We start from the raw sequence: 264,040 nt of genomic DNA on the forward strand, positions 1-264,040 counted from the left end.
ACCGTCGTTAATGGTAGACTTAAACTAGTGTTGAACAAGGGTAGTGGACTTTTGTGAAATTCCAAATAGGTTGGTAATGCTGGTGGGGCTCGTGAAAAATAATTGATCATCCGTTTGTAGCGGTCCGGGTTATTCGGGGACCACTATTGAACAACAGGAAATTGCATACAGTAATTATCCAACATAAATATGTTTACAGAAGTCATCAAGCAAATGGCGGGTTTGTCCACGATTACGAGACCGGATCTGAATACGTCAAATTTAATGCTAGCTTTACAGTTGGACGGTAAATCCCCGCCAGGTTTCCACAGCTCTCGTGATATTTCGAATATCCTCCTTATGGCGACCTTAATTTTCATATTTTCCAACGGCGAGTTCTGTTTGCGCTAAAATGCATTAACGCAAATAGTCGAAATTCCGTATTTCCCTTGTTGTTTTATTCGCCAAAATTATCCATCGCACTGCAACTTTCCTCTTTGTTTTGGATTAACCGGTTTGTTTTAATCCGCAGTTTGTTATTGTTTTTTTTTATTTTCTAGGAAAGTTATCGAATACAATAAGAGATTATTTTGAAATTACCTTTATGGTGTATATTCGGAGCTTTATGGCTCTTGTTAGATCCTGCGGTTATGGTGGGTCAGGAGATTGCTATGTAAACATGGGGAATAGCCACAAGACAACATCTCCAAAGTTTTCCGAGCCCTCGGCACTCGCTCTCAGTCTCTCGACAGACGTCCTGGGAGTACCGTGGGCTTACTCTTACCCGACATTACAGTCCGTAGCTGCTTGCAATAATGTACAGCTTTCGGAAGTAAGCTCGCATTGCTCTATCGAAACCGGATGAGTTAACCTAACCTTATTAAAAATTAACCCGTGCAGGATAATCCATGTGAATGTCCACGTGACATTAATGAGGTAATTATTTCGATGTAAAATTTCTGATTACATAGCTATATATAGCTTACTCGTTCCAAATGTGCGTCGTTTAATCGAAAATAGTTAAATTGTTTCGTTTTCAATACATGTTTGGAGTCGTGACGACTGTTCACAACGCACGATTTATTTTTGCGTCTATAACCGTCACGCGCAGTGAAACTGCATACAGCGAGCCTCGCAAAATACAATAATTTACATTAAAAAGTTAAAACTCTGACTTTTTTACAGCTACGTGTCAGAATGGTGAATGCGACGTGGTAGAAAAAGAAATCCTGCGGATTTATTTAAAATGGTTCTTAGTGCGGGCAAAAAGGACGAATGAGGAAGAAAGTGGCGGGAGTGGGCTGGATGAAAAGAAGTAAAACGGAATAAAGGATAAAGAGAGCCAGGGCGGAAGGACGGAATGCAAAACTTTCGTCACTGGACGAATCTCTTAGAAAAATGGAGCGAGAAGCTTTCGTCATGCCTGAATGTGGTTGAGAAGAAACGGAACTCGTGATGGACGTATTTCATTGTAACAGCGGGGATGTACCATATATATATATATATATATATATGTATATTCAAAATAGGGAAAATTCAGCCGCTGAGAGAATGAGTAAGAGGTTTTACGGAGCTTGCCAAAGATATCTCTTGCCACACCTATTATAACGAGCAAAAAAAATGTTAAACATCTAATGCCACTCGAGGCAATTTTTAGAATTTTATAGCCAACAATTTCAACGACTATACCGCTTTATGAAACAATTGTGTGAAACAAAAAATACGAGTATGAGAGGAATATGATAAATAGAGGAACATAAGATTACATTGTTTCCCATAATATATATATATATATATATGTATATTGAAGACCGTGTAATGTCAAATAGTTAATTTTTAATCAATCCATGAAGTGGATTTGGAGACTTGTATAATAATTTAAAATAAATTATTTGTATATTGGAATTTATAAAATTATTGTCGAGATTGCTAAATTAGAGATTCAAGAGAAATGGGACATACAGAGAGTAAAGGGAAGAGTGATTTCTATGGGGCTGAAACTGATCGGTGGAAATAAATTCCTTAAAATCGTGGGCGGAGCTTTAATAAGTCGAGTTGGTGAAATCGAAACGACCGAATATAAATGCACTCGGGTAGGGCTTGGCTTTGCAAGCGAATGCTTGAAATTTCGCGGGAATGCGGCCACAACGGTGATAGAGATTTATCGAGTCTTCAGCGACAAGGATGCAAAATGGGATTCCGCACCGGCTTTTCCATCCCGGCTGTGTCCTCTCGCCATTTCCTCCGAGAAGCTTTTACTTCTCGTGCTTCCTCCACCAAGGACCCGCACCATCCCTCCAGCATCGACGATTAAATAGCGATTTCTGCTAGGAATCCCAATCTCGTCCAAAAGGAAAAACAAGTGGCAAGTCTTCCAACAACCAAACAATTATTTACATTGAAATTTCCCCAAAAATCACCGAGTCCCACCAAAGAAATTCCAACAAAACTCTCCAACTTGAGAATTCTATTTTTCAGATGAGAAGAATCCAGGTGAAGACCATGTATATGAATAAATTTAATAAGATGAAATGGAAAAGAAGAGATTAACCTGAAAAAAGTGGAAAGGGGCGGAGGGGGGAGGTTTCAGGAAGGTAGTAATTCTTGATTAAAGCGAGAATAAAAGCAGATGCAAAGACAGAGGGCTGAAGAAGGGGATAGGGAAATAGAAATGTGGCGGAGAGAAAATGCTCGGCAAGGTGCAGAGTCTTTCCTGAGAGGGATGAATCGCGATACTAAAATTCCATTAGTGCTGCTGACAGTATCCTACGCACGGAATAATATATTTCTTTCCGAGGTTTGCATTTCTCGCGTGTTTTCAGGCTAAAATACAGTGTGTATAGCTTCAACCCTTCGAGGTGAACCCTTTGGTTATGGTATCGACACTTCCCCTGCCTCGCCAGGAAGCCGGTCCTTTGTTTCCAGTCCTGCTCCTCCTCCCCAGTACACTTTGTACTCGCGATTTGCACATGTAAATTCAGTCGCATCGACTTTTTCCCCACTTGGTCCCGCAGCATCGCGCGATTATTCTCCTCCTTTGCGAGAAACACGAAAACGTGCGAGGTGAGATATCGTCATACACGAATCGAATCTCGCATTGGTGGCTATTGTTTAAACTGTGGAAAGGGACCGAGCGAAAGAGAAATATGGGTGGGAGAGGGGGGGGGGGGGGACAGTGAGAGATTTAGCTGAAAATTTGCATAGCTAGGTTTTTCACTTCTTTCCTGTTCTGGTAACAGCATATATGTAAATGCATTTGCTTCTGGGTAACAACTATATACCAACCAGCAGGTAAGTTTTCACTCGGGCAACAGTCTCGGTTGTATTTTCACTCGCTGCTCATTTTATACCCCCTGCGGTCTATCATTGCAGCAGTCCTATTTTCTTTTAAAGCGAACACTTTGTATATAGTGTACGGACTGCTGATGATGACTCCATTTGCAGGTCCACCCACGTTCACTCTGCAGGAACGAGTGCTTTTATTTATCCGTATACTTTCTTCGCAAAGACCAACTATATTTCTCACGTATCTTCGCTATAGTGGACTCTTTGCCGTGCGTCCGGAAACCGAAGAACGTGAGACTCTTCACAAACGTTTGTGCAGAGATTATATATATATATATATATATATATATACTGAAACTACACGTTTTTTGACAAACGCGTGTCGTTAGGGTGATGGCGTACAAATCGACGTAGTGGACGTAAACTTGATTCGAGACACGTGGAAGCTTAACCGGGGTGAAATCAATACATTTATACTGCACCCTTTGCGTTATCACCTGTACTTCGAGTCATGTTTACATCTACGTTCACTCGATCGCTTTGTCCTCATCTGCGCACGTGTCTTCGTACCCTATATACGAAACAACTTCCTCGGGGATTCGATTTGATTTTGCAAATTTTTTGCTCGTTTAGACGAGAGGCGAAGAAGGAAAGGATTGAAAAGGGCGAGGTCAAAAGTCATCGTTTATGTGGAGGGACATGCGAATGATCGGGGAAGCAGGGAAATTGGTTTATCCCCAGGTTGGCCGTATAAAAAAGATCTGAAGTGGCCTAATTAAAGCTATACGCTCGCACATTTGAGTTGGCCGATACCAATCCTGGAGAAAATTAGTGGAGAGTTAGTAGTTCCGGTGCTGCGTAATTAAAAAGTTTGTTACGCCGAATAGAGGACGAGGAGTGGGGGTTGAAGGGAGGAAAAGAGGAGTGATGGAGAAGGAGCGTGCGCTTGTATATAGTATATATACATACACTGTATATGTACGTATACGGGGGTCTCATAGTGTTACGTAATTGCTCGATCGTCATCATTAACTTTTCTCGAAATTCTATTGCGCGATAATTACCCTCTCCAGTAATAATAAATCTTTCGCTTCTTGAGAGAGTAAGTGCTCGTGAGAAACATTTTACGGAACACATCTAGAATATAAGCGCGTAAAGCTGCTGTCGGCTCGTAAACAACTCACTAATTACAGACGAGGTACCTTGGAACGGCGTAATTAATCGAGGGCGCTTAATCGACTCGCACAATTCCAACGGTTGCTTCAGAGAAATTACTTAGCGCGACTAAAACTTAAAAATATCGCAGAAACGTTGCTCCTCAGAGACGTAACTCTTAAACTCCACCCACCTACGGTCCACGGCCAATTTGCCCCACCTAAATCACCTCCTAATTAGACATTTGTCGGGAGGAACATAAGCTATATGCGCTTTCCAAATTAAATATCTGCGGAAGAGACGACAAAGAAAAACAGATTATTTTAGTTAGCTGAGAGCAAGAATCGAAGAATGCTTATATACCTTTGATGAGAAAAAATCATTAATTAGTGTCAAAAGAACTTTCCAGCGTGTTATTTTTACAAGGGTAGCTTCGTGCTAACAGAGGTGAAGAATAAAAGGGGAGTTTTTGTGCCTTGCTTCTACGTCGATGTTATCTGGTCTTTTGGCGGTGGCACTTGAACCTTCAAACACGTAGTGAGCACTCACTACCAGAGGGTCACCCAGTGTATTGACAACACCGGATCGCATCAACAGGAAGTCACGTACACGCCTGTAAATCACGTCAGTCCTCTCCCGTTCGTCGACCAGGAATTACACACAATACACGGATTCTGCATATTTATGCTAGCCGTGAAAATCCACACAGCCGGCCAATTTCGGAAAATAGTCGAGAAGAATTGCGAATGACCGAGCATACTGATTTATACGCAATTGGAATACTGTTTTTCTGAGCTTTACGAAGATCTAGTGCGCCGGATGATTTGATTTAGGATTTTCTGGTAATACGGGTACGTAGAGGGCGCCACTGACCTATACCGATGCGTTTCCCGCCATCTTTCTCTTTCCGGATAACCAGTGCAATTACAGCGTGAGATATTAAATTTTAATCGCGTTCCACTTATTTTTTGCGTTCTCGTCTCACCAATCTTTATTTCTCATTGATTCGCGAGTAAAGATAACACTACAGGGACTCCCCACGGTGGGTTATACGACTGGGCTCGGTCCTTGTAACTTACCGATAGTAATTCTATCCATAAATTTCCTCGTAGACACACGGGCAGAAATATTAATTTGAACATAACATGTACACACGTGTTATTTACACGTGAAATGAACGAGATTTTATAGAAAAAGCGATGTGTTTAAATTTTATTAGGTCTTAATTCGTCGTATCTTTGTAGAGAGTGCTCTGTACTTGCATTAAAACGGTGTTGGCACGTTCCGGGCGACGAGATCGCATACCTCGGTGTACGTACTCACGTTACGGGGCCATAAATTTGTTACGTCGCCCGTTAACGGAGATCCGTGAATCACACAGCCTCGACATGATGGCAGGATGCATCCGCGAATTTCCATCGGCCTCTGACACGCTGACGAAAAAAACTAACGTTCAGAAAAACTATCCCCACCTCGTCGAACATTCGCGAATACATTTGTAGTCGCGTATATACAAACGACACTTTTCTGTAGTCATTAATCCACGCGCTATCAAAATTCAACGTAATGCAAAATCGATGAGACATTCGTGGTTCAACGGCGTTTATCGGATTATGTTCTTTAACCATTGATAACGCAAAATTTCGAAGGGACGTACAGAGTGTATCTACAAAATTTATATAGATATCTTTAAAGAGAGAAAGAAAGAGCGTTTCTCAGGACTTTTCGAATATTCCAGAATGTTTAGATTAACCAAAGAATTATTGCACCAGAGTTTTAAAGCTTTATCGCATAATTGATAACCATAAAAAAATATATTTTTTGTTTTTATCCCAAAAATACTTCATAGAACTTTGAATATTATACTTTACGCAAGGACAAAGAATCTTCACAGAGGTGGGAGGCTGTTCCTATTGTTGTTGTTCGTCGGTTCAAGTTTTTGATTCGGCCGGTGTCGAGTTTCACGTGGCTCCCTCTACGCCATTAATCGACACGCTCCATTAGAGGTATTCCCAAATTGAATTCCAGTCGCATTATCGTGTACGAGCGAAACGCTGTACTCGGATTTTCAAGTCTGAGGAAAATTCATGGCTATTTCCGAGATGCCTTTGGTCGAGAGCAGCTAACCTCAAATGAACTGTGTTCTTATTAAGTCCCGGGTAGTTTCGATGCAAAGTAACATCGTCGCGCTGTGCGGTTGATAAATTGCTTTCCCGGAATACGCAATAATACTCAAGTTCTCTTTCAGGCAAATGTAATCCACTCTGGAGTATCTGTTCCCTGAGCATCGCTACGTCGCTACTTTCCAGAACGCGATCTTGTTTTCGCAAGAATGTAATATAACCTTAAGAAGCTGAATAGCGAGTTTCATTTAGCAACGCTACTCATTAAAGCTTCTTTCTTAAATTTTAAAGTGAATATCAATGCACTTTATTGCAGAATTGCAACTGTTGGATAATGAAAGTCACCGTCCAGCGTGATTTTTCAGCATGAGAACGAAAATTAGTGTAGATGACGCGTCGGAAACTTCGGGATGGTGAGGACTTTCGGTCCTAACCTATGAAATTGCGTTATGGAAAGGTATAAAACAACATTGGAGGGACAGAGAAGTTCGGTCGGTCGTAGGATGAAGCAGAAATCTGACTTTGAGTGGAGAGGGAGGGGGAGGGGGTAGGGGGTTTAATTTACATGTTATTAGATGGAGTAATTATCAAGAGAGGGTTCCGGGAATATTGATCCCGTAACCCGAGCATCATGGAGTTAATCTGATATCCGACATCCTCAAGCTTGAATACAGCTGCAAAACAATACTGATTTACAGAGCTCTGGAAATGAACCGCTTAAGGATCGACGGTGAAGGAAAGTACCATAACTTTGTTGACAAGTCTAGATTGTTCTTCTTGAATGACCTTTCTCGTCAAAATACTTGCTATACTAACATCACAAATTTTAAAAAATATTTTTATCCTCAAAGTTACAGCAGTTTGTAAACTTTCAATTGTTTTTCTCGATTAGTATATATATTATGTTTTAATAAATATAGAAAATACGTTGAAGATACGAATGATACTGTACCTATATATATATATATATATATAATCTCGATATTGGATAGATAGAAAAATCTTCGATATGGGTTGTTGCAGAATTTAACAAGCTGATAACAATTAAGTAAATTAAACGAAATGCAATGATTCTATATTGGTAGTCGTGCTTTGTATCCTACGGGACTTGAGCCGTGATAAAGAGAACGATCGAAGAGTAAGTCATAGCGGCGGCTCCTGGGAATTCATCTCCTACTCTTATTGCAGTTTCAGCTCCCGAAGGAGCTGACGTAACTTGATTAGGGAATGCGTGTTCATGTCATATCACTAAATTTTATGACACTTGCCACTCTGTGAGGAATGTACTTCTCCATATTAAACTGATATGTATTACCATAACACTCTATAAATATAAAATTTCTGCCTGAAATATTTTTCATACATCCGAAACAACCAATCCATTTCTGTTTTATCACATTTAAAATATAACCGACATTTTACCTCTGTATTTCTAATATTTGAATCCATTTAGCGGGAGGATGAAATAAACCTTTGGGTAGTATTGAAAGCCACTTGGAAAAACTTCAGATTTAATGGAGTCATCGCAAGCGGATGTTTTGAGCTAATGTAGAATAAGAACGATGTTGACTGGGAAACTTCGTTGAAATTCCACGTCGTGCTCTTCGCAAGATGCGGAATAAGCGGCAATGATTTATGCAAATCCGGAAGTCACTCTTGTTATATCTAGAAGTAGTGCAATCAAGCTGAGCGAACCTGCAAAAAACGCATGTTAATATATTAGTCTCAAAAATCAAATTTCTCATCTGCAGATTTAAAATTGGAAAAATAAGGGAAAAGCTTAATTAATTCACGATCATTGGAGCATCAAAAAAAAGTTCAATAATTGCGTATTTTCAGAGGTGAGAGAAAGATGAATGAAAAAAGCGGAAGAATCGCGGTAAATTAGTTGAATGGAGGCAGACTGGCGCGGAAGATTAACGATGCTGACGCCAATGACGCGAGATATCAGACTTTTTTCCGACGGGTATCCCAACCGCAAGCAGAAAGCGCGGGAAATCAATTGCAACGGCAATCGCGCCCTTTTTCACTCATCTTTTTATCTCCCCCTGCAAACCCATCCGAGAAAGAAGCTTTCCCTTCTTACTGTAAAGTAATATGGAGGGAATCCCCCGGCTAACCTCACTTTTTAGCGAGTAAAGGAGAATTTATCGTTCTCTCGGAGGAACAAGATATTTAGCCTGGGTTAGAATGTTATTCAACTGGCGGTGACTAGCGGATAACGACTCAATCAGGTAAGATTTAGTTTATGTCTGTAATATGAGTGGAATCTTACCTAACCTCACTTTTTGCCGGGCAGAAACGAATTCCGCATTCCTAAAGGAGCGGGTTATGCGGCCAATGTTGGAATGCCATTCGGCCAGCGATGATTAGCTGGGTAACGAGTCAATATATGGAATCACGCTTGAATATATGTTGGTGTGGATTGGACTCTTGAGGTGTGGTAGTGTTCGTGGTACTGGTGGCTACGGTGGCGAGAACACGTGTACCGAATGCACCGTTTGGCTCGGATAATCGTTCGATCGGGAAACAAACGTGTTCCGATTATCGTCGGACGCTCCAGTTTCGTACTGCCAACGTATTTTCTCCCCACCACACCAACACATACTTATACGCAGCGTCATCCGTTTTAAGCCAATACAAATTCAAGCGGAAATAGTTATGCGATCCCGCAGAAGCAGTAAAGACGCGTATGGATAGAGTGTACGAAACAAATTTCTGAGAAATTCGGCGAAAATTTTCTCTTTTTTTCAAATATTGTCCTCCAGTTTTATTGTCAGCATTTCCGTTTCAATGGAATAATAACAATATCAACCGACGCGGTAATACTTTCCATAAGTTCCGTCAGGGATCGCTAGTCTCCTGAATTCTCCTATATCATCTCGTGCCTGTCCAAGAATGGCTGTTGGATCTTTTAAGCTGGTGATAAAATCTGATTGAATTTCAAGGCATGTAATTTAATATCAGTCACGTACACGGGTAACGCTGAGAGAGAGAGAGAGAGAGAGAGAACATACCAAGAGAAAAACCTATACATTTGCCAGAGTTACTTCATAAATTTTAGATGTAAACACATTAGCATTCTTCAGCGATATTCCTCGAATTGATACTTATTGGAAAATTTAGTAACCATCTGCGTCAATTCCGAGAACGTTTCAAGTATTCGCTATTGTCACTACTGTCAACTAGTGGGGATAAACAGCTCGAGGCTCGTATGGTAGTATTGCTACGGACGCTACATGGGATGGTTGACCAGTGAAATAATTTACCAGATGCATAATTTTGTTGATAAACATGCTATATTGTTGTATGGTGAATAACGAGGTTTGGCTACCAGAATCGATCGTTCTGTGGAGTTATTATGCCATATTAATTTTTTTTCAAGTTCTCGGAATACATGAGTTATAATACAGTATTTGTGTGTGGTTTCAATTGAAAGTGGAAAGAAATTCAATGTGAAAAAGTGTAATTAGGTGAATACTATATTCGAGAGACACGAAGAGAGTAAACAAGGAAAGAGGCATCAGTCTTGTGATAAACGAAGGCGACATGGAGGCAGCTGCAGAGAACAACGTCGAAATGTTGTCGTGTCAACCGATTTACTACTGGGCAAACGCGTCTCTGAATTTCCAGCACCACGAGAGACCAGAAAGGATTCAATTAACCGGCTCCGGAGGTCCCTTTTAGCTGGAGCTTTCATCGCGAGCCGGAAATCTTCCTGCAGATTTTATTTTCATCGGAGTCCTACGGAGAGTGTGCGATTTTACTGAGAGAGCCTAGCTAACTTTATTAAACGCGTCTGATTGATCCCTCCCCCCTCGCATTGCCTCTCTTTCCTTCTTTCTCTTTTCTGCTTAACCTCTGCAGGAATTACACGGATTTAGCAAGAGAAAAAGGAGAAAAAGAGAAGGGAGAGAGAGAGAGGTCAATCTTATGAATGTAGATTGGAAAAAATGAAGAAAAACTCGACACACGCGTGATCTATATGTGAAGTGATAACCGTCAAACGAAGGTGATAAAAAAATAGTATCGAAGCTGAAAAGCTCATTTTCATTTTGGAAATGTGGATTTAAGTTCCGAATGAATGCTGAGCTGCGCCATGTCGGTGCTGGTTTATGCGAAGATTTCGTTTCGTTTCCGACTGCTGGCAGATCAGAGAAGCGATCAGAGGCCGACGGATTACGTGGTATTCATCTCAGTCCTCAAAGCCGATCCTGCTGCTAAAAAAGAAAGTTTTCGGAAAGGGATCGAATAAAAAAGTGCGTTTGGAATTCTAGCCTTTTTTGTGCAGACAACACGCTTCGCCAAGTTAAAGCATACAAGCGTAAATCAATTAATGAACAATTAATCCAATTAATCGTTCCATTCTACAACAGAAAGGATTTACTTTTTTTTTACAAAAGACAATCCTTTCATCGATTTATGAACGACTCCATTCAATACAGGATTCGCTTCTATCGCATTGGAGCATTGCCGTGTTTTCAGGAAAATAGACGAATCACCATTGAAAAGCTCCATGATTTTTATTCCCAGTGTGGAATACTGGCAAGAATGCGTGCGCGAGACAAAGTTTGCATGCAGCAATCCCACCCCAAACCAAGCTGCTCTCCAAGTTTGATCATAAACTTCGACAGTGAATTTCCAAAGTGCATTTCCCCAATGCCTTAATCCCATATATTTTTATTCTACTCGTCTGAAAGCTCTGCTCAGCTTTTGATAAGCAGCTTTACAAGCCCGGACAGACGAGTTTTAGCGGTGATGCTGCTCGTTATTCATAATAGCGAAGCTTGGAAAGTACAAAAATCAAAGCTAAGTGACGACCAGCCGAAGGAGGAAGGCTCGCGCTACTGTTTAAAAGAAAATGAAAATCTCAAGGACTCGGGACGAAAAGTCCGAGTCTTGAAGAAGTACCCGAGTTACAGCAATGGGACTGAAGGTAGCAAGAGAGATAATTATTGGTGGATACAAAAATAATGGAGAATTTTGATGCTTCGTTTATTGCTGGTGGAGTTCTAACGTAACACTGTGGACGATTTGCGTTGAAATAGGACGTGTATAACCAGGGCTCGATTCCTGCAGCTGAATACACAAGCTAACGTGTTTTTTCGCAAACCCATAGTCGGTTGAACGTTGTTCCACGAGCCGCAACTAGAAGCAGACGTGCACAAACTATGATGGAGTGCTTGTCGCTGAAGCTGCTGGCCTCTGCCTGTGCGTTGCAAACTTTAAAGCTCGTCCCATTCTCACCCTCCACAACATCCTAGTTACTCTCCAGCGTAAACTTGTTTCCACGAACTTGCCACGCTCTGGCAACATTTCGCACGCGCCCATCGTGAGCTTTCTATCTTTCATGATGAGAAATAATGGATGTAAAAATGTTCTAGAGACAAAATGTCTTTATAACGTTGTCCTTTATTGAAAAATACTTGGGATATTGAGTGCCGAAAACACTTTAATTATCCTAATGTACAATGAAGGAAAATATTTTCCATAGATTATAGCTGCGAGCCTTAGCTCCACCCAAATTGCCGCAAGCAGGAAAAGTTCATTTATCCTCCAGGCTTGGCTAAGATTTTGCGGATATCTGCAGTAAACAGGGGCCATATGTCTCCAAGATTAAATCTGGGAGCACCTGGTGCTGCTTTCAAAAATAATAACGTGATTTCAGCATCGAAAATTTACCAGGGCTACTCTCTCCCTTTGCCTCTCTTTCTCTGTAAACGTGACGAGCTTTTGCTTCCAGATTTATCCATGTCTGCACTTCACCCCGCGTGCCGGATCTCTCTCGTCAGTTAATTTCGTTTGATTTCCCGTGCTTCCCTCTCTCGAATTTTTTATTGAACGGACCATCGTGCATTCAAACCTCGGCCAAAAAAGTTTAAATCCAGCAGGAAAACAGCAATGCAAATGGGTCGAGCTCGTATGATGAATCGCATGTCATAATTTGTGGCTCAAAAAGAGTGAAAACGGCTATAGTGGTAGGGACGGTCGTGGATCTAGTTAGAGAAAGAGGGAGAGAGAGAGAGAGAGGGATGCAACGGTAGATGTGGGTGACGGGGTGAGTGGGTGAACGTACGAGTGGGAAAAGGGGTGTGAGTACCAAAGCGGGATCAACAAACAGATTAATCTGCGTTACGTTCTGCTCCGGGCGTGGACTGTGCACGTCCTGGTTGTGCGGGTCGGGGAAACGGACGGCATGCGCGATATGGGAGAAGGTAACTAACTACGGAACGAAAGGGAACCAAAGAGGAAAGATAAAAAGATCGCCAGCTGAAAAAAGCCGAGTGGGAGGAGTCCACATAGTGCTTGCGAAGAACTGGAGGGAGATGAGTAAATTTAATTCTCCCAAGGTCATTTATCAAAACGCAAAACGTGGAATATTCTCATCCCACGATCGTGTCACACCGTTACGTGCACCAACCTGTCCGCGCGATACATATATAAATATATATATATATATATATGTAAGCTTCTAGTGACAGTGTGTCGAATTTTAAAGTGTGTGTAGCAGGTCTCCGTTGTGTATTAAATATGTTGGAGTGCGCGCGTGTGTGCGTATAAAGTTTACAATACGTGTAAATGCGTACTGTGAATGTGAAATGAATTTTATGCGAGTGAATTTGTCGAATCGTCGTATTCGTCAATAACCATCATTAAAAACGTATAGGCAGGAATATAAAGCTATTTATAGTTGGTGAACGACCGTTGAATGGGTTGTTTTCGCTCTAACCTAATTAAGCACTCCTCAGGGGGATGGAAAACTGGTTAAGCCGGCTCTTCCGGCAGGGACACGCTCCATTTTCCAGAATCCCCGAGTGAATTATCGCTCGTCCCAGCGTTCTCCTTAGCTGTAAAGAAGCTCTCCGCCATTTTTATTTACAACTGCAGCGCTATCCCGATACACTCGTATACTTCTTACCTGGGAACAGCTGGGGGCGTTTACCACTCTACGTTTTTCCCGCTGAAAATCCATGAGCAGTTCCGAGACAGAAGTTCAATCTCTTATGGGAAACTTCCCCCTTACTGTCGTTTCTTTTCATTGCGGAAGAAACAGAAACGTTCGGTAAAGCGAATTATTTGAATGATGGTGGTACATACAAAAGATTTTCATAGGCTGATGACAAAAACTGATGGACATTGGGAAACAATAAAATATAAATCGAATATTATCATAACCATCATTCCGGTTCAGCTGTATCACAATATTTCCCCTATTCGAGGTATCGTCAGTTTTCACTGCATTCAAAATTGGTCAATTATTAATCTCCGATTTGAATTATCGGGGCAAATAAATCTGCTCTGCAGCGGTCTTGCAACGTAACTTGATTTTGGCAATGAACCGTGCGAGCGTTATTCAAGCCTCCTATTCGTACCAATTAAGTTTGATCAGCTGCAACTAAATATTTCGTTAGCTTTCAAAAATCAATCCAACTGCCGACTAGAGGTATAATAAAACACAGGCAAAGTCCTGAAGTCGTTGGGCCGTTGATTAAGGACCGTATCTGAGTCCATTATTTAATAATAAAAGCTTGGGAGACCGGCAAAGGAAGCGTTTTTACGATTTCCAGTCAGGCCGATAAAAGCTTCTGAATATTTCGAGAAACTTCGCTCCAATTACACGGTGCTAGGAGCCGGAGAGATTTTAACTCCTGGAATTGACGATCCGAGAGCAAATACAGCTTGTGTACCTAAGGAGAAATTATAATGGGCCTTTCTGCATCAATTTTAACCCGAAAGTTTCAGCGAAAATTCTTGGAGATGTGTCGAGGAATATTGGTGGAAGAATATTTTTCAGTGGAGTATCTTAAGTTACGGTTGAAAAGAGTCTTTTTCCAGAGAAGGAAGGAAAGGTTAGTCGGGGCTCTTCCAGCGTTGAATGACACTTGCTGGAGACTGAAAGCTCTTCGAGACGCAGAAAGATTAACGACCTGTTGTGTAACAGCGGTTTACACATGTTCCTCCAGCCTGGCTTAATGCATTACTGCCATCCTCCAAAACAAAGAGAAGCGCTTTAAATGCAAATCTAGTACATCATCAAAGTTAAATAATCTTTTCCAAGTTAATCTCGTTAAACAAACACTCCGTCTTCTTTCATTATTTTCCACTTTTCACGGCTCCCTTGCGTCACACTCATTCGTCTCGCCGACGTTTCATAATTTATTTAAATTATATCCCGTATATATATATATATATAATACATTCACATTCATCTCGTTTTGAATGATAATTCTTCTTCGTTTATCTGCATCACTTTCCCGAAGATAAAAACGGATAATGGAATTTGATTTTGTATTTTCGGAATATTCCAAGTTACGTTAAAATCACTTTCTCTCGAGGAAATGGCCGAGCTAGGGATTTTGCATTTAAATTCTGAGCTACCAGCCCCGAAAATGAACTGGGATTTCCCTTTACAGTTTCAGCCTGATGAAATGTAAACACGGTCGATGCGGACACTCCGCGTTATCTCGAAATTTTTTCAATTAGAAACCCACCGCGCGTATGAACGTCTTTGAAAAGTCAATAAAGACCTGGTGAATTAGAGTCGGTGTGGATTGTTTCAGTTATTGCAGCCGAATGAATCCGCTGCACAACTTAATTAACCACTCACCGTCTTTCCAGTCGTCATTAAACCTTATGAATTCTCTTTTAGACGCTCCCTCATTAACCATTTAATCAATAAAACTTTGCTACTTATTGCGATACACTCGTCTGGAGCAAGAAGTTCTCAGGCTATAAATTATAGCGACATTAAAAGACAAATATATTCTGATTTAAAACTTTGACGCACATTTGTATGAATCTAACGAATAAATAAAAGCAAACAACATATATGTAGTACTTTTATTTTCTCAAGTAATTGTATACATGCAAAAACAGAGTTATCAGATATGTATATTCCAGACGTAAATTTGGACGATTCGGCTGACCCTTGACCTGATTCTGCTATCTACCTGTTGCCACTCTTTCAAATTGGAGGGTTCTTAAAATTATAGCAATCCAAAACAGCAGTCCGGATATGATAAATCCCTTTTGGCCCACCGAGTTTGTCAGGTTCAGTCTCCTGCAGATAGAAAATAGAATTTTGCAAATATAATCAGGAAATGAAAGGTAAAGGTAGATGCTAACCTCTTCCGGAATAAATTAAAACGTAATAAAAGAAATTAGAGCGACTTTGATGTTTTAATAACATGCCCGTTAGTTTCCTAGAGGAGGTTAGAATGTTAAGCGAACCTCTTGCCTACCTGGGAATATAAAGTAAAGATTAAAGTGGAATGTAGATGGTCTTGTTCACGCATATTATTGCGATAGTCTCTGCGGGAGGACGACCTGCTCGTTACCTTGCGCTTTGTTAATTTTGCAAAGTTATTCTCTTGCTTGTCCGATGCACCGTGCGTTCAGAGAAAAACGAGCTTTATTAATCATTCACTCCAGCTAGGTGAAAAATTGAATTTTTAACTGCGCAATCCAGCGGAAAGCAACTCGGTTGAGGCTGGCTTGGCCAGTTTCGATGTTGCTCACAGATACACGAAATGGAACATACGCATACGTATAAATACAACCTGTCGAAACAGGAACACACGCGTATATATATGTAGATAAAACTGACCTCGCCTGCCATTGATAGAAAAATATCGGGTTTCCCTCGACGTTGGTGGTGAAGAAAACCAAAACCCCCTGGTAGTTATCGATTCACACTTTTCTCAAATTTCCTGCAAGAATAGCAAGGGGATTGTTATTTTTAGTTCTTAAACGTAAAGAAATATTGAGTTATTATTAAAAGGAATAATTTTCTTAATACTTACGATATATAGAATTTATTCTTTATTTTTCTAAAATAATTATTAGATTCTTCGTTTCATCTTAGATGTAGGTGAATTATGATTCATAGGTAAAAAATATTTCCACGCGCTACCAGAATTTTATTAATTCATATGCTTTGCCTATCAACATTAGCTATGATTTTTCTCTTCCAGTATATGTTTCAGTTAACCCACTTTTTCCAACAAAAGTCTATCCGTTCGTTAACGTTACATTTAATACACTCATGTGACGAGCTCTCTGATTAAATGAGAGGTCGCATTTCCTCTTCTTTTTTTTCGTTATCCGTTTAGGGACTAATACAATTGATGAATTTAACTGGGGAATGCTAAAGATCGTCGTTTAGATCCGACAAGTTAAACGAGTTTACAAAGTTTGGAATTAAATAACAACTTTAATGAGAGGCAGCCCGGTTAAATGTTCCGTGCCAAGCAGGAATTCACACTATTTCGTTAAGTTACCTCTTTTTCTCCCAATTATTTCAATTCCATTAACTCTATCCGTGTTTATTTATAGAGAGTCAGCACGGCATAATCTATAAATTTGTTTCCAGCTTGCCAGGGGATACAGCAGTTTGAGGAGACCCCGCAGTACACGGAGGTTAATCCTGGGCAGGACGCGAAGCTCACGTGTCGAGTCCTGGGGAAAAGAGGTCAATGCATTTGGCAGAAGGATCAAAAAGTGAGTAAACGCGACTTACTCGATCTTATTAATATTCCAAGTGATATCTCCTTTGCGCTTAATTTATGAGCGAGGGACGAAGCATGGCAGATTCCATTGAAATATTTCTGCAACGTAACTGATGCATTTTACATTCTGCGGCTTTTCTTATTTTCTATTTCGTCGGAGAGCCAATAAACTCCGGCCGAATAAGTTTGTCTCAGAGCGGCGGAGGGGGGAAGCGGACGTTACGTGCCGGTCGACAATAAACATTCATTTCGCTCGGATTCCCAGCAGCGACTCTCTCCTAGCACGGTCAAACTTACACGGAACTCCACTGAAGTATAACAAAGATTCATCGGCCACGATAAATATCTCATTGATAATATCGCAATTGTTGTAACGCGCTTCCTTTGCCCAAAGGTGTTTTTCACTGTCTTCACCAACCAGCATTCCTCCTGCACCGCCATTTTGATTTATCAATGCCCGAGCAGCAGCCACCCAGGATCACCTTCAATCTTTGTTTCATGCTCTTTTTGCAACTCGCCTCTTGCTTTATACCCCCCTAACACGCGCCAATTTATTCCATACTCTTTACCGAGCATTTCGCAGCGACACAGCAAACGGATTTTGCATGGATTTTGCACGCTAAACACAAGTAGGCTTGGAGACGTAAGAGAAGCTCGGAAGACTACAATTTCGCTAATCCCAGCAACCAAGACAAGTTGCAAACTATCTCGAATTTAATCCCTCCGCGCACGAGGGCAAAAGCAATTATTCAAATCCAATGAAATACGGTATATGTATATATGCTTTGGGATAAACGAGAGTTACGTCAGATTTAACGCCGCTTTGTTTCTTTTTTCCTCTCTCCCTCTCTCGTTCTTTTTCTATTTATTTGTGCGAGCGACAATGTTATATAGGCATCTTGGAAATATTTTTTCCCGCGTGAGGTAATATTTTTGCAGGTAGCACGTAATTCGCACGTAGCACGAACGTGTTTGTGTGTCTACCGAGGAGTGCAACTTTTCTCAGCAGCGATGCATTCCACGTACGTCGAAGCACGCGAGTATATATTTGTCTGGCAGGCGCTTGCTTGATTGGAGATGAGACGTGGAAGTCGATAGAGAGGAGAGTGGAGTGGAGAGAGGGAAACGAAGAGAGAGCTCGACGGAATTGGCGAGAAAGCAACGAAAGACGTTAAGGACGATGTCGTTGATTGCTCCACTGTCCTTTTTTCGCCTTCCTAGCTTTCACCCTCTCTGTTTCACGTCCTTTTTTTTCTCGCCGAGCCCACCTGTTTTAGTTTCCTTTTCTCCCCCGCCCACCCCCCCCCCCTCCCCCAAACCCCCTCCTTAAGCTCAATGCAACTTGCGTAGAATAGGGAAATCACCAGTCGACCCTTTGCCACCAAATGAAACCTTGAAGCTTAGTCCAGACGCTTTTGTAATCCACGCGCATCAAATGACCAAATTCTATTCCTCGTTTCACACTGCATCGCCGTATATAATTAAACCTTAAGCTTTTCTCAATTTTACACCTTATCTTTTTTGTAATTCATCATTATGATTCTTTAATTTGATCGCACTTAATTGTTTTACTCGAGGAGATGAAATTTTTTGCCGGCAATAAAATTATTCGTTCTTGGTTTTTATCTGGGATATCCTTTTCCACTTCGTTTGACTGTTCTTTCTTAGAAAATCGTCATTTCCTTTAATTAAGCTCTCTAAGGGTGGCCGTGAACGTCGCGTAAAGCAGCCGCGTATAACAATCGGCCCTCGCCAAAAGGAGAAAGCCCCGCACTCGCAAAGGTTCTTGCAATTTTTGCAGTAGGTACTCCTTTGCTACTTTTCGCTTTGCGAGAGAATTTCTTTGAAAACTCCTTTATTGCATAAAGTTTGTTGCATAAAAATCCGTATCTTTTAAAAAAATTATCTTCCATGCTAGAGAGAAGCCGAAGAGTCAATGGGTTAATATGAATATTAAATTTAATAGATGGTAGACGATCGTCCGCAGAAAGTATTGCTGGATAAATTAAAGGAAGTAGAAGGGAGAAAAAATGCAGCGCTGCGGAATTTTCCAGGCTTACATAGTCACAGCCCCTAATTTACCCGCCGGGTTGTGGTGTTGGACCACGCGGTTCTCGTTAATGTGCAAATTCATCCTTCAGAATAATGCGGAAAATTTTCGTTGCGTCAGAAAAACCTGCTGCGTGGACAAGAATAATAAATACCTATTATTTTTCGCAACAGTTCTTGCTCTGTATACGATTTGGTTCTCCTGTGTAATTACGACAAAAACTTGTACGCATCTGCGTAGTATTCTTCCCATGCTCAATAAGCTCGGCTTAACCTCAAAAAACCTTAAGAAAAAAATAAGTCGATTAACTACCAAGCAGCCGTACTGAATTCTCGCATAAATTTCAATCAACTGCGCTATAAAAGAGCCGGGATAAAGATGGTGGCTTATAAGAAAGAAACTGAGGTATACACTGTATAGTCGATATTAAAAATTTACCTACAGCCACACTGAATCTTATAAGAATTTTCATCAATAAACTCAAAACACAAACAATATTTTAACATTAGCACTAAAGCTACCATTTCGTGGTCAAATAACTCTTTTTAAGTGTAAACGCTGGATAAAAGAACACGTTGGTACATTTAGTGTTAAGCAAATATTTTTTCAAGAGCACTATTTTTTTCTTTTTTTAAGAAGAAGAAGAAGACATCAGATTATCTTTAGCAAACACAGTGTACAATTGGAAATATCCGAGCGAATGTTTTATCCAGGCCTTAGATCGGATTATCCTGATGAAAGTAATATGGAAATTAATGCGCGCCAAGGTACCGTGTATATTTAAGCGTAAATAAAAGTAGTTTGTCGGTGTTTAGGGGTAGATTGCACGCAGCACTCGCGAGGTCGTCATACTTAGAGGACGGTAAATATTGGACTATATTATGCGAGTACACACTATACACTGGCTAAGGGACAACAGGTACTTGAAATATATTTAATAGTGCCTGCGGTCCGTGAAGCTTACAACGCTTCGTCCTCCGAATGGAACTGAAAGAACAAACTATAAACTTATGGGAAGCCACCTCTACTCGAAAACCACTTATCCTTTACTCACAGGGCGCGCGTATATTATATGGTCTTCCAGTATACAAAACTTCCCCCTCTATACTGACCCTCTTCAATCCCTACTCTTGCACTGCTTCACCGGACTCCCTCTCTACTATACGATGATTCCCCGAATTCTATACGCTCGATCAAAACAATGGCGTTCCATGAATCCCTCCACTATAATCTCTTCTGAAAACTTTCGAAACAAATAGTAAACAAAAGAATCCAGATTTTTCAATCCTCGCGCGTTTATATTATGTTATATCCTCATAATAAAATCCGTCGAGAATATAATTTTAGGTTAGAGAATTTTATTTATTGTTGGATGACAGTCTTGATAAGCCGAGTATAAAGAGGAATTAAAATGGCTGAGTTTAAAGAAAGAAGGATTCCCGGTGTCTGAAAAGTCAGCTTTTCAGCAATGGCCTTTTCGACGCCGACTCTTCCTGGCCCGTTAAGCCTTCTTTATCCATACCAGGAGACTCTGTTTCTTCCCGCTGCTTCAGCCGAAAGATCGTCGCCTTTCGCTTCTCTCTCTCTCTCTCTTTCTCTTTCTCTTTCTTTTTTTCCAAGGCGTTGTAACGACTTGAAATTTAACGACTTCAATTTATGGCGTCGTTTGACGCTCACTTCACCAGCACCAGCGGGCCTCCACCGTCCAACGTTATTCACCTTTGCCCTCGCGAGAAACTTTGCGACGTTGTCGCGCAAAAGCGCAAAAGGAGGCGAGAAGCTGCACCGCTATAAGCTCGCACTCAAAGTCTTTTCTCTCATTTGGACAACGTCGAGATCTCTCGCTCGCGCGCGGAACGTATTTATACGGCTTCTTGCCAGCACGCTGAATATCGCATCCAGCCGGAAATACGTTATTCCACGCGAATACAGGATATTATGCAAATTTCATCCGCTAGCCAGCCTGACAAATACCCGGATTTTTTGACTCTGCCTCGGAGGCACCTAACCTAACTGACGTATCCCGTCTGGGGAAAAACTCGAGCTCGAGCTTTTTCTCAACCGAAGCCCGATGTACAGATACGTTTCCATTATATCGAGACGCGCGTTCCTCTGACGCGCGACTCTACCGGAAACGCCGCCATTTCTGTCGCAGCTGGGATTTTTCATTAGGATTTATGCTCCGCGGAGACCCCACCAGACGGTCCCGCTCGTTTTTCAATCTCTTTGGAAAAATTGCGTCGGATTAAATTATGCCGCGAATTAATTCGCGAAATTACGCGTTCCGCGAGTGAAATATCAAAATCGGGATAACCTTGTTTCCGGCTAAAAATTAACCCAAACAGATTCAGCCCGGCAACGTATATATAGTCACGAGAATCCGTTGTTTCGAAAGATTAATTGCATTTTCCGTGGGATCTAGCGAATTAAACTTGGTTGCACCTCTGATTCAAGATGGCCGCCGTACGAGCGAACCTAACCTCTGCGTTGGCACGTATTTCGGTAAATATCCTAGGATTCTGGCAAAAACTCGGAAGGAATGTTTCGAACAAAGTTCGATAAAAGTTGATGAAGGTTTTAAGGGGAAGCCTAACTAGTTTAGCTGATACTATTTACTCCGCACGCTCAGTGATTTACCGTAACATCACACATTAGGAGTTTCACGGCATTCCGGGCTGTAAGTTGGGAACTATCTGGGAGGGAAGTTGGGAAATTCCAGGAGGCCTTATCCCGGGGATTATTGTGAACTATCGATTCCGGGACGATTTGCCTATATTTCGTAACTAGCGAAGAGATTGGGCTTGCTCGACTCCATGTTATCGAGTGCCTTTGGCCGAGGGCTGCGTACCCGTTTAGCCTCAGCGCCACAAGAGGAAAGTGTGCGCCCGTGTACAAGCGCGCCGCAGAGCTTGTACTTCCATCTGCAACGACTGCAACAGATCTGCCAAATGCGCCTGTGTGCGAGTGGTAGTAGTGTCTGCGGGTGCATTACGCTGATTGCTGGTCGTGGCCTCTCCGGAGAACACAGAGCTGGGAAGAGGCATGGTCGAAGAGAGTGGGGGTGGTGGTGGTGGTAGCTGGAACTGGAAGGCCGGATGGAAAAAGAGAAACGGCAGTAAACCGGCGGCTATACGAGAGGGGAGAGAAAGGATGGATAAGGACCCTTCTCGTTAAGTAAGCGAACGCTCGCCTACGTACTTGCTACAGCCAGCTTGGATTTTAATCCTTTAAATGAATGCCGTCACTCTCATCGCTTCGGCTCCCTGCAAGAATCGCCCTTTTGCGAAACGACAAACTCCTATTCCATCCAACCTCGACCTCCCCCCCCCCTCCACCTCCTTTCCAACCCCTCACTCCATTACCCTTTCCCCTTCCCCCACCCCAGTAGCGCGCATCGATACTCTTTTCTATCCTCGAAAGCACCTAACCTAACTTTCCTCTCCAGTCACCCAATTATCCACCGTATCGTCGCTTTATATGGTTTCTCGCCGATTAATTCGCCTTGTTCACCATTGCAGTTGAACGTGAAACAGGAAGCACCGCTATAATTTTCAGCCATCACCGTTTTTACGCCGTGTTTTTCCTCAAGGTGGATGAAGATGGCGTGAGTAATGGCGCCATTACGCGTGGTTGGAGTACATTTGGTAATATCTTCCAGCGGGGCTTCAGTTTCTGGTCCATGGGAGGGGAAGACTCCTCTGGTTTAGCATCGGCTCATTAGTCTTGTCCAAAGCCGGTGTCTCGCGCTGGTAGACACAATATTAACTCCGTGCAGGAATAACCATCTCAGTCATTTCCGCTTTTCCCGCGCGCAGCTAGCGCCATTGTCTTCTCGCTCCCGAGTGATAAACCATGGGCGGACCTTTGGGATCTCGAAGCCTCTTCATTACTAATAGCGTAGTCACACACTGGAATCCAACCATAACTAACGTAGACCAACCATCCTCTTCCCCTCCTCCTTCCCCCTCCCCTCTTTCTCCTTCCAATACCAAGGACCCATGAGAAATGTCGAAGAAACGTCCGAAAAATCTCGCGGGAATCGAATAATTCAACCAATCTCCACTCGACTTTTACGAGACATTACTGGTGGCTCTCTTGAAAAAATCATGAGAGACTCTTCAAACACTCCCCTTTGCTTTCTGGTGGTTTGCACGGGATAGCCAAGGGTCTGCTTCCTCGCGTGATTGACGGTTTGCGGGCATCCAAGTGATAAACCGGGTTCGGGATGATCGTACAAAAGATCAGGGATTACAGGGGTGAAAGCATGATCGTCTCTGAAAGCATCTCTGCTGGGATAAGCGGACCGAGCGAGATTACGAAGGTAGGAATATAATCGCCAGATCGATCCTTGAATTATGGCCTTATTATGACTGCGAAACTGCCAAAGCCGCACTTTCCAACAGCCTGAATTAGTCCCGGATGAAAGAGCCCTCCACTCCCCTTTCTTCAAAGCTGTCGATAATTCATTTTCGATCCCTGAAGAACCCCTCCTCCATGGTCCGTTCCCCTATCCGGTTATTAGGTCCACTTGAAATATTTCCATGACCATCGCATAATCAAGCTCCATTCTTTTCGACAATATCCTTTATGGTGTCATTTCGAAATTTTAGCCTATCGGAATGCACCTGAAAAAGTACGAATGGGTAGGATCCCCGGATATGGGCGACTGCTCGGTTTGGATCAGATCGGCCACTTTGGAATTCGACGATGGTCTATGGCAGTGCCAAGTGACCGCTAGTGACTTCACCACTCAGGATGCCTTGGCTTCGGAACCCGCGAGACTCGTCGTTAGGGGTAAGATTACTCTCTTGTCTCTTTGCGCGAATATACACGAGTTAAGACTCACGTCTGACCAATGATCGACCACTTCCACTCGATAACCACATTTTGGAATAACAGAGTGGTCTTCGCGAATTAAAACGATCCTCAAGTGATTTCATTTTTTTATATTATTCAGTATGATTTTCTGATTTCAGTGAGTCCGCAGCGACCACAAATAGAGTACGCTGACCGTTTGATCCTGCCTGGCAGCAATGTGACCGCACGAGCGGGCGAGATCGCGATACTCACTTGCAGAGCTCGTTATGGGAATCCCTCGCCATTAATTAAATGGTTCGTAATTATTATTATACTTATATAAATATAGCTAGTCTTTTCCTTTTTCAACATCGTGGACCACCCAATCCCGCTGCTCTAGTCAAAAGAGACCACGTTTTTTAAGGACTCCGAGTCTGTAAGTGGTCTAATGGGACAGGAAAGGTGTTTTCTTTGAAATAATTCGATGGCATTCAAAATTAACGAATCGTTGTGAATTAAATGGTTCGTAGTGCTCCTAATGGTCCATATGAAATTCGTGGACCCTTCGAGCTTCTAGTCTGGCTAATCTTGAAAGGGAATACCTGAAGAGGCGCATGAGAGTGGGAATGGGTGTTCGTGTCCGAGTGTCAGGCTAAAATGGCGTCCTTGGAAATGGAAATGTGGGTGCACAGGTATCTCGGCGAGACCGAATTGAGAACTCAGAGGCCTCAGATGAACTCGACGGAGAAAGATAATCCACGAACTTGGGCGACGTACAGCGTTTGCGAGATTTTGGCCGAGAGGTCACGATACGGTCAGCCCATAAGGTGCGTCGCTATTCATCCGGCATACTCCAATCCTACCATGTCATCCAGTACGGAAGTGAGGTTCGACGTGAGATGTGAGTACTTAAATTATATTCACACTTTATCACCTGCATTACTATCTTCATTGATAACTTTGGTTCCATCCCCCTCATATATAATGTAGTATTGTAATAATAATAGTGTTCTTTAAAAATTAATCAAAATACATTGGCTTATAAAATTTCCATGTGGTTCTTAGAACAAAATGAGAAAAATGAATTACTTGTTCGACTTTTTAAAAAGACGTAAACAAAACTTCGCAGTTGCTTTCGCTACTTACAGAGGATAACATCATTGTAGAAATTATGCGAAAAATGGTCTTCGAGGAAGCTGAGATCAATCAGGAGACTAGAAGTTTGTTAACAAAACTTTATAGCGATGTCCCGATGCACCTTTAAATTTTGGCCTCATATCACTGTTACATCCATTATTCCTCAATCCGCTGATAAAAGAGTTTTCAAGATTTTCTTCGCAAACGTGTACAGATGATCAATACAAATCTTCTCAACTGATCTTCAAAAGATTCGATTAAATCAAGTTTGACTGTAAAATTCTAAACAAAAAGTTGACATCAGTTTTGGTTATCCAATGAGAATTCTTGGAACTGGAAGTTATTATCAATGTAAGACAATTGGAAAGTTACGAGTGACCGGATAATGTGATGAATTTGATTGGGTACGGTAGGAGTTTGTTGTTGAAGGGTGGTGATAGAAGGGGAGTAAGGAGGAAAGTGCGAGTATAACAGGTAGTGCTTGCACCTGTGCTTGCATACAGAGGGTCTGTATTGATTACGAGTATTATCCGTTAGAGACCGTTTCAGGGCAAATTGAAAAGTTCACCTCAAAGCCCGCTGCTACAACAGGATTGGAGAAAGGCACTGGTGTAGGATGAAAGGGGAGGGGGTTGATCCGGAGTAGAGGGGTGGTAAACGCGACGGCGGAACAGGGGAGGAATTACTGCGATCCAAACAAGAAGGGGTTGGGGTGGAGGGTCCACACTGTGAATTCCCTTGCACGTTTCCAACCCTCTGCCTGCGAAAGCGAACACAGAAGCCTGAACACCGAATGGACATGGATCCAGCGCTCTTTGCACACCGCGAATCTTGTTATGGTGAGTGCAGCCGATGCGAATGGGTCAGCAGGTGCCTGCTGGAGCGTGCATTTCCGATACCCCGTGCTTCTTCGACAAACTTCAAACGGACAGCAGTGAAAACCATAAAGGAAACCCCGAACAGCCTCAAAATCCCAAATAACCCCCTAACCTTTAAAACTGCAAAACCAGAATGAATTATTCACTCCTGCGACTTCCACAATTTCAGCTTTATCAAAGGTTCTCAGTAAGGGGATGGAAGTACTATTAAGGTTAAAGTCTTCGTGTGATTTTTCAAGCAAGATGTCAATTATCTCGGTAGAGTATTGAGGGGTGGAAGTCTTTTCGTGTTCTCATTTAACCTCTGATGAAAGAGGTGGATTATTTTGTTTGGGATATTGATGATCAATTTGAAAGGACTAAATTTCTTTGAAAGTCAACTGAAATTAAAAAGAAGAATGTTTCAATGATCCTGAAGAGTCGGATGATGCACGGTTTACTTTTCATAAACCTTCGATGGATCGGTGCAAAAATAATGCAGTAATTGATAGAAGGCTCAGTGTGATGGAAAATTAATGCAAGCTCGAAAGCTCGTGCTAACATTGCATCGAGGAACAAATAAATAAATACACATTCGTAAACAAAGAAACCACTGGAACAACCCAATAAATTTACAGCGGAAGATCTCATGATGGGTTTTCTAACTAATTTTCAGCTTTTGGATAAAACTAGTGGGAAGGATATACTGGAGTGAATTTTTTCGAGCTTTTTTTCATTCGGTTAAACCGGTTTTCTATGAATTATAGTTAATTGGACCGGCAGAGCTGACTGGACCTGCTGTGGAGATTACGATAAGTGATAAATAGAGCAAAAAATTAATTCGTTGGTCGAAAGGTCACGAGGGCGGATTCTTTCTCTCTGGCTGTTTTAAAATTTATTGAATTCGATTTAGTATCGGATGAATTATATCGAATTGAACTAGTTGAGCCGACGGGACCTACCGTAGGTCTCCAGTTATGTGCGATAGAAATAATGCAGGGGACAGTATAGCGATGGAATTTTGGAATGGGAAATGTGAATAGTGAGAGAGAGAGAGAGAGAGAGAAGGGGTGGGGGTGTAGGAGTGAAGAAGAGAGTGAGAGAATACGAGCGGAATTGTGAATGGGTCAGCGGGTGTTCGTTCGCGCGTATTTCGAAATCATTGTTACGTGAAATGAACAGCTGCGCAGGCTATCCGCGCCTGACCCGGAAATGGTGATTCGATTCGGACCTTCCATCGACTTTTTCATCTTCCACCTCTGCTCCCATCACCAGCTTAAAATCTCCGTGTATTTCAACGTGAGTTTGAGGCCATGAACAATACGGACCGCGATACGTCATCCGCCATTTTACTCAATTCCCTAACCTATAAAGATATGGAACTTTCCTCTCAGAAAAGTATTAATCAAAATGGCGGACGTCCGCCATTTCGTGTACAATGCGTGATGGGGAACCGGTAATCTTTTAGTGGAATATTTTTGTGCGTGATAATTAATGCCCGTTGACGACAGATCCCATGTTTTCAAGTGCGTATGCAGCACTATATATATATATATGTTTCATGAACACTTAACGGAGATGTACGGGATGTTAATTAGCCAAAGGCCCGAGGCACTTTTTGCTAAAAACATCCCGCGGCAATAAATGTGATAAATAAAAGCCATTGCATAAATGAACCATGAGTTGCAGCTCTGAAGGACCAGCTTTCCTACTAACCCCCTCCCCCGCCAACTTTTGCACTCTCACCCCACTATTCCCTTGTCGTCCGTACCAATTCCGTCTAAAAACCAGTTTCCACTTTTCGCTTACAATTTTTTTCAAGCAAATCACGCTTTCCCTCTATTTTTACGTTACAGTAATACGCGAAAACTCTGCTATTCGAGGAATCGGTATAAAAGTTTCGTTGAAGAATTAAAAAAATGTTTCTTCGTGCTTAAAATTGCTCTAAACATCTGGGAAACGCAATATGGATATAAAAGGAGAATTATTATTTGGGTGAAAAAGAATATGAATATTTTGTAATAAAATGTTAATTAGCATGTATAACGTGTATTTATAGTAAAAGAATAACGTTATATCGTGAACAGATGCACCAGAGACGAGATTGATAGGTGCACCAACGGGGCAGTTGGAGGAAGGTCGAGACCAGTTGGAGGTGAGATGTTTGGCGGAAGCCAATCCACCAGCTTCCATCTTGTGGAGGAGAACGAAAGCTGGAGGAGCAACCGAAGTAGCTAGCATCGGTGAAACTCTTCTGTTCTCGCCTATATACAGGAAACACGCGGCTATGTATATTTGCGAAGCCTCCAATATCGAAGGAGAAAGTAGTCCCGTCTCCGTCCAAGTATCTGTTAACTGTAAGCTAAACTATATTTTAACATTTTTATATCAATAATAATTAATTAAATTAACGATATTATTAAACGAACTAATCAATAGCTTATTCTTGGTTTTAATAAATACTAAGTTAACGATTGATATTAAAATAATTATCATGTTTAAACATTACCTTCCAAGAAAATTCTTTTTTATAAAAAAATAATAAGGCGAGTAATTTCATTGGTTCCAATAAAACCAAAAGTGCCAATAAAAAGGATTGTTACAGAAAAAACTCCCGCAAAAACAAAATATCGTTGAAAACTAAAAAAGTTGAAATGATGATTTAATTTTGCTCCGGACAAGCTTTGACTTCTGACCAGTTACGGATATTTTCACTTAACCGAGTTACATATTTCATTTCAGATCCACCAACTATTAGCTCCGTGGGCCCAGACAGACTGACGACGGCTCTTTTATATTCAGGAGCTTCTTTCGAGTGTCATGCGGACGCAATGCCACCTGCTGAATACAGGTCTGTTTAAAAATAAATTCATAAAATTACAAGAAATAAAGCGTTTGGTCTCGAGACGACAAGTAGGAAGAAACGGGGTCGTTATATTAATTTACCTTTGATGGTTCCCAGATGGGCGCAGATCTTCACCGATGGTCGATTACCTGCAGAATGTGGATCCGGACAGAGGTTGACCTTGACCAATGTCACGTATGACCAACAGGGACAATATATATGCCTGGCGTCCAATAAAATTAATGGAAACATCAGAGAAGCCAAGAGCAATCCCGTATCCCTCCAAGTAGTCGGTGCTCCTAGAGTAAGAAACTCTCATTTCTCTCGTTATTTATCTACTTAAAGAAATCTCTGAAAATAGTAAATAAAAGAAATAATAATCATAGTGTATTTCCGTTAAGTAATACCATAGCTCAGAAACATTGGAATTCTATATAAATTTATTACAGTTGTATTTCTTGCAATTTTGGCAAAAAATGTTAAAATAATCGTTGAGTTATATAGTAAATTGGAGTTTATTTCGAGGTAAAAAGCAATTAGTTTAAGAGAGGAGAAATGTAAAGTTTCATAAGGCAGCCGTTGCCGCTCATCACAGTCGAGCATCCGAACAGTTTATATAAAGATACCGACTGGCGAATAGTTTGAAAACAAGAAGTTGGCGGTCTTGCGGTTGTTTTATGAAGATCAAAGCCCGTGATAGAAATGTAGGATGAGCGTTATGTAAATGCAGGTAGTGAAGCCGGCGATCACTGAGAAGTTTGTCGTCGCCACTACCGAGGGAAGTCCAGCGAGATTAGAGATTAGACTCTGTTCAGATCCGAAGCCACGACTAGTCGCCTGGGAATGGGGAAGCACAAGACTCCACGCTGGTTAGACTTTTATCTTTCGTCAAATTAAATCCCCACTTCTTAAAAAAAAATATATAATTCTTGCACTGTTTGCAAATATTACCTTTTTTATTCTTTACCCCTACTACTTGATAAATCAGGCAATTCCCTCTTCCAACCGCAGTAAATTGATCCCTCCCCACATATGTATGTATCCACCCATCTATGCGTCAGTAATTAGTTATCGTGAAACATCCAATTTCATCCGTTCCACAGTGTTCACTCAATTAGTTATGACAGAAACAATTGTCGAAAATTAAAAATGTTCTCTCTCTTGCTCCGTCTCTCTATTGATTTTCAACCAATCCCAGCAACTATTGTTTTTCGTTTATTATCTTCATTTTCGCTTTATAGCCTTTTAATTCCTGCACGAGATGAAATCGATTTACCCTCTTATTATTAGATTACGTTTTGCTTTGATAATTGGATCACTTTGTAACATGCATAGTATCTATATGTATACACAGAGACGACATATTCTTCACAGGTGAGGTTTTGGAATCGCGATATCGTGCATTGGATTTAGAGCCGCTATCGAGTGAGGATTGTTACGCCGCAATTCTGGAACTGACCAGCACAGTGAAAGAAGACCAAAGATTGTACCACGTAATCGTTGAGAACGATCGTGGAAGCGATCGACGAGCCCTCATGCTGAGAGTCGACGAACCTGGTCGAGTATGTGTCAGAAACCAGATTTAAATTAAACAAAATTTCAATTCTGAAATTTCATACGTTTAATATAAGCTTGTATTTAAAAACGGATATCGCTACATTTACTCTGAATAAATTGAAGATAAAAATTGCATCTACATAGTGAGATTGAAATCAAAGTTAATACATACTAGCAACTGAAGCTTTTTGTAAATTACAGATTCCATTGGTGATCGGTGCAGTTGCTGGATTCACAGTGTTATCCGTGTTGATAATGGGATTTGTTTGCTTCGTTCGATCAGATAGGTGTTGCGTCGCCAGAAATACAGTTCCTGTCTTGCAGCAAGTACATTGGTAAGTGTTGAGCGAGGAATTACGTACAGGATTGATTAGGAATGTCGAGGAATAACGATAATGAACAAATAAAAGTGAGACAATTCGTTTGACTAGGTTAAGTTCGGATCACGTGATCAGTAACAGTCTAGATTACTCGAAGATAGGTTATGTCGAGTTTCCTAGAAAATTTAATGTTGACTTTGCTCAAGACTCGAGATAAAGTCGTTCTAAATCAGACGTTTTTCAGCACGAAAGCGTCAAATACAATGATAGAAGATCCACGATTAACAGTAGACACGATGGAAAGAGGTGGTCAGCCATTTGTGGGAGAAAAAAGACCAACGCACATACTTAAACCGGTACCGTCCCAACAATACCAAACGAGAGACTGTTACCAGCACGAACCTCCGCATCAAGAATCGCATACGCAGCCACATTACCAAAGGCATCACCATCATAGTCAACATCACGGGCCACAATATACATTACAGGTTAGATTGTTGAAACGAAAAACTGAAATCTATGACATATCTCACGCATACGACAGATTGTTAAATTCCGTTTTTGCGTTGATGAATCTTGCACGTAGAGCGTCGTTTATACTTGCAGCATTCGCTTCTGGAAAACATTCGTGCGTAAAAGTGGATCCACACATGCATCTGCATGTAACCTAACCTCATTGAGTTTAGTCATGTATCAAGCTTTTCTATTCTATTGCACGTCTGGATCAAGCTTTACGATGCTCGTGAAAAAGTTACTCGCCTGTATTCTGTAGGGGTGAACGTTGCAAGTGTAAATGGACCTTTAAATCATTCACATAATTCTCAATTAGGAATCGACATCTTCCTTAATCCGTATCTTGAGAGAGCATGAAAATTACATCCTTCATTTATTAAATCTAGGACTAATTGCGAATGGTTTGGATTGCTTTTAATGCTTAAGCTAGCACGCTTTCGAACAGTTCAGTTTACCGAATCGACCTCTGAATTAATTTTGAGTTACGCGGATATTATTACGGCGTTCCTATAGCTGCACCAAGTTTACTTTGCCTATAAGTTTGCCATCCGCGTAGAGTAGCTATCCGGATAGAGAAACGCGAACACGGATTTGTGCTTTGCAAATGTGCGGAAGCGAATGCATGCTCTCGACCCAAAAGCTGAAAATCGAAGATCTCTCTACTCCTTACGTAAACACATGGAATAGAATTCGTTCTCTGTGGTCGGGAGGAACGATCTTGAGCATTTATCGCCATTTTTAAATGTTTTAGCACCTCGGTGACATTTGGCACTAACACATTTACCCCAGTGTGATCCCTCACACCGGTAAACCTTAATGCATCATTCTTTCTTAAGATTATGGATAATATAAAATGCATGCTTTTCTTTTCACTCGCCAACCAAAAGCCTTTTCAAAATCTTGCAATTTTACATAGCCAACATAAGACATGCTCCTTTTACCAAGAAAATCCCAGTTGAGCGACTCGGTTAAATACAGTTTATGTGACTTCGACTGTACATAACCAAATCGCTCCGGCTCAAGTCAAGTGTAAAAGGAAAGCACCTATAGTTTGAGAAATGTTCCTAAAACGTTCTTGGGCTCAATTTGACACGCTGGAACGTTTCCGGAAGGTCTCTGATACTATGTGCACAGTGCAAGTACTATGTAGGATTATGCTTCGTAACTACGGTTCTCTTAACCTTAAATCTATTTCTTTAGCTTTTATATTGCATGTATATGTTTCATCGACTCATTGTACTGTGTGATACTTCCCTTAGTGAGTCTGATATTTCTTTTCCCCTTGCTCACATCCAGAAAGGATATCCATTACAACCACGCATCTTGCGGGATTCAAGAACGAAAGACTGACTCTATTAATCGATTAGGATCACTCAAAATGTTTACTCTGCGATCTAAGATTTAAGACTTTTCTCATCCATTCTGAGGTTATGTTAAAATGGAGAGAGACTGAGTTATACGTTCCATTATAGTCTACTTGCATTATCGTACGATGATTTCTAATTTTCCATATTCGGAGCCGTTCCTAACCTCAATCGTTATGCAAAATACTTGTATACAAGTTTTATGAATAGATCGACTATATACGTGTTGAACGAATGATTTATACTTGTTATCCTGTAATCTTACGGCCATTGCCGGGTTGAGTAATTCTGTACAAAGATAATTTAAACGATTTTGAAAGATAGTACGTTCTTAATGTCGCTTTAAAACCTAGTTCTAACCTCCTCCTACATTGTACAAAATATTCAACCATTATGAACAGTATGATGGATATATAATCGATGACCGAAAATTATGTATAATTAGCGTAATTGCTAGAAATATTGTGCATCACTGTAATTAGAGGAGCACCTGCGTGTAATATAATTGAAGAATCACCAAATTCTCCAAATTCTGCCATGTACAGTCAAAATCATTAATTATTTCAAGATAGAAGGGATCTTATAAAGTATACTCCGACTGATCATGGATCACGGCCCTACTGGCTGGTCACGTGGTACTCGATAGCAGCCAGTAAGCTTCTCGGTTAAGAAAAAAATAAATTTCGCTTGGATAGAAATAAGACGAATGATTCTAACTGTACATATAGTGTAAGTTATGGTCATATAATGCGTCCAGCCTGCTTTGCCCGTTTGCATATGACATTTTTCTTCCTCCCAACCCCTGAATTACATGCACAATTACGCATCTGTCATAATGCCTCCTATACATATTTCAAGATGCACCAAAAACTTTTCATAGTTGCGTTCCGACTGCTCAGGTTTGAACAAAAAGTAACCCTCTGTAGAGTTCTGTATATTGAGTGAACGAACGAATGAATGAAAAGGAAAATGAATAAGTTAGAAACAAAATATAAAATTATCGCCTAGTCGCCATTTTGGTTGATCCAAGATGGCAACTTTGGGCCTTCTCTTTCTAAGATCTTAGGGTGACCTTGTGCAGGGGGAGCAGCTGTTTCTCAAACCAGAACGTTTAGCGACGTTGAAGCCACATTGCAAGATCGAGAAGCCACCGCAATATACGACCTTCAAGCCGAATTCGGCGAATTGAGGATTGACTTTATTTTTTATTAGTTCGAAAGGAGAGAGTGATTGTGAAAGAAAGATAGTAAGAAAGAAGTAGAGAGCGACAAAAAGAGTGCGAGAGAGATACAGAAGGCTGCAAATTTCAAAATGGAAGTTACGCGCCACAGATCTTCCAATTCCCAAAATGGCGAAAGTCTGTTCACTACTGTACTGCCATACGATTTTTCATCGAGTTCTGTACTCGATACAAATTAGCGATAATCATTAAAATATGCCGATGTTGTAGCATAATATTCCCAGGTATGAATTAAGATCAATCAAAACTCATGTAATTCTAAAGCTGTCTTCTGTTAAATTACGACTGTTTGCAACTGAGAAACCAATCAAATATCTAACTTAAATATTTGCCATATTTATATTTGCTCAGTAAGATAACTTGTTAATAAAAGAATGTTTTTTGCATCATTTTGTTTTGTTACTACACAATGTGGACCAGATTTACCACCTAACGCATTGAACCAACCAAAGCTTTGTGTAAATACAGAAATTCAATAAATTAAATAAAATCCAATAGTTACTAAATTACCCTCTTTTATGATAATATGGTGTATTGAAATTTTTTAAAATATTGATTCGGTAAGTATAGTGTTTGATGTTACCAACGTATATGGAATATTCTGCTCTGTAATATCGGCATTATGGATTCCTGTTCAGCCGATCTTAAATAAAAGTAGCTTGACAAATTATTTGTGCCAGGTATTTAATTTTTCACCGCCAGTGGGAGGAAGGAGCTGCGAACCAAGGTCCAAAATACTTTTGCCCTCGAAACGAAAAAACCATTGTCGATAAAGGTGTTTATCAGTGTTTATTATGCCGCTTCAGCGCTTTGTAGTTCGTCGCATGATACGGTGTGCGAAATTGAATTATTATATTAATGCATAATTTGGCATAAGGAAATTGGAATTCTTTTAAATAAGAATAACAACTATCTGTAAAAAGAACCTACTAAAATGTCACGAAATTGTTGCACTTGTGAGAAGGAATCGTTTTACAAATGCCCTTTATGCAGGCAGCCTTAGTAAGTAGTTTTTGAGAGGTTAAGGATAATGTATATTTAGTGTTTGAATGTTTAGTTTGCAAAAAATTGTTTACTGTTATTAATTAATCTAATTTTAATCATGACTAACAAAATATTTCTGCTTTAGCTGTTCTATCGCCTGCTATAAAATACATAAGAACTCAAACTGTACATTATCAAATAATCTTCAAGATGAAAAAATTTCTGAGAAAAACAAATCTAAAGTTTATAAGTTCCCAACTGAAGATACAGTGCCAGTTGAAAAATTAGAAAGCTTAAAACATGACGAAGAATTAAGGAGTTACATTAAAGATCCATATGTCAGAGACATAATAAATGCAGTAATAAATGATTCAAATCCTACTGACTCCATAGCTAAAGCTATGTCGAACCATGAATTTATAAAAGTTGCTGATGCTTGTTTAAAAGTTGTTGAGCCACTTGATTAGAAACTATTTTTAAAGTGTAAGTAAATTAGATTAGTTATTGAAATAAAGCTAATTTCATATCATATATTTTAATTCCATCTATTAGAATTTATAAATTACTTGCTTTTATACAATTTAATTATAGTAATAATGTTTTCAGGTACTGTAGTCAGATCTGTGTCACATCTTTATCACACACTTTTTTCATCATTAGTATTTACTTACAACATACTGACTGATGTTTTCATTTCTGTATATTACTAGCAAATGTAAATACATCTTAAAACATTATTAAAATATATTATGCACAAGTCCACAAAAACTGCTAGAAATAAGAGAACAAATTTTTAAATAAAATTACCAAAAATTTGGTGGAAGCTGTCCTTTAGGTGATGGTATACACTTTTTGTTTAAAAATTGAGTTAAAAATTCTTTTAACCTTACTAATGGTCCACTGCCAATAGCACTATTATTTAACATTAATGAGTAGTACTGGTTAATAAGTAATGTTAAAAGTTTTGGGAATTGTTTTGGATATGCATTCCACAAAGCATTTCCAGTAACTTCTAACATATCAAATATCAATGTTGCACAAAGATCTGCATTATTGCTTGTAGGCTCTAAAAGTTTAGACCATAATTATTTTGATTACAATAGGAAAAGTCACATATTTTTTATAAGACTTACTGCAATTTAGTGTAGCTGCAAACCATCTCCAAGCATTTTGTAAACCAAAAGGATGAGGCTTTGTTTCATTTGCTCTTTGTTTGGTAACAGTAAGAGATCCATATAACCTCATCACTCCTGACATTCTTCTTAAGTACTTATCTTGATTTTCAATTGTCCCATCTTCAGCATATTTATAACCCAGTGCTTTGTAAAAATCTTCAGTGGATTGGTTACTTAATTGTGAAATGAAAACAGGTACTGTAAATGGGCAAGTTTTATGAAAATATGATAACAATAACTTTCCAAAATCTTCATGATCATTCCAAAGTGCTATGCTCACAGCAGCTATAGGAAACGCCATATCTGGTTTACTGGAAATTAGTGTTTCTCCTTGACTCTACAACACAGAAAAATTTTATCAAAATGCTTGTTTTAAAAATCTAATATTAACAATACTAACCACTAATTTTTTTGCCACCTCAGCTTTGCAAAACATAACTGCCTCTGGATAATGTTGAATACTTTTTGCTTTTTGATTAAGTAAATAATTTAATCTGTTATATTTGTCTTTCAAATGCAATGCATTAATTCCTGATATGGCATTTACTGGAATATTAATTAATTTCTGAAATTCAAATCTAATTTTTTTTGTTTCGGGAGATGTAGAAAAAGTCATATAGCTGGAGGTATAACTATCAAGAAATTGTAAACTATTGGCATAGAGCTGCAATGACTCCTTGTCTCCCCAGTCAGAAATATAGTCTGAAAGTATTTAAAATTATTGTCATAATACTACCTGCTTTCACAGCAAACAAAGAATTAGCTTTACCTTCTTCATCATTTGTAGGTAGTTCATTATTCTCTACAGGAACTTGCAAAGCAGAATTTTCTGTGTACTTAGCAGAGTCAACTTCAGTTTTTTCAGTTATTTCCAAAGGTTCTTCATTTTTTTCATCTTCTACTACACTCTCAGTATTTACTAGCTCTTCGTGAACTACATGAGGATATACTTGATTATCTTCACTAATATGAAAATTACTGACTTCTGTTTGTGGTGAGTTCCCAAATTCATTTTTTGCCTCTAAACTTTCTATATGCGATGCATTTTGCCAGTCTGTAATTCCCATTGCTTAATATTTTGATTTACAATAATATAATAATACAGTTTTGTGTAACTAATTAAAATTAGAGGCTAGAAACATTCAACTCTATACAAACCTAATTCTGACTTCAGTAAATTTAATATTTCATCACATTCCTGTACAATAGACATTGCAGTATGAAAATCTAAAAGCTCAATGTTTTCTATCTGCAAATGGAAAGTAACATTAAAATCAAATATCTTTTGTTTTACTTTAAAAATTAATATTTTATTATCACCTCTTTTTCAATAATTCTTTCCATCTGTGAGCATAATTCTTGATAAGCTAAATTTAAGACAGCAGAGCTTGCTGGGTTGCAGCTTTTTATAAGCAAATCAAATTCTGCACACTGCTCTTTGAATTTTCGGTCTAAGATTACAAGTTGACCTATCCATTTATTTTTTTCTACAATACTTTTCTTAAGTTCTTCTTCTTGTAATAATTTCATCTCTTGTTCTTTGGCTTCTTGAGCCTTTAGTTTTTGTTCATGCTGCTCACGAATCTCTTCTTGCTCTGCAATTTGTAGAAGTTTCTGTATTTTTTCTAGCTGTTCTGCGGTCTTTTTTTCTCTTTCATGGGCCATATTTAACTGACGGACTACCATATTTTCTCTAATTTCTTGATCCTTTTTTTCCATTTCTAATTTTCGTTTTTCTATAATTCTCTATTATATTAAAAATGAATACATATCAATCATAAGATCTTCTAATTCTAAAACATTAAATTAATAAGTCAAAAATAGTGTACATACCCTAACATTTTCTTCTCTTTGTATCTTGGCTTCCAAAATAATTTTTGGTAAAGAGAATGTAATACTACTATCCGGAGAAGCTCCTACTTTCAATGATACAAATGTATCTTTTGACTTATTAGAATTACAAGAGTTTTTCTCATTTTCGACATTTTCCGAACTTTTATTCTTAGCAAAAGAGTCAGAATTATTGACGTGTTTTGTAAATTCGGCCGATATCCGTGATGCCTTTCGCATAGCGGAAATTTTGACACTCGTAAAATCAGAGGTGACATCATTTACATCCACAATCTAGAAATGCAATATTGGCAGTTCTTTAATTCTAGCCTCAAACGAAATATTGAAGAAATACTCACAGGATATTGTTTTTCGTCGATAGAAAAGTGCGGCATTTTGAGAAATTATTACAACTGATGAAAACAATTAGAACTGAGGCCGTGTTCCGTTGTTAACTGCCAATACTGGCAGCAGAATCTCAGCGTTCCGATATAGGCTGCAGTTAACTATATATGGCAGTTAACTTAATGACATGACCTTAAAAATTAGAGTATCTATGTAGTTTTTTTTTTTAATTATTATGGGATTTCAACAAATTTCATGAAAATGCGTATAAATAATTTAAATATATAATACTTAAAGAAAAGAAAACTTGTAAAGTTTGCATAGCAAAACTTTGTCGTTCCTTCAGTCCAATCCTTTATTCTATATTTAATAAATCAACGTGTAAAGTATACAGTTTTACGAAAATAAAGGTAATAATCGTTACCGAATGCCGATATATTCGTCACTGGTTACACTTTGTCTGCGGTCTTTGGTTGTTATGAATATCCGAGGAGCCCGGTGATCATTAGAAGCGTCATTAGCAGTCTTTAGTTTGGATGCAGGTCACGCATATGGTCACAATGCAGTTTGGTCAATAGTAAGCTAATTATGCTGCTGCAAGAAATTCTTTTTTAAAACCAACAAGCCGCAGAGAAATGCAATTATTATAACCCATTCGTCACAATAATAACGATATACCTTTTCTTTAATTTTTGTCGCATTACATGATAACACGTACTATATACATGTAGACGATGTATACTGATGTATACGCAACTGATTGGTTGCTCCAAGTCACACATCACACACAGTCCAGGATCCAGGCCCCAGGCCCAGGCTTGGCATCTGTTCTTTTCGAAATTGAACTGTAATAATGAAAAATATTGTTCTTTTACTCTGAGTTACATCAACGCTGAACGCAGCATTGTAGTTAAAAAAATAACTCCGTAATTAGGCATCATTAATCTGTAGTTGTGTGCAGTATGTCAATTTAATGCTAATTCATAATATTCATTTATCCGTTTTAATAACATAGCATTACGTATATACATATTGAGTATACATATGTAATACAAAATGACCTAGACTTTCGTAGACTATGATATAATCTTTTTTATATTTCTTACTATTTAATTTGTGTTATACATATATAGGTGCCTTTTGTGAATTAAAAATACTTCTCCAACAGGTCTTATAAAGAAAATTAATATTTCTTACAGTTATGAATTATTATAAATTAAATAAAAGTATCTTATGTTCATATTTAAGTGATACACCTTGTATAATTTTCAATTACCTTAATATTTTACTCCATCGCATTTCTGAACATAACTTATTCTTAGCGACCGGCAACATGGCGATATAACCGCGATGACGCTGTGATTGGAAATAATTGGAAATATTCTGCATCTATTAGGTAAGTTAAATGTCAACTTGTTATTCAAATTTGGTATAATTGGAGATAACCATAAATTAATGTCCGATGTGTTTGTTAATAAGAAATTAGTGACTAATTTTAAAGTTGTATTGGCAGATATTCCAATGAATAATGTTTCCCTTTATTAGTACACAATGCTAACTGTATTTCAAATTTTACAACTTTAAGAGGATTTAAGGTTTATTAAGTTAATTGCTAATTACTAAGATAGGTGTATTCAAGTCAAAGGTTATCCTTGATTATGATAAATTATGTAGAGGTTATCTTTTTTAATTATTTAGGTTAGCTAAATCTGTATTTATGTACATTGATGCTTAATCAAACTGGAAGGATTAGTTATTGTATTAGTTAAGAATTGAAATAATTCTAAAATTATACATTTTTTTAGAAGAATCAAGTTAAAAATGGCGCAAAGATTTCCTGTGCCCAATGCTGGAAGCAATGGCCCACCACCTCAACGTTATCCTCCACCATCAGTGCCTCCAAATTTACGCCAATATTCTGGTCCAAATTTTCCAGTATGAACATCTTTAAATTTTAATTCTTTATAAAACAAAATAAATATATGTACAAGAATATTTTTATAGATGCAACAAAGATCTAGCTTTACCCCTCCACCACAAATGGGTAATGCAGGTCCAGGTGGTGGTGGAATAATGAGGCCAAATCAACCATACTCCAATTTGCGTCAAGGTCCTATGCCAACTCCTCCTGGAGGAAAAAGAAATACTGATCAACGTATACCAGTCTCTCAGCAAAAACCGTAAGGGATTTATTATGTGATACTTCTCCTTTTCTTTTTTTTAATCATTAATTTTTTTTATTTAAGTTAAAAAATTATTGTTTTATAAGTTTGTTATTTTTTTTTATACATTTTTTCCTTATCTAAATAAAAAAAATAATTTAGAGTACAAGTTGAGTAGTTGAAACTCTAACAAAAATTTGTAATTTACTTTAAAGACTATGTGTTCATCACTACTAATATATTTGTCAGGTACACTTCATTACAATCAGATCGTTTGGAAATTAATTTTGATTTTTACATCTGTGGTTTTCACAAAAACTTATTTAGGTATTTTTGGAACAGTGATTTTTCACATTCCACCTCTAAGAAGAAGAAGAAACTGGCAGACAAAATATTACCGCAAAAAGTGCGAGATTTAGTACCAGAATCTCAAGCTTATATGGATTTATTAGCTTTTGAAAGGAAGCTCGACGCGACGATTATGCGCAAACGTCTTGACATTCAAGAGGCTTTGAAACGTCCAATGAAGCAAAAGAGAAAGCTTCGTATCTTTATCTCCAATACATTTTATCCTACAAAGGAGGCAGGTGAAGGAGAAGAGGGTTCTGTGGCATCTTGGGAGTTAAGAGTAGAAGGAAGACTTTTGGATGAGTCCAAAATTGATCCTAATAAGGTACTTTTGTTTTGTTTGTAAGTCTTAAAACAATTTGTGCAATGTAATTCAGTTATATGCTTTTCAGGTTAAACGAAAGTTTTCTTCATTTTTCAAAAGTTTAATCATAGAGCTGGATAAAGGTTTATATGGGCCAGATAATCATTTGGTTGAATGGCATCGTACGCTAACAACGCAAGAAACTGATGGTTTCCAAGTTAAACGGCCAGGTGATAGAAACGTGCGTTGTACGATCCTTTTACTTTTGGACTATCAACCTTTACAGGTAATAATTTTTTAATTTTAATTAACTTTGACCTACACCAAACATATAATAATTATAGCTTAAACTATTAAAATTTTAGTTTAAATTAGATGCAAGATTAGCACGACTACTAGGAGTACACACACAAACACGTCCTGTTATTATATCTGCTCTATGGCAATATATTAAGACACACAAACTGCAAGATAGCCACGAAAGAGAATTTATAAATTGTGATAAATATTTAGAACAAATATTTGCTTGTCCGCGAATGAAATTTGCAGAAATACCGCAGCGTTTAAATCCACTGCTTCATGCGCCAGACCCTATTGTAATAAATCACGTTATAAGCGTGGAAGGTAAGTGAACAGAAATTAATAATTTCATTACCAATTTTCCCATAGGTGATTGCTTCAACATATTGTTTATTTTTTGAATATTTTTGTTTTTACATTTTTTATTACGTTGGTTTCTTTTACACTTTGCAATAGGTACAGAGACTAAGCAAACGGCGTGTTATGATATTGAAGTAGAAGTTGATGATACGCTAAAAACACAAATGAATAATTTCTTGTTATCGACTGCAAGCCAACAAGAGATTCAGAGTAATGATAATAAGATTCATGAAACAGTAGAAACGATTAACCAGCTTAAGACTAACCGAGAATTCTTCTTAAGTTTTGCAAAAGACCCACAGCAGTTTATTAACAAATGGATCATATCACAAACTAGAGACTTAAAAACTATGACGGACGTCGTTGGAAATCCCGAAGAAGAGCGCAGAGCTGAATTTTATTATCAGCCCTGGGCGCAAGAAGCGGTTTGTCGTTACTTTTATACAAAGGTACAGCAGAAACGTGCTGAATTGGAGCAAGCGCTCGGAATCCGGAATTCTTAAATCATTCGATCGGTCAATAGATCGATTAATGGATAGAATAATTAATCGGTTTATTTAAGAAATCGTATAACCTTATTACTGCAGTACGAATGACATTTGCGGTTCTACTGGATAATTCATATATTGACTGTACGCTTCACAGCGCTTTTCTAATTCATAAACGTGTAAAAAATTTATACCAATATTTACTCAGTGCTCAACAAAGCGCTTTTAGAATGTATTTTAAGAATGAAGTTGAATGCAGCATTATAATAGTAATCTATCAACTATATATTTAATATTTCCAACCAAGTTTACGTTCGATGCATACTTCCTCGAAGATGAATTTTTGTGGCAACTATTGTGCGATTTTTTTGTATATTGTAAAAAGTAAAAGGAAATACTGCTAATGGATAGTCAGTTTTTTTTTAATGTTTCTCTCCTAATCGTTAATATATTCACATTTAAATTAAACTTCTATAAAGAGAGTACGCTATATATATATATATATATATATATATGCAGCTGATATGTTCTGTAAGAAATCTTTCACCCGTTGTATCCAGTTGTTTTACATTTATACTTTGACAACTATCTTCATTTAAAAAAAAAATAAATATTGAAAGGATATTGAAAAAGCTCACTTTCCTTTGATTCCAAGTAAACTGCATACCATTGGCTGAGTAATTTTCTTCACCTACCTCTACTTCAATCGATGTTGGTATCATTTATCACAAACGAATTTTATGTATAGTAATGATACTAATATTAATATAAAAATAAAACATTCACGACATCAACTATTTGCATATATCAGCGTATACTAACCATCATCAAATGTCTTACCCTTCATCCTTTCAAAAGACTTTTAGTTAGTTACTTGTACAATTGCTAAATCTGTGAAATAAGTTCATTTAGAGAATCAAATTTTTCGTTGATTCTCCATAAACAAAAATATATGCAGCGTGTACTCATAAAAACAGTTTGCGTTGTTGATTAAAAATTTAATACGTTGTATCTAACTGTTAAGCTTATCTCTTGCTCAGTCTCAAGTGATTATTAATTTTTTAGGAACTTGTAAGTTTTTTACCAAAGAGAGGAGGAACGGGGGCGAGTGCGCGTGCACTTGCACGTACCGTTCGCGCCCGATCTGCCATTGGGTACGGCTGCACTTCGGGAGCACATGTCCAGGCAAGTGCGCGTGCACTAGGGTCAGACAGCGTGAGATTTCGGTGCAAGCGTCACCTCTTCACCACCCATAGGTATATGCCGAGTACACCTGCACTCGGCTAATGCGTCCCTTCTCCCTTTTCTTTCGTTCCCTCGTTTCACTTCACTATGCTTTGCACCAGCCCAACCACCGGGACTGCATCAAATCGCCACTGCAACTATCAATGTCAAGCTCTTCATTGTTTTTGTCATTGTTAAACATTTCTCGAGCTGTATTACTTTTCGTATAATCCTTTTGTCTTTTACCATTTAACCGCCAGGCCAACGATCATCATTTATTAGATATTTTCTGTTCTTCGGTATCGCTTATACGAGATTCCTAATTAATCTGGGACCTCTCACCTATTTGATTAATTTAATTATAGAAAGTGCATATAAAAGCATGTGTATAACTCTGAGGTGCTATAATGCTTTTGAAAATTATATGTGTATTGATTTTAGCTCTATCTTTAGTCAAGCAAAATGTAATAGAATGTTTGTAAAATTTGTCGATTAAAAGTTTAGCTTTGGTGTCGCGTGTACGAGGAAAAGATCGATTCATACAAATTCATATAGATTGGAAGAAGTCAATTTAACAATTCTAAATAACCGAATAATTGGAATAACGCTTATCGTGGTGTTTTAATGATTTAAAAAATTAATTTCCCTTCAAATTTTTTATTCAATGATTTACAAGTATAAGATATTGATAATTTGTTGAAGAATACATTTCATAGACAATCGACGAGCATGTTCCTTGGGTGGGGAATGTAAATGGCAGGAAAATCGAAGGTACGAGTGCACGTGCACCTAACTGAAATCATTCAAACTCAGTGGACTAGACAGTTTTCAATAAAGATCTATCGATTCCTCGTTACACTTTCCTACAATATTAATACATATCCAGCGTAATGTTTTTTATTGTAAAATTACACCAAATTATTATCAATTCTATTATAAAAATTCTATACAAGAACTTTTGGACTTTCCCATTCAACTCTTACACGACTAATCGATTAATTAGTTAATAATGACACTGTTGATTGCTTTCCTACCTAGTTTATCAATTTTGCGATGATTAGGATTCGCCAAGTACACGTGCACTCGGATAGCTCGAGAGCACCTCGATCAAAGATCTCATTTTGCAGATAATTTCCTAAATGTCCTCCTTGTTGATCAATAACACGCGAAAACTATAAGCAATACACCAGTATATCAAACTTTCTTAGAAAGCGAAGCTTATTATTTTTACTCGAGATTAAATAAACGAAAAGGAAACGAGGCCCAGCGAAGGCGCTGAACACAGAATATAATACTGAATGGAATATGACACGAGTGGCATTTACAAAAGCTAGTCGATTAAACTTTAAGCTCGATTAATTAGACGTAAATGCGAAGCTCTCGTTTATCTTTTCAAGCACGTTTAATGGAATCGCGATAATCGAGATAAGGATCAGAGCATGGGTGTTGGAGAGAGAGAGAGAGAGAGAGAGAGGGACTGTTTGAAAGTTTGGCAAAATGAATAATTTCTGGTATATCGAACGAAAGTGGGGGGTGGCATGGAGGGATGAAGTAGGAAAGGAAAGTGGAATAAAAATCGCATGTAAAGAACGAAAAGGAGAGAGTAAAGAGGATAGGGTAGAATAAAGAGAGCGAAGTAGAATCAGTAGAGCAGATTGAAGTGGAGTAGATCCTGAGGGTTTGGCAGTGCCCCCTGCGTATAAAAGCTGCAAGTAGAGACCCGATCGTTTCAGTCTTTCGAAAACTGTACTGTAGGCGAGGACTCCGCTAGTTCCTGTTTAACGCGTCCATTCCTCATTCCGTTTCCTCCCTTTCTCTCAATGCCACCCACTAAAATCCATATAGAATAATGCTAACTATCAACACCGTTCCATTTGTTCGCCATTATATGCCTCATTTTTTTATTTTCCTCCATGAAGTTTCATTCATCGCCTAATACGAATCTTGTCATTTTCACCATCCTGCGCGATATTTTCCAAATCACGGCCGATTTTTCCTTTTCATCTATTCCATCAATTATCAAACTTCCCTTCCTCCTTCGTTGTTCGTCAGCTTGGATACCTGCAGCGCTCATCGCAGTGAACTGCCAATTCGTCAAGTTCCGTGAAAATCATTCGCAAATAAAATGTTTGAGTACGTTTTATGTTGGTGGAGTTTGGTGTCTACCATAATTTTCACCTTTATTATATACATGGCATATTTCTACAAGATTAATTGGATCAAAGTAAGTTAGTCGCGATAGAACGAGAGATTTCGAATCTCCCACCATTTCTCTGCTCTGCTCTGTCAATGAAACCGATCACTCTCCATTTTTCTTTCAAAGAATCTCTCTTTAATTGTCTTAATCTGCACAATTTGAGCCTGGAAGAATATTTCCGAGTAATTGCCTTATCGTGATGTTATACAAAGTAAACTTTGACGGTAAAACGATATAGTTTTTTGTGTTACGGAGAACTAACGATGATTCATAATTTCCCAGAAAAATGATAAGAGGTAACGAACATTAGGTTATTCTATCGAATGGAAATTTTCGTTTAGAATCGATATATGCACAATACAGGGTGGGGCGTAAGTCTGGAAACAAGTAAATTTCTCAAAAACTGTATTGCGGAATAAAATGTTGTGTACGTCATATTATGGCTTTTAAAGATGCATTTCTAGGTTAAATATTTTTGACCTTCAGTGGCTTCGTAAAGGTTGAATGAAGGTTATCTTACATTTTTGAAATGGAATGGTGTATATTTTGTTAGAGACGCTAATTCTTATAGTTAATCTCAAGACTTTTCCAAAGCACTATTTCATTGCCAAATTCCTTCACAATTATCGAAGTTATGTGCTTGTGAAGTTACACCTGCCTGCATTGGCGTAAACCAGGATGCACCACGTGGAGGTTGCAGGGACAAACTCTGCAATCCTATCTTTGTACGTGTGTATGTACGCGCGCGCGCGCGCGCATGTATTTGTTTAAAGAAACAAATTTTGAAGTTATTTTTCATTCATAATTTGACACTGACTTAAACATTCGTAAAAATTGTTTATTTCATTATTTAACCTAGTTTTTAGTTTTCATATTTCTTCCATTTATTCATTGACACGAGGCTTATCTGATTATTCTAATCTGCAAAGTGGTACCAGCCCTGAAGTTTAAAGTTATTAATATGTTCAATTACTATGTTCATAGAGCATTTGTAAAAATATCATTCAACTACCACTACTAGTGCATGTTAAATTATTCAAGCACGCAGTATACACACGTCTATTCATATAAACGCACTGCAATACAAAGTTCATCCGTGCAACCTCTACGTGGTGCATCCTCGTAGGGTTTACGCATAATGCAATCGCGATTATAATGTTTTAGGTACATGACTTAAACAATTGCTAGCGAAAATTTATACTCTAGTAGTGTTTTGAAAAGGTTGTAAAATCATCTGTAAAAATATATACTAAAAGACATCTATTTTTTTTTCAAACATTTGAGATGGCCATCACCTACAGTCTTCATGGATCTATATATATATATATTACATTTTGTTGCAATGCACAGTTTTACAGATATTTTCCTGTATCCAGTCCTATCCTCTCACCCTGCATGTACAATACATACATGACGATATGGACAATCAACTCAAGTACAATGGTAATAATAATAAAGATGATCGTGCATTTGTTACTTTCCTCAGGATCTGAGTGATTTCAAGAAAATAAAGAAGGGATCTATATTGGCACATAGAAAATGCAGAAAATTAGGAAATTTTCCCCCGGTTTATCCGAACGGTTGGTTCGGATTGATCGAGAGCGACCAAGTGAAGAAGGGAGAGGTGAAGCACGTGACAGCTTTAGGAGAGAATTTTGCAGTTTTCAGGTACATGTTTGCAACCAACAAAAGAGATATTCGAAAAATAAGTAGAAAATTAGGAAAAATAACAAAACAAAAAATGTTAAATTTGTCATAGAACCGAGGAAGGAGTCGTTCATATTCTGGACGCGTACTGTCCACATTTGGGTGCCAATATGGCAGAAGGTGGAAGGGTCGTAGGAAATTGTTTGGAGTGTCCATTCCATAGCTGGAGGTTTCGGGGAGAGGATGGCCAATGCGACAGTATTATTTATTCAGAGAAAGGTAACATGAAGAGGCTGGAAATTTCCCCGGCCCTCCGGACACAAAGCTTTCGTACAAAATCGACAACTAGTGAAAATCTAAATTAACGTCCATTTGACCCTTAGACTTATCTTCGCCTCTTTACTCATCAAGATATACATACACGTGTAACAATTATAAAATTGTTTTCAGTTCCTTCGATCGCCAAAACAAAGAAATGGCAGAGCTGCGAGGTGAACGGTTTCGTGTTTGTTTGGTACCATATCGAAAACGAGGAAGCAGATTGGCAACCAAAACAAAACTCGAAAATATCAAGCGGCATCTGGCGTTATCACGGTCGTAACGAATTTTTTATTCAGTGTCATATACAGGTAAACGAATATTTCATTTAACAAGAGAAATAACGAATTAATTCTAATCGATCTCAATGAATTTCTAGGAAATACCGGAAAACGGAGCTGACGTGGCTCACCTGAACGTGGTGCACGGCCCCTCCATGTTCTTGCACGAGAAGCTCCCTTGGCTGGCTCGGCATTATTGGACGAACGCTTGCTGGTCCAACACGCAATCTTTCTCGAATAATGCGACGAAGGAGATGAATGGTACCAGTGAGCCTGCGAGTAATCGTGATGAGAGCGATGATCAGGAATGCAAAACTGAAAAGCACAAAGCTTTCATCAGGATACGTCACAGCATGGTGTTTTTTCGATACTTCACGATGCTCAGTATGGATGTGGCCGTTGAACAAATTGGGCCCGGCTACGTGGAGCTATATCTGGACACTGCTTTTGGTCCCATGCTAATTTTACAAACGGTCACCCCTGTGAAACCACTGCTGCAGCGCGTCATTCACAAAATATACGCTCCACCACTCATAGCTCCTTACGCTAGCATAGTTTTCCTAGCCGAATGTATAATGTTCGAGAGGGACGTTGCCATCTGGAATCAAAAGAGATTCGAGAAGAAACCAATTCTGGTTAGCGAGGATCGTAATATTGCTGCTTATCGCAGATGGTACTCGCAATTTTATTCCACCAACAGCCTCGATTACAATATGGCCATGCAAACGCTCCAGTGGTAGAAATTCAAATTCAGGATCGGTCCCAGTCGATCCGATTCAACTTTCAGCTCACTTAGCGTAGCGTAACTTGTTTACACGTAAATCTAAGCATTATTGTAGTCTAAATCAAAGCTGATAATAGTTATTGGCTCTGACAAATGGAACCAAGCACAGCTGTGATGTAAAAGGACTTTCTTGCACTTGGTTCGATCTAGCTTTATCTTCCCTATTCAAGCGTAACACATTTGTTATTTGCATCGTTTAATTGTATACGATTCTACGTACCTGCTCCTGATGTATAACATTAGATATGGATTTTTACTTTTATCTTAGCACATATAAGAGCACCATGAACATCGTTGTTTTTCTATTGACATTATACAAACGTCATTTATTTGCTTTCTTATTTTTTTACTTTATATATAAAAGCATTGAAATAATAATATTAGGAAAAAAAGTTTCTGGTAACGAAATCGTACTTTGCATATCCGTATTTAAGACCGTTTCGTAGGTTTGTAGAATAAGGTTAATGTCGCAGCATTAAGCTACCAAGGTGATTCTAAACCTATGTTTCCTCACTGAGTCGATATTTTCAGTCAACTTTGTCAATCAACTTTTTACATACAATCATCACCATTTCTAAAGTAGCAATCGACCTAGTCAATCGAAAATGTTAACTCAGCGAGGAATCAGTTTTAATGAAAAAGACTCTTCAATCACGTTTAATCATTCTTTGCTTGAACAATCAAGGAATGTTTTAAAGGATCGTGCCATGTTTTGGAAAATTTCGCAGCGAGTCCTTTCAGAAATAACTAGCCTCGCAAATAATAGAAAAACAAATCCTTTCACAGGGTGCGTTGCGTTTTTTATACACTGATCATGAGCATCGACCAAATTTATAAGTATCATTAGCAGCGTTACTTACTTCTCACCAGTGTAAATATTTTTAATAGAATGTGCATTATCGATTCTCTCTATGATAAAATAAAATGATTAACAGGGGTACTGTTCTTAAACTGGGATTTTTTTAGACATACAAATAGCATCGACTACGTTGACTTATTTTATTTCAATTTGAAAAATGTATAACAAATGATATCTAAGAAGAAGGAAGGACTAATAACACGACTACTTTGCAGCTATAACATTTTCTAGCATGATTTGAATATTTGCCGTTCACCTCATTGATAGGAAAACCGTAAAATACGATATAGAGGTTTGAAGAACCTAAAAACAGCGTTGATTATGCGATATTGAATTTCAAATAGGAGTTTCGAAAGATCTAGATAGGCCTTTACCGTGGAGAAGCTAGACAAAGTCAGAATAACCATTTTACCAGCCGATACGCAACTTGGCTCGGAGCCTCTTCGTATTATCATTAAAAACAATCTCTGAAATTTCGTAGGCATTTCGTACCAAATGGCATTGTAGCTGAAACGATAAAAATCGCACATTTCTTTTTAACAATAATCAATTCTTTTACAATTAATAATCGATGATCGATACATTATGTTTAAAATGATTTACGCTTTATTAGATATATCAAGGCTGTGATCCATTAGCATCTGTCCAGGATAACTGTTGAATAATAAATTAAGTAACACGCCGCTTGTCATAAGAGTATATTCTATCGTTTCGTCAATATTGCCTACCGCGGTCACCATCTGAATTATGAAAAATGAGAGAGAGAGAGAAAGAGAAAAAAAGAGAGGAACAAAAATAAATTATAATAAAATTCAACAGAATTAAAATAAACATCAAGAATATTTATAACAACTTGAGCAATACTCACGCGTACGAGTATAAAACTCATGCATATCAAGCTAAGGCCTAATTGAAGTAACATGGACCACGTGTAGCAAGATTCGATTAGTTCGGAGAACCTTATTTAAAAGATATCAATAAAAAATATTCATATTGAAAAAATGAAATACGCAATGGCTTTCGCTACTATACAGACATTACTCTTTTACAAAAACATATCATAAATCACTTTACTAACTTTAAAGCCCTTTCATGAGCATCAATAGAATCTACAATTTCATCAAGTATTTCTTTCGCATGGATGGACGAAGCTCTCACGCAACCTTTTCTCTTGAACATAAAATTCTCCAATTTCCAGCTGAAATATATACAGGTATTTAATTTGGTTACAATCGTAATTTCTATTAATCCATTCTTACCCAACAACGGAAAACATTGCACAAGCATGACGTATAAGAACGATATACATACAATCTACAGATACTACAACGGTTACCCCGAAAATACTGGTCAATGCTATATGAAGAGAAATGAAATAAAAATATTCCTCCTGGTCGATGAAATACTCAGAAGTGAACAGTTGCTTTCGAGCTCGAGTGGCGTTTAACGGTGCAACACGATCAAGAAAGACTGGTATTAAGGGTAGAAAGCCTTGCGAGATGCATATCGCATACATATAAGCTGCAGAAAACTTACAGCATTAGTTTCGCGACGCTATACATGACTTGCACGCCATAATTCGTCAAGTCAGGCGTATGCAAGAAAAAATGCCACAATATAATTTCTTACACGTGTAAACAACTGTGAATAATCTCGAGTTTTCTGTATATCTATGCAAAATTTCTTCCTCCTCCTTGTACCTCTTCCTTTGCCACTCACTGCTCAATTTCAGACACATTTCTTTCATCTGCAAACAAATTCGAGCTGGTCCAACTGATCCAAACGTAACGTCATTTCCTCCGGCCCTCGACTTACTATATTTATGGTAAGCGCGGAAGAAGAAAACTTCACAGAGCATATCAAGCATATCAGCAATACCGGTAGTACTTGAGAAATCTCGTTCCAATCTTTTCCCGCTTCGTATATTTGTGCTAACTGAAAAAAGTACAATGCTAATTAATTTCTCTTTTTACTTTATATACGACAAGATAGGCGAATTTGAGTTCATTTACCGATAAAAACGCAGAAAAAATTTCGTACCTGAGTGATAAGGAAAGATAACCATAGGATACACAGGATACCTCTGAAGAAAATGGCGCTCCAGAGGCTCTGGTCCGGCCAATTTCCAATAATAGTCAGCAAAAACTTATTCACTTTGTAATATCGACCGGAGAAAAAGTCCATCGTCGTCCTGGAGTCCAGTGCCAATCATTCTCGGGGCAGCGTGATTGGAAGCTACATTGTTCCTGCTGGTTGGCAATTCCCACCTCGCGTTAATACGCTTTAATAAAAAATTCAAGCGTTCAGGAGTCACGTTCTGGCTTCTACCTATGGAACAAGAGAGAAAAAAGTTAGTGAAGGCGTTAATTTGCATTTTCGATTACTATACTATCTCGGTAAGGGAGGGAGAAGAGGGTGATGAGCAAGAAACTGATGTCACGAATCACTTCGGGGTATTATGATTTCCTGCTGTGTACCGATACATCTGTATATATGTATAGTACACGAAAAGCATTGAACGACCGAGAACAATTTTCAAAAGGATTTCTTGTCTAGACAAATTAATCCAATTTACTTCCTACAAACTAATATAACTCATGCCAGTATCGTTATTATTTCATTTACTTTGAGAGAAAGCGAGAGCATTCATTTACACGTTATTATTACGAGCGATTCTCGGTAATAGATACCGATCACCGATAAATTACATAGCTATTACTTCGTAAACCTTAGCCGTGCAAAAAGTCTCAAGGTAGGTATCCATTTACATTCTATAGTGAGCTATTGTCACAAAGGGTGCCAAGTTATCGAAGAATAACAAACTTACTTTTCTCACGAAACTTCGGTGTACTGATCTTTTCACTGTAGTTACCCTGTTGAACAGCGTAGGTTGTGGTGTCGATGTCAAATTTATAGTACTAATAACAAAAAATGTCGTTATTAGAAATATATATAATGATCTGGAGGTTAGCAGTATACGCTGAGAAGCTTTGTGTTTTTTGTGAGCTTGCAAATGGACGAGAGTTCAATCGACTAAATTAATAACAAAACGTTTAATATAAGATAAAATAGGATACACAAGAGTTATAGAGTTATTAGGAAATAAAACTTACTTTTCTCACGACTCTCCAATCTAGTGATCTTTTAATTGTTACCCCCTTGGGTAGATCGTGGACTAGTGTGAAGTGAGATCCGCAGCTTGCAAACGGACGAAAGTCCCACCGACCAAGTTAAAAAAACGGCCGACGAGGACTTCATCCGTACGCATCGCTCATATCATTGAACTATATCCCTCATTTCATTGGTATTTTTCAAAGCCACTCAACTAACATATCGTTATTTAGTCAGCAGGTGAGATTATTTATGAAATTCAGTCTACTTTGTTCGTTACAACTTAGATAAGTGACAGACGATTGAAAGAGCAGCGAACCGCGTTTTTTTAATCACTCATGATTTTCGCATTATCGCAATTGACTCTCTTGCTAGCTTGCTTACTCCATCACGCTTCACTTGGTACAAATTACTAATCGGAGGAGTTCTTGTTGCCATTTACCGCTTTCTCATTATCATCAAATTTGCTTGTTGCGTAAATCCTCACGCACTTTACGCGGATCCTCGACCAATTAACTCACTCCCAACGTTTATCGTCTCGTTACGGTTCAGCAGGAGGAACTTGCCATCGTCTCTTCATCGTTTGCACGCCTAAAAACTTCTTACGCAAGCTCTGTACCAAAGATCCCCTCACTCAATCGTTCTTCCTCAGAGTTCAGACTTGTATCGTTTCTTTCTTCGTTAAACAATCGCATTCTACATTCGCAACTACACGCGCCATTTCTGCATTATAGGTTATAAACGACACGAGCATACTGGTATCTTTGTCGATGAATGACAGCGCACAATCGAACAGCCTCAGAATTCCTGTTTTTCTAACGAACACAAATTCATCTTCTACCAAGTGCAGAAGTTTTGCTGAAATACGTGAAAATTTCCATAGGAACGCTTTGGTTCCTGGATTTCCGTCGACAGCGAGAGCACCGATGAAAAGGAGGAACATGGATGTAAACACACGTGAATGAACGAGCACTGCGAGTAGAAGCTCGACAAAAAAATAACAAAATAAAAGTAGTATACATCTGTGAAGCAAACAGTTTTTATCGCGATTTGCCACAACCATAAGCAGTTGATAAGGAATTTCTCGAGAGCTTTTGCGTTTCTTCATTAATCATTTTTCTGTTTCAAGTTTGCAGCAATTATAGACGCTCGCTGAACGTCAATTGAAAGCAGCGAGTTATTTGACACGACGGAAGTTTTTCAGTACGCTTACTTGGAAAAATTTGGCCGTTCATCAGCGAGGTGAGTGACAGTTACGACGAGTAATCGGAGAGTAGAAAAAAATTGATAGCCTTTGAATATTACGGTGGAGGGAGAGGAGGAGAAAAGAAGGATAAAGATCGAGAAGAACGCGAATGCTTGAGAACTTGAGAAGACGGCAGAAAATATGAGAAAAACTGTCGTTTCATGGAAAAATAAAAAGAGGGAAAGAGTGCGTTTGAGGATAAACAAATAAGGTTTGGTAACGCACGTATCGTGAAATTGGGGACAAACACAATGCTCTTCTAGAGGTGAACTTGGAACGTAGAATAAAAAAGGGGAAGGAGAGAAAGGTGAAGGGGGAGGGGGGACTACGCGGTCTTATCGTCTCTCGATGAATACCGGAATCCATAGGCATTACACTGGTTAGCTAAGAGTTTCTGATTCTACAACGTATATTTCTGTCGATGAACTCGTGAGCCAGGAGCTATTCTCGATGGACTTTGTTCTGACGTATCCTTCGCGATTTAACAGGATCGCGTAAGCACCTCTTACAACACAACGACTCCATTTCAGGTACACGGATCCAAATGACAGAAAAACACTTGCCTTTGATTGCTCCTAGACAACAAATGGAATAAACTCGATTTTATTCCATTTTAGAGCAGCTTATCATTAATGCGATCTCATTTCGGGACCGTGTCACCTTACATAACGCGCCGAGATAAGAGAGCGACAATTCTCTTAATGCTAAATGTATAATGTACATTGTGTATCGCAAGGATTACTTACGGCATTAGCCAACGAGTTTTCTAGCAAATTGACAAATCAGGAGATTCAACGTAGCACTGTTAATGGAGGAGATGGACTTTTAGCGTTGAGAAAAAAATGCGAGCCTAAGGAGAGCATGTGCGTGATATAATTAGAAAAGTCCTACACGTATTACGTGTCTCAATGTTGAAACAAGTGTTTCGAGAATCTTAATGTAAAGCGATAACACGCACACACATACACAGATTCCAATACGTCGATTCTCGTAAAAAATTTTAAATCATTTTAGCAGATAACTCTCGCTCGGATCCATGGGAAATGTTAAAATTGAGAAAAGTCGTACTGGAGTATCGTTAAAATAATTTCTTACAAGAGCCTCTATGTGAAATGTTTCGATTAGTGCGTAGACACGTCACATTCCAGTTTTCGCGAATCACCTTTCCTTTGGCATTTCTGCTAATAAGTGTAGTGACAGTCGACATGGAATTTTCTCGCCACGCTTTCAAGCGCGGATCATTAATTTTAATCAAAAACAGATATCCTCGGTTTATTATAAAATCACGCGTGGAAACTTTGCGCGTTTGTAAAAAGCGAAACCGGCAATTGGGTCACTGTCATTCGTCTCTCTAGACACACGTCGAGAAAACACGGTAAGTCTCTGTAGGAAGAGCGACGGGAAAACGAAAACTTTTTGCAAAAACTCGAAAGTCTCGCGAGCAGAGAACCGAGGAATCATTGTACGATTCTCAAGTTGACAATAAGATTATTTCCCAGTCAGCTTCGATCAAGATGCCAAGCTGTATATGGATGTAATTACTACTACTACTACCAACACAGTACACAAGCATGTATTACACAATGCAGGTGGCTTTCGTGTCACGTGGATAATCTGAGTCAACTTCCAACGGTGGATTTTAGTGTAAAATTAATATGTATATATGAGATTTGAATCCAAACTTCCCTCCTGGTCCTCCTTAACGCTGTGAGATGTGTAGACGAACTTGACGTGGCGAACGACTGGAAGGAACTGGCCAAGAAGCGACGTGAAGCAACAAGCGAACCGGCTACCGACGGAACGAGATTCCTGTCGCGCTCATTCCTTTCCTCCTCCTTTCCTGTAATATCTCCCCGTTTTACTTTGCCTTGACAACGTCATCGTTGCCAATTTACAATCATCGTTGTGCTTTGCCGCTTCGTCATATAAGAAGCAGCTTCGTTCGGTTCACTCTTCTCCTCAGTCTCCTCGCGTCTTTCCTCGCCTCTCCATCAGCCTGCTTACTGCTAGCTAGCATCTCACAGTCAAACGTCTGACGTCATGTACGATGCTGTCATCGCGCTCAATCAAGACCCCCCCTCACCCCCCCCCCCCTGACCATCACACCTCCTTGACGACGAGCCAGGAACCACTACGTCCGCCTTTCTCATCATCCTATATTTTATCAACGTACATTTTTCTCCAAAGAATATTTTTTTCCTCCAATGTATCATTTTCGTCTTTAGTTTTTTGTTTACTATTTTTTATAATACATTACATTACTTATAAGTTTTATATTATTTAATTGTTATTCGGTGTTTGTTTATTCTGCCAAGGTTTAATAAGATCAGTGACATTTGTAAAGAGCAATTTCTTGAGAATCATAGAGTTTTCTTTATTTGCGTATAGCATATACAATAACATGGGCTAACAAGTAGCCTAAAATGGTTCCTCGGTCGCGAAGTGCTGATTTTTTTTTATCCCAAGGACGGAAGTTCCGGCTCTGTGGCAAAAATTTCAAATTCGTCATCAGTAGCGATACTTTCAGTTGCACGAAAAGTGATTCCTTCTTTTGCTATTTCCTGTTCATGTATTCTTACTAGAATCTTATCTCTAATATAATTATAAAAACATTGATCATTCCGTTGATTATTAATAAGTTATTTATTATATTTGAAATATATATAGAGTCATACATCTTCAATAGTATCATCTATTACTATCTTAAAAAATGTGGAAATTATTCAGTGATTATATTTCATTTATAGTTGAACAAATAAATTTTAATAGGTCAGTTTACTTAAAGATCTTTCATGGAAGAAAGCACAACAGTAGAAATGATTTAAACTAATCTGGAAAAATGTTAGATAAAAGAAAATAATAATATGCTCATTTATCAGAAGAGCACATTTCTTTTCTAAACTTATCTCTTATCTTACTAAATATAAAATGACGTGAGCTTAGAAAAGCTTCGATGTATTTTTAGCCACTTTTCGTAAGCTTAACTTGCTGAAGTAATTCTTTTTATAATAAACATTTTTACATAATTTTGATTCATCTTGTAATTACGTCAGTGCTTCAATACGATCGGTTTAATGAATTCTATGCAATCGTGTGATTTGTGTGGTAATTGACGAGTCCCGTTTAGCTGCAGTTGCGTCAAGAAAAATTCTAGTACTTATTTAAAAATACAAAATTTGTTTAAAAGACCGCGCAAATTCAATCGCAATTTCAATAAATTTCGATATAAATAAGGTAGGTAAAGTGAGTAACGATCTTCGATTCGGATACTGATTGTTAGGTGGTTACCCCGTTCAGAGTGTAAACGTCAGAACTTCGAAAGTCAGAGCTACCAAACTGAGTATTTTCTACTTGTCGCATGCGCAAAACAATGTGGCTGACCTATCTCCTTCGTATGATTGGGAATTGGAACACACAGTTGCAATTATATAATAATATTTAGAAAATTCAATAATTATATCATAAATCACAGATTTCAAAAATTGTTTTAAATTTATATTCGATAGAAAGTATATACATATAAATATATTTCCTAAATATTTTCAGTTATTTAAGCATAAATTAATATTTGCCATCGTTTCTTTATTTTCTATTGTTTATAAAAATAAAATCGATACACAATATGAGCTGAAATATATTTGTTTACATTCGGTTTCAAAGTCGTTAAAGGTCGTATAAATTATACTATATATTAATCATATGAATTATTATGATTAATTATGTTTTTAATTGGCTAATCTTTATACCTGGATATTTAATTTGATTATTTCTATGATGAAATACCGCATATGGACAATATTATTTATACGTATAATATATTCTACAATTTACTTTTAAATGTATTTTTTTTCTATTATAGATACTAAGTAAATAAGGTAAAACAGCAGCCAGGTAACAGTGTATAACGCAATTCAAACAAATTTTGCACTTTACCCAAGGACGACCTATTTATTGAAAATTTGGAATATAATTAAAGAAATCAGAAAATACAAGGAAATCAAACTATTGAAAAACTGCATATGGTTGCTCATCTTTAGTTATTATTAAGTCAATGGACAAAGCACGATAAGAAACATTGCATGAAGTATGCGTTTTCGTTATTGGCAATTTCGCAGTAACTACAAATTCGAGTATATAAAATTTTATACACATATATCTCTATAATCGTCGTTTTTTGTTGTCACCGCTGTCACTTTGAATAAAATCACTAACGTTTATCTTTATTCAATGATAGCTGAACGATTTCCCCATTTTTTCACTTTGCCAATCTCGATGTGGTATATTCCGTCCAGAATATTCGACGCGAGTCGTCACTCGTCATTCGACTAGTCGAGCAAGAGCGAGACCAGTCGGGAATTGTGATGACTATACCATGCATCAAACTATATTTTCATTACCTCCACCAATAAGACTCCAGTACGAAATTTACGCATAGAAATATCACTGACGTGTCCCGTGAAGCTACTTCAACGATTCATGATCATTGTGGATACACCAGGACATACGTTGATACATTGCTATACGTGCAAAAATTAGAGAAAAGGTTTGGTACTCTAGTGAAAGTCAGCAGCTAGATCATGGCAAGTTTAATAAATACTTTTGTGAATTCCTTCAGCAACAAATTGTAAGTATATCTTTTACGAACCGTAAAATTTAACTTTCCCCTAAAATTCAGACTTTTCTTTTAACGAATTTTGCAATTGCATTTTGCATTAATATTACGTATACTGTTTACGCGCACAACCTTCGTACATCAGCATCTGTGTAGCTAGTATTAGTAGCATCGTTAACTAGATTAAAATGCTAAAAATATAAGTTTATATTTATCAAAGAAAGCAAAATCGTTCTATTGCGCCATTTACGCCCTTTGGATACATAACAATTGCAAATTGTGACGCCTCCTTATCTTTCGTGAGATGGCAATATTAACTTTGTCTTGCAACTTGTTCAAAGCTCATATTCTAGAAGTTTACCTGAATTTAATTACCTTTACTGTCCAGCTTTCTACGCTTCTGTCGCGATGACAATGACGTGTACTTTACAGTTATGAAAAGTCATATGTGAAAAGCTCGTCAAAGATTTAAAACCAAATGTTTTTAAAATTAATTTTATTTTCAGAGATGCTCCTCTTAAGCAACACTTGAAAAATGTTTATGGTTGCTTATCCCTATCAACAGTTTCAGCTGCTGCAGGAGCTTATGTACACTTGTACACAGAGCTCTTGCAGGCTAATTTTCTTACAACAATTGCAACATTGGGCCTTTTATTAGCTCTAATGGGTACAGCTGATAATGGCAAAAATCAAAAGAAACGTCTTGGATATTTATTAGGATTTGCATTTCTTTCTGGTCTTGGAATGGGTCCATTACTAGATGTAGTAATCAGGATCAATCCAAGCATAATTGTTACTGCTTTAATGAGTATGTTACTTTTTTGCCCTATAGTTTTTTCTTTTTTCCATTCTTTCACATACAAATAATTTAAAGTATTTTTCTGTAATTTTAGGCACAACTATATTATTTATGTCATTCAGCATTTCTGCGCTTTTGGCAGAAAGGGGCTACTGGTTATATCTCGGTGGCACTTTGTTCAGTATGGTGAACATTATGGTTATATTTTCACTTGCAAATATATTCCTACGCTCCACTCTTATTTACCAAGCACATCTTTACATTGGATTATTTTTAATGTGTGGATTTGTAATTTATGACACTCAATTGATCATTGAGAAATTTCATATGCGCAACAAAGATTATATTGCTCATTCCTTGGATCTCTTCATTGATTTTATTGGGATTTTCCGCCATCTTTTAGTTATTCTTACACAAAAGGTAAGTGCATAAAAATATATTTACCTTCTATAAGTCTAAAGTTGAATATTGGTTATTGTTTTAATTATTAAATTTTTATGTTAAAGGAACAACAGGAGCAGCGTAAGCGTAAAGAATAAGATGCTGAATGCACTGTGAACTGCAGAAAAATCATACATTTCAAAAAAATCCAAAATAAACTAGAAGTCTTCATTATCCTATCCATGCATAGATATATTATATACATTGATATATACGTATTATAGTATACAATGTTTCATCATCCGAAAACAAAACAAAGTTATATTTACAGTAAGGCAGTAAGAACATTTAAACCATGAAAAAATTATAATAGCGGCATCTCACTTGCCATTCAAAGCGTTTTAATCGTCGTATATGAACTGTACAGAAGAAATGTATTTATTTTGTATCACTAATATTCCTACCTTCCTTTCGGTTACACTAATTGTTTAGGTTTATATACATATACATTCATAATAAATTGATTGTACTATATTTTTAACTTTCAATAAACGAAAATTTCCCAGTTTCACATTGTAATGGTGAGTGCCATTTACTCTTTTTCGAGATATTTGTTGCAAGTAAAATAATAGCAATTTCTCTTTACTAGTCTAAAGTCTTATTTATTAGAAACTATTTTTACATAGATGATCATCAATGGTATGAATACAAAACAAAATTGATAGTCGTACAATATTTCTGTTAATATAAAAAGAGATTAGATATATTGATTGACAATGATTTTTTAGCAGCTGTGTATCGCCATACTTCTTATTATTATATACGTTGACACTGTATACAAATTGTTTACAGACGGTTTCGACGATGATTCTCATCCGTCGCTTAATTATAATTAATATGGACGCTGACGATCTCTGTCCCTGTCTCCCCGACTGAAAATAAAAATATGTTCGTTAGAAGTACTTAAAAATAAATAATTATTGATAAGATGTAAATTTGTTAAAAAAAAACACTAACCCGCCACCACCTCTCATCGGTCCTCCTCTACCACCGCCTCCACGACCTCTATCTCCACCACGGAATCCTCCGCGGCCACCTCTGTCACCGCCACGGCCACCCCGATCTCCTCTAAATCCACCGTGACCTCCTCGATCACCACCACCTCCACGGCCTCCACGGCCGCCACCACCGCCGCCACCACCACCACCAGCACCTTCTGGTTTTGAGCTTTTGCATATATTACAGTGATCCCTCCAAGCAAAGTTTGTATTGCCACAGTCTGGGTTGGGACACCTAAAAATATTTAAGTCAATAATGAACAAAAATACTAAAGAAGAACACAGACAAACCTGCTACAATGATATTCTTAAATATCATAAATAGCGTGAATTTTATATTTATACTACCTCCAATCTCCACCACGTCCACCTCCGTCGCGTCTATCGTCGCCTCCGCCTCCGCCTCCGCGGTGATGATCATCCCTGTCATTGCCGCCTCCACCACGGCCTCCACCAAATCCACCCCTACCACGGCCGCCACCACCTCCACGACCGCCGCCGCCACCGCCACTGCGGTTTCCTTGCCAACTACTCTTGTGCTGGGCAATTTGCACTTTAATCGTGCAGCCTTTAAAATCTTTACCATCAAACCAGTCAATAGCAGATCTAGCTGCGTTCTGATCATCGTACGTTACAGTTGCTTCTCCCTTTGATTTTCCGGTATTCTTGTCTTTGTACATCCATACTTTTGGCTTGCCAGTGCGCTTGTCATTCTGTTGAAAAAGATGAGAGCAGTTATTTAAAAAGTATATCTCCATTTTCTCTTTATAAATGGATGAAAGTAGTTAAAGGCGTACCTTGATAAGTCCAATAGCTCCAAAATGTTGGCAAATTTCATCTTCAGATATAGATGGATCCATGCCAGATACGAATATCGTGTCCTCTTGTACAACCATTCCATCGCCACCACTGCGGTCGCCGTAGCCTGTAATGCAACAGGAATTAACAAGCCGTTTCGTGGATACCCTAATTTAATCGTAGTAATAAAAATGCTCAAATCTACAGTCCCTAACTTTCTACACGAAACTAAGCTAACTTTGGAAGGGAGACGCTCGACTCAATTGATACGTAACAATATAAACTACGTAGGTAATAACATTATTTCTCTAATTTCATAAGGAAAAAAGCTCCAATCGAAGCGCTGAGTGATAAGTAAAATTACTAAATGGTGTGAAATTAGTTCTGGTTCGTTAGCCCTTTACGTTTTATTTTTATTATACGCAGTAAATCAACTTTCATCCAAGGAATATTTAGGAAAAATTTAACATGAGAAAAAATTCACCTTGACATTATTATTATTTTCGTAAATTTCTTTACACTAGATACTTTTTTATTTCTCCCTCTCTTTCTCTGTTTTTGACAGAAGATTAGACCCCTGTTTCACTTTCTTCCTTTTCTCTGACACCATTGAGACACCATTAAATTAAAAATATGATCCATGGTAGTAGATATTAATACTTAAATAAAGATCACCAATCGGATCATTCTTCTGGCAACTTTTCATCTCCAACCAATCTATTAAGACGATATATTTTCGCCGTATTACGTAAAACACCATATCGGCTTGCGTTGATATTTTTATTCAGATGCATGTATTTTAAATCACTTACTAAGCCCATTCGATAAACCGAAACATTTTACCAATGAGAAATACAGTCAGTCGATTATCTTCCCTTGAATCGCAATAAAAATAATCGTATACGCTCTATTATTCCTTCGTTAATACACTATTAGAAAAATCTACAAAATAATTAATGAGTACCCTCACTTTTCGAACGTATCTTAAAAGCTATAAAAATCCCTGGTCCCCTAAAACTTCATTTTGTACAAACAGCACACACACAATTCTAGATATTTCTCAACACTTAATAATAATACGTAGAGAACACAGGGTTGCAGCTTAACATACAAAAGGGCTGCAACATCATTTTTCCCCACATAAATTTTCTGCTTCGGTAGAAAAAAGTATCATTCTCACCAGCTGCCTTTTACATTTTCTTTTTCTCTAACCACACGCTCTAGAAAAAAGTTACATGGTTTTTCCCTGAGACTCTCTGCTTTAGTAAAAACTCGGACGATTGCCTTATCCAAATAAACAACTAAATACTCAAATCTTAAACGAAACGAAAGATTAACCAAAAACTTTAAGAGATTCAAAATATTGTTGCATTAATAATTAATAAATGCATTTATATTACGCGGCGTTGATTCTGGGAAAAAATGCTGTACCGTTAAATTATATGATTAAGCAATAAAAAAAGCTAAAATTATTTGAAAGAAAAAGCAAATGGTGATCAAATGCGGCAGTATACTAAAGCAATGAAGGCACTGTCGTTATAATTATTGTTTATAAAATATATCAATTAGTTCTGTGCATACATTAATTGTTGCGACAGAGAGTCGTAATATATACCCCTAACAATGTTGCATAGCAGCCCTTTCATATAATACGAGTAACCGAGTATTTAGATTGTAAATATTAGAGTGAAAGCGTGAATAGCACCAGACCAGTACAGACAGTCTGGTGCATTTACCTTTGTTATAACCACCACGGCCACCGCCACTGCTAAAACAGAAGCAGATATACCAATGAGTCGACTCATGGACACACTGATCGATCGATCGATGCATGGCGATTCAAATGCTGCTCGCCACCATTTCTTCTTGATGTTCCTACTGTCTAAATGTCTGAATGTGGTCATCATATATTACATTATCCTTAATTATGTCAAGTTTGGTAACGTCAGTCAGTTTTAGTCCAGCAATCATCGCAGCATCGCGTTTAGCGATGTATTGCTAGCTTGTATCTCACGCTAACGCTAGCGATCAAGCATAGCTGCTGTTAATACTTCTATTCTCATTTGCATTTATACGTGTGTAAAAATTAACAGATTATAAATCGCTATTCTTATTAAATATATTTAAATATATAAAATATTGTACAGTAACAAATCGTTGAACAAGAGATTACCATTTATAGTTTATTACAAATTAAAAACAGTTTACTTCTATTATTATTATGAAATCCACATGTACAAAGTATACACATGTTAGTAGACATACATGTGTATATATAGGGTCTGCTAGTTGAATCTCTTCAGAGTACAGTTGTAAAGACATGGATCACTGTAACTATAAGTTATATTAAAATTTGCCAAAAGACCTCTCTGAATATAAATAGCAAGGCATTTCATAAAGTCTTATGCAAAATTTTAATATCACTTATAGTTATGGAAATACATATCTTTTCGTATATATCTTCTGAAGCATTTTAACTAGTAGATTCTACATACATACATTTATATGATTAATCAGTACTTTACTTTTAATTCAAGCAGTTAAAACATAGCATGTGTTACTTACACATACTGGTACTCAAGATGTTTTTAATAGATTTGTAATTCTGATAATTATATATAAAAACAAACATTTAATAATTAAAATACAGATAAAAGTGTAATCTCTTGAAATTTCTTTAAACATATTAAGATAGGTTGCCTCTTTAACTTGGTTCTTTGATTTATTAGTGATAATGTAATTACAGTGGCCTTGTAATTAAACGGAGGTACCAGTCATTTATAAATCGATGACCCATGCAAACCTTTTGCAATGTATTATCTTGTAGTTGTCATGAACCTTATAACAATGCACAACCTGTCTGCATAATATACCAAGTAAAATATTTTGTCATTTGTCATATACAACCTGTTTTTACCTTCTTACCAGTTATACCTGTGCGTTAAACCTGTAGGCACACTTCAAACATATTAACACCCAATAGGCATGAAACCAGTTTTCAAAAAGGCAAGATGAGTTTTTCATAATAGTCATAGCATATACCTTTACTTGATTCAAATATTTTACCTTTCAATAGAATATTATTATGGGTTTTTTCCAAACTCTGCTATCCCTTTCTCTTTGCACTTTTTCTCTCTGCTCTATTTAATTAAATACAATTTGAACATTAACTTACTTGTAATTGCCACCAGAGCGATCACCATAGCCTCCACGGTCACCGTATCGACCGCCTCCACCCCCACCACCTCCTTGGCCTAATCAGTTAGATTAATAAGTGAATAACATTGAAAATTAATTATTATAATGATTAATGTTTTTCACAAACTTACTTCCACCATAGCTTCCTCCAGAATTACGATTGTATCCTCCTCCAGATCCACTGTTACTGCTACCACCATGACCATAGCTCCCTCCTCCACTGTAGTTATTTCCACCACTGCCAGAGCCACCACCACTGCTGTTATAATTACTCTGATAACCACCCTGACTTTGAGGCTGGTTATAATCCTGTCCACCAGTTGTATAGCTACTATAATTGTAGCTACCTCCACTACTAGGAGGTGGTTGGCTATATTGATTATAACCACCACCTCCTGTTGTAGGTGGAGGATACGATGTATCCTGTCCACCAGAAGGTGGTGGCTGGGAATACTGATTGTATCCCTGTTGTTGGTAACTCGAATACTCTATAATAAATAATAATGCAATTAAAGTATACAACCCTAACAATTATAAACTTTATTAAAATAATTTTTTTAATTGCAAAATAGTTCCAAAAATAATACCTAGCTGCATCTTTTACAATACAAAACAAAAGTTTCTCTTTACTCTGTATGGACATGCATATATTCGTTTTTACTATCATAAATATTGCATTAAAAAGTTAACTTCCAAATATCGATTAGCACGGTGTAAGTATACGTATATACAAATGAAAGTTTAATCGCAATAAAGCGATATGAATTTTTTAGTTAATTATTGGCTAGTATTTTAGAACAATTTATTCTAAAAATACTTTCTTCTGACCGAGATTAATTAAGATTACGGACAATGGGAAGCGTGGCTTGAGGCGTGGCAATATTTTATGAAAAGACGCGCTCTGTAGAATTTTATATTATATTTACTCTCCGGCAAAGTATTATTTAACAAAGTCAAAACAAACAAAAATCGAAAGTAAGGAAGAAATATTTATGGAGCAAATGATATATATATTTAAAAATACTTACGACTATCCGTCATCCTGACTCGTTCGGTGCAAAAGCAACCTCAAACAAATTGGTTGAAGAAGCAGAGCACGTAATGGCGGGAATGAATCGGTTTCTCTTGGAACCACACTCTCCAAACACAACTACACCAGTCACACCGCAGCGTAGTAATAATCGAGCCTCTTCAGGACGGAGAAAGAGAAAGGAGATTCTGCGCTCACGGCTCGGTGAGACCGGCTTCGAGGCGTGTTCATGAATGGAGCAAGCACGTTAACTACACGACGCCCATAAGGAAATCTTTCCAATTAGCCTAAAAATACAATCGGACACAAATGGTATATTGCATGTCACGCAAACTGTACATTTGTGTCAATTTAAGCCAATTGGAAAGTAGTACATACAGTAGTGCGAAGTAGTGCGAGTGGATATGATTCGTGTGGAATTTGTGGATACGGCTGTTGTATGTGACAAAATGAGCGCGAACTGCCGCGACCGCGAAACTTATTATTAACATTTATGTAGCTGTTCTGTTGTTGGCCGCTGCTAGGTTCTGTTAGAAACTTAATATTTCAAATATGACTTGTAAGTATTCATGCCTAATTATTTATAAATGTTGGTTTTTTAAGTATTTTACTAAAGACTTATTAACATTTTAATGTTTTTGGTAAACTAATTTACTGAGGTTAGACTGTAACAAAACATTTCGATTTTTAAATTATATTTTCATTAGCTGTTTCAGTAATTGAATGGACTCTTGATTACTTTCGAGAAAATGAAGCAGCTTGTAAGCTTATTTTACAAGATGAGGCTATGATAAAAGACGTACCATCATTAAATAAGTATTCATTTGACTACTTTAAAGATAAACAATTTGTACATTTTCGTGGAATGATTCAAGATATGTATAATCCAGAGATCTATTTTGAGGAGTATGAAGTTAAAAATCTTATTAGTGGACAAAGTGAAATACGGTATGGGAAATATTCTGATGCTGCACAATGTACGGTAAGAATTTTATACACTTAAAATTTCCTATAGCCTTGATGGAGCATCATTTTAAACTCAACTAACAACTATTTAGTATCCAGAGTATGATGCAGGCTTAGAACAATTTATTGGTAATTTACAGGTGTGAGAAACTTTAAGAATAGTTTATCTCATGTATAGTATTACCAACAATTTTTTATACTTATAACTTCAATTTATATACTTTTATCACTAAAAGGTACGAAATAATAATTTGTATTAATAGGATCATGAAGAAATTGTATTCGACTCAGATAAAAATAAAAATTCTGAAAGACAATCATATATAGTAATATCAGTGCCAGGTATTAATGACTGGGCTAAAGAAAAAGTTACAAAAATGGAATACCCATTCAGTAATATGACTGCAAGTCAATCTAATAAGAGAAATCATGATATGAATCTTGTAGAAAATATGGATTGCTCTGAGCCTGTCAAAAAGAAGCTTATTACTAAAACAGCAAACTCAGATGAAAAAATAACAGAAAATAATGATCCACAAATAAATCCTGCGAAAATTAAGAAAATACCAACAAAGTCTTATTTATTAAATTTTCCAATACCTATAGAAGATGGTAAAGCTTGTATTGTAAAGGTATTTGCAGCAATAATTATATTGTATATATTAGTGAGATATATTTACCATTGCTATATATCTTTTAGATTTATGAAGAAGACTCTTTATTGAAATTAAATCAAATCATTGATATTTTTGGTTTTATCTCATTTGATCCACTTTTAAATAATGTTAGTAATTTGGAACAAGAGAATGATGATGACATGGAATTGGCAACTCATAATCCACCAGCTTCTATTATTCCTCGCTTACATGCGATAAAAATATTTGAAGTGAGCAGACATGAAATTGATAATAGTCCAGAAATCATTTTAAATGCTGAGTTTATTAGAGGTGAACTTCGATTGGTTTTGAGCCAGCTGCTATTTGGAGATGAGCTAGCTGCAGACTATTTGATTTGTCATTTACTTTCCTCAGTGTAAGGATCATATTTATTTTTTCATTATATTAATTCTTAATACTTTTATTATTAAAATTTCTGTTATAGGTACATAAGGAAGGATAATCTTTGTCTTGGAGCATTTCCATTAAATATTACTCATTTTCCATTAGATAAGTTTGATAATTTTGCAAAAGATTTTTATGAATTTATAAAATTGTTTGTGAAGAAAAGTCATTGCTGGACAATTACACTCAAAAGTTTAAATGAATTGAATTTTACACCAAAGTAATTTTTTTTCATTACTAGCATATTTATGCTATATAACTTTAAATTCTTCAATTTGAAGATATTTATAATATTATTAATGAATGTTTATATTTTTTATTTTAGAAAAGATTACGAATGTAATCGATTAACTAGTGGTATACTCCAACTGAGTAAAAATACGCATCTTGTAATAGATGAAACTGAATTAACTGCTGGTCATGTTACATCACATGGTCGAGAAAATTTTAAAGCCGTCTCTGATATAATAAGATTCCAAAGCCTAAATTATGATTTTAAATTTTATAACATGCCATATGAAACTGATTTGCCTGTTTTGATTTTATCACGAAGTAAATCGATGTTTCCAGTAAGTGAACTTGTAAATTAAATTAAGATTTAGAAAGAGTACTGCATAAATTATTTTCACGCTTTAAGTGCCCTATGCAAGTTGTGCTAAATGTAGATGAAGATTCAGAAAAGATGTATCCACAAGTTATAGAAGCGACGCATCAATTTCTGAAGGATGAGATCAGATTGACAAGAATTCGTCAATATTTGGAAGTTTTAAAATTCACCGATTTTCAATTTACCGAGGATGTGACAAAGGTGAGTTTCACATATTTATATTTATACTTATAAAAATGCACTAATTTTTCTTTTGTTTGTTAAACAATAATATTATATACAATGGTCAGGTGGCCCAAGAAGATTTTGTGAAAATGCGACGGTCAAATAGTCAAATCACTGGTGATGATCTTCATTCTTTAATGGTACTCGCTAGACTGTTATCTCTATCATATGGGCACAAATCATTGCAACTTGAATACTGGAAAAAAGCAATCGAAATGGAAGATGAAAGAAAAAGGAGGTTATCTGTACAAGCTGCAAAAACACAGCAAATCTAAGCAGTTAAATAATATAATTATTAAGGGTATATTTAAGTGTGTAAATAATTATTTTATAAATTATTTTGATACCTTTTATAACAATAAATCGATTTCTTTTTATTTTTTTGTTTTAATTTTTAAAGAGATTATTTTTTCAGAGACAGGAAAATAATTATTCATTCAAAGTGATTTGAAAAAATATGTTTAATAAAAAAAACCTTGAACATACATTGTAATAAACTTGCATGATGCATTAAGCTACATATATCCTGTTTCGTATATTGATGGTAAGTGCGTATAACTAAGTACGAAACAGAACTAGCATACCATGCACTGATAAAAGGGTCTTCTTGGAAAATATTTCTATACAGAAATATATTCAAAGATTCTATGAGGAAAAATAATTTTTTTATTACAATTAAACATTTGAACGTAATAATTGCTAAATATTACCATACCTACGTTTATATGAACAGATTCCTATTTTTTACTTATAAAATTTAAAATCTTGTGCGCAACGGTTAGGTATATACTATACATATATAACGATTCATTTTCCTGAACAAATAATACCAAACTCAAGCGTTTTAGATCCTTAGAAAAAATGGTTTTAATTCGTACAATCTAATCCATAGCTCCGTATAAAGTATTGATTTAGGAATCTTAAGTACGTATTGCGGGTAGTTTTATCGCTTCTGTATCACGCTATTCTAGAATCATGATTAAACTACATTGCTATTCTTTGAAGCTTCGACAAACCAGAGTCCTACCTTTTCTAATATTACAATCTCGTGTGATCACTCGTCCCTTCAGCGTATTCTTTTCCCAATCAAGCAGCTTTAACGGGCTGTATATTCTTTACAGCACTTAGTCTCTTTTCGCGCTCTCTTTGAACAAATTCTAATCCTTTTCTGGCTGCTTGAGCATAGCATTTGGAATGATCGACTTCTCCGCGAGCTCCAGGAATATGACCCGTGTACCCAACGATCGGTGGTCTCTCGGGACATATATGATAATCTGATGAAAGATCAGAAGCAAACAAATATATATATATATATATATACAACACAGTATATGATAAACAATAATTTTTAATAAACCGGAGCTAAGTTAAATTGTCTAGCAAACGTATCTGAATTATTTCCTACCAAACACTATTCTTTCATGATTGTGATCTACGTCATTTTCAGCATCATGCGGTCTAACACGAGACAGAAGATTTTCTTGATTCGCTTTCTCAGCTTGGGCTTTCATAGTTTCCATTCGCGCTCTCAATTTACTCTGCAGTTCGTGCCACTCCTTCGCACCTTCCTCCACGGCTCTCATAAATGGCAGTCCGTAACTGCTATTAAAGCCAGGAATATATCCTGAAAATTTAATTTCACTCCACGTTTCTCATCTCACTTAAATTGATTATTCGCGTATATCTGTATCTATAGACCAATCACTCTTGAAATTCACGTACCTGTGTATCCTAAAATATAGGGAGCTGCAGGTTTATGAAAATGTGTTTCATCCCTCCAGTTCTTCCTAGAGGTATTTTTCTCAGAATTAATCGGAGCCAGTACCTGATCCTTATCAGTGTTCGGTCTGTAAGGTCCAGTTTTTAAAATCTTTTTCTCAATAGACTCCTATAAATCATAACAACATGTAATATATAAATCTAGCGAATATTTCATTCTCTGCTCTTCAATAATATTTCCTTACCTTTATTATGTCTTCCGTGTTCGCACCAAACCTCTTGCCAACTCGGAATTTCAGTGTAGGGCAGTGGCCAGTATATCTGCGGCATATGGAAACGATTCAACGGATCGTAATACATTTATTAACATACCGCTTATATACTATCGCTTCGTAGTATGGAACATCTTTTCTCGCTTACGCGGTCCGAAGAATATTCATAATTTTAACCGATCTGTTTAGAAAAAGTTATATATAATAGGTGATTGCACAGAGCGGTGGCATAAAAATTTTAATGTAGTACGACTACACCGGTGACCCACTAAATCAAATCTCCGCTGTGTGACGGTCACGCTAGAACAAGCAATTGCCTTAGGTATATATATACAGCCAGCTCTCAAGTCATTCCTATCCGATTGTTATACGTTTCGGGATCGGCCAACTGAATCGTCACGCCACTTCGCATCCTCCGTTCGAAATGTCAATTTGACAATTATGAGTATAAACGTCATAAAACTCTCATGATCTTCCACACGTCTCGTCGCGTTATAACGGTGCGCTATATAACTGAGAAGAGTCGAAGGTTAAGTTTGGAGGGAAGATTAAACGCGCGCGTGATTGCTATGCTGCAGGAACTGGAAGGGCGCGGAACACTTTGGTACCAGGTTTGGTGCCAGCTGTGAGATTTAACGATCCAGCTCGTGCTAGATGCAATCTCGAAATCGAACAGTTTTCCGTCAAGGTCTCGTCTAAGATAAGCACGCATGCATTAACGCTAATTCCTTTCACGCTTAAAGAAATTCGTATACGTTTTGAGCGATCGACCGGAATTCGAAAGCAGAGATTACTAAACCAGAAACGCAGTCAACGGAGAAAAATTTATTGCTCTTTTCTTTTTACATATATCGTGCATAGATCCGCTTGTTGACCCGATGATAAGCAATCGGGTCTTCAAGGCGAAAAACAATTCGTCGTGGTTCTTATTGGTCCGTGGAATTACAACGTATTTTTTGTTGTTGTTGCTATATATATATATATATATATATATATAGGTCTTCAATTTACAGATGTTGTGCAACGGAGAACAGGTGAGCCGGCGAGGACGTTTATTTTAGCCGACATAATCGAGTTGCAAATTTAATTAGATGTCAAGATCGAAGAAACTGGATAATTCTGAAGGACGTGTGCAAAGTTTACCATGGAATAAAATTTGTTCTTTTACATATAGAAACAAATACTTGATCTTACCCTGGTAAATGTGCTCCGTAGTTTTGACGAAAGAATTCTTGTCTCTGATTTTCAGTCGTGGGATCAAAAACCATGTTTTTTTACGATGCTTGCTTTCTTCATAACAACAGTTATCGTCTCGAGTCACGAGGACCGTGAGCGCGTGCCAAACTTATCACTGATCGCGGTGCATTTGTCATTTTTCCTTGACAAAATCTGTTTAATCTCACAGGTCTCCGGAAGCGTCTGTTGAATTACAGGGAAATGATGGAAATGCCATAATTAGAGGAAGTTTTTCATTGATAAAAGTGAAAAATGTTTGGAGTGTTGCTTTAGTGGAAGAGACGGACGCCGCGCGCCTAACCGGACAGGCGCGCCAGTGAAACAGAACTGTGTACGGCCCGGCCAAAGATACACGCAATCCGGCCGTCGGTCGTAGTCTCTTACCACTACTATAGTACGCTATAAGCGTCCGCGCCCCTCCATGCTTCCGGTGCAGGCCGCACCTATATAGCTACTTTTCAGCAATTTTCAGGGATTCGACTCTTTCAAGGACGCAGCACTCGAGTACCTGCAAAAAGAGTCTTTTGCTGAATAACAACGATATTTCTTTGCAAACAATTATTTTCTCTCGAAATCACGGTTCACCGACTTGTAACACTGCACCAACACCCCTTTACACCATTCGTTCGATAATATCGATTGTTTTCTCGTATTAATTGTCTTAAACAGATTCATAACTATAGCGTGATATTCACGACCTGCAAAAAAGAACGGTAACGACATCATTGCGATTGGTCTTTATTTTTTTAATAAATAGTCCCAAAACATTCATAACTCACAATTTGCTTACGCTCCGATGAAAGGAGCGACCTTTGTTGCGAGGCGCGCTCGATAATATTGATCGACTATACTTGATAAATTATACTATATTTAATCAAATTCATTGTCATCTCGAATCGACCTATGGATGCGTGACTTGCGTTGTTTACAATTAAACTATTTATAATTTTGTCTGTTTTATGTTTGCTTGAGAAAAAAAGCGTGATCGTCTTTCGTGTACCGAGTTTTTTATGTTAATATTTTATGAAAAATTTCAGTACCATTTCTACCGATTAAAAACTGCAGTCACGCGAGTATCACGTGAGAGCCCAAAGAAATTTCTTCCATTTTTTATTCAAGGAGTAACATGCTAGGTGTCCTAAATACACTTAGGTACTTCTGAGGCTTACGTATAGCCTTGGCTATTTAGGAGCGATCAAATTTGATTGGAAAAGAGTTAAGAGGGCACTTGCAGCAAGTGTAAATATCAAGGTTTTTTTTTAAAGCTTTTAAATTATTAAGATTGATCGAACCTTATCTTATAACGTATGTATCATATTGGATTAAATTCTCGATATAATCGGACAATCCCGTGTCAAGTTTAATCGTTTTTACTGTAAGACTTCTTTTGTGACGTTGCACATTTTTCATTATATACGTTTCAATGACAGTCACGAAACTTTCTCGTTTCTTTTGCACTTGTAAGAGCCGGAGAACGGAACTTTATCAGGAAATGACAGTCTTCGAGAGACTTTTACTATCTTGAATTAAAATCAATATTAATATATCCCATATGAGTGTATGTAACTGTTCATTGCTGCTTGAATGCACGAGACTTTCATGCCAGGAAAGTCATAAATTATATTGATGGGTTGTGTGCTTGACCATTTACATTTTATATTTCCTCCTGCATAATTTGGAACTTCCGATTCCTTTAAATTCAATAATTAAAGTTATGCTACATTAATGTCAGTGAACAAACCTAATTATTAACAAGAGAAATGCTATATATATATATATATATATATAATAAATCAGATAATATAAGATATATATAGATATTTTATTTATAGTAGTAATATATATTTTAATGAATACCAATTATTACAAAAATACAAAAATGAAGACAAAAATTTTGAAACAATTACTGTATTTTTTAATAAGCTGTATAATTATACAACTTTTAACAATGATGTGTATATGATATTTGTTTTCAAAGACTACATAAAAAAATAAAAACAGAGAGTGTGAGAAGAGAGAGAGGTAGGTATATATGGATAGACAGATTATCAACAGCAAATAAGAGATTTATTATCATTGTCAGATAACGTGTAGCTTTTTCTTCTCTCTTCTCTCAGTAGATAACTTACTAACGGTCGATAACCACTAAAAATTTGAAGAAACCGATTTGGAACAAAACTTCCGAAGTAAGTATTCTGCAAAGATTCGTCGATCAAATTTGTAAACATTTTCCAAAAACGAGAGAAAAGAACCCACGATTGATCAGTGATAATTAACAATACCATTGTATTTAAAAATCAAGGAAGATTGATTAATATATGCAGAAAGAAATTTTGAATTTTGAATTGTTTATTGTTATCCATACAAGACGGAAAAAAATTTGCTTTGCTGATGAAGATATTTATGTCCCTGAATTATTTTTTCAGAGGAGAGCGCATTTAAAAACTTTCCAGCTACCCTTGAAATCTGTTAGCGTTTAATTATTGTGATTAAAAATCGTAGCGCAACTATACTCGTGCAGTCGTGGTTAGTTAGAGAGTTTATCGGTGTCCTTGAATCCAATGGATTTTAGAGGTGCAGTTTGGAAGGGTCGAGGGCAGGTCGTGGCTTTGCGTAAGGGAACAAAAAAAGGGAAAAGAATGGAAAGGTATTAGAAGAATCGAGGGGCCCTTCCGGATATTTGAAAGGATCTTTCACCTTTCATCCCTTCCACCTTCCAGCAACACGGGCAAAACATCCATTTGCCATCCTCTGCAAGTTCCACCACTTCCACCTCCTACGTTCTATTCTAGAAGGCATACGTGCGATCCAGCAGGAACCAACGACGACGGAGGAAAAAATCAATCCGGGACGTCATGCCATGCCGTTGTGTGTATCAACATTGGAAAATCAATGGCAAGCGATGACGTAGGAGTCCCGCCTCGCGGTTCTCCAATAAAGGAGCGCGCTGCCCCACCACGTCTTTCTTACATCTAACGCGCGGCGGGGCGTTCGCCAGACGTTCTCGTTCTCATTCCCCTCATTCCGTAGCAAACAGCTGCATTGAACGGACGTACTTGAATCTTCTCGTTGATAATCTCAAAAACCAATACACACACACACGCTTGCATCGATACCATCGACACATCCTCAGGTCAAAGCGACACGTGTATGCAGTTTTCCAGTCGACCATTTCAACAATCTAGCGCGCCACAGTGGCCAATAGCAACAATCTCTCACTCACGTGCAACTTTGTCAACTTCTTCCTAGTCCTGCTGTAATCTTCTTCTCCGTACCAGAGAGTATCCTGAAAATTCTGACGCAACTTTTGCAGCTACCGCAGCCTAAACCATTGTATAGGAACGCGCTTGGACAGCTCTGAAGTTTCTGGAAAAAGGGGAGGAGGAGTTAGAGAGCGCAACCGGAGAAACGGCGGTCAGTCAAGAGAGAGAGAGACGAAAAGTGCGCGAATCGTCGAGATGGCCTTTATGATGCCTGTGGTTAAAAACGAATGGGACATTTACAAGACCAATCGTAGCCGGAGATCTTCCGAATGCTCCAACCCCCAGGCTTGTCGCAGCAGAAAGGTGAGTTTTATCGCAAAACAACGCTCGATCGAGAAAGCAAAATTACCAGTAGGGTGTTGTTATTCTGTAACTTTTTTACCGACAATTTTCGGTACAGTTGACCGTGGTTAACGATCAATGTCACTAAGTGCAGTGATGGCTGTATTTGTTTATAACGATTTTGCTGCTAAACGGTAGCAACAATTGTCGATAGAAATTAAAAAATCCGGAATAGTATATAGATACTGTTTGACTTTTTACTGACAAATTTCTTGATCGTTAACCATGGTTAACGACGAATATCGCCAGATGTAGCGATGAATGTATCAATGTACAGCGATTTTGTTGCTATAAAGTCAAAAAATCCGGAATGGTAGAAAGATATTCTTCAACTTCCTATACCGAAGTTGATCGGTATCGTTAACCACGGTTAACGACGAAAATCCCAGAATATAACGATGAAAGTATATCCATGAACTATTTAGGTCCTAAACGATAACGACAATTGTCCTTAAGAGTTACATGGATTACGAGTCCGACTATAAGCAAATCGATAAACTCTTTCACTTTTATCGCTGCCTCGTGCGGCGGCGGCTTTCTTTTCGCGTGTGTTGTAACGGTACAATGTACCATGCTGTGCGGCATTGCGAGGTCGAGGAAAGAAGAAGGATGAGCGATGTCAGATGACACGTGGGTTAAGGCTTGCCTAATTCTCGTGAATCGTCGATCGCGAAGATCGAGTCTTGAAATCGTTTTCGCGTGACGCGTCACCGCGTTGCGCCAAAGCCTCGCGCCGGAACCGGTTGTTCCATGGGATTCGAGAGGGGGAATCCCTGTCTCTTGGTCGGTCTCGACTTTTCCATCTCGATCCCATGCGAGTCGACCACTTTGCTCGTGCCTCCTATTTATACACGCGTCCTTGACTAATTATAAGTCTCGCGGTTTCATCAAACCAACCCTTTTCCCTTAGTTTGCTAAAGAAAACCCCTCTCCCCTCCCCTTACTATTCTAACCCAACATCGGACGGAAAATTGCGTTAAACCTGAATTCGTTACTCTCGATACGATCGACGATGCAAAATTACGCAAGACAAAGCATTATTTCGCAACGTCGGAAAGTGATTTAGAAGAATTCGCTGCTTGATTCGAACGAGTAAATCCAATTTTTCGAACGCAATGTTTTTCCTGCTATTTTATTATATTTTCCGAGAAAAAACAGGGGAGCAGACTTATTGTGCAACTATTTTCTACAATTGTTTGGTAAATAAGCTCTCGAACGTGAGGAAGATCCGTTTTATATTACTCTCTCCCTCTCTTTCTTTCTCAGTCAATTGTATAGTAAACCATTTTCTTTGGTTCATCGCGCATATAGCTTTTGTTTCTTTTCCATTGTGTCGTTTTTCCAACTTGTTTCGCACAGTCGCGCCGTTAACTGTTGGAGACGGAAAAAGAGAGATCTGCAAAAACTTAAACGGCGATCGAGGTGGAACTAGCATTCTTTCCGACAGTGGTTCTCATTTCTAAACTTCGATTTTTCACCGAATTTCGCTAATCTATCGTGTTTTAAAAGAGGACTATTGGATTACCGAGTATTTACATAAATATATTGATCGAGACTAGATGGATTTGTAAATTTCATGGGCTTCGGTACTCAGGAAGCAATATTGCGTAGTGGGCGTCATGCTGATGGCACTTTTAGAATTTCCCGTCAAGTATCGACCGCAGTTGGTTCACTCACCAACGTAATACCACACAATACAAGAACATTTGTCAACGGTTATACTACCGCGCGATAAGAATTTCAGCCGTCGCTAATTACTGATACGAAAATTCTGGTTGGTCGTTATTCCAATGAAAATTGCCTAATTTTAGATTCAATCGATACAAGTTTGTTTTAAAAAGAGTACACAAGGTTCATTATCGACACGAAAATTTTCTGGTCCGTCGTTATTCTAATGCAAAATTTCTAATTTTAGAATTAATCGATACAAGTTTATTTTAAAAAGAGGCTCGTGCACGCTTCCTATACTGTCGAAAAGTCAATTCGTGCTAACCGCGGTTAATTCCAATCGATTTTGCTCGAAACGCACGGGACGCATAAAAAAAAAGCGAATCGACGAGCTTGCGTTTGCTCGATGCAATCGTATCCGATGATCGGTCTGCAATCCGAGTCGATTGTCACGAGACAGACAAATATGTAAATTATCAAGGATTTTCAATCGAAAAAAGAGAATTGGAAAAAAGCTGGAATAAAAGATGAATTTAAAAATAAAATATTCTCCTATTTTCTATTTTTATAAAAACGAACAGCTGCGACGTGACTATACTATTAAAATTTCGATTCTTAGCTCGATGAAACTCAACTACAAGCTGCACCACCCACCACCCAATAATGTCAAAGTTGAGTCAAAGTGCAAAACTGATAAATGCCAATGCACAGAGCGAGTAGTTGAGGAATTACAAAAATCTTTCAGCGAGGTTACAATAGTATTTGAAAAAAAAAAGAAGTTGATTGCTTATGGAAGTAAATAAGACTTATCGCGAAATACAATTTATCTGTACGATATCCGCGATTCTTCAAGGCGAGAATAATTGCTCGTATCAACACATAGGGATTATCCGTTATGAAAGATTTATCGCGTTATTGAGAAACACTCGGAGTGTTCCGGAAGCTTGAAATCGATAAAGATAAAACAATAAGGAGTAATTCGATAAAATCTATTATTATAAAATCGATAAGAAGAAAATGGAGCAGCGTTATTTATAAATCGTTGTTGTTCTGTTACGACAGGTGTCGGAATGCTCAAAGTCGGAGGGTCCGTCGTTATCGACGTCTCCTGGGTCGGACTTTCTGACGTCACCGGCTCACAGGTCGATTCCCCTGACGTCCCGTCACTTTTCACGTACGTCGTCACGGGCCTCGCAGAGCTCCCTGCAGAGTCCCAGCAAGAGTACCGGATCTTCGCCACCGAAGACGGGAAGCTCGAGTTCCCTGAACAAGTTTCACAATCGATTGGTGGACAAGCTGAAGAGGTCCCTGAAGAGGGCGGAGGACTGCGCGGAAGACCAGAGGAATCTCTCGTGAAACAACAGCGGGCTTTTGAATCGGGTTAGCACGTCCGGTTCGAAGCCGATCGAGATTCGCCGTACATCGGCACCACCCGCTACTACGGGATTGGGCAGCACCGAGGTAGCGAGGTCGTGCCCGGACTCGGAACCACCTGCCAACGCGTGGTAAACTGTCCCCAGGCGCAACGCACAACGAGAACAACTGCACACCTACGAGCAACGATCGTGCGTCGGCCAAATCTCAGCTCAAAAACAATGTGGAAGCTGCGCTGATGCACTCTGGAAGATCGAAGACACTTGCGGACTCGAGGAACACGATTGTCGAGCTTGGAGTGTTTGCAAATCTATATATATATATATATATATATATAGAAAGAGAGGAGAATAGAGAGATTGAATGGAGGAAGAGAGTTTGAAATAACGTTGGAAGATGTTACACTGCTTCCTCGAAGCTGCAGAACATAGACCGCTGCAGAGATTCGTCACCAATGGCTCCTGTCAACTCGAATGGACAACGCTTTCCCGAAGAGATAAGAAGGTCAGAGTCGATGGGTTTCGCAGCCAACTCTATCCTACCGAATACCGATACACGCATATACTATATATGTAGATTCCCTCTTTTCCTTCTTCGATTCTCGACAAGCAGATTCTTCGATCTCTGATCGCGGCTCCAACCGAGGCTCACTTCCACGTGAAATTATTCTATCCGGCCAATCCTTTGATTCTTGTCATAACAATGAGAATCTGTTTAGGAAGTTGGTGGGGCGAGAGAAGCTGCAGTGTGGCGATAGAGAAGAAGCGAGCCGAGTTGTCCAGTCGCAATCTCATCAGCAGCAACAACCAACGTATCGGGACATCCGTTCCACACAGCTTGGTCGGCCGTGGTGGTGGGGATGAGAAGCTTCTAGAAAGAGCAGGAAGGTACGATGTAATGGAGGAGGAGGAGGAGGGGGAGGAGGACGACGAGACAAGAAAGGATAGCGAATTCCACCGGACACGATATTCTCTACGCTGCGCTGCTGCGCTGGCTTCATCGAGGTCAGTCTTTAAAGGCAACAAAAAACTTTTCGTGTCACTCTTTTTTTTCGCGATTCAAAAGTACCGAGGAATTTCCGTTTTCAGATCGCATTGCAGGATTCCATTGGAATCTCGGATCAGTGCCAGACCTAAACGCTAGTTCCTCCGTTGTACACTTTGCCGCGCACACATTAGCCTTACGTTTCTCCTTTTGCTGTTCTATTACCTACATGCGTATATACACTATATATATTATATACTATATATTATGATAGTTTATTCAATGTCACGTGTATCACGAATTTGACAAAACCCTCAATTTTAGCGGCTGTTGGAAATCGAGACAAATATTTTACAGCATGTTTCATAGTATTCGGAAGTATATTATATACCTAGATCATATGTATATAACATTATATTGTATAAAGAAACATGATAGAAGCAAGTTTGCAACTTGGACTAATTTGCTAGTACGCCAACATTTATTCCAGTACTAATTGTATAATCGAGGCTTCACGATTTCCAATAATTACACGAACAATCTGCAAAATTAAGTGTATATTAGTAAAAGAGCCATATCTTATTATAAAAGTACCGTAAAACAATACATAGAGATAGAAAAGTTCAAAAGATAAATGAGAGCCTAAGAAAAGACTTATTTTAACACAGTATCCTGTAATTTGTAAAATTCTCAGATTTTAGTACTTATCGTGCAGAATTGAAAATCGCTTTAAGAGATACGATAGTCTCCCCATTTCCCTAGATGTAAGAAGCTCAAATCGTTTTTTGTTCGCCAAATGAAAATTGCGGCTGTTTCTTCGATCATTGATGCTCTCCGTTTTCTTTCCTTCGTTAAGCTAATGTAATAGAGGGACGCGTGTTCGAAGCGCGCTTTTGGCGTGCTGGAAACGACGCGGAAGAGTTTAGTAGAGCGACGTGAAAAACGCGTGTAAGACAGAGGCAAATAAACCTTATAAATACAATTACATAGCGCGTAGCTTAAAAACGAACATGAAAAATATTTTCTTAACAGCTTTTCCATCCTTCCAATAGAGAAATATTTTCAGCGTCCTCTCTTCGTTCTCTCGCGTGCAACCAGTACGATATAACCGTAGCGTTATCATTGTCCAACCGATCGGGCCTCGCGTTAAAAATTGTCGCAGAAAGCTCGATTGCCTTGCGCGTCGTCGAGTATTAATGATGAGTTTTTCAAAAAATCACGAATTCGTTTTTCGAGTCGCCCGAATAATCTTGCTCACCTTCGTATAGGTGCGCCTCGCGCAACTCGGCATTTTACTCGATTGTCGTTAACACCTGCCAGTCAACACGCTTGAGAAAGCTCCTTCTGTTAACGAGAGAGTCATTCTTTGGTCTGCTGGCAGGCGCAAAGAGACGTCTTTCCGATAATATGACTCATTTCAAAACAAATCCGAATCATATCTCTCAGCGTGGAGTCTCCGATTGGAAACTCGGGCAGTTTCGATTTTGCTTCGATGCAATCGTCTCTTTCTTGCGTCATTTTTCTTTTATCGTTCTTGCAGTATTAATGCGTTTGTGATTAATGAACGCGTGCCAAAAGTACGAAAAGCGAGAAGCTGAGGGGAAAAGAAACGTGTTTACTTTGACGTCCACTTGCTGAATTCATAGCTTTTGTCGTAGAAAGGGGGGGGGGTGGATGGGACGAGATTATAGGATTGAGGAAATTGTTCGTTGTCGCGCCTTCTACGTTTTTACACTTCGAAATTTATGTACTGGGAGCAATTAAACGATACCGCGTGTAACTCTGTGATACCGTAAGCTATAAGGTAGAATTATTTCGCCGCGATTTTTCTAGTTGGAGAAAAAAGTTTGTTGAACGGGAAGGCCGAAGGATGATATCGAGAAGAAGAGATCTTATTGTTGTTAATTATTGATATACCTGTTTTTATTATTATTATTAATATTAATTAGGAGACTATTATTTGTGCGAGTGGAAAAATTTTACGTCAACAATTGTAAATCTTATTTATTACAATCGAATTAATTTTCATGGTGATGGCAGATGACAAAATTTCACCGCGCTCAAACGGAACAGGATTTATTTTGTATTTTTTTTTAAGAGTTTTTCGATTCGTGATAAGATTTTGCTTTCCGGTTTTCTTCGAGAAAAGGTCGGCCCAAAATTTTGTCAAGCATAGACTTTTAGTGATTTCGATGCCTCTGCTTGTAAATAAATTGAATTATTGTATAGTGAGATAGTCTTGAAGGAGGAGAGTATATCGTGCGGAAAATTTTGAAAATTTGCCCAATACGTTTTCGTATGGCTCACAGAGAATGCTGACATCGAATAATGACAGTGCTGTATAGTGAGGGAGAGGGAGAGGGAGAGAGAGAGAGAGGAAGAGAGATGTTAAGGCGTATCCAATAATTTCCAAAAGTTGCCGCTTCATGTAAGACTGCTTTAGTGAAACTGAGGATACAAAGTAATAATAATTATCGGTCGGGGAGTTTTAAAGTGGTGCTGGATGAAATTATGAGGCATGGAGAAAGGTTCGCGAAACTTCCCTCGATTTATGGAACTTCGCGAAACGTTCGTCTCCGTTTGTCTCAAGAATTCATCGAACGATTTGTACTGATTAGAAATGGTGTTACTAGAGTTAGCGATTGACGGGTTAATACGATTTATTTATTACGGCGATTCCAGGCTGTAGAGTTAACGTGGATCCATTTTATTTTATCGATGAATCATTGTTTTTATTTTAGATGTGTCTAACAATTATAACAATTGAAATAAATGATCTATTTTAAAATTAAATTTTCTCGAAATTATCAATTTTTGGTCCACTTTCATTCTGCGGTCGTAACATTCGCGCGATTAGAAAGGTATATATATATATACTATACATATACACATATGAGCTGTTTAAATTGAAAGTGGTATAAGTCCAGTTTGCAAAAAAAAAAAATGAATTATTAATCGCAATTGTATGATACAGATTTTTGTTGTAGAAACCATTATGAGTAAAGTTTGAGAAAATCTGGAATTATTCACACTTTTCAAATAAAACAACTTATATAATAGATAACTAATTTATTATTCGACGGCTCGACTATTTTTTGTATTAATATTTTAATTATTCGTCATACCTCATACTGGACATTTTGAGCTGATTTTTGGTGCATGGTTGAGGAGAAAGAACCATTTATGTATATGATTTTAGACTTCATTGCCATATTTGAAAAATTGTAATTTAACTGAAAAATGAAGCTTTCATTGCTTTACACGACTTTCTCGTTACATACAAAAGTTTTGTGAAACAATTGAGTTTTCAATTGTCAAAGCAGTTATTACGGTGCCCAAAGTAATTTTTCTTTTTGAACACAGATATAAATTTTGTCCTCAAAGGACTTTCTCCTCATCCACTGCAATTGAATATCACTGCCAAAATCCCAGATTTGTAATAGCGCAAGCGGTATGTTGCCAAGAAGCTACAACTAAACTGTCATAATTTTTTGTATGACCGTCTTTCGAACAGCGTTTACCGCTCTTTCCTATACTCACTATAATTTTCGGTCGTTCACTATAAATATTACATATTTATTTTTCAAATAATAGTACCAATATTGTTACTTAAAAAAACCAGGAAGAAGAAGAATAACCTGAGCCACGTTAAACATAGCTCACTCGTTTTGACCCTCGGTGGCCCTAACATCAAATTTTATCTACAGCTTTCTAAATAAAATCATTGCGTAAATTGTATATTTTAAAAAATAGAAAGAATTGTGTGCAAAATTATTGAATCGATTATTTAAAGCTTATTGACGCACGTCAGAACATGTCATTGAGAAAGATGATCATTGATTGAGTATAACAGAAGGGGCTCCCGAGGATATGCGAGCAAAATGAGTGAGCCAGTTGCTGAGCATACATTCCAAGCACATAACTATTCACGCATGTATCCAATAAGAATCTGTTAGCGTTTGATAACGAGTTCACTCGAGATATTACACATTACCTTTAAAGACGATAGATTAACAATATAACGAAAGCTTGGAAAGCTTCTACTAGATTTTGGTTTATCATTATTATGTACCGTGATTTTTATGTCATGTTCAATAAATCAGTTTTAAATTAACTCCACTTGTATACTTATTTAACAAATGCTTCCCTTAATATTATTGACAAAGAATTAAAAGCTTACATCGAAGGTTTATTTTGAGAAAAATGTTGCTACGCGCATTCGCAATTAGCGCAAATCCGCAACTGAGCAAATGTTTTAGCTGTCTTGACTGATCCATCACGAAGGTTACACCGCGATGCCATGAGTCATGCGATAAGAAATGAGAGGAGATCGGGTCAGAGCAAGAAATCGAGAAAGATTTTCCAGAGCTTTTAGGTAAGTGGTGTTATATAAATATGTTGTTTGTTGATTTTGATAGCGGTGGAAGTTATATAAATAAGTTAATTGCAAAAGGAAGTGGAATGTACATCGGTGATAGGAGGAGGCTCGTCGATGGATAAATGACTGATAAATGGGTTGATTTCCACGTCATAGGCTCGCGGGGCCGTTGCACGTTGCACGCTACATATACATATAGCTGCTTGCTATCGATGATAGAGAAGAGAAGCCTTTACACCTGAGCATTCTCTCGAGGCCTTCTAGAATTTTCTTCGGGCCAGACATCGTCGAGACTCGGTTGCGTCTCGAGCGTGGCGTACATATAATCGTTATAGTACAGCATGCTGCTTGCAAAGTCAATTGCGTGGATATCGAAGGTGTGTCTGCTGGAAGACGAATGGACGATGAATTATTTTAACGAAGCTCGCGAGTGTCGAGCAACAATGCAATCCTACGGGCTGTTAACGTCAACCTGTTTATATTACTCGTGCGTAACTCGTTTATGAGTCACGTCTGCAGAAATTTCAGGAATCGACGCGTCGATTCGTTTATCGCAGCAATTTTTTCTGATAAACTCTTAAATACCAACGTCGAAAATCTCGTGTTATATCGATTTTGCTTATAAATCTGTTAACGATCTTTCTACGTATCTCGCGGTATAATCTGTATTCCTCGTAATGTAACTCTTTATCGGTATTGTGACTTTAAGTATTATTACTCATTCGTTTGTCCGAGCAAAATCTATAGGAGTAATGTACGATTGTTCTATATCTATATAGTATACATATACAGAAGCAGACATAATTAACAATTCGTTCCTGATAAAATCTTTCCTGGTTCTTTGGTTGCATAAAGGAAACGTAGGGATGACGTTATATTTTCCAATTAACTTTTTTTTATCGCTCGCTCTACTACCTATATGAAAATAGAGAAGAGGGTTACAGGATAAATTGAAAGAAACGAACTTTGATATAATTTATATTATATTTAATTCTTCGAGAATTTTATCCTTATTTTTTTTAAATTGCGCGTTTTCTTTAAAAATGAGAATGATGATTTGCAGAAATTCGTTCGAGTTCCTCGGTAGAAGCGCACAGGAAATTCCAAGGAAAAAAAATAAACGTATATATATATATATATATTCAAATCCGAGAATATCGTGTATAAATATCGGAGAAAAGTTGTCTGTAAAATATATATATACGGTCCCCTTGGTATATTGGTTTATTTAATGTTCGTCCAATAATAATAACCAAACAGTTATATACGCGTGATCTAAGATTTCAAAGTTGAGCATTAAAAATTGTTATAGCATCGGTGTAGAGGCTAAAGTTATCAGTGCGAATCACGTTCGAACGGTACCGGATGCCCCATATTTTTCTTAAAAAAGCCATCATAATAATACTTTTGTCGCACAGATGATAAACATCTTTCCAAGGCAGACCAATATCGATCGAGAAATTATGAAATTCGTGTCACTGTACCGTGTCATATTCCAATACCGAGCAACATATGCTACCCATGTGTTTCGCATAAAAACGTAATAAAAGGAGGCTGACACGTTTTTCTCAATTTCACATACGCCGCGTAAACATTGAACAATAGGAGCTGCAAATGCACAGAATGACTCGTAAAATAAATATTACATCCATGTAGCTTTGATTCGTGAATGATTGCGTCAAATTCCCTGGTGGGATCAACCGTGCCAGTTCTACCTGGTATTATTTAACGGTCGTTCTTCTTTTATCAAGTTTCATATATTGTTACATCGATTCCTTCGTTGAAGAATGCGCTAACCGTTACGCCAATGGTTTTCGCGAATGGAAATTTCCATTGCTGAACAGTGGACTGTGTATGCGACGATGCGCGTGTCACTGTCTCGACGCTATTAGTGTGAAAATTACACGGACGAAAATAGATGGTAAGGGAACATAAAAAAAAGCATAAAGCCACGCGTTGTTATAATACATATATATACACATATAATATCACAACAGCACGCACACTGAAATTTCTCGCTAATCAGAGAAACACACACACAGCAAAGAATATATTTTTTATGATACTATATTATCTATTTAGCTTAAATCATATGACATATTTGTCTCTTCGATAATATATACATATACATATAAGGTCAGAGTTTATAATTACCTCTTCAGACAACGTTATTACGAAGTCTCTGACTCTCGGCCAGTTCTCCATTCTTAATTAATCGTTTCGCAAAACGCGTGATTTCTTTTTACGAGACTGTCGTTATTGTACTAGAATAATTACTACCGCAGCTTTCTAATAGTGGGCAAAAGAGAAAACCTAGCTATTCTATTTCAATAGTTTTTTACGTGGGAGCTAGTTAAAGAAGAGCGATTGTACGCAGGGGCACTGCGTTTATCAAGTTTCATGTGCAAATTTGCACTCATTCATCGAGTCAGTCTCCCACATGTGAGATATACTATATGTAATACACTGATATACGACCCACGCTCCTTCTCCTCCTTTCATTAAACTCTCTCCCCCCTGTTACTTATACTCCGCCCTTCCTCCACATTGCCATTCTCTCCTCGTCCTTCTCCCTCCGTCTGATACAACCCTCTCTCCCATTGAGCCACCCTCGACTGCAACGATTTTTCCCTCAACGAAATGCACCTTGCTCAGCAATGCTTAGACTTGACCTTCGAACTCGTTATACCTTCACGCGATGAGACAGCCAACTGTTATTCACAAATTTCCACTCAATTAAAATACAAACCGCGAGGCACGCGACCGAATCCATTATACATTCTGTCGAGGAAATTGACTTTAGAAATAGAAACTCATTTGAAGTATAGAAGCAATTGCACATCTATACCATTAACGATGGTCAAAGCTCCGAAGAAACGAGATTCTTTGTCCATGATTGAAAAGTTTGTTAAGATGGGTGGTAATTGGCGTAGGTCGTCGAAAAGGAATTCAGGTCGATGCACTTTCTGGCTAATGTGGAATAGGGCCGGCCGCGATCAATACCGTTTGTATTCGACTACTATTTCTGGTGGGCACCGAATTATTCTCGGACTTTGCAGTTAGAACGTTAAATCGTGTTATCATGTACCACAATAGCACGTGCTATATATATATATGTATATAGTCATCTAAACACTTCGTCACGTAAACTCTATACGTCGTGAAAATTACAACGTCCAGATCTATATAGAGTTGAAAGTATATATATGTGCAAATTGATGAGTTTAAATGGGAAATTCTAAGAAATAATTCATGTTTTTGTTACGCGTCAATTTTACCAATTCCCAAAATCTTGTTTCTTCTGGTAATAATCCAGCATCGGTGCAGATTGCAATAAATTGCTCTAATCACAAACGTTGCAAGGTTGTATCCTCTATTGCTATGTTTACACCTAGACATTTATTGGTATTGATACAAACTCCGTAGATTGAAAGTCCAATTTGTCTAGAACGTATATATATATATATATATATATATATATAAACATGCGTATGCAGCATGTGGATTAGAGTACATGCACGTATACGCTGAAATTCAATCTATGGAACAGCTTATCTTGACACTGAGAGTGTCCAAATGTAAACACAGCACCACTATCAGTGAGTTTTTGCGGACGTGGAAATTCTCTGACGACGTCAAGGAGACGAATTTTTAGTCTCGGAGAAACTTACATTAACGCAGTTTTTCTGCTGGTTAATGACTGTTCGAGAAAAATAGCAATCTTCCCTGAGAGTACGGTTGACCGGGTGACCTCCACATATATTGCATTCCAGGGATATCTGAATGAAAAGTTTGAGGTTTTTTTCTAATCATAAATTACGAGAATAGTGATAAAAGCTCAACGTGAGCTTTATGTAAACAAGGGGATTGTGACCTTATCGTAAAAATCCCCTCAGAATGGGGAGAAGAACGCAGTTGTTGATCGTTTTGCCGTGGAAGTTAGTTTGTGCCGAAATGATCCAGTAAAAACTAACCCTTTATTGAATAAATCAGTTTGCATCTTGATTTTTTCCGAGCTACGTCTTAACAACGCGTGACGCGTTTAGCCACTCTTCTATATACATATCGCAATACTGTATATATATATATGTATACCAATCTTTGTATAAATTGAAGAAAGGTTGTTAAGGATCGAACCGTTTTCTACTTTATGCAATAAAGTTCGGCCACTTCCCTTTCACGCACTCGCGCAAACGAAACACCTAAAAATTATTAAGTGGAACGTTTAATTTCATCGTTGCTACGTCAGCGAGTTAAAAATATACGAGCAAAATATGAGGCATCAAATGTGAAACGGTATTGTTCTATTTTCGTTGCTCTTACTGAATTCTCTGTCCAGCTTGAATGCTCGCAATTGCCAAGTACATGACGAGTCTGGGGACAGACTTCCTTGATGCATAAAAATTCCCAAAGTCCTCCATTCCTCGAGAGCCAATACCACCGGTACATCCTATCGGATCTACCCTCGTTTCAAGATTTTTTAAGCCTAGAATTCAATGGAGGAGATAAGAATCAATGTCAATTAAATAGAGATAAGCACACGTTGGGTCGAATCTTTCAATATAACGAGAGTAAGTATGAAAATAACTACAGGTGAATGGCAACAAATCACTTTGGCGAAACGATCACCACTATGCTGCGTGCCCTCTCTATTATTATTATTCAGTTTCAGAGGGTCTTTTCGCAACCTCGTGTAGAGACGAATCAGTGAAAAAAAAGAGGGGGGGAGAGGGATGATATATCATTGAAAAATGGCAGCACTTTGCGAGCTTGATATTAATACATGAATGTTTATTGGTGCTGTAAGGTTATCGGCGAGTGGTAATAATATGTTTGTTGCGAGTACTCGTGCTTGTTATTGTGCCTTCTTCTGCGAGGCGCATAGATTTACATCAAATGCACGACACTCTGGTGGCAACTATTTTTGTAAGCGGCGTTGTCTGCGACGCGTAGCTAAACTAAACGCGAAGCTAGCTCGACGCTGCACGTGCTACTCGAATGCTCGTTTGCAAATACGTACACCTACACACACCCTTCGGCCACGCTATATCCCTTTCTTCCTCTCTCAGATCAACGCATCTCGATTAATCGCCAGCATGTTTTCGATACGACACATCGCATTATCCCTGAGGAATTACCGTAATCTCGTCTAATCCTAATACCCTGATGAAGCATGTTGTCATTAAATTATTTACCATAGTATTTATATATATATATATATATGTTTTTAATTTGTTTGGTCCAGGATAATACATCTCTGTACTTTCTACAACCGAATATTCATTTATCTACTTTATGTTACGTAAGATCTTTTGAAATTTAAATAAAACGAAGCTTGAACAATTTTCTAAGGAAAAATTTAATTTTCTTATAATTAAGTTAACGAGGTAAAATTTTTTTATGACTCTATGCTCCGGAGCGTGTCAAGTGTCTCGCCTTGTATGCGTTCTGATCGAGATGAGACGACGCGACGAGGAGGAACGATCTTCTCGGGCCGAGCGATTCGTCTGTGTGCATCCTGAACGGATGTTCCACTTGATCGAAGCGCCAGCTTTAATAGCGAACGGCCAATTTGCTGATTGACCCTTCGTCTTTTAAATTAGAAGACTCGGAACTGATTGAGAGTGCAAGAAGGGGATGCGAAGCGATAATAAAAGATAAGTCGATCGCAGTATCAATCTCTGCGCGAAATCTTTAACTCGTGGAAAGTTTCCGAACGCTGAGGCTATTATATTGCGCATCTATAATCGATATATACACATGTATAACTAAACATGCTTTAATACCAATAGGCATAAGGCTTATTGTCTGATAAAAATAGCGGGAGGATAGTTTACATTTTTATCATTATTATTATAATGTGAAAAGATCGGTCGTTTCGTGTGCGATATTTATTTTTAGCCTCCGGTGAGATAGGTTCAAAGGTTTGCCTGGTGTGTTGTATGCATCGAAATGCAATATTGAACCGATATAATGTAGGATGATGTGTCATTGCTTATACCAGTTTACGGAGTACTGCACATAAGGAACTACGTCAAAGTACTTATAGCAAATACATTCACTGTTAATTAGATCGAACGAGAGAACGCAGAAAAACCTTAACTGACATATGAGTTGGCAATGAAATTGACTATTTATAGTTAATAGACTTTGACAAGACTGGCCTTTAAAGTGATAATAATCGCTCATTATTCCTCAGGCTTTTAAACTAGCTGCCAGTATTTATTTATCGTTAGCTTCTCCATTTGAGAATTGCACATTTGCTAATCTAAGCTTATTCATTTTTCATTCTGAAGAATCAATAAAGAATCTATATATTATATGTATATATCCCTTTTCTGCTTCACCAGTTCCGCTCGGCCCATCGAAGTTTTCTGGACTAGAATGTCTAACGCTTTCTTCTTGTATTTTTAGAACTCTGTAGTAGTTTGTCCGCTACGAAAATAAACAAACACCTTTACCGATGTTCATGCCGACACCACGGCGCGACGCGATGCGACGCGACGCCTCTTGTTTCCCACGCGATCGCGAACTTGATCTTTTGCTACGTTTGTTTATACCACTCTTGTTTCCCAGTCGCTATATCCAAAGTCATTGTGGGATAGTTGATAAAGTCGTTTATTGATAAAACGATGGGGTGACGCAACACGATTTGTCAAATATAACACTATTTTTCACGATTACCTACATTTTAACAAAAGAATTTAAAAAACTCTTTGCGCTTTAAATAAGCCATGCAAACAATCGGCTTATACTGGCTTATCGTCGTAGATATTATAAAATTGATGCAGTAGTAACGGACAAAATTTTTAAAAGCTTTTAAACGCAGAAAATTTTATTCTTTATCTTTCTGAAACTATTTAAATGTTCATTTCTTAATGTAAGGTTAAATATTTTAATTTAGGTGAATCGTTATTAATGAATCAACTTTTATTCAACACTTGCTATTTGTAAATCATATATTGATTTAGTGCTAAATAATTCCTTGATTTGATTAATATATGCTAAATGTCTCTCTATATAGATGATGCATCATGGAAGAAAAATGATTGGAAAATTACTGGTGAGCATTTATCCGTTGTAAAGTTAACACCTCAGCATTGTATAAATGAAAAACAGATCACAGAGTTATAATAACATCTCGACGAGTTCTAGAGTTCCTTATCTTTTGAAGAAAAAATGCCTAATTTTAATTAAAAAAACCGCACAATGAAAATTAGGATTTTTTGAGTTCAAATTAGGGAACTTTTTTATTAAACGTTAAGGAACTCTAGAATTCGTCAGTGCGCTGTATTAGAATTTTCGTCTCTTTTAGTTTTCACAATGTTGGAATACTAACGGTACAACGATGAGCATTTATTATATTTTAATTTGACCAATGACTGCTAAATTAGCCGAGTGTTACAAAATTGAGTCTCGTGACAGAGATGAGAAGAAATTGATGCATCATCTTTGTTAATACATTGCTAATGAGATATTAGAACTCAGCTGCAAATATTTCTTTAGACACTTAAGGGTTCCATGACGTACGCTTGCATACGCTCGTGTATTAAATCAATTTGCATAATGCAATTTATATCATGCACGCGGATCGTAAAACATTAAACTAATATGAAGGAATGTCGAGTCAGTATGCAATTATATTAGAATGACATTTTTAATAACTATAAAAACAAAAGAGAAAGAAGCTTCCGTCGCTAATTATTTTGCGAACAATAAAATTATTCGTTTGTGCATGATAAAAAGTGCAATTCATCTAGTAGAGGCCTCCTGGACAAATATTTTTTTCTTTCGTTGCACTTAGGCCGGAGATTCTCGGGTATACTCAGTGCATCTTATTTTCAAACAGTTGGTCGAAAAGGATGTTGTCTCTACTCGTTGGACTCTTTGGTCGAACGGATTCAAGAATAGTATACCGCTTCTATCGTATTCGGGAGATACCGAAGATGACCGAAGTTGAGCGAAGGAAGCCATGACGTGTACACGCACCGAACCGAAGCAAGGATTGGATGCATCCAGGTGCATCCCATCAGTTTTATCGATAGATGGCGCGAATGCATAATTATCTCAACCAATATTTTGCAACGAAACACGCCTACCCGAATCCATCCCAAAAATATATATCTACAAGAAATTCCGCAGGAAATAAATTCATGAAAAGTATTAACGTCCGGCAACATGGCGCCGGATTCAGTCATCGATTGTCTCCACTTCAGGATTTTGGCAGCTAGTACCGCACGACAGGTTGCGTTTCGTTTAAAATTAAGCAACATTCTGAGAATTTTAGAGTTGCACCGATGTAGTCATACCGCTGATCGAAGCCGATATTTTTAAGACTTTGAAATATGGTTATATACCACAGACGTTAATCTCGTACGGTAGGTGGCGCCACACATGGTGCGAAGTTAGCTGCGTTGGCTCATTAAAGCCTATGAGCCGGTGATTGTAACGTTTTATTATTTTTGGCAGAAAACTGATGTACAACGTCGACGTATCGTGTGGTGACGGTGCGTCTCGACACCCACGAGAAAATTCTTGTAGGAGCCTCTTCTGCATCGCGATCGGTGCGGCGTCGCGGTCTTGATAAATTAAATACCGAACTATCAATAGGAAGTATTCACTGCGATCAAAAGAACGGTGCTCCTAGAATTCTGGAAGAAACCAACGCATAGGAGAGAAACGTTACATTTGGAGTTTATTAGAATAGATCAGTATTTCCGGCAGAACGACGCCACCCACCATATTTAGCAACAATTCCGCTGACTCGAACTCTAAAACGAGCAAACTTGTGTTATTTTGAGAAAATAAAGCGAAACTTTGTTCCATTCATTTCTATCATTCGTATTTTATAAGTGACGTAAAGAAAGAGCAGAAGGAATATTAAGAAGAGAATTCGGTGAGATAACAGCCTTGTGCTGCAAAAGTCGATCTGGTTTCTTACTAAGGCGATAGAAATCAAGTCGATTTTCACTCGTAGCGTGCCTGTGGCCAAGTGCCAGCCATGAAATAGCAACTGCCACCAAATGAAATCCCTAAATAAACCCGTCTCGACGTCTCTTACGTGTAAATAAATGCTGATTATTTTGTGGCGATTCAGCACTGACCCTGTGCATCCTAATCTAAATACTATAATATCATCAAACCGCTATCACGAGTCACTGTGAACTTTTTGCATCCTGTTTCCTCTCTTCGAAATTATCAAACGTTCTTTATTTGTAAATAGACGAATATAAATATTGCTTGATTTCTTGTTTATTGTCGAAAACCTAAGTCCCGGAGTTTCGAAGGATACAACGTTTTTAATATATTTTTATACATGTCTCGCAGATTTATATCGCAATTTAAGCACGTTTTGTATTCATGAATTTATCACGACTTTTATTAGCTAGTTAAATGGAGTCCCAGAAGAAATTGATTAGTCCTATAAACGCGTCATTTTCTCTTGGCTTTATAATAGCTGCATGGGAACAATAGCATTTTTCGAGCATTAATGAGTTTTTTTAAAATTAGTTTGCATTTTAAACGGTTTTGCTAAGTACGAAAAACTTATATTCGTAGATTGCTATTGGAAGCAGTTCCATCGACGTCAGTCTGACGAGAAGGAAACGTGCGGTTGAAATTCTTCGCGGAAAAGCGTCACGTTTAACGTCGGAAGTATTAAAAGGTGAGGGAAAAATAAGGGAAGCGTTGTAGATTTTTGATTTAAAAAATTAAGAAAAATATTACCAAGTTGTTGGATCCCTTGGTATTCAAAAGGAAGCAGGATAAAGTGTTTGTTTTCAGATAGATTACCAATGAGCTTGTACGCATTTTGCATGGCTCAATTGATTCCAGTGGAAGATATTGCGCAATATTCTTATTACGACAATCTTTCTGAGAATTACGTATTATATTCCTTGTTGCAAAAAAGGCAATCATATGTTTGTGAATATTCATTGAGTGAATAATGTAATGCGACTATGCTAGCTGATAATTTCATGAGTTTAGATTATCCTGTGTATCATAGCTCTGGCATTTGGAGAATAGTCAATGGGATTAAAATAGCAAATGCATTAGAAGGATTCAAGTGTTTTGTCACTTGGTAATAATATTGCGTTATTTATATCCATAGCGCTGCTTTCACACAGTTGATAATAGGGAGGAAGTGCGTAGTTGTCGGTTGTTACTCTTTTGATGAGATGTACATGTACGTGTGAGAGAAATCTCTTAGCTACAATTGTTTCATACGCAATACTCATTGAACTTGAGATAAACATCTGAATCAAAGCTATATATAGCTTGGTGATGAGTGAACTTTCAATCAATACCTGTTATTTTTATTATGATTGAGAAAATAAACACTCTCTCACTTTTTTATTAATATTATCAGCTCGTCGAGTGTGCAGTAGTAATGGAGAATGCGTATATAGCAGACACGTTTCAGGAATTACACGATTTGAGGGTTTTATAGTGGAGGGGATCATTTTGAGACGGAGAAAGAATAATGGCGCCAAGCTCTCCGATAGAGGGTCGTATGTACGTGCGAATACTCATGATACCCAGTGACACGAAAATAAGATTAGATTGCGAGCATCACGTGTTTAGTCGCGTGGAACTAATCCTGGTAGAATTGGAGACCACTACCAAATTCATATTTTGGACTATTTGTGTCTCTGGACCAATGAATCAGTCGATGCTTGTATTATTAAAACAATACTAAGAATATAAGACAGTCCAATAAGACCAGATGTAGTCACTATATATGCAAAAAGCTCGCTCTACCATTACAGACAGTTTGCATCCAGCACTTAAAAACTCTACTCCATGTACTTATACACACAAACTTGAATAGACGCCAGAATATCAGTAACGGGCTTTGTTTTTGTCATTGGTCTGATTTTAGATCGTTGGATTGTAGAAAATAGGCCGCGCTTCACAAATTAGCTCTACCGTACGCGATCTCAGGAGTATCGAGTTCCTCTCGAATGAAGCAGAAGCCTCGAGGAACAAATCTCTCGGTTTTTGTCGCGATAGTCTATCTGCGATCCATTAATTGAACGGAGGGTCCGTGTCACGTGATTTGTCACCCGTTGGAGCAAACATATTTAAAAATGTCCGCCTATCGAGACAGTTTAACGATCTTCCTGAATCCGTTGACCTTCTCGCGTCATTGGAAAATGATTGTTTGAAATAAAACGCAAGTAAATTCACATGATTTAAACTCTCTATTTTTGTGTGTCTTTATTGCGCATAAATTTAGTAACGTATTTATAATTGCAGGTGTAACTTGAAATCTTCGATGCTGAAGAGTGAAGAATGCGACGAGAAGAAAGGACGAGGAAGGAAGGTTCCTTCCTCAACAGCCGCACAGGGTTGTCCCGGGGGTTGACCTTGATCGGTATAGACTTTGGGATTCTCGGCAAGGACGATGCGGTTTCAACCGCATCGCGCGGCGACTCTCCGAAGACTCTGGCGTGTAACCGGCTACCCGCGAATGCTCCTCCTATACATCCGCTGGTGCTTCAGCTGCGACTCGCTTTTCAAGGGAAACCAGTCGCAGCGGCCGACGTGGCTTTTCTGACATCGCCAACCGGTTATGCATCAACTAGCTTAATTTATCATCCCACTTTGTAGTCTTCCGCACTTTCAACCCTCTTCCCTGCAGCTGTTATCTCCACTTCCTTATTCTTGCTTCTCCCAAAATCTTATCCATCTTCCCAGTCGATGGATTCGAGTGATTCTGGCTCAATGATTTTCCATGGTTTTTTGTGCTCATCGAGAAGTTCGCCTTTCATCCTGGGGCTAGGTCAGGATTATCATTGCTAGATTCGTTGAATGAGAGGAGCAATCATACTTTCCTTTTCTCCGCATTTACGCCGTATACTCGAATGACACTGAATGCGCGTCAGCGAGCACAGCGGACCGAAATCAATACCACGATGTTGGCCTACTACGCCGTGGCCTTCTTTTCACGTAAATTAACTTAACACAAATGACACTTTGGCAAGATTTTATCATTCTCAAATTAATCCCGTCAATCCAAGCTCTCCGCAATTTTCCAATTAATGCCCTCCTTTTTTCCTTCTCGCAATAATTGCATAATTATTGCCTCAGTAGCTAGCAGCTGCTGGCAGATTTTCCGCTCGCTGAAAAATGCGCATACTCGTTCTACCCTTGGCGCTAGTATACATGTGTAGTGCGATTTAATGATACAAATATCGAATTAAAAAAAAATTCATTTCTGTTTGGCTCATAGTAAAAGTTTTCGAGTCACTAACCCCGAGTTTGATACGAAAACAACATATATTTGCTGGTTTTTATACGAGAAGGCGCAATTTCTTCTTATTCTTATAATTTATTAATGTTTTTATTATGCAAATACGAACGTCTGTGCAAAGTTTAGCGTGATCTTCCGCTTGCCCGATTTATCAACAAAAACAGGCTGCTTCTGGTACAACAACTGAAATGATTTTTAGAAAAAGAATAATGTATCGATAAAGGAACATAACGAGTGAGCGATAAGAGGAAACGATAAGCGGCGCCACGTTACGTAATATCATCCAATCGTTAGACATATAGCAGAAGTTTTATAATGCAGTACAATTCGATGATAAAGTGGTCAACTTTTTTAACATGGGATTTTTTAACACATATAGATAATATTATTGATTATAACGTTAAAAATTATCTTATTTAAAAATACGGTAAATTGGCACAAACAGCACAAAGTCGCGAGAAAGTTTTATTCCTACTGGTTTTCTAATTTTAATTATTCATATATTTCACTCGGCGATACTATTTTTTCCGAGTTTGTTATTAATGGAATTAGCCGGAGCTGCGCATAATGATTAAGCGGATGTGCGAGAAAGAAAAAATTGCGCAGTTACTTGGAAGCGTTTTGGCTGAAATTACGTTTATAATATAGAGGAAATAATTTGAGACTCGTATACAATCTCAGGCGTTATTTACTCCGAGACCACGTGCTTTCGCAGCTGTCACTGCTAGTGCATGATTCCCGCCAAGCACAAGCAATTAGCTTGATGACATCTGTGGATGACTCGGAGCTTTTCGAAGAGTTTTGTTACAATCTGCATTACCGACTGACCAGCCTCTTATTCATTTTACCAAAGCCTTGTAACGGCTCCCTACGACCGCTGACGGAGGCTCAACGCGCGGATCGGCAAGCAAATTATACTACTCGTGTAGGAGATTTCTGATTGCGATCAAAGGAAACGATGGGAGCCCCTTTACTTTTCAGACCATAACCGACGTCGTTGACGTTACCGACTACTCTCGCATTTAGGTAATGCTAAAAGCCGCTTGGATCGTGATAACAAAAATTTCCCTTTCAATAATCTACTTTTCAAGGCTATTCAGAGGGAATTCTATTGATATAGTCGAGATTTTTTTTAATTTTAATGGAAAAGCATTAATTACACTGTATGTATAGACTCGTTCTAAATTTCCAAGTTACCTTTGGTAATATATGTTTTATAAAATATTTTCTGATGAATTTAATTTTTTTCTAAGCAATCACGTATTCTGTTTATCATAATTAACTGCTTAAATTTTAACGTGCGTTATAGTTGCATGCGATTTAAACGTATGTGTATACTGAGGACTTTGCTGAAGGTTACGATTGTATGCGTTCGCATAATTAAAGTGTGCTTATAAGGAATGTAAACAAACGCCTTAGAGAAACGCGATGGATTCGATGGCAAGGCAAGGCAAGGACGCTTTTACCACCTCTATTCACAACTAAAAATAAGTTTTATCCGTCCTACCACAAGCTTTTCCCTCGATAATGCATCTTTTGTGGGGATGATAAGATATTTACGCTTTTGCGTCTGTTTTTCTAAAAAAACATGTATCTTCACGGGCTGCACTCTTTCTACATATCTAGTTTATTATTTATATCTTGAATATGATTCCAAAAATAAAATAATCATGCAGCAAAATCTATCAAACAGAGACTTTTCTGTGATATTACGTTACTGTTACTGGTATTTGGTGTCAATTTACTATCATAGCCATATTGATAAGAGAAGAATGTGATTTTTGTTTGTAATTTAATAGGGACAAACGCACACGTGACTAAAGAAATTATTTTGTCTGTTAAGGAGTTGTTTATCGTCTTATTACAAAACTAAAGAAAATTACTGGAATAATAGAAGCAATTATACTGATACTGATACATCTATTCCATCAGGTTCTTGGAAGATGAAGGAATTGCTTATACTATATACATTTTACATAGTATATATGTATATATGTCAGTGGTATTGTTTTACAACGAGGTTTATGCTTCGTAGGTATACGTTTACGATTTCTTTAAATCATTACTTTTTATAACTTGTCTGTCACTTCATTATTACATACACATATATAGACATATATTTAAAGAGAATTGGAAACTCATCATAATACTAATCAGTTGATCGGTGCAGCATCAGTTAAAATTGATCAGACCTTTCTCATTGCTTCCTACAACTCTCGTTTCCTTGTCACATTCCGCCGGAACGTAAAGATCCGCTCGAAGAAACATATTTGCACGCAGACAGCTATTTAAAGATTCTTACTGCATTGAAAATTTGTAACGCGACTGTTAACTGTAGTTTTTTGCGTCAAGTCTCCTTTTGTACAAATAAGACATTCTTACAGAAAAGTTGAAGCAAAAAAAGACACAATTTTCAATCCTATTTTTAGCATTTGAAAAGACGTCAATAAATTTTACAAGTTTATGTCTCCGAGGAATATCTAAATTATACTAGAGTTGCTGATACTGATGTGCAACATGGCGTAACTTAAGGATGAACGGCAGTCGTTGATTAACAGATGATGAACATTGTCTGGCTGGCGCCTGCCGGTCTGTTTGTTAACCTCCGACCTCTATGTTACATTTAATTATGCCGGGGTACTTTCCATTCCGAAAAGTCCGCGTTATGCATTAATAGTTTTCCGGAAATTCATATATACATAAAGTAATCATAATTTTTATAATTAAGTGAAGAAAAAAAGAATCCCACAGAGGGTTTAAAAAATGAAAAAAAAATATATATAATATATTTTATATTTATTACGCATATCTACGCGTACATACAAAGCATCGCACGAGAAAAAATTACCCTTTTTTTCTTTTTATGTTTAAAATATAATGCCCATAAATAAATTAAAAAATTCATTCAAACCAGGTACTTGGAGAACGTTCTAGAAACCAAAGAAACTAACTACTTTATTACACCGGTTGAAATCCTCGAATGTATCGGCTGCAGAAATTGTGAAGCAGCAACTTCGATAGGACAGCGACGTTTTGAGCGAAATGCATGTTTACGTCGGTCATGACGCAGTCTTGACGACAACGAGTCGTTGTAAAAGTTTAACATGGTCAATGAAATTTACCGATCTTGGTAAGCCGAGTTCAGCGCCGATACGAGCAACAGCTTCTAGATGGCGCCGTCTTCAGGCCTCGGCTGAACCGTTCCACACAGTCCACTTGGAACTTTGGAGCCAGTGCGCAGAGAGCAGAAGCTCCGTGGCTGCTTCCAGCAACGAAGAATCGTGGGAATTTCGGGCCACCACTTTGCTCCTCTTTTACGTTCGCCGATATATGAGGAAGGAGGGCCGTGGTGGGGGTCTGGAATTCCCACAGTCCCTCATCACCGTCCGCCACAGTCGCCTATATATCCATGGAAGGCTCGCGTGTGCGCACGAACGTACACTGTACAGCTCAGCCAGCCAACCAACTCATTTTGAAACGACCTGTAGGCCCTGTAGCCGTTTCTGTAGCGCCTGTAGCTCGAGCTCGCTCTGTCGTGTCTGCGTGCCATACGTTACGGTACGGAGAGAGTATTGACCGTCTCAGCAGGCAGCAGTGGAAATTTCCACTGCCCTACCCCAAGACTCTCTTTCTGGTAACCAGTATACTCCTGCACAGTCCATACCACATACATACTCTTTCTTCTCGTGGCCGATGCCACCGGACCAACTTATTTCTGTCTGTGTGCATGCATGTGCATACTTTAACTCCGCCCTAACTACCGCGTCTACAAAGTCTGCATCGGGCTCGTCTCGTTTTTGCACATCTGCTGCTCTGTGTAGCTGGCTCCTAATATTACCACGAAAATATTCTTTTGTAGGTTATTCCTTGTTTCTTTCTCTCATTTATGTATTAATGTGCTTGTATTCGGTTCATTTTATTTTTTACCAAGTTTTCAATAAAATGAAATAGATTTTTTATCAAGTATTTGCAAAAGTATTGTTTTCAAAAAAGTAGTAATTCTCGGATTAGATCAACTCGGCGATTTGCTCTTTATTGATTTTTTTCAATTGGTGTGCCAAACACACGACTAGGGACTACTTTACTTGTTTGGAGAGAAATGGATCATTTTATCGCGAGCTGTTTTAAATTCTCAGGTAGCTTGGACATATCAGTCGTTAATAGAAAAGATTACAAGAATTTTTATAATGTACAGAAGTTGAGAGCCGTTAAAACGGGAGATTGCATGGTATTCAAAATGCACTACGCTGCAAAGTGAATTGGTAAGTATGGCTCGTATCATTTGACCTTGATATGTACGAGACATAAATAGAATGCAGTAGCCATTGATTCATCGAACATGACTAATTTTCAGATGACCAATAAATTTTCAGGATTTTTGTCCGCAATTTCTTGTAAATTTTACACAGCAACGAAGAAGGGAAATCAACGGGCGATGTTGGTTCGACTTAGTAATGGAGAGAAGAGCGAGATAGCGGTTGGTTCGTTTCTATTTTTAGCTAGGCGCCGTCCTTCGCGTTTATGTAATGACAGGAAAAGAATATGTCGCTCACTATCAAGTTGCATTTTTAAGTTGATTTATATATATTATTCCTATCATTGCACTCCTTTATATTCTTATTGAATCGAATTGTAATTTTTTTTTTTAAAGAATTTCGTTTTTTTAATGATAGTAATAGAAGAAGATCGATGAAATGTTATTATTTAATTAAAAAATATACGATGCAATGCGAAGCAGTTGGAAGAGCTCATTCTTGCCGATTCCAGGATTCAGCGTCATCTTTCGTTCAAACACGTACTGTGCTCTGCAAGGCGTTGTGCTTTTCATCGTCGGTATAGAAGTTAATCTTTTGATATACAGTAGGTATAATAGAGAAGAGAGAAACTGCTACTGATAATGTATGTGTGAAAGTTTTACAGAGCTCTGCTTTTACAGACTTTGATAATTTGCCCTTTGTCAGTAAGGATGCATTGTTTGACTATAAAAGAGAGATTAACTGAAAATCTACAGTGTTTCAGACATAATTAAGTACATTTGTTTTAGTTTAAATGTAAAATAAATTTAAATACTCATTTACTGAATTCAAAAATGAATAGGAGATTAAAAGTTACAAAGAATGTTATGAGTATAATACTTAATAAATACTTTATTAACTAATTTAATAGCGTTTTATGCTTGATAAATTATGTTTCCTGTGTATTTCTAAAGGCACACAGTATAACAATTATTAATTTACATACGAATTTTTACTTTTTTTTTATACATAAAAGTGGTGTAAGTAATATTGATTAAAACCTTTATAGAAGTGACTTATGATATAGTGTGCTGTATAGATGATAAATTAAAAAATAAATTTTGTTACGTTTTATTTTATGGAGCAAACTTACTTACAACCTTTCATTGCTACATATTTATATATTTAAAGAAGGAAACCATGTAAGCTTAATATCTAAGCACTAAAATTTGTTATATTATCGAATTTACAGTAAAGCATTTTGTAAAGAATCTCTATAAATTAGATATTGTGTTCGATCTTTCGCTTTCTTTCAGAAAATAAGTTAGCCAGTTAATTTATTGGAGTTTGGAATTAAATCGTAAAAAGTCCTACAGAAAAGTGACAGAAAAATTGCTCGACTGTATCAAGCTAAGTATGGACTTTTACCATAAAACAGTTTTTTTTGCATCATTATTTATTGAGTTCTTTGGTATGCATACTCCTGAAACTTGCTGCTTTGCATATCTTAACTCCGTCTTGGAGACTTTGCAAGGCGCGTGTTGCTCTGTGCCGTAAAACATCCTTTTCGTTTTCTTTTATCCGTACCCCCATCTTGGACCACTACCATTTCACAAGGAACTCTGCTAGCAGTGAATTGCGAATTGATTCGAGACACGCTGTGCTTGAAAATTTTCGAACTTTGAAAGCTGCACGCGCCAAAGTTTATCTTTTCGGCTAAAGTTTTTCCATTTGATGTATACCGCGATAAAAAATCAGCACGCCGGCTAACCTTTACGTTTTTCTTTTTTAAGAAGCATTGCATAATACTGCCTTAAAATAACACGTGTTAGCTGGTTAGACGAATGAAGTTTTGGACCAAACTGAGAGTTGGGTAATTCTTGACCTTCAACCTTTTATAGGATTAAAATATGACTGGTTAAATAATGCACGGTCCGTTGCCAAAATAAACTTGGAATAAATTTGGTAACGTTTGTATAAGTATATACACGGTATTGGTTTTGGAATTGAAACTGAAAGGGCGAATCAGTAGAGCAAAGTGATGGTGATCGAGGCATCATTCACAGTTGAAGAAGTCTCATTCAACGTTTACCAAAGGCAGGCAAGACTCGTAGGAGTTTAGTCGGAGCTTGCAAATGTATATATTTCAATGTACTGGTAAGGCATAAGTCTGTGTGAGATGCACGGGTAAACCTTTCGCGTGTCTAGCACGCGCACCAACGAAACGTGTCACCCTGAGGAATGTGGAATACCTAGCGTCACGAATAGCCAATGGTAACTTTAAGCTGTGGAACGCAAGACAATCAAGTTTTCTTCCTCAACTGTAATGAAAACATTTACCCCTTAAGAGTAACGCATACTTGCAAATTTAACCTGATATCAGGTTCTAAATTACTTTTCGAAAGTTGCAACATTATTTTAGTAAATCGTATGTTTTGTACACAAAAATTTAGAATTATATTATATCTTAGGGGAATGTTGCCAAATTCCTCTACCGAAGCAATTTATGGAATACAGAGAAATAGGTGTAATTTAAATAAGAACAAAGTAGCTGTCATTGAACCTTTCACTGAAAACTAAAAGACAATAAAATTTTATTTATCAATAGTAACAAATAAAAGTTACGAAACCTTTGTTACTAGACGTCGAAACAAACGAAACGCTATAGACTACTGTATTTATGCATTAAACAATTGAATTGTTACAAATATATTATACCGATAAAGTTGCATTCATGGTCCAATTAAAGCAATAGTTCCAATTCAGTTACCCTCCGCAACATGAAATTGATTGTTTCCTGCAAAAGTTGATATTTATTTTATATAATATATGTGTTTTTATTTTATTATTTTCTTCAATTATTAATTTGCAGTTGAATCATTACATAGTCTCTTAACGAACTCTATAGATGTGCTTGTAGTGATCAAGTAGGTGTTGCATTTTGCGTGAGCTATTCAAATTTCTATCTAACCGTTACGGATGAAATGAGCCAGGTAATAAAGCGGAGCTGGCTGTGCTGGTTGTATACTGTATACTCCTCGGTATAACAGTAGAAGCGTTAGTAAATTTTAACGCGTAGTTTTGCATACACCGGTCCTATCGCACTAGCATTTAGATCTCTTCTAAACGGTGACATTTAATTGGAATGTCGATCACGTTTTCCCATCTTCATTACGGAATTGCCAACGCAGTTTTTGGAAGCCTGCGTGGCTGAACTAGTCGTGCGTTAAACGCACGATTCGCCAAACGAACATGTAAGAGTGGTTTAAACTGTATAAACTATAATCACTTTTTCTACAATACCTTTCAAAGGAAATATATCGAGTAAAGTACGCTGCATTATTTAAAATTTTTATTACCGCTCTGTATTATTTTTTGCTTACTTAACGCAGGTCACGTACTGCTACAGGCTACGGTGATAAAAGAATATTAAAAAAAAAAAAAAAAAAGAAAAATCTAACAAACTTTTCTATTTAAAAATTATATTATGTAGAACAAAGAATGTCTATAATTACTCAATATTAAATTAGATTGAAGAATTAAATACGATTACAGTACGTTATATCCGAGTATAAAAGATTCTAAATTGATGTAAGAATTTAAACATCTATATTTCTGTAATGTTTGGTAATTGTATGGCGAATTCTAAGTACTCCCTGTTGCATGCATACGTCCATAGGAGCCCACGCACGCGTGCAGAGATTACCTTGAAATATGCGTAATCCTTGACTGTTAATGGTCTCGTTATTAATCAAAATTAGCCACAGATGGTGGAATTCGACATTGTCGGAATAACGCCATCTTGCTGGAATTAGCGAGATGATGCGCTGCCAAGACAGAGCCACGTGGGAAATTAAGTTGCTGCTTTCCCTTCCTGCTACTATTGCTGCACGTTTCAATTGACGGCTGCACGACGTTCAAGCTGGCGAGCTTCTTACTCCTACCATGATATACCCTTTATTACAGTATACGTATATCATTATAAAGCTATACTTGAAAAATGATCTCATTGCAATTTACCTGAACCACGCTAAATCAAAAACTTATTACTGTAGCATACTCAACCAACGTATTTTTCAATTACTACCTCCAGAAGACTAATAAATAACCTGCGCTAGCATTAATATAGATGAAGCTATATTTGCATTATCCGCAACATTTTCAAGTAGCCAGGAAGATTCAATTTTAAACACACCGAGCTACCCAATGGAAGAGCCATACTCTCTTTGTATACAGGTGCAAAGAAGCAAAACTACTCGATAAGTAATTTGGAAAAGTTTTAGTTCTTTAATATTCATCGAGTATTATTGATTAAACTTATCGACCACCGTACTATTCTGTTTCGATAATGCAGTTCATCGTTACGCCATTATTATGAATCATTAGACCGGAGTAGAGTTGAATTCTAAATTATTGTTTGTTTTAATCGGATTACCGAGATAGAAATTGAAATGGAAATTTAGCAATGTATGTATACGTAACGACTTAATAATACGTTACTGCATTTGTTCTCCACGATGAATTCAAAGTTAGCAGCAAATTTTCTATTCGCGTGCTTTTTTAACGTGCAATATTGATAGGAAAAACTAGCAAGAAACATATATATATATATAGACTCTAAGTCATATATCTATCTTTGTAGGTGTAATAAAATTATGTTTTATGACGGAGGTTTTCTCATTTTCACCTCGTGTGTGGACGTATATGTATGTACGAATAAATCAAGCAGCTTTTGTCCACTCCTGTATAATGCACGTGTCAAGCGAGACTCTCGGTATAGTGGAATGTTTGTTATTCCTGGATTTATAAAACTTTGCATCTCGAGAATTCGCATCTACTTTACCTCATTATAGATTGGATTGGGGACAGTTGTTAGATGGACTTACAACAAAATTTCTACATTCGCATACTCGAATAAAGGAGGACAACGGTGAACGTGGCTGGATAATATACAATTTTTGGAGAACATCATAGAGGTTATTCACGTTCTTTCGAGGATTATTTATTCCTAGTGTCAGGATTGCCGTAGATTTGGGGGCGCATTCATACATTCACCAGATATACCGTTCAAAGTAGTACGTGGGTTAATAAATATCTTCGTCGTGTCGTCCATTCGTGGGTTATTCCTTCGCAAGTTTTCGCATCAAAGTTTTTCCTTCACGAAATTATTGAACTTGACTGCACATTGTAGTTTTCCACTTCACGCACGAATCTAGAACGCTACTGTATTTTTTCATTAAAACGTCAGTGATTTATCAGTGGTATCCTTGAACTTGCACACTATTCCTCAGCTTTACTTATTAGTTTCATGCGCGCTTCAATCAGACAACGTAGCTTACTTAGCCACAATGGTTGAAGCTATGAAACTTTGGCACTTATAGTTTTCAATCAAATGTATCGTTTATCTATTTTTGTCGAATTAGAAATATCGTTTCTTTTGTTTGTTAATGGTTCATTTTTTGTGTAACAGCATGCTAGGTATTATTATTATTATCTTTTTTAAAGGAATACCGGAGAATTATCCTTAAGCACTGCTCTCGAGGAGCATTATCGAAAGAGGAGTAGCTATAATAGGGGACGACGCGACGTTTTAGCGTTGATCCGTTAAAAATCAGAGATATTAAAAGAGGAAAAAACGTTTAAATAAAATGTGCGGCATGAAAAATTTAAAAGCTTCGAGAGAGTGCAATGATAATCCAGAATCGAGTTGATGGTTTACAGAGTAGCGCGAGCGTATCACGCGATTATACGGGATTTTACGGATTTGGTGGATTTGTGGAAAAAGGACGTGCACCGAAGGGTTGGAAGGTCTCCAAAGGGGGTGAATGGGGCTTCGAGGGCGGATACCATAGCATTGCGCACGGCCTCTAAGTGTATGCACTGAGAATGGAATTTCCAATCTTCCAAGAGACACCCTGGGATACTCGGAATTAACGCTATGCGAATATAGAATGTAGTATATGTATCTGTATACTATATATGTGTGTGTGGGTGTATATATATATATATATATATATGTGGGATATATTGGAAACCGATATTCATGACTCGCTCGTGTCATTTGCCGGTATACTATATATATTCCGCGTAGCTGGCCATATCCCTGGATCACCCTATCGCTCTTCTTTTCTGTTTATCCGTATCTTTGACTATTTATCCCTCGGCCAAGTCTGATTATCGAATAATTCTTCGGAAAATATTCTTCAGCTTTTTATGGGCAAATCAGCGTTCTCCGTTTCACATTAATTCACATAATTGTAAAATATTTTACAAATCCAAGTTTGCGGTCGGTATAGGTTTTTATCATTATCGTGGACGCGCGATTTAACGAGGCGTTTGGAGTACAGAAACGCGAGAGAGAAGATATTATAAATTTTCTTCGTAGAAAAGGCATAAATCGAAAGCGCGGACGGATATTATTTAGTAGCAAGGCCAGATAAATCAATATGCACGTTCAGACAATACGTCGGACGGTAGATTCATTTTTATGAACTCGCGAGACATCTTTGTTAAATTTATCGTCAGGTTTAAAAATGTAGGACGGATGCTCAATCAAGTTTTATCAGATTCGGCGATTCGTTTGCAGCAGGCAGGCAGGCAGCTTTGGGCATCTGCATTCGTCATAGCGATATGGCGCGCTCAAAATCTGACAAATTCAAGTTTCAGCATTTCATGTCCGGTTCCGTATATACTCTGGACTAGTCCGTCTGTGACGTCATTTGGTATTCATATAGAAATATCTAAATAACCGAACGTATCAAAAATCTACGGTCTACATATTCATATGTTGCAAGCTTGTCGACGTATGGGGGAGAGCAAACGCTTCCGGGCTCGCCGTTATTTAGTGCATAATGAAATTAAATTGCTAAAACGCAAAAAACTCGCGGTATTAGAAAATTTATATTTCGCTGGAGAAATATTTGCAGGGGAGGCTAAATCAATATGATGAAAATTATCCGTCCTGGAGGAAGATTTATTATACGAGAGAAGGAATTTATTTGGTTTTCGCTGTTCGGAGATTCTTTATTCGGGGGTGGAGTGGTTGTTTTATAAATATCACGTTTGGCCGGATAATTCTTCCATGATATGCCTGAAACGTGACAAATTTTCAGTCCCGTTGTTTCACGACCGTCCGATGCTGGGAGTGCAGGCTCCGCGATAACCGTGCGTTATTTTCAAAGTTATATCACGCGCACTTGCGCGACCTGCCAGAAAAATCCACTTATACATGTATACATAGTGCTACACTATACATTCCGCCCCCGTATTATTCTTTATATATATTATTTTTTTATTTTTTCTTCCTCGACAGAGCAACGACTAAGTGTACAGTTTACGTCGATGATTCCAGCCTACTTTGTTACACCGGCAAGAGTGCCGCTCGTTTGTCGAATGGGATGAAAGCATTTCGACGTCCGCTCTGAAAATGTTCAATTTCAGCATCCCCTCGCGTCGACGCACCATTACTCGCTATTATCTTGCCAATAGAACCAGTCTGTGGCTAGGCGTGTAACTTCCAAATGCGCATGCTCCATTTCTTCCAAACTTTGCCAAAATTAGCCAAAGGGTTTTTCCATATATATATATATATATATAGTTTTATTATTTTGATAACTTTGGTGCATTAAATTATTTGTAACAAATGGATAAACACTTGGAGAATAAACAGGTAAATGCACAGCTCGATAATGAAACGAGAAGGAATGGAGGTAAATCGATTGGGACAATTGGGGTGATATTCGATGGTTCGAATTTGGTTTAATTGTGTATATGGTCGTGTTTTGAAGTAGCCTATGGGATTAAAAGGGGTATAAGTATGTGTTTGCACTGTAGTGGTTTATCCATCGATCAGGGCTATTTGATCCTACAGAATAGAAGGGCTGGGCGCGCGCAGGTATTCGGTAGAGGACGTATAAGGTTGCTTTGATCAGCGCAACCAAAGACAATGTTTGTGTGAGTATAAGTGAAAACAATGGTGGCACGTTATGGTACGCTTTGCTGGCCGGGCTTTTAGCGCAAAAGCTCCTGCCAGACCGGATGGCCCACGGGAAATAAACTACTTTGGTGGACCATCGACGATGATGTGAACGGTGAGAAGCAAAAGATAGATAGATGCGGATAGATAGATCGAAGCTGCTGTACTATCGGTGGACCACGCAGCTACTGGAAAATCCATCTTCCGAGTACCTTCGTCCATTGCACTAGGATTACTTTTATCTCCCCCCCCCCTCCCTCTCCCACTTTACCTTAAACTTACAGCCAATCTTGGATAGATCTAAACTGGTCCACAAAAATGATCGTCTAATTAAAGCTCTCCACGAATTTAACGATGAAGAATATTATTTCCACTTTGACTTTTCTCTTTTATATAAAGTACCAGAGATATATTATATGAATATAGGTATATATTTGTTGGAGGAAGTTTTTTTATTTAAAGTTGTGCTTTATTGTTACCAGCGATCGTATCTCAGTGCATGTTGTATCTAGTGCAAGAGTTATCAGATCCAATCTCGTGTACGGTATCTGGGTTTTTAAAACGATTTTCATGGTTGTAGGTGACAGACAGCAAAAGTCGAATATTCTTCGCAGTAAAAATTTCTGGCTTTTAGAAGTCACGTTGATGAGAGTTTTGGCTAATTAGATAGGAAATGAAATTGGAAAAGCTCTCGTAGACCCTTCCCTTCCGGTCTTGGTCCCTGCGTGGGATATGGCTCGCTTCCAGTTATACTGAAAATGAATGACCAGTTCTCCCTTATTGAACCTAACCTCCTTTGCATAGAGATATCGACACTCGCTGGCTTTTTTACGATTGCTTTTACCCAGTTTCCTTCTCGTTTCGTAGAAGAACTAAATGCTTCGACCGGTTGTTCTTTAATCGGCTAAATTATTGGTTTTACTCTACAACGTCGTAATCTTTCAAGCATTCTCTCTCTCTCTATCCCTCCTATTCCCTTCCCACACCCACAGTCTAACTATCTTTCTTCTTAATTTCTGCTTCTTTGCTCTGCTACCACGATAAAACCTTTCTTCTCGCTTATCTTCGAGCCCCGTAAATTATTCCACGATTAAAACAGATGATTTGATCAATTTGTAAGTAATAAAGACACGATTATCATAATATCGATTTATTCGCTCCGAGTCTCTCTTCCTCTCTATCGCATTATCATTTATTTTGCGAGTCTTGAAATAACTTTTATGTTATCAAAAAGCTTAGAGAAATCTAGTTTTCATTCGTGGATTCAAGGGACACCGCAGTGCTATTAGTGTACGTGGCGTCGACGCTCGGATGGGTATTGGATTAGTGCAAGAGGATCCAATTTTTTAATTATTTCTTTCGCTGCGCGTGATATCCACGTATATCAGCGTTTTCCTCGTTAAAGTTATCGAAAATGAGATTTCCAAGTTTAATACACCAGTGCATTCCACAAATTCCTTTTGCACACTGGATATACATACATATTAGGAATTGCTCTTTATCGTTCGAGCTACACTACACTTACACACACAATGCGAAGCTTTTCAATTAACTCGACCATACACTTATACGTTTCATTCTCCTTTGGCTACGTATATACCCACTTCAATTAAAGCTACTTGCTGAGATATTGGCGCTTGACAAAGTTTGCCAGTATTAAACTGTTTACGAGCTCTCCGAAAAAAATCTCAACTTTTTACACACACTTTCAAACACTTTGAACAAATACATTTTTCAGCAGCATTCCCAGGAAATTTTGCCAAGATGTGAATTTATTTGCCAAACTCAAGGCTTTTTCCAGATAAAATCTGTGAATGGTGAATGCAGCTTTGGGAGAATCACCTCTGCTTGAATATTTTTATCATCATTCATCCCGTTAAGGGACATGAGAACATTTGTTTATCTTCGATAAACTTTATTTTGCGTTGTCGCGTTTGGTCGGTGAAACATTTGCTTTATTTTCAGCTATCGCGCTCGCTTCCTACCGCGAAACATCGAAAATAAATCAGCGTTGCGGAAAGTTTTAAATGTGAAAGACTTACCTTCCGTATCCAATTTCCTTTACCTTGCAAATCCATTTACCTTCGATGGGTGTAGCAAACTTGAAATGTGTTTTTTCTCACATCTCACTACTGCAGGAAACGATCTCTTTCATTGATGGAGATTATATGGAGCCAAGTATTACAAGACTCGAGGAACTTTACTCGAAACTTTCCAACGTTCTAGATTCGCAGTTGCCAATCATTTTGATAAGTTCAATATCTAGACGAGCTGGGTCACTTTGGAAGAGCCGGTTGGTGAAAATTTTGGTAATCTTAAATATCAAACGCTTCGAGCTGATTTATCGCGAATCTCTATATATATATAGGCAGTGCGACAAAAGTATAACAAGGCAAGGCTACGAGGAAGGAGGAGTATGGAAACGTAAAGATCGAAGATAGGTGAATGGCCGGGTTTAGAAACGAGCGTAACCGTAAGTGTTATACGCTGTTTTTTGTACTTTGCATTGTAACATTTTTCTCGAAAATTACGACGACGTAATCACTGACTACTTTGTAATCTACGTTAGCTGTTGTAAATTCATATATATGGCTGCAAAAGAATAATTTAATAGTATTGCTACAAATTTTCGTTAAATTGTACATGTAAATTTACAACGAAAGTCATGAGTTACAAAGTTACCTACGAATTCGGTACTTTCTAAATTAATTTTACAAAGAGCGGATCCTAGGGTTCTTTGGAAGATTTTCTAGTGATTAATTTTTGTAGATCCTTTCATTCTAACTGTCGGTTAGCGTTTAAACGAAACCGAATATACGGACGGAATTAGAGCAATTAAAGCGTAGATTGTTTTAATATCTAGTTTTAACTATTAGATTCGCTGACAGGTCGTTCACCTGACAGCCGCGTGAACCACTGCCTGTTGCGTTTCGCATTTATGTGATCGTATAGGCTGCTCTTTGTTCAGATTGGAGCTATTTATTTTGTTCAAAGGAAAAAAACAGTAAAATCCAAATTAAACATCTTTCTCAAGGGTAAAAAAAGCAAGATCGAGATCGAAAACTTTTGCTTGAAATAAAAATGTGCTATTCTTCTTTCACGAAGACAAGGGTCATCTCCAGGGTAACAAGTGTTTATAAGAGTAGAACGAAATAAGAAAAGATCACTTATTCACCCTCACTGTCCACCGAAAGAATAAAGTACACTTCGTTACAAGTTTGAAGATACTAGAAAAGTACGAGGAATAATTTTCTATTGATTCAAAGAGAGACTATAATGACTCGCAAGATCCCGTCAGACATGCTGCATTATGTGGAATTAATGTTTTGGGGGACGATGAGGCAATCTGCAAATGAATAATGTGTTTTGCATAATTTAGTTGGAAATTCAAGAGGGGCGGTTGTGGGGGAGGCAGAGCGAGGCGTGGAAGAAATCATCCAGCTAGAATTGTTCGTTAATAACTGGAAGCAAACGGGGCCGTGTATTTTGTTATCGCAGATTCTGCTCCGTGAGCAATTTAGCTTAGTCCGTTGTAGCCTCCTACGTTTCTGAAATAACTTTGGGCTTGCGGGATATGATATACAGGGGGAAGATCTTGGATAGCGATGGCAGAGGCGCAGTGGCAGTGTCAACGGGAGGAGGATGTCGGAGGTGGAGGTGAAAGGGGAAGGGTTGAATATAGGAGCACGCTTGGGAAGGACGAGGGGGAGGGGGTAGAGACCGGGGGGCTTGAGAAAATTTGCCGAGTTCATCCGAGTGAGCGCCTCCGAGATATCGTCTTCTGAACCAGACAAGTTTCCTAATAACGTCGAACTTCGCACCGGACCATAGATTCTTTTCTCGCGCGAATCTTCTGCCGCCATACTGAAATCAGAAATTGCTACCTTGCCCCGACTCAACCATCTCTCACAGCATCTTCTTTTATCTAATACCCAAAAACAATCAGAATCTTGCAATTTTATTCCCTTATTTTCCTAAAGATTTCTTATCGAAGCCTCCAAAGGAGGTGCAGATTACACTTGCTCGCTGTAATAACACGATTTTCTTCCTTTTATGCTTCAATTACTAATTACACAGGTCTTGAAGGATTTTAGTTTTTCAGATGTGATAATAGTTTCTTGCGTAATTTTCCTTGTTAAATCGAATCTCGTATTGGAATTATTATGTCGCGTTGAAATTTTAGGTGCAAACTCAGTTGTTATTGATTATTTTTCTTGTTCTACGCCATTGGCAGTACTATACTTGTGCAACACCGTTCCATGTTTTCCCAAGTAATACTGGATTAAATACCTCAGAAATTATCAGAGTTTTGTTATACTACACAGTACAGCAAAAAATGTCCTATTATATATAGCAATTTTAACACTTTAAAAAAGCCTATCTTATTCAATGACTTAATTTACTCACTCAAACTTCTCTTATTCACCATTTTAATTAGTTCGTCTTTAATTTATTCAGAATGTATGCGTGCTACAATCCACGTACCCACACAAAAACAAAGCAATCTCAATTTAAAAGTGGTAATTGGAACGACTTTTTCTCTGTCACGCATCGGTTAACCTACTAACTCGTTAAATCCAAATTTTACCCACAATAAGAAGACCTTGTGTGTGTAGAAAAGTATTCAAATAGCATAAATACTTCAATGACGAAAAAATGTAGGAGTTCGAGCCCTCCACTTTGATTCTCTTCTGTTGTGACCAGTATAGCGAATGAGGGTTATAGCGAAGGTCCAGAACTTCCACAATCTTTCATCATTGTAGGAGAACAGAACTAGTAGCTGGAGACTTTTATTATTTTATGACTGACCGTAATAACGTAACCGCAGCCTAAATACTAGAGGAGAACCCTGAAAATCCACTGTTAGTATCTGACCAGATTTTCTCAAACATTTTGCGAGCTTACTTAGCTTTCTTGTATATATACGAAAACTAGGTTCTGTGTTGTTTAGAAGGTTAGCTTTAGCTCCTGCCTGACGTAGAAGGAAAAAGACGCTTTATTTTCCAGTTGAGATGTCTCTTGATACGCATAAATGAGTGAATTAAAATACTTTATATAAGAAAAGCGTTTGGTGAAACGTTAGCAAATCCTGGATAAAAATGCTATCATTCTGATGTTCAGTGAAGTTGATCGTTTGCGAGATTATTCATGCGGATAAATACATTGGAAGGCTCGACTATGCTCGGCGTGGCCGGCATCTCTGGGTAAGTTTTTCAAAGTAATTTGCTCATCGCAAGCGTCTATTAGTAAAAACTGTTTTTAATTATACTGCTGCTTCGTAGTCTCTTGTAATTTGCCTATTTTCTATTAGTATGAGAATTTCTATAAATCTTTTCTTTTTCTGAATTAATTGGTTTATTACTGTAAGTTGCTGCAAGGACTGAGTATAATGATACATAAAAAGTAATTGAAGTGACGTCACAGCATCACAGTGGCCTTGGGTCAGGTTATACCAAAAATACATAGTTATCTTCAAAGTCTTATATCTTAAAATTAGGCAAACTGATTTTTGAACAGACTTTCGATTTTTTTATTGAGCAAATATTTCAGGAGAGAGAATACAGCCATTCAAAATCATTTGGTGATATTGTTACACCGTATATGAATAATAGTTGCAACTGCAAAATTAGTAGGTTTGGGAATACACATTGCTCTCGACCATTTGGGAACATATTATTACAAAATTAGCAAGCATCAAATTGAAAGGTTCACTTTACACAACGAAAGTTTATAGTCCATATGGCCCGTTATCATGTATACGAAAATTAAATAGACACGTTACTGAATGCTGGCAGCATAATTATTTTCATAACACATGCTTTGTTTACCAATCTAAATATCATTACTAAACCAAGGAGAGTAAATTTATTATCGTGTAAAATTTTTATCATTTGAAAGCTTTGCGAGTTTCTTTATCCTAAAAACGAGCTTGTTAACAACTCCAATCTTTTGTTCACTTGATTGAAAGAAGTGGTGAAAGTGCAAATCCATTGGAAATAAATTTTGCGTATATAGGTGGATAATGGACGATTGAATTGGTTGCAGTAATGATTGAAGGCAGCTCGGTCCTTCACCACTCTTTCATGAATGACACACTTGAAGCTCCAAGCACTCTAATCGAACTGATTTTAATTAGTATTTCAAAATTTCACTGTTATAAAAAAAAAAAAAAAAAAGCGAGAAAAGCACGTAGTGTTCAATTAATATTACACAATTCCGAGTGTCAGTAGTGTTAACGAGTTGCTTCATGGTTGTTGCTTTATATCACGGGTCCAGCTGGAAAATATTCATCAAGACTCTCGGTGGTACAGTGAAAAATAGGAATGAAAAACGATTAAGAGTTTTTGAATAGTTGAGAATCATACCAATGATGGTAGCTAAGATCCGGAACAGCTGAATTCCTCGGTTCTTTGCAAGGCGATGAGGCGAAGCGAGACGATAGTCGGGGTTATGATATTACTGTTAAATACGAGGGAAAAGCTGCTTGTGTACTTTCGACTGCGAGTGTTGAGGATGTTGGATAATGTAGTTGGTCCAGTTGGAGGGTAAATGGTGGGGGTACTCGTTTTCGCGAACGAGCGCTCCGCTAATTAGCGTCGTTAATTTAATTAAGAAGAAGATAAGCAGCGAGACAGCGAGCGAAAAGACGGAGGGGCTTTCGAATCATTCGTCTCCAGATAAACCGTGTGAATAAGAGCTTAATTTTCTAAAGGGGCTCGCGCGACGCGTCTACCAAAGAAATTATCGTAGGCCTATCTCTCCCCGCACGCTTCTCGCTTGTCCTTGATCAAAGATAACACATTTTAAATCCACTCGATTCTATAGACATTTATAACGTTCCTCCGTAAAACGTTTTAACGTTTTATTCTCTCGTACCTTTCCCTCTCATCCCTCCCCCTTCCCCACTTACTCCCCTTATCACTCGGATTATACTTTCAAGATATTCCACCGATCAGTTTTCTTGCTCTTCGTCTTACTCCACTTTAATTTAAGACGCTGGCTACACAATTTTCCAGCAGCAGCGCTTTGCTTCTCTTTTTATTCCGAAAGTTTCTCCAGTGTTGAAAAGCATTAGACTCACGGCATTGACAAATCACGTGGGCATCAACGCGGTCGTTCACAGCTAAAAAAGTAATTAACGAAGCGTGCCTCGATTTAATTAACGCCCGAATTCCAGTCGGCTCGCTCGCTAATGCTTTTCATCTGAAATTCGTGCGCCAATGCACAATTAGTTTTATCGATAGGCGACTGCAGAAACATTTTAGCGCTCGGACGCCGCGACGGGGTGCTACAGCGTTAACGATATTTTATGCGGTCGTGGTTATCGCGCTAAATAATTCTCAGTATTGATTTTAGCAAGCTTTCTTCTAGAAAGAACGACCCAATCGTGTTTCTTATTATTTCACAAAATTTAGGATCAGGATTTCGTTTAATAACCATTCATATATGTTTATTATTAAGTATATTTACTGGAGTTTCTAGTTTATACATGATTTTGTAAATTGTATAAATGTAATTGCAGCATTGTAGAGGAGATAATTAATTTGAAATGGATTCGTGTTGGGTTATTCATTTCAAAGCAGTGGCATATTCCGAGCGTGTGATTTTATCAGGGAGCGTTGCCCTGAGGGATGCGCAGGCTATCCTTCTAGGTATTACATTGTGAATCTGGCTAAAACAATGGCTTGACACCGACTAGCTTCACCGGAAGTAGCCTGCAATTCGAACAACAATGCCACGTGGAGACATTCACAGTGTACTGTCTTCTGCCTACTGCGGATCTGTTTTCCAACGTGCCCTTCTCTTTCTGCAAAGACTTCATAGCAGGAATCGAGACAGCTACTCTCGTATTGTTTTCGCGAATTCTCGACCACAGTTCTATGTACATCCACGCGTTCACGGTCTTATAACCACCAGCCACTAAAATGCACATTAGATCTTCATTAGCAGTCTCGAAGACCAAATGTACAATTTTTAATTCAATTTTAAAAATTCTAAATAGGTTTGCAAAAAATCTCCCGTATTCTCTTCCATTCTTGCTGTATTTTCCATATTTTTTCATGCGTGAAATTATATTGTAGGTTGACTGGAAAGGACTCATCTTTTATGATGATTAGTACGCATATTATACAACTGATCATAATAAGGAATTTTTAATATTCAACCGAGGTTAGTTTCAAGTTTGTTCCAAGGCAACGTTAAATCAGAGTTATAATATTCTCGAATGAGTTGATTAAGGGTGGTAGCTAGGGCGAGGTTATAACGACGCGGCGTATCTCTTGGTGGATAGAGCGTGAAAACGCTGGAGAAAGCAGCCAGTTAATTTAAATTTTTCAGTTCGTTTCTAATCAGCCTTCCCTCTACCTCCTTCTCATCGGAAAATTTTCCGCGAAAATTTGCATTATTCGGGATAGTTCTTCGCCAAGAATTTTCTTTGTGACGCGACACTGCTGGATTTGTCGTTGAATCTTAATGGTTCCCAAAGGTCCTGCTTAATAGAATCGAAGTGAAATTCCTTTGAGGATTTTTTTTCTCTCCAGCATTTTGTCTTTTAACATTCTGATTTTACGAATCGCTCTAATTACGGAAGCGCTGACACTGCTGGCATACGAGATCCGCCCTCGACCTGTATCATCATCGACGACATACAAGTTATTATCCGATACGCTCCTCTCGCTCGGTCCTCGGGATAAGCGCTCTTACTCCCCCCCCCCCCCCGTCCCTTTTTCGTCTCGATTGGCCACAGGACTACCAATACATTATATGCTGCATATATTCACCAAAACATATAGAGTCTTGGCTAATATTTGCCGAAGGTCTTGCCACGATCCTTTATACGGACTGATTTCGGAACAGGGTGATCCCCTTTCAAAATATCAATATATTAAAAAGATGATTCCATTTATCTGTTTGAAACCTGATAGAGTGTGCCTTGCAATCTCTCGAGTTAAAGTGTATTCACAACTACAGATATATGATTATCATTGAAGGAATAGTAAGAGAGTAAATTTTTACAGTTTTATATATTCTGGTCAGGTAATTATTGCAGATATAATATAACAACGCGAGGAATATCTAATTTGCATCTACCATTTATTGCTTATTCGTTGAAGGCATCTTCATCGTTTCGTGACCTGCAGAAAGGATTAATGCCAGTCTGAATAGCATTTGGGTCAAGCTCCCCTTTGGACAAAAAAAAATCCTGCAGACACCCCTGGTTGAGTATGGTTTCTTCGAGGGAAATTACTGAGACACGCGATGTCTTCATTAATTTTCTTTCTTTTCAATTAACTACGAAGCTACGGAAGTCAGTTATTTACTATTAGTCCTACAGTAGCTGTAAAGGTTTATTTTTTGCCTGCGATAAACTTAAAAATGCAGCTGAATTTTTCTAATCGATGAATTTTGTTAATTATTATCGCATCGTTTTATTTCGATGCTGTGTTTTGTTTCAAATCTTATGGAATGGTATTATTTGTGCCGGAATAAAATATTCTTAAGGTTTTCCATGCATTAGTGTAAAAAAATGCTCCGAGGTTTGAATGCCGTCCACGTAGCTGGAGAGTTTTTGCCTCAGCCGTCACTTCATATTACAGCTGAGGGTTAATGCGATTTCTTCCTGTGATACAAAAAAATGAGTGCACGACGTGCTTCCCTCAGCTTTCTCAGTGCTTTTAGTTATCCTTTCAATCATCGACCCGAGGTAACTTTATCCCTTTAATGTATGATGGGATTTCTCGATAAACCCAGCAAAAGTTTCGTCGATTGAACTGCTTTGCAGGACGCACCTCGCTTTTGTCTGAAAGATCTACGACTGACTGAGGGCTCTTTGCAACACGTGATACGTTCTCTATTTTTTATTTCATACTCCATTTCAATCAAAAATACTTTTTTTTCTCCTCTCTTGGTCCTTCGATAACAAGATATTTATTGCCACTTATCAAAACTGTCTTCGTTTTAATCTGCTTAATTATATCACGGATCACACGAAATACATATTTTCCCTCGAACTTCTTCAAGTTTTCCTTCGTGATAATGGGAACTTGGTGACAGAACCAAGAAAAAGAATATTTGCAAACGGTACAGAAACGTTTATAGTAAAATTATTAGTGTATTTAATTAGTGTTTGACTTTAATAATATTTACACATATTAAACAATAATTATTCTGATAGAACGAGTTTATTTGGACTGGTACAGTTAAAAGTAGCAGCAATCCTTTAAATGATGTTTGCTCATTTAAGGTAGTATAATGGGGAAACATTTAGCAGGTAGAACGGTTAATTTGATGAAATAAGGAAAAACGTGAAGGGAACGAGAGTTATAGACTGCAATTTCTTGGCTCCAGCGGAAATGGAAGAAGGAGGTATAGCTGTGTGTGTGTGTGAGAGTAGTGGGTTATCCGCATTTCGAGTAGCCTCGAAACGACATAACAATTTCGTTAGTCGTCGTATTCGGGGCGTGCACAGACGCTCAATGAATTGTAAAATCGTCGACTCTCTGTTGTGGGCGGGTACGTGTTCTATTTTTTTTCTCCAGCTTCAATTAAAGCGGTCTCCAGAGGCGGAACAGACGTATGCGGGGTTGAGAAAAAATCCACTCGTCTGTTAAAACCTTTGGCTCTCTCGTACTTGCTAAGTGTTTCCACGCTTCGTTAAGAAACAAAAAATCCAAAACTCGTTACCTTATACCATTAAAGTAAAAAGATTGATTCATTGATTTGTTATATAGCGATCGCATGGTTCATAAAGCGCAGTAAATCAGATTTTAATGCTCGAAGCTCATCGATCCTTGAAACGAAGATTTATAACGGAGATTTAACATTTACTGCGTCGATTAATTGTTAAACATATTTGAATTTTTCACCTTAATACTATGTGTAAGCGCTCACGCATGAACAGGTTCTTTTGTATATATATATATATATATATACAGTATGTGTATTGTAACCATTCCATCATATTAGTAGTTATATTTTCATATGAATCTCACGTTGGTATCTTTTACGAGGTAGAGCCTAAGCTCCGTCAGGGAATCGTCGTAAAAGTTTCTTTCGTGGAAGGGAAGCACCATCGTCAATATATACATAAATTCAGACGATTTGCAAATATTTCGAGGAAAAGCTTTATTAACTTGTAAGGGATCCTGCTATGGATCTACAAAAATTTATTTATTTTTTGACTCGAATATTTGCCAGAAATTTGTTGGAATAGTATAATTTTTTGAATTTCAATGTCTCGATGTTTACCTTAAATGAATGTCGTGCTCTACATAGCGAATACTCGCTCCAGGAGAATACGCGGGTTTATACCGACGAGTTACTTTTAATTAGAGATTATAAATTCGATATTGGCTTAGTTAGAGTTTTCTTAAGTCTCTTGAACGTGGTGTTGAGTGTTACTGCACCACTGTACTCCATTCAATGGTCGATACTTGAATTTATATCTCTCTGCTGTATTGACTTAACAAGGCCTCATCCAGAAATTTGTTTGCCTCGAAATTTGCGTAAAAGAGAGCTGTAGAATTTACATGGGAAAAGAGATTTCTTGCAGTCGCAGAAATCTGGCTTCCTTCTTCGGTCGAGGAAAGTAAAATTTCCGTTTGAAATATTCGTTGCGTCAAATGTAAGGAGAATTAATCGTGAAAGTACGAGAATAACAGTCAACCGTGTCTTGCATTATTAACCGCCAAAAATGTTATAAAAGTGAATAAAGCTAGCATTATATTTTCAGACATGGTTGATGATGCACATAGTCGACCCCCGCCATCGCTATGCATGGCCGCTGGTTTCTCCTCTTCTGCAACACAAGCAACGTAATAATATAGTCTAAAAGTTACTCCATATAATAAAACTAAAATTAATTAAAGACTCTATTAAATCTACCCATGAATTATCAAGGTTTAAAAAAAAATTCAATATGCCACCCTTTGAGAACTTTTACCATTTATCTCCAGTAAAGTAAACGGTCCTGAATTCCTAATTTTATTGCAAATAGTTTCTGCACGAAATTTAAAATAATTATAATTACAATGGGTTTGTTCGCAATGGCAATTAAAAGTTTATATTGCTTCGCGGTTACTCCCCACTTTCTTTTTTGGACAAATATAATAATGCGCAATTGACTAAAACTTTACATAATTAAGAATTCCTTGCCTCTTGTTTGTAAATGCCAAAGATACACGGGATACCATTTATATAGGGAAAATCTTCACTATTGAACCGGAAATTTTACGGTCCATAAAAGCGCGAAATGTTGCTCCGAGCACCGTGACCTCGCACTCAAAACCACGCGCGAATCTGTATTGAATCTCGTTGGAGGGTGCGGAATAACCACTCGATCTTATTACTGGTCAAGGTCAAGCTCATTGGGCCACTTTATGCTTTCAACCGTACTCTGGTTTACCATTTAAAATCGATATTCAGATTTCCCAGTGGGAGGGGATAGGGCCTCGGCTATAAAAGTGTATATCCAAGCATGCATATATATATAAAGTATATACACTATTACGTAGGATGGTTTTTTGGAAATCTTATCAGCCTGCCATAAAACCGAAACGAAGGAACGACGACGAAGAAAGAAAAACATGATTTACCTTCGATCACGCGAATCATAATTTGCGCCGGTTTGGCATTGCTGGGTAAACACGTATAGTTTCCTCCGTGATAGGGCTGAACTTTTTTCAGCAGAAGGATCGATCCGTTCTTCGTCGCTATTATTCTGGCTTCAGGATCATCATCGTAGTTAATCATTCGATCTTGCCTGTACCAGAAAATGTAAACGGGTCGTTCCGTGGCTGCAATCAGTTGGCATTCCAGTCGTAAACTCGAGCTTTGTTTCACGTGCAAATCTGGCCCACCAGGTATCACGGAATACGCATCTGTGATGTTCAACCGGATCAAGCGCTGCTGCACGGGTTCCGTTTGTATCTGCAGCATTTACCCAAAACGACATAGAAATAAGCTATCACATGGCTCGTATCAAAAATTCATCTCCATTAATAACGGTGTCAAACTTATGCGTACTATATATACTCGAATTAAGAAATGTTCTCAAAACTTTGACAGTTTTCGCTGCTTTCGTACTTTAATTAATCAGACTCTTTTGTCCGGTGCTTAATAATGAAGTTACAACGGTAGTTCATTAATCCTTGCGAGAATAGGTACCATTATGATTGATTTCCAATAAGAGCTAATAAATCTAGTATAAATCCGCTCGCTGACTAATTCTATATATATATATATATATATTATAAATTTTAGTCTATTGCTCTCTCCACAGCTGATATGCACGAATGGAATTATTCTACCATAATAATAATGTTATCTGTAAAGATGGAATAACCTTTAATATCCCTGTATTCCGTTATATCCTGTTATCACGGGTCGTCAGGATGTTCAGGCGCTATTATCTGACCGCAGTCTGTTATTACTGATCCCACTGACTCTATTGGCACCATTACTGTTGAGCGATCAGTGTTGGCCCTAGTAGCATTCGTGGATGACTGATCAACCTTGATTATTACTATCCCTGCTGCGTGTACTATACCTATTTAACTGTTATATATTCTACAATATTCCTCGTGCTTTGATCATTGGCTTACATTTTATTGTAATTTACCGTATCTCACACCAACAAATCAACCAACAATTCAATTAACGCTAATTCCTGAATGCTAACGCGCTCATAATTGTCTATAGTAAATTGTCATTAATTTACCTGACACTCGTAAACGCCAGCATCCTCGTGCCTGACGCTCCTAATTTGCAAGTTCCACTCGGAATTGGTTGTTACAACAACGAAACGCGAATCAATCGAATGTGTACTTCTGCCAACTGTCAAAAGGCGTCCCTCGGCCTGGTCCCTCTTCTTCACCCACGTCACCTGCAAAATAAACAACAAAAATCGTTTCTTTCTCTTCCTTTGTGTTTCTACTCGAGCTTTCGAGTTATTTTTATCCAGGAGGGAATTTTAGTCCAGAATCTCAATTGGAAGTGTTGCTACACAGTCAAAGTCTTGTGAGAGGGCTACCGTGGGCTACTACTGTTAAGGCAATTTGACGAAGCTACAGGTAAATGGAAGCACGTGAATTCACTCCGAGATTCCAAGCCGTTTGGACTTTTAGCACAACTGCGGGCTTTCACGGAAGTCCGTTTCTTTTTTAGCCCGAAGCACCACTCAAGGCCAGTGCTTTTGGAAAGTTTACCGGTTCATCGTTGCAGCATGTGTTAGTTGAAAATTTGCCTCTACAATTCCTCCAGAGTATGTGTATTACTGCTCGTCATTTTTCAAGACTTTATTGTTTCTTACTAAGTCTAATAAAATCATAGTAGCATTTATAAAATATTTCTTAATTTATCATAATCGTCACTGAAAGCATTCAAAGAAAAAATACAATATTGCTGCACGTGCTCATTGGCAAAATAATTTACAATGATAACATTTGCCTCGGGAAAACTTTTGCGCGAGTATTTTGTCCCGCGATACTACATCTTTCTAACTGCCAAAACTTGTTTACTTTTCTCCTACTGTAATTCTGTTCAAAGGAAGCGAGTCGTTCATCAGAACTAACTATGAATCACCTGACAGCTGCACGTCTCGAAATTTCTCCAAGTTGCACATTTTTATTTAATAAACGAACAACCACAGAAACGTTGGACTCTGATCGGATGAAACACACTCGAACGTATATAATAATTTTAACATGAGAAAATTACAACAAGTCCATTTTCACGTTATATCGATGTAAGGTTCGAAATGTAGCAGTTTTAACCGACGATAAACGCTGAACAATTGCGCGTGACGAGTGGTTTTCGGATAATGGCTATCTGGGCGACAGGATTTCATTTGTCAATGAACAATAAAGTCGGATGCACGGAACAATGCTGGGACGCATCGTACCCCGTGGAAATCCTCCTGAATCACTGTAATAATTACTATGACATTGAATTCGCCACTCGCTCACAGGAAGGGTGGGATTGGCGCGACGAGAGGGCTGCCTAAGGGAAAGGGCACTCGCGTGCCTTAATTGTTTCGGTCGAGAGCACTCTACTTTAGTGGCAAGAGTAGCCTCCGCGATTTTCCGGCGACGAGGGATCGATCAAACCGCCCCCCAGCATTAATCACCAATAATGCAAGTCGCTCATTAGCGGCGCGGTATAAAATATGTTTCATCAGGAGTATCGCTAAAAATGAGTATTAGTGCGGTCAAATTAATTACGCGTCATAATAAAGTACGGGGAGGTAATGGTAGCAGCAACGAAGCAGCTGATAATGCAGTCCAAAGAAGTCTATCAGCATCGGACGATGTAAATGAACGAAAACAAAATAGCAAGAAACTCGTGGCACTATCCTTTGTTGGGATTGAAAAGTACGTGTAACAAAGAGCTTAAGGAAGCTCGTTCCGCTGTTTCATTGAGAGCGTTAATTCAAACGGATAACGATGTCAGCCGCAAACAAAGGTGTGTCGCGATTGGACCGAGACATTCGAGAGTGGTTCGCGGGGAGTCTCATCCGTCTGAGAGCTTATTCGTCCCTTGCGAAGCATACGCCATAATGGTTAAATCTGCCAAGGACAATAATTATTGTATTTCAACAATGATCCGTGCCGAGGAGTGGAGACTTCACAGGAGAGAAGTACAAAGAGATGCAGGATAAGAAAACCCATCTTCCTGTCGCCTGGATCTCTTCCAGAATGGACGCATTGTTTCGTCATCGGGGCCAAAAAATCTATCGGCTTGTGGATTAATCGTTGGCTCGTCTAGCTTGCTTTTTTTCTTTCGTCTCGGACTAGATTATTGTTATTGTATAAACAAGGCGTATCCCCTTGTTTCAGCTACGGGAGCTTCGATCGGTATAAGTAGTAAGCCTCGATAATTCCACGCGGCTTGACTGTGAGAAATCTTTTTGCCCCTCTAGGACTACTCGCAGTGGTATAGACGCAGCTGGGCCAGACGCTGCGCAAGTAGTGGGGACAGAAAATAATCCGGCGTGGGAAGCTGGCCATTAATCATGGCTTTTCTCGGTGCGTGTGAACAAGCCGCCGCGGCAACACCGAACTGCTATTTAATTAATGTCGTCCTGCCTGGCCCGAAAAAACGCTCTCCAATCGAGCGAAATTTATTGGCTCTCCGACCGAAGTCTGCTAAGACTTCGAGAGCCTCTCGCTAATACGCGCTTCCTTTTTCTTCTCGCTTGGCCCTCGCGCGACCGCACCGACAAAACCCTTTATACGGGTCATTAATCTGCTGAAAAAATTAATACGATCCAATCCCAGTTGAGGAAATTTGCACTTGAAAAAATTCAAATCTGCGGGAATTCAGCGAGGAATTCCTTTTTACCCCTGCGATGTATACGAGGGTGAACTGTGTCGCTTGAAAAGTGAAAGAAAATGTTTTTCATTTTGTTTATTGCAGCTACATTTGTTTAGACTCGAAGTATAAATTATTGGAGCTAGGCAATCTGGTTTACGCGAAAATGGAACGTTCTATGAAAGAGCTGAAAGGCGGTATCGATGAAAGGCATGCAATAAATAGAGGCCATGTACGTTTAGTAATTTATTATTAATCGATCACGATGTTACGAGCGATCGATATGCTTGCTTTCGTATATCAGATGAATAGTTAGAGTCTGATATGGTGGATTATCCACGAATCTCCGTTTGAATTGTCGAGTGATATTATACCGACGGATTTGAAATTGACCTAAATCAACGTACCATTTCCCACGTTAAGACAACAGTGTGTAAATTGTTTAAATCTTCACAGCAGATCCCTCGTGTTTTCTGTGTCTGCGGGTTGAATTTAACCCGATTCCGTATCAGCTACTCTCGTAAAAAAACTTTTGACGATGCAAATGGGATATCGTTGAATATTAAAAAGATTCAGCTGCATTTATTTTTCGAGACGGTTTTGCAATACTAAATAGTTTCTCGATGGAGGACTGGTAAGAAGGAAGGATAGGTTGCGCGATATGCTTCGAAAATGATAAAACAGTGATTTTAGTAATAGCAGGTATAATTGCTAAAAGTAAAGTAGAAAATTATGGACCATTGATAAAATATTGATGGCGTTGTCTACTAGGCTTTTGATTGTCTATTGCTTTGTACTTGCATTGTTCATTGTCTAATGTCGGCGTTTCGCTTCTCGCAACGACATGCTATGTTATGACCCACTCAAAATTTATGGCTCCTAAAGTGGACGCAGTTTTGTAAATCCCACTCGACACTACTGCGCCATCCTTTCGACTACAGGTGCGTCTTCTAGTATATGCTTCACATCACGATTCAATTGACGCACGTGTTTGTGAAGCAGCTAGTGCTTGTGTCTCTTGCAGAATTTCGTTTTTTATTTCACTATTTTCTTTACATAGAAGTACTTTTTATTTAAAGAATTTTCTGGAAATTATTGTACTGCAGCTGTGTATATGTGTGTGTAAAGAATATTCTATTTTGTGTTAGATGAGAGATTGCTTAATCTTTCACCCCTTTGATTAATCGAGTATATAATTTTAAAAGTAATAGACGTCCAATTATAATGTTCTAATAGCAGATGGTATAATAAAATCATTATTTCGAAATATATTTAAAATGTAAATGCAGTACCCACTGCAGGGAATGGTTCAAATGGTAGCAGTTTAATGGTTTCATTAGCGTAGCTCCCTTATTATAAAGGTAGGCCGTTATTCGAATATGCTCGGTCTTAATGATTCTTCTAAGCAGTTTTTATTAAATCCTTGTATAGGTATACGTTAAACTTGTTCTTGTTATTCAACAATATTTTATAATCATTCTGTACAATATTTTAAAAACCACATTGCAGTAAAATAGTTGTATCTATGGTTACTCAGCACTATTTGGAGTGTAATTTCTTGACATTGCGAAGGTCATTAAAATTCAACAACGTTTTGTCAACCTCGTTTACGAGTGTCCCATTTTGATGTCATATCCTAAAAAAGTTTTTTATTTTTTATTATAGAAAAAAATGCTTTAAACAAACCCTGTTTCATTTCGAGGGTGAGATAAGATGATATCATCGGTTTAAATTTGGAAGATATGCTGAAGGAGTTGCGAAGGTTATCTTGAATTTTTTCAGTCGTATCCATTGTTTTTCATTGCATACACTGAGAAACATGTTACAGATTTTTTAATCTATTAACAGATATTCGTAATACCAATAAACTACATTTATTGGCACTATGAATAACTATCAATAGGTTGAAAAATTATGTAACATAATCTCAGTCTATTCTTATGGCTATCATCAAGAGTTTTTCAAAGATCCATTTTCACGTTTTCATTTCGTTCGGTCGTTTACGAGGTATTTCAATTTGGTATTATATAGGTAGATGATCGACTATTCTTACGTACATGTAGTGGTCACGCACACCCCTTCAGTCAAATGCATTCCTGTGCAATTTCAAATTGAAATATCTCGTTAAACGACTGGATGGAATGAAAAAATGAAAAGAGGATTTTTGAAACCTTTCGAGGTCAGTTACAAGAAAATGCAATAAAATAATGGAGGAATATTGAAAAAATTTCAAGAGATCTACATATTCCTCGAAGCATGTCCCCCAAGGTTAAACCGAAGATATCATCCAACGTCTCTTTTGAAATAAAATATATTTCAAAAGTTATTCTCTTCGCTACAATGAAACTTAAAAAACTTTCTGCAGTTTGATATTAAAATGGGACACCGTCTATAATGCTCGCATTGTAACCACTGACAATAGCTGATAATTCATACAATTATTTACCTACCGGACCAGGAGTTATTTGAATTTATTTGACCTATTTTCCATTCTATCGAATTCTCGTTTAACAATCAATATGTGTACTTTCACGTGTCACAATATGCTTGGTCGCAGCAGAATATATTTCGCAAACCTGTTAAATTGATTATAAAAGCATAGTTTAATTAATAAAATAGCAACGATCGCAACAGTTTTGTGGCTACATTAGCTCTTTAGTAGTACAAGGGACGAAAATAGCTAGCATGAACGAAATTACAAACTCCCAGTAGATATCGCGGTCTTTTATTATCTCTTTTCATTAACGTCTTTTCCGGTGTGCTCGATGCCTCCTACAGTCCCGTTGTAATTTATACTCCACCCCCCCCCCCTCCTTCTACCACAATACCAACCACCTTATCCATTCTCCTATAGGGTTATTTTAATGGGGTCTGGAACGATGCAGACCTTCACCGTGGCCTCGACAACGCAGCTACGAAAATCATGTAGCATAAACACGAGAACTTCACCGGTTATTTCTGCAAAAATCATTCATGTCCAGCCAACCTCTCTCTAAAGCACACACGCATTACAAGCATTTACAGAAATATTCTGTCTTCGATTACCGTCATGGTAACTGGAATTTTCATTAAGGGAGTTTATTTACGATCGATAAGTCATTTTCGAGGGTGCTCCATCTCGTTCCTGCATTATTCCCTGCTTAAACGATGAGAAAAGCGATTGGCGAGCGGCAGTTATAAAGTTGGCGTGGGATCCTTAAGCGTGCGCGACGGCTGGGAAGAATCACGGGTGCGGAAGGATTCTTAATCTTAAGGATGGTCGACCGAGGAGGCCAGAGGCCCACTCAGATTCGATCGATTTCTTCGTACCAACCTCTTTATCTCTACCCCCACCCTACCCCCACCACGCCACCTTCACCCCTTTAGCGAGAGTCATTAAGATAGTTAAAGTTTAAAGTGGCCCAAGTTTGCGGTTTCCTTCCTCTCCAGTATCCGTTTCTTACCACTTTTAAGTGTTTCACTTCTTTATGAACAAGTTTGACGAGCACGCTTTTAATTAGCGTTTTTAAAGAATGTTCAGGACGATAAGGAGATGCATCAACCCAGCTTACTCTTAGATTGCCTCCCCGTGCATCAGGCTAATACGCCATTTCCTCGTAAAAACTTGTTGCTGCGTAAATTTTTCTTATTTCGGAGCTTATTTTCCCTCGGAGGCGAGCGCCTGCACCACGATGTAATTTTCGGCTGATTTTCGGATGGAGGATCTATCGGCTGTGAATAGGGGTATCTCGCGAGGTGACGTATCGATCATCGCGGGGCGCGAGTAAAAATTTGTCGCGCGGGCGCCTCGAACTTTGTATTGCGTTCCAGAGACAATGTGCTATCCCAGCCAGAAAATTGGAGAAGTTCCCACGTCCCCGTTGGGATTTCCAGTATGGGATCCAGTTGGATTTAGAAGGCGCGTGTACCGATTTCGAAAATATTCATATTGGCCTGACTCGTTGGGAAATTTATGCCTGCTACATCGGCTGAATATAACGTCCCGGTAACGCTCTCTGTCGCCTCACTCTACATATATATATAGTACATATATATACCATATCTCTGTACACTCGACATGGCGCAATTGCAACATATTTACATGCGTGTTTAGGCGCTGTAAGCACTTTGTTCAATTTATACACAAATTTGACATTTTATAGGAATCGTCAAAAGCTTCGTTAAATTTATTTATAATATTGTACACTCGGTACATATATATATATATATGATAGTTATTTTGGACTAATTTAAATGTTTATGAAGACACTGACTATTAGGCGATATTCGCGCTTACACCGGCCAGCGAAACTATATACAGACAGATGCTTTCAATATAGAGAAATATTTTTCGCCAATATCGTTATATCCCAACGTACTTCTGTTGCTGTAACACCGCTGGTGCTGACGTCGCTACGCGATCGTTACCGCTATTGAAAATTTCCATAAATATTTTTGCCTTTATACCGTTTTACGATAGTTGCCGACGGACACTCCATAAATTTGCCAGATTTTCGCTGAGCTTCGGCTTTTTCGTTGGGACATTTTTGCCGTCTGGTTTCCATTATCTCCGTTAATTGCGACAAATGAAATCCTAGCCTGCGCGGTCGTTATTTCTGACTAGGCGCGTTACTCTATGCAAAATTGTAAAGGAACGACCAGCGGCACCTAGCACAGTGCGCGCTTCGGAGAAAGAAAAAACTACAAAACCGTTGGCCACCTTTTGTCTCGTGGCACACACTCGGTGTCTCGTCGTTTTTCCTTCCGTCGTATTCCACTCCAACGACGAAATGCAAAATTGCCGCAGCAAAGTGCGAAACGTTTCAGCGAAACATGTTTCTGCACGAGTGCGAGCCTCTCTCTCTCTCACTCTCCCTGTTACTGTAGCTGAATGTATCCAGAAACGGCATCATTCCATATACATAAACTCCCTCGAATCCGGGCAAACCTTTCATCGTTATTTAATAAATACTTTATATATATATATAGTACCCAGGTACAGTACTAATATCATTTTATTCGGAGTTTATTCCTTCCGAGTGAAATCGATATATTCGCAAAATTGCCTTTTTCAATTTCTTTCTACGAATTTGGACGAAATGGACAATAGTCCCTTTTACGATTGGAATGCTATGGAGAAATTTCCTTGGATTCTTTTGCTGCTCAATGCCTGGAGACATTCGTGTAGAAGTGTCGGGGTACACGCTTTACCAGTCGCGATAAAGCTGTGGATATATTGGATCTATGCATGCGCGTCACGAATTCTGTCGGATCTTCTGTGACACGTTAAACCGCAAAATCCGCATTCTTGCTTTTAACAATTGCGCACCCAGACCAATTGTTATGTAAATACATCCTTGTGTGTGCGTTGGAATCAGATAAATATTCTGCTCGATCATTCCAGTAATTTCTTTCGACAAAGGAATCATATTTTGTCGATGTGGCAAATTAAATATTTTCCATTTAAGTAGAAAATCCTTTAAATAATCGCTTTAACTACTTTTATTGGCTCGCGAGATGCGCTATTGTATATTATAACGTTCGACGCCCAGAACTTCTTGCTTATCGAAAAGCGATAGAGAGAAAGAGGTATAATACGAGGCTGTTTGTTCAAACAAACCTATATATACATATATATAGTATTTCCACTCTTTCACCACCGAGGCGCGCAGAAATGAGAACACAAACCTATACGCAAGATAACATACACGAGTATATATCCACCACCCTCGCGAGCAATTTAAAAATGCTATATAACCCTGAAAGCATATATACATACATCTCTGAATATCTTTGATAATGGCATTCGAATGCAGAGCACACTATGCATAAAACAACGATTCAACATTTATTTCCCTTGCAAATAGATTAGGTTTCGCACATTAGAATCAATTGGCTTGTTTATGCCGTTATTATTTACTCACTCCTATAAAATTATGTATACCGGTATGATTTACAGCAGTGAAAATATTGATTTATCGGTATATATACGAACGGTGATAGAGAGATGCGCGAGATAAGCGGGTTCCCTGTGAAAAATCGAGTGTGTACGGAAAGTATGAAAGTATAAACGGTGAAAAAGCATCGTAGGTAAAGCTAGGCATTCTAATGTAAGAATAACGATCTTTGCGTAAGAAGGGCTCCATTTTAGAAATTCTGAATGTAGCTCGATAGGAATTGAAATTCTCAGCATGTGCGCCAACGATTTTTGCAAGTCAGACGGTGCAAGTGGAGGCTGCTATCCCTTTGAAGAGATTTGTCCTGCATCCTCAACACGACGTGCATTGCAGCTACTCATCCGTGGCCGCCTTGTCGTCGTTCTGCACGCATTTCGAAATTAAGCGCGAATTCCCGATGCCAATCTTCCGGAAGAGTCTGCCAATTTTCCATTCTGCTGCTTCTGCTAGATGGATTTTTCATTATTCTCCACCCCCTCCCCCTTCCTTTTCCATAGGTTTCAATTCCTCAATGAGGCTTTATTTAAAATTCTCTGTTTCATGCTGTATAAAGAACATTTACGTCGCAGCTTCATTTATTGCATTTCGGACGGAATTCCCGGCACGGAAGGAATTTTCCGTATAATCTGATCCAATAGAAGAACCTGGCTCCAAATTTCCACTGGCTTTGGGACCAATTTACTCTCTCCGCAACAAATTTATTTAGCTGAATTAAAATTCTTCAATAAAGATCCGATCTTCGTAAAATTACTCATGCTGCGATGCTTGCGAATCGTGCTCTTTGTTCCAATACGTGACGCACTCCGACAACTTTTTTTCATCTGCCACTGTTTTATTTCATTCAATTTTTCAGCCTTTTATATATATATATATATATATAGGGCTCGATATCCAAACGTTGTAACGTTGCTCCAAGAATAATATTGCAGCAATAAAAAAACCTAAATAGCTTCTGTACGGAGCCATCTTAAATTCGGGAATCTCTTGTATTTTAAATAAAAAATACTTTAAATCGATATATCGACTATTCGTTCTTCCTAAAAGAATTAGGATAACATTTATGTAGGAATTTTTTTTTGTAACATGGAATGCAAAACCAACCTTTGATTTAAATTATCGGTGTACCCCTATATTATTGAATTTTCCGAGCTCTTTCGATACATTTCCTCCAACATATAACCTATATAGTTTATAACGAATTGCAATAAGCAGATTGTAGGATGCGTCTTTTCTTCATCGGATTATCTTAAATGGAATTACAAAAAATATTGATATAACTGCACTTGCCTTTGATTATAATTATCGATAAAATTCTGAAGATTCCGTGTAAGAATCTCCGCGTTGGACGAGATAAAATAAATACATTTTGAAGGGATTACTAATAAGTGGACCATTTACGAGTGCTCGTTATCCCGTCTACTGCCTCGGAAGATCTCCGTTCATCAATTGGCTCGCAAATTGCGTTCGGTGACGTGTACGAATCAATATATATATATATATATATAATATCGGTTATGCAGCTAAAAAAACACGTGAAAGTTAAGCTCGACATACGCGTAACTCTTCATCCTTTAACCCACTTTCCCCAGATTATCCACGAGTTCGATCAGAGAGTCGAACGTTTCTATTTTTATAAAATTGCGTCCAATCGAGCTTCTTATAAGAGATGAAACTGGTATCATAGGATAATAGACGGAACAGCAGCTGATTCTGGAATTAATCTGTGCAATTTGCAGATTGGCCAGAGATTAAACAATGGCAGCTCTTATCCGAGTTCCGAGTGGTAATAATGGTAGCAGCGAGCGATGAAAATAGAGAGGGGTATATAGTGGACGTCGCGAGAAATAAAAGGGATAGAGAGGAAGAGAAGGAAGTGGATGAGGGGAATAAGTGTGATATCCTGAAAGGATACAGAGGTGCGGACAAAGGAACCCCTTTCACACGACTCTCCCCTCTCCCTCGCTCTTTCTCTCTACGGCTCACTGGGTGCTTTAAGAATACGCGATAGCCTCTTGCCGAGCTATCGGATTTCTTTATTCCAGGGGTGCGTCGCGAGTCACGATACATAATATATACGAGCTTGCATAATATATGTGTGTGTGGGTGTGAGGTACACGAGGCGCTTCGAAGGATCAACTAAAATACCTTCGCCTGTGTGTCCTTGTCTTCCTCTTTTCAAGTTACTTCCGCAAAGAAACGAACCACCCCAACGGTCCATCCGAGCTTCAACTTTCGCATTCCGAAGGGAACTCGAGCTCCTGATGAACCACTCCCATTTTCTCCCTGAAATTTCTATATATGTAAAGGTACACTCTTCTGTAGGAACTTTGTGGTTTCTATAAATAAACAATAGGGGAAACTTTCTCTTTTTTTTACAAAATTACCTTTTCCCACGCAAAGTGAGATGGAAGTTTGCACGAAGGACAATTAAACCGAAATAAATATATTCTGGGACGATTCTCTTGCAGTTGTTAGTTAAAGTTAACCCAGCCACAAGCAAATGTTGTGGTAGGCTAGGGGAAAGTTGGAATTGTTATTTATGGAAGCTCGAAACGTTTCTACAGGATTTATGAAATCTCTGTGCCAGTTATAATAAGTCTGAAGGATTATTCTGGTATTTAATAGTGAATGCGGAGTTTAATCAGGGTTTGTCGAAAGCTTGCAGGTCCGTGTCTTCGGTGTTCTTTGGTGTAGTTGGACGAGTTCGCCAGCTGACCAACCTCCTTTGGATTCCATGCTGCTCTAATTAACTGCTGTCAGCAGCACTTGCGCATGGAGGGAAAGCGATAGGGTGAAAAGGTAAAGAGCAGGGGGGGGGGGGGGTAGAAAATATGTATACGTGAATACGTAAACGTATAGGGGAGGAAGGGAGAGTGAGAGAGAGAGAGTGTCAAACAGATACTATATATACCACTGTGCTTGTTGGTGAATGTATAGAACGCGCAGAATGGATAGAGAATTTCCTCTCCTCTTTATGTCATCCCTTGTCAGTTTGGTTTTCCTTCCCCTACCCTCTCAACCATGCAGAAATATATGGTTATTACCAGATATTGTCCTACTGTAAAACCACGAAGAACCTTTCTCCGCTCGATCGATTTATAAAGTCGAATATAAAAGTTTCCATCGCGCGTTAAATTAGGCGAACGAGGAAATATACCTATCGTTCTTTAATTTCCTGCTGGCTCGTTGTTATTTTTGCGAAAAACTGATTTACCGATAAGCTTCCGATCCATCGAATACCAAGCTTGAAGTATGGAATGTTTCGATCTAGCTAATCGAATTTCGCAAAAGCAATGTATCCTTGTAATTCGAGAAGTTGCTGTGTGTTATTGGATGGCATTCCATTTAGGTGACGAATCGGTGGGCAGAGCAGAAATGACCACTGCTACGATTAGATGAAGCTTATTTCGTAATCGTATTAGTGACTTTGAAGATGCAGCTTACCCGTGTAATTTACTCACACTTACCGTGTGTAATTGCTCGCGTGCAATGTCTTCTTGAGTAACGCGTTTCTGCCCTTAGGCTGCTCTGCTTCACTATTTAAACTCTCCAACTGTGTTAAGGTAGCTATAGGATACTGATCTCTTTACCATAAATAATTCTGATAAATTTATATTCCTCGACCTGTATAAACCTTCTCTCTCTCTCTCTCTCTCTCTCTCATTGTAAGCCTCGATATATACCATACTTCTACAGGCTTTACAAAAAAAAAAAAAAAAACATTCTCTCTGTACAAACGAAACGAAGATATAAAGAAATGAGTTTTTCTTCATGAATCACCGTAATATATTTATATTCAACTAGTAATGTTAATTGCAAAGTGTACTTGTCCTTTAATCGCTAGAATCGATTATTCGAACGTCAATTTTATGATTTATCGATGTAACGCTGTGGTGGCTCGTGCCAAAGTATACATATACTTTTATAAAGTGATTCATACGCCCAGCTATTTGCGATTCATGCAATCACATCAATCTCCTTTAATATGTAAATGCGATCCATCATTTTGGTTGTTCTGGAAAGAAAGCGGATTGCGAGGTCCTAAAATATGCACTCTATACTTTTAGGCATTAATATTTTAATGTCGTAAAATGTATCGTATATAGCGGTATTTGTTTGAGGAGATCGAAATTGAATTTAATCAATATTTACGTTGAGCGGATAAAGCAAAGTGATGCTCGGTGGGTGCAGTACTATTCTCTTTATCGAGTGCAGTTGGATATTAGAGGGACAAAGCGATAACGATTTTACCAGCCACACGCGTATTTAGGGTATTGTATTAATGAAAATTGGTTGCCATTAAATTAAGGATGTGTGTCCTAACAACAATGGAGAGCCTTGCCAAGAGCCGTTAAGCTAGCATCGAAATGACATTTGTGCTAGGGCTTGCGGGTTTTATCGTTGACAAGTCGGCTCTCTTGTCACAACAATAGACGCGGAAATCAATCCGACATATCCTTTCTGAATGGTAATGGTCAACGACAAAGTCAAAGCACAATCAGGACTCGGTGGCGCTTAAAGGACAAAGGAAATACAATTCTCTTGTGCAATTTCCCTCGAGTGACACCGAACGAATGAAGTGGCGAAATTTGATGCTTCAAAGCCCAGCGTTCCCGCTGTCCCTGCGCCGTATCCTCTCATTTTGGCCTACCGAATCTTTTTTCTCGCTTGACTTTTTGCTCTCGCGCGATTACAAGGAAGCCGCAGTTCCTTCCTCTATACGTCGAAGAACTCACAAAGCTCCTCGTTTTTCCCTTTCTCTTTGTCTCCCCTCGTTGCAACCGCTCCGTTTCCACCCAACATTAGCTTTTATGCTCACTTTCATCGGGTGCAACCAAAATTCCTTCTAAAATCATGGACCTTCGCTAAGCTCAAACCTCTCTTACTATTACGTATACTTTTATTCTTGTCGTACTCTCCATATAACCCACTTTTTTTCTCCCTCTTTAAATATACACTCTCCTCTCTACAAAATCAGTTGCTTCTGATAATTCCGAGCATCATATATATAATCTATCCTGCATGACCGACCTTAATAGCAATCGTCCAAATAAGATACGTTCATCCACCATTTTTCAATTAGAAATCCGTTTCATTCGGGTCCATATTTTGCCTCACGAGCTTAATCCGTTGGATCGAAATAGCGCCACTCAATTTTTCACTATTGTCTTGTAGATTGAAAATTTTCTCTAGCCATTCATCGAAGATGCTGCTACTGGGGAAGTTTGATTAGAGTTATATTTTTAGCCAGCTCGAAGTAGATTTCGATAGACCCTATATCCACATATATATACGCGATCTTAAAACGATTGCAAAATTAATGGAATACGCAGTTATAGAATTTCATAGGCTCGGCTTCGATCGAATGATTTAAGAATTAACGCGCAGTAGCAGTTTATATCGATAGAAACGGATTGGCTGGTAGTGTCACGTTTTCGGAGTATGAATCCATTATCCAATGGTTGGATTGAAAGGATGGAAGTTGGGAGATCAATAGACTTTTATGAGGGCGTGCAGAATGGGCGCGGAATTGGAGCTGAGAGATGAAGTTTCCAACGAGCTTTTTCGGAAGCGATGAAGTTGGCCGGTGCGCGCAGTGGTGGTAAACGAGGTGCCGGGATGTCGGGAAACACAATTCTTGCGAGCAATTTCAACGGGCGCGGCCGAGTATCGTGCGAATGGGTCAGCTACTCAATCAGGTCTTGAAAGGTAGTTGCTGGAGGGAGTCTGAACTGGTTGACACTTGCAATTTTAATGGGGAAAAATTACGAGGCTCGGGCCGGGAAACTTAGTTCGCGAGTCAACTTGGCCCTTTTCCACTCTGGAATTGGAATCTCTGCGCACTGGGTCCAGCTCGCGTTGCATCTAATGCTTCCTGCTAGTGCCAGGTAGCAGCCAGGAGTTTCACGATATAGCTGCTCTTTGGCGCGGTAACGCTAGCCTCTGGCATGAATACATCAGTGAGCTGCTTCGATTATTTATTTAAGACCCTTCACTGCCCTTTCCTCCCCTGACCCTCGACTCTCTCTCTCTCTCTCTCTCTCGAGCAATCTCGCCGCTTCCCACCACCGGCTTAACCCTGCAATGCACACATCCACCAGCAGAGAAAATAAAAATCCTACAAACTCATGCAAGCCTTTTAGATCAACGCGTCGTCTGATCTTTAATTCATAGAGGCGTTTCTCCAAATTCCTCTCCCAAAATACGTGATATCATAGTCATAACGAGCAACGGACTCTGCTTTTCTTCCTTTTACAAAATTCCTATGCAAATTGCTCTTGAATTGGATGTGCTGTAACTTCAGCATTGCTTGTTTCAAATGGTAATATAATATATGTTACACGTCGAGAATTTGTTTGGCTGTGTAGTAGTAATTTCTGATAATCCGTGCGTGTGTAAATACAGGGAACACGGTTATTGTTTTTTAAAGTGTGGAGGCGAACCTGGCGTCTCTCGGTCGGAATCGCAAGGTACGTTGCTCCGACTTAGCGTGCACCACGCACGTGTAGTCTGCACGTGCTCGCGCTGTGTATACAGTTTGCATATTTCTAAGCTCTGCATACTCGTGCAGTTCGCATTCGCCTTGCTCGCTGCTGCTGCCTTTCTATATCAACTATCTCCTGCTCACTCTCTTCATCCCTCCTGATCCTCCTCTCTGTGTACGCGGGACATTCAGAGCACACATGTTGTGTGTATAATAGTGTGTATATCGGTGTCGTGTTTACTCACTATTCCTGTCCCGTTGAATTTGCAGGGGAGAACGGCGCTACTACCGTTCTGCGCCAGGACGTCCCGTATGGATCCTGGAATCTGTGGCAGGACACTCCCCGAGGACTCCCCTTTGCCCTCCAAGTCACGCTGATGAAACGACTCTGCAAACAATTTTCACAAATTTTATATTTCATCTTCTCGAGATATTTTAATAATACAAACCCACTCCGCCTTACTGCGCAGCATAAACGCATACTTACGCGGACCTAACAGATATTTCTGGAATCCTTTTTATTTTAGGATAATTTTCCTATATATATGTTTGCATAGAAATTGTATGAATGTTTGTGCTTATGTATTTCGAAGGATCATTGTTTTCTATTAAAAAATTCAATGTGGGCAAATTCTTCTAAACTCGTCGTTTCGTCTTGAAAACTAAAAACTTGGTAAATTGATGGTCCAAGCGCAAAGTAGTTTCGCAAACACCTGTTTCCTCCAAAACTCAACGGAACTATAATATGCTCATGCATAAACCTCGACATCATTTTGCATTTGCCCTATCGAGTTTTTATCGTGATGTATCATGATATTTTTAACACCTTGTACTGTTATTCCAGATTTACTACGTAACTGTGAAATGAAATGTCGTGCAACGGAATCTTGGCTCTGACAATAATTGCGTATTTTACGAGTGTGTTTCACGTAATACTCATTGGAAAATATGTCAGTGGAATAAGTTTCCACGGACTTCACTCAACATGCAAACATTTCGTTACTAATCAAAATTGTTGTTTGAAAGATTTTAGTTTCGAAGTACTTAAAGTTCAGAAAATAATATCGATTGATTCCCATAATTAGCTTTATTAACAATTAAGCTGTATGTTTTATTCTCAATTATTACGATTTCATTAAATATCAGGTTTCACTTAATTAACCTGCTGGGTTTGATATAATATATCACGAAGCATTGTTTTCATTGTATATATTCGTCCATTGTAAGAATAACAAGCTTTTGTTGATTTACGAGACGAAGTCAATACATATACGAACTGGCACTCGGTACAAAAGAAAGTTAATTGTTAAAACGTTTATTTTAAAAGTTTTTTAATATTTAATTTTTCTTCCAAATCAACTAGATCCTTTACCATGATCTCGACATAAAAATATGATTTTTAAAGGTATTATTTTTTCGGAATAGTACGAGTTATACAGGTTTCTACAATTATTCCACTTCTCTTATTTAAAACCTTGATCTCCCAATGTAAATGCTCATACTGCATAATTTCAAGCGAGTGAGAATTAACGATTTGTGTTTCATGAAAAAAATAACCTCGCGTCTAAAAGGAAACTTTCTTTGAAAAAAAAAAAAAATCAAGGATAAACAAGAATTTTTTTTACCGTTTTGAAAAAAGTAAAGTGCAACAAGAGGAAAAGATGAGAGATTCTGGAGCGTCCGGCTCGTTCCCTATATGGTGTTTATTTTCTCTGATGATGCTGTACTTTTAAAAGTACGCGATTTTTTGTAAAGCGCTCTAATTTTCTTTGGAAAACTCGGAGGCAAGTCGACATATCCAAGCGACAGAAAAATGAAGTTGAATGGCATAAATAGGAGACTTAGAGGGAAGAAATGTGAGGTAATAAAAGTAGTTAGTGCATTGTAGAAACAGAGAGTTTTACTCGGTGTATTGGCTAACTGAAACTGTACGGAACTTCTTGACTTGGGATTTATTTGCTTGGTCTGGCCACGTTCTACGCTTCCCCGTGGTTGCTCTTCTTTTCAGCTGTTGGCCTACGTGCCGTTTGCGCCCAAACCCTACGTGTTTCCCTCTTCTGGTCGTGTGGCCGTGGGATTACATCTCTACGAACCCTGCTGGTGCTAGGATGCTGTGGGGACTGTAGCCTGAGGCCGATTGAAGCATGATTCTCACTTGTAGTACGTCTTGTGCCTCTAGTACTACGCGTCCCGTCTACAGTTCCAAATATATATATATATATATATAAGGCTGCAGTATCGATCTCATTTACCTCTTTGCCAAATATTATCGCTCGTTAAAAAATGCACGATCAAAAGTTATATTTTTACCACTGGATACCAACATTGGAGCGAGTCCACTCGAGTCGAATATCATTTTGACAAGAACTTTAGAAACACCCATGCTCTTAGATCGAAGGTCACGAGTGACCCTTATCCCTCTCGACTCCCTCGTCCTCGTAAACCGAAGTAGCGCTACGTTATTATAATACGCGCTATAAACAAGCTTATAAATTTCCAAGTGCATGAGAAAAGGTGAACCGCGGTATTTTTTAATTTATCTACTGTTTCGCATTACTTATTAAAGCGAAATTACCAAAGCGTTGAATTTAAAAGACCGTATTACACTGGTGATTAAATTAATATTAGACTTTCGAGAAGTAATAAAGCAAGTCATTATATTCCTCTCTATTACTTCTCGCTGGGATATTGCTCGTAGGAGACTGTTCGGTTAAGTACGGCTTGCAACCCAGTTTCGGCAAGTGACCTTGTTATCTTTCTGTAATCTCCCTTGCATTTCTCAGGGAAACGTCAAATGCTTGACGCATATCGTCTCGTAGGATTAGGATGTTTCAGCTCATCGATCATTGGACGGTCATTAATTATGGGAGAAACGCGGCTGGAAAGTTTGCAAGATCGTTGGAGGAAAGTTTGCAGCGAGTGACGTGGCCATAGTTAAAATGTGTCTGTTTGGTAGGACAAATTATCATAAGCCTAAGGGGCAGTTTATTTTTGAGCCTCGCCAGGCTTGATTAACGGTTTAATTAATAATGCATGCTTCATGCAAATGGGGGATGCATAATCAGGATTCCAGGCAACAATATGCAACGGTATGTACGCAATTTACAGTAGGAGGGGACATAGCTCGATGGAGGTCTCCCTGACGACACATTTGAAAATATTTAGCTATCGTGGCTGGTAGAAGCGTCCGCTGTTATTCGTGCCAGATATCCAGTTGTCCAGCAGCGATTTTCACTCGGCTTTCTCCAAGCCGCGAATCGCGCAACTTTGACGCCAGTATATCCTGCTCGTAGTTAAATTTCGAATGCTGCACTCGATGTCGTAGCTTCGCCTTGAAACTAGGTCATTCCTAATTACTCAAGTTATTCACTCAACTATGTAGACGGAAGAGTTGCAGTGCGGAGTCGTAGGAATTTAAGATTCTCTCCTCATCCGGAGACCTTTGCGCCATTCTCTCACCACTATTGTATATAGGATTCGTAAAACCGATGCTATTTCCCTCCACGGCGAGTCTCCAATTGCATAATTTTTTGCAAATGATTATTCTTTTAAATTACTGCGTTTATATATATATATTCTTGAGGCGAGTAGCTGCAACTAATTCCAAAGAACAACGTAGCTATATAGTGATTAGAGAGACCTTGCTGCTTAAGAAATTGTTCAAGCGAGTTTATTCATTTTGTATTTAACTTCCGTTCGTTTAGATAGTGTAGGCTGGTAAGTAACAAGAAATTAAAAAAGGTGAATTAACATTTATATTACGTTTAGCTAGGTAAATGACGCTGTTACTGCAAATGAGTAGCTCGAATCACTTTAATTCGACTTTAAATCATTTTGCACGTGCATAGGAGGGTCCTGGCTTTCCGTGTGGTAATTCCTTTACAGCGATTTCCTTAATGGAATATGTTTTACGAGTTACGTAATCGTAGATAAACGAGTAGATAAATAACAAAAATGTAATTCTTGTATAGCACTTAGGAATCAAATGTTTCTAATTATTCCACGCGATTTTCGAATGCCTAATTTGCAATAAGACTAAAATTTTGATGTTCCACATCGTTATGCTTGGAACAGCTATCAATTTACACGATCCATAATTTTCCAAAGTTTTTACATGTACATTAATTAATGAAGTCTGTAATTATGCAATTTAAAAATTGGTTCTATTTTAACAGTCTACATACGCATAAAGATATAATTGCGTTATAATAATCTCGAAAATATTTTATTAAAGTCTCTTCTTCCATATCGATTATCGCATTTGTTTGCACAAGTATCATCCGTAATAGTTGTGAGGCACCGCGATCTTCTTGTGTCACGTTGTCTGTCTGTATCTATCCGTCTGTTTGTCTGTAGAGCGAAGTTGACGAGCTGCGGCGGTTTACTCTGAAGATGTTAGCCGCAGAGGAGTCGTCGCGGGTAGGAAAGGTAACGTTGCTTCTGATGCCGTCAGCAATAGAGAGCAACAGCAACATCACTTAGAAGTTGAAGTACAGGGCCAACCGAGTTATAGTAGATATATTTACACAGGCGCGAACCCCGTGTATCAACAAGCGTACCTACCGCTTGCCGTCTCGTCTTCTTTGCCAAAACCAGGCAAAAGCAGCCTAAACCATAACCAACCCTTTCACAAAACGACTGAAGTCTCTGTCGTATAGAAATGGTAGTACTCCTCTTGGCAACTCCAAAAGGAAGACTCGTTTAAAGGCAAACAGAATAAACTAGGTCAGGAAGGAGCGTAAATATCAATCGTAAATTAAATAATAATTTTATTCTTTATATTTTTTTTGAAAATTGCATAAAATATTTACTATAACATCTAACAGTTACAAGTTTTACATTATTTAGCACTACTCGTGATTTATAATCTATTTAACAAGTTAAACGGACTAAATTAAATCATGCTACAATTAGTTTCCAATTTCCATCAAACGACCACCACTGAATTATACTAAATACATTGTAGAGATTAGAAACAAAGGGTGGGGGTATGGGCTTTATGTTCAGCTCTTTAGTGATGGTATTTTGACTGTTTATTTTAAAGAAATATATATATATATATATATATATATATACTATGTTTTGTGGTACACACACTGTGGTGCCCAAAATTTGCAGTTCACGTGTGTTACCTTTACGAGGAGTAAACGTGCATGTATACTGGTTAGGATGTTTGCACTGGAGAGACCCGTAACTATCGCTTCAGTGGTCAACCTCGGGGTTGAACTTTGCAAGTATTTACGAGAGCGCGAGCATGATCGATGGTAAAAGGGCTTTGACCGCGAGATAAATGTCTCGCGAGGAGCTGGCTGAAGTTGCCAGCGCAGGACTGCTGGTGTGGATTAAGCCGACGATCAAATGTAGAAGATACCACCTTGCCCTTCGTACGCAAACTTGTTTTGGGATCAGCTCGTATAGCAAGCGCTCGCTCGGACAAGTATCCGATGGGGCACTCACATGGTTTACTCCACTTACTGGTTGTCTGTCTCTACATAGTCCTCCTCCCCTTAAAATCCTCTTAAATTCTTTTATGAATTTATTAATTATTATAACGTCCACCAGTCCATTCCCCTTCTCTCTTCGCTCTTGTTTGTTTCACCGATAAGACTGATTGCTGATATAAATAAACAAATAAGAATAAATTTAATTATAACTAAAATATAAGATTTCAAATTATATTTATCGAAATGATATTGCTGCAATATTACATGTCTATATATATTGATGATTTTTAGTTTTCTTAAATGCTTAAAATATATAGTGTTTCAAGAAATAAATACTCGGTGTCTCGCTCTTGTATAGACTTGCTTTTACTACTTGACGCGAGACTACCCCAAATCTCCTGATACACCGATCATGCATATAAATACACCGAGTCTATGTCGAAGATCGTTTTTTCATTGTAAATTGTTAAACCCATATACTAATATTTTGCTGTCAATAGTTTGCATCTATTTGACAAAGATTTTGTAAAGATTGTACCGTGGAATGGAAAGTTGGGAAGGGAGGGGGTGGGGCGTTGTTATCAGGTGTGAGGTGTGAAGATCCGGCAGTAGTTCACGAATAGGAATAGGAAATATATAACAACGTGCACGCGACGAAAAGGTATGAGACGGCGGGAATCGCTCTCCGACACATGAAAATATCCAATAACGATGCAAACAAGCTTTCCGTGGAGATATCTGCGCGAATACGCACTGGGAAAGTGTTTTCCTCCAATAAGAACGAGTCGTCACTTGGAACGTCATGCTCGCTAAGCGAAAATTTTTATCCACTGCGAGAACACATTCAATTGCATTTATTCTTATATTTCTATAGCCATTCTTTTCAAGAGTTCTCTCAAAGCGTTTTATCACAGTCCTGTATATATATATATATTCAAGTGTCCATTGTTAAAACCTCACGCACACTATCAGCTAATCGGTCTGATAGTGTCAAAGGGCAACAATGACATTAATTTAATCGAATTTTAGCCATAAAGCTATAAATTATATTAGCTTTATTTGGCTCGAACAAGCATCGAAGTAATTTTCTCTTCCCAACAAAAGAAGCAGCAACTTTGTGTGATTTATCTCAAAAATCGCGCGAATCAAAAGCGTTATCGCTTTATCGATAAGCGTGATGCATCAGGGGGTCCTTGGGACTATGTGAGAGCGTGAACTTTAGTTTAATCGAAGAACCAGTTACAAGTTGGATTTAATCGATGTTGGGGTCCCTTCGTACTTCGACGTGTCTATTAACTTTGTTAACGTAAGTGTAAAGTAGATCGACGCTGCACTTGAAGATCCAGCAAACTGTATTATCCGAATCTTGGATTTTGCCCGGCTTCCCGTAACTTTGGACGTATTATTGCTAAAGAACTAATTAATAGCAATCGTTCAAATTGCCTTGCGAGGTAAATTATTGCAAGTTCTTGCGCGTTGCTGCAATCGAATAAATTAGGCTGCTGGACCAATAGCGTGCTCGTAGGTAGTCTGATCAAGTTAATTGACTCGAGAAACGGCTTCCCTACGAGTGCTCTTAGGTTGTGAGTCGAAAATCTTATAACCTAGCCTTTCTGGTATCGAACCAACGAAAAGTTACAGCATCACGAGCAAGATTTTCACGTTCTATCCCACGGCACGTATCTTCTCTATGCTCCCAGGTGTTATTACGTAGAAACATGACGGAAGATCTGCTTACGGGGTGAACCGCAGCGACGTGTCGTCTTCCCAGAATAACAAACTTTCCTCACTCTACAGAATAATGTGGCTAGACTCCCCACTTCCACTCACCTTAGCTATTGGATCAGTGCATAATGCCTTATCACTTATTTTATTTAATATCTACTCTTTACTTTGTTAAATCAGGGATTGCAAAATGTATTCATTTTCACGAGGTGGCTTGTTTATTACTAGAATGTTGTGGAATATTGTTGCTTGTATTTGTAAGTTTGTATAATACGGTTGGTGAGAAACTGCATGTATTGTATTATGAAATGTGGAAGATACGTGGAATAAAAGGGTACATTATATTTAACGTGGAATATTGTATTTGAGACAAAGTTTATTCATCGTGCAATACTCAGATTCGTTACAGCGAAGCTCTAGCTGTCATTGGTGATTTGTTTTCATCTCTCTTTACTTTACTCGCATAATTATATTTCAAATTTTCGACCCACTTTATGTGGAAAATTCATAGGCTTGCTTCAACTCATTTTTCAGGCTATCTGGATTAATAAAATCCAATTAGCTCCAGTATTTTAAAGGAATATCTGTACAATTAAGAAAATGATATTGAATTTGTGTTTGAAAAGCAATAGCCACTCTGCATATACGTGCATATATGTATCAACGCTCTTTCCCGTCGTTGCTGTATGAGGATTCGCTCATACATTTTTCATGTAATCCATTTTATATGGAAATTACATTAAAGTTTCCACCATTGTATTGGGATTTTGAGGACACTGTTTTGAAAAACTTAGGATTTTTAATAGCTGGTAACAAGAATCGCATTATCCCATTGAGATATCGGAAAAGAAAGCCCTAGAATTCGCATTTTAGAGCGAAAGAGAAAAAGTGTAATAAATTTAAGTACGTCTCCTCATAGTCACATATTTGTTAAGCTTCCAGATTAAATTAATATTTTATACAAAGTATATATAACTTTCGATATTTCCCTTCTGCAATGAATTGCCAGATTTTGATAAAATTATTATTGATCGTTAATTTGAAAGTTAGTTAAACTTTCGAAATGTACCATATATATTTGCTTTTTTGCATTTTACGATATTTTAGTGAGCTTTGAGTGGCTATATTCCACAGACAAATGTAGTGGTTATCCTTTGGCCTATGAGGTATAGTCTACGTAGAGGAGCTAAGGAGAGTTGAGAGACAAACGTGTTGGATATAAAGCGAAGCAATCGAAGCACCGAGCGTAGAGAAGGCGAGGGTAAGGCACGTATAGCTCACTATAATTTTGCAGCTCCTCCATTCCAGCTCTCGCGAAATCACGTCTGCAGATGCAATAAGTTTCGTTAGCTGCTCTCGTATTTCTCTGCAGCCGGCGGGCTCTTCCCATCGTGCATTATCATGGTAAAGACTAAGATTTTGCGTTTCTACCCTACGTATGAATGTTGCCATCAGGCTAAATAGTTATATCGTATGCTGAATGAACTTTTCAAGAGAAATGGACGTAACATATAGAAACTGTTGTTTCATTCCTCAACGTGCTTCAATGAAATTAGTAATCTAAAATTAATCGACGTAGAGATGTATACCTCCATAGATAAACATTCCTTAGAATTTTCACGAAATAATATTTAAGGAACGCGATTGAGATAAACTCTACAATTCCTTCAGATTTTTCAAGAATCTTAACATCTCTATTGTAGCGAGAATGATATTTTCTGCAGCTGTAACGATTCGTGTAAACGTGTATTTGTTATTGATTTCTTTTCTGCTCAAGGTTTCCCCTGTTACCAGTTGTGTTTGACCAGATGAGAAGGACTGTTTTCGGAGCGGTGATGAAATTGTTTCCCGAACATATCTGCCAGCATTGGGAGACCAGAGGGAAACAAGGAAACGGGGCCAGTGTGCCGATCGAGGCTTTTGAAACGGGCTCTCTATCGTTGTTTGATCCAGTCGGTATTAATCCATCGTCGGTCTTGAATTGATCTGCTCGAGACAATTGACACACCATGCAGTAGAATTGTGTTGAAGATTCGAAAATGGGCTAATTAAAAGCAGCGAGGCTTTAATCATTATATCTAAAGTTTTTGCTGAATTGGAAGTTGTGGAAAATACAGTTTGGACGAAGAAGAAGAAGAAGAAGAAGAAGAAGAAGAAGAAGAAGAGGAGGAGTAGAGGGATGAGAAGGAGGGGGAAGAAAAAGAGGAGAGAAACAGGGTGGCGAAAGTGGAAAAGAGACAGCGAGATATACTTGCAGCGTGGCTACAATGGGGGCTTCATCGTGAATACGAATGAGGTCCTGGTCGATCGGGCCAGGGCACTAATTGAGAAAGTTCTGCTGCTGCCACTGCGTTCCCACGAGATGTAGATAGCCAACCACCTGGGGGTATGTCTACTAGCGACGATCCTCTCCCGTGCATTTTCTCCTTCATGATTAAGGTTTCCTCCTCTTCCTTCACAGTATTCACTATGCACTCTGTGCGCATCCACCGTGAAACAAAATAGCGTCCTGATGATGGAAAGGATAACCACGAGTCGAGCCATCAAAGGACGAAGCTGTGCTGACGTTCGCGATGACTTTACCTGGATTCTAATCAGTCCCTTCTACAGATCCAAATGCTAGATATTTGCATGCAATTCTCCCGCAATAATCCACCCAAGCTCACACGTGACTCTCCGAAGAAGGACTCTGTTTTAGGTGTACGCTCGCTGTGGTTCTTACTCAAGATAAATGCTGCAATCGTGCATGTGCAATCTTTAATAAGAGAAACTCACACTGTGCAGCATGCCAGGGATTTGAAGATCCGAAAGTTTTCGCGCACACTTCCATGCTAGTTCCCTGGCGCGTTTCGCCGTTTACGCGGTTATCTCAAGATGATTCTTATCCCTGCAACGGAGTCAGTGGATAGGGCGAACGTCTTATTACCGCTCGAGCACTATAAATCGCCCAGCGCGCTTTGCTTCCGCAGAATCTCTCATCTCTCCTTCTCCATGAAAACACAAATAATCCTCCTTTTCTCGTCTATGTTCTCGCAGCTATCTTCTTGGAATATGCGCTTCGACTCGAGATTACCACGTCGAATACACGGTTGAAAGTTTTCTCTGTATATATATGCTGGATCTATTTGGTTTTGTAAAAATTCAGAAGAGTTTCTCGGCTGATTCGGTAATAGAGGGTGGGGAAAAAATCCTGTAGGATATGTGGAGTTGTACGAACATTTTATACTAACCAACTGATTTTACGAAATATTGCGATAATGGTAGCAGTAGTAGCATCAGGATCAGCAAGGTACCGTCCATTAGGGCTTTGTTGGATCACGCAGTGGGCTGAAACAGACAAAGATAGCAGGCTAAATAAATGACTATGCAGGTCAGTCATTTTGAAAATGCATGATGGCTTTTCTAGCCCTGGAAGGGACATTGCTTTTCGGTTATCTGCCACAATGGTTTCACTGGAGTACGGCAATAGCATGGATATTGTTACTGGAGTAAAATCGCACTCAGAGATCAACTATTTATTCTGGATTACTCGGGATGGGAAACGCGGAGCTGTAACCTAAACACACGTACACCTACACAAACGTACGAGCGTACCTGACGGGGTTACGTATTTACCAAATTGAAAAAATATTACACAATTGTAATCGACGTAATACTATTATTAGTTTCAAGAAGAGATCGAGCCTCTCGATATCATTTTTCGGCAGATTTAAACGGATGTATATAATTGTTTTTCAATTTCCACTTAAACCTTTTCCAATATTGCTATTTTTTTACGTGGTATTCATATTAAAAAGAGTATTATACTATATACTCAGTGCATAATGATAATACTCTCATGGTAATATGATTAAAATCGTGAGTATGTATATAGCAAAAGACGCGTTAAAGTATTTTGCAAATGCACGGTACGTCCCTTTGACACTTTCAAAGAATTAAAGAGTTCAATACCTGCACGAATAATTCCGCCAAAGAAATTGCCAGGAGTGAGTAGTATGGGAAAGTATTGAAGGAGGTTTCTAAAAAGCAGCTCCATTTCCATCAACATCGATACGTACTATACCTTACCTCTTTTAAAACTGTATAAACAGCATTTGAATTTTTAACGAAAAGGAGGAAAATGGTCAGCTGATGCAAAACCCTTGGGATAGTCCTATACTAAAATTTAACTTTTTTTCGCGAAGAATACTTTTAATATCGAGTTATCAACGTGTAATTGAGCAAAAACACGAGTGGTTCCTTTTTAATGCTACTTTTCCACGTTACATTGTACTTTGATCCTCTAATAAGAAGCGAGAACAATTATGTACGTGTACATGAATAATTAATTTAGTCGAAAGACTGTACTATGTGACTCTGCTGTCATTAGAACCTGTGTCACACGTGTACATCTCTTTAAATAGCGTTAGTCGTAATGTATACGCGTTTCATCTTCCCACAGCTGGTGCTCGCATTCGCGCTATTCAAATCGTTTGAAAGGGCTCTGAAGATAGCGTGTAAAAGCGTTCGTAGCATCAGAACACTCGGCTTTTTGCTTATAGTTATCCTTGTCTACGTATGAACATCGGTTAAATTTCTAATTTCTAGTAAACGTTAATTACCATGCAAGTACCTCGATTCTCTTGAAGGGTTGTGTCTTAAACAGAATCATTTGCTCGAACGCACAAACGTGTAATGGCAAATGGTCCCAAAGCAGGGGATTTCGTAATAAGTCTATGCAAGTGTAAGTGTGGCAATATTAATTGACACTTGCAGATTATGCTTCTGGTTTTGTTTAGAGAGTCAAATACCGAAAGATCGAGCTGAAAGGAGAGAGGATATGGAGAAAAGGATCTTATATTGGAAGGTACGCATGGATTGTGCAAGGTGAGCGTCGATAGCGATATTGCAAGAATTCCATGGAGAGAAGTTGAACGATTCGTTGTTGAAAAATGTGTCGGCTTTGGGACACGCGGGAAATCTTCGTGAATGCTCGGTTTGCCTCGGCTACTTTATCTTAAGCCAAGCTTTAGCGGCTCCTGAGAGTTTTGCGAGAATAACGCCAAGCAAGGGTCAGCTGTGCCGTCATGGAAGCTCCATTACCGTAAATTGGGAGAGAAAAAATGTAATCGCCAGGAACGAAGTGCGAACGAGTTTTTATTTGTGGATTCAACATGATGAAATATCACCCGAGACAATTTTCTTTATAGCGCCAAATTTTAGCGGTGCCCATAAAATTTATGACACATTTTTCCATACAAAATCGTGATTCGTTTTGTTAATAAATATTTATGATACGAGATGTCCCTGCAAAGGGTTTGCCAAAGGATTTGCTACAAATTTTATTTATACCATATATTTTACTTCATTTTACTTCGAGAACAGGTTTGGAGTGCCACGAATATTTCTGACGTATGCAAAACACTGGAATTTGATAAGTTTAATACGATAAATAACAATTGTATGCAAATTATCCAGTTTTTAGTCGCGCGCGTTCCCGATCCTTTGCGCATGTGTTGGTGAGCAGTCGAGCAGTTTTCTCGCTTCTCTCCATGATTTGCTCGTCCCGAGTAACGAATATTCCTATAGACTCAGCTTTTACAAGATTTATTTAATTAAATCGTATCTCGTTACTGTTAATGCTTGACAATTTCTGAAGAAATTCGAGCTGAATTTATTGCATTGTATATCAAATTTGTCTTTTTATTCGTACATTTCTCAGACCAATGCTATAAACTTAAAATCGACAATTATCACCTATATTTGAAAACTGAATAATTTAGCAATAAGCAGACGAATGAAAATTTCTAAAAAGAAATTTCTCACGAGACTGTTTGGTTTTGAGGCGCGATTGATTTTCTGCTAACGAGAAACTGGTAAATTACTTGATACAGTATTATGCAAATGCTTAATGGATGCATCATATTACACAAAATTATCTCTGATAATGTAGCCCTCTGTAGTGAAGCACCATGATTTTACGTAATAATGTGGCTATTATGCACTTCTGCGAAGTTCAGAGGACATTACGCATTATCCTATCTATAGAGCAGCTGTTTTAATCTAACAGTGTGCTTCTCGTTCGATCGATATGGTACGAGGCTAACAAGAGGCTAATCTCTACGGATCAGATTCAGTCTAAAACTCTCAATTTATAATGAGTAGGTTCGCGATCATAAAGATAAGCTTCTTAGCTTACGAAATGAATTTCCCATAGCAATATAAGGATGTCATTGTAGAATTTTCATTTTCAACTACAGTAGATTCCGTGAATTGCCTTAAATCGTCTGCTCACTCTTTATACCATTGTCAGAATCCCAGTCTCTCATTTTTTTATTCTCTAATGAGAATTTACTTTTATTTTACGAAAATTCTATTACATGAAATTCGCTGCAAATGGTAATATGCCTTGGCTAATTTCAATCGTTAGATTTTATTAATAGCTTTTGGATCTAATCAGATGAAGCAATTTGGTAGAGGTTTGAACACTGGGTTGTTTTTCATAAGTCTTGAAAGGGTTGACGTTTCTTTTGTCGAGAAATAATTTGTCGTGGAAAGCCCTCTTCGCACGGAGGCCCCGGTGGCTAGGAAATTAGTGTCAGAACGTAAAGCGGAAGCCGAAAGGAGCGTCATAAATGTAACCACTCTCGGCTCTCTGAATTCTTCTTTTCCACCTTTGCATTTTTCGTCTTTCGTTTTTGCTGGCTCAGAAAGAATTCTCACTGACGCACGCTCATCCCTACTATTTATATACATGTATATACGAAAATGAATTTCGTGTAATACGCAAGAGATTGCTTTCTGTCTTTCCGACTTACTATTTCATCAAAATGCGATTAACTTTCGTTAAGATGGATCAATTTGAAATAATATTCCGTTAAAAGTCTGCGCTGATAAAATCTGATAGTGATTTTATTAATTTTATAGAATATTTAACGTTTCCGGTTTGAAAGGAATAGAGAAGATTAAATAAGATATGGTTAGGGGAGTGTTATATATTTATCAGTTTTCTATTATAACCTGAGAAGCCCAATGTGGAAAACGTCGAATGCAGAAGAATGAAGCCACATATGGCGAATACGTGAATAATGTATTGATAGATAAGTGGAAAAGGTGTCTGCGGGATGGACTACTGTGGTACGAGTACTCGACTAGTCAGGCCAATGAACCAAGTACAGCCACTGCTGCAAGATTTTTATCGTGTATAATATATTTACTTTACGTTATTGAACGAGAGTTGCTTGTCAGTGCTGGAGTGTGACCTTTCGAATTAGACGTCTTCATTCAGACACACCACCACCCTTACATTTCGATTTTTTTTTATCTTTTTAGCATTCAGCGAGGGTCGCGCGCTACAGTTTCACAGCGAGCTACTTGAGCCGCCAAGCCGCTTGTTTTCACTTCCAAGGCTTCCTCCGCCAGGACAATGATTTGTCGACGCCACCACTTCGTGGCTGCACTCATTCATAACGCCCCTTTCTTCCACATTACTTTACATTAAATATATCATTTTATGTAAAAGTCTCTTCTTTCAAACTTGCTCCTCCAGTATCATGATTTGTGGTCGCTGTCGTTTCAATTGACAGTATTTTCTGAATTATTGAGAGTGATTACACTGTATAAATATAAGAGCTACGTGTTAATATAATGAAAAAAAAAGCGAAATGTAATAAGATCCGTTAAAAGTAAATTCTCCCTTTCATATTTTTCTTGATGAATCGAAACATTAGTTTGCCGAACATGAGAGAACGGGAGGTTTGCAAATATTATACGAGAGAGGTGCACTGTACAAGTAGTTGGAATATTTTGGCAAATAAAACTCTTTCAATTGAATATGCCTCAATTTTCAACTTCCAGTTGAGTATCGTAGTTTATTAATTATTTTTCCCGAATCTTTTTCTGGCCAATTACCTATTGTTACACTAAACAAACTGCGAAATATTTGGAATAAAACTTCTCGTATTAGATGTTTCTCGTATTTTTCCTATTTGCGATATTGTTTACAATCTTTTATACTGTAAATTTTGGAGAGTGAGATAGAATTGAAAGATTTCATTTTCCAACAGGTATGAACCATTTCGAATTGTTTCAACAAAAAAAGTAGCTAAAAACCGTCAAAAATAAATAATTCAACACTCGTTTAAGCACCTATGTACACCTACATATAAACAATAATATATATACACTATATGTTACATTTCAATTGGAACGTGAAACATTGATATCTATATCATAGAGGAATAAAAGGTAACGAGTGTATTTCAATCGCAGCTGATTGTGTATTTGTATCGGTTTGTTGCGGTAGATAAGCACGAAACGTCGAAAGCCGCGTGGACATGCAGCTCGCGTTCCACGTGCTCATTATCACGTGCGATGCATTAAACCTACTGTCGATCGTGAACTCCCGAAATAATTGCTAAAGCGTGGAATTCAACGGTTGCATTGCTCGTGCGAGGCGAGGAGAGAAGCGATGGGTGAAAAGTAGGGGAAAATAGTAAAGCAGGTATATATCGTGCAACTACTCCAGTACACAGTGTAATGCTGCAATTACGAGCGCAGCAACTGGCTAGCAAATTCAATTGAACGTGTCGGGAGCGCGACATTCGTGTCGAGAACTTGCTGGCCGTGAAGTTTTATCACTGCGACTGGTTTTCTGTGAAACGCGATCGGCACACGAAGAGCGAGGCTAAAAGCTTGGCCGCGGCACGTAAACGTAAACAGGCAAACGGCTGAGCGTGCCAGTTGGACGACAGCGAGCGATCGCAATCGGTGCGAACCGTATACTGACGTACGTTAACAAACACACGGTAGAAGGGAGGGAGGGGGGGGGGGGGTGGGATCTCTCGAAGCACCGGGCAACCCCGCCCCGTCGACTTTCAAATTGCCGGAAACGCTGGACAAATCGTCGCTCGATTCAATTGCGGAAGTGAATCGATTTCTGTACCGGCACGTTCCCTGCGCGCGCGCGCGCGCGCTATTTCCTACTCTTTATTGTTTTGTTCATTTTTTCTCTCCCCCCCCCCCTCCCTTCTTCTTTAGCTCTCTTACGGCATAGTTTCTCTTTTCCATTTAATCGAATCCTCTCGCGATTTTTCATGGAAACCCATCCAGCGATTTCTTCGTTAAGAGTGCCAAGAGCTTCGATTAGCTCGCCCATTGAAAGCATTTTATCTCGTGGAAGCTCTATTTACTCTTATACTGTATATATACACACACACACACACAGACATAGAAGGAAGCTATATTTTTCTTTCGAGCGAGAGAAAGATAAAGTTCGCCCAGGATGAATTCCGCACGAATACCGGACGAAGTTTCATCGTGTTAAACGAGCGAGCGTGAGGCAAGCGTCGACATTGATTTTCTCCAGCATCGGCTAAGTGGAAGTTTGCCTGATTAGTGGAGTTTTACTTCATGTCACTGCGCGTTGGAAAAGCGCGGGAGCTGCTTTTATTTGACAAGCAGCGTCCCGTCACGTTACGGATTCGTTCGAGCTACCCTACTATGTACATACTACGTATAGGTATATATATATATAGTACAGCTGTATATATATATATACAGAAGCAGTCTTCCCTTCGTTCTCGCTTCGCTTTCGTAACTCGGGTTAGTCGAGGCTGCACGCGGAATGCCCTATCACCGCCAGGCAGGAAAAGAGCGAATTCCACAGATTGTAGATTCGGACGGATTGACAGAGAAGCGAGAGCTGACATTCCGTTTGTTCGTGGGAAAAGCGATAGAAAGAGGAGTGAAGGGACGCCAAGAGTCAGTCGCAATATGTTTTCCCTGATTCCGTATATATATATATATATATATATATAGTTGAAGAGAATCCCGTGGGGAATCGACGCAGAGGCGCGCCGAGAAGGATTTTCACTGCAGGCTGAAAGTGTGAGCGAGAAGACGAATATACTATATATATAAAGTATATATACCGGTGGTACCCTTTTAGTTTTCCCGCGCGGAAGGCTCATGAATCATGGCGTTGAGCTCCGAGTAAAACTCCTCATCTGTTATCAGTCGGGCAATAAAACTCCTGCAGCCTCCTAATAGACACGGCAGCCTTCCCGATCTCATCTCGCGTTCCCTGTCTGTGGCTGTCGGCTGCAGGAAACGAGGCTTGATCGACCGGTGAACGCCGCCACCCTGCATCTCCCCCCCCCCCCCACTCTCCGTCCTCCTACACCAAACCTTACCACCACCATTCAACGCACGCCTACCTCGCTCAATCGATTCTTATCATATTTTCATCGATCGCGCACCAGCTTCAATCAGAATAGACGTCCGTCCTGTCAAAGAAATTTACGAGAAAATCACGTTTTCCGCGCAAGAACCCTTTGAACAATCACTACTACCCGGACCAAGTTTACCTTTCGCACATAGTATATCTTCTTTCTTTCGTTTTCACTTATGAAATCCCAGCTCGCTGGTGCGAGAAATAAAATAAAGAGCGTAGGAAGAGATTTATACGATTATTCAGACATTTGTACAATGTAGAAATTCAATCGTTCTCTTCGGGGTGTAGCGCAGTATATATATATATATATATATAGAAATTTTCTTGAGCAAGTACGGAGCGAAGTTAGTCGCGGTGTAAACGAATCAATTTCTTGCAGCGTGTGTAGAGTGTACCTGTCAGGTTCCAGGGGTTCGAGGAGCTCCTTGGGTTGACCAATAAGGTGTGGGACGGCGTGTGGGAGGACTGACGGGTAACGAGGCTGATTTGGAGTGGCATATTAGACATCTAGGTGTCCCGGTGGGTGATCGAACGAGGCTCCGAGCCAACCATGAAAATGGCCCAGGGCGAAGGACACGTTCGTGCTTCAACCTTAACTGGATAGGTTTGACAGGATTTAGCTGCGTAATGATCAACTCGACGTTTGCTGTTGCGGTCGCTTTACTCGGCGACCTGCTATCGTAGAAGGCTTGTTACAATTATTGGCTTGGGATAAACAAGAGCCACTCGAAAACCAACTGTCCCCAAAAAGTTACTCTTCCAGAGAATCACGTGACTTCGCAGAGACTCTTCCCAACGAAAAATCTCAAGCCACCGCGATAGATCCCACGTGAAAGTTATCGTTACGAGCAAAATAAGCATAATCCGATATAACAGCGATTCGTATTTGAGTCTCTTTAAAAACTCTTCGTTTATAGCCGCTCTATCTGCACGTGACGTGTAAGAAAGGAGACTGTGATTCTACAAGGACTTACTGTTCGACGTCTGTTTTTCGAAGCCGCGTTCATTTCGAGCTCTTTCGTATTCCGAGCCATTCGGAAGGGCTGCATTATAGATAGTGTGAAATCCAAGTGCTGACCCCGATCGAGCAGCAGCCTTTGGCAGGTGGTGGTGGGGGGTTGGTTCGGAGAAGGAAGGGAGCGAGTGCGGTGAAAAGAGATAGAGAGGCAGAATCGGAAGCTCTTCCGGTTAAATCCTGATTCGCGAAGCCGATGCGTGGAAAAGGAGAGCCGCAGGATCTATCGATCGTTAAATCTCCGTGCGGAGATAACGTTTATGTAAATGGTTCGCCAGTCGACCGATGTTCCGCTCTGCTCTCTAGTTGTAATATATACCACTGCTGAAGAATTCAATCCCTACAATTTGTCGCGTAGCGTTAGCGGTCCCCTGGGTTATCATCTACACTGGTGCAAGTGTTAATAAGGCTTGTTGCCAAGAATCGCGAAGAATTGGCAAGAAATAGAAAAATATTCCCTCGCGTCGCTATTATTATTCTACCGGATGGTGACATTAAAAACTTGCGATCGTCGATTCTTGGCTGAAACTTTCGGAAAGTTTCTCGTTGGCCCGTTAGCCTTTTGACGGTGGTTAGAAAGAGGTTATCGATCGTTGGCCAATTACGCTTTGAAAATTTCGCCGTGCCGCCGCCGCCGGTAAAATTCGCTGGTGAATGGGAGGCGCGGCTTGTGCCGCGCTGCTGCTGGCGAGGAGAAAACTTTGCTCGTAACGCGTGGCAATCAGTGGGTCACCGCTTTCGCTTTACGATCGGAAGGACCACTCTGATATCCGGAAATGAAATAAGTAATCTTTATTACCCGGTGCTTCTCGATGGATCGATCGGAGAAACAAACTTTTAATCGCAAGCATGAGTCAAAAGCAGAACGAAATTCTTCTTCGCTTTAATTTCTCTTGGATAGCAATAACGTATATATATATACTGTTACAGATATAATCGGAGGAAAGAGAATGCTAATGAGATGCTAAAGGTTTGGAGTGCTGGATGATAACGATCAAAGGAGCAGTAACAACTATTCGTGATATACTCAACGTTTCTCGTATTCTTCTTTTGTACACTTTTATCCTTCGTCCTTGATTGTTGCAGCTTCTGTTAAATTCGAGAGGAATTATTTTTTCTTCGGTTTATATGGCTTTTTAGAAGTGGGATATAAAGTCACAGCGAGGGAGACTCGCAATATTTGAAGAGCTAGGTACTCATTGGGAGTTGAAAGAAAGCTTTTTATCTTGCGAGTGAGAAGAGTGAGGTCAGTTGTAAGGAAGAGAAAGAGGGGGGGGGGGCGTAAGTAGCCCCGCAGTGCAGCGAGATGCCAGATAGCTTATCGATAGTTCCCTTTAAGGCATGCTTTCGTTGGCGCGGATGAATTCGAGCAAAACCACCTGAAGATTTATCTGGGTGTACATTATCGTTACCGTAATCATTATCGTTACCGTCTTGATAGTGCGCTCGGTGTGCAAAGATTATTAACGCAGAAACGATAAGCATCGATCGTTAGATTTTCCTATCGAGAATGCTGCCCCTTCCATCCACTAGCAAAGTATCCTGAACCGATTACATTTGCACAAACTTACTAATACTTTTAACTGGCTATATGATGCTAATTAAATTTTCGAGTTGCATATCGCAGATTAATATTTATGTAATGATTGTCTGGAATTTGGGTCAAATGTGACGTAAATAAAGTTTTTTTTAAAGGTTTTATATATATGCCTAGAAATATATTTTACACTTGTCGTGAAACGATACTATATATTTTTCCAGAGTTTAAATTATATCACGTGTTTTGGCATACTGGCCAGTTTTGTTGCTCTGTATCAGTTTTACCAGTGAATGTTTAATCAGTGAGGGGAGGGAGGGGCCAACGATGAATCAACTTTGCAATTGTCACGGATTGTAACAACGTGTCGGAACAAAATATGTATTTGCGTTTATTATGCAGGGAAAGCTTGATCCATTACATCGCCAATGTGTCGGTGAAGTGTAAACGGGACTGCCGACTGCCTCCCAGGCTTTACTACTTCGGTAAATATTGACAGATTAAGTAGTAAAATAGGTCGAAGCCCCGGCTTCTCTGTTTCTGAGGCGCGTACCATGTTGCGACCTAAATTAAACTTATGTAATAAACGAACGGTTTGATCAGGGTGATTCGAAACCTTCGGTTAATATGGGACGTTGACTATAGAAATTGAAAAATTATAAGAAATTATCGTAATTTACATCAACTGCTTTCTGTTTTAAAAAATAAAATATTGCTACTGTTTTTTGTAAAAAATTTCGGAAACTCGATCATGAAAAAATCACGACAGAAATATACAGTTTTTATAGAAATTTCTCGTAAAGAGTCTGTGTAAAAGCTGATATATTCATTCATTCGTAAACAATAAAATGTGCAGATAAAAATTCTGAAAAAATTCTGAGAATTTTGCACACTATTTTAAATGGTATTACTCTCGCATCAAACCATGTCCTGTTTGTTCATCATTTATTTCCTGAATTTGTTAATATTACAACTATAAAATGCACGTGATTTTTTAAGCACCTGCCTGTCATTCGACTATTGATGTGATTGATCGAGATGTCAATGGGTGTATTAAAGAGGAAAATAATTCAGTATCGGATACATATGAAAAGCTGTAAGTGGCGGTGGCGCCAGGACGCTTAGGGGTAATTTGACAGAGTTGCTAGCTCGTTGCACGAGTCGTTGCTAGCCGTTTGCATAAAATTATCGTATATTCGCGGGTTTTACTACCAGGATGTAAAAGAAGGCAGCGCTTTAAGTACTTCCCGGAAAGTGTAGAGAGAGAGAGAGAGAGAGAGTGAGAGTGATGGTGTGTGGATGGGTGGGGGAGGGAGAGGAAGGATAATGCGCGAGTGTGTGAGTGTAATCTGACTGCACGAGGTCGAGGCGTAAAGGACTCTGCCTGCAGAGGATTGGGAATAAGAAAGCCTTCGTTTTACGTGGGCAGAGTGCATAATAGAAATTCTGGTTCCAAGAAATTCACTGGGTTTGCAATGAAAATATCCCAGGATCGAAAACTATATAAGATTATAGCCCGCAGTTACTCGTAAAATTACATAATTTGCACGAAAGCTTTTTTTACTCGTCTAATTGGAAGTCCTAAAAGTTTATTCAGGATTTCGACTGGCAGATATTGTTTTTAAGCTAACAGGATCAATTATGAAGCGAAAAGTTTGAGTATAAGCTGGCAGCTGAGGAGGGGCTAGGACTATTAGACGTTTCTGAGAAATCGTTCTTTGGTCTGTGTGTGTGTGTGTGTATATAGTTATAAGCTTCAACGAACGTCTAAGCTTTTTTTCTTTAAGCTCTTTCAGCCAGAAACAGATACAAGTTCCAGTATATAAACGTATATACTATATAGCGAGGATGAGACGGAAGAAAAAATGGAGTCCCTCTCGACCAAATTGGATTCGGCAAGATTTCCACGTGTGTTCGAAGGGTCGACGAATACGGAAGCACCGGGATTTTCTCGTGCGTGCCGAGAGGAAAAATGGCCATCCAGAATTGGAGGGAAGTTTGCTTGTTTCGTGCCTGCATCCTTTGGGCGCTTCGTTTTCACGTAGCGCAGGCTTCGGTAGAATGAATCGTGCGAAGATTGCCTCCTTATTCCTTGGCCCACTTCCCTCGCATAGCCTCAGCTGTCTCCCTCTCGCTTTCCCGTCGACCCCATCCCTGACTTTTCCACCCTCGTTTGACTATCTCCCCAACAGCATTTTTTATTTCCAAAGTGGATGGGAGTGGAAAATTTGCGCACGTGATCGTCCCGATCGCTTAAGTTTTGCCACACTTTGATACTCCAATAGCGTCTCGGACTGCTTTTTATTTTCTTTTTGCTGCATTCTGCAAGGAGCTTGCAGAGAATCTTATTGGATGCCAAACTTCTTTTTCTTTTAATAAAATGGTATTAAAGAGAATTGCTGAAGCAAAACTTGTTGCAACTGAACGGGCAAAGACCGGACTCTTTGGAACTTTCAATAAATTTAATATCATCGTCCTATACCTTAAATAGGAGCTTCCGATTTAATCGTTGACGAAGAATCGTCTGTTCGATTAAAGCAATTTCATATATATATATATATATATATATATGTGTGTGTGTGTGTGTGTGTGTGTGTGTAGCTAAAAGAGGACAAGGAACACGAGAGAAAAATGACGAATAAGTGGTCAGGAGATTTTTCAAAATAGAGCGACGACGGACGCATTGTTCCAGAGCTTCAAATTGGACCATGATTCGACGACTGACATTCGCATTGAAAAATGTGATTAAAATCAACTAGAAATCTGAGGGCTATATCTATTGGCCGTACGATGAATGTGACAGTTTGAATCTGTCGATGATGCATATCGGCTAGAAAATTATTTTATCCGTGTCCATATATACCGTTTCGATTCAACGTAGCTAGCACGACTCTCGCGTGGGCTTATACGTACCTATATATATTTGATTTTTCATACTTTACTTTTCCCAACTTTATAAGCCCTTCAAATTCTCATAAAAATTTTTACGCGTACCGTTCGAATCTCTAGATTAAAATATTTAGTCAGCCGTGAAAGGTTTTTTTGCACATAAGCCCATGATCGATAAGTGAAACGGGAAAAATAACGCGTATAAAAGCGCGATAAACATCAAAAAGAATAGTGCTGGATTTACATAACAGCTGTATTTTGTATTCGAGCGCGTAGTAAAAATACTGAATATTAAATAAAGATGGAGAATCGGGCTATTAAATCGGAGTCATGTGCTTGGAGTGATTTTCAATCTTTTGTATAGTCTAGCCGAGGGAGGGGAGAGGTATGGGAGGGGGGGGGGGGATATTGGTTGGCTGGCTGGCGCAATATAAAGCAATATGGGGCCAGCATAAGTCGAAGCCTCGAATTGATATCCATTATCAAGATCGACGAGGTGGGTAGGAGCGTTTACCCTGAGGATTTCCACTTTAGCCGTTGACGTTAATGGTACAATGACGATTCTTCTAGGTTGTGTACGACCATCATTCATTCTAGTCTCCTCTGGCTATATAAACTTCGTCACTGCAGAGGGTAGAGGGTAAAGTAATGATAGCACCGTGTTCAGCCAATGCTTGTGCCTCCGGATCAAGTGTATCGAACGAAGCCTCTGACAAACGAGAATAATTTGTTGCTCGATTCGTGCATCGCAAACGTCTCCTGTTGGAAAGAAAACCTTCAGAAACACGAATCTACGTGCACCTCGTAACAATGAGCCACTCGTTGAAGGATAGGGGGAAAAAAAAGAAAGGAAATTCGACCAAATCAGGATTATCGATTATATCGCGACGCAATATTCATCACCTGCTTACATTTTTTATGTAATTGTCAAGAAAAAGCTCCGATAAAGCTCGTCGCGAGAATCGACGTGGTTAAATATGCAAAAATCTTTCCTCTCCTCTAAACTCCTCATGAATATTGCATCTTAAGGAATTTTTCTATCATTCATTTTTATTCATATCCATGCAGCACTTCCTCGTCTTTATTTGGCAAAATCTGCCCCAAGCCTTGTTAAAGAATCGATTCACGCCTAATTTTATTCTTTCCTCGTCAGTTATGCACGGATTGTACGATTATATATACATATACCAAAGCTCGCGCTGAAATCCCTGTACAATTTCCCATTCCGTATAGAAAGCCCCATTAATCTGGATTGATATCTGATTGTTAATGTGATTACCTGGAAGAAAACATGAAAGCAGGTGAGAAAAGAGTGATAGGGTAAATGTTTGCCAAGGTATTATCGTTCTTTTTAAAAGGGGAGTAGTTTTTAACGGTGTAACGTGGAAAGATAACAAGATTCGTCGCGAAAGAGGTATTATTATGACCGCGTGTAAACGTAAGTTGTGTGTCGTGGGGCTTTCAGTGCTGGTGACAGTGTAGGAAAAGCTGAAAGCCGCTTGGAGTCGCAGCGGTTACGCTTGGATAAAATCGAAAGCAAACAGGATCGAGGCATCGTTGGTCGAGCTAGCTGTATATGGAAATCGGCCAGTCACATATGTTTGCTCTCGCGTAGGCTCGCTCGGTTATTATGAAAGGACTGCGGCACATTGAACCTTCTACCTCCACCCTACACCCTTGCCACGTGTGCGGAACATACACGATCCCCCGCTACGCACACAAACCCACTCGTCCCCGGTCGTTCACGCGACAGACCGCATCGCCGGGGTGCGGAGCGACGGGGGAATCCTGCAATTTCGCAGCAGCTTCGACGATTGCAATTTACGACTGATTCAATTAATTCCACTGGCGCGCCGATTATAAATGCTGGGATTCGCGGTCGCCCAACCCCTATCGAGACCCCGACATTTTCACTTTGCCCGCAAACAGGAAGCCACCTATATAGACCGCGTTAAAAACACTTATTCTTTATTTCTGTAATACCGCAGATATACGTAAAGCAAGAAGCAATCGGATTTTTAGTATGCTAGTGTTTAAAATAGAATTTTTATTTTATTATTTAAAGTTTCATTTATCTATATATTTGAGGATATTCGTTTTCTGGGGGGAATTTCGTCGAAAACTTTCTTCTTTCGATAGGACTGCGTGTATGTGTATATATATGTATGTTGTGTGAGCTAGACGAATGTGTCTTTGTCATTTAATGCTCTGAACGAACGAGTCGAATTGGGACCATTAGAAGCACCGCATATAATTCGGACTGCAGTGCGTTGATCTCAATTTATGGGTAATTCAATTATCCTTGCTAGGAAAGCAGATCGATTATATCGGTGGATTTCGTGGTTGCTAGACCGACACGTTTGACTGACGTTCTCCATCGAGTGCACAGGTAAACTATTGCTTCTTTTCCTACTGATTGTTTGAATCATCATGTCTGCCAGAAGGAATTAAGTATCTATAAATATAAATAAATGCTCTCATTTTCTCATAATCTGAAGTAATGGAAGTTCTATTAAGCACTAATTAGATACCGCCAGGGATTAACGGTGCTAGGGTAAAAATAACAAAAATCTCAATCAAAAATATATCTGTGCTGTGAAATTATTTAATGGTCTGCACGACTCAAAATAATACAGACGATTTTATTGAATTACGATAATAACATCGACTCTACGATTGTAGAAAAAATTCATTATTTAAGCAATATCCTTGCTAGAAGAATTGCAAGGTTGACAAGGTGAAGTATCGACGTTGTTTTTCCAAGACAAACATTTGCTTCCGTTTTGCCAGTGGAGGTAGCCACTCGTAGAATTCTCGATTGCAATAGTTAGACTCAAATAGTTTGTCAGTCAGCCCTTAGGATTCTAGTGCACCGAGTGGCGCAATTTAACCAATTAATTATTGATGCCAAATCTGTTACTTCATTACTTACTCACGTAACTTTGTGCGTCTGCTTTGAACCTATATAATTTAATTAATTCCGGTATGATATATAGTTATATTATAAATTATAGCACAACTGCGACAAGAGAGACAGCACCTTTGCTTGCAATTATATTTAGGATATGCGAGAGGGGACAGAGAGAAAGATGAGGAATAGTAGAAAAATATTCAGAAGTATTTATGTGGAAAGGAATTGTTGAGGAGTTTTTCTGGAAAAAGCAGGGATAAAGGTTGCTTTTTAAATGAGTGCGTCATAGCTACTTTTATGGATCACTTCTCGCGGAAGCTGGCTCAGCTCGGAAGAGTCGCGCGCATGGGTCGATTTCCAGGTCATACCTATCAAGTTCAGAACTTAAATTTCTGTTGCGGAAAGGTCTTGCGCAAAGCGGTCAATTGGCTCTTCCGTTCTTCGTATTCTCAGGTGGAATGGCGAACTGCGATAAGCATAGCGTTCTCTTGATAACTCGATGCGACCACCATAAAGGACGATACACTGTTCTCGTGGTCACGATGCCCAGTTGAAGTAGATACGTATGCTGCAGAAATGGAGCATTGGCCAAGGTTTATTTAGTTGGGGTTGCATCAGTGTAAGTAAGCCTGAATGCTGAGATAAAGTTATGAGAGTTGGGATGAGGTTCCCAGCAATTTTTGACACTGTCAGTCCTATAGGGATGTGTGCCCCGTTTTGCCCGAGGGCTGTTGAAACTGTGGATCGTTAGGTGCTAAGCGTAAAATTAACCGAAACTCATCTCCGAGCTATGCTAACGATCCAGCCTTGCTCCGATCCACGAGGCAACCGTATCTCTCTCCTTCCCACAAAGTTTGTTTTCTCTTCTCCAACTATCTCTCTGGTAGCACAAAGATGTATTATGGAGAGAAATATATTCAAATTCTACTTTAATTCAGCGGATGAAATAAACTTGCCTGAAACTAACGAAATATCTGTCTAATCCATCCCACTATTGCCCATTATACTCTCGACGAGCACATTGTTAACAGTTTTGCAAACTCATTTTCAATCAATTTCGAAAATATTGACTTATGCTTTACTGTTTGGAATTTAAATTAGACCAATGAGCTAGATAATGAAATTTACCATATTGGATAAAGTCTGATTTTAATTTAATATTGATTTTCATTAGCCTTCGTAATCTACGATTATCTATTATAATTTATATGTATACAATATAAAAGTTTATATCATTTATTGCATGGTTTAGTTTTTCAAGTATATCACATTTTTAGAGACGAGCAAACTTAGTACAGATATTTTGTACTGAAAGTCGTTGGCAAATTTCCAGCCACTACAATTTTTATAGGATCAAAGACGATAAGTAGGTAGGATTGATCAGGATCAAGCGCAAGCAGCATTTTCATTAAAGAAACGTCCAAGTTTTCTCATTTATATTCGCTGAAAAAATCTCATGGATAAATCTCTCGCAGCTCATACTACGTCATAGCTGGCTCTTCTATTTTATGTAAGAGATGTTCTGCACAGTGTGTCATTTTAGTTTCATGGATTAGAAGTGGATGTAGGATGCACCGCTGGTTTATCTACTCAAGCTACTGTAGTTATCGTGTATAAAATATAAATTGCACTATGTATTCTCTTTGCAAAATAAGCTATGTGTGTGTACTCGCCTCCCGAAGACAAAGTTTGTGCAAGGATACATATCTCTAACCAAGACCCGAAACGTAATGCTGATGAGAAATTTTAATATAAAATTCTATTTATCTTAAGCAGTTTTTAGATTGACCCTATTTTACCCAGCAGTATTTCAGTTCTTATTTCAAGAAAATATAGAACGAAAATTTTGATCTTTATCGTCGAGGCGCTGAAAAAGATTACGGGAGGGATTTTTTGCAGTTGTATAGTTTTTTCGAACATTGCGAAGGGAAGATATATCGGTACAGCGCAGCGGATAATGTATTCGCGATAAGGATTATCAGAGTATGGAAAATCCTGTGCGTTTGTTGTTCGGAGTAGTGCTACTCGTATAATAATCGTTGGGATGATAGACATCTCGTATAGTTCACGGGGGCAGCCGATAGTTATGGACGAATCCGCACGTGACTTCTGAATAGAAGGCTGTCTCGGTATATGGCATCGAGTAAGATCTGTCCGAATGATATGCCGAGTCGGATCCTTCATGTGGAATTGTTTATGCGAATCCTATTATCATTAATCAGACCAGCAGCGATAAAGCCAGGGCACCCTTAGATTCCTACCTATTATACTGTTACTCATATAATCTTAATAAAACAAGATAATCAAACTCACGTTTCGTAATCCTGCTGGAAGATTTTCACGATGCTTTATGGGCCATCTTTTTTCTTAATGGCACGAAATTAAGCCTCTAATATTCGATTCTTCGCCACGATAGGGAATAATCTACGTTTGCGCAAGACACTGTGGTAATAATAATTTTTATTAAGTGATATTTACGCCAGACAGCTGAAAACGATTGAACAAACAAAAGAGAGAAAATAACAGCAGCAAGGGTTTAGCGCAAGTTATTTGATTTATGGAACGAATGAAATATTGTTTTATGAGTACAATATATGTACAATTGATCTACTATTTGTTGAACGTAATCGAGTGTTTGATTATGGGGTTATAGAAGCCTGGACTTTCGAATAATATGACTCTGAATTATTTAGGTGTATGAGCAGTATTTACAGGAAGTAAGTTTTATCATTTGTAAAATCTAATATAAAAAGTTTTTGTGACAGGGAATTATAAAAACATCAGGAGTCCCAGTGCAATTTCATATATCAATTTTAGGGAGGGTGGACAAAACAGGAGAATATATTCGAAATATGTTTGAGTTGGAGGAAAGTGCAGAATGATGGGTGGGTCACAGTTGCCTGCAAATGGGCAAAGGATACGAGGGAGAATTCTCAAGCTAAAGAATCTTTCGTGTCGAGGGATAGAATTGGAAAGGGTCTATCCGGTTTTGCAGATGTCGGGCAGCTTTTTACGGGATTTCTTGGTCGTGAAAGTAAGGAAAGGATGAGAAAGGCAACTTATAACAGGTTAGAACGCAGTCCCTACAATAACCACAGCGAGCTTTTATTTAAATTCTTTCATGACGAACTGGGAGCCAGCCCAGTTTTCTTCTGCTCTTACCAGCTGATTCTAAGGAAGAAGAATCAGTGACGTATAGGATAAGGTGTGCAGGTTTCGTTCTACTCGGTTTTGAATTAATTCTTTCTCTCTTCTCACCCTCTTCTCCATCAGGAAATACTGGACGTACGCAATAAACGTCGACCTTTCTCCCAAAATAGAAGTTAAGCGATTGCAAGGTCTTATGGAAAGAGATCAGAGATGTGCACAGCACTTTTGAGTTATTCACGAAGCCAAAGCCTTCCTCTCTGGTAAAGCGTGGAGAAGATGTGAAAATTTATTCAGCCATTGTCCATTGTCGAAAGATGTGAAATGGCTGTCGAGTAAAACAGGAATTGAGCGACTGAAAAATTTTATTCGATTGAAAGGCGATTGCGTTTGGCGGATAGAATGGTGGCGCACCGAAATTTTGTATCAATTGTATTTTGCAAGCGAACGAGGTAAAAAAAGCGACGCACCGAGCAATTACCGCGTCTCACAGAATTGTTTTCTCGGTAATTACCATGGGCCGAATACATATATGTGTGTGTATAGAAGCTGGTGTAGATCGATGTACGCGCCACCGCGCCCTGTTTCGCGATTAATAATGCTGTAATATGGCAAAAACTCGTATCTGCTCCCCTAAAGCAGGACGGCAGACATTCAAAGCCCAGTTTTAACCCTCTCGTTACATTTATTTGTTTTATAAAATTTTCTTTTGCCTCGCCCTACCTTTCGGAGCTTTAATCGTCGAGAAAAGCTGGTTTAATCTTTTTTACGGTCTAAGCATAAAATATATATAAACCGTTTAATCATGAAAATCTCTATCAGCATTAATTGCTGCAAAATTGCGAATCTGAAAAGTTATAATTGTATTTGAATAATTAGGTGATATTTATTACTGGAACGTTCTGCAGTTTACTAAATAGCTACTCTGGCTTGTGGGAATAGAATTTACGCACCTTCTCTGATTTATTACAATAAACCAACGGTAGGAACAACAGCAACCATATGTTACTGGTTTACTATAATTTCCAGCAAGTGGTAAACTTTGTTCCCGGTATAATTATGCTGTTATGGTGGTCTAACCGAGTCTCTCCGTGGTGTAAGACCAGTGATAAAGAGACTTGGGTAGACATATACGTGAAATGGTACTTTCAACTTAAAGATCGTTTTCAAACTTAACTTTTTAAAAGCTTTTGGACGCTTTCGACTCCATTAAAGTTTTTTATACGCCATTTATGCACTGAATTTTCGTTGAAATGTCGCATCATCTTACTTTTTCTCCAAATATCAATCATCGTAAACTAGTTTGGAGAAAACGTTCGAAAGTTATTTAAATGACCAATTCAATCATTTCGATCGAACCTTTTTCATTGAGTAATGATATAAATTACAGTCACTTCTAAAATACCTAAAAAATTTCTACAATTTTTTAACTCGCTCGTACGTCTCTCCATATCCAAGTAAAGCTTGAATTGCCCTGTTTAATTTTCTGATCTCAAGAAATATTACTGCACTACGTAATTGTGACGCAGAGAAGACTGTTGCATTACAATCCACTCATTTTGAAAAAAGAAAAACATGGCACATCTCGTATTACATTAAATCAACATATTCTTAAAATAATATTCAAATATTGCGCTTTCGTCAAGAAATGTGATGGTATTAGTCTCTGAAAATTACAATTCCACAAAAGAATTCGAGATGAGGGCGACAAAGGAGAGAATGCTTTTCGCGTTTAAATTGCGGCCACTTGTATTTCTAATAATCAGACTAATTGTACGGTTAAATAAAACAGAGGCGTAACGCCATATGCATATATGTATGAGGCTGAAATTAAGATTACTTAACATAACAGTGTGTGAGAGAGTACTAATGAATGATTTCGGTCTTAACTACCTTCATAACGTTTTCGCCGGCGAGAAGCTGAAAGGGGAAACATCGATATGTGGTGCACTGAACTCGCAATCGCTCCGAAGTGTGAAATAATTATTGGGAGAAACAATGGAAGGTCTTTCGTCAAGTTTTCATGATGATGTGGGGTAGGGACGAATACCGAGGTACCCACTGAGAAAGAAACGATCGTACAGAACGCGACCTTGAAGGGAGAAGCGGCACGCAGGTGCGTGGTCGTTGGAACGAAGTATTTTCCTTTTCGAAGGGATAACGAAGTCGCGCGTTTCAGGTTCGAGCAACGACTGAAGAAAGTTTACCTAGGGGTACGACGCCTGCGCTTATCCCCGGCTCTTCGACTGCTACGGCCCTGACGCGCACCACGCGCCTCGTTTCTCAAATCTCACCCTTACACCATCCGAAATCCAGCAAACTCCAGCGGAGAACGCGCGTGTTATCAAATCGTAGCTAGACCACACGCACACACGCACGCACATCATTCTCGTCCCATTCAACATTTCGCCCTACCCTTATTTCTATTACAAATGAATTTTCAAGGTCACGTGCATTTATTCTAATCCATGAAAATTTTTCAAACAATGTAAAAATCGGTTCATATATATTTTGAGAATGGGATGAAATTGTTTGCTTCTTAGGAAGAGACTATGAGGCGCAAATAGTTTGGACGTTGGTGGAAAGGAGGGTTGGGGGGTGTAGGAACGTCAGGGTGGAAAATGTTGGTAAAATCGGATGCCGAGTGGCGCGAGAGTGAGAGGGTCAGGACGATGCAAATGTAGCGCGGTAGGCGAGAGATAGGGATAGAGCGAGAGAATGCAGAGTGCAAAGTGAATAAAGAATGAAAAGAAAAAGAAAGAGCTAGAGTAAAGAAAATTTTGGAGGAAATACTCTCTCGTGGCCGTAACAGATTGGCAGTGGAACTGGCGTGTCAGCATTTTCCAACGGGCCTGGATTAAAAGGTTCGGCGCTCGCCGGGCCGTAATAAGAGTCAGCATCTTTTTCTGGGCAATATTTCACGTCATTACACCCCATTTCCTCGCAATTAAGATCTGAAATTTTCGGCGAGATCCGGTTTATCAAGGGCGTCGGGCCCCGATTCCTTTTATTTCCCTCTTCCTTTCACCGTCTTATTCAGTGCACCTTTAAAATACGGTCTGCTCTTTTACCTATCTAATTATTAATTCAAGCTGACACTACAGTGTGCCCCTGCCTATCCAAGCACCTATATCTACCAACCAACTGCTATCTCTATACCTATCTTAAAACTTACTGAATCTTTTAAACATTGAAAATTTCTCCACGGACTTCCCTTCGAAATGGATCACTACCGCAACAGTCTGAGAGCTGGCGAGGATTCTCGTGTAAGTTAATACATATATTTTTATCAAATTAGACTGAAAATGATAACGATGGATCTCGCGTATACATTACTGTAATATTTAAAGCTTTCCGCAGCAAAAAAGTAAACATTATTCTTTTCATTATCCTAACCAGAATATTATATTTGTTATATGCTTATTTACTTAAGTGGATTGCCCAGGAGGAACGAAGTTAAATTTTTCTCCATTTATTTTTACATAAAAGCTTGTTAAGAGCTTTTTCAGAGAAATGTGCTAAAAAACTTTACTATCACTTTTTCTTCGTTAATTTTAACATAATTTTCATATTTTTCTGTTTTTTTTTAACTTTAAGTTCAACTGTAAAAGAATTTACCAGTATTTCGTGAGATCTGTAAATTCTTCCGTTGAACACATCTTAAAGAAAAACGTTTCGGAATTCGTCGAAGATGTGCAGTGCCTTCTTTAAGATCGACCTCTTTGGGCAGAGTATTTTTACTGAAAGTGGAGAAATCGGCTATACTGCTGGGTAAAATATCGAAAATATCTTTTATCGACTTTCACTCGTCGGTTAATTTAGCTCAAGGCTCTTAATGAAATTGTTCTACATAATAGAAATATAGGAATTTTAAAATTAACTTTTTTGATGAATGAATTAAATCACTGTCACTCTTCTTGTCACATACACGCTTCATATTTTATTTTCTACCTTTACGATTTTATTATGGCAATGCATACTTATGTCATTTATTCTATTTCTATTCCCGTTTTCTACTCTTCCTTACTATTCTTTTCGATTTTAATAACCGCTCTCTTTACAAATAAAACTGCATAAATATCTTTCTATTCTCTCTTTCGAAAGGCAAAAATACCATCAATATGAGATGTCAAGCGTCTTGATTTCTCCTCATATTTTCAAATCAATTTTCCAGCATTAGAAAAATTGATATTTGATCCTTTTTCTCCTTTTACAACTTTTATATAATAATAATTATTACAAATAGAGCACAGGACTAGAAGTCTATGATTCGTTAATTGACTCGAAAATGAAAGTAGTAGTCGAAGTTGGAGAGCGAACAATTGTTCAGGTTGAATAAAGTTAGAGTTTTGCCAATCCCTACGTGATCAGGCCATTCGTGGAACTATTTGAATGGCAGAACCACACAATCGTAAAGACTACGTGAAGTTTATGAGGTAAGAGGGAATGAGGGGTGGGGAGAGAGCTAAGAATGATTAGGAAGAAGAGAGTGAAGTTTGTTAACGAATGGTACTCTACGATTCGGTTGAGGAAACGGGACTGTGGGGGTTAGGCTATAAGTTTCTGGTGGTCGCGGAACGTGAAATTTCAGAGAAGTGCAAAGGCCTCGCAGGTTCCACGGGGCTGCGCATCACAAACTTCCCGTAGATCAGCAGCTAAAACTAAGCTATACATGGAGCTCGAGAGGCTCGTGAACCGACACCATTTTTTCCCTCGCGGGAGCCGGACTAAGCGGGGCGTAAATGACGTTGATAAGAACTGCTCTGCTAGAAAATTGACCCTTCTGAATATACAAATCATGATTGACGCGTTACTGATAATAATACCACGGTGAAAAATATACTCTCACATCCTCTCATCCTATATTCGCTGGCTCGTACACTATTTTCACTTATTATTTATATACGCGAGAAGCATATTCATTATACATTTCACGTCAAGGTACAAAAATAATTGTCGAAAATTCGATGAAAAAGTCGAATTGCATATTTAATTCCATACATTGCAAATTAGTCTATGTAGCGTATAAAAAAGCAGATTCTGTACGTAAGGTTGAAGAATTACAAGTGTTGTTTGCCCAGTAGCATGTCGCGTGTGTAAATATGTAAGCAGCGACGTAAATAATAATGCAATATTCAAAGGAAATAGCGTGACCTTTGAAACGACATTTCGAAATCTCTGCTTATCTCCTGGGAAACTTTCTCCCACAGGGAAGCAATGCATCTTTGTGAGATGTCAAGCGCATTCGGAACATCGTAGAACGCATTGGCTCTTTGAGCTAGATGCGAAACGATGGGCAGACACACGGCTGTCTGGATCTTTGAAACCAGAATAGCTATAGTATATATATACAGCTTTTATACTTATTGCTTAATAATATTGCATGGAAAAGGTTGTAGGAGTTTTATTAAAATTTCGAAGACCGATTGGTTCACGCGATAAGCGAAGAACGTTCGCCAGAAAGTAGTTTAATAAATAATGAAATATGAAAATCTCGTTGGGGGAAGTGGTAGCGAATTCGGTAGTGGAATCTGAAGGGAGAAGAAAGGGGAAGAGCGCGCGCGGCGTGAGTTGCGACTCGATGGTGTGGGAGGTCGTGTGAAGTTAGATCAGGGAGGGGAATGGTGCGAATGAAATAAATAAGAGTCACAACGAGGTGGAATGGTTGGTGGGTTTAGGTACGCGACGGCAGCAATGCTGTCGTGAGATGAAATGGAATTTCTGTCGGTTGGTTCAGATAAACAGCCGCAATTTCGTTCGTGCAACAGAAACCACCGCGAAATGCGTCTTCGCATTTCTCTCAGACTTTCTCACAGCCGCCACCCCCTCGCTCCCCTGTGCCCTCTCTCGACCTCTTATTGTTCTATTGTTGCTACCCCTCCTCCTATTTACCCCATCATCATACAGACTCTTTCCTCTATCAGACCGAGCACACGCCTGACACATTTGCTCTCTTCGTTACGCAAACATTGGCTACATCTGTCTAACCTTGCCACTTTCCACCATTCGTCCTCCAGCTCTTATTCCTCGGAAGGGATCACGCCATTGTATTGGCAGACCACCCTTCGCAAGAATATTGCCTTGTTGCCTTCCGATACTTTTCCCAGAAGAGCAGAACAAATTAACCGAGGGATAAATTATTAATGGGCTGCTACATCGCATCAAACTGATATTAAGAAATTTTATAGCAAAGCCAAATGGCACGGGTGCGTGTAATACACCCCTCTTACAAGGGCTGACCAATGGTAGGATCCTAGTAAAACATGTATGCCACTGCTTCCCTCGAGGATCTATATATACTGGGACACATGTCACTGTATAACTACACCCTTTATTTTTATTTATATTCCCTTCCCTTCATTAGAAAATTATTACTGTGTTTCTGTTACTCTCTTTACTCTTGCGCTGTACAAACATGACTGTTACCCCTTGTAATTATAAAAATAACAAATTAGCGAATTTGCCCTTTAAGGTCTGCTGAATCTAAATCTGCCTTGTTCGCGTTTCCATAAGATTATGCAAGCTCTGGCTGGGTATTTGTCAAGCGTTCTCCAGCCATAAGTCTACCACGCGTGATCCTCTCCTCGGCTTGTTTTCTAACTACACAATCCCCACGTTGACTTCAAACTCCTGTCAGCCTGTTCGCTCCTCCCTCAACGGGAAGGAGGCGGCAAATCACGTTGCGTGAGATTTACGAAGGGAGGTGAGAATCGCTATTAACCATTCGCTGGTATATTGTACTAAGAGTGCATACGTGTCACGAGGCAAAATCATTCATGTAAATTATCAAGAAAGAGGGCTGTTCGTCTCGTCAGGGCTTTTCACTAATGTTCTCTCCCTGCACAGTTTGTACTAGTCAAGTGGAATTGAAAACTGACTCTGTCAATCTGTCGGTATTGAAAGTAATGTTTACAAGTTGTTCGCTCTTCTGGATAACTCTCTACATCCAGATGCACTAGGTGGAAATCAGGAAAGTTTGGCGGATGCCACGCATAAGTTTCTTTCAAAAGTGACTTATCTTCGACTAGCAGCGGCTTTGCTAAGACGTTGCAAAGTCCTGTCCGCATATGTACGGGCTGAGTTACTTAAGCCGATTTTGAGCATCGCCACGAGTTTCGAGAGGACAAATTCGAAACGCAGCTGTATAGCGCATTGGTCGATAGAAGCGATGGCTCGTTAATTTCCAAAATTTGCATCATTCCTCCTGGCTCCATTCCGAGGATTTTACCAATAGTTTTACGAAAGCTCATTGCAGAGGGCGGAAAGTATGTCTCTCTTACGAAGCTATTGCTCAGGAAAATGAATCGGAACGTTCGTTACGCAACATTAATCGGCTAGACACCATCAGCTCGATATGGACACTGGTTCCAATCGCTGCATGAAACGATAGACCCTAACCACTACTTCTCGCTTTAACGATACCGTCCTCCATGCCAACGCTGCAGAGTGTCTTCAGAAACGTTCCAGTCCACGCTCTGATATTGCCATGTATAGCCTCGCAGTTATAAGCACCACGATATTGCATACCGACTTTTATTATCCTCTTTCCATGCCATTGTAAGATAAAAACTGCAAAAAAGAGTAAAAACTGGTATATTCTTCCAGCAACTAATTTGGAACATGGCTGGTAGCAAGCATATTGCGAGAAAATACGCGAAAGATTGAGAATGTGGCCAAGGAATTGGGAGTCTGTCGTTTGAAATATCAAATATTGTCTTTCTTGCGTGACAGGATAAGTGGAAATGAAATTTAGCCGGGTGTTTCGTTCGACACGTTGAAACGCAATAACAGGGGGATGCGATAGAGTAATCGAATTTTGGAATAATCGATTGGTGTATCTTTGTGAGGACGAGGGAGGGGGAAACAGTAATTTAACGGACAGCGGTAAGCCGAATTAGCATGTACACGTAGGGAACCATGACTCGTCGCGCGTTCTATCCTTCGCATCGTGATATTACACATATACGATGACACGTACAAGATACGTAGTTTGAATGTGAGCGAACGCGCGTGATACGCCACTGGGTTAACGATCCACTTGGACCGAAAATACAGGTCTGCCTTGTTGCACTTTTATCGGGCTTTGCGCAACAATAATGTCAATTTATTGCCCGTACATGGTCACCGATCTTACACAGGATATGAAGGTCCTGTAAGAAGGTTTCACGGTCATCCCTCGAATATACCTTTAGGACCAATAAATCAAGTCGTACGTTGGATATTACGTCGATCGTCATATGTACGCGAATATTACGATACGTGCAAATATTGTCAATTTATATCTCACGCGTGCAATCACCGGTCTTGTACACGAGATACGAAGGTCCTGTGCAATAAGCTTTCACGGTCATTCCTAGAATATGTCTTTAACAACGATAAATCAGGATGCATATACCGGTGTCATTACGCGATGTTCGCACGCATGATGATGCGTAGTTCGAACGTGAGCGAACACTCGTGACACGTCACTGCATGGGTTAACGATCCACTTGAACCGAAAATTCAGGACTGCCTTGCTGCATTTTCGTCGAGCTTTGCGCAACAATATTGCAAATTTATCGCTCATGCATGAACGACCACCAATCTTACACAGGATACGAAGGTCCTGTATAAGAAGGTTTCATGGTCATCCCTTGAATATTTCTTTAACATCGATAAATCAGGATGCATATACCGGAGTCATTACTCGATGTTCGCACGCATATGATGATACGTACTTTAAATGTAAGCGAACGCCCGTGACGTCACAGGGTTAACGACCCACTTGAACCGAAAATTCAGGACCGCCTCGCTGCACTTTCATCGAGCTTTGCGCAACAATACCGTCAATTTATTGCTCATGCACGGTCACCAATCTCACGCAGGGTACAAAGTTCCTGTAAGAAGGTTTCATGGTCGTCCCTCGAATATGCCTCGACGACCAATAAATCAGGACGCACATACGCACGCTGGACGTTACGTCGAGTTAAGTGCAATTGTTCTTTGCCAGACTTTTCAGATTCTATCATTTTCTGATTCCTCTGTATAAATCATGACCTCGGCGTGAGCTCGCATTTTAATGCGATCGCCTATCCGAGCTCCCTCCGTCCGATTCCACACTCTCTCGCTCATAAATCCCCGCTTTATCCCATTAGCTATTATTTATCCGCGAGAAAAAGCACGACAAAAGAGTGGAGGACCTTCCGACAAGGAATATTTATTCCAAAGACATTAATCGTCATTTGCTTTGTTGCTGCGGGGCTCCCCATTCGCTGCTCGCATTTCTGAATATCAGCAGCAATTACATTCACCTTTTATTGTGGTCGCAGCGAGCTATATTGCTCTATTATACGCGCAACGTGAATCGGTTTCCACACTGTTCTTTATTTCTCGTCTGTATTAGGGCCAAAATTGCATGTTACAGAAGTCATTAGTTGGTCATAATTGCCAAGTTGAATGCGATGGCTCAAGCGGGTATAACGGTGGTGCACCTGCAGGTAATTTAGAAAATCAGAGTGCGGTCGAGTCGCAGATGCGCAAACGTGTGGAAGAGAAGCGAGGGGTGGCGAGGGGGTGGGCCGGGTTGTTTCGGTGCACGTGCGGGATCGTAAAAGCAGGATACGATCGTGACCACCAGTTTCTTGACCGTCGCGTAGTCCCTCCCGTAGTCCGTTACGCGCGCACCAAAATAAAACCCTGTTCCATTGAGCTGGAGCAATGAGTACCGCGAAGTACGTACTTTGCGTCTTTATGCTCGCGCCAAAATGACTTTTTCCTCGCGTGCGACCCTCTCCCCCCCACCCCTCCCCCCTATCCCCACTCCCCAAACCATCCGCGTGTCTTGTTTTGCGGTTCGCAGTATTTTCCGCGGATTCAATTGTAACAGTTCGTGGAATTAAATTGAAAAACTTTACGCCGCTCTTATTTTAACTAGACTCGCAACTCGCAGTTCTTTCTCCGAGAGGAATCGCGTCCGGGTCAATATAATTATGGGAAATATATCGAACTGTTGGAAATTTCCGGATGGAGCGATAACGCTGCGAATCATCGTTAGATGACGGAAGGTCGAGCGAGAACTCGGAGCGAACAAGTTTCTACGCTCGGAGGGTGTTATCACCGATGCCTCTAATTGTTCTCTGTTTGTTCTTTCGCTTCGAGCAGGACGGAATAATTTTCTTTATTTCCACTTCTCTTGGAAGGACATTACCGAAGGAATCGTAAAAGCAGCGTTTCTTTCCGCGTTCGGAGAATCCAAGTCAGTCAGTTTCTTATGCCCTTGGAATATAAAGGAAAACTGGAATTAGCAGAACATTAGGTTTGAACAGTTATTCCCGAGGTTAACGGTTGGGTTCAATTACACAGACAGGCATATATAAATGCATGTATATTCCTAAACGGGGTACGGTATGGTAGTTGAGCCAGTTAGCGGTGATAAGTGTTTCTATAAGGTCTCCTAAGGTGCAGTGATCCGCAGAACGATAGCCGAAGTTGGTCGTGTTGAGGGGTAAATATATATAGTATGTGCTGCAGAAGTCTCCTGCGGGGTGGTCGGGTCGTGCGGTGGTGGCCGGCTTTGGCCAGTTGCTGTTGCCGTTGCTGCTGGATATTACGTGTACCGCAAGCGGTGTACTGGCTACCATCGCGGCTGTAACGAGTTACAGTTGCCTTCTAATATTTCTCCTTGGGAACGCGTTGCAGCGCGGCTAAGCACCCGGCGTTTTTCACGCGAGAATTTATGCGTTCGCGGCTCCGCGCGCGGTTTATTCGCTACGCGGCGAGGTGGCAGGGGTTGGGGAAAAGTTGCCAGGGGTGCGGGGAGGGGCAGCAGGAAACACGAAGGTCGAGCCGAAGGGGGAAAAAGCGAGCGAGGGCTCTCGTGGTGGAAAGAAAAGAGTAGCGGGAATAAGAAATCCACGGTACGTGTTAATGATTCTTTTTACGAGGACAAATGAGCGCGGACGATAAATGTTGCTGGTTGGCGGATGGCTCGAGAGGGTTGAAGCTGAGATGTGAGCTGGATGGGAAGAGAGAGCTACCTATACGGCGAGCTTTCGGGAGAAAAGGGTGCGCGAAGAGGTGGCGAAGGGAAAGAAAAGGGTTCTCGCGTGAATAATGATCCCTTCCGCCTAACCGAGCAGACTCAATGCTTGCCGCAGGACTCGACATTTTTAATTTCCGACGCTAGTTTATTGCGCAATTTTAACCGTACTTGCGGCTCGGAAATCGCGCCGTGCAGCCTAGTATTCTCACTCGCGACGTGTGCAGTGTGTTTCTCTCTTATCGTTCATCCCCCCTCCCCCCCTTTACACCCTATCTATCTCTCTTTGTCGTAAAACGACTAAATTCACTCCTGTTTGCCTGGCAAAAATATGCAAACCAAGTATCTCGAACAAGGCGAATGAAGCGGATCGCAAAGCAACGCAAGAGAGGAACGAGTGAGGAGGAAAAAGGAAACATGAAAAACTAGCAAGCTTATTTCGCACGAAAGTTAATATTTCGTAGATTGTTCAGGCTGAATTTAACGCTCTGTGAAAAGAGTGGTCAGGAGTAATAAAGATAAAGGTTATTATTTTAGCGAAGAGAAACGACCGGTTCGTTATGTCTGAATGATTTCCTTTGCACAATGCCCTGTATTTTCATAGTATTAAAAGTAGCATATACAACATCCAAGTGAAATATATTGCTCCGCAGGCTGGCCTAGAATTCCATACATCTGCCTCAGAGCTGTAAGCACAATAGGTAATATTGAAATTATGAAAAATAGCCAAGCTACTTTTTATTTATTCGAATTCTTAAGATATGCTTGCTTGGTATAGAGCAAATCGATCTTGGAATATCACTTTTTTTCGTAGCATTTTATTTTTAATTCGAATATTACATTTTACAAGGAGCAATCTGTAGCTTAGTGACCGTGGTTCGTTTTAACAATCCTTTCTAGTATTCGTGCAGCACGTACTTTCCCAGAAGTACTTCCTCCATTCTGCATCACGATTGTTTGCAAGAAACAAATTTCCTCAGTCTCTTCGTGTATTGGTCGGTCGTCGACGCATCGTGTCCCATAAATATTTAGAACCCTATCGGTTTTTATACGTTCGATGTTTCAAAAAAATTCAAACATTTTTATTTAACCGGAATTTTATTTAAAAAAATGGCGAAAACACGATGGAAAGTATAATATTTCATGCGATGTGTCTGAAATATTTTGAAAACAAACGTATATCGCGAAAACTCATCGGATACACTCTAAAGGTAAGAAAATTAATCTTCGAAGCCTAAAACTGGACGACTCGAGCTAAAAGCGAAATATTTACCTTTGTTCATGGCTGATTAAAAAAACTTTCACATTTATATACATATTTATATATTTACAAAAGTGTTAATAAAAAACTGTTCCCAATTTGTTGCACTTTTCTCTATATCCATTACTATTTTTCAAAAATTTCCTGCATGGTTGAAAAATCGAGAGAGTCATAGAAATAAAGCAGTGTGGATAGTTTACACATGTAGGGTACAACTGACTGATATTGGAAAACATTTGGTGTTCGTTTTGAGGAATCCCATTGCTGATCCGTCTAGCTCGAGCATAGCATTGTTTTTATTCATCGAAAGGAAGAATTTAGTCGAAAAGGCGAAGAATTTTATTGCATTGCTCGCTCGCAATATCGAGATGAAGCAATATGCTAGTTATTCGTATATATTATCGTAGATCTCAGCGATGAGCTTATTGATTAGGAAGGCTTATTGGGGGTAAGGTGATGTTCCGCAGTTTCAGTCTGCAGGAAGCAGTAGTGTATTGGGGGTGGTACAGGATGAAGCGAATCCGGTATAAAAATATGAAATAAAGATTCTCGTATTAGGGATGGCCATGCTCAACGGAGCAGAACCTGGACAGAGGGAGGAGCTGCTAGGATCCAGCATATTTTCAGCGTCGACATTTATTCGAACCACGTACCTTCTCGAACACCGACCCTACATAGCATCTGTTTTTTTCCTCGCTCCTTTTTGCCTCCTCTTTAGCCTCCTTCAACGGTAACCTACATTCTACGCGCTCGGAAAACTTTTAAATTTCTTTATAATACGCGCATCTCGAAATCAATGCGGATTTCGTACGACGAAAAACGTCGGATTCTCTTCCCTAAAATATATACAGTATATATTTTTCCCGCTCGATGCTTCTTCTTCGTTAGTTTCGAATCGCTCGTATTTTTTCTCTCTAGCCAGTTGGATTCCGACGTTTCAGTGGGAATATAGCGGTGCAGTGAGTCTCTGGCAGCTGGACAGCTTCCTTCGGAGTCGTATGTCGTAACAATCGTCGATTTCATAAAATCGAACGAGCACGCGAAGGGCGACCAGTCCGAAACTCGCTCGTAAAACCGAGCGGTCGCAGCAGCGTCGTCGTTCTGCTGCAGAAGGGCTGCTCGATGATTTTTGCTGTGTCAGGGAAAACTGAACCGAAGCAGCTAGATAGCTCCATGGAGCCTCGGATATACACAGATCTGTGTGTGTGTGTGTGTGTGTGTGTGTTAGTGCGCTCGTGTGTTTGTTCCTCCCGTTTGCCGATTCTCGCCGCGATGCACCATCACTCCCCCCCCCCCCCCCCCCCTCGCGCTGCTCCTACTGCATTTTCTGTCCCTGTCTTCCTCTACGATGATGACGTTCACCCCTTCCAAGTATCTAACTTATAACTTCGAAAACAGGCCTCTCTCTTTCTCTCTTTAGAATTCCTTCTGTAAAATATCATCAAATTTTTGTCACCTACCGAACGTCTATTACCCTCAAATGTTTATCACCCTACTACTTTCCTGCCTATATGGAACTCGCTGGTTAAAGTTTTAAACGCAGATAAACGCAGTCTTCTGCGAGCTGCAGGAGAAACTCGTTTTCTTCGAAAGAACTTATTTTGACGAGCCAAATATCGAGAATGAATTTCTAAAACTACTTTCCAATTATCGGAGCTTTCCACAAAATGCCCCATCGATGAATCGATCCGATTTACAAACTATTCCCTATTTGGAATTCATTATAACCGCACTGCCAACTTTTTGCGAGCTGACAACCTCTTTAAATTTTCAATTATTTCTCCACTCTTTCATATTTCAATTGTATCGCGCGCGCGAATCGTAATATTATTAAATTTTTAATTATCGAGAAATTCAAACGTAGAGGCATTACTCTCAAGTTTAGCAATAACTTTCTTATTTTCTCTGTACAGTTTTTCGTCTACACTAACGAAAATCAAGAAGTTTGGAGTTTAATGAAATTTTAAAAAATGCTTTGCGAAGGGTTCTAACCTAGCTGTATCTAATGATTATATAGGAACAATGGAAACTTGCGGACTTTTGAGTGTAAAAAGGTTTCAAACATAATCTAACTTTGTTCGAGCCGAGCAAACTTGGGCACCTTATGCTAATATGCTTCTAACATCGTTCTACCGTGTCAGTTTCTCGTGCGTATTTGCACATATGTTACTGCAACAGGAAAGCTGCAGGAGTACTTGGCGTGCACCGCCATCTTCTCAGAATACAAAACTACGTGTATCTTACGATTAATTCATAAGCCCAATCCAAAGTCTACAGTTACGGGCCAATATCCCTCTATGCAAAATTCGACTTAAAAATGCTCGCTCTCTACAGCTATATTAAATCATCGTTATTTAGTATGCAATAAAATTTAAATGCTAAAATATTAATTACCCAGGCTATACAATTATCATAATTTTTGGGGAAATAAAAAATACATCGTACGAACGAATTATTAATTTCCATTGAAACAGAATATATATTATAAATACAGAACTGGTTATAAATTCTTGTGTAAAATAATTGCATGACAATAAATGTTCAAGGTTCAAATCTGATTTTATCGAATATAAATAGTATCAATATTCAACCGAGCGAGGTGTAAAGTTGACCTTTCAATGTACGAAAAAGAGGCGTATATACAGTGATTGGTTTAATAAATTTTCACGTAGCAATTAAAATAATGCATTATGTGGTTTAAAGAACATGAATTTTAATGCAAGGAAAAATGCAACACGTCGTATTCTTTTTTCACCCCTATTTCACAGAACATATATATTTGAAACGTAAATACACTGAAGTATCCGACCGCTTCAGGAAACGAAGTTGGGTTTTTATCATTGAAGCATATATATGTTACCTTGTTATTTTCACACTGATATCATATTAAAGTTAAAAAGAACGGTTGTTTGCTTGTGTATTTTTCAAGTATGAATTGTTTTTTCTTTCCATCCGTAAATCTTGTGCTCTCGAGCCATTAAATAACCCAGCTGTTTACATAAGTTATCGCCGACTAACATTTCTGAATGCAAACCCTTTATCATATAACAACGTTTACGTCGTATATTTCAGAAAGCAATGTAAACATTGAATTATGACGAGAAGCGTGATTGAGTGACAATCGGGTAATCAGAACTACTGGCTAGATTTGATGTAAACAACCCTTCGGGGAGTCATAATGAAATTTACAGTAGTTTTAAGCTACACCGTTAATTTTGCAGCACGATCATGAACATCCTTTATGAATAATAGGAAATCTCGTTAATTTTATATTCAATCGTCGTTCTATTTCAAAGGACTTTCAAATTTAAATCCTCCCGACTAAACAGATAAGCTCAAATTATAAAATTATATTATTTGGCGAACGCAAGACTTTATATTTTTTAACGATCCAATGTCTATAATCCAAAGCACTCTGTTAAATTCACCTTTATAGCGAAGCGAGCGGTGAAAAACTGAAGCACCAGTTTACCTTGTACGAGATTAAAATATAGCAAAGGCAAACGGGTCGAGTAACGTATATACTCGGTCTAATCTACTTTGGTTAAATGGTTAATCAGCTTAAGGCTAAGGTAAACCATACGCGGTATTGTTTAATTAGTTTTGCCAATCGTGCACAGCCATCTGATACTACGGTCAATCCAGAGTCAATATGTGTGCAATATGAAACGTCAACGAGGAAAATAAGCTGAGAATAGGGTGAAAATTTGTAAGAGAGAGAGAGAGAGGAAGATTAGGTTGGTTCCGCACGAATTTCGGTATTGTCGATTTCAGGGTTGTTGGGATAATGATACAAGAGGGCGAAGGGCAAAGGGGGGGGGGGGGGGTGGTATGTAGGAGACGAAGGAGGTGGAAAGCTTGACGAAGCGCTGGTGCTCGTTGCCGCAGGGTTTACACGGTGGCGTTTCCGCGTTGCGCGAGATCCAATTAGAATTTATGCGACCAGGTCAGCTGGAAGTGGTCGATGCATATGCATCGAACTTAATGCGTTTGCTTAGTTTCACGGAGTTGTGGTCTTCCCTGCGCTTGCAGACGCGCGCGCTATTGCCATAGGCCACACTCGTCTCGAGATCTTTCAATGAACCCGAAGCGGAGCTCTAGCTTTAACTGTTTGACCTCTCCCGCCAGAATCGTTACTGCCCATTAATTGATCCGCGTTACAGTTCGCTCTGGCGAATCTGTTTCGGTTCACTTGGCTGGCGGCTCGTTACGGGAAGCGACGTGTCGCGTCTGCTCTCTATCAATCCAAAGTCCAAAGTCTATCTCGAACAGTTTCTGTACTACTCAAAGCACGCCCACGCTCGAGGAATCTCCCAAGAGGTGGATATATATGTGTGTGTATGTATATATATATATATAATATATATACCGCAATCGGAATCCTCGCGTTCATCTTTCCAAATCGGATTTTCTTATCATCCTCCATCTATGAAATATTCAAAGTTTCCCACTCTAATTGGTAGACTCGCTCCTATCGCACTTCCGGTCCCAAGAGGATGGATCTTCCGTGTAGGAAATGTACCGAGTGTTCTTGTTTTCGTCTTAGCGTATAATTGTATTTTTCGATGCTCGTTAAATTCGATCCGGCGTGAAAGGATGGATCGTGTCTCTCAAGTATTATATTGAATAACCTGGGTGAAATAGGACAAGAGAAAAGTGAGAAGGATAAAGAGAGGGGAGGGGGGGTGCATCGAGTGGTTGCTGGGAGAGAAGAAAAATTGAGAGGCACTCATATGACGGTTTAGAAGCAGCGTCTGAGCCCCGAGAGTTTTGCCGGGACACGCGGAAGTGAAGGGGAGGGTAGTTGGCCTGGGGATGAAAATAGGGGAGGGGGAATAAAAAGCGGCCAGGCAAAGAGAGAAAAAAGCAGCTAGTCATGGGAAAGGAAGCAAGGTCCTTGAGACAGCTTTACGTCGAAAGCACGACAACGTCTCCAGGCAAATTGGATCCGACGACACGAGAAGACGATAACGTAGACGGCGTTGCTCCATTGCCTGGTGACTTCCGAGCAACGATGTCAGCGACTCCTGCCTTGCCCTGCTCTGCCCTGCACTACCCTGCCTCCTCTAGCTTACACGCTAGTTATTATTCCCGGACAGAGCAGTCTTGCTCCGGAAACTCTCTCCCCCACCCTCCTCTTCCGGTTCCCCTCGTTTCTTTTTACATATAGCTACATCTATCGGTGTCTATTAACGCCAAACTGCTGATGTTACTTATCCAAAAACTGATTATTATAATTGCGTACTGCTGAATTAGTTTTTTCCATGAAATTTTAATTTTATACCTGTCTATCTCTAACTTTTATATGTACGGTACGCTCATCTCTTCTGATATTTTTTCCTGATAAGATATTCACTATATACATCTTCCGGGTATTGCACCTTGAAAACCCAAGGCATATCTTTTCGCATCTTTGCCACGTGTTGTTTAAGTTGTTTTTTGTATCCATTTCGCGTAAACGAGATTTCCACATGGTTCCGAAGGGACTCGCGCCACTCGATTTTCATGCTCGTTGAATTTTACGTTATTGCATCCCTCGCTTCTTTCTCATCCCTCGCAGAGTCACGTTTGCAAAATCTACGTTCATTTTTGACACGGTTAATCAATATCTGACGCAGCGGTAAAAATTGTATGGATTTTTATACGAGCTATTTATTATTATAACACGCTAGAGAGAGAGAGAGAGAGAGAGAGAGAGAGAGAGAGAGAGAGAGAGAGAATAGGTTACTCGCTTTATTTCAATAAAATATATGTAAAACGCTCGTGGCCGTGGAAATTTTCTATTTTGTTACTCCGCATGCCGAATTTTGAATGGGCCAGAAGCAGCAATTACCTCAACAAAAGGCAAGTGAAAGCTTCAGTAAATTTGACTGTCGTCACTTTGATCTTTTATCCGAACTATTATCTTTAAGCTTTGAACTATTTTCTATTTCTGCTTTAAGTGGAGTGCGCTTTGTACTTTCCCCCCAATGAATATTAAACGCCCTTGTTGCCTCGCAATTCCAATTGCGATTTCTTTTCTCTTATATTAATTAGTTAATTGCGTTTTAAATTAATCCATCGTTACGATTAGCGAAAATTAAATTTTATAATAATTGTGTGTATATATATACATATATACAATTATTACGAAACACGTACGTGAGTTGCAGTAATTGAATGGCGAGCCAGTAGAGTGAACGATTGTGATCAATTTCATTGTTGATAATCAGTCCCAACGAGATAATGCCTGGCTGTGCATGAAAAATGATATCGAAGGGAGGTCATTAAACAGGTAGTAATAAAAAATTAGAGGAAATAATCGGGAAGCTGGTGAAGGGAACCAAGGAGAGTAAGAGTGAAACGCCAGGTAGGATATTACGCGTGGGTGGTATAGGTAGTGGGATGTTGGATACTATTGAAATTTCAAAGCACGTTTGCGCTATATTTTGCTGAAAATTAAATTCATACGAGGCAGCGACGATCGTGTATTCATTGAAAGCATCGACCAGCGAAACGTACCTGCACATTTCTCTCTCTCTCTCTCTCTATCTCTCCCTCTCTCCCTCTCTCGCTGCTCTTGCAATCAGAAGCGCGTAATGAAGATATTATATTTACAGAATACAGTGGCATTTCTGCAAGAATTCTTACCCCAGTTGAAATTATATATCAGTTAGCAATCATTTATTTCCCTGTTCCATCTCACTTTTGTCAGATTTTTTTGCTCCTCGCTTTGCTCATCTATTTCAGCCATTTTATTTAACTTGGAAGAAACGTCTGTCGGAAGCACCGGTTATTTCTTAATTGACTCTTTTTCCTCCTTTTCTCGCCACAATACTATTTCTTTCTGACTTCCTTCCATTTTCTCTCCCAGCCGTTTCCTCTTCCTCCTCTTCACGAGACGCACTGGTCGAAACGTCTGTTACGTGATTTACGTCCGAAGGAAATAAAGGGTCCTCTCTTGGTCCTCTAAGTAGTACGAGAGGGGGAGCAAGATGGTGTTCGAAATCTCTCTGCTCTTGCTGGACTCACCACTTATCAACCCGGGAACGATTCTCGCGTACGACCTTCGCCACATTTTCCTCCCTTTCCCTAACCACCAGGGACCAAATTCTCAAAGCCAGTCCACCTAAACCTGGAATTACAATTATCCACCTCACTTTCCGTTCTCTGCATTTTCTACATATACAGTAGTTATATCGTTAAAAAATATTAAAGGTGAGAAATTTCTGTTACCAATCACCATCGTTTCTCAAATTTACATACCACGCTGTAATGCTTTTAAGACTTTTAAGACTCGATGGCTTTCAATGGAGGAAACTGGGCTACGTTGCACTCCTCTTATTTCTCCTGCAAGAATCTGTAAATGTTCAAGGTGGCTTTCAAGTCATTTCTAGGACCTCGAGTCGTAATAATCGATATAGTTTCAAGCGCGTGAGAGTAACTGCTATTTTATCGACAAGAAAGGGGGGGTGGGAGGGGAGGGGAGAGGGCTCCTAGCCCATTGATTGCACCATCCGTGGAAATACAAAAGGCTTTGCAAGAAATATCGAAAAAATTACGTCGATGGATACTTTTGCCATGCTTTTCCGTGGCAGTACGATACATAAAAATCTTTTCTTCCATGGTAGGATACGAATCCTTCTTTAGTCCCTTCCTATCGTGACCTAGTACCCAATTCCCAATGTACAGTAACAAACGAACGTGCATCCACCCTCCCAATTTGCCCTAACCATAAACAAAAATTGAATAATATTTTACAAATTAGATAACCACGAACGCCCCATTAGATCAATATTTATTTATCAAACAATAGATTCCACGTCGTACATTTGGTTGACCTTTCGGGTGAAACGTGAATTTAATTGGTCTCGTCGTTGTGTGTATTGTAATTGTGTGTGCTATTGTAAATTATCGTGCGCGTGTAACTTACCAATGAGGTGGGCCATTTCACAGTGCAGCTTAACCGTGATCGTGGACTGCAATCTCAAGTATTCCTCATTAAGCATGACGCGTGTCTATCGTGGCTTTCCATCTAACTATAGATGGATCAACAAAGGTTATGATCTATTTGAATACTGATTAAGCGGCGTTCCCCATTAAATAGACGGTTACACTGAATTAAGAAGAATTTGATCGACGTTACAGCTATAACGTGGAAAGATTATTTGCTAGATTTTTCGATAATATCGTCCATTTTTATGGTATACAATTTTTTTTCAACCTATATATATATATATATATATACGCGCAATATCAGAGGCAACACAGCATTACCGTATTTCTGCTTTGGTAAGGGCGGATATAAAATCGGTAAATTTGGTATTGTCGGGTCGTCGCACAGAGCTACTAGGCGATTTTATCGTAATTGACGAATCTGGCGCGCACGGTCCGACCCCGATCTATCATTCGATGGGCAGAAAGATGGAAGGGGTTGAAAAGGGAGGTCCGCAAGAAGTGTCGGCCGCTCGTAAAAGTATACGTGATCCGCAGCAGCGGTTAGTGCGCGGATTTTATCGCGCTGCTAGACGCAGCCTTCGAGTGCTGCACAATTCAACTTACACCCCCACAACCTCTATTGAAAACCTGTAAAAATATCGATCGTAGAGAAAACTTAGAGCAGAAGACCATCGTTTTTCCTACACGTCCTCGATTTTACCTATTTTTCCGATATTTTCTCCCTCCCTCTTCACCCAACCTACGATTCTTTGTCCTTGTTAGTTTTAACATTCAACTACTATGACCCATGACCGTCCCTTTTTACTACATGGAGAGGCAAAATCCCGATCAGTGAGGTGACCCGCTCGTAAATCCGGCTGGCTGAGTTAGGGTGCTCCCCCGCCCATAATCGTGATCCGTTAAATCGTGGCTCGTTTCGCGTCTGTCCATCGAGAAATAGATTTCAAAACCGAGTCGCCAGGACCCACCCCCTACTTCCCTCATTCGCGCTAGCTTGCACTTACCACCAATCGTAAAAGATATCTCCTCTGCTTCCCTACTACATATTCCTGAATATCCTTAAAGCTCGGAATACTGAAAAGGACTGTTCTCCCTACCATTGGCCTACCTCATACTGCAGACCATCTTCTCCGGAAATAAAATATTACTGTTCGCCTTACTCTCTACTGCGCGTTATCACCACGAGTCTCTCCACCACTTTTACCAAATGTATTTCCACAGATTTACTGATTAAAAAATATTGTTGAACCAGTTTTCACGATCACACTTAAATTAAGTTTAATTTTCAGCTAAATCTCGCAGGAATATCTTTCCTCCTGTGGAAGCTTATATAAGAAGAATTTATTGAAAATATTTCTATCCCGTTGCCACCGAGCGAGTAAAACGAACGTTTTCTGATTTTTCTGATCTTAACTTTACTGCAATCCATGTCGATGCATTTCTGATGCAGTAAAACGCATCGTAATGTAAACTCGTAAAGGGGCATCATGTGCCAAGCGATACTTGGCTGTATATCTGTATCTAGCTAGTTTTCACCGAGGTTTCCACCGTATATACAGTATATGAAACATAGCGGATCGTGGTTGAAGACAATTCAGTGTAACCACGATAGATCCTTCGATCAGCTTATATCCCTTTGAAATTATATAAAAATACGGTGGCTAACGACGAGTTGAATTATTGAATATAAACGAGAAATTAGTACAGTCAGGTGAGAGAGAGAGAGAGAGAGAGAGGAAAGAGACGTCTCGCCGTTTGTGGAAGATGGCGCTAAAAACTCTTAGATTTTTCATGACTAGAGGAACTTGATGGAAGCAAAAGTTTGCCGCAGTAAATATATAATTGGTTGGACGGGGTGGTCCGTACAAGTCAGTGACCCGGTTTTCGCCGAAAAGGAGATGCGATCTTAGGAGTTTGGTGTCCTCTCGCGACTCGCTTATGCCATTTCGTATAATAATCCGCAAAATTTTTATAAGCGAACCACTCGATCGTGAAGAAAGTCATCGCCTGGAAGACCGTATATACAGACTTTGGCTCCTCTGTGCCACAATGTTTATCACTGGACTTTTATTGAACCCATTGCAGCCATTTGGCAAGGCTCTCCGAATCGTGTCTCTCGGTATATTGGCGAGTGACGAGAAGCAACGTCAAAGATAAATAAATATTAAATGAAAATCTCGAGTACGAAGGCCGAGGGATCTCGCGTTAAACACTTCTGTTGGAGTCTTGTAAAGATTTATTCCGCACCTCGGAGCGTAAAATGAAAATCTTGTTAAATATTGCGTGGTGAAAGTGAGATATCTTGGGGGAAGAAGGAGGTGAAAAAGATTGGATGAATTGAATTAAGAGGAGGGGGAAGGAAAACAGCTCGAGTCGGAGTTGGAGTATCCCACTAGTGGTCCTGAAAGGGCTGATTTTCATCCAAAGATTGGCCGACGCTGAGCGATTATTTCTACTGGTACGTTGCTCACGCTCCAGCTAAATTTTCAACTTTACACGGTCCACTCAGGCACATCAGGGTTTTTTTTTCTCTGTTTGCCAGAGGGAATAACGGAATGGAGGGAAGAGGGGGAGTGAGCGAAATGGAGAAAGGTTGACGTGGAGGGGGGTAGAAACAGCTGTACACAAAGAGCGCGTCCGCTCGAAACTTTCTGCAGTAATGTAATCCCAGCAGTTCGTGTCGAGCAAATAATTGGCCAGCCGAGTTCCGTCGTGAAAAGCCGTATTTGCGTTTGGGCTATGGCTACCGCCATGAATCTTCCGCTGGAAAAAAGTGGGTGGGATAAAGCATGGAAAAAGCACGCGGTAAAAAGCAGAACACGGTGGAAAATTATAACAAGATAATTCCCACGTACGATTTAGCTCCCCCCTCCACGATCCAGTTTCCTCCTCGGTTCTTTTCCTTTTCTCACCCCGTTTCGCCCGTGTATGTCTTCTTGTTTCTACTTTTCTTCCTTTTCTTACGATTTTCCTGAGAGGCTGCACCCACACGCCTCAGGGGTGAGCTTGAGAAGTGGGTAAACGTCGATTATTAAAAGATGGGATGAAGCTACAAGGAAAGGCTTGGTCGAGCGCAGTAAATGCTCTTATTAAGCGGATGACAATAAGGCGAAATTACCAGATGAATAATTAACTAGGTAGCATACCGTTGGCAATGCCCGAAGCTTTTGGCCTTCGCATCAATACACCTAACGGGAACATAAAGCCCCAACCTACTGTTCCTGTACACACACACACATATACACTCTATTATTTGTGCCACCCCCACCCTACATTCTCCGAAGGTTCGTGTTTTCAACGGCGCGCAAGCGCGCGTTTGTGTTTATTAGTGTGGGCGTATGAACGAGTAAGAGCCAACGAGGCCCCGGACAAAGCAAAGAGGCTGCAGGTGAAGCTGCGCACCTGAGAAGGTGAAAGGTCACAAGCTGGATCGCACTCGACCTTCCACGTGATCTATGGCGAGCCAGGTTATACCGGTTACCTCCCTCGTTATGCTCCCCCACCTCTGCCTCGGCCTACCTTACCCCCTGTTAACCCTCGTTATACACGCGATATATATATACGTCGTTGAATGAAAAATATCCCATTTTTTTGCAACACTGTAAATTTCAATCTTTCCTCGAAAATACAATTTAACGAACGAGTAACAACAGTGAGAGATTTAATGGACGATTATATTTTACGAAATGAGCAAATGGAAAAATTTATCTGCTCCGTGTTTAAAATCGGATATAGTACAGGGGATGAATTGTTTAAGTTTTTAAAATAATCAAACACGGTATTCGCGAAAGCTACGGCGGGCTGTTAATTTGACTTGTTTACTTTTGTCCGAGATCCAAACTGACTAACAATGGCTTGCTTCCTTTTCGATGTAACGAGGCTACGTAAATAAAAGGGAGGTGGGGTTGGTGGGGAGGATCGATTGAGCGCAGTGTCGATGGGGGATGTGGTAAATATGGAAATACCTGTCGCAAGTGTAACGCCCTGATATAAAGAACAAAGCGCTTTCCAATATTGATTTGGACATTAGAATTTTTAATGCTGTTTAAGTTATTTCGGAAATTGATCTGTAAAAAAGATTGATCGAGGCCAGATGTTCGGGGGCTCCAGAAGAACATTTAATGAGGTCGTAAGCATAATTGACGTTTGCCTAAGCTCAAATTAAGTCATTCGGACGGATGTACCCTTAGCAGGTGGGGGGTGATTGGCGAATAGAGCGCTCGGCTTCATATTCTTTGACGCGCGTAATCGTATAGGAATCGCTTTTACAAGATGGACGAGCAAGAGGGTAACGCGGTCATTGTGGTTTTGTACGTAAGAACGATAGGCTAAACTCTTAGGGATCAGGGGATAGCAACAATTTCCTGTGGGATATTGCTGAAAGGAAGTGACACCAGACGCAGTGCTGATCCCTAATCCCCTCTGCGGCTTCTGCGAAAGACACAACAACCCTCTTATTTTTGCCACCACGCTGACAGATTGCGAGGCGAGCAACACAATTATAAATTTGCAATCATGAAATATTTGTCGAATGGCCTTTATAAATTTTATTTCAATTCATCGTTCCTTTAATATTCAGAGATAGAATTTTCCAAGAGAGCTTTTAATTCTTCATGGCCTCCTTTAAAGCGAGGGACATTTCCATAGCTTATGCAGAACAGCTACTAAAGCCAAGATTTTCTTGCCCCAAACTCTCTTCTGCCTAATTAAATTTTAACACTGACTTATATATGTAGGTGATGTAGTATATAAAACTCGGATCGTCAATACTGGTTTGCCTAAGAGTATTTTGCATTCAGTATTCGTGGCATCTGGGTCCGGAAATATAGATTTCTTGCCAGTTCAGGATTTTAGCTAGCAAAGTACGCTTGGTCCCAGGTGCGAACTGCAGGTGGACTGTCCGTGTAATAAAGTTTGGAGACAATATCCCCCGGAAATGGCGTTATTCTTTATTCACGTTTTGCCCGCGTCGTTCTTATTATATGATTTGCGATCGTCTGTATATATAGCATTCAGTTATCCGTATTTGTGACAAAACTTATCTTCCGCATTCGTTATAATAGTGCGTAAAAGGAAGCATTCGTGAGAGATTTGTTTAACTCCGAACATAATTTTTCAATATCATCAGAAAATTCTAATTCAATCTTAAAACCACATTTTCTTATTGGACCTCGTAGTAAATTACGTAGGAATCACGTATTCTTGTAAAATAAAGCTATTCAATAGTACTGACGTTTAATACACGAAATTTCATTCTCCAACGAGCGTTGTAAAGTTATAACGAAGTTATACTCATCAAGTTTAAAAAGTCGTTATATGGCATACGCGTGTCTGTCGCATCGTGACAAAGTTACAAATTCATCATGACTTTTCATCCAACGGGATACACGGGGCGACAATCTAATTTTCTTCCTTCCTCTCCTCCTTCGCACAGATTAAAATATATAAACATTGTTAACACAGTTTTAAGAGAAAAATGTCCACATTAAAATCATGTAAAAGATGTTCTTTTTTATCTTCGCCCATCGGGACAAAAAGAACTCAAACGTGTATACATATATGTATACTAGATAAATTTCTGTACTTCAGACTACGATATTATTTATATAAGCGACATTCAACCTGGCCACTTTAATCGATTCCTCCATTCCATTTTGAAAAATCGTGTAATTTAAACGCTCGTTATATATACTTTTATTTTTCACGATGATTCTCGTAGAGCCACGAGATTGCTTTTATTGTATATTCGGCATACATCGGTGCATTGTAGAAATTCTATTTTAAAAGTGACGCTCATCACGTTAGTAGCGATTGGAATTTGTAGCAAGAGTAAATTCAATGCGTTGCTGGAAGCTTTTTAAAGTAAAAGTTTCCACGGATTCATTTGGATGGACCTCTGTATGTATTATATATAAAATATATATAGCTATATATATGTATATATTGGGGTGTGCAGGCGTTGAATCGTGTATCTCATAACCGTGGGCGGTGGCGTATCAAGAACGAATGAAAGGGCTGCGCAGGTGCCAGTTAACTTTTGTACGATCTTGCTTTGACAAGTTGTTTTCACGATACGTTTGCGCGGGACTGGCCAAAGGTGAATCCACTCAATTGCAACTGCGCCATCATTGAACGGTACTTTCGTAAATAGATAAAACGATGCGTTATTTGATTTTAAAGCCCCGTGGACCTGTACTCCTATTAACATGAAATTCGCTACTTCCACCGGCAGTTCCGTATCGACGGTTATGTAATAGGGATTACGCGATATTTATATTACAAGCTTCGGCCATCCACATAACGTTTGCTACAGTGTCAATTGCTTGGATAAAATTAATCGGCTGCACCGTTGCTCATGGTGATGCAAAAGCCTTCTGTATTATTGGAGAATTTAGAAAAGTGTAAACCGATCTGTTATCAGAGTGTATATATAGCTATTGGTTTTTATGAATTATTAAATTAGATTGATAATGGTCGATTGTTAAAAGATCGTTATTAATGGGAGTGGTGCATTTTCTGCATGGAATTTGCGTGGAGATTGGGGGGGGGGGGGGGGCGAAAGAAAGCTTTGCGAGGTGAAAAGCCATAAGTGTTTCAAAGGAAGGATGTCGAGTACTTAGTAAGTTTTCGACCGTATTGCCATTTCCACTACGTTCAATAAAAGATTATTGGCAAAAGGCTCACGGATCATTCTTGAGACGAGGATGGCAGAGGAACCGAGGCTTTAAAGAAAAAGAGGAAAATCCTTGAGTGCCTCGCTACTGTCTTTTTCCGACGACTCCACCAATTTCAAGCTGCTTTTCCCATCCTCTCTACTATATACACGTGAACGGCAGGGCAAGGCTAAAGAGAGGAGGATATAGCTTGTAGTTGGATACCTACTGATCTAGTCAGGAGTGTTGTAAATTTGATAGAAACAACCTATTTTCATATAACTAGTTAATTAATGATGAAATATTCAAAATAATTATAAAACAATAAAAAATGAAGCTTTTTATCTTTATGTTAATATCGAATACTATTTTATTACAGTTTCTATATTTCTTTTAACTTTGTTCTTCGAATATGGGATTTTTATATTTCATTTGATTTTGTTCTTTGAAAAGTCGTTTTAATCGTTAAAATATACTCGATAAATTCACCGTTTCGATTTCTTGAAATAATAATTTACGAACTTAAAAATCTGTGTTTTTTTTTATTTTAAATAGAAAGATGATTATTTACACGAAAAATGTTAATTCTTCATTTATTTCTATAAATAAATTAAAACATCAATATGGTAATTAAATTTGTAGAATAATATTTTAACGATAAAGATGGCTTCTAAAAATAATCAAGCAAAATATTAAATTTCTTACTAAAAGAATTAAAGAAGAAATTGAAATTTTTAGGAGGTATAATATTCCATTCAATGGCAATTTAAAAGTGAAATATTTAATTTTCGATCGTTTTCCAATTATAATTAATATTTCACCATTAATTAATTATTGAATAAAAGAACCCCGTTACATTCAATATTAAAACAATGCCTGACAAGTACAGCAGGTATCGAACTACACAATCTCTCGTTAATTCTTATTTATCTTAAAACATTTATTTTCCTGCCATCGTTTTCCCTGCTTTTTATTAAATTGTGTCAATCGCTCTAAGATCCGTGCAGCAACCCCTTCCCCAACTCGAAAAAGAAGAGCTGAAATATCATTGCAAATACTGTTGAAATAAGAATTTAACGTTACACCTTATGCTACAAACAAGTTGCGAGTTTAACAAGGAGTGAAAAATTGACAGATTGACGTCGGAAAAGTTGAGAATGTATGACCAAGTATGGAAGATTTGTGAAACTGGGAATCGATATTAGCTACTTTCAAGCAAACTTGAGTCTGGGTATAGGTATAGCTACACGTGTCTGCAAGTTCGCGGACGAAGGCAGAGTTCCAAGACACATTGCTGGCTCAACGACCAGCTAACAATAATCTATATATATACCTAAGCAGCATATCTCTCTCAGTTCATCCAATGTACGAGATCGAGAGATATATATATATATATAGTTCGTCTTTCTCGATTCCCGGCTGGGACTACTCCGCGCCCGGTCCAGCATGGAAACTTCCACTTAGCATGCTTCGAGACATTGGTGTGTCGCGTACAATCCCAACACATTCGCAAAGCGACACCGACAACCAAGAAGTTCAACCATCTCCAAGACTGCTTGTAATTTCGTCTCGTTTCGGCTCACGGAAGTGTTTAATGGGATGTAACAACATGCACTTCCGGTCTTCCTCGTCCTTATTTACAGCTGTGTCGACGTGTTGCAGACGTGTTGCACTAGAATGCAGAGATCATACTGTAGGTGCATACCCTCTCATCGACGGGACGAGTCGGTTCATTAGATACTGACGAAGCAGCTTGCACAGGTAAACTTCACGAAATAAGCTCGAGAAACCCTTCTCCCTATCCCATCCACTATGCGATATTTAATTATATATGTACCTAAGTAGAGACTCGCACATACTCGAAGAGAAAAGCCATAAAATTAAATTGATAAATGTATACGATTATGGTAGAGGCAAAAGTTATATAACTCGTGAGCAGCAAGAGTGATATTAATTAAAAATACTTAAAATTTATTGACATTTCATATGGTAACAACTACGAGCTAACCATATGAAGAAAAATATGAAAAATTCGCGAAAGATACTATACTTATTTTTATATATCGGAGGATCTGCGTATGGTCGAGCCAAGTGCCATCCTGGGAACTCTTTATAGCCTGTTGAAACTATATACTATAAATATATGGATAGAAGCAGAGTAAGGGAAAGATGCCAGCACGCAGGATACAATTTCTAGACGCAGCGTGGATACTGGCGGAAAAGTAGCTGATACTTTCTACTTGAAATATTCTACGAAAATGCAAGCTACATGCGAAAAGTTAAAAGCGACCGTCGAAAAATTTACATGCAACACGCACAGTTATTTCTTCGCATCGGTTTTTTAAATAAATCCGTTAGGTTTTTATATATACGCGCTTCTCATTGAGTTACCGGGAAATTCAATTCTCTAGGATATTCATTTCTGTTACCAAAATGAAAGAGGTGCGCGCATGGTCGTTAACGCTTGGCGTAAAATTTCTTTATCCCTTTTTTCGCCCTTAAAAATTGATTCAACCAATACGAACAAATCGGATGAAGCGCTGTGGTGCAAAGTATAAGTCGACTAAGAAGCTTGACTATGTTAACCGGGACTTCCCGAACAGAGAAGTCTGTAGGAGACAGCGCTTCGAATCTCGAGTTGCACCGATCGTCAATTAGTGCCGTCTTCCTGCACGTTTTTCAACCGCTTCACCTTTTCCAGAACATCGCACGATTCATTCTCGAATCATTTTCTTCGGCACGGATGTTTAATCAAGCGTGTTAATAATCGGCCAATTCTTACGTATAATTACAGCGAAAAAATCTTGTGAAATTATTTAATTAGACTCTTCTGTTTGGATAACCTTTGCTCGATCCTTTCCTTCCACTCGGGTAGAATTGTACTTTTTGTTTTATAAATCATTATGAGAGCGTGGCAAGAAGCTTTGCCGAGGGAAGTAATTTTGATGGAATTAAAGTGGAATTTGAAGTTTTTTCGTTTTTATTTGAGATTTTCTGTCGCGATATAAAACTCGGTAGCGAAAGTTTGACTGGCGTAAAGAGGCGGGGAAAAAGTATCCTTCGACCGTGTTGGTGATTTGTGGAAGGGGGAGGGTTGGTTCAGTCGTACGTTTCGAGTAGTAACGGCCGCAGTGGACGATAAATTTCACGTGGACGAAACGCCGGACGCGTTGGTGTAATTGGACGTAACGCGGCCGATTAAATTTCATGCCCGTGGCTGCCTGCACTGCGTTATACGCGGTCCTGCGTACTGCGTTTCTACACAACGGATGCCTTTACGCGTTAAGAGAATATATAGTTACTCTCGTCCATACAACACTACGAATTTATCAGTTTAAAGCCAGAGTACGCCAACAATACGCTCGCCATCGCTTAAATTGCCCACAATTTATATTTTTATCAGCCTTCAGCATCGAGTCCCTTAAATCTCATCATCTTCAAAATTACACGCTTTTTATAATTTCACCAACGAGTCTCCTTTTTATCTCGACCAAATTCACTCTATATCTCTATATATAAAAAAATACACAAATATTGCAATACTTAATTGCCGAACTATTTATTGTTTCGTAAAAATAATTTAATCGATATATTCCCATCAAAATATTGATTTGGCACGAAATACCAAATTTATTCAATGTTCTACATTCTTATTTAGAATAGGACAGATATTTTATGTCTCTAATCTCTTAATAATCATTAAGCATAATAATCAACTATCAGGGAAATTCTTGCTCGAGGGGAGGAATGATGCTATTTTATTGTGCTCTGCGACTCACGTACGATTTATAACAGAGAGCCTCGTGCATATGTATATACCTATATATAGAGGTCGATTGAAATTGAGCGAATCTCGACAATATGGTCGATCTAGGCATGAAGTGGCGTGGCAAGGCATAGCTCGATTGTCGATTCGACGTAAACGCACCGATAGTTTGCACGTATACAGTACCCCCTTCTGTATTATTCGGCATGCATTATTAATGCTGGTTGCATAAAGTTTAAGCCCTAACTAAGCAACCAGTCGGTCGTCAGCCTCGTCGTTTTTCTAGGTACATGACCTTTGGGTAATAACGCCGTGTAAAGTACACCCACGCAGAAATCACCCCCATGTGCTTGTCACCCCAAGGTACAAGCGAGAGACTAAAAATGAAAAGCTAACGCATCCATAAAAGGAATGTCTTTTTATACTCTTACAAATATAACACAGGACCATATCCATAGTCTTTTCTCGGAATGACACATCTAATATAAATTCGTTCATAAAATTTTTCCACATTTTGCCTAGACTTGTAAAAAGTTAGCAGCCGTTCTGTTCTTTAAGACTTTATCACTACACGATTCATTCCTTTGCTTTTCACTATCAATCTTATTTGACTCGCCATTTATCTATATTATTCATTGGCTTCTTACTCGAGATCCTTCCACTTTTATTCCAATGTTTCCCACACTTCGGAGTGCATTTCACTTTACGAGTGGGAAACCTTCGGTCCGAGCTCACTCCGAACGTATATACAGGTTGTTCAGCATCCAATTTCTAGTTCAGCCACGTGATCTCGTGAGAGATTGTGGGCGCATGTGGCGTGTATCGAAGAATAGAGAGAAAATTGCTACGGCCGTTATACGTGATGGCGGACTAATTCGAAGAAAATCGTAGGTCTCTGAACAAGTGTTGCCGAAAATCTCGAGATTTCCTGCTTTTTTCCTCCTTTTACTTTGTTTCTTTCTTTTTTTTTGGGGGGGCGCGATGGAGGGGGAATATCTTGCAGGGGGTATATTCGTGTAGGAAAAGGGGCATAGATTTAAATTCACAGCACCCTCGTAAGAAATGCGGCGACCGAGTTTACGCCCCGCCTAAAAAAACGGCAAGTAGGTACTGATGCCACGCAAGAGAAAGAAGCACCTTTGCCAGGGAATATTTTAAAAATTCAAAAGCCGAAACCCTCTTGCTAAGTCGACGGTTCTTGCCTTTGAGGGGATTTCTTGTCTCGCGAATTTCGTACTGTTTTTCGAGATGGTTCATTCTCATTGAGTGTATACGAGTACACATTGCAGGAGGAAACTAAGTAAGATGGCCCAGTCCTCTCTATCTCTCTCTCTCTCTCTCTCTTCAGTCGCTCTACGTCATCGCGAATATATACGCGTCACTTGTAAGATTTCCATAAGAGCTTTATGAAAAATTCTTACGGTATTAAGGTTTTAATTAATATTGTCTAATTAAGATTAATTGCGAAAGAGGGGAGAGTTTAGCTATCTTTCCTTTTACGAAGACATATATACTAATACAAATATTCGACTCTATTTCTTTGAAATTCCTATCCACTAAATTCGTGGATGTTAAATGTCCATAATAAAGATTGATACATGGACTCTTGCCGCGAAGCGAGCGTAAAAATCTCCTTAAAATCGTTTCCAATCGAGGCACGAATCGCGGACATGCCAGGTAGAAGCATGAAAATTTGCCTATTCGATAATAATGAAGAATGGCGATTGACGTATAAAACCCGATATTTCATTCATCGCATACTTCTTTTCAAAGCGCACCACATGGCAAATCTCATTTTCCTCTCAATTTTCAGCCTTAAAATTACGTTAGGAGTCCTGCAATATTCTTGTAAAATTATTATTATTATCAAGCGCTCAAAGGCTATATGCAATGATAAAATTAAGAATATTGAAAGAAATATACGCATTATAATAAAATGTTTTATAAAGCATCAGAAACGTAACAACCATGAAATTCTATTTATTTGTCTAATTCTCGTTTCAAAGCCTCTAAACACAATTGGGAAATTTCTACTCTTGAATGTTTTTTTAAATTAAACTCAGCTTCAGAGTCATAAAGACCTAATATGCAATTTAGATTGAAATAATTCAAACAGGTTCGTCTGCTGGCTAAGCTGCTCTAGCAGGCAGTCGAGTAAAATAAAAAGTTTGGGTTTTATTAGGGAATCAAGGTGATTTAGGATGGCTACGAGTATACAACGGGCAGAGAATAGTCCTGTACGGTGAAGTTATCACTTGCCATTTTAATACAGTCGAATGAAAAGCAGTTTATGGCCACTAGAACGAAAGCTACCTCGTGAATTGTATTTAAATAATAGATCAAGACTCGTCCTGCTATTACGAAAGAAAGCGCGCACGCAGTAAAACATTCTGAGAATTCTGAGAAATTTTCTTTATTAAGCACGAAAAGCTTAAAATAGAAAAAGTGCGGAATTCCTAATCATAGAAATGATGGAGAATGATTATCGATTCTGGCATTGCTACGATGAATAGACATGATTGGAAATTCCCGCAAATTATCAGTCGCGATATTATCACGCAAAGTGCTACACGAAACACTGGCGTTTTATTCAGGAACTAAAATCAATTTTACTAATTGACAGCTCAAACTTACTTTGCACAACTACTGCTATTTTTTCAGTTACTAAAAAAAGTAGGTGTCAATTAATTCCAAACATTATTCCAATTTCGAATTGGAGCGGATATTTTTATATCAGTATATGATAAAAATAGTTATACGGAAATTGGCATAAGCTGTAATTTGGTAATATATACACGTCTCTTTTTGTACAAATGTGGCTGTTGGAATCGATATTTGGGTTAATGGAATATTTGGCAATTTGTTTCTAAAAGTTTCTATAGTTAATTGTGCGAGTATGTGTGGAATATGCAAGAAAATCTAACTAGCTAATCGTTAGCTGACAACTCTGTTAGCGATGCAAGAAGAAAAGCTCGCGCCGATTTTCTTCTCTCTGACAGAAAATCGAAGTTTCTTCTTAGAGACTGAAAGTTCGAAGTGAAGCTTTCCAGCGTGTAATTACCAACGGTAAACATTGCCATGTAACTAGGGCATGTGTACTCGTAAACTCAGGACTTTCGGTCATTAGTTTAAACCATCGCATCGTTCAAACTACTCTTTCTCGTGGGCCTTTGCTGCTGTAACTCGCTCTTTCCTCTTTCCTAACCCTGATACAAGGGTCCTCCCCTTTACTCTTTCCCAGCCGTGTTGTCGCAGCACGCAAATATATTGCTAAGTCAAAAAGGTTAAAATATCCCATGGCCCTACCTTTGTTAATTTTGGCCCTCTTTGCTTAACAGGACTCACACAGTGGGAAGCAATAATACAACCCAAAAGCATAACTTTAGCTCCTTCTTACTCTGCAATGTACAGTGTACTATACATATATATGTATACATTATATCCCATCCTATCTTCTCTCCAGCCTAATAACGTATTTACGGTACGAATGTATATTAATTCGACAGAAATTTAATCGTGCGATTTTTCCATTTCTCAGCTAAACTTTAATTCTGGGAGAATTTACAGGAAATTCTTTGTTGAAGCAGTGCTGCTGGTGTTATTAATTGTGAAAGTTAGCAGAGGTAAGTTTTACATTTAGCTTTTAATTCTGGAATTTTGCAGAGATAAAATTTCTTACGAAATTCCGCGATAGCTGAAAGAGCTGAGGCGTGCAAAAATTGCGTGAGAGTTTTTACAGCGTCGAGTTTATGGACACGTTCTTTCCATTTGTAACGTTTATGGTTGCTGACGGATGGGCATCGACGTGGCCTGACGGTGATCGAAACGAGGTCAAATCGATCCTGATATATTGCAGCTGCGATGCTGGATCCCTTGCCATTCGCTGCCAGACGTTGGCTGCTTTTCCTTGCCTGTTTGGGTCCATGATCGGTGAAGAAACTTGAGAAAAAGAGAGGGCAGGAGGGGGGGGGTGGGGTTGGCTCGGGTAGGAAGGACAGATTGAAGAAGCTTAAGAAGAAGGAAGGCGAAGGATGATTATATCTCTATATGCTTCCTTCATAAAAGTCTCCGGCTGATAAGGGGGGTCGTGCAGGTAATGCTTGTTGCGCGTGAAAAAAGCATCTGGCCAGAAGCTCCGCAGTCTCCGCGCCATCCGCACGGAGGGAATGCAATTTGTATTAATTTCGGTGGAACTAGGAGTTACGTCTTGAGACGCAATTAAAATTTGCATAAACAAATTTTACTCGCCGGCTTAAGTTTGCCAGGAAGTACAGCGGCTAGATGGCTTTCATTCCTCTTTCACTCTGAATCCTCTCTCATAACCGTACTATTACGTATGGAATTTACGCCGCTGTCAAAGTACTACCAATGATCGCTTCAAGAATGTCCTAGCGAGTTGCAATTTTCGCGAATATTCTTCAAGTGACGCGGCAGAAAAACTTTTCAATGGTTTAATTCTTTCTTCGGCTTTAACTTAATTCCCTTCTTGAGAAAAACTTGCAAACTTTAATTGAAGCTCGACGAAGTATCCAGATAGTTTACGTTTCAACGCACTTCCACGAGTTCCCAGATTCACAACTATTTCTAACTTCAACAAATTTGTTTACATAATAAAAAGGTTTAGTTTATAATACCTATTTAATCTGGCTTTATCTAATTTCACGGTGGCCACAATTAGAAAATTAAAATTCTTCCGAGGCTCGTTGTGCACTATTCTATTGATAGTACTTTGAAAGTTTAGCACTTTTTATGGTGAATATTGAGGTTGGGGAGAGCAAAATAATTATAATATGTAGATTGGATGTAGCTTAGTACAGTGTGCATGCACATAGTGGAATACGAAGAAACCTAGCTGACAGACCTCTAACTCAATTAGCAAGAAGTACAACTGTATTTCGTAGCAAGTGGTTTTATTTGATATGCAATAATGTTTGAAGCTATCTGGTAAAGGATTAATTAACGAGCTACATCCCCTATATAGCATATGGTAGTAACTACCTCCAAAAACACAATATCTACGTCAGCTTGAAAGTTTTCATTGAGCCACCAACACATATACGAGCAGTTTATCTGGGATAAAAGCCACTTACGTTGCTATAAACATAAAGGACACACGGTAGTTTCGTCTCTTTTTAAATTGGGCTGGCCATCAAAGCTAAACAGCTTCATTAAATATCGATTATTGGCTCTGTTACCAGACACACCAGGTTACAATGGAATAGTCAAACTATACAATAAGCCATATATCTATTAACAAACACAATTGATCAATCTCCCCTGTAATAATTGTAATGCAAGAATTTTTGCACAATAGTGACTTTATATATTTGACCTTTGGAACAATGAGATCTTTATTAGCTAGTTTATTAGAGAAAATCTTGGTTCCTGTAAAGTCCCGGGTAACATGGAAGTAATGAGACGACAACAAGATCCAGATATCTTCAGAGCCCTGGGGGGTATCGTTTAATTCGAATCGATCGACCTCCTTCATTTCATTGTCCTTGCTTGGTCTTACTCGCGGGATAGCCAGAATAGTACTCCCTTTAATGGCATTGACATCCTTCTATTTGCCCCATGGGAGTCGTTTACACTAAAACTTTACCTTTCCCTCTCGCTCTCTTTCCCTCTTTTTTCCATTCATTTACTTCTTTTACATTCCTTCAACATTTGCATTAATTAACACTCTTTTCATTCTAAACTTTCATCAGTATAACCAAACCATTTTTCCAAATTTTATTAACGATAAAAATTCAATGTTCGTCCTAAAACTATTCCAGCTGTTTTGACATAAATCTCTTTTTGAAAATAGTTCGATATAGAGTATATTTGTATTTCTGTGACACACCACTTTGTAATTGTTGGGCACCAAGCGTCACTTTTGTCTTTGAATTCTCAAAGCATAGCACGACGACAAAGCCTGTAACTTCATCAGCCGTTGCAGTTCGTATAATTTGCATCAAGGTGGGCACTCGCAAGAAGGCTACCATAAAAGCTTCGCTTTTATTATTTAAGAGTCACTCGTTACTGGCGATCGTTTGAAATTTGGTATTTTACGAGATATCACAAGATAGCTTTGCTACAAAGGTTGAAGGATTTTTTAATCCTGTTTTAAAACGTAATTGGCAGCGCTTAGAGCCCTGCGTCTTTTCCATTTTCGTCGAGCAAACCTAAAGTGACGGAAAGATGCAAAAAGAAAGTGGAGTTTTGAACTGCTTAAAATTAATTAATAACGAATCTCTCTCATTATAGGCGTCACTCGTAAATTATGTCATTTTGATTTTAGTCATTACTTAAAGTGAGGAAAAGCGGCCACAGCACTGTAAGGGGCCCTGTTTACAATACATGCTGGCAAGATTTATAACGCATAATATCAATCATCCGCGCAAGCTCGAGGCGAGAACAGCTTTACCGTGTTGGTTTTATTAAATTTTCTTTTGTGTTACTTCTGGAACGTCGATATTAGGGAAATGGCCTCGAGCTATATAACGAGGTTTAATCCGAAAATTAATGTATTATATATACGATTGAAAGCTATACATATACGTATATATATATTCGTCGCGTCAGTGTGCAGGCTGTTTTCATCGGTATTGCATTAGTCATACGAGTATATATATATATATATATATGTATATATATCGCACGTAATGGAAATAGAGCGGTTAATTCAGCAAAGAAAGTTAGACACGAGGTTTTACGTATACTATATCCATCGGCACACTCTTCTTCGCGGACTGGTTAAATTTATTATCCGTGTCGATTTGTTCGTTTCGGTGCAAACTAGGTCGAGCCCATGAAGCACCGACCAAACCTACGTACTGGCTCCATCGGATTAGGATTTTTATCGGGCGCAATCAAAAACCGTAAATCCGTAGACGGATTCCTGATTCCACTATGCAATGGTATTCAGAAATCAGGAATGGAAACGATCTTGAGAGGGAGGGGGGAGGAGGAAGCACAGCGAGCGCTTCGATGTCAGATGGAAGAGCCGAGCATAAATTTATACCGGCTTCTTTGTTTCGGGCTGAAGAAGTCCTGTGATATGGCCTTAATTCTTTAATGTGAAATACTTCTGCACTTAATTAGACGTTCTAGTCATTCCCGTTGAGCTGGCTCCTTAGGGAGTCGTGTTGCCTAAGTGCAGCTTGTTATAAAGCGTGCCTTTTATCTCGGCTTGGTTTCTCTATTCACTCATGTTCCCTTTCTTCTCCTCTCTCTCCCTCTCTCTGCTCTCATCAACCTCTCCCTCCAGTTTTTTATTTCACTTCCATCAACTCTTTTAATTCATAGCTTTTCATCTCTGTCCATCCCATTCTTTATCCTAGCCACTACTTTCTCCAATTTCAGAACCCTCTTCCCTCATCCCACCCTCCTCCTCCTCCACTTTCTTCTCGGTGTACCTCCTATTTTTACACTCTCAGCCCCGACGCTGCTTATTCCGCAGGGTCACCTGTCGCTTCGAACCGCCCTTTGCCACTGGAACAACCCTAAGTTAATGTACCAACGTAATTCGTCATCGTATATAACTTCAGCAGCACGAGATAAGAAACAAACGTCCACTTTGACTTTAACTGTTGTTTATGGTACAACAAGAACAAAATTCCTTATGAAACTCGCTGTTATATACACTCTACGATATATTCTTGCGTTAGAACAAATTATCATACGTATATAAAGAAGCACTCGACAAATTTTGTCTAATATATTAACTTTCGCAATCTAGTCCAAAGATCATCAGATATTCATAGAATCCTCGACTGTGTTTTTTCAGCACTAGCTTTATACCTGTAAATTATGATACTTAGTTTTCTGTATTTCATGGAATCTTAGCAGCAGCGTTCCTCGCGGGTCTGATGATTCATTGTGGGACGTGCGTGGAGTAATATTCAGCAAACTATTCATGCGCGTACTACATCGGTCAGGTTAGTATTATATCGTCTACTGTGTACAGTGTATACCTGCACTACGTGTATGCTATATCTGCAGAAATATTTATGAGTTCCGTTAAAAAAAAAAAAAAAAAAAGGGAAAAAAGAAACTACGAAAAGGGCCTACCTCGGAAATACTCTGTGAAATATTTCAAGTTGCAGCTCGAGTAATGGAACAAAGGGTAGACGACTTTCGAACAAAGGCATTGTATTTAGATGTTACGTTTGTTAAGAGAGAAAAATAAACATAGTCAAGGACTTTTAAAATAGTTCGAAGCTATAGGGTCACGTGTCAATAGCTGGCTGTTGTTTGTTCGAGGAGTGAACTAGTGAAGGTGGAGCAAAAGGGATTGATCAAAGAGAGTAGAACAGTAGTAGTGTTGTAGGGATGATGCTAAGTGATGTAAAGACGCTCGTACTGATTGAATTTCAAGCACGAAAGGGTTTCCAATTAACGCAAAGCATCCAGCATCAACTATTGTATCACGATAATACTGATGATACGACCCGTGGCTAGCAAATATTTTAATTGAATTAGTGGTATTTCGCAAACTTCGATCTGACTTTGGCCTCTAATGCCCTGCTTCCATACAGTACAATTAATTTGATTCTTGCCATAGCTTTGCAGTGGCAAAGCTTTGCTGGTCATTGTTGCTCGCGAAGATGGAAACTACCATGTCGAGCTTTTATATGCTACCTACTCGCTCGCTCGAGATCGTCTCCCTTTATTCCGTTGCTTCCGCATATACCGGAACGAGATTATAATGGAGTTCATGCTAACCAAAGTGTATTTACCGACATCGCGTGACTCTCGACTCGACGGACACATGACGAGGTAATGGACTTTTTTTCAACAACCGCGAAGCGTCTCGTCGACTTGGCATCCTTCTCGTGCACTTGTGTGCTTTAATTAAAACCAAAACCAGCAGCGTTGCGAGCTTTTTCCTCCAACGCGAAGAATCATCGCGAGCCAGTCCCGCTGCTATTCGCGAGTCCAATATAATGGATTCTTTATTGATCTCGAATAATAATCACGGGCAATTAATTAGGAGAGCAGTTGCGGGTGTATGTACGACCAAGGGAATAAATTGATGTGTATGGAATTTTAGCGGTAGCCGCTGGGGCAGAAAGCGATCCATTTGCCGAAGCAAGAGAGTTACGCACGATGAAGGACTCTCGACAGTAATGGTAGGGAAACTTTGATATGAAATTCTATAATGATTTGACTTTGGCACGAGGTCCCACAAACTTAAACACTCTGCATCAGGACTCGAGTTCGTAGAAGCCCTTTGTAACTCTGAAGTTTCCTCTCGAGCAACTTAAGCTTGTACGTTATACTGTACGTTTTAATAATTCCTTGGGCGGTTATCGCTAAGTCGAAAGAAATACCACATCTCTCTGTTCCGCCTCCTATATGCATCATGGCGATTTCTCCGATCCATATATTGACACAGTGCCATTAATTTTTTAGCCAGAAGTATAGGGACTGAAATAGGTGGGGTGATAAGTTGATAAGTTCCCAATGGAACTCAGAATGAAGCTATATATACTACATTTCACCCAACATACTTTTCTTCGGTGAATAAGTTCCGTTTAGGTAGTTTCTTTCTGGTCGACTGGCGTGACTCGTACATACAGGGGGAGAGGGGGGAGGGGGATTTTACGACAGCTCCTTTAGCTCGCTACTTTATTTCTCATTCCAGGTATCACCGAGACGTCCGTATGCGATATTCATCGATTTCTTTTTTCAACGCTAAATACCCAGCAATTTAAAACGGTGAAACTTTGAATAATACAGACTTGGAAAATTGTCGCAAGATAGGAGAGCCTCGGGCTCGAAAAGAACAGAACCGAGCAGAGATGTTCGGTGGTGTTGACTCGATTTTACTCTATTCCAGCCTCCACCCGAATCTACTCAACTCCGTTCGGTTTTGCTCGACTCGACTCGAGCCAGCTCGGCTCGGTTACGGTAACCAAGTTTCTCACTAAATTTACGAAGTTTAGTACCGTGCGATTTACCCGCGGCTACTCGGTTTCTTCGTGGGCTCGCTCGTCCACCTTTGCCACTTTTACACCGGTCGTGCTGCGTTTTTGGCTCAATGCACACCACGTCCCCCTCGAAAAATATGCCCCTGTCCCTTTGGCTGCCTCGGAAACTCACGACGCGTATATATATATATATACACCTACATATAGCTATCGCCGTGAAAACTTGGCGGCTTAACTCGTTACAAGCAGGAAAGTCCTCGACATTGCGGCCAAACCGACGGGAGTAAATCTTACACACGTGGATACCACGAACTGCGTTATAAATTGAGCGAATTCAACGAGTCCGTAAAAACCCTCCACCTCGGGCATTTTGTTTAAAGCTACGGTGCTCGAAAGTTTTTACCGCTGCCGTCAGGATTTATTACAAAGGTTAACGTTTTTTTGCTCCCCTTTTTTCTATCGTACACATTACACGCTGCCACGCTGTGGGTATCAGCTTTGTTCATCGCGTCTCTATTTCACTCATAATAATGGCGAATAAGTATCGCCTAATGGTCATCCGGTGGGACCACGGTAATTCTCTTGTCATAAGAGAAAGAATTTTAGAACACCGCTCGATGTTTATCGCGGCCATTTTTGTCCGCAGTCCGGCGGCAAGAGGAAACTCGCGCGCAGGCACGTCGTTTTATCAAGGTGCGATGATACTGCATGGTTGTAACTTTGCTGTTTATGTTCGTCAGGCCAGGACAGGATATTTCGAAAGTTTGAGGACTGTCATTAGTCTACATGGAGGTGGAGTAGGGGGGGGGGGGTGTGGTGGAGGACAATTTCGCGCCACTAATCGCATAGGTGGGGCGGAAGAAGGATGAGGATAGAAAAGGAAGCGAGGAAAGAGAGGGTTTCCTGTTCAAGAATTCAATTTGACTTTCCTTCAGCGTTAAGGTCCGTTTGGACATTGCGGTACGCTTCGGCGTGGTGTATAAGGGTTCAGCGGCAAGGAGTATCCTACGAACAATTTAGTTAGCAGGTACTCCGTTATTCGTGGGTCGACTGGTTAAACTTAACACCGTGTTGTGTAAATTTGCAAAGTTCCTTGGTAGAATTTGCACTCGGTACGCCCTGTGTCAGGCGCAACCCCCACCACCCTGGCCTGCCTGCGGCAGATCGCAAGCACCGACGTTTAAGCGAGTGTTATCCCTTGGAAGCCCCCGGAGCATCGCACTAGGAAAACGGGGCCTCCAACTTGTACGAGAAAAGGAACTGTTTTAGCAAGTAGCGCGAAGCCTGCGCATTCTCTTATATTCGAGCTATCCGAGTCTCGAAGCAGCCGCAACCAGCAACGAATCGACCTTCCTACGCGTTACACCGCCTCACCCCACCCATCCACCCCCTTCTTCCTCCTCTTCCCCAATTCCACCCCCTCGCTCCCCTCCGCCCGCCTCATCATCCCCCTCCCCAAGATACTCTTCCACTGCAGCTGAATCAGAAACTTGCCGAGCGTATAGAAGTTGATTGTTCTTCAGCGATTTATGCTCCTTCTTATTTAACGTTATTTAACCTCATCTACATTCATCTTTATTTACAGGCGAACCAACCTTCCCGGTTCTCTTCGTGTACCATGAAATACAAGGCATTTCGCTAAAGCGCCAGCGGCCTTTTCCCCATCGTTAGGGATTACTGGCGAATCTTTGTTAAATGAAATTAAGCCATTATCTCAATTCTTCTTTGACCGCCTTGTCGACGATATGGTAAACTTTCCAGTACCTCAATGATAATTATGGCTTGCTCCGCTTTTTCCTCGCCTTTGTGGCGCGGACGTCATGGAACTTTTTCATTCCTTCCTACCTCCTTTTTCCTATTGTTTATTTTCTTCTTTTTTTTTATTTTATCTTCTTCTTCTTCGATTTTGCTTCGATTGCTTTCGTATATTTTGTACGAAGAAATGGCTTTTCGGATAAGTGTTCTTAAAGATGGAGTACAATTCAATGATCCCCGATTGACTATGTTGAAAATTTAAAAGGTTCGGCTCACCCCGTCGAGAGAAAACTAAACTCACCGAATCCTGTGTTATCGCTTTCGAAGCAACTCCAAGTTTCGAATAACCCACTGCTCTATTTGTTTTTAGGGCCAAACCTGAAATCCAATTACTCCGATTTCGTCATATTTTTAGATCGTCAATAGGTCGTATATACTACATATAGGGTAATCTAGCTAATACGATTTGTTTATTCATTAGTTATCGGATTTTCTTAGATTTGTCATTATATAGCCTGTGTGACAGTTGAAACGACGTGGATTTCAATTGCGATCTTTTGGCCTAGATTCAGAAAATGGAGAGACTCCTTGGAACAATTTAATCAGTGGGATTGGGTTTATCGGGTAGGACGTCGAACTTAACCTCGTGTTGACCAATTTCTGCGGTTTGCCCTCGCCACCTCGTTACGGTTTGTCCGAAGTTTCTTACGGGTTTTGGTCCGAAAGGGAAAAGGCAGATGAAAGAGTTTGCTCGCGCGGACTCGCAGCACTCTCGGTGTGAAGTCAGACAAGTATTAGCAGAGTCGATATTATCTCTCTCCGTCATTGGCTTAAACCTATCCAGATTCTCGAGATGCTAGTACCAAGCCGCGATCATTTTCTCCTTTTATCCACACTTTCATTCGCACTCCTCGCCAAATCGCCACCGCATCCCAACCGACTTGGCTGAATTCCAAATTTCTTTCCTACGTATATAGCTGCATTCCAATAAAGACTCGTTCTGCCCTCTCGAACAAAGGGCATACCGAAAGTTTTCCACCGCGTCACTCGCATCAACAAATTACACAACAACAATAACTTTGCTAATGCGAAAGCCATGCTTTCTAAAAACACTGTAAAAAGAATTTTTGCAGGGGTGAACTTTGAGCTTATCTCTGTAATGGGAATGCTGATGAAGGAATTAAATATAACGCACAAATGGGAGCTTTCGGGTGTGGAAGCTTGTATCGCTGTGTAGGTAGGTAAAAGCGCGCGACATCAATGGAACAAGCCGTAACTTTCGGAGTTCCGGGTGGAGGAATCACCCTCGATTCTTCGCACTTGGATGTACGGTTCTTTAGGTGGAACTTTATTCATTTGATTACCTGTCGAGGGCGAAACTGTATGGTGCTTTAAGTAAGGGATCGTACGTGATGCGCGTACACGATGCACCAAGGACGAGCCCATAGTGCTTCGAAAGCCCCTAACTTTTCCTGTATAGGTAATCAATTTACGCTTGGATGCTGCAAAGAGTACGGACTTCCCAACATTTCTTAGCCATGGTCCGCCTACCTTGTCGAGATATTCCCGCGATGACTCTGGAAGATGACAGTTTTCCCGAAAAATTCTTCGCGTTGCGCGAAGCGTCGGATTATCGAACGAGTATATATATATATATATATATATAGGGGAAAACAGAATTTATCCGTATAACTCTGAATGCTTTAACAGTAATCTACAGCACTGGATTCGAGCTTCCATTTTATCTGATGGCTTAGCCTGATCCAGTTCTTTCAATATCACGGAATGTAACTTATGACGCGATGCTTCAATTTTTAAGTGTTTTTTTTTTTTAGTTTTATACGAGAAGTGATAAGAAAAAGAAAGGAAGAAGTGAAAATGGTCTAATTATACGGGTATTTGAAGTATTTTAGAGAGAAGGAAAACGTTAAAATTTCAAACTTTAAATTCTATAACCATGTTGGGTTACTCCAACCCAGGACTGTAGATGAGGGTTGATTATATGGAAGGGGTATTAAAGCAGTCTGGAGTAGCGGAAACGAAAACAATGGGAAATAGAAGTGGAAAAATCGGGGAAGAGATAAGGAAACGAGCTGAGTACAATCGGATTAAGTAGTGGGCTAAGTGGCGTTTCCGTAGGTTTGCGAAAAAAAAAAGTAAATTTCCGTCTGTCGATATACAGTCACGTGGATGGAGAGCGAGACTAATGAGTTCAGAGAAAAATCAAATGGAGTCAGGCGTCAATGTGTCAGGTTTGCCTTTATCCGGTTTGACAGTTAACAGGTTCTCTCTCCATCTGCCTCTCTATAGTACACTTTTTTCCTCCAGCCAATCACGCGAGGCTTGCTCACCTCGCGAGCCAATTATTGAGCTTCGATAGTAATTTCGGCCAGACGAACACATATTTGCGACGAAGCTGTACGGAAAGAGCGGAAACATATAAAGAGATAGGGAATATAGGGGGGGGGGGGGGGAGTGGAATAATTCAAAGATTTTTCAAAAGGTGAAATGGCGACTTTTGCGCATTGGACGGATCTTCATCAGCCAGTCTCAATCATTGATTAAATTCCTTTTCGTCCATATAGACTACCAAACGAGCTTTGATATCCATGAATTTTTAAGAGACGTATAAGTACGGGGGACTTATTATCCTCGGGGAGAAAAAGTGTCGACCATTCTGCGGCCACAGGAGGTCTATGCATGCCAAAAGCAATTGGTTTGCGATGCTTCGGTTCCTCTCCAGTCTCATCCGTTGAATAAAATCAATATTGCATATTGGCAGATTTTTATTCTATTATCACCTGATTAATGCCTCCGAGGTCTCAACTTCTCTAACCGCTCGCGGCCTCAATCGGATTACTCTTCGAATCTCCGGTATTTTTAATCCGGTTTCTGCCACGCTATAAACTTTTTCTTCCCTATGATTCCGCAGCAGTAGCGTTAAAAGTATTCCTTATTTTTGCTCCGCAGCGTTCGCGTTCCGCCTGCTAGACAATAATGTTTTTTTCTTATTAGTGGACCGCCTCGTGGCAATTAGTCTTCATTCGCTTTTGTTTTATGCCGGCCGAGCTCTTTTCTTGCGGCGAAAAGAAAGGGCCATAGCCGTAGGGAGCACATGACGTTATTAAGAAGCTAGGCAGGTCCCTTCCTACCGACAGGATACGGAAATGGTGCGGTGTCCTGTGGGATGCGTTTTGCGATTGTTTTGGCCAGGCTCCCATTTCTCCTGTTTTATGGCCAGTGGACAGAATTTGCGGCGTCCCGGACGCTTGCAACGAGCGCCACTTTTGCCTTCCAACCTGAGTGTCCGCATCCACATCAGTTACAGGCTCGTTTCTCTCTCTCTCTCTCTCTCTTGTTCTGCCTTTTCGTTTTGCACCCTCTTGATTTCGCTCACTCTCTCCTTTTCCCTTGGTCTGTTCTACCATTTTTCGATGTTCCACCACTCGCTATAATTTATTTATTCTACTCTCTAATTCTCTTTTCTCACTGTATCTCTTCTCGCAAATGCTACCAAAAATCTTTTATCCGTATAATCTTTTATCTTTAAAATGAAGCATTTTGGATCGTATAACCTGATGATAATAACCAATATCAATCATGTTGTTAAATGTATCACTCTTATAATCTTCTATTTATGTTTTTGCCACTGAGTTTTGAAATTTGCAATATATCAATGTAGCTAGACAATAATATTGGTACACTAATTTTCTTTGTAACTAACTTTGATTGTTCGTATTATTATATCTAGTGTCGTGCAATCGATGAATTAAATTTCCTTCCGTAAATAACTTGAAAGTAATTCTCTTATTAACTTATCCTCTCGGGAATATCGATCGATTTTACAGGGCTTCCTTTATTCGCGGACAATGTAACCGTTCGCCAGGATTAAACCTGACTATTTTTGACTGTAACCATTTTGCGAATATGTTGAAGTTTAATTTTATAAAAAGTACGAGACTAACCTTGTCTAGCGTTGTCAAAATGAAGAAAAATGAGAGATGCTAAACATAGAAATTATTTAATACAAATGGTTTTCTATTTTCTCTCGAACTTAGTAACATTTGAATTAATATCATTGAAATTATTTGTTTTCTCTCGTAGGTTAAAGCACCTGCTTTGGTAATCCGCTTGGATAGCGAATTGCTTGAACTATTGGCTCGGCTTCAAAGCCCGTCAATTCGTCGTGTGCACAGGTATTTTTGCGAGTGCCGAGCATAGAAATAGTCGCGATTTCCATAATCGATACACGAACGACAGAGTGCTCGTATCGACCTTGAGACTCTTGTTGCGCCGAGGGAACTTACCCTGTTTTTGCTTCTCGATTCGCGTTCGTACCCTGCCTTCCACCACTTTGACGATCTTCCTCGGTTATTTCCCGAGAGGAGAATGATCATCCTTCGAGAAATTCCTGCGAGAACTCTCGACGGTGTCCCTTCTCTCGATTACTCGAATCCCAATCGAATGACAATGTTGCGTCGAGCAATTGTGGAGGAAAGCTCCCGCGTTAATTGAAAAATATCGAAAATTGAAGGTGGACGCTTTTTTGTTCCATTTCTCAAATTAAATTAGAAAGATGATTTATATATTTCGTTTCTCGCGAAGGATTAATGAAGATATGGGATTTGTCTTTTAGGACTAACCATGTAAAATATATATATATATATGTAAGGGAGGATCGAGAATTATGATAATACGCGTTTGAAGGACGCGAGGTGCATCGCTTTTCGCATTGAGCGCAAATGTTTCGAGAACGGTTGTAGACATAAAGATAAACCCTCGGATGCGGCAATAAAGGATACTTGATGATGTCGTAGCCCAGCTCTTGAGAGCTTCGATCGATTCCTGAGAGTTACCTCTGAGTTTCCTTTTATCCCTAAAATTCTAACGACGCTTCTTCCAGGATAAAACCACCACGAGCATCTTGTTGCGAACAGGGCCTGGTGGTAAAAAAGCTGCAAGGAGAATCTTTCTGTTCCATCTTTATGGACATGTTATCTCGTTGGAGTATGACCAGGATATCGAAATTCTCCAACTTCATTGCTGTCAAATTACTTCGCGAGAAAATTTCATGTCCAATTTTGCTCTTCCCTGTTTTCGTCCCTTGCCGGCCCCCACCCCTCCCTTTAATTAAAGGGAAAAAGCATGTTTCGGGATAATTAATTAGATCGAAGCAAGCCACCATCGTTCTACGAAGGATTAAACGAATTGAATGGAAGTTCAATAAAAGTGTTCTTCTCGCTGGAATAAAAAGGCGCAGGCATGAGCTTTTGATTCTTTTGGATCACAGGGCTCTTCGGGGATTTTGGAAAAGAGGTGAAGTGTACGATGAGAAAGGCGAACGTGCAGCATCTTTCACGGAGCCGCAGAAGCAATCGGGAAGAAAGAAACAACTGGCGATGGAAAAGTCCACATAAATGCCGGATAGAGGCCGGACATTCTTCGTGGCGCGCGAGGAAAGAAATATATCAAAGCCGAAGATCACGGGACCGTACTGCAGGTCGAGAAAAATTCATCCGGACGATTGACTTATCTCGTGTTTCACGCACGGGATATATTTTCTTTTCCTTCCGAGATAAGGTACGTGCTCAAAGCAAAATCAAGGCTCCAGTTATTTTACACTGGAAATTGAAATTTAAAAATACAGTTCAGTAGCGCGGATACTTTCGACGGAGCGAGGAATATCGAGCGCCGGATTCAAAAATGAAAATATGCATAACATCCTCGAGAAAATTCCTCGTCGGTTCGCGCTGAATAACGAGCTCGCGAATCGTGCGGATAATTAACTTTATAAAATCAAACGTTTGAATGGAGACGGTGCAGCTTGGAAATGTTCGAGAGATGGAAGGTGATAACGCCACAGAATTTTTTTTTGTGTTTCATCAAACGGAAGAGAAGTTGTAATGATAATGGAAGAAGGGAGGAGAATCTTTTAATAATTGCACATAGCCTTCGGGGGATGCATTACTCTTTGTCGGACAGCTTTTACGATTTTATCGTAGTCGCGCGGATGAGGTGGGGTGAGCCGGGGGTTGCAGAATCTCAGGATTCAACGCTGTTTCGAGCGAAAAAAGGGCGTCAAGTGGAGAGTTAGAATTTCGTTAAGGTACATTCTTCTCTTTTCTTCAACCTTCTGTCTCTTTACTCCATTACCTATTCTCTTTTCGTTTCCCTTGATACTCAAACAAACTGCGGATCTTTTTACGAATCACAAAATGGCTTAATGAAAGGAAATGACAGTGTGGGCTTTTGGTAGTATTCTTATATAAATTCAGTGAGGAGAATCATTCATATTCTCGAGTCTTGAAACTCCATATACGATAATAATTAGTCTAACCACATTATTTGCCCTTCGTCCTAGCAGAAGCTGAATCTATTAGGTTCTCGTATAACGAAGAAGTAGAGAAATTAAATCTTGAAACACGTGTATAGCCTCATAATAATTGTAAATGTGATACAAAAAAATCACGGAAATCCTTGCCTCAGAGTGAATTAAAGATGGCAGTGATTCTTTTTGTTAGGGTGAGAAAATTCTTTGCTGTTCTCCAAGTTCTCGCTGGAGTTTGTATACGTGTAGGGACACAAGATGGTTAGTTTATACGGCCAGGTTTAAGGGAGAATATGCGACCACAAAGTTGCAAAATAAAAGCCAAGTTGTCAGGATGTGAGTACTGTGCAACAAGTAGTAGTCAGTATCGAGAAAGAAACCGCAAATTTTCACCTCTTATACGCCATACCTGTGTACTTCATGGCGCAGTGAAAATCACAGGATAAAAGTTTGCAGCATCTCAACATTTTCACAGTTCGCGTATATTTTTGCACAAATAAACGCGGAGGATAGTTTCACTTTCTAGTTCCTTGCTATAAATATTTATTCTTCTCCTGTGTCATCAGAATAATGCGAGCAACGCATTGGCGAGTAAACATTGGTTTAATGCAATTTCAATTTTTAGTAAAATACGGATATACTCTGTTCGTGTAACTAATAAAAATTATGTTAATATTTATTCCACGCCAATCTTTTGATATTCTAAATATAAAGGAAGGTTTCTTTATTAAATCAGCATATTTCTGTTGATTGAAACAAATAAATTCCTTTTTTATATTTACGTTTTGAAAGTAGCAGTAATCTAATTTTTCAGTTTCAGCGTGGCTTTGTTCCGTTTTACGAACCTTTATTAAAGGTCTTACGTATGGTAGGAAACGCGAACCTTTACTCTCATTCGTATAATAGATGCATTCATTGTTTTTGAAGTGCGCTGGTCGAAAAAAAATTATGAATAGTCTGAAAGCATTTTATTGAAGTGCATAGTATTTAGCGTGCATACGCATATTTCCCAGGAGATATAGTATACTTATGAATATGCTTGGCCGACGTAGCTAATGTAACAATGGTACATACCTCATGAATTTATTTTTAAAAATTGTTTATAAAATTCTAGAACAATGACTAAAAGTAGGTCATTTTAAAAATACTGAATAATACTCATTCGCGATAAAAATGAGCTATTAAGTTTTTGATATTATCACCATATTAGCTATTTATACTCTGAATAATCTTGACAAGAAATATCGAGCTAAACGAATAATTAAGATAATTGTCAAATTGGTGATATATTTGAAAGCGAGCTATTAGTATCTAATTAAACATTGACACATAGGTAAAAAATTAAAGGAAAAGAAATAGATGTTAAATGGAAGCCCATTCACTGATCTTTTGTGGTAATATATTTTTTTTTTTAACTAAACTATCCCCTTTGTTACGTCACCCTTATCTTTTGCTCCTCTTACTCTATTCGCTATATATATATAGTAACGCGCTTACTCGCGTGCAAGCTTTCTAATTGTGAAGTACGTTCGCCACCGCCAAGTGAACCAAAGCCCTTGTCTTTGCTGCTTACCATTCGTTGGACTGGGCTTACATAGAATTGGAATGCTTCCACTAACGAAGTTTTATATGAAAAAAATAATGAATTGAAGTATTTATGGTTCTTTACAAAATAGTCTTGGCTTTTTTCCACAACAATAGACTAACAAAAAAAAATATCTTAACCTATGCCAAATAAATAATTTTACCAAACGCCTATTACTCATTCAGACACTTCAAATGGATAAGAATTCATGATGAATAAAATTAATCAATAAGAAGTCACTTATTTTATTTCGTTTAACATTAGGTGACATTTTAGTTATTTTGTCAAGGGTACAAAGCTAAGAGAAAGTACAGCAACGCCTTTCTTATTTTTTCTTTTCTTTTTATTTCGACGTGTTGGTTTCTTTCTGTTTCCCTACTTGGTGGTAGACCCTTTCGTTTATACTTGGACTAATTGTAAAAAACGAGTTGTGCCGTCAGCTGCAATGAGAGTTGTATCGTCCAGCAGCTCCAGAGAGTTTTACAGTTTCTGGTACTCTCATTCTGTCGGTGTGCTCTCTTATATTATGGGGATAATAAGCCAATGTTCAGTAGTAGTAACCCTTAAGGTAATGACAATATTATTCCAGTAGCTATATCATGCTCCCCTGCAAGCACTACTAATTGTGCTTTCCACGACGCTTCGGTCAATCGAGTAAATGCTAGTCTCTGTCCCAACGCCACAGATAAATTGTAATCGAGAAAGGGAATGAAAGTGCTGGATAACTAAATGTGTCCAACAGAGTATAATTTATTTTCGTATAAGCCCCCTACCATTCTATATCATTCTTTCAAGCTCTGCTTTCGATTTTATTACCTGTTAAATAACGAGTAATCTGCAAAAAAGTGAAAACTTGATGCCATGTACTTTAATGGAAATATTAATGTGAATTTTTACTGAGAGTTTACACCACCAAGGAAAGCAATATTTTTAGCATGCTCTAGAGCTTTAATCGTAAAATTCACAGCTGATCCATTTTTAAATTAAGAAAAAAACCAATTAGGTATTTCATTTACCTAGTACCTTTAACGGGACCTTTTAATTTTCTGGGGGAAGTTATCGCCGATCAACGAAGAGAATAATTAAATTCCCTATTTACTGTTTGTCCTTAAAAGTTTTCTTGGCTGATCGCATTTATTCCGCCCACTTTTATTTCAGTTTTCCTTTTATTTTACTAGTAAAAGCCTGGTATCTGCTATCTTAATTTGGAGCTTGGATTTCGAAACGAATTCAGCGCGTCGGTTGATACTTTTACATTTGATCACCGTCTCTAAGAGGGCGGTGGATAAAGAATGAGGGTCAGAAGCATAGAAATAGCTGTATTTTACTTCTTCTATATAATCCTAAATTCACTTGACCCTCTTTATTTCACATTCTCACAAAGCTTCATTGTAACATCATTTCAGTTCAATCCGTGGACAAGTTACAGATCTGTGTTGGCGCCTCAAATAATATACACTATTCTAAAGATTATCAGTATATTCTAATTACAATTGGTAATCTATTCGGTAAAAGATTTTATACACAAATGAAAACTTTGAAAAGTTACATGAATTTTATAAACTAATTTATATTTAACATAGAATTTTATTTGAAAAATAAAAAATATTAGACATATGTTTACAAATACATGTACGTATATGCGAAACAAAATACAGGAGAAATATCAGCAAAAACTGCAGTTACGCTATATACGTCTGAGTATATATTATTGCAATAAGAGAAAAGTTTTCGTTTCGGTATTTTATGATTCTTGGATTAATCCTGATGACATTCCGTCCAATCATTGAGACGTCTATCGGGTTCTACTCATATCGATATATCCCATCGAAGGGAAAGGTGTATCAATATCTGTGGGATATTCTTCCCTCCCCAGTAACATAGACGACTGTTCGAGACTAGCTGGACCTATCCATTGGTCCTTGTTCTTTGATAGAAGCAATCGATCGAGTATACTTTTTCATTTTAGAAAATTCATTTTAGAATTGTCGACTGAATAAAATAGACAAATATTAGTTTAATAATAACCAGTCAGTCACAAATGACATATAAAGTTATTTATCCCTTTGTAATAATTTATTTAGAAAAACAGTTTGAAAAATTATAAAATTAAAATCAAAGGAGCAAGCTTGACTTCAGTCATTGATTTGGCAAATGTGTAAGTAGTGGTTTTGTTGACAAAACATAACGGCTGACCGAAATATTTTGGGTGTGTATCAGGCGAGGCGTATATTTGCCCGAAATACCGTGGTTGCTTCATGTTTGGTGCGTATATGCATGAAGCGAAAGTTAAAGCGTACTGCCACTAACGATGCCAGTTTGGAATATTGTCGAGAGCTCGCGTTGTTTATACTTCTGTTAATCAATAAAAATGCTCTTCCCTGTATTGCACGGAGTCTACGCCATGCTGCAAGAAGTTCCTTAAAATTCAACTCACTGAACAATATATTATATACGAGTAGTCCAAGTAACAATAGCGAAGAAATTCCAATAGCACTCTGAAACTTATAATTATTGTCAGAGCATTATTTTTAACAATAAAGTCAGACCAGCGAGATAAAGAAAGACAGAGGAGAGAGAATGGATGGTAATTAGCGCAGATGACATTAAGAGAAAAATTAGCAAAGAAGTAGAAAGGATCAATAACAAACGGACATCTGGTCTGTTACAAGTATGACAGTTGGCTGACCACAGAGGGAACGGTGACTGTTATGGCAAATCCACAAACGTTTTATACAGAATGTGACTGGCGGTAACAGTAGTAGCAAAATTACCGTTACCGCCGTTGCCATCCGCTACCTCTATCCAATATCAGTACCTCTATTATTAGTAACAGTTTCAACCGACAGCATTTCTTTCCTTCTGATTCGCAGTCTGCTATTTGTAACTAATTTAAGACTATACTTTTTCATAATCACTATTCCTTGATCAAACTTAGATAATAGAATAAAATTTATAGCCATGTATAGTGCATATTAATGAATTAAACTACGAATATCGCAGAGGCATCGTTCAAATCAATGTGTTGTTTGCGAAAGTGAGGTGGGAAAAGGCCAGTCGCTGTAGCCAGCAAACGAGACTCGCTGTATCGATCCGTTAATTTGGAACAGGCTCTCGTTGACAGCATGAAATAATTTATCGCTAGCCTACCGATATTTCATTATACATCTTTTTCACACGATCTTCCGTCCTCTTAATACAACCATGTATATCTATATACATATAGTATATATATAGTTACCGATCGAAATCCTTCAGTGAATCTTATGCAATATTAATAACCATAGAGTGAAATATTTCGGAAGATGAACTGATACCGAGCTTACCTGCTAATGAGCCAAATCGCTTGTGCATAAGCTCCATGGAGGATTACATGAATCAAGCTACGAGCGTTTAGCGAATGGCAATATCGGTTAAATCTCTGCTGATTCTGTTTAATCGGTAATTAATTTTCAAACTATAAGACAGAGGTACTTGGGTATTGAAAAATGGGATGAGATAGGTGTGGGATGGGCTCGAAAATCATGAGACTGGTTTCTGTATCGGTGCGGATGAGTATACCGAGTCTATCGATCCTCGCGGCGCACTTGAGATCCCTCATTTCCGGTGGATACATTTTAGGGACCGAAGAATAAGAGGGTAGGATAAGCTTTATCTTCGCAATACTGAAAATAGTTAGAAGGGGGAGAGGGTTGACAAAGGGGAGAAAGCATTATGGAAAATGTGCGTGGGTATGCGTGTCTCAGCCAGAAAGATATTCTTCGTTGTATATACAGTATATTCGCTTTCTTCTTCGGCAAAGAGCGGTGCTCGTGGCTCCCCATCGGCAAGCAACTTCCTGTTCAAGAGTCGATATTGATCTCACCCGTGGAACTCTCGCTACATTTTGTACAAATCACTCACAGCGATTTAGCTGACAAATTACGAGGTACTCACTGGCTCTTGTTTCTAGCGGGCCAAATAAACTCACGTTTGTACCTTCAGTTTTCTTTAGCCGTTTGGAAGAATTGCCGGTGATAAATCTCATTGCCACGGAGAGTTAGCGGTTGCAGGCCTCTCGAATCACACTTAAAATATATCATCTGGTCCAAGTTCGCCCCGTACAGCGAGCTATATATCTATCGACGCGAATCCTGATTTTTATCCGGTTATTATTCATACGCGTCATTGAAACGCTGACTTACTGGATTCGTGCTATATATCCTGCTTTATTCCAATCGCTTTTGCGACACTTTTTGATCTCGCGCGAGTATTGTTCGCGACGAACAAAAAGCGAGATATATTTTTTTCTAATTTTGGTAATGGCTTTTCTTTTTGGAGAGGATCGAATCGGGTCAATCGAAAGGGTGAATTGGATCGATGCGATAGGACGAATAGAGGACACGGGGTGCTGCAGGAGCTTCGGAAGAAATTGAAATTTCGAAGGGTAAGCGTATAGAATGTCTGTGGGTGGTATTTGGAAGGTCGTCTGTGGCCCATAGACAGCAGGATCGTTTTCCTAGACGGCCTAGATACGAGGAGAAGCTGCAGCAGCGTCTTCGAACTACTTAGCAACTTTCGAAGGTTCTCACATCTCGACATTGAAAAGTCAAAGCTTATCTCGCCCGAGTTTATGGCCTTCCTTTCTTTCCAACTGGCCGCTGCTTTCTACTTCGTATCTGTTTCATCCCTCGCTACCTCTGTCTCTCGTTTCATCGCAACCTCCCTTCGCAATGATTACTTTCCCTTTTATCGCATCCCTCAGCTTTCCAAATAAACATCCAATATATATGATTCAGTCGGAAGCTATCCACCCTCTTTATTAGAATAATCTTGTTTGCCTCAGTTTTCCCGCCATTTCCTTCCTACTGTTTTTTTGCAAGTGCCAGAGTTAATATTGAATTGCCAATGGTATTGTAATATTTGCACTAGGATAATGAGGTTAGACGTGCAGGAAATTCCGAATGCGACGATTTTGAAATTCTTGTAGGTAACACATATCCGGTATACTGAAACTGTTTCATTCTGCGGTTGCAATCAATCAGCTCTGACCCAAATTTTGAGGTACGAAGTGGGGGAAGGTCGTTTGTGGAATCAAATTCTTCTTTGAAGAAAAGTACAGTGTGTCCGCTATTGTTGATAGTACCTACTATTAATTATAATTTAATATGTATGATATAACGTAGAGCATCTCAACTCGTGAGTTTTGAAAGTGATTGATTGCTAAAATGAGTGAAAATTGATGAAAATTAATAAAAAAAAAAAAATCACGAATAAGAAATTAATGACTCGGAGCTATATGAATCTTTTATAAGAGAAAGTTTTTAATAGCGAGCGTGTTTATAATGTCTTTGTGAACTTATCGTTGTTTTCCCGTCATTTAATAATGGCTTTGCCAAGTTTTGATCTGAAAATATTATCGTTTTTAAATTCCTATAGAGTTTTCCGTTTGTAGCTCAGGCCCTTTCACAGAGTAATGAAAGGCTGGCTCATTTGGAGAACGTGGCATTTGTCCCTGGGAAAGCAATGTTCGGTTAAATAACGTCAGTTCGTTACCACAGGATGGTAGAAAAATCAGTTACAGTTGAATTGATGGTACAGAGCAACCCAATTCAGTGACTCTTTGACGATAGATCGTAAATATATACGGGTACCAATGGTCTCTTTATCGGAAAACGTAGTACATACAAGTCCAAACTAACTTGGTACGAATTTTCTTTCATTAGAAATATCAGTAAAAACCACCTCGCTCGACGCACATAATATAAACAATAAGAAGCTCTGCTTATTTTCTATTCCTGTGGCACTCCCACCCCCACCCTCTCTCGCCTGCTTTTTACCCTCCACCACCAGATATCCCGGAGTTTGGAGCTCGTTGGAAAAACGGATTTCCGATTTCAATTTGTCCCGCTGAGCACAAAAAGCCGATAAATGGATCTTCTCACTGGTCATTCGTTGTGCAAGAGAATGACACTCTTTTCGAAAGAAAGAAGCCAACCACCGCCTTATTTTTTCCCCTGTCATTCCCATGACGTTAAACGGCGCAAGTGACAGAATCGATTAGAAAACTCCGATGAATTAGAAATTCCAATATCTTTGGGCCCGCTGAAATTCCTACAAATATTTGCCGAATCACTTTCGCGTCGCTACCCAAAATTTATAACTTCCTTTTTCTCTCTGAAAAAGTGTTATTACTATGAAAAATCCTCGTTTTTATTCGTTTTCCAAATTATTCACATTTTACATATTTTTCATGTAATTATATAGTAGACTGAAATTATCTGAAAATAATTATTTACAATTGCTTTTCATTTGGGAACATTTTTCGACTTATATATTCGAGAAAAGCTTTCTGCGAGTTATGGCATAAATTAAGGTTAAATTTTTGTCTTTTCTTTAAAGGATAGACAAGAGGGGGGAAGAGAAGTGTTTAAAATTCTTCGGACATTTTTTGTAAAGCGAGCTTGCTACTCCCGAAAATAGACCGTTAGACCAAGTAAGAAGGATGTCGGCGTTCGAGCTTCAAAAGCTTGTTCGTAAAATGCGGTGACGAAAGGAGCTATTAGGCCACAGACTGCAAAAAGAGAAGTAAATAGTTTGTCTCTCATAGAAGAGTCTACTTTACCCCTGAACGTTTAAAGTGTCAATACTTTTCTACAGCATCAACCCGAGGTTGGTATTCATGCGATTTCTTTTTAAAAAATGTTAAAAGGCTTTCCGGAAAATATAAGGCTTAACCAATAAATATCCGTTACGCAAAAAATACATTTTTATATATACAAAGAATAATTGAGAAAAATATAAGAATACAAATTAATAACGATCTTCTGGTTCGTTGAAATACTACTCCCAATAAAAAAGGGAGAAAGAATCAATCGTTTTATTATTGGAGTAAAAGTTCAATTAGATTTTAGGATTGAAACGGTTAGCTTGGGCGTATAGAAAGCACGATAAAAAGGTAAAATAATACAACGAGAGGGTCGAATGTCTCCAGAAATGAAAATTGGTAAAGACGTCGCTCACCTGCTCAAGTCATATTATATGACATCGCAAGATTCGGATGATTTATTATGTAATATCGCAGAGCAGCAGAGAGCTAGCTATCACTCTCTCTCTCTCTCTCTCTCTCACCCTCTCTATTGCACACCACCTTTTTCCTTCTCCGCTCAATTTCTTTTTGCGCTTATCACCCCTTCATGACACTCTCTCTCGACACAGACGATAATTTTCAATTGAAAGTTCAACGTTAAGAAATTCATAAACGAAGTATTATCGCCAAATCCATCCCCTCCCCTTCTTTATAATCCCCAGTCGCTAATATCACAGCGATTCCTTGATTACATCATCGAAACTTTTCTCTCCTCCTTTATATTGCAGCTTCTGCAAAAAGGACCGTCGATATTGTTATTAAACGATTGTGGCAGAAAATCACTTTAACTCATGAGCCAGCAGTTTTTCGGCGATTCTTACAGAGTTTGGGTTTGAGTTTTGAAGAGGTTAGCCATGAGCCAGTCAGTTAGCATCGCCACGAGTCTGACGAGTCAGCAGGCTCTAGTAGGAGTTTCACGATACTCTCTGATGTATCTTTCAGAGGTTGCTCCTGGAAATAGGATAAAAGTAGGAGGGAAACCGCGAGTGCAGATGGCTACTATGCTGACGAAAATGAAGAGCATTTTCCAATTTTCGTCTGGATATGACGTGGCTCCTAGCTGTCGGAATCCGGAATATTCGCTACGTGACGGTGTTACCGATGTGCTTCACGAAGAAGCCTCGCTACAGCCGCGGAATGATAACATTGCCAGGGACCGGGTCATGTTTCTCCCCCCACACCGTTTTCCGTACACCCTTCTTGCGCATTCGCGCCAAACTTTTTTTCCCCCCAAAAAACACATCCGGTGGAACTGGCTCACCCAATGTCTTATCGCTGCGATGTCCTTTTTCCACCGGTGTTTCTATCCTCGAGTAAAAAAAATAACGATGCCAGATGAAACAACGTAGGAAAAATTCTGAAATATTATATTTGGAAAATTAGGGGATGAAGATATATAAATAAATGTTGGTTGTGTAGCAGCTAAACTGTAGAGAAATGCGTTAGTCCAATAGTCGAGAAGCCGCACGGCAGTGGTGGGTTAAGTTAATTATTTCGCATTCTGGACGTCGAGGTCACGCGCGCCACTAGCATAAGCGCCACTGCCTTCTGCCGCTGTACTTATGGCAAAGCGCTGCAATTTGTAATAATTAATGGCACTCCTTGCGCGGCTCTCGCAGGTACCATCCAATTTCCTAGCCTTGCTCGAGAACTAATTCGGTTTCTTCACCAGTAATTCATAACTAAAATGCAGTTTCTACGATGTAATAGTTGATATTCATTTTGCAATACCTCTTATGGTAAGTTGAAGGACCAGCCTCTGCAGATCTACCAAGATGAATTTAATTCTCGATAATAATAAAGTGTATATTACCTTTCGGTGTGTAAAACTACCAAACCAACACGAGTCGATCTCTCTCACTCCTTCCTCTTTCAGGAATGAAAATATCTTTTGGTGATTATTCCAAGAATTCATAGCTAAACCGCAGTTTCTATTATATATAACAGTTGATGTTCAGATCTTGCAATTTACCTCTTATGGTAAGTCGAGGGACCAGTATCTGCAGATCCACCAAGAGGAATTTAATCCTCGATAATAATAAAGCATATATATACATATATACCTTTCAAGATGCAACACACTGCCAAACCGACTGGAGTCGATCTCTCTCTCTCTCTCTCTCTCCCTCTCCCTCCTATCTTTCGGGAATGAAAAGATCTTTTGGTCATTGTTCCAAGAACGCAGCTGCATTACAGTGGGAGCGAACTTCACAGTGAACCGTAGAAAGATTTTTCGGTTCTGAGACATCAAAGGTATCTGCTGCTTCAATTTTGTCGAGTGGCGTGGGTAATTCCATCCGGAGGAAAGGAAGCAAGTGCAGTGGAGACGGTGAATCCGTTGAGAGATATACATATTATATATATATATAGAGTATACGTATGTACGTTTGGTGCGAATGAACGTTTGGTTGCCTGTAGCTTTCATGGACAATCGTTATGGCGCGCGGAGTGTAAGGGAGTTAAACCAGCTGCAAAGCATTCCAGCTACGCTAATCCGTATCAGCTCGATGTGGTTTCGACAATACCAGCCGTGGACGCTTGTCGCGTAATACCGTGTTTCTACCTGCGGCCTGGAAATAGCATACTAAAACTTGAATCCTGAGAACGCTTCAGCTAATTTGGTCTCTATCGTTGTAAGTACGTCATCCAATATTTCAATATAGTACAATGACCACAATCTCACACTCCTCGCAGCTTGGCTTTTCTATCTGGCAGAAGTTCTCATTAATGTTATAAATGTTATATCTTTGGGTCACCATTGCTAATTTTAATCAATCGATTCTCGTTAATTAGAAACGACTGCAAAGTATAAAATAAATCTAGGTTTATAAAGAAATGCAAAAATAAAGCTTGTAAGTAATGAGGAATAAAAGTGTGCAGCTCTTATTTTCCACGATGATACGATTTCTGTGACTTATGACCAATTATAATAATGGAACAGTATTTGCTCTTCTTTATTAATGACAAAGGATCTCACGAATAAATGATAAAATAAATGTTCAGCCTTGGCAAACATTTACACCCGCCTTTCCTTATTACACGCTTACATAATTTTCCCAAGAATTTAAACTACAGCAAACTATTCCTGATAGCTTCCGAATGCCACGTACAAAACTTAAACCCATTGCACGCTACAAGCAAATTACGAAATTCAAAATTACAGGCTTACGCATCAATCCACGGAAATATCGGTGTGAATAAATTGCCCTAAGATAATACATAGCAGAACAGCTAGGAGCTACATAGATTTTATCATGGTATCTGACGGGATTTGTTTGCAGCAGCTAAATACAAGCCCGCTTATAATTCATTCTGTATCCCGTTTCAGGCAAGAGCAGCGTTTCAGCTTGTTACAGAAAATATTATACATTTATATAACTGCGTACATCTAATTCGATTCAATAATTATTTTTAGAAACATGCAGAATTATAGTAATGCATAATACCGATCTATTTTTTAATTAGACAAAACTATATAAATTCATTAACCTGAATTTAATTGAATTATAGAAATTGTTCGAAAAAAACCAAGAAATTCCACAATCTGTCTTTCAAGAATGGCTAGCTTTTCGCAAGTTTTCATTGCTTTCAGCGCGTTCATTAACCGCGGAGAATCAAAAAGGTAATTTAATTCGTGTTTGTTTTATGGGTCGGGGTTCTATAGGGGAAATTATGAAAGGTTAAGAAAATTAAAAGGTGCCTTTGTTAAATTGATAAGTTACTCTTTTGTACGATGGTTCAGTGAGCTTGTAAGTCTGTTTGACCTCTGCGTGATTTGGAAGCGCGTGGTGAGCTTTTAAAGAAGGGACCACTTTAGATCGTTTATCGTCATTCTTCTCAGAACCTGCTCACTTTCCCCCTTTATCATTTGTCCCCTCTTTCTTCTCGATAGCAGATTTTCCTTGGGAGAGACAGAAGGAAGCTTTTTGACGAATTTCAAGAAGTTTCGTTTGGAACACACCGGTTCACCATTATATTACAAACGAATGTATGCTGGTATTTCATATTTACATTCTTTTCACACTTCCTCTTGCATTGGCTTAAAAAAGATTTCGCGCAGCTACCACACTATTTAAACAGACTCTTTTCACTCACATATGAACTCCTTTTAGCTCGTCTTTGTATGTACACTGTAAAAAATTTTGGTAAAAATATAAAGAAAGTTGGTAGGAAACTCAGCTTTCTATAGCTACTGTCTTTGTAAAATATTACATTTGACTCTAAAGGAATTAATGGAGACTTTTATTACTCTAAAAACATATTGTAAAATTAAAACTGTAAATTCATAATGAAAATTGAGTGGCACAGATCTGCCCAAGATTGTTAACACAATCCCAGAAAAATTGGTGCAAATGTATACCTATCGAAAAAAGTGTTAATTTTCTGATTTTTTTATCGTAAATATACACAAGGAGCGATGCTAGTACAGCGGCACTGGCAATGTACACAGGTTTTTTGTTGCAAGCGCATATTGCAACGGATGTAGCAGATTACAAGGATATCATGGTAAAGTTTGACTTGTTTGACTGACGGTCTAGTACTTTTGCCATTAATAACTAAAACCTCTTTGCCCTTATTTTCCGCTGGGAGCTCATTAACATGGGGCGTTTAAATCATGAAACACATTTTTGAAGAGCTGGTTTGGTTGTTCAGCCCCTGTTGGATCGTGGTAATACGCAATACCATGGCATGAATTATATTTCATTTGTGGGAGGAAAGATTAATGATCCCTGGTGGTCGATGCTAAATCTTAATTAACAGCTTTACCATTGCTGCCTAATTGTGCGAGTTTTTCTTCAAAGCCCTAATTATAAGAATGAATGTTTTTATTTTGCAAAGTTTATGATAAACGATAAAAGCTGCTAAGCGGTAATTGGCAAGGATAATGATAAAAAGTGAGGTAGTATTGCTCGACGTTAAAAGGGCCCTTCAAATGATCTCATCTTTCCTCATCTCGAGTTTCCTGTTTCGTCCAATGTCATCGGGATTTTCGTCTCCTGAATGTAGCTCTCGGAGTCTGGGCCCTTTGCTAGTTAATTGGTAAGATTAACGAGCGAGCATGAGTCGGGTAAAACAACTCTTGAGGTGGACTGCGCTTTTTCTTTATGCCTGTAATCCGAGCATGATTATCGGCTAAAGCAAACTTCAATTTTACCCTCGTCACAGTCATTAAATTCTTTACGAGACAGTATGCTTCAACGTGATTCATTCTAATTTTCCTCCCTTTCGAGCGCTATAATTTATTCACGGAAATTTTCATTCAGTCTCATCTTTATTTGCTCGCGCTGTTACGAAAGATTGTGATCCGCGTTCTGATAAAATATTAACGATATCCACTGCGTTCAGTGATCTCAATTTGCGAGTCTTCAGTTCGTTATCGTGTTACCCGCATAAGCGTAAACGAGCGTTCTTTTGTCCTATGGAAAATTTCATTGTAGGAGCTCGTGTCGTGACAAACTTTTCTAATTAAGGGTGTCTAATGAAGAAACGCTTCATCTCGTCAACACGTAAATGAGCCTGTAGCGGCAGCAACCTGCAAAATTTAGTTCAACTGGCGCACACAAGTAAACACCTATATAAAGAAGCTTAAATATACTCGAATATGGACATAAAGGGAGCAAAATAATATACGCAAGAACGTATTTTTCCGAGATTCCCAGGGATAGCTAACCGAGATATACAAGTGAGAGTGGTTTAAACTTAACGATAAAAATATACGCTACCAGCTTGGAATTAGGCAGCAAATGTAAATGTCGTCGCGTATGAAGATATACAGCCGAGCTTCCGTGTAATGAGATATTTTATCTGCGTCCTTCTCGTAAAACCTTTATGGACGCTTTCTTGGACAGGACCTCTGCCTCTGCAAATCCCTCAGAGGGGATGTTTAATCTATAATCGTATAATAACACGTGTATCTACCACGAAGAAACGGATATAAGAGGCATGTATGTGTCTATAACTATTCGCATTTGCTCTTAATTCCAAATTAAATTACGCAATACCATATATGTGGAAAACTCACTCCTTTCATACGTTTCATACATTCCTCGGTGCATTCTTTATTATCGAAGATCTCGCGTTAATTTCTACTGCGTTAATATTTTAATTTTCAAATAATTATTATCGTAATTAATCCCATATATAAATATCGAGGCTGTTCCATCTTAATTTTGCATGTTGGAAATCGAATAATACTTTTTATTAATAAATTTAATTGTTTAATTTTAAACCATGTTCTTCAGAGATTTGTCAGCGTTCTTGAGTTTGCTTTTCCAATGCTTCAGTATCTCTTCCTTTTAATTAAGTCTTTCTTGCAGTTCATTATCGTTGCTAATATAGAAGGGTTGAGTTTAGTTGACGCAACTTAGAATCTTGTCTTTCTGGAGGACACGCCATGACTGCGTACCGGTGCAAATTAGTAGTAGGCAAAAAGGTACTGCGAGTCAGCGATGAGTTAATAATACGTAACTTCGTTCCATTATTTCGTGCACTTGGATGTTCCATAGGTCGTTGCGATAAAGATGGTCGAGCCTACGCGTATGGACAGTTTGCCATCCTGAATTAATTGACTTTCCACTTTGTTACTTAATTAAAGCAACGATAAACGAACACTGTATATGTCCCCTGTAAAATCATTATGAAACAAATTAACGAGCAGTCTCGGTCCTGCACGAGCACTTTTGACCTATTATCGAATATTTCTCACACCCGAGTTCTGCTTCTCCATAGGCCAATATTATTGACAATTATCTCTTGTTATATGCAGATAAAAATATATTATACAATTATCTAGCAGATAAAATTTCTTTCATCATAAATCTGTACACAAAGAAGCTTGTTACGTTGAGTCATTTTATCAATGATATCTTTTCAAAAGCGATAACGAATTTTAATTGGTCCACAAAAGATCGATCGCTATTAAAATAGATTAAAAAACGTAGACGTTTTAACCATTTTGTACACGCTTGTTCAGTAATAATGACGACACTCGTGATAACAGAGGTTGCAAGAAAAAGTCGAGGGTCAATGCATTGATAGCATAGAAAATTTTTCTCATCCAATCAACATTGAGGAAGAGTTATCGTGATACGTATTTTTGTGTGTGAAGAGACGAAGCTCTGAACTGTCAGGTACATGGTTAGGAAGATTCGAAAGCAAGAAAATAAATGCTTCATCACGATGACCACTTCCCACGCATCTTTTCCCCATCATCAGGATTCTTTATTTTCTAGGAAAAAGGAAAATTCTCGAGCAAATCAATATCAGTCGTTTACGATACAAAGAAGTGTTTTGTAGCTCTGTTGAGATATAACGCGAAGATAATCCGGGATCTACCAGTATCTCGTCAAAGAAATGTATATATATATATAATCAATCGCGATAAGCCAAGGTTGATTCGGTTTAAATTTGCTGGTCGCAGACAGCTCGATCAGTGTAGACAATTCATGATGTTGCGTAGGTTTGGTGGGAAAATCGTACGTCCAAGTGTAAGGCTCGTATCTGATACTGTCCAAGGCTGTCCTGCAGTAGAGGAAGGTAACCCACAAACTCTACCATGGAACGAGGCCAAAAGCTTGGAGGAGATTCCTGGTCCAAAGCCACTTCCGATTATCGGAAACCTTCATAGATTTCTGCCTATCATTGGTAAGCTTGGATAATCTCGCAATAACATTGATAAAACGTTGATTCACCAACGATATTCAATCGATAGCTATACATTTTACAAATCTATATACTTACGTAGCGTATCTCCATTTTACAGGAAAGTACTATAAGGCATCGTCGGACTACACTTTGCTTATGAAGGATATGTACGAGGAATTTGGTCCAATCGTAAGGTTACCAGGAATGCTAAATCAACCAACAGATACTTTGTTTTTATTCGATCCTTTATTGGCTGAACAGGTAATAGAACGTAATTTCTTTATTTTTTTTTAAATTTTGTTGAGAGGAGAACCTAAATGCTTTTGGAATTACTTATTTAAACAAAAGTCTCGTAAAACAGTAGTTATATATATATATATATATATATATAGGTACTCCTTTTAATGCATTTGATAGTAAATTATTATTACATTTTCATTTTCCCTCGATTTGAATTCCAAGAGAATATTTTTCCTTTCTTCCTTTATTCTCTTGTACGAGCTTTTGTCTACCTGAAAAACAACGAATTACCTTTTGGAGAGCATTCGAAACATCTTTTCGCACTTAAGCGTGATACGGGCAGCTGGAGAATCGAGCTGTTGATTGCCGTCCACCAGCAGCTGAACAGCTATAAACCAGCTGTTTCCCTTGAAAATAATCCTGAGGGAGGCGTATAGCTTGATTTCGCAAGAGAGAAATTTATGAAAATGTAGAAAGTTATTTTTCTAAGACTATTGATTCTAGCTGATGGTTCGTCGAGTTTGAGGCTATCATACTGTTATTCTCAAAGGCAAAACCCGTGGTAAATTGCGAATCCAGAGGAGGTTTAATTGGAAGGGTGGAGAGCGTTTATGAAGAAATAATTTTCAATCTTACTTTAGCCGAAGCACATCGTGGTGAATCGCATGCAGTTCGGGCGGAATTATCTCTGGGTGTAAGTCAGGATTTATAGAAAAAAGAAAGATAGGAGAAAAACGATTCGGCGAGAAACTGGGAGATCGGATTAAGGGAAATTAAGAAACTCTGAGCTGGATTACGAAACTAACGAAGAGATTGGCGCGCATTATCCGGTCTGTTGGGCACATTTCGACCGATTTGTCGAGACAGCTAATTCTGCTGTCGTGGTGATCACGGCTTGGCCGCGCGAGGTGCTCTTATTCTATCGGAAGCTGTACCTATTGTAACTTGCACAGAGCATTGCTGGCACATGACACAGGTTTTTTTTTTCTCGTTGTAACTGCATTATTTCACTCGGTAAGCGACTTCATTTACAAACTTAACGACCGGCCCTCGTAATACAATTCTCAGTCCACACGCAAGATAAAACGTCTCCTTTTCTCTCCTCGCTCGGTTAATTAGCACGATTTAACGATGAACAAAGTTTCAGCGACGAAAGTTTGTTCGTCGCATTTTTTACAGAGAATCGTTTATTGCGTTGACAAGGAATTTAACACGCTGCTTTCAAAAACAGTTTGCCCCTAGGGCCGTGCTCAACTTTTATGCTGTAAAATATTTTGTATCTCATTTGTTAAGTTTGTCAGAAATAAATGTATTGGGAAGTTTGTTTTCCACCACGAAAGTTTCTTTCCGAGTTTGGGAAGAATCTAATTGCGCTCGTTTTGTTGCTGGTCAATAAAAATTTGAAGACCTTTCCCTGGTGTGCTTTGGAATCAAGCGAGGTCACGATGTGGCTCACCGTGTGTCAGAAAATTTGTTGGCAATAGGAACGATGAGACTTGGAACTTTAGTTGAGAAGTTCAACTTGAGACAGGCTCCACTTCAGGATTCTCTACTACGTCATTCGTTTCTGCCAGGTCATACATCTTGACGAAAATGAGCGAGACTAAAATCAGAGCTCTTGGATAAGTTGAATCGGGCGACTCCAAGTTATTTTCTGTCTTACGTTTGCTTGATGACTTGTAGACAGGTCGATGGAATTCAAGAAATTTATTTTAAAGAGCTTCGACTTTGCCTCTGTCAGTTGACATTCGTACTTCAACTATAGTACTCGACCCTTATCCTCCGGCTTTTCAATATTTTCGAATAAGTGTTATACTAGCTAGACTCGTTTGTATTTTTTTCGGAAGATCTACAAACTTTTGATACGCGAATCCAACTTATTTTTGAAAAACTACAATTACACTTGTTATTATGATTCAGAGTTTCCATCGATGAGGTGTTCCCCAACTAAGTTTCAGCCACGAAGTCCAATAATGATTCTCCTTATCTCTAATAACCATTAATTTCGAGCAAATGTTCTTTCCTTCGAGAATTTCCAAGCTGTCAATTAGGGGATGCGAGCCATCGTTAAGACCTTCCAGGTTTCTCCTCGCCAGTGGCGAAGTTCCTTTTCGGGGCTCTTTTGATCCGTGTTTGCTCATTATTGGATTGCCACTTGTATACCAAGAAAAGTTAGATCTTGATAAATCAAGTAATCTGTACTTGTATGCATGTACACATTCACATACCTTTTTCAATCATTTATTTTACACTTTCAACTTTGAACAAGTAGAATAAACATAGATGTAAATTCCAGAGTTCAAATAAGAAGAGACAATGCCATCTACTCTTTCAACGCGTTTGACAACAAAAAATTCACTTTGCTCTCATGTGCCAATTTTATATTCTGTTCATGATTTTTAAATGAACGTATCTTTCATAGATAAAAGAGAGAAGAACTATCAAAAATTTTGAAATTTAAAGTGCAAATTGAAGAATAAGAAACATCCCAACAGTGAATATTCTCCTTGTATATATTCTTGCATAAACGAAATTCATGGTGTTAATATCCAATAACTGAACATTTTACATTTGCAATAACCGTAATTGCAAACATTTAATGCACTCGAAACCACAAAGCTCGCGTAAAATCTACGGTAAGAACAGAAGTAAAATTCAACAAAACAATGGAAAATGGATACCATGTAACTATAAACGTTTTAAATCGAATTACTCGAAAAAGTATTTTTTGTTACATTTCACTCGTTTAGAATGACTCGTGTAGCACGTTACTGATATAAAAGTTGAGAGGTGTATGGGGAAAGAAGAAAGGGAGTGAAAAATATGCAAAACAATTCTCATCCATCAACTATATCGAGGTAGATATCGCGAGTGATCTTCTGGCAAGCGAGTGCACCATTGCATTTGTCCAACGTTTTTGTATTCTCGATAAATCTCGTTTATCTTAAAGACTAGAGCTCATGCTTTTGAGGAGCCAATCTCTACTTTGTGATATCGATAACGACAAGACAGGTTTTTCCGAAGTTGTATAATAAGATGCAAATTCCAGGATTTTTTGCTTTACAGATTGAATGAAAGATCCTTAAAGCTTCTCAGGATGTGTCTGCGCGTCCCCCCTTAACCTATATATAGATATACTCCTCATGCGTCATAGGAAAGCTATATATATATATAGTAGAGTATAATACGATTGTTGAAAATTGTCCAAGAGCAAAAGTAGCCTAGCTGAGGCGATAATTACATCGAAGCTGAGGACAAAAGCAGATTTGATATGGAAATCGTTGCTGGGTGATGCAGATTGGATCGGTGGTTAACTATAGCCCAAAGAAGAGAATGGTATGATCGATTCAACGTGAAAATTTTAGTCGAAATCTGTGCATGCTCCGAAAGGAGAATAGTACTTCGTTGTGGCACGTCTGTTTGAGTTTAGAGAACAGAGCCTTTAACGATGTCGAACTAATGCGAATGTGAGCACGTTCGCAAATGTAAGCACTGCGGGAAGATGGACGATGGTCATGCCGATTCGGTGCTTGTTTAGAGTCGATAAACAAACGCCCTTACCGTTCAATTAAATCATCGCACTGGAAGCTTTAACTATCGTCGTTTCTATCCATGATATTCTCTTATGCCATTGTGCAAATTGTTCTTCGATCATCGTGCAAATTAATATATACAGAAGAAGGAAGCTCGATATTTTTAACAAAGCTTCGACTCCTTTCCAGTTCGAAACAATCATTGAAACTTTGAAGCACCTTATCGATCTGTCTCCCACTGTAAATTGAGCTAAATCCTATTACACTCGAGATCAATCATCAGTTTATAATGATCATAAATAATTCCTATAACGACCTCCGCTATAATTAAATCCGGCTTCTCGAACATTCGACCTACCTATTCCAGAATCATTACTCATGCTTTACCTTGCCCAATTAACGTTGTACTACATTCTATAATATTAAACTCCTACCAATTAAGATTCCAACTGAATAACCAATGGCCAATCTTTTTTAGGTCTTCAGAATGTCAGGCCCAATGCCTGTGAGAAATGGAGCGCAAAGTATATTGCGGTACAGGAAGGAATTGCGTAATGATTTTTTCCAAGATGTATTTGGGATCACTGTTACGTAATGTGTAATTTTTAATATAATAATAATACAGTATTTTATTGGATAAGAGTTCTCACGCTTTGACATTTTATACATGTGTAGGCAGAAAGAAGAATGGCAACACTTTAGGAAGATCGTTAATAAAGTTATGCTGAAACCTCAAGTGACTAAACAATATTTGGCTGGTATCAATAAAGTTGCAGAGGATTTTATTGAACGGTAGGTATGATCAAATATAATTTGTGATATAGTGTGTTTCGAGTATTAAATTGTTATGTTCTTAGGATAAAAGATATTCGCAACGACAAAAATGAAATGCCTGATGATTTTGCCAATGAGCTTAATAAATGGGGTCTTGAATGTAAGATTTCTATTGAAAATTTAAAAATCACTTTTCTTTTGTTTTATATTAATACTTGCACTTTTTTTCAGCTGTAAGTTTTGTAGCTGTAAATACCAGATTAGGCTGTCTAGGCAAAAATCTTGCAGAAGACTCGGAGCCACAAAAGATAATCCGTGCAATACAAGAATCTCTTCGTTTGATGTATTTTCTCAACGGAGTACCTAATTTTTCTGCGTACTATCCAACAAGAAGATGGAGAGAATATGTAAAACATCTAGATACCATTTTCGAGTAAGCTTCAAAATCCATTTACAGAATACACTTTGTGTAATAATAATGATGGGAGAGTGATGCATTTATCAATATAATAGAACGATTCACAAGATTCTTATAAACACAACGGAGGAGGTAGAAAGAAATCCGAAAGGAGAGAATGAAGAGAAAAGTATTTTCGAGAGGCTGATTGAAATCGACAAAAAAGTTGCTTTGGTTATGGCGTTGGATATGATTCAAGCGGGAGTAGATACGGTAAGAGTAATTATTATTGTTTGTTGTTCTACCATGTTGAAGTTACTGTCACAATCGGTGGAGGGAACCACGAATAAACTGTCTGGTTCGGGAAGTACGGAAGTGCATTAGTGCAAGTCGTGAAACAACCAAAACTTTTCTCGTCTTAACGGAGTTCGCGCTTCTCGTCGAACCAGTCGTTTATTATCAAAAGTCTTTAAAGACCTAGCAAAATCGTAATAATTGTCTTCGAATGTTGAACTCGTAAATTATGTGAAATCCCTGTGCGGTCTTGCGGTTTTGGTTTAAAGAAAAGTTGATAAGTGCAATTTTAAGATAGGGCATCAAAAACCATCGGGTGACTCGGTAGATAGGCACCTCTATTTATTTGACTTATCAGTTGTAGCAGAAGACCTTTTTTTGCAGACCTCAGCACTCGTAAGCAAAGTTTTGTATATGCTAGCAGTCAACCCAGAAAAACAAGAACGCTTACGCCAAGAGCTGGCAGAGTTTGCCCCTGATGGAAAGATTACTGCAGCTAATCAAGACAAACTTGTATATTTAAGAGCTTGCATTAGGGAAACAAATAGGTATTTATCCTAATAAGACGGGACCATCAATTATAGACGAAACATAAGATCGTACATTAAAATATAAATTGCTATTTAGAATCATTCCAGTAGCTCCTGGTAATCAGCGAATAATTGAAAAGGATACAGTGCTTGGTGGATATCAAATTCCAAAAGGAGTAAGGATTATTAAAAAATCGTGAATTTTCGTCTGGACAATATTCCATTAATTATAAAATATTCTAGACTAGCGCAGTATTGTGTCATATGACAATGTCAAATATGGAAAAATATTTCGACAATCCAGAAGAATTCAGACCTGAAAGGTGGCTAAGGTCTGACCCAAATTGGAATGGTAATATTAGTAAATTCATTTCTTTGCCATTTGGACACGGAGCTAGATCTTGCATAGGACGAAGAATAGCAGAGATGGAAATAGAAACTTTAATTTCGCAAGTAAATATCCATTCATTTTATTATTTAAAACACACACAAATGCGATCAACAATTTAACCTATGCTTCTGTTTCAGCTTGTCACTAACTTTGACATATATTGGCACCATGAACCATTGCAATTTAAGACCACCCTCCTGCATATCCCAGCATCACCCTTAAAATATAAATTCGTAGATAGGCAAAAATAGCTAAGATTTAAGAAGAGCCAACTTCAAAAGGTGCAGCTTAGCGAGTAATTTAATAGTAGAATTAAAAAGGCAGGTGAATGTATGCATGGTACATATAGGAGATGGGAACGTTGCTGCTGCCGGGCGAAAAGTGGCCGAAATAAAATAGCGCAAAGGAAGAAAGAGAAAAAAAAAGCTGGAAACATTTGGAGTACCTAAAAGCTCCTGTAATTAGCAGGGATACCGGTACATAACCGTGCAGCTTTGAGTCTGCGCGTGGAAGGGAGCCAGGATAGTTCTTTATTCATGGCATGTTAACGTGAATGCTGTAACGAACGAGCGAGAAGCCTCGTCTCAATGTATTTTCAATCGACGTTAATGGCAATAGCGATGAAGGAAGCTCGCGAGAATTTGAACAGAGCAGCCGCTCGCTTTTAACGCCTCTTCGATTCTATTCACGTTCCTTCACACCTAAGGACAACTCCATCTCGAATAGGGGCTTCAAAAGGCCAAGGATACGAATCCGCGGCCCCAATATAAAAGACTAAGTAGATTCAACAAAGAGACTACCACTGTTCAGATTCACCATCGATCCTCTTCCTTTGATCCGAACTTTCCCCAAATCCACACTTATTTTCTCCAATCCTCCATTATGTAAAATATACTTGGTTGCTCCATTAGATAAATATACTTGGACGAATCTACTCCAGCGACAATTACTTTCCACGGTTATTACCGAATGAAGAATGAGAATCGACTGATGAAGTAACGCGTTAAGGATTCTCTCTCTGCGTTTTGCATTACTCAGCTCCGAATTTCTAAGATCATATTAAGACTACGTTTAGCAGACAGAGACATTGAATATTCTTCAATGTTAGTTTCTTCGTCTCTTCACCGCTGAGAAATTAACGCGAGCTCAAGGTTAATTGACTTTTAGACTGCTTCTGAATAGTTCAAATGTGTAATTTCGTATTTCTGTCTCTTCTTGTGTTCATGTATATGTAAATATTCTTCTATTTTTAGGGGTGAAGCGATAAGGTAACAAGTCTAAATATAATTAATGCTTTATTGTAAAAAGAGGTTTACAGATATTTGAAACGCTTTATAATTTTTATGTATTTCGTGTTGTAAGATGGAACAGAATTAATTTCCATAATAATAATAGAGATATATATTTATCAACTTACTCTGTAGATATTTTCAGTACTATTGATCCATGTGACGGTCTCTTTTAATTAAGAAATTATTCATTTTGAACACATGACGCGTGTAAAGGGGATCGCGTGGGAGGAAAACTGATAAGCGAGATTTTTCTTCGATCGTCTTTCTTCTCCGAGGTAAAAGCTTCAAGGGAAATAATAGCTTTTCACTTCTCACTCTCTACCTTACTTGTATTAATCTCTTTTTATGATTTTAGAGTGTAAATCTCAAAATTGAAGCATTCTTGATCATTTATTTTTTGAGATTAATTAATTGTATAAAATGTATTAATATTATTGTATGTAAAGTACTAAACGCTCCAACACGTTCTTTCCATTAGCAAGTTTATAACATGAATTGCTTAATATAACCTGAATAAAGGACAATAGTTAAAAGTTAATTAACTTTTAATTGTGTTATAAACTAGCTAATAGAAAACAATGGTTAGTGGGAAAAAGCTTTTAATACCATTAACGACTATCCATTTCATTGTATTTTCTTTATTCATCGGTAAAAGTAGTAACATTGATTAAATTATAAAGCAATAAAGAATAATTTACGGACAATTAAGCAAATTCGTTAAAAACTGACTTTCGTCAGATATTCAATAGCAGGATACACATCAATGGCGTTAAAAGAACAATAAATTATCGAATCATAGAGCAATGAAAGTAGAATTTTTCAAGGCCTCTTGAAGAATCTGATAAATGAAATATTCCGATATAACTCACTCAACAAGTTTCTATTTCCATCACACTTATTCCCGTTAGTTTCGTTTATTGCATTTACTTCATTCTTACTTTACCCTTCATTTAGCAATGTATCAAATAAGAAAGTAATCAGGAAAGTGGTTCCGTCGGTTCATTACTTTTTACAAATGGAATTGAAAGATTCACGGTCTATATACGACGCTTTTACCAAAGTCCATGACTTCTAAATATTTAATATCATATATACGCTTTTCCAATTGTAGACCACTGGATTTTATAAAAGCAGCTTATAATTTTTTATTCCGTCAGACATTATTGTTTTGTCTCTTCTAAAAGCTATGCTTTAAAGAGTCACAATTTTATTATTTTTATATATTGCTAACCACATAAAAATAATTAACAAATGTTTTTGGTCATTTCTGTGACGTGATATTTTTTATTTTGATTTTTTAAACGCGAGTTGAGTGAAGCTATAAAATAGACCGCATCGACTATACAAACAGCCTGGTATCTGTAAAGGGAGAAAAAACGAAGTAGTTACAAGCTAGCTGGGAAAACAAATAAAAAATGGTGAAAAAGTAACTTTTCATTTGATTGGATTTGATAACTATACTATGCGTTTCGGGGACTAGACAAAAAAACAATGAGTGAAGTGAAAAATTGATATTACTCAACTATATACGAGGACAATCTACCTGATTATGTTCCGGATATGTTTTTGAAATATTACCTCTTGACTGTGAGAGGGCAGTTGGCCAATAGCTCGGGATTAGTATAATTTGGGGAAATTGTAGTAGCCTCAGGGATATTCACATGCAATCGCCAGAATTCAGTGAAAGCTGAGTAGGTTCTCGAAACGTGGCCATTGATACAAAGGTTATAGTATACAATAGCAACAACTATAAAATCAGTAGTATATACATATATATAGGTATATGTATATCGGGGTGTGTGCGTTTAGAGGATCCCTTTACAATTTACGAGTATTAGTGAGCGAGCCTTCGTATATCGAAGCATTATTGAACTATGGAACATTTGAGCGAATTATGAATTATGATTGCACATAGAAGCTAACTGTTAGACTAACTGCTCATGTATGTGATAAAAATGAATTTTGTCGGTTTCGTTGAGATCACACTCGATTACGTCGAGAAATTCATATAATACAGGGTGCAAGGCATTTGATCACGTTTCTAACCTGTATGGCCTTGTTCTCCTCCCTTCCCCTCATCCTTCCTCCCCCCCCCCCCCTCCCTCCTTATTTCACTTCTTCCACCAGTTCTTCCAGTTCTCCCATTTCTCCTTTTATATACGCCTTGCACTTCACCGCGATATTGGACCTCTGCGTTTGTCGAGAGTGTTCGACTGGCGGATCAAGCTGAAACTCATTGAACTATGGTCTCACGGGAGGTTGTTTACCGTGGCTGAAGGCTCGAAGGCACCGCGCGACGCTTTTTAGATCCAACAACAAGAAAAGAAGCTGAAACGAGCTCGAATCTTCGTTTTCCGTTACAGGAATTCCGCGTCCGTGCTTTCCAATTTTTCTTGAGCTTTTTAAAATTTTATCTACTTAGATATATATCTCCGACAAAAGCTCTTCTTCCGTGAATTAAATCTCATTCGACGCTTCGATAATATTTTATTCATCTCTGCCGAGTTCTCACTGATAAATGCAAATTGAAATTCTCTTCGTTGATTCTTGTTTTGTTTTTAAAAAATCTCATACATCCAGCTAGTTTATTCTCCAGTCAATATTCCCAAGACTCTTAGACATTTATCATCATTTCTTATCTTTTCGTATAACGGCTCTGTGCACACACGTAAGCTTACATGTTTTCTTACACGTCGATGTAAGTGATATCTCTCTCTTTTCTTGGATGGCGAATGCTCTTAAGCAAACATCTATTCGGCGTTTTCGAGATACCATGTACTCGCACCTTCCTTACAACCTGCTACGGCAAGCTCACTCATTTTTCAGAAGTCTCTCCTAACGATTACTTTTGCCTTCTAAAAAAAAACCATGAAATAATGTCCTAATATTCGTCTCTAAAAGCTCGATAGCAGGCTGGTTTTTTGCCTCTTCGTTTATGCACGATGATATTACTGCATTGTAAGACAATAAAGCTTGAAATCTTTTAAACGAATAATTTCATTGAAAATGTTTGTCATTAAATGCAATTAATATCCTGGCAGGAATATACGCGAATTCAAATTATTAATACTTTAATTATATCACGCTGTCTCTCGTCTGTTTATATATTTTATTCCGCAGCCTGAGCTACTTGTGCAAAGTGACCGTATCAACCAACACTATATTGCATTGCCATGCATTATAAATGCACCTATCAGTAATATATGCCATTTTCCTAAATCTTTAATTCAAATCTTTGTTGTATACCTTCTACATGAACCGAGCAACAAAACGCGTTGTATTACAGCCCGTCGCGATAAAAGATTTTTCTGACTATTCCAGCTAGGTCATTCCCATTATGCCTGTTAATTAAATTTTTGAATAAAATATCAAAGTTTGAACAACGAGCCTGAGCTTTTAATTGTTTTTCCAAAACATTACAACTGTAAATAAATTGATTACAGAGAAAAGCGAAACAAAGCAGTTCTTTGGTCCGCTAATGCATCTTTGTTAATAACATGTTTATTCAAAGCATTTGTAACAATATCACTGGGTGGCAGTGAAATTCGACACAAAGCACAAATGAATTAACCGAGTCCTGATATACCGTAATAAATTGTCAAATAATTCGTCGTGAACATGTTATTTATATCGAAATTATTGTATAAGAAATTCTACACAGGTATACGTCGATGAATTCATAGTTGAAATATGAATAGCCCAGGTTGAATGTTTTCTACACGAGTGGTTCGCGTGACGTAAAAGGGTGATCGAAATACCTGTCGTAGAGCTGGTACTGATTGTGTGTACCAGCAGAATAAAAACTTCACCGAATGCGCGTTACCTTTTTTACAGGAATTTTTATGAAACAGCGTTAAGAAAGAATAATGGTAGATTTCGCAGATTCGGGAAAAGCTATTTTCAGCAGCATGAAAGGTTGCTTATGGTACATTTTGTAAAATGGAGGAGAGTGTAAGATAACCAGCGAGGCTGTAAAGATTGAGATAGTGGATCCAGCGGTAGGGGTGTCAAAAGAGACATATTGGAACGGAAGCAGTTGATAGAGTTGAAAGGAAGATTCTCTCCTGGCGACTGGTGAGCGTCGAGTCGTCGAGTTGGCGAGATCGATGTAGCTTCTTGCAAGCAGAGTCCATCAATCTGACTCGCAGACAATAGCCAGATGATATCCTCTGGAAGCACCACTATATCGCTGGAAAACCCATCGATGCTGCGCATGCTGGCGTCAGTCAGGATTTTCGCTTCGTCTCATCTCTACTCGCTGGGTAATAAGCCTTTTCCGAAAGCACGCGTACTATACCAACGATCCTTGTCCTTACCGGAGGATACCGGAGAGCGAGGACTTTGGAACCAATAAAGCTTCTCCTGCGGCGTTATTCTCGTAGCTTATTTCTCCCATCAGTTTTGCACGACTTCCATATATACGAGATTCTAAAGACGCGAGCACGTGCCTCTTATGAACATTGGCTCGCGAGCCCTCCGATGCATTATGTATGCAACATTGCAATTCGCATTAGCCGTATCAGGCCAGTCTTGCAACCCCGAGGATGAGAGGTGTACCAACACCACTGTAGGTCGAGTTGCACAAGACAACGCGGTGATTACGTTTTCTCTAAGCATTTGCATCTTTAACTTTGCTATCCTCATCCCTTCTATATATATGTGTGTGTGTGTGTGTGTGTGTGTGTGCCTATACTCTCTTTCCTTTCACGAGAACCCTCTCTCTGCTGTGTCCTTCATATATGCGAAAACTTGTCTCCCATTTCTCTCTCTCTCTCTCTCTCTATCTCTCTCTCTCTCTCTACGTAGCTTTCACCCAATTGCACTGACTTTTTTCCTGCACACTCCACCCCCACAACTTGCTCTCATTCCTATCTCGCCCTTCTAACGAGCTATTTTCTCGAGCAGGTTCTAGCCTCGGGTTTCAGCCTCGAAGCTACTAGTTAAAACTTTATCAAAAGATATTCTTTTCCACGACACAGCACCTCCCACGAATCAGACCTCTTCAGCAATAGGTAGACATACGTGTATCCAGAATACTCGCGCGCAAGTTTCTTTCACTCCTGGAAAAACCTGCCGCGAGACACGTGGAAACTACCGCTACCGAACATATTTACCTTCCACGTTTCATACTGGATTTTACCATCTTTTTTCCTAACTAGATTCTAAATGTCATATAGAAAAAAAATCTAAAGCGAAGTTCGCTTTAAAGCTCGATCCTCTTTTATTGGCAAGTGGCAGCTAGAGAATCGGATTCTCTCCGGGAGGAGAACATTGGATCTCACGTGTACTCGTCTCTGCTTTTTACGAGGAAACATAACGCAATTTACAGCTCTCGTTAATTTACAAGCACACTCAAGGAACTCGCGTAGATACAAATTACAAACTTGGGTTTAAACGACGTTTAGATTACGAGAAGTACAAATAAGAAGTTTTTATTGAGTCGAAACGGCGAAAGGGACAAAAAGGGGGGAGGGAAATTCTGTGAAACGTGTGGGTGTTATTGCGGTGGGAGTGGAGTCAATGGCGCAAGTATATGCTTATTTCGTGGTTTATTCGGATGAAATAGTGGGGGAAATAAAGCAAGCCCCGGGAATGGAGCGTTAAAATTTTACTAAGGATTCGTCATCGTCGTTCCTGCTGGTAGAGTCATGCGGAAGTTAGTTTGGAGGATTGTTCCAGTGGGTTGAGGTTTCGCAGTGGGGATGAAGTAGTCTCCTTAAGATAGTTTAACGTATATAAGTACAAGGTGAAGAAGTGGAGGTGAAATAGCAGCAAAGACGAGGAGAAAAGGGGATGAAGAGTCAGACGCAGGCCGACAAGGCAGGTAGACAGGGCAATAGGCAGCTAGCTGGTAGGCATCGGGAGGGGTTGGCAAAGTTCGTAGGAATCTGTAGGGGGGAGAGGGGGAGGAAGGGTGAAGTTGTACTAAGCACTCCGTTTAATCTACCGTGTTGCATAAATGCATAATCTCTGCTCTGCTCTTCTCTGCTCTGTTCAGCTCCTGCACGAAATAGCAGCCGTTCTTTCTTAGCCGGAGTGTCGCTTTCGGGCCGATTCATCGACCACCCAACCAAAAGACCAGCTATTAAAGAACAAAGCCCTACTTTCGCTTTATTAAATACTTAATGCGTAACCAAGACCAACGTACCACTTTGCTATTCCTCGGAAATAAGTCCTATATATTAATTGTTGCTTCGCTCGAGGAACTATACGCGCAAGACCAAAGCAAAAGAATTTATTCATACTTTTGAGGAAAAATTCATAACGCTCATTTTCACCTTTTCTTTCCTATGCCAGAAATATTCATGCATGCTGCTTGCTATTTCGACATTGTTCCATTTTATCACGGTCAAGCTAGCAAAGCGCGAACGGTACAAAGAGGACTCTAAACGAGAATTATATTTTCCATGCAATAACGTTTAATTTTATTTATTAGTATATATATATGTATAGCAGAATTAAATTTATATTAGTGGATAATTGTTAGCTCCAATTTCTAGATATCGTTTGGGTTTTTAGCAGCGGAGTCGCTTCATACATATATATCACAAAGGTTCACTGTGCTCTGGTCCGGTGAAGGAGGAAGGGTCGCGCGTGAAAGGGATCGATGGCTCGTGCGATCGACGATGGGTATCGATCGAATTTAGGGCGCTTCGCTGCTTGACCGATTGAGGAAAAGCGTTAAGCTTGGTCACGATGGAAATGCAGCGACTAAAGGCTTCGAGAACTACTGCAACGAAAGGGGAAAAGGGTGGATTTCCAGTAGACACCGAGCCTCGTGGTGCCATGCCGTAGCGAATAGGTTGCAGGTCAATTTAATCCTGGACGGTAGTTCCAGTCCACTTAAGTACCTGGTAAATAGATTCCGATCGAGCGCCTATCCAGGTTCTCGATAGATATCCACTCTCCAGCCCCCCCCCCCCCCTCCTTCCCCCTAGCTTTTCACCGTTTCTTGTTTCCTCCGCTTTCCCACTTTGTCCCTCCAACCATTACCATCGCAAATCTACAAATTTACACACACCTGCGCTCTCCACCGTTTTATCTCTCACCTGCTGACTCTGTTTTTCTCAACGAATGTGAGATCCCCCGTAATGCTAAAGCTGATACTCCAGCAGAATCGAAGCTTCGATCAACATTTATCTCGCCAATAATGAAATACCCTGCCTGTTAAAATCACTGCGAGAGTGCTCTAAAGTAAAATCTGTCGTCGAATTGATTATTTCGCATTTAACGAGAATCGAGCCTTTCGCTTATTGTTTACGAGTGTGGATTCTTTTATGAAAATCCTTGCCCAAAATATATCGCTCCTTTGGAGAAATACGAGCATGCTTCAAAAAGTTATCGTTGTTCATGCGAAATATACCTCCCATTACAATTTATGATTTTCCTATGGAAAACGTCGGAATAACGCACGATCGATACTTTATATCAGTGACTGAGAGACAAATGAAATATACGATTGCTTTAAATAAAGGAATGTGTGCTACGAGATATATAGGTGTTCCATTTACGGTTTCTATGGACTGTTGCACCGACATAGAATAAAGTAGGAATTAATCAGTATAGTATTACAACGCTATATACAATATATTATTATTTTGATGAGTTTTTAAGTCTATATATTTATATTATATATATATATATATATATATATATATATATATATATTCGAGCAGAGACTGACGAGACGAGAGAAATTTGAGTTATTGACAAACGTGGCAGCTGTTTACAGATTCTACAAAGATTTAATTTGATATTTGTGCACAATCGGCAAAGTTCTCTTCAAACACGCATCTTGTTGAGAGAGCTTTCGGCTATTTTCTGGCTCGCTTGGCAGCCACAGCTACCCTACACGCGTCGGTTGTTGATTTTCAACGACGAGTCATTCGATTACTCCAATTACCCACCGTTGAACGAATAATAATGTCAGCTCTGCCGCGGCGTAATGTGCACCCAAATGGGCCAATCGATTCCATACGATCGCATCCACCTACTATTAAACATTTCATGCCCTTACCTACGAAATGAACACCTGTGCAATTGGATTTAAAAATATCCACGTTATCCAGACTACTCCTGTTTTCAAAGCGTACGACAAAGTATCGTATACACGAAAATGTTCATAACGTTGTAAATTATTCAAAAGTACCCCGGCAAATCGCGTAGGACCGAAAGCACGTAGCGTCTCAGCCAATAAGCTTGGAGTAATAACGAATCAACGTAGACCGGACTTGCAAGGGTCCATTATCACTTTTATGGAGTCGTAAAAAAAAACATTAGTTTAGCATATTTTTTACAAGGGAAGAAGAAATGATGTGCGTGCTTTAATGAGCCATTAATTTTACGAACGATGCGGTGTTTAAGTATAGTTACGCGTGCAGCACGTAGGACTAACGAGTGTATTGGAGGTTCGAGTGAAGAAAATTGCGAAATGGGCCGTGCGGAGGATAAAGCGGCACCGAATTGCCCGGTGATTTCGTTTCGTTCGAGATAAGCAGGTGAGTATCAAAATCCAATTAACGTGACTGTATCCGGTCGGCTATAGATATGGGTGATAAAATGGCCAAGTAGCTCTCTTGCCATGGCTCGGCTAATTTACGGCCGATGCGAGCTTTATACACTTGCGCAGAGTGCTTATGCTAGAAACTGCACGGTCCAAAAGAATATTTCAGCTGAAATGGTTACGAGGGATCGCTGAGCTTTCCAACCGCTTAGAAAAGGAATTCTTCTCATCAGTAACGGACCCGAAAGATACTTCGAGGAGTCTACATGGCTCGTTCTTCCGAACAAAATTGCTCTATGAGTTTCCATTATGCGAAAATGCTGCATCGAATTCGCTACAGTAGAGTTCAAACCAAAATATCCCGCATCGTTTTCCACTCAGCGATCTTTCCAGTTTAAATTTTTACTCGAGCTTTATTAGCTCTCCTATAGAAAAGCCAATTACTTGCCGAAGCTTCAACTTTTGTTCAAACTTTGCCGCATATTTATGCTTTAATTGATTTCCGTCTTTGGTCACATTCATCTTTTTATTGCTACACATCTTTACATACTTAATGCTATTCATTGAATTTAAATTAAAGTCATAAGTTAAAGTGGATCAATATAAAAGTTTAAGCAGAAGAGATAGACCTGTAACACTAATAAATCATAAGACCACCAGTGACCAGACGTGTACTCGACGAAATTATATCGGTCTTGACGATGGTCTGGTTTTATGAATTATAACCTTGCAAAAAGTTTATTTCTTCCTAAAAATATTTATTCCTATTACTGCACGTGACATGACTTTATAGCTTCAACGAGGCAAACGAATATTTCACTATTTAGCTGATGTTATTTTTAAAGTTAGAGAGTAAATCTACTTAAGTGTATAGTGTAGTATACGTATACACAGAGTGCATCTATACAACGAAGGAAAGGAGTGTTTTTTCAAACTGCGAATGGCGTAAATAAGTGAATTTAACACTGGATAAGAAGCGAGCTGCTTTCTTTTGTTCAGCTTACTTATAATAGAGACAGGAATGAGGAATGGCAAGAGAGAGAGAGAGAGAGAGTGAGAGAGGAGAGAAACAGAAGGAAAATGGTATACTCAATACTCCGAGCTCTTGCTCTTTATCGCTACATCCTTTTCCGATTAGCTTTTCCTATTCTCTTTAAGCCAGTGACTGCTTTCAACCTTACCCCCTCATAGCAGCCTCATGCTTGAGCCAGGCTACAATGTTTCTCTAAACATCCGCATTTTTCTCTCGTCTTTTGATACTGCGACAACGCCATACGTTCACCAGCCGCTCTCTCTTCTTGAATGACCTCCCCTCACCCCACCCCTCCCACCCTTATCCAACCCTCTCGTCTTGTTTTCAGTGCATTCCTTTGTTCTCTCGATACACCGGATGCGCTTTGCCTCGCCTTCTCTCTCTCTCTCTCTCTTTCTCTCTCTACTGCAGCTTCGAAAATGCTCTCGATTATTGATCTCGCTCTCATCTCCCCCCCCCCCCCTTCTCACACTTTTCATCTTCTGCTCTATCGGTGATTCTCCTCAACTTTTTCTACTTGCTTCTTCCCACCACCCCCTCCATTTATCCCTATTCCCTTCTTTTTCGTTACTCCTTCGATGAATCCAACCTAAAGTTCGATACAATCAAATTAGATCTGGGAATAGAGTACTCGTGTCACAGAAGTGAGATAGTGTGATGTTAAGACGGGAATTGGGAGCAGATCCGAACCGACTATACCATCGTGATTTATGTTCCTTCGAGAATTGTCGAGTTTCTAGCGAGACGTCCTCCTGATTATGTCGATTTAAGCTTCTTCTATCTCTGAATAAAATATGTTAAGCTATTCACTCGAGTATAGAATAATTTGCTATATATACAGAGCGTATCGGTGATCCATGTCAAAAATTTAAGAGGTGTTGGAGCAAGTCACAGGGGACAACTTTTGTAAATAAGCATTAGGGTCCTGATATCGATCCAGCTTGCTTTGTTGCTAAAAGAATCTAAATATTTTATTTGCTTCGTTGGTTTTTATTGTGACATCTCACTTTCAAATTTATTTTTTTATCATAGTTCGTAGTATCGAGGGAAAAATAAAATTTTATTTGAATAAGCATTTATCGTATTATTCATACCGAGTCTCGGTTAAAGCAATAATTATTATACCAAATTCATTATTGGTATTTTTAATAAATTTATATTGTAAATTGACTATTTAAAATTTAATATTGTAATTCTTATCATAAAATATTTATACTCTATTACGTCATAACTTGTACCTTGGGGTAGTTTTAAATTGTGCAAACTTTATTTTGAAAAGTGTCCCATTCATAGCACACCTCAGACGTACATTTCTGAAAGATAAAATATTATTTTTTCCAAGCACTTGTCACGTGATAAAAAAATATTGTCAAATAAAATTAGGACATTGTCAAAATAAATACTTTTCATACCGTCTCTTCTTCGGATTCCACACGAATAGCCCGGCAAACGTTCGTGTCACTAGTATATATCAAGTATATGTAGAGTTCGCGCGTTATAGCTCTTGTGTAAGTACTCTTGAGCTACTTGTTAGCTGCTGGATCTTCGCGCACACGACTGCTTAGCAAAGCTTTTCCAAAATCAATTGTTCACACTCTCTGCACTCTCCTGTTAACACCAGGAGCTACTCAGCAGTCCAGTCATCCGAAATCCGATGTCCGGTTCCAATAAAACAGGCCTTTCGAACACTTCCTATTCCAAAAATTGATCGAAAACGGTTCACTCGATGAAACAATTGAATTTCGTGCATGATCGGAAGGAGTCGTGAAACTTCGAAGTCGAGTGAATTTGGTTACGATGGAGTGATTCGTTCTCACCTGAAGCTCAAACTAATCAGATAAATTATTAACAAATAATTTATTAATAATCACAATTCTTTCAAAATCAATGGTTTAAATTTGCTCCCCTCTCTCTGCATCACTGAGTGCTACTTCGCGGTCCAGCAACTCGGAATACAACGTTACATTCCTACAAAATACGCAATTCAAGGTAATACGAAGTGCTTTGCTCTATAAAAGTTCTTCTTACCTAACATATATTTATATCTATAAAGCAACAATCGATCGTTGTAGCAGAAAGTAAGATTACTGACTAAAAGACAACTGTGTGATTATTGATCGAATTTTTATCTCACTATTTTATCGTGATACTGTTGCCAGAACAAAGTGCACAATATCGAATTCAAATTCGTTTGTCTTAAAAGTTTCTTGGCTATTTCTAATTTTACAAGAAATTCATTTGTTCTATATTGTGCAAGCACTTTTTAACCAATTCTTGAAATCGAAAGTATCAGAAAACATTTTTCATTGGAATTGGACATTGGACAGCGGAGTTGCTCCTAATAAGAATGAAAAAATGTAGAATGGTTGAAGATTTGATTTTTAAAGAGCTGTGTTAAGTAGACAAGTCAAGTGCACGAAGATCCAACAACTAAAAAGTAGCTCAAGAGTGTCTACATAAGAACTATATCACATGAATTCTACCTATACTTATTTTAGGTATATATGTGACAAAAAATTTTGCTGGATTATTTTTAAGAAATCACAGGAATAGACTATATGAGTGATATATTTTGAGAATGTACTAATTCTACTTGAATTTATTTATTTTTAAACGAGATATTCAGAATTGATTAGTTTTATGGTTAGAATTTTTTTTTGAATAATTAACTCCAGCCCTTGTTACATATGTTTGCAACTTTTTATTTTGTCAATTTATCCACTACAGATTCAACAATCTTTCGATTTTATTCGGATATTGTATTTAAAACTGTAATTTTTAGCTTTCTATTTGAATTCGACTGCATATTTTTATGACGATGTGAACATTTTAGAAATATAGTAATGCAAATCTTAGATTCTCAATGTGCTACCTATTATTATTGACTAGATGAATTAAAATATTCTATTTGATTATGAATCATTAATGTATTACCTTTTAAAAACGAAGGCAACCTAGAGCAAGCTTTTAATACTAAGTTGTACTTAAAGAAAGTCGCTGCATCCAGTGAAAAATTAATATTTGAAAACTTATTTTCTTGTTAATGATGCAGATTAAAATTCTGTAAAACTTTAAATAATCTTGCTTATTTTTAGTAATTACTCGAAAAGTCTTCCCAATTGTTGTTAAGTAATTTAATAACTGTAAATAAACAGTTGTTAATAATACTCAGATGCTATTATGAAATTAGGGCACTTATTCGTTAATAATGTGCAAGATTTGATCGTTTTTTCAGTTTTGTTTCTAAAAAGAATCTGTTCATTTTTTACAAATAAATCAAAATTTTCTACTTGTTACATTACTTATTATGAATGTATGTATACAAATTTTTAATTAACTCATAATACTTTCACGAGTGATTATAAAATTAAAATGTATAACAATATTTTATATTATTTCAGAGAATAGAGTAGCTGATGTAGTAAGTTTCAATGTTTTCCAATTATTTTTAAATGAGTAGCGATACCCTTTGTTACGAGGCTGCAGCTATTAAAATTATTACCCACGAAAAAATTTTTTTTTTTTGATTTTACATTATTCTTATATATACACAACTATTGACTAAATATTACTTATATCCAGTGAAATTCAGCAGTATATAAAACAATGATAACACTTCTATATGTGATCGAGATATCTAACAATCACTCAAATGAAACCATAAATTTGCTACAATTTAATTGCTTTTGCAGCAAATTTAAAAAATATTTTCACAAATATTTAACAGTACAAAAAGTACCTAATGTACTTTTATAAAAGTTATTCTCAATGACCTCCTCGATAACTGATTAATTTTTCTACAGGAATCGCTGATACAGACTGTAATACTTTCATCCGAAGTTATACTTACAAAAATTACTTGATAAATGTAGTTGAACTATTCTACATTTTTCATAGCTTCGTTAGACTGTCATTTTTAGAATAAAAGTCGTAAGGAAAATATATGATATGTAAATCAAAATATCCGAACATTAAAAAATTAAATACATGTCTATGCATGCTTAAAAAAGGCTCGAGGTAATATAAATGATTAAAAAAGGCCAGATGAAAATTGAATTGAAAAAACTAAAAATATAAAAAATCAGAGATACGATCTCTATATTTTCAACAAGCCCGTACAGACGTTATTAAATTTTAGAAACCTCGCGATATCGTAATGAATGCGCTACGTAAACGTAATGTTAATATTTTAGGTGCTCAGCCGAAGTATACTCGGAGCGATCTGACTGTTTTGCTTAAATTGGTAGGGGTTTGTTGAGTAAGAACCAGCAGGTATGCAGCCTTGTTAATACGCTGGAACGTAGGAAAATCCTCACAGCCATTTCTGACGCGTGAGAATAGTCGGCTCCACGGATGCATGGAATTTTTTATCGAACTGCACGAGGCTGCAGAGGAACACACCGCATTCCCACTGCATAGGAAATCCGGTGTCTGCCGGTCTGCCGTTTCACAAATAGCAGCGCATATGTGCACAAAACCATCAGAAGTACCGAGCTCTGTTTTTTCGTCTGCTCATTTACAGTCTACCCGCGTTCGCTTACAATTCACCCTGAATTCCTCCTTTCCATTCGACAGGATGAAAAGTTCTGCAAGAACATCTCGCGTGATCTTTTCAATTTTTTGGCACGCACAGCTGTTCGCTTTATTGTACACCAGCAGGAAAATAGCCAACTTGCACTGTCATATACAAATGTTCCAGAAACTTTTCAATACTCCTGACGAAGTTTGCTTTTAACAATATGGCTCTACAATACCACACTGCTTGTCCATTCACGTATGGACCACCAAACAAATTTTTGTCCAAGCTGAAGCTCCATTGTTACCAACAATCACGCAACATTCCTACATTTTATCTCAGCTGGTTCGTCGTGAATAAAAATCATAACAATTCTTCGTCTATATATAACATCAATTCCCCAACCATTTCAGTGGTATTCTTTTTAGAGATAAACTAATTATAGGAGTTATTTTTCATGAAAGCCTGCAGGAGGAATTGCAAGTGTTATTAGGAAAAAGTCTGGGTGAGTGGTCGAAGATTAAATGTTTTTTATTCGCTGGATGGGACTAGTCTGGCTCGGTCGAAAGACAAGGTGGATGAACCTGGCGAAGTTTTGGACTTTCATAGTACTCTCCTCAAGTGGACGTCTGATGTAAGGTATCCTACAGGTGGGAATGGATATCTCGCCAAGCGACAGCGATGCTACTCTCTCGATCTTTTGTGTTCCACACTCTCATGATCCATCCATCTTTCTACTCGCAGCGTCTTTGTCTTCCTCTAGAATCTTGCTCTCTGGCTTTCGCGACTTTAAAATTTCTCCCAGCACGATCGAGATGCTGAGCTTTGCACCACGTCAAATGCGTTCTCTCGTGTGGCGCACGTCATCGATATTTCCCATTGCGAATCTTCCGATGCATCAATAAAAATGTATTACAGCCACTATAAATTGTATATCTTTAAATATCGGAAAAAATATTTGAAAAGTGATACAATATTTTATTACTTTCTTTGAATAATATCCCGGCGTTTTATCTCTTTTCTGATAGAGCAATTTTTCCTGCCAAGAAAAACACTTACTTTCCACTTGCTGCAAAATAATAACATGATGTCTCAGCCGTACCAAACCAACCAATTGCATATACTCTATATAGCATACCAGTATACAAGATACGAATCTTGCTTGAGTGATTGTTGTGTTTCGGTTTCTCGACAGTTTCTACCTGTACCACTTCACATTCGTTTAAAAGAAGCACACTGGGGGAGAAAGGAATGAATGGATAGAATTATTTCCGAGCTACGACTCGAAGGAAAAGTCAGAAAGTTGAGAAAAAAAACAAGAATCAGTATAACGTTTGTTCATTTGACTTACCAGAGCACAAATTGCACTCTTTAATCAATTTAATTACAATCTCGAATTATTATATTCAATAGCTGATTCTATTAACTTGAGAGAACTTACTGTATTATTGTAGAACGTAGAAAGGGAAGAAATTAATTTTCAATCAAGGCAATTTGTTCATTACTCGGAGAGGGTCATTAAAGGGGTTGAGAAAACGAAATCCAATACAGTAGCCAAACGGTTCGTAAGAAGGATGAAACTAAACAGTTTGCTTCTTCCCAAAGGAGTTCTCAATCTCAAATAGAATATCACGTACTGCTACTGCGCATCGATATTTTAAGGTGAGGGAATCTTGTGGCAGAAACATCACTCTCTCTCTCTCTCTCTCTCTCTCTCTCTCTCTCTATTTGAGAAAGAGTTCGAGGAACTCGAAGGCATCGTGCTTAATAAACTGAAAGTCAGACTTAAAAAAAAGTAGAGGATACTGTTGTAGGAGGAGAGGGGGTGGGGGGGGGGGGGGGTAAAAAAGAAGGAGAGTAGTACTATACGCAATAACTTTTCGGGACCGTTCCTCCGCGTTCATTTTCTTCTCGTGTTGCGGCGGCCTCGGCCAGGTCTCGGTGTGCTTTGAGTTTCACAATGTAATCTATGGGGCGTGGCGAAATAGTTTTCGATTTCTTGGCCTTACAGCACGAAAATTTACGGCGCTCGACGTTTTAACTTCCCGTTTCTTACCAACGTCACACGGACACGGTGATCACTGGCGCAGCCCCCACGGTATTTCTACCCTATCCCATTCCCCGGTATATACCCCGACTCTTCCATCTTTCTTGTGCGGATCTTGCAAAATACAGGGGAGCGAGCAGTGTCCTCGCTTATCCGCCAGCAAAAGAAAACAATTGAATCACGCTGTTATACACCAAGAAAGCTCTGCCTATATACCCGACATGCATCGAACACTATAAGTCTGAATTGTATCGGGACGATTTAACCGATTCACCATCGCTGTAACTTTCGTAAAATGCTCCCCTATGTTCATGTTTGCTTATTGGACCGTTTACTCTCCACTTACTTAGTCATTTCACGAAATAGTACTCCTGCAATAAGCTTCCGCAGTAGCATTTTGCGTCCGCTAATTTATTGCTTGAAAATGCTGCATTTTTTATCAAATTCGCGTGTACCTATATACTATAATGCAGTATACTTCTAAAACTAAGCGAATTTAATAAAGCATGAGCCATAAAACTATTGGGAACGATGAAAAAGTAATGGAAACTGAGATCGGAAATAAAACATCAGACTTTGGTTTCGCATAGACTGTGCAAATCGGCCGGAAACCCATTGGATTTGCAAGATTTGCTATCCCCCGTTGCTATACATGCTCTATACATCCATCGTTTTCGTTTGATCTCTTAACTAAAGGTACACTGGTAAACTATATGTAGTGGTCCCCATGCAGAACACGACTCTGTTTTTTGCGTCTTTCAATTTTCCCATGGACTTATCGACTTTTCATTTTTCATTAAACCAGCTTCGTTGCATTATTTCTGAATAACTGTGTAGTGTGGTTTACAGTTTAAGCAATATACGCATTTTGGCAAAATATCTATACAAAGATTCTTGAGGGAATTTAATATTATACTATAATAATGAAAAGGCGAGCTTTGAAATACGAAGGAAGATATAAAGTCCATAGGAAATTAGAGGAAGGAATGGATGTTTCCCGAATTACCGAGTAAGCTTTGTAGCCCACGATCAGACAGATATTACACGAAAAAGGGAGCCATACCGAGCTTCATCCAATAATTTATTGCAGCCTCTTTTGACTTAAAGATATAGCAGCGATTGCTCCTTGAGTAAACTCGACGTTATGAATGCACTTCTTGCTTATAATATTAATTATATAGCTCGAGTGATATTAAAATAAGCCCAGTGGTTTATCAAGAGCCTCGATTATTTGGCTGAGCTTCGAACATTTTCGATCGGGAGAATTCTGACGATCATTAATAGGGGGTTGGATGGAAAAGGATGTTATTTAGAAGCGGATAAAGTGCTCGCATTACCTGCATCCTCCTCCTCCTCCCCCCCCCTTCCTCAACTCCTACGACCATACACGAAACTACCCCGTCGCGCTACACCGTGCCACGCCGCACCGCTAGATAGAAAATCTTTGACCTGAAATACGGAGCAAAGTGGAAGCTGTAAGACTGGCGCGGATCCAAGAAAATATGCGATATCGCGATATGATATATGACCAATCGATGCTTTAATACGAACGAGTATCGTTTTCGTGATTTATTTCGCCGCCATAATATAAATCAGGGTCTCCAAGAAAGAAGCGTATAGTCGCTGTAAGAACTTATAACCCTTTGCAAGAAAAACAATGGTGGGGAATAAATTTTAAAGGTCAGGCTTGTGCAGAAGCCACGAGCTCGTTCAGCCGAATCGCTTATTATATACGAGTGAATTTTTCCCCGGGAAGCCAACTGAAAGGAATCTGCGATTGACGCGGCAACGCGAAATCGTAAATTTGGCAGAGAAAAATATATAAGTTGGTAAAACGAGGAGGGGGTTTAAATAAAACTAATATCGCGAGTTGGGAATGATGAGCGCATATTCGATGAAAAATATCTCGGGAAAGTGCTGGGAGCAGACAAACCGCAGAAATGTTTTTACGAGTGCGGCTGGGATCGCTGTGCTGTGCGGAAACACTGCAATGACTGCAGCAGGGGTGGAAGGGGAGGGGGGTGGGTGGTGTGAAAGAGGTAAAGGTGACGTAGACAGCCAATGGCGTCGGTGCAAGCGGAACACACTATAGCAGGATAAAAGTCTCGCGTTGAGAAGCAGCCGGGAGGATAACGTCTGGCTGCAGGCCAATGTTTGTTGACTGGAAATTTAGCGGGTGGCGATTGTTTTGGCTATGTGCCATTATCTCCTACGTGCGATTCGAATTGTGGTTCGAAACCGGCTGCCGCGCCGTGGAATGAAGGAGAGGGGTGAGAAAAGGGGGAGGTATCGTCCTACCAATTCACCCCCCTCCCCCTTCAAACGAGAAGGACGTGAAATCGCATTACCATCCGGTACGGCCTCGTTATTCATTTGCATTATTATTTCTCGCGAGAATAGCTCTTTCGTTCGAACCCCCACATACCCATCCCTCTTATAATAATACGTATTCTACTACGAATTGCCCAACCCTCTCGAATTCACCATTCGATACATGATTCAACAGTATCATCGGCGAGAGCTACAAATTTTTACTCTGCCATTTTTTCAATTTCTTTCATAATTTATATATATAGCTATAAAGGTGCATGAGATTTTTTCCATGCAAAAGTTCCCCTATAAAAGATTACAGAACGCGCGGGGCAAACTTGGCAAACATTAGGTTTCCTACTCATTAAATTCCTAACGTGCTTTTAGGTATTCTGGTGTAGTTCATCTACATCCTTCGTCTAGACTGCTCCCCCCCCCCCTCCAAATTCCGCCGGAAATTACTTACCTTCACTGATTTTCGCAAAATACTACCCGCGTCCGAATTCCGACTATGTATACATTGTCGCTTCGCTCTCTGACACCTATGTCTAGTGTCTAGTGGGTATAGCGTGTGTATAGTGTGTCTACCCGTACCGTTCCGAGCGCGCGCGTGCACAAACGTTACGTTCGTGTGGCGGCTAATGTGAATTCATGCCGCGTCGCCCATATTACCCACTCGTACGCTTTTCGTTTCGCTCATAAAGGGTGAAAAACATGAAATTTAAATGCCTGGCATGAACAAACCTTTGTTACTCGTAAGCAAAGTTAAACCAATTTTATCCTCGCTGTCCACGTATTACTTATCGCGTATCTTCTTATGAAACCGTTCTTGCGAAAAATTCTCCAAACGAATTATAAAACAATCCTCGATCGCAGCGTTTTCCTCGCGATAACAATTTCTTTTACCAGACTCTAAAGTATCAATTCTCATTTCCCTGATAAAATGGTTTAATTTATTCGGCCGGCTTAATACTCGCCATTTCAGTGGAAATCGCAAGGAAAATATTCCAGATAGCGCAAGGTGTCTATCAAGATTAGATGACAGGGAAAGTTCTACTGGAGCGTGAAGTAATTTAAAAGGGGAACTTAAGGGATAAATACGATCCTTAAAATTATTTCTTGACGAAAATCACAATGGGGTGATCGCTCTTCTGCCCTCAGCATCTCTCGTTTCATCGTCCTCGATATTCCTTCCTTCAACATTTTTCTCCGACGTCCCTCGTCTTTTCACGAAATTATTTACAATGCTTGTTCGATGGAACAGGTGTTAATGCATTTGACAGAAGTTTCAGACAAATTAATTAATTGTATTCGATCTGTCTATAGCAATTAGTCCATGTCTTCTGAAACACGATCAAATGAAGGAAACTCGTGATACTTCAGTGACATATAGATGCAAAAATTGACGAAGAAGAGAAATTTCTATTTAACATGATTTTTTAACAAAACTGCTTTTAATCAGTTAAAAGACAGCGCGGAATAAAGTAATGAAATTTTGCTTGATATTCGTCGATATTAGCAATTAGTCTCGATGCTTTCTAAAATAAAGATTAAACGAAAGAAACTGATGATTCAGTGACACAGAGGTGACTAAGTTCACGAAGGACAGGGATTTTTTCATTATTCATCTCCCAGGGGGTTGCATGTCTCGTTTTTATAAACATTAGACGTATAATCGGGGTGACGAGCGAAACGGAAGTAATAGGGTCTGGCAGGAAAAGGCAAGGACGTTCCGTCAAATTATCTTTCGTATTGCGAAAGGCTTGCTTTGACGCTACGAAGTGATCTTCGCCTTTTCCTCTTTCATTTTCTCTATAGAAACGCATCCTTTTTTAACTTTCGTCTCGACTCTCTTCGCGAGTCTCTTTTTGATGAACGAAGTGCGTGAAAGGAATTTGTTCGATGAATTTTAGTGGCAGTACTTCTCGTTATTTCCTAACGGGCAGATTTTAATTATTTCCCTTCCACCGTTGCTGTTCGCTTTTTACACAACGTGGAGGTCGTACCGCTCCAATTATACCATGGCCCTCTCGTCCCGTCGGCTCGCAGGACCAAGTTCGACATTTGCCCTGCAGAAAACCCTCCAAGACACCTTAATTTCGTCCACTCTCTATCCCCTCCCACTATACCTACGAACCATTTATCCACTGGAATACATTCTTCAAACTCAGACTTTTTACCAAATTTAATTATAAATTCATGCTGATTAAGCGAACGATCATCCGACGTCGTTTGCCAGGTAAATTACAGCTTTCGATTCAAATTGCAGCGGCCAAGAAAGAAATCTTAAAGAGGATGTGCAATAAGTTGCTCCTTTCCATCGGCACGAAGCGATTAAAGTTTCCTACGTCTTTCAAAAAGATCAACTACACGATACTATATATATATAATTAAAAAGAAAAAATAGGTCAGACATTGCGATAAATTCTTGATTAATTAACGAAAATAGTAGCTGAAATACCGAACGCCGTACGATGTGTGCTTCGATCGAAACAAAGTTTTAGCAGGAAAGTCATTGGAAATTCAACATAACAATTTTAACACTCCAAGGGTAGAAAGTTTTATCAGTCGGAACTTGGTTTCTCTTGGATCGTAAACATAGCTGAATTCTCTCACTGTTAATGCTACAGCCCTTTGGCAGTCGGTGAAATACATATTTGCGAGAGTCAAAATGACTACGCGAGCTACTCAGAGCGAGCTTTGCGACTCGTTCTCGAGCCTGCCTGAGGATGCTCTTATTAGTAAGCTCTCCTCCTACATAAGGACGATCTTCAGCGGTGTGTCGTATATACTCTGAATTTCCATTAGTGCCAACTCGCAAGACTGTTACAAATCCGTTGACGAGCTCTCGAATGGAGTTTTCAGTCTCGGTCGCTCTTGTATCAAAATCATTTTGGTAAGTGGTACTTTTTGCACCTCGGGATTATTGCAGTCGTGGCAGAAGTGGCAAAGAGAAATTTCCTGATACCCTGGAGAGTTTGAGAGCAGTCTTGGCACGCAGATGGGTCTCGGACATTGAGTAAAGGACTGGAAATAATTTGTGATAGTGGTTTGTCGATGAGCATAGATTCCTATATATATATATATATATGTATATCAGAGAGTGGAAGTTGTTCGGGCACGATGCAAATAGGCAGGCAAATGCAAATTCGCAAATAGCACGTGCACTCTGCTACGAGCAGAGAACGATAGCTTTAGGCGTACAGCTCCGATTGCGATTAAACCACCCACGCATACTTATATATATACCAAACCAGCGAGACTCTCGGCTTGGCCCACTGGAGCAACTTCCGGTGTGGCACATGCGAATCGCTTCAGTGATTTTCACCGAAAACTGAACGCATCTGCATAAATATGCTTGGCTGTCCGCAAGCTTGCGACATGCGCTCGCACGATCGATTTCCCCTGCGGCTCTCCAGACATTCCAGTACTATTATTGTTCCATATACTTGTCTGGCGAATAACAAAGCAGTAATATCGATGCCCGTGACGCAAACAACTATATAGGGAACGATGCAAGAAGAAAATGAACCAAATTCGCTGGCAACGATCGTAAACAATGAATTGCGAAACACTTATAAAAATTGCAGGTTGATCTGCGTTTGATATACTGAAAATATTTTATATAATTATTTATTATATATATCTATAGTTATATATAAAGATATTTATTTTATACCCACATATCGAAGGATTGCCTTCGGTTAAAGAAATATTGAGAAAATCGTATTTCATCCGCGTCTAGACCACTGTAAGACCCTTCGTAATTTTCTCCTCGGGACACCGAGCATATTTTCAATTTTACAAAATATCTCTGTTCGAGCACAGTTACGAGACACTTCCGCAGCGTAAATTTTACACGACCAATGAGGATTCTCCGGTGGTGTAAATGTCTTCGATCGCGAATATAACGCGGGAAGAAAAATCGTTACGCTTACTGCAGTCGACGTCGTAGACCGAAATTGAGAGAATCTAAGGGGGAGGGGGGAGGGAAATTAATAGATCGCCAAGGAGTTGAATACGAAAACTAATAGAGGAGAAAGGCCGGTCGCGTATAATTTTCTCTTTGCGAGGCGGTAGAATTGTTTTAATTAAACCCGTTTCTTGGTCCATTTATTAGGTGCAGGTGAAAGTGCGAATTAGGGCACTCTCGGGAACGGTTTTAAGGTGGGCGACCACGTTGGGCGAGCTATGAACGCAATAAGACAGCAATTATGTCGAGCTAATATGCCGAAGCACGTCGAGGACTCTTGCTAATCCCATGTGCATGCTTCCGCATACATCAGAGAGCAGCGTGTGCTCGCTGATGTACTGCCGCTGTTCGCTAAACGCGCTACAGATTCACCTGCCGCGGCTTAACTTAAATTGGTGTGCGTGCGTGCACCTATACGCAGCTCTGTCTGTGCGAGCCACCCCTTGACACAGTTGCGTGTGTGCAATTAGCTGGAAACCACTTATCTATATCGCGTATATATATATATATATATATATATATATGTAGCTGACAATTTTATCTCGACTAATCGCGTAATCGACTTTTATGCGTACTATTATATTCGAGACGCAAACAGCCCTGTGAAATTTTAACGCGCTCCAGAATAGAAATAGGAGTCTCCGTCATCCCTCGTGAGCGTTAACCTTCGTTCTACCTGGGAAATACCTGTGGGCTATACTACTGGTTCACGCGATGTTTGTCTCTGTTCCGAGTATGGATACGTCATCCATCCACGGTCCTACAACGATGCGTGTGTTTTCTCACTCCCTTGGGGGAAAATTTGCACCTACAATGAATCCATTTGCGCCTAGCATTAAGCGCGTTCAATTGTTCTCGTACTTCGCTCTCGTGGCCACTACGTTATTAGGTCAGCTTGTACAGATGAATTTCAATTATTCTTTCGTGTATCTCCACAATGCAGGGGCTATAATTAAATGCAAACTTTACGCGTATATCGCTAGATTCGTTATTAAGCTTCGTTGATGAGCGAAGATTCTATTATTAATTTTTCCTCTCGCGTAGAACAGTGATCGAGCTTGTCGAGGAAAATGCTGAAATGCCAAAAAGATACCGCGATTATTATTCATACTTTACCTAAATATATATCTAGTTTGCTCGTTAATCTACGTTAATAATTGAAGCTTCTATCACTATTTTTTCTCTCCCATATAACGCTGATCAAGCTTGCCAAAAGAAACAATGAAATGTCAAACAGATATTACGATTTATCCCTATACTTTGCACGTATTTCGCCAGACTGCTCATTAATTTTCGTTAATAAGTAAAGTTTCTAATATTAATTTTTTCGCTTCCAATAGAACACTGATCAAGACTGTCAAGAGAAATGCTGAAATGTCAAACAGATATTACGATTTATTAATGGAGCAGTGGATTTTGCATGAGAAATTTATGCCCCTGTAAAAGAGAGCATGCAGTTTTTTAATGCACCTTAGGGAGTGATTCGCTTCATTTGTGTGTCATGTACGTTTGTGATCCAGAAGAGTGTATTGGTGAAATCTGCAGCTACCTTTGAACGATCGATACTAACTGATGGTGGAGCACGATGATATAAACAAGGTGGCTGCAGGTTAACTATGCGGTGTGAACAGCACTTTAGAGTTCGATGCAGTTTATTGGCCATAGCAAGCCATTATCACAAGTTCTCGCTTTCCTAAGGAGTAATCCCAGCAGTCTTGCTTAGTTAGCTAGAGCATAAACGAACGTGCTCTTCGTGATTCGCGTTAAATGCGACCTCGTCATCTGTGTATGGTGACCAACTGGTTGGCCTGGCTAACACGCGAGCTCCAATATCTCCAAGCCTTCCCAAACTTATTTCGCCTAGTTCCATCATTTCGATCTTGCGTGGTGATATAATGGAGTTAAAACAAAAACAAATTACAATTATTGCGAAAAATTTGTTCCAATGGAATATCTTTATAAACCGGTAGGTTATAAACTGTGTGTGTGATCGTTAAAGTTGGAATTCGTATAGACAGAGTTGGATGTGAAACTACTATATTGTAATAAAGATGAGGAGAGTAACGTTTAACGTCATAGATGGATCGAATATCAATTTGAATGTAATTTCAGCGGATTAAAGAAACAACCTTATTGACTATTTGCTGTGTAGTATATACAGAGTGAATTTCCTGCTAGAGAGTTACTTGTGTATACACTATCATCGTTATCTATATTGGTAAATTTTGTGCAAAATAAATCTGGATTTATTGCAATTTTACTGGTATACACACACACACACATGAAGGGAATATAGTGTCTGCATATAGAAACTACATGTAGGTTAAGAATGTTAATAGTTGAAGAGGCGGCATAATCCAGTGAATGGGTCATACCTTTCGAGGAATATCAAGGGCAGACATTTAGGTTGGGTAGACGAAATCGTTAGAGGTCACGAGGTAATTGTTAATGGAATACGAAAGGAGATATAGTGAAATGGAAAGGGGTAGCAGGGTTGTGTGTGTTTTTTAAGTGGATTGATAAGGAATAGGATGAAACTTCGTACTATATATATATGAATGTTTTCCAGTTACATTTGTTTGGGCAAAGATAATAGCCAAACTCTTATCAAATTAACATACTAATAGTACCTAATGGAACCAATTGCAAAACTTTCATTTTAGCTAACCAAGAATGAAGAAAAAGTTTACTCGCTTTCCTGGCGTATAAGAGTCCCTGCCATATCAGCCAATCTGCCCCTTGGACTTCCGTTAGCCTTTACAAGCACTTCCGATCAGCCGAGAAGTGGCCGAAACTCCAGTTTTCGCAATTCTCCTCTTCAAACTTGTGCTCGCGAGTTCGTTTTTTAGATCCGCGCTGCGTTCTGCTATAACGCTTATAAAACTTCATTAAGCTGCTTCCCGTGCATGTAATTTATGTCCCGGCTTAAAGAATAAACTTCTTGAGATTTAATTATCCATATTTCATACCGTGGCATTTAATTACGAACAGATAAGATTCTTGTACGGTAATTAGTTGAAAGCACTTATCGCAGTGATGTTTCTGGAGCTTTTTGTGAATTCTGAAGAGTTGGAAAAAATGTTGCGAATCAACCAGGATATAATGTATACCAAGATGGTTTTAAGGGTTTTTAACTTATGGTAATAAGGCTATGTTCATCATGCACGTGGCTTTTCTGTCACAAAGAGGGCAGGATTTGCTCGGCAAAGTAGATTTACCCGATGGGTAGTTTGGGTAGGCAGGCATCGGTGAGTGAATTCATGCCGGGCTCTTATCGGAAAAGCAAATTGGTACTGGCTGGTCGCAGTTCCCGTGCCATACATACACCTAATTATGGCCAGCAATTACTTTGAGGAGAATTAATTAGCGTTTGGGCCATTAAATGCCGCATGATTGACGTAATGCTTCTCGCTCCATACAAAACTATATATCCCTTTATCGTTCACGTCGCAGTTATATATATATATATATATGATATTACGTGCATCTTACCATCGATTCCTTTGGAAATCGCAAATTCGCAGAGATTAATTCAAGTTTTCACATATCGGTTTTAGTAATTGACGTTCAATGTATTTTCACCTTGCACGACTGATTTTTTCGTGTTATAGAAACTGGATATCGATATTTCCTTGAACCAATTAATTACTTGAAACAAGTTGATTTAAAACGAGAGGAGAAAATCGATATACCACCTCTCTTTTATTTACATCGCGGCTGCTTAAATATTGGTAGCTCCGAAATCTCAGAGGGGAAGATATATATATATATATATATATATTAGGGTGGTCGTTAAAAAAAAAATTTTTGACGGATCCCTAAAAACCACTAGTATTTGATGAGAAACTACAGTGGTTGAAACCTGTGGCCTGACAAATGATGGAAACACGTGCCTCAATGCGATCAAATATAATTTTCGAAGAATTTTATAGTTTTTCGCTGATAACTCATTAAATATTCGAGTCTATGAAAAGAT

At 38.8% G+C, this 264,040-nt stretch overlaps 14 protein-coding genes and 1 long non-coding RNA gene across 27 annotated transcripts; 10 read left to right on the forward strand and 5 right to left on the reverse strand.

Moving 5' to 3' along the window:
• The first annotated feature begins 15,924 nt into the window (after window positions 1-15,924).
• Window positions 15,925-34,225, forward strand: LOC136783032 (kin of IRRE-like protein 3). The gene is made up of 14 exons (XM_066742825.1): window positions 15,925-15,931; window positions 16,012-16,089; window positions 16,915-17,042; window positions 23,711-23,894; window positions 24,077-24,212; window positions 24,590-24,798; window positions 27,979-28,248; window positions 28,634-28,742; window positions 28,854-29,040; window positions 29,467-29,605; window positions 30,111-30,298; window positions 30,495-30,628; window positions 30,858-31,101; window positions 33,572-34,225. Exons 1-14 carry the CDS (start codon window positions 15,925-15,927, stop codon window positions 33,677-33,679), a joined length of 2,121 nt encoding a protein of 706 aa, XP_066598922.1. The 3' UTR covers window positions 33,680-34,225.
• Window positions 34,226-34,452: 227 nt separating this feature from the next.
• On the forward strand, window positions 34,453-35,460 carry LOC136783011 (zinc finger HIT domain-containing protein 3-like). The gene is made up of 3 exons (XM_066742802.1): window positions 34,453-34,732; window positions 34,860-35,197; window positions 35,321-35,460. The coding sequence occupies exons 1-2, from the start codon at window positions 34,665-34,667 to the stop codon at window positions 35,179-35,181; spliced, it is 390 nt and encodes a 129-aa protein (XP_066598899.1). The 5' UTR covers window positions 34,453-34,664; the 3' UTR covers window positions 35,182-35,197; window positions 35,321-35,460.
• Window positions 35,461-35,506: 46 nt separating this feature from the next.
• LOC136783009 (mRNA export factor GLE1-like) lies at window positions 35,507-39,227 on the reverse strand. Of its 6 annotated transcripts, XM_066742796.1 has the most exons (11): window positions 38,743-39,222; window positions 38,489-38,658; window positions 38,356-38,424; window positions 38,079-38,256; window positions 37,723-38,013; window positions 37,210-37,635; window positions 37,048-37,138; window positions 36,659-36,958; window positions 36,290-36,591; window positions 35,848-36,226; window positions 35,507-35,780 (listed from the first exon to the last, which is right to left on the reverse strand). In XM_066742796.1, the coding sequence occupies exons 4-11, from the start codon at window positions 38,112-38,114 to the stop codon at window positions 35,518-35,520; spliced, it is 2,088 nt and encodes a 695-aa protein (XP_066598893.1). In that variant the 5' UTR covers window positions 38,115-38,256; window positions 38,356-38,424; window positions 38,489-38,658; window positions 38,743-39,222; the 3' UTR covers window positions 35,507-35,517. The 6 variants fall into 6 exon arrangements, with proteins under 6 accessions (XP_066598893.1, XP_066598892.1, XP_066598890.1 ...); XM_066742795.1 differs by lacking the exon at window positions 38,356-38,424 and having other exon boundaries at window positions 38,489-38,655; XM_066742793.1 differs by lacking the exon at window positions 38,356-38,424.
• A 159-nt stretch (window positions 39,228-39,386) lies between these two features.
• Window positions 39,387-42,434, forward strand: LOC136783010 (brahma-associated protein of 60 kDa-like). Of its 2 annotated transcripts, none has more exons than XM_066742800.1 (7): window positions 39,387-39,460; window positions 39,870-39,999; window positions 40,069-40,244; window positions 40,554-40,899; window positions 40,967-41,164; window positions 41,244-41,502; window positions 41,635-42,434. In XM_066742800.1, the coding sequence occupies exons 2-7, from the start codon at window positions 39,886-39,888 to the stop codon at window positions 42,039-42,041; spliced, it is 1,500 nt and encodes a 499-aa protein (XP_066598897.1). In that variant the 5' UTR covers window positions 39,387-39,460; window positions 39,870-39,885; the 3' UTR covers window positions 42,042-42,434. The 2 variants fall into 2 exon arrangements, with proteins under 2 accessions (XP_066598897.1, XP_066598898.1); XM_066742801.1 differs by having other exon boundaries at window positions 40,569-40,899.
• A 2,425-nt stretch (window positions 42,435-44,859) lies between these two features.
• Window positions 44,860-49,463, forward strand: LOC136783006 (cholesterol 7-desaturase nvd-like). Its single transcript, XM_066742788.1, has 5 exons — window positions 44,860-45,474; window positions 46,934-47,115; window positions 47,207-47,373; window positions 47,545-47,723; window positions 47,792-49,463. The coding sequence occupies exons 1-5, from the start codon at window positions 45,376-45,378 to the stop codon at window positions 48,431-48,433; spliced, it is 1,269 nt and encodes a 422-aa protein (XP_066598885.1). The 5' UTR covers window positions 44,860-45,375; the 3' UTR covers window positions 48,434-49,463.
• A 72-nt stretch (window positions 49,464-49,535) lies between these two features.
• Window positions 49,536-55,265, reverse strand: LOC136783007 (odorant receptor 4-like). Of its 3 annotated transcripts, XM_066742792.1 has the most exons (11): window positions 52,450-55,265; window positions 52,164-52,254; window positions 51,377-51,664; window positions 51,152-51,271; window positions 50,966-51,083; window positions 50,596-50,857; window positions 50,415-50,534; window positions 50,205-50,295; window positions 49,940-50,076; window positions 49,711-49,843; window positions 49,536-49,639 (listed from the first exon to the last, which is right to left on the reverse strand). In XM_066742792.1, exons 3-11 carry the CDS (start codon window positions 51,518-51,520, stop codon window positions 49,589-49,591), a joined length of 1,176 nt encoding a protein of 391 aa, XP_066598889.1. In that variant the 5' UTR covers window positions 51,521-51,664; window positions 52,164-52,254; window positions 52,450-55,265; the 3' UTR covers window positions 49,536-49,588. The 3 variants fall into 3 exon arrangements, with proteins under 3 accessions (XP_066598889.1, XP_066598887.1, XP_066598888.1); XM_066742790.1 differs by having other exon boundaries at window positions 49,580-49,843; XM_066742791.1 differs by having other exon boundaries at window positions 49,580-49,843; window positions 52,164-55,265.
• A 2,736-nt stretch (window positions 55,266-58,001) lies between these two features.
• LOC136782997 (probable Bax inhibitor 1) lies at window positions 58,002-60,064 on the forward strand. The gene is made up of 4 exons (XM_066742781.1): window positions 58,002-58,317; window positions 58,812-59,113; window positions 59,199-59,524; window positions 59,611-60,064. Exons 1-4 carry the CDS (start codon window positions 58,271-58,273, stop codon window positions 59,641-59,643), a joined length of 708 nt encoding a protein of 235 aa, XP_066598878.1. The 5' UTR covers window positions 58,002-58,270; the 3' UTR covers window positions 59,644-60,064.
• A 154-nt stretch (window positions 60,065-60,218) lies between these two features.
• Window positions 60,219-65,736, reverse strand: LOC136782996 (RNA-binding protein cabeza-like). 3 transcript variants are annotated; one of them, XM_066742780.1, is made up of 8 exons: window positions 65,568-65,736; window positions 64,671-65,027; window positions 64,517-64,586; window positions 63,078-63,109; window positions 61,341-61,468; window positions 60,892-61,256; window positions 60,503-60,778; window positions 60,219-60,417 (listed from the first exon to the last, which is right to left on the reverse strand). In XM_066742780.1, exons 1-8 carry the CDS (start codon window positions 65,578-65,580, stop codon window positions 60,378-60,380), a joined length of 1,281 nt encoding a protein of 426 aa, XP_066598877.1. In that variant the 5' UTR covers window positions 65,581-65,736; the 3' UTR covers window positions 60,219-60,377. The 3 variants fall into 3 exon arrangements, with proteins under 3 accessions (XP_066598877.1, XP_066598876.1, XP_066598875.1); XM_066742779.1 differs by having other exon boundaries at window positions 63,078-63,106; window positions 64,517-64,595; window positions 65,568-65,735; XM_066742778.1 differs by having other exon boundaries at window positions 64,517-64,595; window positions 65,568-65,734.
• A 254-nt stretch (window positions 65,737-65,990) lies between these two features.
• LOC136782938 (mini-chromosome maintenance complex-binding protein-like) lies at window positions 65,991-68,811 on the forward strand. The gene is made up of 8 exons (XM_066742718.1): window positions 65,991-66,128; window positions 66,277-66,551; window positions 66,799-67,167; window positions 67,236-67,567; window positions 67,637-67,816; window positions 67,922-68,165; window positions 68,234-68,404; window positions 68,494-68,811. Exons 1-8 carry the CDS (start codon window positions 66,122-66,124, stop codon window positions 68,701-68,703), a joined length of 1,788 nt encoding a protein of 595 aa, XP_066598815.1. The 5' UTR covers window positions 65,991-66,121; the 3' UTR covers window positions 68,704-68,811.
• A 60-nt stretch (window positions 68,812-68,871) lies between these two features.
• Window positions 68,872-72,001, reverse strand: LOC136782939 (ciliary microtubule inner protein 2B). Its single transcript, XM_066742719.1, has 5 exons — window positions 71,614-72,001; window positions 70,393-70,468; window positions 70,151-70,316; window positions 69,834-70,052; window positions 68,872-69,702 (listed from the first exon to the last, which is right to left on the reverse strand). The coding sequence occupies exons 1-5, from the start codon at window positions 71,685-71,687 to the stop codon at window positions 69,515-69,517; spliced, it is 723 nt and encodes a 240-aa protein (XP_066598816.1). The 5' UTR covers window positions 71,688-72,001; the 3' UTR covers window positions 68,872-69,514.
• Window positions 72,002-74,691: 2,690 nt separating this feature from the next.
• LOC136783001 (uncharacterized) lies at window positions 74,692-83,400 on the forward strand. 2 transcript variants are annotated; one of them, XR_010824205.1, is made up of 3 exons: window positions 74,692-75,221; window positions 77,991-78,806; window positions 79,021-83,400. XR_010824205.1 is itself a non-coding variant. In XM_066742783.1 (2 exons), the coding sequence occupies exons 1-2, from the start codon at window positions 75,114-75,116 to the stop codon at window positions 78,282-78,284; spliced, it is 402 nt and encodes a 133-aa protein (XP_066598880.1). In that variant the 5' UTR covers window positions 74,692-75,113; the 3' UTR covers window positions 78,285-83,400. The 2 variants fall into 2 exon arrangements, 1 of the variants encoding a protein (XP_066598880.1); XM_066742783.1 differs by having other exon boundaries at window positions 77,991-83,400.
• On the forward strand, window positions 79,005-83,400 carry LOC136783002 (uncharacterized). Its single transcript, XM_066742785.1, has 2 exons — window positions 79,005-79,306; window positions 79,391-83,400. The coding sequence occupies exons 1-2, from the start codon at window positions 79,005-79,007 to the stop codon at window positions 79,443-79,445; spliced, it is 357 nt and encodes a 118-aa protein (XP_066598882.1). The 3' UTR covers window positions 79,446-83,400.
• A 16,207-nt stretch (window positions 83,401-99,607) lies between these two features.
• On the forward strand, window positions 99,608-101,109 carry LOC136783008 (uncharacterized). Its single transcript, XR_010824210.1, has 4 exons — window positions 99,608-99,775; window positions 100,057-100,182; window positions 100,275-100,401; window positions 100,594-101,109. It is a non-coding gene; the product is annotated as an uncharacterized lncRNA (long non-coding RNA).
• Window positions 101,110-119,272: 18,163 nt separating this feature from the next.
• Window positions 119,273-167,773, reverse strand: LOC136782958 (limbic system-associated membrane protein-like). The gene is made up of 6 exons (XM_066742740.1): window positions 167,633-167,773; window positions 147,258-147,354; window positions 137,104-137,246; window positions 121,848-122,012; window positions 120,724-121,057; window positions 119,273-119,927 (listed from the first exon to the last, which is right to left on the reverse strand). Exons 2-6 carry the CDS (start codon window positions 147,325-147,327, stop codon window positions 119,791-119,793), a joined length of 849 nt encoding a protein of 282 aa, XP_066598837.1. The 5' UTR covers window positions 147,328-147,354; window positions 167,633-167,773; the 3' UTR covers window positions 119,273-119,790.
• LOC136782957 (probable cytochrome P450 301a1, mitochondrial) lies at window positions 167,646-238,366 on the forward strand. Of its 2 annotated transcripts, XM_066742738.1 has the most exons (13): window positions 167,646-167,918; window positions 168,832-169,005; window positions 230,047-230,231; window positions 230,350-230,492; window positions 234,483-234,595; window positions 234,680-234,796; window positions 234,862-234,938; window positions 235,010-235,211; window positions 235,292-235,448; window positions 235,854-236,017; window positions 236,097-236,175; window positions 236,243-236,452; window positions 236,528-238,366. In XM_066742738.1, exons 4-13 carry the CDS (start codon window positions 230,388-230,390, stop codon window positions 236,639-236,641), a joined length of 1,338 nt encoding a protein of 445 aa, XP_066598835.1. In that variant the 5' UTR covers window positions 167,646-167,918; window positions 168,832-169,005; window positions 230,047-230,231; window positions 230,350-230,387; the 3' UTR covers window positions 236,642-238,366. The 2 variants fall into 2 exon arrangements, with proteins under 2 accessions (XP_066598835.1, XP_066598836.1); XM_066742739.1 differs by lacking the exons at window positions 167,646-167,918; window positions 168,832-169,005; window positions 230,047-230,231 and having other exon boundaries at window positions 230,354-230,492; window positions 234,483-234,602.
• The last annotated feature ends 25,674 nt before the right edge of the window (window positions 238,367-264,040 follow it).

Source organism: Prorops nasuta, unplaced genomic scaffold (assembly GCF_024137725.1).
Source record: "Prorops nasuta isolate Cenicafe-Biocafe unplaced genomic scaffold, Cenicafe_Pnas_1.2 PNAS00031, whole genome shotgun sequence".
Classification (NCBI taxonomy): domain Eukaryota; kingdom Metazoa; phylum Arthropoda; class Insecta; order Hymenoptera; family Bethylidae; genus Prorops; species Prorops nasuta.

What these genes read in the sequence shown, in the direction of transcription:
- LOC136782958 (XM_066742740.1), bottom strand. Translation starts at nt 147,327, where the DNA reads ATGGACGGTACCTTGCTGATCCTGATGCTACTACTGCTACCATTATCG. An exon ending in AATTCAACGGGACAGGAATA is followed by an intron (nt 122,013 to 137,103) that starts GTGAGTAAACAC and finishes TTTATTTTGCAG; the next exon opens with GTGACGTGGGTGAAGAAGAG. An exon ending in CTGGCGTTTACGAGTGTCAG is followed by an intron (nt 121,058 to 121,847) that starts GTAAATTAATGA and finishes TAAATGCTGCAG; the next exon opens with ATACAAACGGAACCCGTGCA.
- LOC136783010 (XM_066742800.1), top strand. Translation starts at nt 39,886, where the DNA reads ATGGCGCAAAGATTTCCTGTGCCCAATGCTGGAAGCAATGGCCCACCA. An exon ending in TGGACTATCAACCTTTACAG is followed by an intron (nt 41,165 to 41,243) that starts GTAATAATTTTT and finishes TTAAAATTTTAG; the next exon opens with TTTAAATTAGATGCAAGATT. An exon ending in TCACGTTATAAGCGTGGAAG is followed by an intron (nt 41,503 to 41,634) that starts GTAAGTGAACAG and finishes ACTTTGCAATAG; the next exon opens with GTACAGAGACTAAGCAAACG.
- LOC136783011 (XM_066742802.1), top strand. Translation starts at nt 34,665, where the DNA reads ATGTCACGAAATTGTTGCACTTGTGAGAAGGAATCGTTTTACAAATGC. An exon ending in CCTTTATGCAGGCAGCCTTA is followed by an intron (nt 34,733 to 34,859) that starts GTAAGTAGTTTT and finishes TTTCTGCTTTAG; the next exon opens with CTGTTCTATCGCCTGCTATA.
- LOC136782938 (XM_066742718.1), top strand. An exon ending in CTGATGCTGCACAATGTACG is followed by an intron (nt 66,552 to 66,798) that starts GTAAGAATTTTA and finishes TTGTATTAATAG; the next exon opens with GATCATGAAGAAATTGTATT. An exon ending in TGTCATTTACTTTCCTCAGT is followed by an intron (nt 67,568 to 67,636) that starts GTAAGGATCATA and finishes TTTCTGTTATAG; the next exon opens with GTACATAAGGAAGGATAATC.
- LOC136783007 (XM_066742790.1), bottom strand. Translation starts at nt 51,520, where the DNA reads ATGGACTTTTTCTCCGGTCGATATTACAAAGTGAATAAGTTTTTGCTG. An exon ending in CCGCGCTTACCATAAATATA is followed by an intron (nt 51,084 to 51,151) that starts GTAAGTCGAGGG and finishes ATTTGTTTGCAG; the next exon opens with ATGAAAGAAATGTGTCTGAA. An exon ending in ATTCACAGTTGTTTACACGT is followed by an intron (nt 50,858 to 50,965) that starts GTAAGAAATTAT and finishes AGTTTTCTGCAG; the next exon opens with CTTATATGTATGCGATATGC.
- LOC136782996 (XM_066742778.1), bottom strand. An exon ending in TGGAGGAAGCTATGGTGGAA is followed by an intron (nt 64,596 to 64,670) that starts GTAAGTTTGTGA and finishes CTAACTGATTAG; the next exon opens with GCCAAGGAGGTGGTGGGGGT. An exon ending in CCGATGAGAGGTGGTGGCGG is followed by an intron (nt 60,418 to 60,502) that starts GTTAGTGTTTTT and finishes TTTTATTTTCAG; the next exon opens with TCGGGGAGACAGGGACAGAG.
- LOC136783006 (XM_066742788.1), top strand. Translation starts at nt 45,376, where the DNA reads ATGTTTGAGTACGTTTTATGTTGGTGGAGTTTGGTGTCTACCATAATT. An exon ending in ACAAGATTAATTGGATCAAA is followed by an intron (nt 45,475 to 46,933) that starts GTAAGTTAGTCG and finishes TACTTTCCTCAG; the next exon opens with GATCTGAGTGATTTCAAGAA. An exon ending in TTATTCAGTGTCATATACAG is followed by an intron (nt 47,724 to 47,791) that starts GTAAACGAATAT and finishes ATGAATTTCTAG; the next exon opens with GAAATACCGGAAAACGGAGC.
- LOC136782939 (XM_066742719.1), bottom strand. Translation starts at nt 71,687, where the DNA reads ATGGTTTTTGATCCCACGACTGAAAATCAGAGACAAGAATTCTTTCGT. An exon ending in ACACGGAAGACATAATAAAG is followed by an intron (nt 70,317 to 70,392) that starts GTAAGGAAATAT and finishes TATGATTTATAG; the next exon opens with GAGTCTATTGAGAAAAAGAT. An exon ending in TCATGAAAGAATAGTGTTTG is followed by an intron (nt 69,703 to 69,833) that starts GTAGGAAATAAT and finishes ATCTTTCATCAG; the next exon opens with ATTATCATATATGTCCCGAG.
- LOC136783009 (XM_066742795.1), bottom strand. Translation starts at nt 38,114, where the DNA reads ATGCCGCACTTTTCTATCGACGAAAAACAATATCCT. An exon ending in AAAGAGAAGAAAATGTTAGG is followed by an intron (nt 37,636 to 37,722) that starts GTATGTACACTA and finishes TTAATATAATAG; the next exon opens with AGAATTATAGAAAAACGAAA. An exon ending in AGGTGGCAAAAAAATTAGTG is followed by an intron (nt 36,227 to 36,289) that starts GTTAGTATTGTT and finishes TCTGTGTTGTAG; the next exon opens with AGTCAAGGAGAAACACTAAT.
- LOC136782957 (XM_066742738.1), top strand. Translation starts at nt 230,388, where the DNA reads ATGAAGGATATGTACGAGGAATTTGGTCCAATCGTAAGGTTACCAGGA. An exon ending in TGCATTAGGGAAACAAATAG is followed by an intron (nt 236,018 to 236,096) that starts GTATTTATCCTA and finishes ATTGCTATTTAG; the next exon opens with AATCATTCCAGTAGCTCCTG. An exon ending in GATATCAAATTCCAAAAGGA is followed by an intron (nt 236,176 to 236,242) that starts GTAAGGATTATT and finishes AAAATATTCTAG; the next exon opens with ACTAGCGCAGTATTGTGTCA.
- LOC136783032 (XM_066742825.1), top strand. An exon ending in CCCTCGCCATTAATTAAATG is followed by an intron (nt 24,213 to 24,589) that starts GTTCGTAATTAT and finishes GTGGGTGCACAG; the next exon opens with GTATCTCGGCGAGACCGAAT. An exon ending in GGCCACAATATACATTACAG is followed by an intron (nt 31,102 to 33,571) that starts GTTAGATTGTTG and finishes GACCTTGTGCAG; the next exon opens with GGGGAGCAGCTGTTTCTCAA.
- LOC136782997 (XM_066742781.1), top strand. Translation starts at nt 58,271, where the DNA reads ATGGCAAGTTTAATAAATACTTTTGTGAATTCCTTCAGCAACAAATT. An exon ending in AATTGTTACTGCTTTAATGA is followed by an intron (nt 59,114 to 59,198) that starts GTATGTTACTTT and finishes CTGTAATTTTAG; the next exon opens with GCACAACTATATTATTTATG. An exon ending in TAGTTATTCTTACACAAAAG is followed by an intron (nt 59,525 to 59,610) that starts GTAAGTGCATAA and finishes TTTATGTTAAAG; the next exon opens with GAACAACAGGAGCAGCGTAA.
- LOC136783002 (XM_066742785.1), top strand. Translation starts at nt 79,005, where the DNA reads ATGAGAATCTGTTTAGGAAGTTGGTGGGGCGAGAGAAGCTGCAGTGTG. An exon ending in GCTGCGCTGGCTTCATCGAG is followed by an intron (nt 79,307 to 79,390) that starts GTCAGTCTTTAA and finishes TTCCGTTTTCAG; the next exon opens with ATCGCATTGCAGGATTCCAT.
- LOC136783001 (XM_066742783.1), top strand. Translation starts at nt 75,114, where the DNA reads ATGGCCTTTATGATGCCTGTGGTTAAAAACGAATGGGACATTTACAAG. An exon ending in AGGCTTGTCGCAGCAGAAAG is followed by an intron (nt 75,222 to 77,990) that starts GTGAGTTTTATC and finishes CTGTTACGACAG; the next exon opens with GTGTCGGAATGCTCAAAGTC.